The sequence below is a fragment of the Rhinolophus sinicus genome, chromosome 2, assembly GCF_057876585.1.
Source record: "Rhinolophus sinicus isolate RSI-liver-muscle chromosome 2, RSI-T2T, whole genome shotgun sequence".
Classification (NCBI taxonomy): domain Eukaryota; kingdom Metazoa; phylum Chordata; class Mammalia; order Chiroptera; family Rhinolophidae; genus Rhinolophus; species Rhinolophus sinicus.
The window spans coordinates 156,626,439-156,914,796 of NC_142502.1; the positions used below are offsets into that span (position 1 = coordinate 156,626,439).

The 288,358-nt window shown below is 40.6% G+C and overlaps 1 protein-coding gene across 1 annotated transcript; it reads left to right on the plus strand.

The window, feature by feature from the left end:
* The first annotated feature begins 16,403 nt into the window (after positions 1–16,403).
* On the plus strand, positions 16,404–174,147 carry FSHR (follicle stimulating hormone receptor). The gene is made up of 10 exons (XM_019719102.3): positions 16,404–16,616; positions 87,357–87,428; positions 124,483–124,557; positions 127,097–127,171; positions 148,395–148,466; positions 149,629–149,706; positions 154,500–154,568; positions 154,680–154,754; positions 167,414–167,599; positions 172,050–174,147. Exons 1-10 carry the CDS (start codon positions 16,465–16,467, stop codon positions 173,278–173,280), a joined length of 2,085 nt encoding a protein of 694 aa, XP_019574661.3. The 5' UTR covers positions 16,404–16,464; the 3' UTR covers positions 173,281–174,147.
* The last annotated feature ends 114,211 nt before the right edge of the window (positions 174,148–288,358 follow it).

Genomic DNA, 288,358 nt, shown 5'->3' on the forward strand with positions numbered 1-288,358 from the left:
TACCAGGTACCTCTGCATCTGTCCGTCATCATAGTTGACAATGAAGACACTCTGATAGCAACGAACTCTGCTTCGTTTCTGTCTGCCAAATCGCATGCAGGTTCTTCTTTCAGAAAACCAGTCAAGGAAGGTTTTCCTGGAAAATACAGTTTTCAGGTTGGGCCAAGTTGACCTAACACAGTCTGGTACGCCTTAACTGTCTGTCTCTACTCTAGACTGTGATATCAGAAGACAAGAGTGTGTCTCTCCATTTTCAACTATTAGCATCAACCACAGAGCCTAAGACATAGGAGCACAGATGCTAGAGGTCTGGGCAATGAATGAAGGGCATTGATAGAGATGATATGGCATCTGTGTTCATTCTTAGAGCAGATGTTGGAATGGTATTCATTCTTGGTATCAAAAGTCTCTCATGTGACAAGATTGGATTCCAGCGACAAATAAATGTTAAAAGGATTTTACTGTGAAAGATAAACTTGATTATCTATATCAACACATTTACTTAAAATGTAAAACCAATGGAAAAATGTTTTCTAAAAGCAAATTTGCTTCCCCCCCCCCCCCCCCGTAATATTATCAACATCTTAAGTTCTATTGTGTTTTGTTTTTATTTTAGGGTAGTCATTTATTTTTTTGCTTTCTATTTTGCTTTCTATTTGTTATTTTCTATGTTGTTGTTTTTAGGATGCTAAGAGTAATGTATAAGGAAGGACTATCTTATGTCGACAGATTTATCCTGAGGTTAATAGTGTTCTTATCAAAAAATCAAAACAGGTTGAAATTATATCTATTTTTAAATCTACATCTGTCCTTATCTCAGAGAAGGAAAAACATGTCTCCTTCAACAAAGAGAGAAGGGCAAAGTCAGAGTTAAGAGTCTTCACATAAAATCTTGTGGCTTGGCTGGCCCGGTGGCTCAGGTGGTTAGAGCTCCTTGCTCTTGACTCCGAAGGCTGCTGGTTCAATTCCTACATGGGCCAGTGGGCTCTCAAACACAAGGTTGCCAGTTCAATTCCTGGAGTCCTGCAAGGGATGGTGGGCTCCGCCCCCTGCAACTAAGATTGAACACGGCACCTTGAGCTGAGCTGCCTCCCGGATGGCTCAGTTGGTTGGAGTGCCTCCTCTCCACAACTAAGACTGAAAGGAGAACAACTTGAAGCTGAACGGCACGTGCCCCTCCACAACTAAGATTGAAAGAACAACTTGACTGGGAAAAAAATTCCTGGAAGTACACAATGTTCCCCAAAAAAGTCCTGTTCCCTTTTCTCAATAAAAATTAAAAAAAAAAAAAAAAAAAAAAAAAATCTTGTGGCTTTATTTTAATCTTAAATCTGATCATTTAATCTTACAAATCCCTAATTGTAAATTATCCTTCTGATAAAAACCAATGAACATTTGGGGTGATGGAGCCATTTGGGAGAAAAGAGTCAGTAGTGGTTTGATTTGGTCAGTACATAGATTACAGTGTGATATTTCTCTCCTTGTTTCCTCTCCCCCTGCTCCTTGTAGGTCAGTATAGTGTGCAATAACATCGTCAGAGTAACTTGTTTATCTCATATTGTATTTCTGGTCTACTGAAATATTGGCAGGGAGGAAGTTTTGGAATAAAATTAGTATATCCAGGCTTTTGTTTGACTTTTACAATCAAAACTCTAGGTCTGCGATCCCCAAAATAATGAACTCCTCCCTGCTGTCAGCTGCTATAGGGGATTTTTCATTCCCTCATTCAAAAAATGGTAGGTATTGATAAGGCTGATATGGCATTTGTGTTCAAAAGTAATGTGAAACTACAGATTAAATGTGTCACATCTTTTTTGCTTATAATTCTTACTAAAGACATTTTGAGAAATTTGATAGTAAACTAAACATGGCTATATTTTTTACGTGGGCTATAAAATGAGGTCCCAAAGAAATGTTGACTTTATCGGGGATCTCTTTGGAAAATATACCTCCCCTCAATGCCATTAAGGGTAGTTTGATAGAAATTATTGAGAAGCCTGGTCTTAAAGCAAGCATTATTTTTGGCATTAGTGATGAAAAACACACATGTTTTAGACAAAGGAATTTTCTGTCATCCCCAGAAAGATGTAGAACTGGAAGCTACTATCTAAACTGATACTGTCAAGTTAATCCAAGAGGCGTTTTTATGATTCTTTATCACCAGACATAACACAAGACAATATGTCGTTTGATCAATGATGCCATCATGAAACAACATCCATTTTTCAGACCAAAGAGAACAAATGACAAGAAGGTCAAGGATTGAAAAGAGGGGTGGCCTGGGTTAGAAGTCCACTGTCACATTGGAAGACGTTCCTAGATTTTTTTGGCTTCAAGACATCTAGACTGTCCTCCCACTCTCCCTTCCCTCTTTCGTCTCTCCCTATCTTCTCATCTCTTCTTTTGGAGGCTTAGACCAGCAATATGTGATATTTTCCAGATTCTTGCAATGCCTTGGGTTGGATTACCTGTTAAGAGAAACTCCAGCGTTTCTTATCATAGTTCAATTTATAAATGTTAAGCAAAAATGTTGAAAGATCTTCAAGAATAAGAATTTCCTTAATTCTTATAAATTAGAAAAGTCCAAATTCACTAACTGTGGTAGCAAGTGGTTTCCACATAACAAAGTCACTCTGACATGGGAAACCAGAGCTGCCTTGGCTTATTATGGGGTGGGTTCCAGCTAAGGGACTAACCTACCCAAATACACACCCTAATATCAGATAGGAGATAACCTTTGCTGTAACAGTAGATGAAATTCATTTCCATGTGGCTGTTCCCTGTCCTGAAGATGTTCTTGTCTGAATAATGTAGATCTTGTTTCCATGTGAACTGTACCCTTTGATCCCATATTGGTAGGATGATCATAAGACTGCAGTGGCCAGGATAGTGCTGGCATTGTTACCAACAGAGCCCCCTTTTACTCTTATAATGATCCTAGTTTACATGATAAATTCAACGGTTTCTTTTTAAAATCTTACTTCAAATACTGACATTAAAGCTAAGCTATTTCCAACCAACTCAGATCCAGAAAAAGAAAACAAAAACAACATTAATGTAAGTAATTTGTCCACAGTGAGGTTGTACTGATTAACCGAGATCATTGGGCAGAAACAACGGAGGGACCACCGCCTTCTAGAGTCACCAAGGCAACAGAGGGAGGGGGCCCCTGTCCCTGGAAAGGTGGCTGAGCACAGACCAGCTGAAGTCACTGTGTCAATCCGCCAGTCCACCTGCTTCTTTCAGCCTGCTGCTTCCTCAGTCCCTTCTCCCGTCTGTCCTCGCTTTCCAAGGCAGTGCTGCACCTAAACAGAGGGGTGCCGGTTTTAGAGCCAGAACACTTGTGTTTCAATTCTGACCGATCACTTAACCAGCTGTGTGACCTCAGGCTAATTCATTTAACCTCTGTAAGCCTCAGTTTTTCCCTCCACGAAACCAGAATAATTAGAACTGCCTTGTAGGGTTGGTATAAGGATCAGAGATTATGTAAGTATTTAGCCTGGGGTTTAGTGTAAAGTTAGCCCAAAATAAATAGAAGCTGTTTTCTTAGTCTAAATCTGAATTCTGCACAATTTAATAGACAACTCTCCATATCTTATAAATGGGTCCCTATTTTTATATGCCTCGGTCTCATCAGTCCTGTGCGTCAGCAAATCCCTTGAGGACAGTCTCCATTTTGTACCTCGGTTTTGCCCATAGCACCTAGTGTTCCAGAGTGCGAGACACAAAGCAGGCCTTCAATACATTCCTGATCAATTAACCAGTTGCGTCCCAAGCCCAGTGAACAGTGATGGGCAGGGGCTGCCAGCTCTTCCCCTTGTCCTACATACTGGCCCCAGGCTTGCCCAAGGTGCCCACAGGGAATGTGGACAAAGGTAAGGCAAAGGCGCGAGGTCCTATGTGGAGTCAAAATAAATTATTCTTTGAAAGCAGTGGAATTTCACTGCTTCTCTTTTCTTTTACCATGTTCATAAATAATGCCATGTTGGCATTACTTTTCTTCATTCCAAAGAATAAAAATAGAAAATAGGCTTTCAGTTTTCAGCTTGCAGTGCTGTGTTGCTGGCAACTGAAACTCATGCATTCATAAACAGCGACCCCACTTCAAGATGCTATTATGTGTTATGTTTTGATTATGTGTGTCTACTTCATATATATATATATATATATATATATATATATATATATATATATGAATAGATACATATTTATCAGGTTTATCACCACTAATATACATATATATGTTGTTGTTTTTTTAACTGGAGATTTTATGGAGAGGTCTAAGTAGGTACAGAAACCAGATAATCCAGAAAATTGCCAAATCTATTTTATGTTCACTGCTACAGAGACTTGGCTTAAAATAAGTGTTTCCTCCAGCACTACAGCGTACATCGTTTGTAATAAACTATAATACAATACTTTAATTCTTGATTCTACTCCTGTGAAGTAAAGAATGTCACATGCTGCAGTCATGTTGTCATAAATAATGTTGAAGTTGCTCAAGGCAAGGGGCAGTTTTCTAGACCCTGGTACGCATTCACTCCTCAGGCTGAACTTTTCGGTAACCGGTACAGATTTATATTAACACTGGCATCACAACAAGCATTCCTGATAATATTCATTTGCCTTGAATTTTTCGGAAACTTCCTGTGATCACACCAGTGACGACATGCAGCCACCACCGCCTCTTCCCTCCAGCCCTGCTTGGAGGCTGAACATATGCAGCATCTGGCCTTCCTACCCGTGCACCCCAATTACCAAATGTGCCCCTTTTAACTCCTGCTTACTCTGAGACCTAGAAACGTTAGGGGTCAAAACACTGACCCCAAACATCATTTACAGTGACTCAGATGTGATCTGGATTCTCTCCATTTTGTTTTTAAACAGCTTGAGACTTTCTGGGTCTCTCTATGAGAAATTAAACTAAGACAAAAATTTCAAAACTCACTTTTGTTTGCTCAAAAGCAGCACTCAAACGCCCATTAAGCTTACAAAACAACCTGCCCATCACCAATCGTTAGTCTTCGTAGTAACATTTTGGTGATAGAAGTTTGACCGTACACTTCATAAAGTAGTCAAGGACAAGTCGGGGAGGGTACATCATCTCTCTGCCCACAACAGACCAGCCTTGAACTTCTTAACACCTGAATGAGGGAAAGGGTCTAAAAGGGGAGACGGGGGTCAGTGAAGGTACGTGTTGCCAATGGCTTCACTGTGGTAACTGGCTCAGGCAGGGTCAGTGGCATGCCATGTAAACAACTATGTAACCAAAGGGGTCCACATACCAGTTCACCACATAAACACACTGGAAAACTGTCGTTAGAAGGATTTGCTCTTCCAGTGATGAGCAGTTTACTTTTCCCTTTCACAGCAGCGGTGAGAAGAATACCACAGTCACACCAGGCTCTCTCTCAGCACTTTCACACATGCACCTCATGCTGTGTTCACAAGAGTCCTGTAAGAGTTTACACTCACATTTTAGAAGAGGAGAAACTGACTTCCAGATGATTGAAAAGCTCCCGAGGTCCCACAGTAGTGACAAAGCTATGACCCTACCCAGGTCTCCAGCATGCTGCCCCTCCCTTTGCTGGCCTTGGGAACAGGTAATGTAGACACTTGGCTGCATGGTGTCCTGCACACGCTCCTCTGGACCATCCCCCCAACACCCTGAGTTCTCTGTCAAGTGTCTCTTCTCGGCTTCCACTGCCAGTACCCAATAATCTTACCCTCAGCAGATCAAGCATTCATTACTGGTGCCCATCCTCAGGGCCAGTATAGGGTCCCCAGGCGCAGTTGTGCAGATCAGACACTGCTCAACCCAAAAGGGTTCATTAACATTATGGCGTAAATGACCTTTCTCAATATGCAAAAGGTGTGCCATGGCCCTCAGGACAGATATGACTGGTTGTGGAACTGGTGTACTAGGCTCATGTGTAATGCCCTACTATGTCTACATAATCCCATCTAATTCTCACTACAAATTATATGATAGAACAATAAAACATCAATAAATAAAGCCCAATGTGTAAAAAATAAGTATAACAGAAATTATAATTAATATTATAATACTGATAATAGTGAGGATTCAAGGATGTTACTTAAAAATTTTAAAGTATTTAAAGATTATCATGTTTTACTAAAACTTTACAAGCTAGATCTTTATGCTCTTGTCTTATCACAAGGAATTTTTATTCCTCCCATAATTCTCATAGTATACTACATTGAGGTCTATAATATTATAACAAGGCTCCATTAGATTCACACAAGTAACTGAAATTACAGCATGATAATATATGAAAAGAGAATTTGTTTATAAAAAAATAAATATAAGCCTACCAAGTTGAATTTCTGAATGGAGAATAAATATCTCTCATCATTTTATAACATCATAATTTTAAAAAGATTGGCCTACATTATTTTTTTCTCTTGGAGTAGCCACATGTGTAGTTAATATTTGAACAAACCACAAAAGGCTGAAAATTAATCTTCAATGTTTTCATTGTTAGTATTTCTATTATTCATCCTAACTTATACTTTGGAAAACAATAAGAAAAAAAGCAAAAATTACCTAGCATAGACAACAATATCCTTTCTAAATGCTTAGGTACTCATGGTAAATGTTGGCAAAAGTGGTTGCAATTATTTCCACCTGTGTGTGCACACCACTTTGCCATGTGTTTTCGGTGTTCCTGTCATTGAGAGGTGGAGTCTGTGTCCCCAGCCCTTGAATCTGACCTGGCCTTGGCAGGACCAACATATTCCAACAGAAGTTATGGTGTGCCAATTCTGAGCCCCTTGGAAGACCACCATGTGAATGCCACCAAGCTAGCCTTCTGGGGGATGAGTGACCATGTGGAACAGAGCTAAGCCAACCCATCTGAAAATACCTCGGACCAGCCAGACCCCAGTTGACCCAACAGCTGAACACAGACACATGAGTGACCTGGGCCAAATTCAGAACTACTCAACTGAACCCAGGCCAAATGGCTAACCCCCAGAATCATGAATAAAACAATTGGTGGATTTTTTTTGAATTTTTTTTTTTTTTAATTGGGGAATGTTGGGGCACAGTGTGTCTTTCCAGGACCCATCAGCTCCAAGTCAAGTCACTGTCCTTCAATCTAGTTGTGGAGGGCGCAACTCAGCCCCAAGACTAGTTGCCATTTTCAATCTTTAGTTGCAGGGGATGCAACCCACCATCCCATGTGGGAATCGAACCAGCAACCTTGTTGTTGAGAGCTCGTGCTCTAACCAACTGAGCCATCTGGCCACCCCTCTGGAAGCTCAGCGGCAGCTTGTCTTTAATCCAGTTGTGGAGGGCGCAGTTCACCAGCACATGTGGGAATCGAACTGGCAACTGTGTTGCTAAGAGCTCATGCTCTAACCAGCTGTGCCATCCAGCTGCCCCTATGGTGTTTGTTTTAAGACATGAAGATTTGGGGTTATTTGTTAAGTATAAAAATCTAACTGACTCAACACATAAGAGAAGAAACAATATCATTTTATAGGCTTCACATAGAGTTTCTTTTTATCAGCAGTCTCTAGTATAATGGTTCCCACCTTACCTCGTTTTCCAGTCCTGCTTGTAGGATTTTACTCTTTATGTGGCTCCTTTCTCTATCAATAGGACAGCTTTCTGCCCAGCTAGCAGACTCACAGATGTTCTCCCACTGACCCCACCGACCCTAACTTCACATGACTACTCTGAAAAGAAAATTGGCTTGGAAATTAATTTTTTAGATTTATAAACCATTTCAAATTTCTAACCTGTGACAAACCTTCTTTAGTGAAGAACTGTACACAGTTGTGTGAGAGCATCAGAGTCCATAGAATAAAAGCTGCCTAAAGAAACTGCACTTAGTCCTCTAGTCTAGGGGTTCAAACACATGCTACAACCTCATCTGGAGATTGGAGGAACTTTAACTTATGAGATCACAAATCTATAAGGGACTTTGCATTCCTAAAAATAGACTACTAAGAGAATTCCTAAGACAACGATCACAATCGTGATCATCATCACCTGATGTTTGCAGAGTTCTTTATCTCTAGGGAGTCTAACGGGAAGTCTGAGCAACCTGAAGGTGGTACCAAGTACACCATGTCCTCTGATACAAGGAAGAACCGGTGAATGAAACTTTTTAAAAAAGCAATAGAATTGCTTCGTGAAATACAATAATTGAAAATACATGCATACATACATACATACATACATAAAAGGTAACAGAAGCTGGTGACATGATCAAAAGAATGATGACGGTTAGGTGGGAGATTCACAGGGGTAGAAACAGAGCTGCATTCCACATAAGTTTTCAGGACTGAAACCTCAGAAATAAGGTATTTAATTCAGGTTTATCACCACTAATCTCCTGGTAAGCTGTTAGAGTCTCATTTTCTATATTTAATGCCCTTTTATATTAGAGAAGGGTTTTTCCCTTCTGTATCCAATACCAGTGCCAAACACTGCTGCCACAATTGCTATGCCCAATTCTCTGATTATGGTGTGAGTAGCCATTTCTGTTCACTTTAGAAGAGTGCAACTCCAGAAAGCAGCTTCTGAGAGTATGTCATATGCATTCACACCCTAAAATAGTTTCTGTCTGGTCAGACTCTCATAAAGCTCATAGGACCCCTGATGGTGCTAAATGACCCAGAACAGCATTTTAGGCTTCAGCCCTCGAGGTAAAGCAGCCCATATTGGAGATTTTTCTGAAGTGGAGATCCACACAAACTGTAGAACATTCTAAGCTATGTCACATAAGGAATGGCTGAAGGAATTGGGGATAACCTACACAAGTAAGATGATTCAAGAGGTACAAAATAGCCAATGATGTGCTAGGTCTAGCCCTTAGACCGGCTCATAAGAGCAGACTGATAAAAGTTCAGGAATTTTACAAGCTGGTTAACATCCCATTGGTAGCTTGACATAGCTATGGTAGGAGAATTGTCACCATAGAAATGAACAAATACTACAAATAAGAACTTTTTTTTCTAGAAAGCTGATAGTTAAACATTTACCAGCATATCACTGAAAATAGCCGTCTTCAGTTATTTTATGGAGTAGCTTTGGAGAGATTACATTTGGCTATAAGCGATGCTTTGCAAAGCTTTCTAATAGAATGCCTGCAAAGGTAAATGAGAATAAAACAAACTCCTCAGAGCTCCACTGACATGGTCCAAAGTGAAAGAGAATCTAAGCAAATATTGAATGTATAAAATAATGAGGATATGTAACAACAGAACTAAAATTCTGGATAGCAATAAATGCATTTATCTAGCCAGTGAGTGGGCTTTTAAGTCTGTGCGTTTTTCAGGAGGGAATTTAAAATACCGATAAAATTAACCTTTTAAGTAAAAATTAACCTTTTAAGTAAAGGGTATAAGCATAAGGTAAAAAGTATAAGGTAAAAATGAGACAATAACCATTGAAATTTATAAGGAGAGTATACAATGTCCAAAACAGTAAATGGAATAAAATAGCATAAAAAAAAAAATACAGAACAACACCTATAAATGAAACAAACACACAAAAATTCAACAAATAAAAGGCAAGAGAAAAATGGAGCATGTAAATTTTGTTCTAATTTGAACAAAATAGAAAGCAAGTTGCATGGTAGGGAAAAAAATACATATAGATTGATAATTAGAATAAATGTAAATTATTAAGATCATCCATTAAGAGAAATTGTAGGAATGGATTAAAACACAAAATCCAGGTGATAAGAGGTTATAAAAGGATTCCAGAAGCATAAAGACATAAAAAGGTTGAAAGCACAAAGGTAGAAAAATATATACAGTAGAGAAATATTTATCAAACGAAAAGCTGGTGTAGATAGATAGATAGATAGATAGATAGATAGATAGATAGATAGATAGATGAGATAAAATAGACTTTAACATAAATGACAATTTTATGGATAGAGTAAGATGCTATAAAGTTATAGAAAGTTTAGCTTACCAGGTATACCATTCTAAACTTACATGCCTCAAATAGTATTAAAATATATAAATAAAAATTGACAGAATACAGGGAAAACTTGCATCACCCTGATCATATGAAATTTCAACAAAAATCTCTTGATTAGTTTAATGAAAACTTAAAATGTTAGTAAACATATTAAAGATTTTAGGAAAATAATAATATACTGGACTTATGGGATAAAAATAGAAGCTGTCTACAAGTAGAGAATATTGAATCTCCTCAAGCTCACATTGAGTATTTTAAAAAATTAATTGTAAGCCATTAACATGCTTGGGGGAATAATCAATACAGACCACATTCTCTGACTATAATGCAATTAAGTTTAAATTAAATTGCATTAAATTAAATCAATAACAATGAGATAAATTTAGATGTATCTATGGTTTGTAAATTTCAAAAGCATACATGTGAATTATCTATGTGCCAAAGAAGAAATTATAATGGAAAACTGAGAAATACTTAGAACTTAAGTATAATGAAAATTTTACCTATCAATATTCGCGAAATAGAGCTAAGTCAAAGATTACAGAAATTTACAGCTTAAATGCATATTTTGGAAAGGAGGAAGGGCTGGAAAACTAATGAATTGACATCCAAATATAAAGTTTTTTTAAAAAAATAGTAAAAAGAAAATAGAGGAAAAAATAAAGGCAAAGATTGTGGGAAAAGAACATAAAGATAAGATCAGCAGATGTTAAAATCAGTCTTTTGAGAGGACTAATAAAATGAAGAAAAATTTGGCAATGTTGGTCAATATAAAGAAAATGGACAGAAATAAATAATACTAGGAACTGTTTAAGATTTTAAAAAGGAATAACAAAACCCTTTATGAAAATAAATTTAAAACTTTTAATGAAATGAAAAATTCCTAGAAAAATCATAACAAAATTGTTTTAAAAAATGGAAAGCTTGATAGTCCAATGAGAATTAAAGAAGTTGAATGCATATTTTTGAATCTACACACACACACACACACGCACGCACGCACGCACGCACACACACACACTCACACAAATAACATACAACCAAATTTGGATGGCTTTTCAGCCAGGTAAAGACATACTTTCGAGGAATAGATTATTCTAATATAAAACAATTGTTTTCCTAAGAACAAATTAAGAGGAATTATTTTCCAACTCAGTATACAGGGCAAATATATATAATACTTGATATCAAACAATATGAGAACAACACAAAAAAGGAAAGTTAGAAATTACACTACCCACTAAAAACTACTCACTACTAAATTACAAATTACTTATGAACATAGATGCCCAAATTCTAAATATTAAGAAATCTAATCACCCAGTGTATAGATAGACAATAACTCATAGCCAAATTTGTTAATTCTAGAAATAGGAGTAGTTTAAGTATAAAATTATCATAACTCAGTAAATTAATAGGTTGGGGGGAAACAAATGCAGAAAAGACATCTGAAAATATTCATTGCCATTAATGGTAAAACAAAATTCTTGGAAAACTTTTCTAACATATTTAACTTGACATCTAACCTGGTATGCAGCAACAGCCTAAAGTAAATATCATTTTAATGGTAAAAATCAGAAAACATTTTATTTAAAATCAGGAACATGACAAGAATTCTCACCATAACTTCTATTTAGTATTGCACTAGGTGTCCTACCAGAGAAGAGAAAGACAGAGAAATGGAAAAACAATAAAATCCTTTTGCAATCTCAACAAAAAGAATAAAATACCTAAAAATAAACTTAACAAAGGATGTGAAAGACCTATACACTGAAAATTATAAGACATTATTAAAAGAAATTGAATAAGGCACAAAGAAATGGAAAGATATTCTACCTTCATGGATTGGAAGAATCAACATAGTTAAAATGGCCATGTTACCCAAAGCAATATACAGATTTAATGTAATCCCCATCAAAATTCCAATGGCATTTTTTTAAAGAGATAGAACAAAAAAGAAAACATCAAATTTGTATGAAATCACAAAAGATCCCAAATAGCCAAAGCAATCCTAAAAAATACAAGGCCGGAGATATCACATTCCCTACTTCAATTTATACTAAAAAGCAGCAATAATCAAAACAGCATGGTATTGATAGAAACACACACATAGATCAATGGAATAAAACTGAGAACCCAGAAATCAACCCATATGTATATGGACAAATAATTTTCAACAAAGGAGCCAAAAACATACAATGGAAAAAAGAAGCCTCTTCAATATATGGTGCTGAGAAAATGGGAAAGCCATCTACAAAAGAATGAAACTAGACTGTCACCATGTACCAAAATTAACTCAAAATGGATCAAAGACTTAGACATAAGACCTGAAACAATAAACTGCATAGAAGAAAACACAGGTACGAAACTTATGGACCTTTGTCTTAGAGAAGATTTTATTAATTTGACCTCAAAAACAAGCAAAGTAAAAGCTAAAATAAATGAATGGGACTATATCAAACTAAAAACCTTCTGCACAACTAAAGAAAAACATCAACAAAACAAAGAGTCAACCAACCAAATAGTAGAAGATAGGCAAACAACACCTCTGATATGGGGTTAATATCCAAAATATTTAAAGAACTCATATGACTCAACAACAACAACAACAAAAAAAAAAAACAATCCAACTAAAAAATGGGCACAGGACCTGAACAGACACTTCTCTGAAGAAGACATAAAAACAACCAACAGATATATGAAAAGATGCACAACTTCACTAGCTATTAGGGAAATGCAAATCAAAATCACAATGAGATACCACCTTGCAACTGTTAGAATGGCGATTATCAATAAGACAAGCATTAACAAGTGTTGGAGAGGTTATGGAGAAAAAGAAACCCTCATACACTGCTGGTGGGAATGTGAATGAGTACAGCCACTATGGAAAACAGTATGGAGGTTCCTTAAAAAATTAAGACTAGAATTACCATATGACCCATCGATCCCTCTTCTGGGTATCTACCCCCAAAATTTGAACACATTTATCCATAATGATATATGTACCCCTATGTTCATTGCAGCATTATTCCTGGTGGTCGAGATATGGAAACAACCAAAGTGTTCTTCGATAGATGATTGGATAAAGAAGATGTGATACTGTATACGATGGAATACTACTCGGCCATAAGAAAAGATAAAATACTGCCATTTGCAGCAATATGAACTAATCTTGAGATTATCATGCTAAGCGAAATAAGTCAGACAGAAAAAGTAGAGCATCATATGATTTCACTTATATGTGGCATGTAAAACTGATAGTAACAAATGAACAAGACAAACAAACGCAAAAACTCATAGACACAGACAACAGTTCAGTGGTTAGCAGAGGGTAAGCGGGGAGGATGGCAAACGAGGTCAAATATATAAGAATAGAAGAGGGCAAAGGAGGTCAAATATATGGTGCTGGAAGGAGAACTGATTCTGGGTGGTAAACACACAATGAAATATATAGATAATGTATTATAGAAATGAACACTTGAAACCTATATAATTTTACTAACTAATGTCACCCTAATAAATTCAATAAAAATTAAAAAGAGAGAGAGAGAGGGAATAGAAGAAGAAGAAGATAATAAAGGAAGGAGAGGGAGGAAGGGAGGAAGGAAAGGAGGAATTAATTAATTAAAAAGGAGGAAAGAAACTAATATATATGATATACATATATGAAATTTAGATGTAAATGATGTCTACATAGAAATGTACCAAGGCAATTAAGTATAAGACAAATATTCCAAAATTAGTTGCACTTTCACAATGTGACAACAAACATAAAATGTAACTTTAAATACTGATATATTTACAACAGCAAAAAACATGCATATGTTACCTGGAAATAAATTTAAGATACTACGTTCGTATGAAGATAGTATAAAACTTTACTGAAAGACATCAGTGAAGGACCTAAAAAACATGGTGATACACCATATTTAGGGACAGAGAGATTTAATATCTTAAAGGTGATATTTTTCCCCAAAAATTAATCTATACAATACATGCAATTCCAAACAAAATTCTATCAGAGTTTTTTTCAAGAAGTTTAACAAGCTGATTTTAAAATTCACATGAAATAACAAAGGTCCACAAATAGGCAAGAAACTACTTTAAAAATAAGATAAAGGCATTTTTCTTATCTATCAAGATTTATAAAAACTTATCTGAAAGTTCTAGTAATTAAGACAACATAGCATCGGTACAGATAAAAAGGACAATAGACTATAAAGAAGCTTAAACACAAACCCATGTCAAATAGTCACTTGAGAAATTAGAAAGGTAGTTTTACAAGTGACAGGAGAAAAGACGGTCTATTCAGTAAATAGTTCTGGACCAATTGTTTATCCATGTAGTTCAAAACCATTATGCCATTGGATAAAACTGAAATTGAGTTCCTGCCCCACACCGCACAAAGATACCAAGACCAAATAAAGAATTAAACGTGCAGAGCAAAACTGTAAAACTTTTAGAAAACAACATAGGAAAATATTTTCATAACCTCCGGATAAAGAAAGATTACAGGAGATTTAAAACATAAATTGTAGTATATTTATACAATGGAATATTACACGGTAGTGAAAATTAATAAACTATAGCTACATATAGCAACACGGATGGTTCTTAAAAATGTTAGGTTAGTGTAAAATAGCAAGTAACGAAAGACTACTTACTGAAAGGGTAATACAATTTCTATAAAATCCAAAAATAAGCAAAATTAAGCAATCTGTTGTTTGGAGATACGTACTGTGGTGATAAACATAATTTTTTAAAAACAAAGGAATAACAAACACAAAATCAGATTAATGGTCACATCACAAGGGAGGAGTAACTAAGTAGATACAGTGACAACGGTTATGTCCGATTTCTCCAGTCCACAACTTTTTTTTTTTTGCTTAATAATTTACATTTGTTAGGTTATCTATAACTTGTGAATATGACACAGTCTTAAAATCAAAAGATTTCTGCTCATTATACACGGACTAATTTTGGTATAATTGGAGCTCTCTGAAACCTAAGCGGGGACGTGTGGGGCTGGGGTCTGAGGGGGAGGTGCAACTGGTAATGAGTTTTCTTGTCACTCGCGTTAGTCAAGTATAGGTAAGTAAACCCCCTTAAATTAATGTGAATATTTTACAGTAAACTTAAGCATGAGTTTGTTGATTGAATTAAACCCTTCCATACCCGAAAGACTATGATTCCATAAATTGATTATTGAATGAGACAATATAACTGTTCATGTTAGCCAAAATTGTAACAATAAAGAGCCCATATAGACACGGCCCAGGTCTTCCAGTTTTGGAGTTAGAATGAATCAGAAGAAGCTAAGGAACAACTTCACCCTAAAAGTTACTTGCTTCTGTTTTCCCTTAATGATAATTTAATCCATTCATTATATATCATTACTCCTGGCTAAGGTAAGGGAGAGAAAGAAAAGAGAGGGATAAATATATACATGTTTAGCAGTTTCATCTAACTCAATTTTGTGCAAATAATTACCTAAAAATAGCGTTGAAACTAAGTTTAGCAAGTAATAAATTGTAGGCAGGATCTTAGAGAATATTCTGCCTTTTAATCCTCATAAATTCTGGCGTTGAAAGTAGAAGGCCACTTTACTGAAAGCGTTGCCAAATGTTCCTCAGATCCCTCACCAACAAGGAGATTGGGCATGCCAGCAAAAAAAACCGGGGCTGTCACCTACAGGGGACATTCAAAACTAAGATAAAAGCATAGATTAAATAACTTCATTTGTGCCAACTTACAAAAGACAGAGGCAAGCTTCAGAGTTTGAAAAGAAGCCAGAAAGGCTATGCAATAGGGGGTGGATTACCAGCATTTACTAAATAAATCCCCACTGAAAACAGCCCTTCCTTAGATAACTCAGCTACATCTCTGAGATAACCGGCTCAGGAGTGTCTGCCACCTATGGAGATGGGGTGGGCCTGGGGCTCACTAACCACATGCTTGTCTTCTGCCCGGATCATTTTGAAAGCAATGAGGATCAATGACTACAACCTAAAATTCTGGTGTTATATCAAGTGGGCTGGAGGAAGACATTGCTGCCAAGACTGGAAACAGGTCCCCACCCTTCACTGGATGACACACTCATTGATGTTTCAAATGGTAAGTTGTGTCTTTTTTGGAGAAAGGCAATCACGTCCCTCTATTGAGAAGAAAATTGAGACCAGCAGGGACACTTCTACAGTGAAATAATATAAACTAGTCCAGACACGTATCAAAGTGCTGCTTGCTATCTTCCTTTGGTCAGGGTGTAAGAAACCCAATTAAAGAGGATAAGGGAGTAGCTTATCTTGCCCTGGAAATCACTGGGGCACAGAGGAATTTTGATATTCTCCTGGAGCGACAAAAAAAAAAAAAAATCCCTTGGGTCATGTGACCCTACCGGCTTTCAAAGCAGATCTCATAAGGGCACTGTGTGGAGCCTCTGAACCCTGTGGAGACTTTTCTCTGCGAATGCAGGAAGAAAGCAGGTGGATGGATAAATAAGCATGGCTTTGCTCCTGGCCTGCTTGCTGGCATTCCTGAGCTTGGGCTCAGGATGTCATCATCGGATCTGTCACTGCTCTAACAGGGTTTTCCTCTGCCAAGAGAGTGAGGTGACAGAGATTCCCTCCGACCTCCCCAGGAATGTGGTTGAACTGTGAGTATCATAGGCGGTGGGAACTGCCTGGCGGTCATTTGTGTGTTGAGTGCTATAATTATTTTCACATTACCTTGATAACTGTTGTGCTGAAATACTTCTGCCCTGACCAAAGTCTTGAATAAAACAAACTCCCCCAGCCCAACACTCCTGTCCTGCATCTCTCCAAGGATTTTAGTGAGAGTTTGTCTGGGCACTTCTCGGGGAAGGGCAGTGCGGAAACTTTTCAACACATTTGCTCTTGGGTTCCATACTCTCTTGGGTGGAACCAGAAAAGTAAAACTAAGAAAAATTACAAACTTAGAAGACCTAGAATTGGAGGCAGACAGACAGCTTTGATTTAAGTGGTATGTACCATGTGAGTCTCCTGAGGATACTGAATTCAAGAATGCACGTGCCGTTCTTGTTTTGGAGGTACCAGCAAATAATTCCTGAACTGAGCTTCTGCTTCCTGGGGAGAAAGAGCGATGGAGAAGAGAGGAAGAGGCATGAAGAAAGAGAGAAAGAATATAAAAAAGAGGTGGAGAGGGAAAGAGAAACACAGATAATCTTTCAGACAGCTGAGAAAATGCGATTCTCAACTTTATATTTTTACTGAATTATTTTAACAGGAAGTAGACTCCTACTGTGTTTCCCCCAAAATAAGATCTAACCAGAAAATAAGCCCTAGCATGATTTTTCAGGATGACATGCCCAGAATGTAAGCCCTAATGTGTCTTTTGGAGCAAAAATTAATGTAAGACCCAGTCTTATCTTGGGGGAAACACGCTACTAGAGTTGGACAAGAACTTCACCATCATTTCACTGTATTTTGCAAATGCGGTATCTAGGGTCTGGAGAGTCAAACAATTGCCCAAACTCTCACAGTGATTTGAGGCAGAGCCCACAACTAGAAAGCAGGCCTTTGACTCCCAGTCTATTGTCCTTTTCCTGAAATCCCTTGTCTGACTGCGTTAGAGCAAGAGGAAGACAGGACTATTTACTGGTCCAATTCTTGCTTCCCCTGAGAACCGGCAAGTTATGGCTCAGAGAATGGAGACATCCTCAAGTGTTTTCAGTCCAAGTCTCTGTTCTGGAAGCTGGTTTTAACATTGGTCCCCTAAAGCTATGGAGGACTCCTGTTTTCATGCAGAAGGTGGTCATCTTTTCAGTTCCCTGATGACCATATCTACACTCAAACATGTTGGTGCTGTGTTTCAGATTTTTACTTGGGGACAAATGGTCACTTGGTTCGTTCTGCTTGTTACTTTTTCCCTTGACAACACAAGCCGTCAGTTCCCATCCAGAGGCAGCTGCAGCAGCAGGGAAAAAAACTGGCCAGCTCTGTGTTTTGGCTGCCTCAGATGAGACAGTTATTCCTGATTATGGGAAAGAATGTGTCTACACACAGACAGTTCGGTTTATTATGTCCTTATAAACATAGGAGAATGCTGATGTACCTGAGCTCCTGTAAGAAGTCACTTGCTTCTAAGTGGTTTTGCACAATTACTCAACCCCCTCTGAGGCTCAGTTTCCTCACTTCTAAAGTAGTTTTAATCCAACCTGGCTGGTTGGATAGCTGTGAACACTAAAAAAATATAGCCCCCACAATACACACATCCATTTCCACCTCTCCTGGCTCTTCTCCACTTCTCATTTTTCCCTGTGGGTCAAGCAGTGCCAACCAGTTACTAAAACAGATCATCCCTAACGAGGTTTAATGTGAGGGTAATACTCCTCTATCCAAAATGCCTTTCTATGCTAGACTGTGCTTTCTGATATCTTTTTTACAAGAGAGATTCATTCTGCATTGAAAACAGGAAGGGAGGGAGGGAGGGAGGGAGGGAGGGAGGGAGGGAGGAACAGAAAAGAAGAAAATCCCTTCCCAAACACCAAACCTCAGGAAGTACGAGTATATGTGCATGAGTTAGTATGCGAGAAGCAGGAGTAGAATTAAGACAAACAAACAAAAAAGAATTCATACTAAGATATAAATGACTAAAACATATCTCTGCCCAAGAGCACTTTGCCCCTGAGGAAAGAGATTGTAGGAGAGAGTGTGTTGAACAGAACACCAGGAACAAATTTCACACGCTTGACAAAGGCTAACCCATGGTCATCTCCTTACTTAGGGGTCCATAGCAGAAGACAAAACTGCATAAAACTAAGAAGGGGAAAGAAAGTGCTTGCCTTTTATTGGCATTTTTCTCCACCTGAGGAATGAGTATAGTTGTTTGAGAACTTGGAGGACTAAAGTAGTTCTCTCAGATATCTAATCTTGAGAAGATTCTTTTCTCTACACACTCATTAGTAGGGCATCAGTTAAACCATTCTAGGGTTCAGCTTTGCAATCTTCTCAGCAAGGTGTATTGAGGAAAAGAAGATAAATGTTGCTTTGGCAGTTAGGCTGAAAAAAAAATTATTTGAGGATATTTTTCAGGTCAGTTTGTTAACCACTGAAGAGCAGACAAAATGCCAAGTGAACTAGAACACAGATGTCTTAGAAAGAAAGAACAATTATTTTTGCTTCCTTACAAGGATAGTATCAGGGTTATCTGGAACATTGGCAGAAGGAAGATGAAATGGCTTATTCAACTAAGTATTTCTAATTCAGCTTGCAGTCTCCCAAGTTTGGGTATTGACTTTAATGATGGTCACATCAGGTGTAGGTGAATGGAATAGCCGGGCTTCCGGACTGCAATTGCTTAATCCATCAACATGACAAAGCTTCACTGTTAATCAGGTTCACTGGGGGAAAACCACTCCTAATTTTACCATGTACATTTTTATCCTATCATTCCATCCAGCTATGGCCAAAGATTTCTAATTCCCAACAATCTGCCCATCCTGATATCGATACCAAAAGAACACAAAAGCACCATCAACAGGCTACTGTTTGCTTCATGATTTATACATACTGATTCATTAAAACTTCACAATAGAACTGCAAGTTTGATATGATTTCTCCATTTTTCAAATGAGGCAAACTGAAGAACAGAAAAGTTCAAATAACTTGGGCAGAGTCACCCCTGCAGCTCCTCAGTGACAGAGCTGGGATCCAAACTTGAGCCTGTTTATCTCTCCTCTGCGTGTTGGGCACAATGAAAGGCTTCTGACTTTCCTTTCATTTCTTCCTCTAAAAAGTGTCATTCTGAATTTTTACCAGAAGTCAACAAATTTTTTCTATAAAGCATCAGATAATAAATAATAAATACGTTAGGCTTTATGGGCTATTCAATCTCTGCTGCAACTATTCATCTCTGCCATAGTTGTAGGAAAGTTGCCACAGACAAAATAGAAATGAATTAGCATGGCTGCATTGCAACAAAACTTTATTTATGGACACAAATTTAAATTTCATATGATTTTCACATGCCACAAAGTATCATCTTCTTTCGATTTTTTTTTTCCTCTATCACGTGAAAAGGTGAAAAACATTCTTAGCTCATGGGTCCACATTCTTAGCTCTGGGCAGGCCACATTTGGCCCACAGGCTGTAATTGCCCACTTCTGATTTAGACTACAGCTAAGATTAAATATTACCATTTAAGTAGGATTTAGGAAGCCTGAGACAACATGGCACCAAGGAGAAAGTACTAAACTAGGTGAGCAGGGTCAGGAATGGAGGGAATTCTAAGGTAATATTCACAGATGGGCCTTTCATTGCTTCTGACAAGTCAGAGATGCTAGAGTGTAACCCCAGAGACCTAAGTTCCCAGAAGACCTAAGTTCAAACCCAAGCTATGGCATTTTTTTTGCTTTATCATGTGGGCTCTTGGCTGTACAGTGTGTGTTTTACAGAGTTGCTCTGAGGATTAAGTGTAAATAAAACACCAAGCACAAAGTCTCTCAGGTGGTGATGATGGTGGTGGTGGTGGTGGTGGTGGTGGTTGCTGTTTTAATCTGTAAAATACTAGGAAAAAAACACTTACCACAGAGGGTATTCATGATGATCAAATGACTCAATAGATACAGAAATGCTTTGGAAAATCTATATAAAGATCTTTACAACTCTGAGAGAGTTTATAGACTCCCATTTACTTAAGAATAATCTCCTCCTCCTTTCAGTGGCTGGAGCACCAACTCTGTGCATTTTCTTTCTAAGAAAATGTATTCCTTCAGGCTTTCAATATCTGTCAAGGACTCGGGGAGCAGGTTTCGTTCTGACGAGTCAAAGGAATTTTGATTTCTAACTTACTCGAGAAACTCAGCTTAAGCTGGAGGCAGCCAATGAATCTAGACAGGACCCTTTGATGTCTCTTTGTTCTTCCTGGAGGTAGAATTTCCAAGGAAAATGTGAATACCTAATTCAAAATCTGAAATTTTAACTCTAAGTGAGAATATGGATAGAACTATCTTTTTATTCAGCAGGGTTAGAAGACCACAGTACTAAAAGGAGAAAGAGGTTCATTGATGACCATTCTAGGCATAGGGAGATCTTTACTGAGATTATATTGTAAACTGCCTGTACTGACCCCTCTCCTTATGGCAACTTCCTGTATCGCATTGCTATCTCAACTGACCACCACATATTTCTAATTATCTAATTATATTTTTCCATTTTTATTTTCTTCCTTTGCTTTATATTCCTTGTTTTGCTATCTTGATTTAGATCATTCTTAATATTCTATTACCATAGATTATTATTTAGTTAGGATCTCTAATGTGTGTCTAGCTTAGTCTTCCTTAGTGGGTCCTTAGTTCTGAGGGATGTATCAGTGACCACTCCATCTTTATTTAATCTGAACCCTGGTGTAATTATGTGCCAAAAGGGAAGCCTCTGCTATACCAATAAGCTCTGTGATCTCCAAGAGGGAAATAGAGTATATGATGTTTGCAGACATGTTTGATTGTGGAAGCTTTTCCTCTAAGAGCATCTTCGAAGATTAATATTCTCCAGAACATACTTTGGGAAAAGCTGATCCAACTGTGGTCTACCAACCCCAGCCACCAGAACAAATCCCTTCTAAAGTCTGAAGTGCATCCCAGACTTCCTGATTCCCAAGTCCGTGCTCAAAACAGCTAGAGATGGACTCTTGGCTTGACTTTCATTTCTTTGTGGCTGAGGAGTGTCTGTTGAAGAATGGGCTGTGTTCTCAGGAAGAAGATAGTTCTGAAGCTCAGAGTATAGCCATGAGGGAACTAGGTGTTACTTGTTCTGACATAATGAAAGGGAAGACAAGACAATGGATTATAAAACTGCTAAAACCTCTCCTGACTTCCTCATTTGTTGAATACTGATAGTTTAATTGTCCTCATCATGTAGGTTTCACTTCCTGATTGTCCATATCTAATCAGTTTCACAAAATCCCTTCAAACTGCTACTAGCAGCAATTCTCTTTTTCATTGCCATCATCTTTGTTTGGGTCCCAAACATCTAAAGCCTGGATTAATAACTTCCATACTGATCTCATTCCTACCAATCTCTCTTCTCCAAACCTGCCTGCACACCATAATTCCATCTTTCTCCATAAAATATCACTGCCATTATGTTATGATTCCCAAGGTTGAAATCATTCAGTGGCTCACCTTTTTCACTTTGCCTCTCACCATTCTCCAACAGGAGCCAACTACTCTGCAATGCTGATAAAGACTTGCTCTTAAGCTCAGTGTACATTTCTTCCTCCCTGTGTCTTTATGTTATGCCTACTACTTATACTATCCTCAATGTCTTCTTTCCCTCTTCAAATCCAACCTACTTATCATAGTCTTGCTCAAGGATTGCCTCTTTCATGAAGTCTTCCCTGACCACTCCATCTTTATTTAATCTGAACCCTGGTGTAATTCATTGCACAATCTTGCTTAACACTTAATTTTTCATGTGTGTCTTATTTCCTCAACAGCAGTGAAAATTTCCTTTATATTCCTTGTTGTGCCTAGTTCAATGCAATGTATGTTCTAGGCCCTGAATTACATGTAGAACAAATGATACAATAAATAATGGGGAATTACATCTGTTCATTTGTTCTGCTCCTCAGTATTGAAGAAAAGATTCTTATAAAAGATGATTATGGCTCTCCCTGTGGTAAACTACTATAAGATTTGATAGTTTCCTTGCTTTTGTATGTGTTTGTTTTAAGAAACTGCCTGTATGTCATTCGAGAATCCATTAATTTACTCAGCAAGAGAGATACACAGACTTGAAACAAGGTCTCCCTAAGTTAAAAGTTGAATATTCTATATTCTAGGCTTAAGTAATAATACCTTCCTCTTTATACCTAAAAAGAATATTGAAAGGATGAATGAAATTGCCTAAATAAAATCACTTTGAACCAGGCAGAAATGTTAAAAGAAATATAATTTTTGTCAATTAAAATTCCAAAGCTTGAATGTTAGGTTTCCTGTGTTACCTAGATGTGCTTTGATTGTTGTGGTTCCATCTGGATATCAAAACCAAACACCCCCCTGTGCAGGTTGCCTGGGGTGCTATGTCTGGAGACTCCTAGTGCCTTAGTTAGCTATTTCTTTAAAAGAAACACACACCACAGTTTTCGTGCTAATGCATACATAATCCTTTCTCTCTAAACAAACTCCTGCACCTACTTTGGTGAGAAGTTATATATCTATGTCCAACATTTGGAATTTAATTGGGGTGGGGGTAAGGGAGCTTTATATTTCCTACAAAGGAATCAGAAAAATAACTGAAGGAATAGCTATAGAATTCAGTACTTTGAAAGGGAAAAGGTTGGAATTATAGTTCAGGGAAAGAATCCTTTAAAGTAGAAGATGAACTCTACCCTGAGAATTGGCTAAGAGCTATAATTTACAGAATCGTTACCAGCAATTGAAAAGTAAGGGATTGATATCTCAGAACTGCACTTCCTTGGGGATGATAAAATCCCCTTCTTTACCTAAAGGTGAGTGCTGTCCTTCCTCACCCAAGTCCTCGACCAAAGAAGCCTAAGCTTCAAAAGCAGGACATCTTGGCCACAAATGGAAAATCCATTTAATTTTTGATTATTCTTCTCCAAAGCCACTGATTAGGTTATCCAGTCACTGTGCTTGACTACTCTCTTTTTTTTTAAATGCTGTTAGATTTAGACTCTCCAGTTTAGCTTTATTTAGACTAGATTCTATACCCCACAAGGTCAACTAGGAAAGAGAGCACACAAATAGTTTTAATTGCTTAGGATCTGATTATAATGATATTTGGATGTTTGTTCTTAATCTGACCTCTCCCTAAAGTGTCTCAGAGGATGTATTGTGTCTCTGACCTGAACATGCCATCACCTTGTTCTTTCATATGTATTATGCCAACTGATCTGAAAATCTTTAAGGGACCTGCAAACAACATTTGAATAAAGCAACCAGATTCTTGGCATAGACTTAAACTCGATTATATTTTTCATCTTATAAGTGGCTTGAGTCCACTCTCTTTCATCCATTCTCCCAGACCTTTCTCAGCAAGAGCCTGCACAGAGCCAGCACAGATTCCTGTGTCAGAAATAGCGGAAAATACACAGCATGAGCCAATTTTTGTATTTCCTTAATGCTAAGCTTAATGAAAACCTCTAAGAAATAGGAACCCAAGAAGTTCAGCTAACTTTCAATGAAACAGAAAGATCAGTTGAGGACCTAAGAGAGAAAATTCATCAGTAGCTAGGTGAAAGTCTGAAGTAAAATGATGCTAAGGTTTCCTTCAATTCTAAAAGGCTTTGACTTTACAAACATCTTCAAGCACCAATCTTCGAAAACCAATAGGCTTTTTCTAAACCTCAGAGTCCAGAACATGTGCAATTCCTAAACTTCTACGATTTCAGGTGTGGGACTTGGGAAGGAGGCTGGTGAGGAGGGTTCCCTTAGTCTTAATAGGCAGTTCTGTTATTTTGAAATGCAGCACAGAAAACCTCCTTACAGTCTCTCTCTCTCTCTCTCTCTCTCTCTCTCTCTCTCTCTCTCTCTCTCTCTCTCTCTCTCGTTATTTGCAGTTTGCCAAGGGGTTTTACACAAATAATTTTTGAGGGATCCCAGCTCCTACATTGACTAAATAAATGAAGGCTGATGGGCGCTCATGGAACACTTCATCCAGAATCCTCCTGGAATAAGGACATAAAAAAGAAAGTCCCCTTATATGGAAGAACCAAAGCCTTAAGCACTAGATTTTTAGGAGTGGCCCCAATTTAAAATATTCTGTCCCTTCTAAGAAAGTCTACTGAATTTTCCATCAGAAGATAGGATCACATCCCTAGAAGATAGGATTGCCTCTACTTGGGCTTTCCTCATCATCTCATGGTAACAGCTTCTGAATTGGTCTCTGTGCTTGCCATTTTCTACCCTCCCAGCTCCCTGCTCTGAGCTCTGGCTCTGGTTTAATTCCTGTGTGGGGCCCAATGCCCAGATCCAGGACCAAAGTACCACGTTTGACATTAAGATCCTCCATATTTGGGCTTCAAGTTAACTCTCCTGTCCTCTCTCAACTTCCATTTTCTCAACTCTTTGCTCTATGCACTGTTTTCTATTCCCCAGCTCCTAAATACATTATATTCCTCTACCCAAATACTAGTATTTTCTCCAACCTGAAAACCCTTTTCCTACTCCAATACTGTTCAGTTTTTAAAGCCAACGATGCTCATTTTTTATGAAGTTTCTCTCAACAGCAAGTATTTATCCATTATATTTGTACAAGGCATCATACTGGGCACTTGGTAGAGAAGAATCACTAGGAGAGACACAATATCTGCTCTCACAGAGTTGCTAAAACAGAAGGACATCAAACAAGTAATGATAATAATGTTTGTCCTCACTTTAACCCACAACAATCAAAATGAGTCATTATCAAAACCACTCATTTGACAATTAATTGCAAGTTGCTTTGCGCATTCTGAAATTGTAAATTATGAGAGCTGAAAGAGATGGATGTTTAGTAAAAGCCAATGAGAAGATGCTTGCTTGCTTGATGCCAGGAGAACGTTGATGAGAAGACAGGTATCTGCCTGCTCCATTTAGATCTGCTCGTCTGACCACCCGCAGTTGATTTCAGGAGATATACAGGGTCACTTCCAGAATACCCCATTCTTTAAAAGGTCAGAAAATCCCTGCTCTATTTTACAAAGAGAACACCAGTGTCATATAAAATAGAATGACAAGTGAACATCAGCAAATTTATGATAGGGTTTAACTGGCAGATGTCCTATTGTTCATGTTTGACTAGAAGTTTTCAAATTATGAAGATACAACGGACTGAATCATTTCAATTGGGATACAAGAGAATGTCACAGAAGGCAGAAGCACCAAAAGGGGAAACTTAGGCTGTGCTGTTTCTTTGCCAACCTCATATTTTTTCCTAAAGCTGCTTGCATTCATGAATACTATGACACGGATATCGGGGAGGAGTGAGTAAAAGGAGTCACCTGTCAGTGGGCTGCACATGCTGGCCTCCCCCACAGCAGTGTTCTCTCTGAAAGCTGGTGATCACACCATCGTCCTTAACAAAGCCCAGGCAGCTCCTCTGAGAATGACACGCCTGAAGATTGTCTATTTACTTATCAGCAATTTCCCTTTGTTCTAAATTTCAAACTACTGTATTGTATATGGCTATGTTTAGAATAGAACAAACTGATGTTTGTGAGATGGGAGGGAGGTTGGGGGATTGGAGAGAAGGTGAAGGGATTAGAAAGTACAAATTGGTAGTCACAAAATAGTCATGGGGATGTGAAATACAGTCTGGGGAATATAATCAGTAATGTTGTGAAGACTACGTAGGGTGTTAGATGGGTACTGGACTTATCGGTGGGATCACTTCATAGACTGTGGAGATGCCTGACCACTGCGCTGTACACCTGAAGCTGAAGTAGAGTAATATTGGATGTCAACTATAATTAGTGTGTGTGTGTGTGTGTGTGTGTGTGTGTGTGTGTGGTTACGAGATGTAAAGTACCGCATAGGGAATATAGTCAATGGTATTGTAATAGCCACATATAATGTCAGAGGGGTTGTAGGCTTAGGAGGCGGTTATCACTTTGTGAGGGGTGTAAATGTTGAATTATGTTGCTTTGTACACCTGAAACTAATATTAAAAAAGGAGAAAATTTGGAAAAAAAATAAAGACAAACGAATTGAGTGCAAAAGAATGATCACTCTCCATTATCAGGTCACAGCCTGAGCAAGTATCAGCAGTCAGCCCCAAACCCTTCCCACTGCCTTATGCCCACGGACTAATTCCTGATCAGGGCAGGAAGGGAAGAAACCTTTATTTAACTGATATTTGTTTTGTAGGCAAGTAGTGCTACATTTCTGTAAGTAAATACATTGGTGGGGTGGAGGGTGAGGGGGACAGCAGAAAATGCAACAAGAAACATTCTTTACATTTAGAAAACAAGCTGAAAAGGCAATGAAAGCAAATATGAGAATTATGGGAACAGTAAAGAGGTCATCTGGAATCTTGCATACAGTAGCAAAATTGTTTATAAGGCCTCCAATTGTGAAAATCTGAGTTCCGTCGATAAGAACATATAGTCTTGGAATGGTATCTAATTCCCCCAAAACAGATACTAGAGACAAGAAGAAAGAGAACAAACAGTTATGATAGCTAGATAGGAAAATTACAAAGTAGCTCCGGATGCAGAATACTTGGGTAAGATACAGGAGGAAGAAAAGCAAAAACAACAGAAGCTATAAATAAAAGAAACAGCAGCGCCATTGTGTTGGTGAATCATGATGTCAGTATCTAGACCTTTCCACTTGGGCTGGTCAAACTCCCTGGAGAAAGTTCTTCCAAGAATCCTATGTGGAGGGTGAAGCCCTAACTGCCAGCTTTCTGGTGGCCGGGGAAAAGGGCTGGAGGGGTTCTCAGCCTCCAGCATCCATAAGTGGTCCCTGGTTTCCTCCAGTGCAGAAACTCTGTTTTGCTCTCTTTAACAAGTAAAATCTTTGGTGGTTTGCTCAGGTGGGGAGGAGCACTTGCCTGACTGCTCCAAGTGAGAAATACGAGTGCCTCTTAAACTTTCCTCTTTATTTTGGCCACCTCGCCCTATCTCCTGACCACTCCCACTTCCAGGAACACCAGTACCTCAGATTCAGGAGTGTTTCAGGGGTTGTGCAGTGTAAATCACATTGGCTTAGGATTCCATTCTCTGGAGTCTGCCAAGTCAGCACTTCTCAGACTTTAACGTGCAAGCAAATCAGAGGACTATATTGGGAAAACACAGATTCTAATTCAGTAAGTCTGGGGTGGAGCCTGAGATTCTACATTCCTAACCAGCTCCAGGAGATGCTAGCAGTACTGGTTCCAGACCCACACTCATCCATGATCTTTACAATCCTAAAATTCTGTTCTTGTTCCTCTGTCCTTGTGGTTTTATGCAAAAAAAAAAAAAAAAAAAAAAAAAAAAATCCCCCTGTCTTCTCAGTGGGGTTTCAAGAAGAAACAAATAGTTACTTAGCTATGTGTTTACTATGCCATCTCTGCCATCTCTTCCCGGGAAACTTCATTCATTATTCAACCCATTCAATCTGGCTCTCTTCCCATTGTTCCACTGAACATTTTCTTGTTACAGGTATCAATAAACTTCTCTATTTTCAGTATGTTTGGTTATTTTTCAAATAAAAGTTTGAATATATAAGAGAAATGCCCACAATTCAGATGCCAGATTCAATGGGCACTTTCTATCCACGTGTTACATGCTTCTCAGGAACAGGCCTCACAGTTGGCCATCTGCCTGCTTGAAACACTGCTCTCTTTTGACTTCCAGCGTCTGTGACACCACACTGGTATTCCTCTCCATCTCATGCCAGACTTTGGTCATCTCTGCTGAGATCTCTACTGCTCCCCACTCTCTAAAGGTTGGAGTTCCCCAGGCTTCAACCAGACCCTCTTTTCTCACGCATCTATACTCTTTCTATGATCTCATCCAGTCCCATGGCTTTAAGAGCCATGTACATTCAAAATGTATGTGCCGACTTCTTCATTGAGCCCCAGACAAGTAATACCCAACTGAAACCTGGACATCTCTACTTGGATCCCTTATTGGCATCTCAAAAACCAAATTAAACCAACAAATAGAAAACAGTACATTTAATCTCCCTCCCCTAAACTCCTCTCCCAATCATCATCATCTATATAAAATGCACATATCACCAACCTCTCACCCCCAAATCCAATCTAACACCAAGTGCTGGGAATTTAACCCCTAAAATATAGCTCAAATGTCTCCACTTCTTATCTTTCCTATTATCACCCTAGCTTAAACCACCACCGTCTCTCACCCAGGCCACTGCAATAGTATCCAATGCTTCCATCCCAATTCCATTTAAATCCATCCCCAATGCAGCAGCTAGAGAGACTTGTAAAAAGACTATGACATACAAGTACTTAGAGTTGCACTTAGAATAAAATATATTCAACGCATGTTTCATGACTACCTACTAGGGCAGGTACTGTTCTAGGTGCTGGAGATCCAGCAATAAGCGAAAGAGACAAGATCTGTTCTCTTGTGCAACTTCTGTGCTTTGCCATGGCTACCAGGCACCCCATTATCTGACCTCTGCCTGCCTTTCCCTAGGCATGGTGTACATTATGTACCACTTATCCATCACCACCATGATCTAGCCACTCTGGACCCTTTCTGTTCTTTAAATACACCAAGCTCTTTCCCACGTTAGGTCTTCTCACTAGCTTTTATTTCTGTCTAGAGTGTTTTCCTCTCTATTTTTCACATGGCCTCTCATCTTTCCAGTCTCTACCCAAATGCCACCTCCTCAGAGATGTCTTCCTTGACTGTTCCATTATAGCAGCACCCTATTGCTCTAACAGATGACCGTTTTCTTCCTTAAACTTACTGCTATTTGAGTTTTTGTGTCTTTTTTTTTTTTTTTTTTTTTGTATGTTTACCTATTTGCTCCCCCCTGCTAGAATCCAGAACTAAACTTTTATGATGGCAAGGATTCTAACATGTAAAATAATTCCTGGTACAGAGTAAATGCCTAACACATACATGAATTGAATGAATGGTCCCTTCAAGCAAATAAGAACTAGAAAATTGAATGTAACAAATATCTATTAAGTCCTACTATATCACCATGCTTTATGGTCTTGCACTCTAGCTATTACCTGTCCTATTTTGGGAAATAAGGAAAACGGAATCAAAGGAAGAATTAGCCTAAAGTCGCTCAGCTTCTCAGTGTAAGAATTAAAATTGAGATGGTTATCTATTTGTCTCCCCCTGCTAGAAGCTAAATCAAAAGTTTTATGATGGCAAGGATTCTAGCATGTAAAGTAACCCCTGGTACAGAGTAAATGCTCAATACACACATGAATTGAATGAATGAGTGAATGAATGAATGGATGAATAAATGAAAGTCCCCTACAAGCAAACAAGAACCAGAAGATTGAATGTGACAAATATTTATTAAGTCCTACTATATCACCATGCTTTATGGTCTTGCACTATAGCTATTACTGTTCCCACTTCGGGAAGTAAGGAAAATTGAATCAAAGGAAGAATTAGCCCAAAGTCACTCAGCTTCTCAGTGTCAAAATTGAAATTGAGATGCTTGATATACCTGATTTAAAAACACCTAGTATTTGTATTAACTGTGAAAAAAAGAGAAAGAAGACCTGAAAATGAGAAAGAGGACCATCTAAGCTTAACATGTACAATGCTGCAGTCATCCAAAATATATATTATCTTGGTTCTCAAATATGGTGGGCTTTATGAGGGCTAACACTGCACCCCTCTCCTGCACCCAGCAGAATTTACTCATTAACTACTCAATAAAGAAGACAGAGACAGACAGAAAGACAGAATATGAGTGAGTGGGGTCAGGCCCAAACAGAAGGAAGACTGAACATGTAAATGTCAATGGTCATTTCCAGTGATAAATTGCAAAACAACCAAAGTTGCCTGATAATGCAAAAGAGCTGTGTGAGTGATATGTGAGCAGGAGGCGGCTGGAAGGGTTGGTTCCAACCATCTGTTGTCCTTTACGCATTTCCTATGAAGATGGTTCCCCAGTAGTAGCTGAGTAGCTGATCTTCTGCAGGTGTGGACTAGGCTTAACAGAAGTGACTGTCATTGAACACAGAACGCTTGATGGAGGCTTGGGATCTCTGTAGATTCTCCCTAAATGGTCCTCATACAATTAGATGAACCATGATGATGGTGTTTCAAAAGCTCAACAGAATTAAAAAAAAAAAAATCCTTATTGATCTAATATGACCTCACAGCCTCTTTTCTAAGATTTCTTTCTAGAGTTGGGGAGATGTACCTCTGTTTTCTCATTTTGGATCAAGGTTGTGATAACTAGTTCACAGCTGCCAATGTTATGATTTGAGAGGCACCAAACTGGCTCAGTTACCCCAAAATATCTCCCCTGTTATTTGTCACAATACCACCAATATAAATTAATCCTCAGAGCTTTAAAGATTTCCCTAATTTCTAAGACTCTGAAGTTGAAATATAAAATCCTCTTGGAGGATAAGTATCTTAAACTTTCAAAGGCGGATCTTAGCATTTTTCAAAGTGTATTCCTCGCAACCCTAGTTTCATAAGACCTTCTAGAAAAATGTAAATTTTTAAAAGGCCTTCCATGATCAAATAGGTTTGGAAAATGCTGCATGCTATACTCCTATTCTAGAGAGTCACAATGCACATAACATATTAAAGGCTCTCAGAGACATTCCAATTTTATATAACCCATAGGTGTTCCACAGAACACACTAGGAAACTCTGATATAGTGAGATGTAGTTAACCAAAAATATGCTTTGGCAAGTGGGTCTCCATATATACCCACAAAAATGAAAGGGTTGAGAAAGTTAGCATGTACAACCCCAAGTATGCGGTAGAAGTATATTTTAGAATTATATGTGGGCCAAGCCTTCAACTGCTTTGTTCTTCAGAGAATTGTTTGCTGGATGAACTTGAGTGAGCATACATTTTCTCCCTCCCCTTACTTGTTTTAGGAATAAGAAATGAGTCCCAGTAAAATGATTTTTCTAAGGTCATGTGAGTAATTAAAGGTATTGTCTATCCTTTATTCCCAAAGCCAAAAATTTTAAATCCTCAATTTCCAAGTTTCTATGGCAGGCTTGGTGATAAAATGAACCTCTCAATTCCCACAAAACACAGGCAACCCCCACCCACCACCTCTACCTCATCTTCTCACACCCAAGGAAACACCTTTCAGATATTATGAGATATTATTGGAATTCCACCACTATTTTTACCTTTGCCAGCTTTATTAAAAATAGCAGCTTTATTGAGATATAATGCATATCATACAATTCACTCATTTAAAGTTTACATTTCAGTGGTTTTTAGTATATTCACAAACCTGTGCAACCATCACCATAGTCAATTTTAAAACATTTTTATCACCTCAAAGTAAAACTCATATCCTTTAGTTATCACTTCCCTACCTACCCATCCTCCACCCAGACATAAGCAACCACTAATCTATTTTCTGTCTCTATCAATTTCTCTATTCTGGACTTTCATATAAATGGAATCACACAATATGAGGTCTTTGTGACTAGCTTCTTTCACTTAGCATATTATGAAGGTTCACTCAAGTTGTACCAGGTATAGATACTTCATTTTTTCGAGGGTTGAAAAATATTCCTTGGTATAGATATACCACATTTTGTTTATCCCTTCATATGTTGATGGACATTTGAATTATTCACCTTTACACTATTATGAATAATGCTGCTTTAAACACTTGTGCAAAAGTTTTTCTGTGGACATATGTTTTCATTCCTCTTGGTATATACCTAGGAGTGGAATAGTTGAGTCATATGGTAACTCTATGTTTAATCCTTGGGGAACCACCGAACTGTTTCCCAAAAGTGGCTTAACCATTTTACGTTCCCATGAACAGTGTGTGAGGCTGCCTATTTCTTCACATCATCTTCAACACTTGTTATCTGACTTTTATATTCTACCCATCTTAATGAGTATGAAGTAGTATCTCACTGTGGCTGTGATTTGCATTTTCTTGATGAGCAAAGATGGTCAGCATCTTTTCATAGGCTTATTGGCATGTCAATTTTTTAATCTTTTCAAAGAATCCACTTTTGGTTTCATTTATTTTCTCTATTTTTTTTTCTAGTTTCTATTTTGTTAATCTCTATTGTAATTTTCTTTATTTTCTTCCATCTGCTCACTTTAGGTTTAGTTTGCTCTGCTTTTTCTAGTGTCTTAAGGTAGAAGGTTAGGTTATTGATTTGAGATCTTTCTTCTTTCTTAATATAAGCATTTACAGCTATAAAATTCCCTATAAGTATTGCCTTAGCTATACCCCATACGTTTTGGTATGTTGTGTTCTGATTTTCATTGATCTCAAAGTATTTTTCCCCTTTTTATTTATTTATTATCCATTGGTCATTTAGCAGCACATTGTTTAATTTTGACATATTTGTGAGTTCCGACTTTTTTTCTGCTATTGACTTCTATCTTTATTCCATTGCAGTTACAGAACAAACTTTTTATCATTTCTCTTTCTCTCTTCTCCTTCTGGTATTCCCATTATGCACATATTGGTGTGCTTAATTTTGTTCCATATTTCTCTGAGGCTCTCTTCATTTTTCTTCATTTTTTTCTCTGCTCTTAGGCTTGCATAATCTCTAATGATCCATTTTTAATATTACTAATTCTTTGTTCTGCAAGTTCAAGTCTACTATGGAGATTCTCTTGTGATGATTATTTTTTATTTTTATTTTGGTTATTGTACTGTTCAACTCCAGAATTTCCATTTGGTTTTTTAAAATAATTTTTATCTCTTTATTGATCTTCTCTATCTGATGCAATATTGTCAGCATACTTTCCTTTATTTCTTTAATCATGCTTTCCTTTACTTCTGTGAACATATTGATAATGACTACTTTGAAATATCTTTCTGTTAAATCTGACATTTGGTCACTCTCACAGACAGTCTCTGTTGCCTGCTTTATTTTTCCAGTGTATAAGTCATATTTTCCTGTTTCTTTGCACACCTCATAATTTTTTGCTGGAAACATTTTAGATAACATATTATAGCCTTCTAGGTATTGGTTCCCCTTCATGACTTGTTACTGTTATTTGTTTATTTATTTAGTGGCTAGCTGAATTATTTTAGTGAAAGCCTCAGACGTTGCTCTCAGAGAGGCACAGTTTTTGATATGCCCAGAGTCACCTTGGAAGGACAGTAGTACTGATACAGTTCTCTTTCATTCTTTTCTTGATCATACCCAGATGTTAAACTTCATGACTTTTGGGCATACTGTGCTGTTTTCAACAACCTCCTGAGGAAATAAATTCCTCTACAAACTAATCCAATCAAATTGTAGCTCCTTTGAAGACATCATTTCTGAGGTCAGTATTTGGTATTTGTTCTAACCCCAGGGGAGCTCCTTCCAGCTGTCTTATTTATCCAGTTCTCTCCTGCAAACCAGCTGGCCTATTACATAGTTATTAGATCCATCGATTGTCATTAGATCCATTAGTCTCCCAATTACCTTTTATCATACCTCTAATGTTCTTAAGAGTGCCCTTAGACTTAAAGCTCTCCATGCGCTGTTGCAAATCAAGTGAGCTCTTTTGGGAAGAGAATACATGTTTATAGTGTCCTTCTTCCCCTAGGCAAGATCTCAGCCAGAGCTCTGGAGCCAGGAGTGCATACAAATGGCAAGCTTCTCTCTAAGACCTTCATTCTCAAAGCTAAGCACTTGGCAGGGGTTAGGGTAATAGCCTGAGATCTTCTCAGTTTGACTCTTCTGTCATGAAACCACCACCTCATATGCTCAGGCAGGAGGGATTGGGACCCTAGTGTTCCCAGCAGGCCACACCCAACATAGAGTTTGTAAGTGCACAAGTGTGGCTTGGTAAGAAGAAAGGAGCCCCCCTCCCAACTGAATTTGCCCAGGACTTAGCCCCAGCACAAGCAGCACCAGGCAGCCTGAGGCAGGATGAGAAAGGCTCAAGCTCTGCTCCTCCTAGGAAGAGAGCCCTCCAGGTGGAACCTGAAAGGAAAGCAAACCCTGTGTTCTTGGCTGCAGCAATCTGGAGTGCAGTCTCTACTTCTCTGAGGTGGGAGGGGAGAGGTAGGCAGTGGTTTGGGTTCAAATACCACAGACTCTTGCCTTTTTCATGGGTTTTCATATATATATATATATATATATATATATATATATATTCAAAGCCTCTGGAAATGGTCCTAAAGGAAAAGGTCCTATATACATATATGTTTCCTTCTTTGTTCTTTCCCTTTAGGACCATTTCCAGAGGCTTTGAATATTTTGTTCATTTGGCTTTGTTTTTCGTTGTTGTTGTTGTTGTTGTTGTTTTTACATAATCTTCACCACAGAGCAGATCAGCATAACTCCTCACACCGTCATGCTGAACCATCATGCTGAACATCAGTCCCAAGGCTGTGTTTTTGACCAGGCAAAGGAGAAGGGGAGTGGGTTGTGGCTGAAAGCGGCAAAGCAGCCTGGTGCTTACAATGATCATTTCTGAAGTTCTTGGTGTGCCCTTGCACAAAGGAGAACAGTTGGGCAAGCCAGGAGGAAATAAATGCAATCACAATGAAGTTTTCATCTCATTTTTTACTCTAATGTTTTTGGGTGCAGTGTTAGTTTTCAATAATTCAGTACGCATTTCCTAAATATCGGTCTGGCGACTGGTAATGGCTCTATCACCTACAAAATAAGGCCACTAACGACTCTTCTTGGCAGGCATAACAGTTTCTTAAACTCTGTCACATGGTAAATAAAACAGGGAAATGGAATTACAACTGAAAAGGTGCTTTCCAGAGCTGCTTTGGTTTGTTAGATCAAAGGAAAAGAATGGGTTTATTTTCTCCTGAGCAGCATAGAGATGAAATGACCTTCTGCCTGTGTACGTACAGTCCTGGCCATTTGACTGAAGTAATTTCAGCAGCAGAGAGCATGCAGTTGTACCAAACGGGAAAGAAGCCAAATGTAATATCAAAATCCTGAGTTCAGCATCTTCACAGAAAAACAATTGAGACCCTAAACAATGTAGTACATCAGGCACAAAGCTACGACAGGCAACACGCCTTTATCGAACACTTACTGTGTGAACAGCCATTTGCTGGGATGTAAGAGCCGAAGATGCAGCCCTGACACATACAGCCTTTTAATGTAGCTGAAGAGATGAGACACCATCACAGGCACGGACACAGAAAAAGAGAACGAGGCTTTTCCAGTCATCGTGTGATTACCTGATAAGAATAGGATGTGCAGAGCAAAATTTGAGTCCTGTAGCAGTTCTTTGAAGGGAGAGGTAGCTGCACTTGAGAATAGACATAGGGCACTTTCTTGAAAAGGTGTGACATGTGCTGGATATTAAAAAAAAAAAAAAAAAAAAAGATAAGATTTAAATACACGGTAGTAAGGGACAGTGCATAGTAGGTAGAAAGAAGACCTGGAGAGCCAAACAGCAGCAAATCAAAGAAACTGTTTTCTCTCCTTAAGAAAATAGTATTGTTTATGAATTATCAATTCAATTTTTAGAAATGTGCCAAGGATAGCACTTGGGTGACAGTGGGGTACATTGTAGCATTTTCATTCCAGATTTTCAAGTTCAAGGAAGTTTATCTAGCAGAAAAAAAAATAAATAATAAGTTCTCTTTTAAGAATTTGTGGAGTTTGGATAGAAAGTACCAAGGTGTGGTTCATTGGAACTTAGTAGGGTACAATAAAAGGCTTTAAGCATCTCTACAACTGAAAGTAGAACTAATTAGACCCAGCCTTAGTTTGCAGTTAAGAAATATAAATTACTTAAGTCACTAGAAGACTTTTTGAATATAGTTTTTTATTCATTTATTTATTCCTGTTGCCTGGGGCAGGGCCCAGCTGAGATCATATTATGCCTAGATCTTTGGATCTAAAGTTACGTGGTTCCTAAATAAATAATTCCTTCAGAGAAACTTACTTAAACATTGGGTTAATTTACTCTCTGACACAGTAAGCAAATAGACTCAATTAGATCTAGATAACTTTTCCTGGAATTAACCTGAATTTACCATTTTGTTGACTGAGTCCTCAACTCACCTTGCTTTAAAAAAAAAAAAAAGAAAAGAAAAGAATAACAGAAGAAAAAAATGAATAAATGAATGAATATGAAACAATAAATAGCAAGAAAATTTTCAAATATCCCGCCTTCCCAGTAATTGTATTTTTCTACCTCTGCCTTCAATGTCACCATTGAAGAGCAACTATCTGATCTGTAGCCCATCTAATTTTGGTTTTGCATTATTCTGTTGTCTCCCTTCCAATAATCATTACGGTGTAAGTGACCCTCCAGGGGAAATCAATTCATTTTGACTAAATAGAAAAGCCCAGTTTACCTCCCTCTAATCATAATTGGGGCTTTGTTTATTTTGCTGTTGTTTTGCCTCCTGCTACCCTCCAGTTTCCACCCAAGTTGAATAGCCTGTCTGCTGCAGCCTCTGGGAAGATCTGCCAGCCTTTAGCAACTGCCCCACCTTGAGTAGGGAATAATTAGAACTACTTAGATACCAGAATTGCATTTCCCAGCAGCTGGCTAGATGTGGTTTCCCTCAAGATTGTTTAAAGGAAAAGTCCCTTAAACCCCTAAGGAGATAAAGTCTTTCTTATTTTCTCTTCACTTAGAAAAAAATGTGAAGCTACAGAAAGCATTCAGTTATGTAAGACTCTCAAAAACAAGGATTCCCATGCCTCATTTCTCTCTGTCTTAGGTCTGGCAAGTATTATGCATGTCTTAGACCTCAGGAGATATTTGTGAATAAATGAAACGGATGACGTGCACTAAATTGAATTGACGAGTTAAATTGAATTGGATTGGACTGGATTGAAATGAACTGAACTGAGCTTCTCTGGGCACACAGAGTAGCTGACAGGAAACCAGAAGGTCAGAGTATTCCATTCACTAGTTAATCAAGGCCAGAACTTGGAACGACCAGAGTCCAGGCCCTCCTGGCTGTTGAGGAGACAGAGATTAAGTGATTTCCCAAGGACACATAGCAAAATGCAAGCAGAGCAGAGACTCCACACATAGTAACAATATAGACAAATGACTGGACTTCCACACATTAGGTACATATTATGAGTCAGGCACAGCTCTAGATGCTTCATTGTATCATCTCATTTATTCCTCATAGCAACCGGTCAGGGCAGGCCCCTCTATTATTCTCACTTTCAGATAAAGCACCTGGGCATAACGCAATTAAGCAACCTGCCCAAGTGGCACATCCAGGAATTGGACCCAGGAAGCAAGACTCCAAGACTTTGCTCTTAACTATTTCAAGACATGATGGGCGGTGGAGGAAGAGCGTTTATGACATAACTTAAATAATTTTTAAAAAGGAGAACAAATTTTAAGGAAATGAAGAAACAGAAGAAAGAAGGAGTCTTCCCCTTCTTGAGGACTTGAAATTATAAACCTGTCCCAGGCTCCTTAACTTAAACATTTTAATTATCCGTATGTGACATGTCTTGGTTTCCTGAAGTTAGGCCTTGGTAGGGTCTGCCAGACCTATTGCACAGAATCTTGCATATGTATGTAGAGGTTCTAATTTCTGGGGATGCCATAAAGACCTTTTAAAAATAATATATAATCTCATATTTATATTTATCTATATTTTATATTTCATAATATAGTCCCGTAATGTTAAAAATGTCCACTTAATGGCTTGGGACTTGGAAGCCCTTGGCAGTGCTGGACCCCATGCAATGTCCTTACCTCCAGAATGAACAGGAATCCTGAGGGCATTATCTCCCTGCCCTTTGTACCAAAAGGCCTGTCTACCTCTGAATATTTTGCTCTCATCAGCGAGGAGCAATTGATTGCCTCCACAGAGCCCTGCACACAGATGGGGTCTAATCAGACTATTAGAATCAGAGCCACACAATGGTTCTACGTATTGACTATTCTAGTTCTGAAGATCTGAGCTCTTTCACATCCTGAGTACACAGAAGGCATTCCATATGTTCTGGGAGGTAACTTAGCAGCCCCTCCTCACTGGGAGTCGGTAGCAAGCAGGCTATCTGGGATGGCTGTGGAGGCAGGGAGGTGAGTGATGGCTCAGAATCCTCAGGGGGTAATGATGAAATTGACCAAAGGTTTGAGGGAGAGGCCAGTTGCAGGGTCATGCCAGAGCACAAGGCCCCTAATGGATGGCAGTGTCATTTACTGGGCTACGCGAAGAACAGATGAGCAATGGATGGGAAGTATGAAGACAGAAGTATAGTTTGAGACATAAGTTTGAAATGAATTTGAAACACATGAGTGGAGATAAGGAAACAGATAAATTATCTGGAAGATTCATATGCTTTAACCACCACCTGGGATGAGGATGTGAAATTAGGATTGTCATGCTATGCTCTTAATGGATATAAGCTAATTTCTAGCAACTTTTAGTTCTGTTTATCTGTTTCTTACCCTTTTTTGGTAAGCACTTATGAAGTATCAGTTGCAAAATTCTAGAAAACAATTATTAATAGGATTGATGTTAAGTTTTCTGGTCTGTAGTTTCTAGAATCTGTTTTCCACCTTTCTGGGGGAAAAAATGGGTCATTACTTATTGTTCTCCAGCCTTCTGATATCACTCCTGTTTGCCACAATTCTTCAAAGATGAAGGAGTTTTGTCTCCATTTATCCAAGTTTTTCCAGAGCCTTGAGATGCCATTCATCTGTATATGGAAGTAGAAACTCAGTTGAACCAGCCATCTCTTCCCTTCCTCTCTCCTCTTCATTTGCAATATGACAAACGACTATTCAACAATTTCCAGGACTATTCTCACTGATTTAGAAGGAGTCAGCTAGGAGTCAGGTACGTCTTCATTCTCTTGTCATCTGTGAGTGTCACGGAAGCAGCAGGCTGATCATCTCTTTTTTTCCTCCCCTAAATGTAGATGGGAAGTCTTCTTTGTAGGTCTTAGCATTTTCCCCAAGCCGCAATAAACACACTCTAGGACTTAGATTCCTGTCACTCTTTCATCTTTACTCCTGATTTTATGGGGTTTCTATTTTTGTTTCCATGACATAACTTTTTTAGTGCAATATTTTTCAAGATGTTTTCTCAACCACTGTTCCGTTTGTTCATGTATATGTATAATATCCATTAGAAATGCTCATAATTTTATTATTATTACTCCAAGAAAATGTTCCCATTCATTAACTGATTCATTCAACAAATATCTATTGAGCACACATTGAGGTAGTTACTGTGAAGCACAGGAAGACTGACAAGGCCCAGATCTGTGTTCAGGAAGTGACAGACTAATGTGGGAGTAAGCCATGCACAGATCGCAGGTGCCACTAGAGATACATCTTGTGGGAATTCAGAGGAGAAAGGTACCAGAGGCAGCATTTGTGGATAACAGGGTAGATCAAAGAAGAAAGGATTCCCTGTGTGGTTGGCAGTAGACCTTCATCTGCACCTTGAGTAATGTAGATAAGGGAAGATGAAAAAGTATATTTGTGTGTGTGTGTGTGTGTGTGTGTGTGTGTGTGTGTGTGTGTGTGTGTGTGTGAGATGTGGCGGTCCTTGTTAAGGGCGAAGCAGGATATTCCAGGAGGAGTAAAGACATTAATGAATATCAGTTTTTAATATAGGGAACTTAAATGTGCATACTTGATCCATTCCATTTCTTATTCCTTTTTTTTCCCTATGCTGTACTTTTCTTGCTACTTCTCATCTCTATTATATGCTTAGATATTTCTATTATTTTTGCCACTTCAGGACTCTTTTCATCCCGGGATCATTATTCTCTGCCTTTCCCCCCTTCCTTCTCCTTCCACCGAGTTTGCCCAAACCCATCCTTGGTTCCTCATCCTTTCTCTGCCAGCTTGAGAGAAGCAGACAATCTTTCTCTCTGGTGGACTCAGGAAGCAGAGATATAGGAGGGGTGCCTCCCCCTGGGGAAGACCTTTGTAAGCCTCATGTTCCACCCACTGAGAGGTGTGTCCTAGGGTCAGGAGGCCAAACAGCACAGTGGAATGATCCCAGGACTGGAAATGGTAAGACCTGGGTTCTCATTTTAGTCCCAAGAGTACCTCACTATACAACCTCACATCTCTGGGCCTCCGTTTACTCCTCCACCACGTGACTGAATGGAACATGATGAACCCCAAAGAAACTTCCATTCCCACTAGACAGAAGGAAAACCTGAGCCCTCGGAACAAACTATGACTGAAGTCATTCAACCATGGAAGAATCGAACCAGCATCATGTCTAGTCACTGTCCCTTCCAGCCTACCACTTCCAGAGACCCCTCACATCTTTGTCAATCATGAGTCTAGGAATCTCACCTGTGTAGTGAAACTCCTGCTTTTTTTTTTGCCAGCCTTTCTTCTGACTTGTCATAATTAAGTGGCAGCAGGAACTAGTGAAAGGACCTAGTCTTTTTATTGACAGTTTGCCCTCTAGATCTTGCCCTGGGAGAGGAAGAGCAAAGGTTAACAGAGCTCATCAGCCAGTTCCCCAGTTTTTAGGTCTGTTAGCAATCGACATTTCATTCACACCACTACAGTTAGTGGCAAGACTGGGGAGTAAGGACCACTTCAAATGTATGTGTGTGATCATTCCTGGCTGTCCTCTTCCAAGTCCAATATTTAAAATCAACAGTCCTACAAATATGAGGCAGAGGATAGCCTTAAAATTCCTCAAGTGACTGAATGGTATTTCCTAGGAAAGAAAAAAGCAAACATTGGTGAGCACCAATTCACTCACTCATTCATTCATTCATTCACTCATTCATTCACTCACTCATTCATTCATTCACTCACTCATTCATTCATTCATTCAACAAATATTTATTGGTTGCCTACTGTCCCAGAGACTGCTCTATGTGCTAGAGATACAGCAGAGAACAAAACAGACTGCAGGAAGAAATAATAAGTTCTTACAGAGCTTATATTCTAAAGCATATGACTGATAATGAACATAAAAAATAAGCTATATAATATTCTAGATGTGATGTGTGCTACTAAAAAAATAATAATAAAACAGGGAAAGGGAATAGGGAGGGTCAGAGGTGGTAAACACACTAGCCAGGAAGCCCTTCTGAGAAAGAATCAATTGAGTAAAGACCTAAAGATGGTGAAGGACTGCACCATGTGACTATCTGGGAGAAGAGTATTCTAGAAGAGAAAAGGGTGGATCCAAGAGAACTTTCTAAAGAAGAATCGGACTTTTGGGTAATGGAGGTTGAGAACAAGAGACGAGTCAAAGAAGACCCCAACTCGCAACCATAGAGGATGTCTCACGATTTTACAAGTTTGCAGCAACCCTGTGGATCCATTCCTAGAGGAAGCCAGGGACATCCCCCAACCCTCACATTTGCAGAATGATAGTTCTGTCAGCAAAATCAGTAAGGCACTAGCTCATTCCCATGTAAGCCAATGTGGGTCTGTCAGTCTGTTTTCAGTTCTTTCTATCTTGAAGGTACAAAGGAAAATGCTCAGAGCATGCTTAAGGCTAAGCATATTTGATCCCAAATCTGAGAAAGGGAAAACTTCACCTCTCACACTGTCAATGCCAGGATTTTGAAAGCATCGAGAAGTGGATAAAAGAAAATAAGCTACAGCAAGGGCTCTGTTTCTTTAGTTAGGAGCCATTTGCAGTGGCATCCATGTCGCCCGACTCAGGGGAAACACAAAAGGAGATTTGTAGTGGCCTCCACGTGTCTGACTGAGGGGAAACACAAAAGGAGATTTGATTGAAGTGCCTTAGATGAGAGTTTTCTATACATAAATAAATAAATAAATAAATAAATAAATAAATAAATAAATAAATAAATAACTGGAAAAGCATCATGTTCAAGAGAAATAATGTTCATTTTTGTCCTGAAGATATAGATCACAAAAGGATGAGGCACAGAAGACATGCTACCTTATGGATAATTTTTAAGGAGGACAAAAAAAAAAAGTTTTTTGCTATTAAAAATGAAAGATGGGGATTTTGATGTGGTGGTGCCCAGTCTTCCCATGACAGACTTCAATGTTGGAGTTTAGGTTGCTATGCATGTAGCGCTGCCCCTGAACTTTTTTCCCCATAAACACTGAGGTGTCCAGAATGATAACTTGAGGGCAAAGGAAGTTCAAGATCTATAGGAGTCTACCACTGATACACAGACCCTCAGCCGAGTATGCAGAAGCCCTCATAGAATAGTATCTGGAATATAGCAGAGAGCCAAAAAATGGTTAGACCTCTTCCTGCTCCACTCTCAACTATGATGATGCACAGCGCTAGGGGTTTTTAGAGATAACAAAACAGGCCAGACTTCTCTTCCTGCCAGTTCTTTTCATTCATAACAATAGCTAACAATTATGAAGCACTTTACAGTTCACAAAGCACTTTCACAGGCGTCATCTCATTTGCTTTTGACAACGTGTAAGTGTCTTAGTCCATTCAGGCTGCTATAGCAGAATACCATAGACTGGGTGGCTTATAAACAACAGAAATGTATTTCTCATAGTTCTGAAATCTGGGAAGCCCAAGACCAAGGCATTTGGTGTCTGATGAGAGCCTGCTTTCTGGTTCATAAAAAGCACCTTCTCTCTGTTTTCACATGGTGGTAGTGGCGTAGGATCTTTCCAGGGCCTCTTTATAAGGGCACTAATCCCAGTCACGAGGACTCCACCCTTGTGACCTAATCATCTTCCAAAGGCCCCACCTTCAAATACTCTCATATTGGTTAGATTTTCAACATACGAATTTGGGGGGATACAAATACTTCAGACCATAGCAGTAAAGGAGAGATTATTATTCTGTACTGCACTGACGAGAAATAATTATTATTACTCTTCTGTACTGATGAGAAAACTGTAAGTCAGAGAGTTTAATGATTTGCCCAAAGGTATGTACTTTATAAATGATGAAAACAGAAGCTGAACCCTCGGTTGCTGTGAAGACCAAACGAAGGTCATGTAAACCACTCAGCACAGTGTCTGGCACATAGATGCTACTCGATGAGTAGTGGAACCTCTAGCCACACACACAAGAGCTTCACCAAAACGGCTTGTCAAATATTTCAGCAATTCTTCCCTCAAAGGATGACCGTGCAAAGTAGACTTATTTGGCTCATTATCACTCGCTGTCTGGAAGTCTCAAAAGGACTTCTAACTCCTGCTAATTTATTAAGCCAAGAAGAGAAACCCAAATTTACCAGGGTCCTTCTGGTCTATTGCAATGTCTTTTGCTCTCATAGTCTAAGACCTGGCTAACTTATCCTAAGTATATTGTTGGTTTAGAACTTAAAGTGCGGAACCAAAATGCAAAGGAAACCAAGATTTACCAAGCACCTACTATATACAAGTCAGCAACTGTGATGAGGTCTTTTCAAACAACAGTATGAGGCAGCAGGCATTACAGCCTCTCAGTACAGAAGAGAGCGAACTCAGGAAGGCTGTATGATTTGTCCATGGAGTAACTGGTGTGTCACTGAGCCAAGATTTGACCCCAGAAAATATGCATGGCTCCAAGCCCATCCTATTTCAGCTATAATATAGTCCCCCTTAATTCTAGAGGTTGCTAGCATGCTAGAGTGCTACTTAGCCCAACAAACTCTAGCTCTACCAAGGACATAATATTACATCACTGCATTGATATCATTCAAAGTGCCAAATTTTCCCCTGGCATCTATTAAAGTGTCAGTTAACTACAAAATGCACCTTATCCAAGGGCAGAAACCAGAATTCATCAGTGTCTTCCTCAGCATGCCACAATACGTTTCCCACAAAATTTTGATTCACAGTGAATTCCACTGTCATCCTGACTCTGACGATAAAATTCTGCACCTAGAGCACTTGAGCTGTAACCATTTCCTTCTCCGCTGAAGAGCTGCCATTGCCGAGGCTGTCTCTGTGCCTGCCACAGCTGCATGCTATGATCGCACGGTCTTATTTCACCCTCACAGTGACCCTATGAGGGAGAGAGTATTATTTGTCCCAGTTTGCAGATGGGGAAACAGAGGCTCGGAGAGTTTGCACAACATGCCAGCTCACACAGCTCTAAGTGTGAAATGGGACACAAACCTGGAGCCTGGGCTCTTTGCGGTGTTTTTATACTTCTGTCCATTTGCTTTATGTTGAAAATGTCCTCTTGCAATCATAATGCCTGCAAAGGGAGTGTGTCCAAGGGCAACGTATGTTACCTGGGATTTCAGTGACTATATAAATGTTTGTATGATATTTGCATGAGAATCCTGTGATATAATTCAGTGCTAACTGAATTGGTCAAACAAAACAAACCAGTGATTTAAAATGTGCCATTGCAAATAAGGAATGAAACTGTACAGAGATAAGGTAAATTGAATTGATGGGTTTCAACAAATTAAAGAAAAATTTTAGCTACATGGAACTTTCTAGAGAAGGTGACTGAATGATAAAAAAAAAAAAAAAAAAAAAGAGGGTGCTTCCTGTCTGAATGTTTGACCAAACTATGTAACACTTGCTTATGGAACTGTTGACATATTCTTGGACATTCTTGTTCAAACATGTAGAGAATTTTTATAAGTATGTATTTGAGCCAAAACTGACGACAATGCCAGGAAGCAAGATCTCAAACGTTCCTGAGAAGCATTTTTGCGGTTTTCTTTATATATTTGGAATTAAGGAGGGAACTAAGGAAGGTGGGAGAAATCAAGGTACAGAATAGTCAACACAAATCATGTTCCTGGGGCCATCCTCTCCTTACCAATTCATCAAATCAACGTTTTCAGAGATGGCCCAGTGCTATTGGCCACACCTACTTCTCAGTTAGGCCCAAACACATCTAATCACCTAAGTGTTAAAGTTATCAGGATTCCATACACCTATATGCCTCCCCTGGTTCCTAGTCCAGTGCTCGGCAACACCTGTTAAGTGATTAAATTGTGGTGCCACGGTACAGTTCCCTAAGATAATCCCACAACTCTCCTTTGCACTGGGATCTCTACCTTTCTGCTATAACGGGTAAGCATCACTGTGATGCAAAATAGAGCCCATAAGAGTAAATTAAAATGATAACATGAGATCAGGTGAAAAAGCTGGGATAAAATAAATCACTTTCAAGACTAGAAAGGCAAAATAGACAGTGAAAGTATAGCGAAAGTCACATGTGGAAAGAAATTTGAAAAACAGACAGGAGTGAGATGGTGAAAATACTTCTTGGTGCTATACTCCATCCAACTCATTTTTACCCATTTATTGGGCTCTTAATACCACTGAACCTTATTTCTTCCTCTTCAGCTGCATTGTTCAGTACTTCCAATAAGGACACCTGTTATCTGGAATAAAAACCCTCCTCTTTAAAACTCTGATTAGTGCTCAGTTTAGATAAATAAGAGCAGTAACCAGTTTGTATAAGTCACTTGAATTCCAGAGATGGGAAAGGTAAAATGATTATCCACGTATAAACTAATTTTTCTTTGCTTCCACTTTGTCATCAGTGAATTAATGTTACGCTGATACTCAGGAGAGCCACAACAAACCCTATCCAATTAGAGATGTGAGCTAGTATGTCTCATTCTGTAGAGAAGTTCCCTCACTGACACTACTGACACAGGAGAAATGCAAAGGTGTGTGTTTGTCCTGGAGTGAGGGGGTAGCTTTGATTTGGAAAGCACGTCCTGGAACCCTGAAAGTGTGAGTAGAGTAGCAAACACAGAAGCTTAATATTCCATAGTTGCCCTTAGTGATTTTTTTTTTTTAATTATTATTATTCTGGCCTGGTTTAGGGCTGGCAGCCTCCAAACTTAGACCAATAACAATCCTTGGGCGCTCAATCAATTCCCGGCCATGTTTTACATAGTCGTGGGTGAAGAGGGAAAGAATTCTTCCCGTCTCCCAAGCTCCCCTTTATCATGTGTTTTTCTTCCTCTTAGAGCAAACTGGACTGAAAATGCTTCCACCCTTATCAGTCACAGACAGAAATAGAATAGGGCGGTGGGGGGGGGGGGGGGGGGAATGTGCCCTTGTTTGTTTTCTGGCTTCTAATTAAAGCCAACAAGGCACATACTAGGAAGGAGGCCAGAATCTTGAACTAACGGCATTACTCTACGAAGTACGGTTACAAAACGTGGATGTGTAAAAAGCTACCGCTGACCTAACTGGAGGTTATGAAAAATCCTGGCTTTCTTTTTCAACTCTGATGAATCAAGTACTTAACTATGTCTTAGGTACTATGCTAAGAACTTTATGTACGTTGACATTATCTCATTTAATCCTCACAATATCCATATTAGGAAGTACTATGTTTTTCTTCATTTTACAGAGAGGAAAACTGAAGTTCAGAGGATGCATAGCTTATAAGTAGCACAGCAAAGACTGAGACCCTGCTCCTTCTAACGCTAAAGTCACACCCTTAACCTCATCACGTTTCTTCTAGGTAATATGTTTGTCAGAGCCTTTGAAATCATTCTCCTGCCTCAGTCTTATCCCTCCCACCCATGTCCACACAGCAGCAGAGAGAACTTCTGAAGTTCAAGTTTGTTCATTTCTCTCCCCTGCTCAAAACCTCTCAGGGCTTCCTATTTCCCTTGGGGCCAAAGCCCAGATTCCCCAATAGGGCTTAATAAGAGCCTTCCTGATGTGATTTTTGCTCACATACAGACTCAGCTCTTGCAAACATCTCACCCTTCTGTTCTACCCATGATGATTTTACTACAGTTCTGGAAAATGCCAAGTTTCTTCTTAGTTTTGGTCTCAGTAGATGTTCCCACTGCCCAAAATAGCAGAGATCTGTCCATGCCCTGATTACCTGTTTTATTCTAATACAAACACAGCTACAAGATTTGACACAGAGTCATTCATCTCCTCTCAGAAGTCTTCCAGGCCCCACAAGACGCAGTGAGCTGTCCTTTTTTCTGAGGTCCTACAGCCACCCCTGTACCTGTGTCACTGCACATGTCACACCAAAGCAGTTTTCTCTCTCGGCCCTAGACTGAGTCCTTGAGAGCAGCAACTGCTAAGTATCCTGTTTTAGCCCTAGAATTTGGCACCATGGCTGACATAAACCAGCCACTCCATAAACCAGCCAAGTGAGTGAAGAAACCTTGGTGCTAAGTGCTGCTTCTCACTAATGATGCATTAAGGGCAGTAGATCACGGCAGTATGGTTTTCTTAACCCTTTCCATGATACAATACAACTCAATTTGAGGGGACTGGGTCTCTAGCAGCGTGTCCTACTGGAATACGTTTGGTCCCCTAAGTTCAAATCCCAGCACAGTTTCCTAACAATTCCCTAAAGCCAACCACCTCCACGAGAAGCTTTTCCATGCCATTTTTTTTCCAAATCCTCAGCAACATCCCCATTTTTTTTCACCTAACACTTAACCCAAATTACAATCACTGCTCCACTAGATTGCACAGTCTATATATATCAGGCCCTGCCAACCCTGTTCTTACATATGTCCACAAAGCTAGAATAGTGTCTGGCACATAGAAGGTGCTCAATAAATGTGTTGAGTGAATGAATAATCTACCTCTTTGACCTGTAAGAGAATAATAAATATCACAGGGTTTATCATGTCCCACATGTATAAAGTGCTGAGTTCAGAGAGGTGTGTCCAGCTGCCACAATTTTTCTCTGCTGCCATCTCTCCAGATGTCCTGGTTCGATCCTGCGAGGGGCCACATGGTGGCCAAATATTTCTATCTACCGTTCTTCCTATAAACCAGATGTCCTCCACTCACCACTTTGGGGTTTGAGGGAGCCAGCTGCTTTCCTTGAAGATCCCATCCACTAGAACCAGCCTGAGATAGGCTCATTCTCTAAGGGCAGGAATGAGGCCAAACAGACTTTTCCACAAAATGACTTAAACAAAATTCTAGTCCTTTATATTTTAGCATTAGCTAAACATACGTTTTTCTGGACATCTTCTTGCAAGGTGCCTTTTATTCCCTCATGTCCCATTGTTTTTTACCACATTCAGAGGTTTGTACAATCATTGTTACAATATTCAATTCTGAGCCTAATAGGTGTTTAATGCTCCCCCCCCCCACAACAAGTCCTGCTTTTATTTGAATTCCAGTTGCCTTAGTCTCCCCAAGGCAGAACGAGAAAGAAACCATCCCAACTTCATATTTCAATATTATGATTGTTACCATTATCTTTATTACACGTTCCAAGATATTTTTACATGTATAGCCCCTTTTGAGTACCACAGTAACTCTACAAGATTTATTCTCCTTTCATTTTCTTAGTTGTGGCAACTGAGACTCAGAAGCAGTAACTCACTGACCCAAGGTCACACAGCTGGTAAGCATTGCAACCAAAGTTTGAACATGGGATGCCAAGTAATGTGCAGAACTTCTCATTGATATTTTCTCTCCGAAGTGCTTCCCCAACGGCAAGACTATAGTTTATGAACAAAGGAAAATGTAGCCCACAGGTTCTGAGGCATTATGTTAAAGCCATGCATTAATATTGTCTTTGTCTGGAATAAATGTATGAGTGCACAGAGGCTCCCCAGGATACAGAATTGATTGTTCCCCAATAGCCTTGTTTAGCATTTATATAACACTCAGCGCTGCGATGTGAGACAGAGCAAAGCTTCCCTAAGTGCAGGTGGCTGTACTGGCGATGGGGTGATTCTGGGGCTCCAAAGTTACTCATTTGCACAGTGGTCTCTGTGTCATCCTCTGGTAATCAAGGAGGGAAGGGAAAAATGGGTTTGCTGGAGAGCAAGTCTGCAGCAAGAGAAGCATAGGAGCACAACCATCCTGTGGGTGGAATCGCAGTGAGCTTTGCTGGTGTGACCTTGGATCTCGAGAAATGAGCTCTTGACTGACTCTGCATTTCTCTCTAAGGCTTAATTGTTCCATCTCCTAAATGGTTCGCTTGAGACAACTCACAGGTCACTGGAGAATGATGGGAGAGAATTGATGTGAAACATTTAAGGCACTTTGTATATAATCATTACAAAGGCAGAATTTGCTGCCAGCATGTCTGGCGTCCATGTTGGGGCCTGTGTACCTGGGTTCCAAACCTTCCTGGTGTGTCCAGGTGTCCTTTCTGCTCAGTGTTAGTTTGGAAACCACCTTCCACAAAATGTCAGTCATAATAGGAAACCATGTCTCTAATGAAACTGTTCAATTCAATTAAACTAGTTGTTCGGGGGTGGGAATAGACAAACAAACTCATGTTCTCGCAGTCTCTATTTAGTTATCCTTGAGTTAAATGGGAAAAAAATGCACTTGGGCAAAAAGAAAACAAAACAAATAAAAAGGCTTGACTGGTTTTCTATTTAAATCTCATCTCCTAACCTGCTGAGCTAACATCAGCTCTCTCCCTATCTGTGTAAATCCACAGCTTCCCAGAACATAAGGTGGAGATGTTGCTGGATGAACTGTTTTCATAAATAACCATCCTTTGAAATTCCAGCACCAAGGAGACAAGCACTCACAGGAGCTCAGCATGTAGCTTTCTCGGGGCTTAGCCGCTCACCCTCAGTACCTACCGGACTTGCCCAGAGTCACGTTAGACCATCTGCAGAGATTTCCAACTCATGTTTTGCCAGCGGGTTAAACAATGTGTTAAAATGGCTTAGCCCTGTCAGGCAGAACTGGTTGGGGAGCTGCCAGCCTCACGCATCTGGAGGTGCTGACATTCCCTCAAGGTCACTGGTAGTTAAGGCTGGTGGTGAAGGGCACGCTTCTCACAGTGTATCTATCTGTCTTCACCTCTTTGGTCCCAGAGCACTGTCCCGCCTCCTATTCTTCCTGTTGCTCAAGCATGGTCTACCAGCTGGCCCCTTTCCTCTCCCTTTCACATTCTTGGAGGCTTTCCTCCCCCTGCCCCACCCCTCCAAATTGCTTTCTCCCAAGAGGACATTTGGGATTTGTCTCAGGGATAAAAGTTTTCAGGGCTGGATCCCGAATGGCCCATTTTGCATTAATGCATCTTTCGATACACAGTATGAACAGCCCATCAAAATACCTTGGTGCAACTTAAAAACCTGAACAAAGCATTGTTCACACAATAGCATCCGGTGCTCTCTTGTATATGCTCACCAAGTGGTCTGCTACATCTACTTGAAGATTCCAAAGACGGGCTTCTCCACCTATCAGTGTATCTTTATATGTTTAGTATTTTGTTATGAATTTTTAAAAAATACTCAGAAATGTGCAAAAAGTAACATAATAACCCCCATGCACTGAAGACAGCTTCAACAATTATCAATCAACAGCCAATCTTGTTTCATCTATGTCTTCCACCTTCTCAAAAATGTCTTCTACAGTATTATTTTAAAGAAAATCCCAGACATAATTATCTCCTCCGTATAGTATGTATTTTACTAGGAAAAAAAGTGACATTTTTCTTATCCAACTGCACCATCTTATTACAATGCATATACATTATCCTGAAGCACCTCAAGCATATGTTTGTTTTGTGAGTAGAAATGCAGTGAGGGGAGTGGGATTTCTCTCTTTGCTGGACTTGACTACTCCAATTAAAGGCAGCTCACACACATAGACTAAGGCCATAATCTCTCTTTCCATGAGAAATGACACCAGGAAGTGAAAGAATGAGTAAGAGATTCTAGTTGCTAGCCTATCACTTAGAAGCTGCGTAACCTTGAATAAATTACTTTATCTTTCCTCAGTTTCCTCTTCTATAAATTGAGGCTAATATCGTCTTTCCTACTTGCGTCACCAAGATGTTGTGGGAATCCCATGGGATGATCCATGTGGACTCACTTTGCAAAGACAATGTATTGTTCCAGTGTAAAAAAATAATTACAAAGGAAAAAAAAAATAGACAGGTTGCAGAAGCAGAGCTCAGCAGGAATGTATAAAGAATATGGAGATTTTCCCTGCCAACTCTCCTGTTATGGTTCCCAGAGCCCCTGTGAGCTCTCGTAATGGACATTCACTGAGGAGCCATGGAGGGCACCAGCTGCAGAGCTGTGTCAGGAGAGACCTCATCATCTGTAATCTCAATCAATAAACCTGCCATCCTGGGCAATGACGGCTTCCTCCTCCACTGTGTGGGGTGTTCAGATACAAAAGCCACCAGAAAAGTATATTTTTCACCTTCTTTTGTGACCTGAACAGAGGAACAAATCACTGTCTCTTTCCCCTCAGAGAGAAGTGAAAGCATCTAATAATAATATTTTCCCCAGCCAGCCAGAGAACCGAAGTAACCAACTGAGCTGCAAGTAAATGATTGTTCTTTCAGCAAAAACTATGATCGCTCTGTATTTAAAGACCAAAGGCATTTTAAAGGCGAAAACACCTGAGGAGAAGAATGGACAATGGATTAAAACAAAACTTTCCCTAACCTGTTTGCCTCACAAGGCCAGCCAAAAAAGAACAGGAGGCAGAACAGGCTCTGGAAAGCAATGAAATAATGGCTGGTTATGCAATGGCCCTTTGTCTGTCAGAGAACCATTCTAGGGCTGCCATTTTCTGCAACATTCAAAACATGGGCTCTCATGTTTCCTAACGATTCAATAAGGACAAGATGGAGACAACCAACTAATCAGGACAAAGACAAGTCCCCAAGGGGGTTCTGTCCCCAGTCAAGCTACATGGGCAAAGGCCATATGTGAAACAAGACTTAAGACTCTTATTTTTTTTTTTTAAAGAAATCACAATGTGTTCATAATCACTGTGTATTCATAAGGCTAATTGCTATAACAAGCAACCTCCCCAAATCACTGTGGCTTACATGACAAAAATTGATATCTCCTTCCAGCAAAGTCCCGATTGAGTGGCTCTTCCACTAAATTCCATTGCCAGAATTTCAAACAGGCCCACAAAGGTGCAGCAGGGCTGGAAATGTCCCTGGTTGAGCAGCCATTTCCAGCCAACAATTCCATACCAGGGGAGGGGAGTACAAGGAACAGCTTGTTGACTCTGACAAACCTTGGTATTGTTGGAAACTATGCAAAATGGTTGAATGGGGGACAGGGGGAAATGACTGACAGCCATTTATAATCACCTGCTTTATGTGAAGATCTATACCACCTGTTATAAGGGAGATAGAGAAAATAGAACCCTTGATCTTTAAGAGGCTCAAAAACCAGTAAAAGTGACATATATGCGAGCAACTAACAACTAATTAGATTTGAACTTCCGTCCATTCCATTTTCCTTGAATTGTGCCAATCAATTTACTTTTATGGAATATTGATGAATGTCATATACCTACCTAGAAATAAATGATTTACAAAACAAGTACTCTTCACAGGAAGTTCTATTGAGGAATTTAATGAGCAGAGGCAATATATTAAGTGGTTTAGAGTCAGCATTGGGGGACAGGCTGCCTATGTTCAGATCTCGAGTCTGCCACTTCCCCAAATCTATCTGCTCTATGCCTCAGTTTTCTCACCTATAAAATGAGGATGGAGATTGTCCTGACCTCATGGTTATTGAAAGAATTAAATGAGTTGTAAAGGTAAAGCTCTTAGAACCATGCTTGTCAGGGAGTAAGCACTAAGTTAATGTGGGCTGTTGTTACTGGGTAATGATGTATTAAATAGAAAAGGGACAGACCACATGCGAACATGAAAATTCTTGAATGACTCGGGTTGCAAACCATCAACATGTAACTGCACTCTTCTTGGCCTCCCCTTGCAACTGTTCTGACCTGAAATTTTTATTTTCATTTTCCTAATATGGCTGAGTTGCTTCCCATCTTCCCACCACAGTGATGTGAAGAAGAAAGCAATTAATTTCTGAGGAATTAGATGGGGCTTCTTAAAAGTAATATTGCTCTGTGCCGGATTGTGACAGGTGCAGGAAGCTTTCCATGGCAGGTGGTTTTCTTTTTATTTGACCAGCTCTCAGTATGTTTGGTCTACAGATCAAAAACTACATTTGTCCTATTTCCCCTCTCTCCCCCAATGGTCCTAACTGTCCCTTTGGTCCTGATTGTCCCATTGTCCCCTTTCTGGGACATCTTAGGTTGTAAATGTTTACAGAATGAATATATGGATGACTCCTCAATGTTCCATGTCTAGTTAGGTATCTAACTCTTGACTCTTTTAAGTATCTCCAGAGTATATCCCCTCAACATTATTCTCACTATCACAGTTACCTTCACCTTGAGGCCACAACTTTTATCCCTCCATTACATCCCAGTCTCAGTATTCTCAAACACATCCGACACTGGTTGTGCACATCTCCTTAGCTCTATGGCATTCCTCACTTTTGCTTCCATTTCTGAAAACCCCAAGCTCAGCTTTTACATGATAGATTCTTGGCAGAGAATTATAGATGGGATATAGTCAACATTTAATGAGCCTCCCAGCCCCCTTTATAACTAGATCCAAAGATGTCAACATTCTAAGCTAGGTTTGGTTGTCCAGAGTAGAGCAAAGCAAGGGGTGAGGGAGACAAAAGGCACATGAGAGTTGGAAGGGAAATACACTTGAGGTGTGTACTGATGTGTCCACGTAAGGAATTTTTACTCAACATAGACCTCAATATACATTTCAAAGCCACAGTGGGAGAGAAGGAAGAGCTCTGTCTTTGGAGTCCAGAGGAAGTGCCTCGCCTGAAACCCTTCTCTAGTGCTAAATAATTGTGTGAAATTGGGAAAGTCACCTAGCCTCTCTCGACCTCAATTTCCTCATCTATAAAACTGTGGATAGTTATTCTTGCTGTGGGGTGTAGCGAGAAGACTCCAAAGTAGGTACAGAAAGCCCTATTTATACTTCTTGCCACACAGTACATGTCCATTAAAAGATAGTGATGATTAAGAATTTTGTGATTAACCATTGTCAATCAATTTTCATTGGAAAACCTAATGGTTTCTCTTGTACCATCATAGATGGATCAGTTAGTCTCCAACAAGTACTTATTAAACGACAATTATTTTCAAGACACAAGATAAATGAAACACAGTGCCTGCCCACCAGCGGCTAATTATTACAGAGTAAAGCAGCCAGTAGAACACATCACAGCTGTAAGATAAGTGCTATTAGGTGGGCATGTGCAAGGCAGCATGAGTGCTTCAGAAGAACAAAGCCTTCGCTGAACCTAAACAGGTCAGAGGCCAAAGACATCTGCCCAGAGGAAATGATGTTGAGACAAATTCTAAAGGAAGGGAGGAAATCCCCGTGAGGACTAGGAAGACAGGCCATTTCAAGCAGGTGGAACAGCATGTGCGACAAGCAGAGATCAGAGTAACTTGATCATGCAGGAAACAGCCCACAGCGTGACGTGGCCAGAAAGCAGGACTGAAAAGTAAAGTGGGAGCCAGATCCCATGAAACCCATTCCCAACTGTCATGCTGAGGAGCTTGCATTTCATTCCATGAGTAATAAGGAGTCATTGAAAGGCAATGGTGGGATGAGATTTGCATTTACACAGTTTTCTTTAGATATTGTTGAAAACGGATTAACATACTATTTTCCAGCTTTTTTCACTTCACATACACGCAGACTAGTATAATAAAGGAATGGCACATTGTGGTCAGTGACAGAACCGCCTAAGGTCAGAAGCTGCCCCAGACCCCACACAGCTGCCCAGAGGGCTGAAAGTGTTTACACATAGCTTCCTCAGAGCCCTCCAGTATGAGACAGCACATTGGTTAGGAAGCTCTGGATTAAAGGGGAGGTGAGATCATAAGGCAAGAAATGTCTCGGAGAATTAATGGCACTGAAGTCATTTGCCTGGTTCAGTCCTAATGAACAAAATGTGGGTAACAGCAGGGGACACAGATTTGGTGTCAAGAATGATGCTTCGTGCCAATGGGCCTGGGACTGGACAGAGTTTAATAAAATGTGTTTTTTATGCCAAGTATGGCATAAAACCTTCTATAGAGCAGGATGTGATAAAGTATGTATTTCTTCTTCCTTAATTTCAATCTGTAGCTCTGAAGAAAAGCCCTGAATCATAGGATCAACTCTCAGCCAAACTGTAAAATTCCTGGGAATCTTGTATTCCCTCATCTTCATCCTTCTCAATGCACCCACATCCCCATCCTCGAGCCAACTGTAGGAGCGGTCTCTCTCTCTCTCTCCTTCCCTCTATCAAACCTGGCTCTCCAGACATCTCTGATGTAGTCACTCAATCCTAGGTGTCAATGAGTCATGGTACATCTCCCTGGAATATATGCATTTCAGATGCTATCTCAATGTTAAACATACAGACTTGTTTCCTTTCCAAGATATTTCAGGCCTTAGGGCTCAAAAAGGGAGGTGGGCAGGTAAAGAGCCTTATCTTCACACTCCTGAATTCCCTAACAACACCCACATGGTATTTAATAGTTACCAAATATTGCTTCCTTTGGACTTCCTAAGAAACTGGTAAGAAGGCAGAATAGATGATCATATGCCCACTTTACAGGGGAGAAAACAGTCCTAGAGGGGCTAAGTGATTTGCTTAAGGCCACGCAGTTCACTTTTGGGGTAAGGTCCAGCTTGCTGAGCGGTGGGAGGGAGCTTGCCATGAACCTCTTCTGAGTCAGTGTTCAACTCCCCCTTGCGCTCCTAAGATCCTGCCAGCCCCATGTGGTGAATCAAGGTCAGTACATCCCGATGCACTGCCTCCCAGAGCTTTGTTTGTCTGCCTGGCGACCTTGAGTCTGGCAGCTCCCAGCTGGAGGGCAGGGGAGCACAACTCACAAGGTGCTTTGTCTTGAACTAGGAAATGTATCAGTGTTGAGACTGAGATGGGACATTTGGGGAGTGAGAACCAGTAGGCACTTGGAGGAGCGTCAGCCTGCAGAGCCTGATCTTTGGGAGAAAGTAGGAACATTGATGTGTTTTTTTTTTTGCATGTAAATCTTTTCCATTTACTTCAGCTCAGCTTCCTGACTTTTGAAGTTGAATTGACAATGTCTGTTTTTTAAGCACAAAAGGGGGGTGTCTGGGTTTCTAATGCGTGAAGTGACCTGAAGTGAGTTTTCCTGGAACCACAGACCTTTCATTGAACTAGAAAGGAGGGCATGTAGGCTTGAGTAACTAGGGTGGCAGTAGGTGGTGGAGACAGCTAAGGAGGGGAGTTTATCAACACGAGATTGAGGCATATAAATCCCAGCAGCACTTCCCCAGCACTAGGCAAAGAGGAGGAAACTGCCCCTGCTCTTCCCAAATAAGTTGCCTTATTTTTGTTTTTCAAGACCATTTCCAATATTCAGATAAACCAGATGATATTCGTGAAAATACACTCAATCTTTACCTTTGTGTTACGTTTCTTTGAGAACCACAAAGTGTGATTCGCCCCAAATCCTCATCCCATGCAATCACCCTGTCCAGGATTGATGGTTTGAGTCCTTTTCCCCAAAGTCTTCGTAGCTATAAATTTTTCTACTCAAAACAGATATGTCTAGCTGTTACCTGGATTTACTAAACTTTAATTCTGGAGTCACTACTGTGCAATTCTCACCCTCCACATGCTCCACATCGTTTTAAAAGGCTGGTCTCCTCTCTACTACAGATGTGTTCCATCTCCTCCCACCCCCTGCTCCATGCCCAGAGGAGCTTCGGGCACCTCAGGGCCAGGTAGAGTTGGACAAGCTAGACTGCCTGGTGGTGTGAGGTGACTGCTCGCTTCTCTCTCTACCCCGTTCCTTTGAGGACAACAGAGGTAGACAGGAACGAAAAAGAAGTCCCAACTGAAGCAACTCCAGAGTTCTTCACATTCATGGCTTCCTCCAGTCTTCTCCTCACAGCTTGCCACATGCCCTTGGGAACACAATGTCTTTCTGCACACCATTTATCCCTTACGAACTTTGCAAATCAACTTGGTTCTGTCCCAGTTACAGCTTGACTAGAATGAAAAGACTCAACAGAAACATTTCTCTTTCTTAAACCTTTCCTTTCTTTTCTATGTAAAAGAAAATCCTTGACGGATATGAAAGAGACTGGAAACAGAACGGCTCTCAGGACAACTTTCATGGTGAATTGTTTTGAACTCTGACCAAACAAAGGCACCTTCATGTTTTTGCCCTTTCCCTCCTTCACAAAGAATTCTGGCTCAGGTGGCCTCTCCATAGTAGTACCCACCTGTTCCTACTCAATACAGAGCTATTCTCTGTCTATACTGAAAGGAAATGGCAATGGCTGACCAGTTCAAGTTCAAGGTGTACCTGTTAGTCTGGTCAGCCTGCCAGGGCACTGGAGAAAAGCAACTTGGCAACTTCAAGGACCACCCCTTTTCTGAGGGGTCATTGAGCCCAGGGTCAGCAAAGATTAAATCTACTTAAATCTTCCTCCATGTGAGGGTTACTAGATAATGACCTTTTCTATTGTCAAAAGAAAATTCAGAGAGCTTTACTTGATATGAACATTTTATTGAGCAAGAAACAAACTGTTCATGTACAGGGATACTTCATACCTGAAAATGGTATGACTATCAGACGGATGACATTACAGGATGACTGATAAAATAAAAATGAGGATGCTATTTAACCTTTACAATAATTGGTTATTATCATGAGGTTTCTAGATGGCAGGGGATGGGTTAAAAGTGATTATCTCATATCATTTCAGGAAGATGACTTAAGTTATCAAAAGGATTTACAAGAATTAAGTTTTGCTTATTCGTGAAATATGCTAGTTTAAGTTTCGCTTATGTGGCTTAACTGACTTTGTCTGCTAGAAGGACCATCAAGCCTGGTCTCCATTTATTATTTAACACTATTTTCTCTGGTATTATAACTGATACTGTCATCTCCCCCAGACTTTTACAAACTGAAATCACAATGATAATGGTGAGTTCTTCAATGTCTACTTAGGGGATAAGAAAAGCATAGCTCCCCCTGGTCACAATAATCCATGGCATTTGAGCTTGGGGAAAGCCAACAGGTACTCAGGTCACACTGAAAGGGAAAAAAAAAAAAAAGAAAAAAAATACATACATATATATATATATATATATATATATATATATATATATATATATGCACACAGATAGTGCCAAAAAAATGTATACACATTTTAAGAAAGGAAAAAAAACTGTATTAAAATTGTAACACTCACTATAAAGTCACATTTGACTACTGCAATTACAAGAGATGCTTAAAGTGGTTACCATCAGCAGCCAGACACTTCTGATCATAGTGAACTACTGCTACATCTGTTAAATAACATCTCTTAAAACGTGTATACATATTTTTTTGGTACCCTCTGTATATAGCTGTGGGTGTTCCCTACTTACCCTGCTATAAGTTGATCTGTCTTTATTCCAAATTTTATCCAAGGCAAAGCGTGGTGAGTGTGGGCACTCTTATGTCTGATCTGTAACATCAGGAGAAAGAAACCCTGACCCTTATATAGATTATTATTTCATTAAGATCCAGAGTCAGATACACTGGCTTAGAAACTCCTGCTACTCCCCACCTGACCCCTCGCCACATTCAGCCTGACGACAAAACAGGAGCTGGGGCTCTCTCTACTGGTGAGCCAGCCAGTAGAGGCAGACTACCAGTTCTGTGGGGGATGCCATCTCAGAATAGGCCCTTTGTCCTGAGATGTTAGGTCCAAACCAGTACTGCCTGAGATATAAGGTGCTACCCGAGATCAGTGCTGAGTTCACTTCTAGTTACAAGGGGCTCCAAATTTTCAGGTTTGGAAAAAATGGCCTTTATGGTCCTATCTGAGGCAGGCCTTACCTTTGTCTCTAAACCTTGTCTTGTTGTGAGAGACTTTGCCAATCCTATCTTTCTGATGTGAGCCTGAGATGATTTGTGAGCCTTTAATTTATGAAGAAGAAAGGATCTGACAAATTATTAGAAGAGCCACACCAATATTTCAAAATCAGTCCTTTTCTAGAAATCCTCGGTGATTCCCATTTCCACCCAAATGTATTTACCTAGAACATTTCCTCCCACTGAGGTAATATGGCCCCCAAGGAGGCAAATATTGGCTTTTGGCAGGGGGTTCTTAGATGGCAGCTTTTACTCCTTTTATGTATAAGACAGAGGAGAATAGTGTTAAAATAAAGTAAAATGGAGACCGGACTTAATGATCCTTCGAGGAGACAAACTAGTTAAGCCATATAAGTGAAACTTAATCTAGCATATTTCATGAACAACTATGCCTACAGTACTTAAACATATATACAGTATATCAATGATATTAAGAATTTCATGGGGATAGCAAGAGGGGAAGATTAGGGGGAATATATCTGTCAAAAAGCCTCCTTAGGAAAGCAATAATGAAAACCTAAGCATGAAAAACACTGGCCTGGAATAAAAGCTTTTACAGTCTGATCCTAACATGCCTTTCCAACCTTCCTGTCATTATACCTTTATGTCAGAGACTAACATAAAGTGGCAGAGATCCTGAAAGTCAGGTAGGATTTTATGAAAATACTTGCATGTTGGAATTAAGTAATAAATCTATAACATTTTATTACATCTGATACAACCTGACAATAATATTATAAGCTATGCTAGTTTATACATCATCTTAGATTTCAATGCCAGTATAGCTGACTCATTCAACAATTGACCTCCTATTTGCTGGATAACTCTAAAGATGTCCACCTTACTGAACTTCAGCAGCCACTTCCAGGTCACATCTTCATTCTATTTATTGCCCAGAACTGGCCCACCACAGTGGGCATTTCACTCCACTTGTCTACAAGTATTCTGTGACTCACAACTTCCTGTCCCACCAGCTTTCACCACACATTTTGATTTTGACCTCCTGACCGAACTCCCACAACATGATCCCTTCATGTCTGTCCAGGCTGTCACCTGCCTCTTGGCCTCTCTTCCTTTTTCATTCAGACTTGGGCTCCCTGGTTGAACGTCTGCTTCTCTCATAAGCAGTCATGGTTCTTTGTACCTCTGTCCTATCCCTGTGCCTTCCCAGCAAAGAACAAAAGGGAAGAGAGACCATGAAGAATGATGGCTCTAGATAATTGCCACAACCCAACTACTTCTCCCCTGTGCCCAAGTGACTGTGCACTGCTAGTAGAAATGCACACTCCTGGGTAAATGGCCAACAATACAAAAAAGTACAGTCCTGGACTAAAGGACCCCCTCTCCAGTGAGTATCATGTTTAGCTCATTGTTTATTCTCTTCATCCAGAACCCAAATACCTACTGTTCTTCTCACGTGGCCTTCTTCTTTTTGTTTGTTTTTTTCTATATAGGATTTTTTTTTAAACTTTTTATTTATTTTAAGTGTGTTTTTCCAGGACCCATCAGCTCCAAGTCAAGTAATTGTTTCAATCTAGTTGTGGAGGGTGCAGCTCACACTGGCCCATGAGGGGATCAAACTGGCAACCCTAGTGTTACGAGCATCGTGCTCTAACCAACTGAGCTAACCAGCTGCCCCTCATGCGCCCTCTTTAATCCTACCCCACACTTGAAACAAATGGCTTTGCCTCCTACATAACTTAGAAAACTGAGTGCATCTGCTATAAGTTCTCTTCCTCAATTACTTGTTCCCTTGTCATGAGAATTAACTACAATCTCTCCTTTCTCTATTTAATTTTCTATTCTTACTGGACAAGGGTACTTCAGTCCTGTTCAAGATCAGCATCTCTCCTCATATCCTTCATCCCATCTACTCCCACTTCTGGAGAGGCCCCACTCTATAAGGACACACACAAATGCATGCATGCATGCACTTGTGCACATGCTCCTCTTGCTTACATGTGAGTCTCACAACTGGAGGACAAACACTCTTCTTCGACTTTCCCTTCCTCTGGCTACCCTCCCACATCTCTTGCCCTGATTCACCCAAAATTTTTGGAAGAGCATCTTTACTTCCTTAACCTTATCTTTACTTCCTTAACGTTTCCACATCCTTTCTCAGTTCAGTGCAATATGAATGTTTCCTCTAACAGTCCACAGAAATTGCTCCTAATAAGGTCACTAATGACTTTCCAATGATTAAATCCAAAGTATATTTCAGAGTTCTTACCTTACCATATTTCATTAATGCACTTGCCCTTTTTTTTTTTTTTTTTTTTTTTTAATCTTCCAGGCAGGAAGACTGGAGAAGGGTGATGGGAGGCATACAAAGGTTTTCTACTCTTGAGACCTTACTTTTTGTCTAGAATCAGAATCCTTCTTTAAGGATTTCTTGCAGCGTGGCCACATTAAGCTGCAAGAATGGCTTAGCAATAGAGTGTTTTCATCTGTAGCCTCCAAAATTGAAAGAAAGCAGTTGTGAATTCTGGATTTTGATGAGCTACTTCTCAATGTCTGCCACAGAGTATGAGCCCACTTTCTCTCTTGGTATCCACTAACATTTACATGCAGAAAAGCAAAGCATACAGAGCACAGACACTAGAGTTGGGAATCGCTGGTATTGCATTCTGGCACTCTCAGTTTCTAGTGTTGTGATTTTAGGCAAGTCACTTACATGCCCTGTGCTGTGGCTACCTCATTTTAAAACTGGGAAAGAATAATTGTACCTACCTAATAGATCTGTTGTGAAGATGATATGAGTTAATTTATGTAAAAGACTTAGACTAGAGCCTTCCACAGAGTAAGCTCTATAAAAGAGTTAGCTATTATCATTATTATTATTAGTGCTTATAAATATGCATCTCTAGAACACTTCTCTTCTTCCCCTGGGTTTGGATGTGTACAGCTAACTGCTCATTAAATGCTATATTGGTTGCATAGGGCTTCCATAACATAGTACCACAAACTGGATGGATCAAAACAAGAGAAATGTATTCTCTCACAGTTCTGGAGGCTAAAAGTGTGAAATTAGGGTGACGATAGTAGATTCCTCCTGAGGACTCTGCAGGAATATTAGTTTCATGCCTCTTTCCTAGCTTCTAGTGACAGTCAGCAATCATTGGCATTCCTTGGCTTACAGACACATCACTCCAATCTCTACCATGGTCTTCACGTGGCTGACTTCTCCCTGTGTGTCTGTGTGTCTTCACATGGTGTTCTCCTCACTATGTCTCTGTTTTCTCTTCTTGTAAGGACATCAGTTATATTTGATTAGAGCCTACCCTAATTGAGTATGAAGTCATCTTAACTTGACTACATCTGAAATTCAAAACTCTATTGTCAAAGAATTAGGACTTCAACATACCTTTTTAGGGGGACATAATTCAACTGGCAACAGATACTACAGATCTCATAGAGGAAACTTACATACAATACTGGATAGCCATGATTCTTTTCTATATCACACCCCCTATATTCAAATGAAATACTAAGTCCTGCTGGTTCATATGTGTGTGTGTGTGTGTTTGTGTGTGTGTGTGTGTGTATGTGTGTTTGCGTGTAGTAGTAGTAGTAGATATATATGTTGTGCATGTGTCTAGATTATAGAGATATAGATATAGATATATAGATACAAGGTGTGTTCAAATAATATGGTGAACCAACTTGTGGTACTATGTTATGGAAGCCCTATGAAACCAATATAGCATTTAATGGGCAGTTAGCTATACAAATCCAAACCCAGGGGAAGAAAAGAAGTGTTTAGAGATGCATACTTATAAGCACAAATAATAATAATGGTAATAGCTAATTCTTTTATAGAGCTGACTCTGTGGAATAAAGAAAATTATTACAATAAAAGATGTGTTGCCATTAATCCCCCTCAAAATACTCCTCCTCTCTTTGAACACACTTATCCCATCATTCTATTCACCTTCTGAAGCATTTCTGGAACTCCTCTTTCATAAGTGTCTTTAGTTGCACTGTCGTGGCTGCCTCAATGTCAAGAATAATTTTGACTTTGGGGAAGCGCCAGAAGTCTTATGGTGCCAGATCCAGGAATAAGGTGGATGAAGACACACCATAATGTTCTTATTTGACAGAAATTGCCATATACCAGAAGCGATGTGTGACACAGAGCATTGTCATGATGGAAGATGATTTATGGCACACTTTAAAACACACCTTCTCTCAACCATAGCTCACATCCAACTGACTGCACCAAACAAGTTGAAACTTGTCACACAGTGTTACTAAGGTTCGATGCGCTGCTTCCGTATTGAAGATCCCTGCTTTTCCATTGGATGGCACTGGACAGCAGCATTCACCGGATTTTGTAATCACTATGGAAAGGCCCTGCATCACACATCATTTCTGGTACAGCAATTTCTGTCAAATAAAAACATTACGGTGTCCTCATCCACCTTATTAATCGAATCTGTCACCATGAGACTTCTGGTTCTTCCCCAGAGTCAAAATGACTATGAAAGGTAAACGTTTTGAATCAATTCAAGACATTGAGGCAGCCATGACAGCACAACACTCATGAAAGAGGACTTCCAGAACTGCTTCAGAATGTGGCAAGAACGATGGGATAAGTGTGTTCGAAGTGAGGGGGAATATTTTGAGGGGGATTAATGGCAATGTGTCTTTCACTGTCGCAATTTTTTTTTAATTTAAACACTCACCGTAGTTTTTCATCACACCTATGTGATTTACAAATACGAGTATTTCCTCCCTTTCTGTGGGTTATCTTTTCACTTTGTTGTTAGTGTCCTCTAAAGCACAAACATCTTTGTTTTTGATGAATTCCAACTTATTTATTTTTCTTTCATCACTGTTGCTTTTGGTATCATATGTAACAAGGAAGTAACTAATGCAAGGCCACAGGGATTTACTTCTGTTTTCCTCTATGATTTTTATAGTTTTCACTCTTACATTTAAATCTTTGATCCATTTTGAGTTACTTTTTGCATATAGTGTGAAGTAAGGACCCAATTTTCTTCTTTTGCACATGGCTACACAGTTGTCCCAGTGCCATTTGTTGAAAAGACTATCCTTTCTCCCATTGAAATGATTTGACACTCTTGTCAAAACTCAACTGCCCATAAATGTACAGGCTTACTTCTGGCCTCTCAATTCTACCCATTGACCAATATCTTTGTCCTTATGCCAGAACCATATGAACTGACTTACTGTAACTCTGTAATGAGTTTTGAAATAAAAAATTGTGAGTTCCACAACTTTGCTTTTTCTCACAATTATTTTGGCTACTTTGGGTCCCTCACATTACTGCATGAATTTTAGAATGAGCTTGTCAGTTTCTACAAAAAAAATGGCAGTTGGGATGTCGATAGGGATAGCATTGATTCTGTAGATTAATTTGGGGAGTATTTCCATATTAACAGTAATTCAGTCTTTCCTTCCATAAACACAAGATGTCTTTCCACTTGTTTAGGTTCTCTTTAATTTCTTTCAAGACTATTTTGTAGTTTTCAGAGTAGAAATTTAACAGTATTTTTGTTAAATTTATTCCTAAGTATATTACTGTTTTTCATGTTATTGTAAATGGAGTTGTTTTCTTCCTTCATTTTTGAATTTTTTATTGTAAATGCATAGAAATGCAATTGATTTCTGTGTATTTATCGTGTGTTCTGCAAACCTCATGAACCTGTTTATTAGCACTAATATTTTTGGTGGGTTCCTCAGAATTTTTAGGGGGTTCCTCAGAATTTTCTGTATTCAATATAGTATAATCTGTGTAGAAAGATAGTTTTACTCCTTTTTCAATCTGGAAGCCTTTATTTCTTTTTCTTGCCCAACTGTTCTGACTAGAAGCTCCAGTATTGTGAAATTAAAATTTTGAGTGGTTAGGCATTTATATAATTTGTGCATTGATCCCTCTGGTTAGTCTGGTACCCATCTGGCACTATACATAGCTATTGCAATATTACTGACTATATTCTCTATGCTGTAGTTTACATTTCCATGACTATTTTGTAACTACCAATTTGTATTTCTTTATCCCTCTACCTTTTTCACCCAGCTCTCGACCCCCTCCCCTCTGGTAACCATCAGTCTGTTCCCTTTACTTATGAGTCTATTTCTGCTTTGTTTGAGTAATACTTGTGTCATGGAATGAATTAGAAACTGATCATTCCTCTTTCTATATTTTAAAAGATTTTGTGCAGGATTGGTATTCATTTTTCTTTAAGCATTTGGTAGAATGCTCAGTGAAGCCATTTAGTCCTTGGTTTTTCATTGCAAGAAGCTTTTTATTACTAATCCAGTATCTTTATTTGTTGTCTATTCAAATTTTCTATTTATTTTTGAATTGGTTTTGATAGTTTGTGTCTTCCTAGGAATTTAGCCATTATACCCAGGTTATCTGATTTGTTGGCATACAATAATTCAGAGTATTCACTTATAATCCTTTTATTTTATAAATTAAGTAATAATTTCCTATCTTTTATTCCTAATTTTAGTAATTTGAGTCCTCTATTTTTTCTTAGGCATTCTAGCTAAAATTTTTTCAATTTTATTTTTGTTGTGTGTTTTTTTTTGTGTGTGTGTTTTCTTTCAGAAAAATTCTTTTGATTTTTTTCTCTATTGCTTTTCTATTTTTTTTTGTTTGTTTGTTTCAGGTGCACAAGACAAAGTAATACTTGGATATTTATCATTTATATCCTTCACACTGTTGCTTTTCTATTCTTTGTTTATTTCTGCTCTAATAGTTATTATGTTCTTCAGTTTGCTTGTTTGTGGTATAGTTAACTCTACTTTGTGTAATTTCTGAAGGTGGCAGTTTAGGTTATTGACTAGAAATCTTTTATTCTTTTTTTAATGTGGGCATTTATAGCTATAAATATCCCTCTAATCACAGATTTTACTGCATTTGCCTTCATTCATTGAACAAAATTTTAAAGTTCTAAAAAAAAAAAAGAATTTTCAATCCAGAGTTCTATGTCTATGAAAGTAGCCTTAAAGAATAGAGATAAAATAAGACATTCTCAAAGAAAGAAAACCAAGAGAATTTGTTGCTAGCAGAACTGCTCTAAAAGAAATCCTGAAGAAAATTCTTCGGTTCAAAGGAAAATGATACCAAAGGAAACTTAGAACATTAATAATAAAGGAAAAGCTTCAGAAATGATAAAATATCTAAAATATCTATACAAATGTAATAAGCTACCCCCCCCCATGTTCTTTAAATATATATGGCAGTTGAAAGCAAAAATTATAACTTCATCTGATGGGAGTTTTAATGTATGTAAATGAAATGCATATGATAACTACAACATGAAGGGAGAACATTAAAAGGACGGTGTAGTGATAAGGTTTCTACATTCCTCTTGAAATTATAAAATATTAATTCTAAGTAGATTCTGAAATTTTAAGTGTGTATGTTTTAATCCCTAGAGCAGCCACTTAATAATTTATATACAGAGACATGGTTAAATATAATTTGAGAAAATTTCAAATAATCCAAAAGAAGGAAGGAAAGGGAGAACAGAGAAATAATAAATAGAGGTGACAAACAGAAATCAAATTAGAAAATAGAACTAAATCTAAACATAATAATAAGCATTGTGCAAATGATTTAAACACATCAATTAAAATAAAGGCAGTCAACTATATACTAAAGAAATCTCTTTTAAATATAATGTTATAAGAATGTTGAAAATAAAAGTATGAAAATAGATATATCATGCAAACACTAATCAAAAGAAATCTGGAGCAGCTACATTAATATTACGCTTCAGAGAAAATAAATAGTAAACATCAGAGCAAAGAAAACAACCAGAAATAAAGAGACATCACATAATGAGAAGGGTCAAGAAGACAACAATTTTAAATGTGTATGCACATTTAATAACATTGCCTCAAAATACGTGAAGCAAAAACTGATACATACAACTTAAATGAGAAACGATCAAAACTACAACTATATTTGGAGGCTTCAACACTCCTCTCTCAGTAATCAAAAGAACAAGTAGGTAGATCAGTAAGGATATAGAAGAATGAATAACATCATCAGCCAAGTGGATCTGATTGGCATTTCCCACCTCATTTAATCAGGCCAGCGTTACTCTGGTATCAAAACTAGATAGAGATAGTGCAACAGAAGAAAACTGTGCACTAATATTCCTCATGAACACAGATTTTAAAATATCTTTGATAACAGACTAGCAAATCAATCCAGCAACATATAATAAGAATTATACATAATAACCAAGTGATGTATAGCCCAAGAATGTAAGACTGCTTTAATATTTGAAACTCAAGCAATGCAATCCACGGACTGTAATTAAAGGACTAAAGAAGAAAAACAAGATTACATTAATTAATGTAGAAAAATAATTTGAAAAATAACCCAGTATCCATTCATGGTAAAACACTCAGCACATTTAGAATAGAAGGAAACTTCCTAACTTGCTAAAGAGCATCAACAAAAATATCATACCTAATCATGAAAGATAGAAACCTTTCCTCCTGTTATCAAGAACAAAGCAAGAATGTCCACTCTCATCACTCCCCTTCAACATAGTACTAGAAGCCTACCCAGTGCAATATGGCAAGAAAGATAAATAAAAGGCATTCAGATTGGAAAAGAAGAAATAAAATTTTTCCTGTTAATAGATAACATGATTGTCTATATAGAAGATCCATGCAATATCAAAAAAACAAAAAAGTCTTAGAACTAATAAGTGAGCTTAGTAAAGTTGAAGGATGCAAGTTCAACAAATAAAAGTCATTTTTACTTCTAAATTAACAATGAAAAATGAGAAAACAAAAATAAACTCGAATACCATTTACAATTGCTCAAAAAAAAATGAAATGCTTAGGTAATACTTATTAGGCAATATTTTATGATAAGTATTTATGTAAGATCTATATCCTGAAAGTTACAAAATTCTGATGAGGTAAATTCCCAGTCAAGATAGTGGAGTAGGTAAACGCAGTGCTTACCTCCTCTCATGACCACATCAAAATTACACTACAGAACAACTATCATCGAGAATAACCTGAAGTCTAGATGAACTGAAGCTCTACATCTAATGACATACAGAAGAAGTCACCTCAAGACTAGTAGCCACCCTCTCACTGACATGCAGAGATGCAGAATGGGCTGCTCCCACATCCCTGTGTAACCATTAAAAATTGGGAGGGATAGCTCAGCTGCGGAGATCCTCCCCCAGGGAAGCAAGGGGTCCCATCTCCATCCCAGGCTACCCAGCGCAGGTTTCCAGTGCCAGAGAGAGAAGTCCATAACTTCTGGCTGTGAAAAACAGTGGAGATTGTAGCTGAGTGAGACGAGGGTGGATGGAGTCCCAGGCATTACACTTAAAGGACTCACGCACAGACTTACTTGCTGATGGTCTCACTTGCTCTGAGCTCCAGTGCTGGGGCAGTAGCTTGAAAAGACCCAGGGACATATGGGGAGAAAATGAGCTGTCTGCCTTCAGGGAGAGGGCTGGAGGGGTACCCTTCTCCTAGACAGAGGAGCTGGTGGAAACCATTGTTTCTTTGTTGAGCCCTCCTGCCTACCAGCATACAGATGCAGACAGGCACCATATCTGAGTCTCCATCAACCTACTTAACACCGTTTGTTCACCTGGCCCTGGTGATTCTCTGAGACCCCGACCCACTCAACTTTAGGGCATACCCAAACCACTTCCAGTGGTTTTTTCATACAAACAGCCTGTCTTGGTTCATGCTGCAGACATTCATAAAATATCTCAAAGGTTCACAAAACCCGAACAAGCAGTATCTGGCTTCGGTGTGTCCTGTACCTCTGCCTGAGTAGCTCTAAACCTGGCACTAGCAACAGCCTGCCTCGGGTCACGGCTTGGACTCTTGAGGCACCTCCAAGTCCAATGCAGGCAGCAGCCATCTGTGAATAGCTTTGTGGCTCATTCCAGTGGCCCTGGGCAGGCCACAGGCTGGGACTGAACTTGGCCTGCAGCAGGGCACCACCCAGGAGGCCCCAAAGCTGGCATGCCTGGAGGCCAGCTTCAGACCAAGCCAGAGCATCACTTGGCCACTTCCAAGGACTACACCCCCAAAGGACAGACTGGAAGTCACCAGAGCCCTGATAAAGTGAATTCAACTCTATACGGTCTGTCCTCCACTATATTCACGGCCAGTCCTCACAGCCAATCAGCCCAAGGGTCAATCCCTCCCACTGACATGCAAACAACAACCAAGGCTAAACTATAACAAGGAAGACACACATAACTCACACAAGGGACACACCTGGAACATCTGGCTCTGGTGACCAGGGAGACTGTGCCACTGGGCTTCACAGGACACCTACCACATTAGGCCACTCTGTTAAGGCTAGGAGGCATAGTAGATCTACCTAATACATTGAAACAAACACAGGGTGGCAGCCAAAATGGGGAGACAAAAATAAATGTCCCAAATAAAAGAACAGAACAAAGTTTCAGAAAAATAACTAAATAAAATGGAGATGAACAATCTACCAGTTGCAGAGTTCAAATGTTGATGAAAGAAATCAAATAGAGCCTAAATAAATGATGAGATATATGTTGCTGTGTTCATAATTGGAAAATGTAATATAGTTAAGATGTCAATTCTCCGCAAATTGGTCTGTAGGTTAACACAATTCCAATCAAAATCCCAGCAGGATATTTTATAGGTACAGATTAGAGCTCATTCTAAAATTTACATAGAAAGGCAAAGAAATTAAACCAGCCAAAATAATTTTGAAAAAGAACAAAGTCAGAGAATTCACAGTACTCAGTTTCAAGACTTACTGAAAAACAAACAAACAAAAAACCTACAGTAATGAAGAAAACATGGCATTGACAAAGACACACACAAAGATTAATGAAACAGAAGTAAGAGTCCAGAAACAGACCCACACAATTATGGCCAATTGATTTTTTATAAAAGTGTCAAGGTAACTCAATGGAAAAGGATAGTCTTTTTAAACAATTAGTGTTGGAGCATATGCCAAAAAAAAAAAAAAAAAAAAAAAAAAACCTTGACCTAAACCTCGTACCCAAACCCAAAGTGGATCATAAATCTAAATGTACAACATGAAACTATAAAATTCTTAGAAGAAAACATTGGAGTAAATCTCTATGACTTGGAGCTAGGCAGAGATTTTAGACATGACATTAAAAGTACTATCCATAAAAGAAACAATTGATAAACTGGAATTTATCAAAATTAAAAACTTTTGCTCTGTGTGAGATACTGTTAAGAGAAAGAAAGACAAACTACAGATTGGGAGAAAAATATTTGTGAACCACATATCTAAGAAAGGACAAACCCAGAATATATATGTTTTAAAAAAATCTGTCAGAACTCAATAGAAAGAAAACGAGAACAAAAAGTCAGGATAAAGACTTAAACAGACACTTCAACATAGAAAATATAAGAATGACAAAGGCCATGAAGAAATACTCAACATCAGTAGCGTTTAAGAAAATAATTAAAACTTCAATGTAATGAAAGTGTACACTGATTAGAACAGCTACAAACACCAACAAAACAAAACCAATACTACTAAGTGCTGAGAAGGATCCAGGGCACCTGGAACTCTCAGATAAAGTTAACGAGAGTGCAAAATGATAAAGCTGCCTGAACACAATTTGGCTGTTTCTTATAGGTAAATCTACATTTACCATATAAGTTAACTCATATAATTTATCCTAGAAAGATGAAAATACATATTCATACAAAAACCTGCACACCACGGTTTATAGTAGCCCTATTCATAATCACCCCCAAACGGAAACATTCCAAATGTCCTTCAATGGGTGAAAGGGTAATTAAGCTGTAGTACCTCCATACAATGAAATACTACTCAGCAACAAAAAGGAAAAAAAGGAACAAGCTACTGACCTACACAACCAAATAGATGAATCTCAAATGAACTGTACTGACTGAAAAGAGCCAGTCTTAAAAGGTTATGTGTTATATGATACCATTTACATAACGTTTTGGAAAGGCAATACTATAGCAACAGAACACAGATCAGTGGTTACCAGGACTCAAAAGTGGGGGTGGGGTTGGAGGTGGAGTCAGTGTGACTTCAAAGGAGCAGCCCAGGGAAGTTTATGATGATGACACTGTTCCATGTCCTAATTGTTGTGGCAGGGGTTACATGATTCTATACATGTGTTAAACTCATAGAATTGTGCACACATCCTCAATTTTACTGTATGTTGGTTCAAAAAACACACTACCAGATCAGTACGTTGAGAACTAAAAGTGAGATCACATGGTAAATAGCTTTAAACAATGGCTGTACATAGTAGGTCCTCAATAAGTGTTAGTTCATTTCCCCCACTCTTTCTTCCTTTTGCCAAGGCTAAGCCCTACTCAGTGGTCAGTGTCCCTTCTACCGTGTTTCCCCGAAAATAAGACCTAGCCGGACAATCAGTTCTAACGCCTCTTTTAGAACAAAAATGAATATAAGACCCAGTATTATTTTACTATAATAGAAGATCAGGTATAATATAATATAATATAATATAATATAATATAATATAATATAATATAATATAATATAATACCAGGTCTTATATTCATTTTTGCTCCAAAAGATGCATTAGAGCTGATTGTCTGGCTAGGTCTTATTTTCGGGGAAACAGGGTAGCTAGAATCTGTGTGTTCTGCACAATTCAGAATTGAAAAAGCCTGGTGAAGACTGTAGATCTGCACCCCACCAACAGTGACTCAGCTCCTCGCCACCACGTTTTAGTCTAAAATTATTATAGTTTAACAGAAACATGTATTGCTTACATCAATAAGTTTTCGAAATAGGAAATGTCAAAAGTCAAGATACAGATTTCATTCTCAGAATGACATGAAATATATCCCCATGTTCTGGAAATCGGAGACACGGCCCTCTGTTAAACGAAAGGTATCAGTACTATTACATCATTGTTGCACAGCTGTTGCTTTGTCACACACAGATACTCTAGATATTATCATTTATAAACTAGAGCATTTTTTAATGAAGTAAAGAGTCCTTGTGTTTCTATTGATCATTGCTATTTATTTCTACCAATTAATATTATAGACAAATATTGCTTTAGTTGTATTACAACATGTGAACTATTTATTCAGGATCTGCTCTGTGCTAGCAGTTAGTATCTAGAGAAACATAACATACGCTTAATATTATTTTATGTTCCTCTGATGCAAAGCAGAGGTATTTATCTTGATTTCCGGTAACATCTCTGGCCCTTATAAGAAAGAAACAATGCTAAATAACGCTTTCTTCTCACTCACACAGAGGAAATTAAAATTTTTCAGGGAATCTTTCCTTCTGTCAAAATACATATTGCTCTTAAGGTTTAGGTATAGATACCATCAGGTTATTGCCTTAAAGATTAAATAAGTCATTCTTCAAAATCCCATAATAAACAACATATTTTTTATCTTAGGAGTGAATTTGGACACAGAGTTACATTCTTAGCACCATCTCATTCTCTTTTTCTCTGAATCTATTTTAAACAGTTTTATGCATTTGTTCTTGTCTCTAACAGAGTTCATTTGAACATTCGACATTTGCATTTTACACAGTCAGTAAAAGATAATTATTCAACGCATATGCTTTCAGATTAAATGTGTGAAACTTCTAAATAGAAAACGGAAATTAGTTTTAAGTACATTATGAAAGACTTAAATTTATCTTTGGTTCATGGAGCTGTGATCAGCTTTTCTTGTGGTGTTCCTGTGGTTTCATTTTCAATGACTGTCACGGTCAGCCAGAGTCCATAGATTCTAGAAGGAAGTTTATCCCTGGTTAATCCTCTGATAGCTGAGTAGAACTAGCTCCAAACTGACCTTTATGTGGCAGCCGCCTTTCATTATGAGCTAAATGTTGTCAATAAAAATTGCAGTTAAATCAGGTTGACATTAACTGAGGGGACCAAAAGAACGGCTTTACAGGCATAATATCTTTGCCATTTTATCAGATGCTGTCTGAGACCCTGGGGAGTCATTAACGTGGAGTTCTGTTTATTTACTGTGACAGAGGAAGAGGAAGGGCAGCCCTGAAGTCTGTTCAGACTAGGACCTAGAATCTAGAGTAACAAAAACCCAATTCTGAATTAATTTAATAAGACTGGTCCTCAAAGGACTTTTTGGTTAAATCTCTCTTTTCACTTTCTTGAGGCATCTTTGTGTTTTCCCCAAATTCCCAGTATAGTCTCAAAGTACTGCTGCCCTGGCTTTGAATTAATTTACCTGGTACTGCTTTTTAAAGACACAGCTAAGCTCCAGACCTATTTTGCTTTCATTCATCCCACTAGCCCCCATTAAAACCTTACCAGCCCTGAATCCTATTCTCTTATCCCTCTTAGAATATGGGCTTTGGGAACCAGACTTGAGTTTGAAAACCAGACCTGTCGCTTACTAGCTGTGTCCTTGATCAAGTTACTAAACCACTCTTAAGTCAATGCCCTCAACTATAAGTGGACATAAGTATAGTTACTTATTTCCTAAGGTGGTTTGGAGGATTATATTAGATAATGCAAATGAGATTTTTAGCGTAGTGACTGACACACCAAGCACTAACTATGACCATTGTCTTCTCTGTACTATATCTGTACTATAATGATTAGGTTACATATGTATCTCTAACAATAGAATTAAAATTGGTAGAGCAGGAAATGTATGTTACCATTGTTTTCCCAGAGCCTCAGATAATCTGTGTCATGTAGTAGGTGATCAATAAAAGATTTGTAAATGAATAACTATACAGGGCAAGTCTCTCCCTCCCTCCTTCTCTCTCTCTCTCTTTCCCTCTTCCCCTGCCTCCCTCCTTTCTACACCTATCAATCTAGCTAGCTATGTAAATTGAAAGGAATGTTTCTTCTCTATCACCGTTGATTTATGTATGACTGACCCTCTTTTTATTCCCAGTAATTTGTCCCATGCCTCTACCTGCTTTTTTTCAAATCTTTTCTCATTCCTTATTTCCCTGGTGAGATTATAAGTTAATTAGGGCAGACATTTTGTCTTTAAACCATTATGTCATCAGGACCTAGAACAATGCCAGGCAAACAAATAGAAACACAGTAAATAGTTGTGAAAAGAACAAAAGGACATTCTCTGACTCTGACTCTCAATATACGTCTTTGGTCCCTCACCTTGGACTCACCATCCTGGCTCGCTTGTCTCACTTCCATTTAATGCTCTCCTTCTCAACTATGACATACACTACTCTTATTCACTGCACTATATACCTTCTGAGGTAGCGTTCTCTCCATCCTGACCCAGCTCCCATTACCCAAAACTCAAGCTCCATTGACCAGAGAAGGAAGTCTCAAAGGAAATGTGCACCTTTCATATCTCTTTGTTATTCTAATGAATCAGAGTAATGTGTTAATTTAGGGTTTCCACCCCTCCCAAATCATAAGGAACTGCTTAGCTTATGCCCAGCCATATGCTGAGGGGAGAAAGATTAGGAATAGGATAGGAACACCTTTGTAGAACACCTTTCCCTTCATACCCACGTGTAGTTGCCACTCCCTAATTACTGATCAGACAGCTTGCTACTGGTGCTTTGTGCCATCCCTCTAAAGCAGGTGCCCACAATCTTCACTATGCATGGGATCTAGCTTTTAAGATAAAGATACTTGATCCCACTCCCCCAGGGGTGAGGCTCAGGAATTTACAGAATGTAAAAACTCCCCCAGATGACTCTAATATGCATCCAGGGCTGAGAACCCCTGAGAACTGGGTCATGTAAGGCTCAAGCCCTTTCAGACTAGCTTTTCAGGTACCAGAAATCCCAAAATCAAAGTCTTAAAGTACAAGACAGAAGAACAGACCAGAAAAGAATCTAACCAACCAATACCTACCTTATGCCATGTCTAAGGCATCAGCCATCACTCAACTTTAGCCAATTGTAATTATGCAGGAATGTAGTCCAGTGTTGCTATACCTTTGAAGTCTTCAAGAGAAGACATAAATCTATAATTATAGATGAACTTTCACAATTTGAAGAGCTGGCAACTAATTCAAATTTCTTTAAAATACTGTGTGGGCTGAACAAAACTTATTTTGAGCTGGATTCCATTCATGAGCCAATAATTTGCAATTTTTACTTTATACCAACTGCTCCCCCCTATGCTAAGAAATCCTTTCTATATTCTTTACCAAGTCGGCCTTAAATTCTTAGAAAGCTAGATTCCTTTTCCATCATTCATGTATGTGCAAGGTATTGTTTTGAACAAAACTGATTGATATACTTGGAATAGTTTTGAAGGGGCCAACATTTTTGTGATTTTGAGTACGAGATGCTCAAAGCGTCAAACTTAGAGCTCCTGCCAATATAAACAATATCCCCCATCTATTAATATGAATACATATTAATACCTGAAGTATGCAGCAAAGCACTGAGCAGGCCCTTTGGAATACAGACGAGTGGCACCGTTCCTGCTCTATGAAACCATTCCATATGCTTAGAGAAATAGAGCATAGACCCATGGAATTTGAGTACCTATACAACACAAGCCATTTGTAATTAATGGTGAGGGCTTGACCAGTTTGCATTTATACACTGGAAGTAGAACATTTCACTGAAAATGAAGTGGAGGCAGATTGTGGAGCTCCTCAAATGGATGACAAAGGAATTAAGATTTCTGGAGTCAATGGTGAGCAACTGAAGGGATTTTGTATGGTTTTAAATTTTGTTGGCTTTTTTCTTTGGTTTTAGCTTACTTTAGAGCAGGAGCGTGTCTGAGCAAGCAGTGTTAGGTGGGAGCACTCTGGTCATGGTAGATGTCAAGACAGACTGGACAGGAGAGACCAGAGGAGGACTCCTTGTTAGGTCACAGCCACGGCTGCAGGCATGAGGGAATAGGGGTCTGGCCTGGGTGGTGGCAGGGAGATGGGAAAGAAAGCACAGGCTCGAGTGATTTAACCTTGAATAGAGAAAAGGGAGGACCAGCTATTATTCAGTAATCCCCTAGGATGGGTTCCATTCTGTGTTGAGCATTTAACATAAAATGATCTCTTTTGCTTTAAACAGACTGTGACTGAAATGGGAGAGCAAGTGAAGAGGATTCTACTATGTCCCCACATTGTAAAATATATCCTATAGGGCCTTAAGAGACCTCCTGGTCCAACGCTCTCACCTCACAAATGGGGCGTGACTTTTCCCAGCCACTTACATACCGTGTAGCAGAGCCAGAATACAGCCCAGATTTCTAATTTTTTACCCTAGTGATCTTTCCTCTTCACTATGTTGCTTTTTCATGCTGAGCTTTCACATAAATGGGTTATAAATCAGGTATCAGATTTAGGTAAGAATATGGACATGAACAGGTAATAAAATGAAAGTGAACAGGTGATAAAATGTGGTGTAGAGAGTAATTCCATAATCACTCAATGCAAACAAGGGAGGGGGCAGTCAAGAAAAAAGTCTCCACAACCTTGATGTAAAGGTTGCACAAAGGAGGACATAAAGTCAGCAGTGATATACAGTTAGCAGTGCCTACATTCCTTTGATCAGCCCAGCACAGATGTTGAGGTAAGGAGATATAAATGGAAATCACAGGAAAGCAGATTCAAAATAGCTATTAGAAAGCTCTGTTCACTGGAAGATGATAAAAGTGAAGGATCGCCACTCTAGAAATGTTGCTGAGGGGAAATCATGGAGACTCAGGGCACAGGGAGGTGTCATTGGAGCTGGGCTTGGAGTGGCACCTGCCTCATGAGTTTCCACCTTGTAAACATAAACTTTCCCTCCTAAACATAACATCCTGGCATTGTGAGTTGACACAATGGCTTGTGGCAGTGTCTACATGAGACAGATTATCTGGACATTTAGCTGAGCAACTCTAGACAGTTGGATCTCCCCTCCTTTAGCCAGCCATTGTGGTTTGTAGACAATCCCTATCGCTGAGCCCCTGACTTGCAAATGTTCCCTGGTAATCTTAAACTGTGCCGAAAGGTAAAGCCAGATTGCCCTCTCGGGCCTAAATTGCTCACTGACAGCCCATGTAATAAGATCCAAACTGAAGAGGAAATAGGAATAGGAATGCTTTCCATGCCTTTCCATTCATTCTTCAGTTTTAGTCCACAATACGTTTTCTCTCACAGATCAAGCATCATGAAGGACGACTTCGGGGGAAGGTTTTCACCAACTCAGAAATTATAACATATTGATCAAGATGGATTGAATAGGGTACAACCAGAAAGTAACTTTATTTACTACCACTGCCAGACACACCTACTCTGTTTACTCATTTTTCCCCACCCCAGATGAAATTTGGAGGCAGGCATAGCTGTTCCAGGCTCATAAAACTAATGAAAGTCCAGTGTCTATTACTGAAGATCCACTCTCATCCTATTTAAAACTTCCCTACTCCAACGCTTCGGTCTGCTTCAGACTCAGGAACGTACAAACTGGTGAAGAAGGGAGAGTTTCTCTTCTCATTCTTATTCCACCTCCTCCCCAAGTTGCTGCTGTCTGTTGGCCTCGCTTGTGCTGGGCCTACGAGGGAGAGAGATTATGGGGAAAAGAGCTGATCTAACACTGCTGTCACAGCGCCATCTGGCTTTGGGACCCTCTGGGTGTGGCTGCTATTGAAATGCTCATTCTTATTCTCAGGGGGAGCATGGGAATAAGATTCCTCACTCTGAAGACCTCCACCTGTGCAGTTCTTCCTCCCACTGGCTGCTAGCAGTCCACTCCATACAGGCATTCGTGGGGTCAGCTCACTATACAAGCAAGTCCATTTCCCTCAGAGGAGGAGCAGTCCAGCTCCCTTCTGCTGGCTCCAGGTCTAGCTCATGGGAAACCCACACCTTTGTCTCTGGAACCACAGCTCTCTCCCAAAGCAGCTGGCCACTTCTGACATTTAGAGGTCACACTTGTCACGTTTCAGTCTCTATCTCTCTCCAAACTACATAAATGCATGGCAATCCCTTTAATTTGTTCTCCTAACCCCTCCCACATTTGCTTAAGGTGAAGAACACTATGGAAAAGGGATGCAAAAAACACTGACACTTCTATCCCAAGAAATCCTCACGGGAGACTTTGCAACCTCCAATCTTGGCATCCGCTTACACAGCCGGCAGGTGGGTGAAGGGCTAATGCTAACAGAACTCATATTAGGTATGAAATACTTGCATCTATTTCACTGTTCTAAGCAGTTAAGACCCATGCCAAAATGTGGAGAAGCTTTGTTTTTTGGGGTGTTTTTTTTGTTGTTGTTCTTCGTTTTGTGTGTGTGTGTTTTGTTGTTGTTGTTGTTGTTTTTAATTTTAAAGTCAAATTATATATGGAAGTCACCTCTTCCTACCTTCATACCTCTTTCCTGCGATTCCCTGCCCCACTGGTTTCAAGACCTAAGTGTAACAACATGAGAAATGCAACCAATTAGATCTCCAAATGATTTTGATAGTGGGGTAGTCATCTGCTGGGTCATGGTAAACAGTCAAATCAAATTATTTAAGCTCTATTTTTTCTTTTTCTGTATGATTTGCCTATCTAGTTCAATCTACCTCTTTGGCTAGTTTGCCTACACACATTTTCCAGAAAGTCAATTAGGGTAAGAGTTTGACCTAACGACTGCGAAGCACAAAAACTCCTGGCATTTTGAGGTCAGGAAGATGATCGATGTCTTCTTGGATATCCTTTGCCAAGCTGTTCTCACTTTAATTTTTAAACTTGTGTGAAATTCAAAGAACACAGAGCCCAGTGTCATTTACACTTGGGCCATCGTAAAAAGGCAGCTTTCTCAAGAAGAATATTGGCTGTTTTCCAGGCGGCCAGAAAGCTTTTTATGGGATCTTTTAAACCATTCTCCTTTCAGCCAAAGAGAGAAATTAAATGTGGCCAAAGGTGAATGGACTGCCCAAGATATGAATTGCTGCTAACAGAGACACAGTTCAAGGGATCCTGAAGCTTCCCAATTTCGGGAAAGAAAAAAGTAAATCCCACCTACCCCATTTATCATGGAAGAGACATTCAGTAACTTGCAATACAGTAAAGAAAATTTTAGTTTCAGAGTCCGCTTAATGAATTGTGCATTTTTACACATTCAGACATTTTATGCCACCTTACACAGTGGAATAAAGGTGCCATCTGACAAGAAGGGTATAATACTTTTAAATAGCTCATTCTGTTTAAAAACAAACAAATAAATGATGCTGGGATATGGCCTGGAGAGAATTACAATCTTGAAAAATTAACTGTGAAATATTTCAAGCGTGAAATATAGAGAATAATATAATAAACATCCATGAAACACCACTCAGCTTTGTCAAATCATAACATTTGGTCATAATTGTTCAGATCTCTTTTTAAAAAATAGAAAATACGTTAGATATAGTTGTTCACCACTCACTTTCCTCCTGTCACAGAGGTGAATGCTATGCTGATTTTGGTGTTAATAATTCTCAGAATTTTCCTTTTGATAAATATATATGCATCACTAAATATGTTTTTAAATGTAGGTTGTATTATTATTCAGGTATGGTGGGGCCAACAGATCAGAAGACAACTGCTATTAAAAAGACAGTTTGTTATACTCACAGATCCCCAGAGAAGGGGGCAGGCCCCACCATGAGGGGAACACGGGGAAGCACCGGAATCAATCAGGAAGCAGAGGGAGCCACAGGAAAGCGTGGCAAGAGTTTTTATCATGGCTTCCATGGGAAGAACCAGGAGAGGGTAAACAAGTTTAGGATTGGCTAATTGGAATAATTGCAGAGGACTCTGGGGTGCAGGGGCTGCTCTGAGGTGATTAGGGCAGAGGGAGGGTGGCCCAGATTGTAAGGGCCCCATATAGTAAGTGGTTCGGTGTATGGAGTCTGGATTGGTTGGTTTGCAGGTGAAAGGCACACTCACAGGCCAGTTGTTTGCCATCTTGAGGAATTAGCCCTGGAAGGAGTAGCCCCACCAGAGTCACAAAGCCCCAAGATGTCAAAACATCAAAAGTGCAGAATAAAAAGACACAAGATGCTGCTTGATTTTGCATGTTGTTGACCTTTATAAAAAATTCATATACTGTACATACTGTACACATCTCACCAATCTTTTTGTTGTTGTTGTTGTTCAACATTATACTTCGGGGATTTATCCACATCGTTGCATGCAGCTCTACTCAGTTCATTCTTTTTCATTGCTTTATAATTTGGCATTGTGTCAGTATACCGCAGTGTATTAATATTTATTCATTATCTTATTATTCATAAGCTTTTGTGTCCAGTTTTTTTTTTTAACTATTACAAATAATGTTGTAGTGATTAATGTTTTACCTACCTCCAGGTACACATGTGCCAGATAGACGTATTATAACTGGATCCAAGGGCATTTATACCTTCAACTTTAACACACATTTGCCAAATAGCTATTGAAAGTACTTGCAGCAAATTACTCTTCCATCACGAGTACAGAAAATGTCCTATTGTTCCACTGCCTCATCAGCACTGATATTAGGAAGTTTTAATGTTTGCCAATATGATGGCACATAATGGTATCTAACTAATATTTAAATTTACATTTTCCTGATTACTAGTGAATTTGAGCATCTTTTCGTATGTTTATGGGCCACTTGCATTTTCTCTTATATAAATTCTCTGTTCATATCTTTTGTCAATTTTTCTACTAGGTTGTATGTATTTTTCTTATTATTTTGTAAAGTTCTTTATATTCCGGATCTACACTTTTTTAGTTGTATGTGTTATAAATATCTTTCCCAAGTCTATAGCTCATCTTCTCAATTAATTTATGTATCTTTGATTTACAGAAATTTTGTTTAATATAGTCAATTATATTGGAAATTTACTTTCTGATTTTGGGATGCAGTTTTTGTGTCTTTTTAAGGAAAGTCTTCTATACAGAATATTGCATTTTATTTAAGTTCTAATATTTTGATTTTTTTTCCATTTAGATCTTTAGTAAACCCGGAATTGAGATTTTAATATGGTAATAAGCAAAGGTCTTATGTTACCTTTTTCCACTAGGATGATCAATAGCATCCCTTATTGATTAGTCCATATCTTCCTCTATTGATTTTTAATGCTACCCAGTCATTTGTCATTTCCTTTTTTGTGTTTGTTTATCTATTTTTGTGTTCTTTATTCTCTTCCACTGGTCTGCTTTTTTTTGTTTTGTTTTGTTTTAAATTCAAGTTTATTGGGGTGACAATTGTTAGCAAAGTTACACAGATTTCAGGTGTACAATTCTGTATCACATCATCTATGTGGTCTGTTTTTTAAAATCCCTGTTAATACCACAGCATTTTAATCACAAGCATTTTTGTATAACTTTACAAAAATCATATTGCCTCACATGTAATTCCCCTAATCTTGTTTTACTTCTTCAAAACTGTTTTGGCTGTTCTTTGAAATTTACTCTTCCATACAAATATTCATCAGCTAATCAGTTTCCATACACACATACCAAAACAAACAAAAAATATTGCGCCTTAGGTGGGTCTTGCATTTATGTATTAATGTTGATTAAAATGGATATCTCCACAGTATTGAGACTTCCCATTTATAATGTGCTGTTTCTGTTTGTTCGGGGTTATTAATGTCTTTTAATTAAATATCTAATTATGTTCCATAAATCCCTTTTTTGTCTTACTGTCTTATACTGTATATGTTTTGTGGCCATTGTAATTGATATATTTTAAAATATTAAAAGAATGCAAATTATTTTGTGTATTAATTACATAGCCAGCTACCTTACTAGATTTTTCTTATTAGTTCTAATATGATCTCTTAGATTATTTTAAGACTAGAGTGTTTATGTGTGTGTGTGTGTGTGTGTATAATCATGTTATCTATAAATAATGACAGATTTTTAACCAACAATCCTGACATATCTTTTTCTTCTTTTACTGTGTAGACTAGGCATCTCCCACAATATTGAACAGAAGAGGTAATAACAGACATCTTTGCCAAATTCCTAATTTTAAATGGAATGTGTTCAATACGTCAACACTGAACATGACATTTATTGTAGTGAGTGGTTGATAGATTCAATCCCTTATCAAATTAAGAATGTTCCTTCTTTTCCTTGTTTGTCAAAAGATTTTTATCGTGAATGGCTTTTAGGTTTTATCAAATATATTTTCTATGTCTATTAAGAAAATCATGTGAATTTTCTCTTCTAATTCCTTAACATGAAAATTTTCCTTAATAGAATTTTCTAATGTTTAGCCACCCTCGAATTCTAGGACAAACCCAAACTGGTAATGATGTATTATTTGTTTAGACTCTATGAGATACATACTGTCATTTATTATTTCAGATTTTTCCATTTACATTAATAACTGAGATTTGACTAAATCTTTCCATTCTTTTATTGTACCCATCTGGTTTTGTTACTGATAATGGGTTGGAGAATATTCCTTCTTTTGCTATTCTCTGGAATAGTTTGTATAAGATTGAGATTTTCTATTACTTTAAAGAGGTAGAATTTACTTCCAAAATCATATAATGCTGACCTTGTTTTTTGGTGGATAGCTTTTAAACTACCAATTCAATTTATTAATGGTTATACATCTATTCGTTTTTTCTATATCTTCATGAGTCAGTTTTGGTAAGTATGTATTTACAGAAAATTATCCATATTGTCTGATTTTTCAAATCTAGTGTTATAAAATTGTTCTTAGGATTCTCTAAAACCTCTAATACCTCTAGTTAAGTGCCACTTTTCATGTCTCTCATTGTTCATATCTCCAAATGAACAGATTTTCTTTTTATTCTGTTAATCTTTTCAAAGAATTAGCTTTTGATTTTGTTGATCTTCTTTATTGTTATTTTAATTCATTTCTACTCTTTATTATTTTTATCCTCTCTCTTTAGGTTTCTTCTTGAGGTACATTTAAATTTTGCAAAGTGTTTTAAAGTTAGTCTGTTAGACTCTTATTTACTTTATTTCTAAAATGAAAATTCACCAAAAGTAATGTTCCTTTTCCTTTTTCCTTTACCAATGCTCCTGATTTAAAGGAAATCTGCATACACACACACCATTTCTATTAATTAATTAATTAGCGCTAGATCAATAAAGTCATAACGAATTATCAGAAAGTTGCTGGTTAAAATAAACCTATGATGAAGTTTGAGACTTTACGTGATAAACAGTTTTCTTCAATAAATATTCAAATAGTGTTATTTTTCTATAACAATAATTTTTAGTGCTAAAGTTATAAATTGAGTCCTTGAAACTACTGTAATAAATCTTTCAATATTATAAGAAACTCCTTACTCATCTTAGCAATAAATTTACGTAGAAACTTAACCTTATAAGTGTGAAATACCACATTAGTACAGATCGAATCTACGCTCTATATATCAAATTGTGAAGTTTAGCTCAGTGTTTATCTTCTCAGAACATCTCTATGAACAGGCCCTCATTTTACCAATGTTCCTTATTAAACTGCTCTTGAGTTTGCACCTTAACTTTTAGCCAGAAGTGGAATAAAGAAATATTGGTTTTATAGTTTTCTCTTCCCAAAATTCTGTTGTTCTTTCACTAGTTTCCTGTGTTGGAAGCATAGCTCATTAATTTTCTATCTTTTTTGTTTCCTTCTCTGATATAGTAATTTAAAACTACAGATTTATCTATGAGTACCAGGTTAGCTACAGCCCATAAGTTTCATGTTGTATTTTAATTATAGTTCAATTCCAAATAATTGCTAATTATCATTACAATTTCTTCTTTGATTAATGATTTAAAAGAAGAGTGTTTTTGTTTTGATTTGGTTTAGGCTTTCCAGTTGGGTGTACATGTGTTGGGGTGGAGGTGAGAGTTAATTATTTTTTTTCAGCTGACTTCTAAGTAATTTAATTGCATTATTGTCAAAGTAAATGATTTATTTGATACCACTTTTTCTGTAACCTAGTTCTTGGTCAATATCTTTTCAGTATTCCTTGTTAAATAGGTGAGTTTTCTAACCATTATCAAAACCCATCTATTCAATAAGGAGCACTCATTTCTTTGTTCACTATTCCTTCTTGCTTGTTGTTCCTTCCTACTAAATTTTTTTATTCTATAAATGAATTATTTTGCTAAAACTTCATTGTTAATGGCTAATTTAACTTGTCAAAATTTGTCTTTATTTTACTCTCACATTTGACTGATTATTTGGGGGTATAGTACTCCCAATTGGCAATTATTTTCTCTAATAATTTCGAAGATAATTTTACAAAGTTTTTAGATTATTTTTTATTTGAAGATAATATGTCTTTTTCTCCCTGTTTACATTAAAACAATTTTTTTATGGCTCTACAGTTTTAACTAACAGGTATCTCGTCATGGATTTATTTTTGTTTCCTGTCCTGGGACTTGTTGATATTTCTGAATCTGAGAATTTATGTTTTTCATAAATTATGGAAAATTTCCAAATCTTATTTAATTGAAGATTTTCTAGCCTCCATTTTCTGTACCTTTCTTTCTAGCATGCATGAGAGAGACAGAGAGAGAGAGAGACAGAGAGAGAGAGAGCGAGCGAGCACAGATAGACAAATAGAAGTGGATCTTTTCATTCTATCTTCCATGTTTCATCTCATGCACTAGTTTGCCACCAAAACACAAATCCCTTGGCTACAAAGTCCAGAAAAACTGTCCCCACCTCTGATACTTTGGCTTCAGTTTACCGTCTTACAATACTGATTTGCATTCACTGGTCAGGATTCCATCTGGTATTCAGTTGCTTTACTTTGTACCCCTGGGGATTTCTCATACATTCCTGCAAGCTCAGCTTTGCATTTAAAGCAATATCTGTTATATTTTATAGAAGATTTCTAAACCATTTTTAATGGAAATATCTTCAAGTTATATAGTTTATGACATTTCAAGAAATGGAAGTCAAGACTTTCAATCTTCAAAAAAGATTTAATTATGTTAAGTTTGAACTACTTAATGCAGGTATAGACATTGACATTTTTTTAAAATGTGCCTGTTACTAGTTAAAAAGGGCTACCTAGTTGACTTGTTATTAAACAGAAGAGCCAATTAGCCAAGACACAATTCTTTGTACAGCTCATTAATTAATATTTTACTTTAACATTTCAACTCCCTTGAAAATTTTCAACTGAGTAGTTTAATTTTATTATTTGCTTTTACTATAATGTGCTTTCATCATTTTTCTGTCAATTGATAAACAGGAACAAAAGAAACTTGTCTGTGTTAACTAAGGTATAGTTAAGGAAGTATGAACTAAACTTGATCGTTTGCAGATGGGCATTCTAGAAATTGATATTCTTCCAGATCTATTATGACAAATTGAAAATTAGATCACTTTTTATTTAAATGGTTTCACTGAGACCATGCTTTTAGTATGATGTGATAGTTTTGAGACCCAGGCTCAAATTCACCCACTCCTTCCAATCTTCCTTTTATATATTTATGTACTTTGGAATCTTTCTCATTTTAATCCTTGTGCAACATTTATAGTTATTACCTCAGCTGTACCCCAAAACTGTTTTCTGGTGATTCCAAGGTTCCTGGTTTTGCCTTCCCAGTATATAAACTCTTTCCAGAGCAAGAATAGCATGCAGGATTTTCTCTCATAACTTCTTACCATAGAGCTGGTGCACATGGCAGCCAAATTCAAACAAACAAACAAACAAAAGAACTGTTTGCCTGAATAACAACTTTATCTGAAACAGGAATTTCACTAACATCAATAAATGATAGGAGACTGAAGCAATGAAGTATGTAAAACTCTCCAAGTCCTCAGTGTTAATTATTTAATTCCTGCTGACAGACTGCCTTGTGAAAGGAAGGATTAAAGTGGAAAGAAAGCCAAATTCCTATTAATAACTTACAAGTATAAAGCAAGAGAAAGCCAGAGGGATGAAAGCCAAAGGAAGGAATAGTATTCCTGTTGTAGAAATCCTAAAAGAATCCTTGGAATCTCACCCTCAAGCCCAGAACTCTCAGACTGTTCAATGGCCATTCATTTGGTCATTCAGGAAATGTTCCTGAGTACTTGTCATGTACCAGGCACTGTCCTAGGCATTTGTTATACAGCAGTAGACAAATCAGGCAATAATTTCTGTCCTCAAAGAGCTTGTATTCTGGTTATGGGTATGAGATAAATAAATACATGAATGTATAAATAGATGAATAAATAGAAGGCATGACACGTCAGAAGTGCTATAAAGAAAAAAATAATCAGGAAAGGGGACCAACAGCCAAGTTGGGGAGATTGTTGTTTTAAGTAGGGTGATTAAGGAAAGCATCATTGAGGAAGTGACATTTGAGCGAACGGTGGGCTAAAGGAGAAAGCTAGGAAGATATCTGCAAGAGGAATGTTCCAGGCAGAAAGAATTGCAAATGCATAAATATTAGGCAAGAAGGAAACTGGCATGTCCAAGAACTAGCAAAAGCATACATGACAAGACCAGAACAAGCAACAAGGACAGTTGTCAAAATTGAGGTTGGACTGTCTCTGGAAAGGGAAAGTAGGAAGATCCTGAAGCGTCCCGTAGGCCTTTGTACACACTTTGGGTTTTTCCCTGAGATGAGAAACCACTGGAAGGAATTTTGAGGCCAGTATGAGACAACTATTTCAAGCAGAAGAAAATGGCAAAATCTGAAGGCAGCTGAGGTTAAGAGAAGACCATTTTTTAGACGGGAAAACTTATGGCATGGTTGTATACTGATGGGCAGGACCCAATAGAGAAGCAAAAACAGGTGAATGAAATGTATGAAAGAAAAGGGAAATCTGTACCTTGACTAGAAGGGGGGGGGGCAGATCTGATGTGGACTGGAGGGGCTATTCTCAGCCATGTCCCGCGTCCTGGTGACCATGGTAACAGAAGGGAAGGCAAGGTGTGGAAGCACGGGAACAGATGGACTGATGGCTGGGAGCATAAGGAAGTCGTTTTCTCTCAGGTTCATTTTCTCTTTGAAATAGAAAGCAAGGTCAGCTAAGAATGACAAGAAGGGAAGAGGAAGGGGGTTGGAGCAGAAAAAGAGAAAGGGCTTCACACAAGGCTACAGAAGGCAGCATGGAATAGTGGTGACAAGCAAGGTTCAGATCCCAGCTCTGCCATGAGCTGTGTAAGTATTTTCACCTCCCCAAACCTCAGTTTCCTCCTTTGCACAATGGGGATGACAACAGCGCCAACATCACTGCTTTGTGGCGAGGATAAAGAGAGGTCACGTGTAAAAGCAATCGCAACCATTACTGAGTGGCAAGCCCTTAGTCTACACCCACTGCTAGCTGATCAGATACTCAACTGCTTGTCAGTGAGTGGCCAGGTTGTGATATTTTATATCCACTCTCTTTTCAGGAGGTTTGTTCTCACCAAGCTTCGCGTCATCCCAAAAGGAGCATTTTCGGAATTTGGAGACCTGGAGAAAATGTATGTACCTGAAAATGCAGTGTGTGAATGTCTCAGAGTACGGGCAGTGGCCTCAGATCACACCTAGCATGATGCTCTGTGCTTAGTTAGAAGCCAGACAACTTTTTGTATGTCCCATTTTGCTTCCTCAACTTATGCATAGTTCCTAAACAGTAATGTGGACTCTTTCAGAGTCTGGCCATTGAAATAAGCATAAGCAACCCAAGAATCCTTACTTTTTTTTCTTGTATGAGATGTTGCTCCCAAAGTACCTGTGAATGAAATTTTTATAAACCAAAGCCTGTTTTCTCTGCTGACATTGATACTTTTTCGGGGAAACTTTTTATTATTTCTTACTAATTTATAATTGATAGCAGGGCCTAACATGTGTGCTTTAGAGCTTCTCTAAGAAATGCTGACAATTGGTAACATGAACATTTGGATAAACATTTAAAAGTACTAGGAAAGTTTACGGCACTGAGGGAGATGTCCTTTGAAAAGAGAAGACTCCTTAGTTAATGCAAACATCCACTTACTGGGCTAGTGTAATGTAGGGGTTGTCCCAAATAAGATTTCCTCAAAATGGGATGCAGCAGGAAAAAGCAGAACAAATTCTCTTACATTTAAGGTAACCCCCTCTCTTTTTAAAGGCTCTTGATTCCATCTCCCAAGACTTTAGGGCCAGGAAAATGTATTCTTCGTCACCCTAACAGTCACAATTCAGGGCTTAAATGCCAATAAATATAGCAACAAATACACAGATCACACAGAAGGGAATGAGAGTAGTCCCCCCAGGTTTCATGTGTTTCTCCTTCTTGAAGCCATTCAATTTTTCTTCTTGATTCTTTCACTCCCCACCCCCCTTTTAAGAACAATGTTTGCTGAGAACTGAGGAAGCGAGAAAGAAATCCACTGATGAAAGAAACACAAAGCAGACAGAGTGGCAATGTGTTTCAGCAGTTAAACCACCTGCTTAGAGGAGGGTGGTCAGAGTCCTGGGCTTGCGTGCTAGTTTTAATATAAATTTATGGTGTTGCCTCAATTAAATTACCTTTTCTCTCAGGGCCTTGGTTTCCTCATCTGTGTGTTAAGGGAGGAGTTTTTAAAGGGGGAGAGGATTTATGTGATCTCTACTTTCTAAGTGCAAGTCTCCTCCTGCTGGATGAGCCCAGTTTAAGGCCTGCAGTCTTCAGGGTGGGTTTACCTTCTTGAAGACTTTCAACACTCACAGGAACTAGGAGATGAGGACACACATCTGAGCAGAGCTCACCAAGGGAATGGACTTGGAGAGCTTTGGCTGACCCCTCTTTGGGGGTTGAGCATCAGATCAGACCTTCCTGTGGGGATCTAAATGACTGAGCTGAGTTGACACAGCAATAATCAAAAAGATGGGACAGCTGGCTCAGAAACTCCTCCACTTCCTCAGACACAGTTTGTCCATTTCTACCTCATGTCTATTAATCAGCCTGCACTGACACAGTGAGATGCCAAAAATAAAATTAAAGTGATCTGATTTTTTTTCAACACTTTTTATGACCTAAGGCTTCAAAAACATTCTCTCCGTAGAGGGCTTGGCACTGAATTGAACTCAGAACAGACTGCACCCTTCAGTCTGTTTATCTTCATCCATTGTCTCACCTTCTATTCTTGGTCACTAATGAGTTCTCATCTCATTTGCAGATCTATTCCATGCGTTTTTGTTCTTCCTACAGTTTTTAACCAGTTTCCTGAACTTAATAAATGTTGGCTTCCTCGTCAATATCTCCCTCTCCACAAATCATAAAATCCCTTTCATTCACTCTCTATTTGCGGCCAAGTTGCAACCAGCCTTATTTAAAAGGGGGAAGAAAGCTTCTGTATGAGTTCTGCCTTCCTTCCTCTCTCTTCCCATCACTACCACCCTTCCGAAAAAGCAGCCTATGGTCACTGCCTCCCTATCCTTTCAATCACTCTGTAGACTGCCCACTTGCTGTTTGTCCACAAATTCTCTAACAATATTAGTCTGTTAAAGGTCCAATGATACCATAACTACCAGACCTAATGATTTCTACTTTGTCTTCTTAGTATTCAGGTTATATGCCTCTTTGATTTCATTGACCATTCATGCCATTCTTAATGCTCTTCATTTTTAACTTCAGTGACACCACACCCTCCCCCCTGCCCTCTTAACCTCCCAGTCTATTCCATCACCAGTTCTCTCCAACCTTCTTGTTCCTACCAGGCCCTCAGAAGTTCAGATATTCCAGGGCTCTATCTTTGACCGTTTTCCATTTTTATAGTCATACCCCCAAATCATTATTCATCAAAGAATGTCTTACTATCATGGCTCCTAAACCTTCGTCTTCAACGCCCACCTCTCTTCCAAGACCATAATTCTTATTTTGAAATGGTGAGCCTGTGCTCGCTTCGGCAGCACGCGTACTAAAATTGAAATGGAGAGCCTCCCAAACCTCTAGACCTAAGTAAACTTCAAGTGCTACAAATTCAATATATCCACACTAGCTCATTATTTTTATCCTTAAATTTGTCATCTTTCCATATCGTCCGGTAAACAGCATCACCAACTGCCCAACTCCCAAGCAAGAAAAGTCACCCTTGACTCACATGCCCTCTCTATCCCTTATATCAAGGTACTCTTCTAGTCCTTTTGACTCCGCCTCAAAAATATCCCCAGAATCTATCCCTCCTCTCATTCCTGCTGCCGTTAAATCCAAAGTCTCATCACCCCTTACATGACCGACTGCATGAGGCTGCCATGCCTGTCCCAGTTTCAATCTCCCCGCCACTGTGCTGCCAGGCCTGCATTGCTCAAACTCCCTTGCAGAAGAAACTATAGGGACTCTCAGTGCCATAGATTTCAATCTTAAGTCCTTGGCACAGAAATCAAAACCCTTTATCTCCCACAATATGCAGTATATCCCATATTTCCAACAGGTAGGAAAATTTGACATTTCCCAAGGATTATCATTACCAGACATCACATTACTTATTTCGCACATGATGGCTGGTGCTTTGGACAATGCCTGGCACATAGAGAGATCACAAAATAAATGCAGATGAATGAGTGAATGAACAAAATATACTTTTCACACTGGTCTTATGTCAATGCTGTTGCTCTGCCTAAAATTCCACTTAAAATAAGAACAGAAATCCTGCTTGTTCTCCAGGATCCAGATCAAATGCTTACTCCTTTGTATAGTCTTTCCAGAACTCTTCCAGTGCTTCCAAACCACTATCTCATGTCCAGAGTATTAATAGTACAGTTATCGGATTGTATGCAGAATTTACAAGATTTTCAAGATCTTTCGATTGTTCTTTAATGGCAAGGTCAGAGGGCAACTTAACTTTATATTAAAGTACAACACCAAGTCCTACTGTTTTTATGTCCTTGCTATACCTCTCATCTGTCTACTTCCTTCCTTCCCCAGCTACCACAATCTTTCCCCAGATAATTGCAACAATCCTCTATGTACTACCTATCCATGAGCACGCTCTCCCTTGATCCAATCCATTCTCTACATAGCATTGTATTTTCTGAATTTATATCTAATTATGTCACCTTCCACACCTGTCCCCTCCCCCACCTCTCTCTCTCTCTCTCTGTTCTACCCACCCCTGTCCCCATGCCTTACCACTGCCACTGCTCTTAACGTAAAAAAAAACAACAACAAACAAACAAACAACAACAACAAAACCTGGACCTCTCCCATGCCCTCCGTTGCTCTACTAGCCTTTTTTGTAGTTCATAAAATGTACTGTGCCGGGCTGCCCACGATGGGCCTGCTTGGCAGCCGTGGTTCCATCTGACTAGTGTCCTTTCCCCTTTGCCCTTTTAATTTAGTTGTCTCCTCATCATCCTTCAGATTCCCTTCCCAGGAAAGCCCTTCCTGAGCTCCCCAACAAGGGGGAAACCCCCTACTACATGGACTCTCATATCACCACTAGTCTCTACATGTTACCATTTTAGCAATTTTGCACTTATTTGGGTGCTAATTTAGTTAATTTCTGACTCTCCAACTGGACTGCAAGTTCCTAGAGCACAAGGACATGTTTGCTTTTCCTCCGTAATGGATCCACAAGCCTCGTACAGACTCAGGTACGTACAATAAATAACTGATAAATGCATGAATAAAAATGAATGAATAAACACATGTAATTAGTTGGAAAGACAAGATATCCAGATACAAAAAGAAAATACTAAATACTATGAACGATAATGATAAATAATGCAGGAGTTGATAGGCATATGAACATTGGCTGACACTCTACTATGATCTAAGTACTTACATAATTATAGTTTAAAATATAACATAGGACAAAAATGTACAAGATAAAAGGTGCAAAATAAGTGCTACAAACATTGCATTTGTTGGGATCCTTTCTGTTGTGAAACACCAAAGAAAATAAACCTCAAGCAGGCTTAAGGCAAAAAGGGGAATTTAATGGCTCATTTAACTTGATGGTCAGAGAGGAAGGATCGCTTTAGAAACATCTCTATTCAGGTCCAATGTCCTTAGGACTTGGCCTCCCTCCCTCTTTCAAGTCTCCCTTCCATTGTGTTAGTTTCAGCCCTTAGTCCCACCCCTAGTGGCAACAGGCTCCGCAGTCCAGCCCTCACATCTTGGGTCCTATCCAGAAGGAAAGAGTTGCCCTTCTTTTTGTTCCATTCCATCCAGTCTTTAGATTTAGTATGACTTGCTTATACAACCATCCCTGGACCAACCACTGCAGCTAAGGGAATGTCATACTCAAGTTGGCTGTGGCCTGGCTAAATGGGCTCCATTCTTAGAGTTGAAAACACCTACCCCTACCACATGGACTTGGGGTAGGGGAGGGAGACCCACAAACAAAATCTGAGGTCGTTACTGGGAAATAAAGTGGAGACTAGATACTGGTAGTTGGGCAAACAACTAACGTCTAAAAAGAAAATCAGTCCTGTTTTCCTCCAGAAGAGAAAAGTCTCTGTGGCCTGGCTGGTTGGGGATTTGATGAATTTGATTCCTCCCTCTTCCTCCTATTACAATGATTGAAGGAATCCCGTAACTCTGCCCCAACCCAATCTTTTTCTTTCATTAACCCAGCTTAACCTACTCCCCTCTGCTTGAATTCAAGAGGGAAAAGAATCTTTTGGGTAGAAGCGGAGCAGCAGCTTTTCCACTGGAAATGAAATGATCGCTGCTGACACTTTAGCTTTAACGGGCATCACGATCTCAAACTTCCCGACTCTTCACTGCTCTGGGACTGGCTGGGGGGAAAGGAAACCATTAAACTCGACAATGTGAAGTGGCTTTGCAAAGTACACCATAAACTGTTTACATTGTCTTTAATTACTTCGGAGCCATATGTCAGCTTGGTATAAAGTGTAAAGATTATACTGAATAGGGTGGGGGGGCTAGGTGACAGTGTGGTGATTTATGGTAACCAGAAAAATTATGCATGGAAATGAGTGCAATTTAAAAACACATCCACCGTGCTATTATAACACGGGAGGGGGAAGAAAAGCCAGTTTATAACAAAATATCTTTGCAAATAGGAGCATGATGAATATGTAAATGAGACCAATCAACATCAGCTGAGATATGGCATATGCAGATGAGACGGCAATGAGCCAAAATGTGAACTAGCTCCCAAACCATAAATATGAACCATATAAAATGCGTTTGAAATATTCATGATAACATAAGGACAAAAAATATAATCAAGTGATTTACTTGCATATAAAAATGAGAACACTAGTCTGACACTCCAGCCTCCACCCCGAGAACACTGAGGAAAGCAAAGTTCACTTAACAGACGGACTTTTAAAGGAAGATGTATTGAACTATGGCAAGCACACTAAAAACGTTGAGGATCCTCCACATTCTCAGTTCTTCAAGACTCACTCAGAACAGATGAAAGGAAATAAGTCAGGTAACTAAAGCCATAATGGTGACAGTGCTAGAAAACTTGGATTCCAATCTGCTTTGCCTCCCTGAGCCATCTCCCTGTTAGATAATGTAGATCCCTTCCTATGCCAACCTTCTATGATTCTGAGAGTTAATGGGCAAAGGAACTTTTGAGTCCCACTTACTGAAATAAAGCAGGAGGGAGAGAGTGCTAATTCTACAGTCTCCTAGTAGTAAAAAACTAGAGGTCAGTGTTGGGGCCTCGGAGTGGGAAGAGGGGATTTGAATCCCTGGGCATTAAATGATAAGGAGCTTCAGGGCTTCTCATCTCGGGTTGCACTTTAGAATTGCCTAGGGAGCCTATAAAATAATCTACAAGCCTATCATTTCCAGGGATTTTTAAATTCCATTTGTCTAGGGTGGGGCTCAGCATTGATCATTTTTTTTAAAGTCCCTTGATGATTCTAACACACATCCAGAGTTGAAAGCCACTGAGGTGGATGATATTTAAGTCTGAATGTAATTCATAGAAAGAACATTCATGAACATGTGTAGTGTGTGTATATGGTGTGACTGGAAGAAAATAAACAAAAGGGAGGGGGGTAGGAGCTAAGGTCAGAGAAGAAGTTGGGGTGAAGCCGTAGACCGCGTGGTCTTAGGCAACTTTGAGTGTCATAGTTAATGATGGGAATTACATGGGTTATTTTGAACAACCAAGTGACTGATCTGATTTACATTTGTTAAAGATCTCTCTCTCTCTCTCTCTCTCTCTCTCTCTCTCTCTCTCTCTCTCTCTCTCTCTCACACACACACACACACACACACACACACACACACACAGACTTTAATTTGACAATATTTTGCTAAGGATTTTTGTGTCTATATTTGTAGAGATGCTAATCCATATACTTGTTTTCTTAAAATTTGTTTGGTTTTGTTATACTGGTGCTATGAGTTAGGAAGTGCTCCCTCATCCTCTATATCCTGAAAGGGTTTATAATTTAGAATTCAATAAGGGAAAGAGGAGTTTGTTTTCCCCACACACACACACAAATGGTGCTGAATCACCTTGGTACCCATTAGGGGAAAAAAATTAACCTCAACCCTTAACCTCATGTCATACACAAAATTTAACTCTAAATGGATCATAGACTTAAATATAAAAGTTAAAACTTTAAAATTTCTAGAAGAAAATATTCACAATCTTGAGTTAGGCAGACTTCTTAAATAGGACATGAAAAGCATAAGATAAACTTAATTTTGAGCTCATCAAAATAAAATCTCTGGTCTTCAAAAGACACTATAATCAAATATATGATGATGGAAGGAGAACTGACTCTGGGTGGTGAACACACAATGGGATTTATAGATGATGTCATACAGAATTGTACACCTGAAATCTATGTAATTTTACTAACAATTGTCACCCCAATAAATTTAAAAAAAAGACACTATCAAAAAAACAGAAAAGTAAAAGAAAAACCAATTCACAGACGGGGAGAAAATATTTGCAATACAAATATCTGAAAAAGGACTTGTACCAAGAATATGTAAAGAACTCTTAAATGTGAAAAATAAGTAGATAAAAATCCAATTAAAAACGGGTGAAAGATCTGAACAGATAACTTCACCAAAAACAGATATACACATGGGCAATACGCACATGAAAAGACGCTCAGAGGTACTCATTAGGGAAATGCAATGTAAAACCTTAATGAAATTACATACCCTCTAGAATGGCTAGACTTAAAGGCTGACAGGACTAGGTACTGATGAGACTGTGGAGCAACTGGAACTCACATTTATCTGGTGAGAATGTAAAATGGTACAACCCCTTTGGAAAACAGTTCGACAGTTTCTGATAAAGTATTTACCCAAGAGAAATAAAAAACATGTGTCCACACAAAGACCGACTCAAGAATGTTCGTAACAGATTTATTTATCATGGTGAGAACAACCCAAATACTCATCGCCAGGTCAAGGGGTAAACAAATTGTGTTCTAGCCATATGACAGAATACTAATCCAAAATAAAAAGGAATACACTGCAAATACAGTGACATGGATGAATCTCAAAAGCACTATACTAAGCAAAAAAGCCAGACACAACAGAATACACACCATATGATTTTATTTACATGAAAACTCTAAAAAATAAAATCTACTGTGGTGACAAAAAAGCATATTGGCAGTTGCCTAGGGCCAAGAGTAATGATGGGGATTGTCTGAGAAGAGAAACAAAGGAACGTTTTAGGCTAGTAGAGATATTCTATATCTTGATTGTGGTGGTCATTACAAAATATACCAATTTGTATAAAAAACTCAAATAATTCAAATGAGTGCATACTATTATCTGTCAAAGTATCCTTCAATAAAGCTGATTTTTTTAAAATCAGTAATTATTCAGCACCCATTTGGGGTCAAGTGTTTTAAATACCTCATCTCAGTTAATCTGAACTTTACAGACAGAGACACTAACATTCCAAAGGAATAAACATCAGAGGGCCCTTTTATGAGGAAGGTAGGATTTGAACCCAAGGTAGTCTGGTCCTTTCTGCTACACAAGGCTTCCATTTTGTGGGCATCTACCATTTCCCATAATTATTCTACTAAAGTAAAAGAGTAACCAAGGGGAGGATTCAGGCTGTGAAAGCTTAATGTCATTTAATGTCATTTATAATTAGAGAAGAGAATTTCTATGCCCAAACCCTTGGAACCACCATAAACCAGAACCGAGAGTCATTTTCTACTGGGACAGTCCTGGGCGCAGTAAACCTCTTCTTGGAGCATTTTTTGTCTTCAAGTTCCAGCATGCCAAATCATTTCTGGGTAAAGCTCCTGATGGGTTTGCAAACTGAGCTACCTGTTAAGTTGCAAATGAACTTAGTCAGCAGTTGGGAAACGTAAGAGTTGGGCCAATTAAATTGTCATTATTGATCCAGGTCAAACATGAGTTAGTGTATAGATGTTGAAAGTCTTTATCTCATTTCCTGTTCTCCATAAATATTCTGAAAATAAGTATTTTTGTTGTATTTATTGCTTCACCGAGAACACAAGAAGCTGTTTTCTTGTCATATTTTGGATTGATGTGGTTTTAGAGTTTCCATTAAGTCTCCTTACTTTCCACTGTTTCTAGATGGGCCCTTAAAATAAACTTCACAATATCTGATAACTGCCCAGCTTAGAAAGAAAATAATTTATTAGCTTTGTATTTAGAAGGTTGGGTTTTGCTTGTTTTCTTTCATTTTGCTTTGATTTCTTTTTGTGTGTTGGTGGGGAGGGAGAGTCTGACAGGGGAAATGGAGTTCCTGAAATCTCCTGATGTTATGGATGCTCCCAACACTATATTCCTTATAACTCTCCACGTCTCAGTTCCTTATGCTTTATGCATGAAGACAATACATGGCTTCCTTTTCTGGAAGGGATTACAAGGAAGGGACCACTGGAAGAATACAACTAAGAGCCCCACCATCTTAGTCTACTTAGGCATCTATAAAAAAAAATATCAGACTAGGTGTCTTAAATAACAAACATCTATATCTCACAGCTCTGGAGACTAGAAGTCCAATACCAGAATGCTAGCATGGTCGGGTTCTGGTAAGAACCTGCTCCCTGGCTTATAGACAACTGCCTTCTTGCTGTATCCCCATATGACCGACAGAGAGCTCTGGTTTGTTTATCCCCTTATATGGGTACCAATCCCACCATGAGGGCTCCACTCCCATGACTTCATTCTATTACTTCCCAAAGTCCCCACCTGTGAACAACACTACATTGCGAATTATGGCTTCAACATATAAATGGGGGTGGGGGGGAAGGGCGTGGAAAGGAAGACACAAACATTTGGTCCATAGTGTCCCCTGTGAGCTTGCAAGTTTATAGTAATAAAAATGTACACTATAGATGCTCACTTGCTTCGGAAGGCAGAGGTAAGCCCACATGTACATCTTCCATCACCCTTTTCACTACTTGATGCCCCAAGGCACTCATGGACCTAATGTCCTCTGCTTGATGTCTTTCATTCAGCAGCTAAGACTTTCAGGTGGCAAGACTTGACATAGGTTACTCAAACAAGGCTTTTCTGGCTTGCCATCAAATGAGATCTTCCATTTTCTAATCAACGGCCAAGCAACATCACTTTCTCTGTCTTTTCAGACTTCTGCTTTAGCCACACTTGCCCTTCTCTCCTTTCTTGACAAGGCAAGCTGTGGGAAAGACCTTCAAATGTGTTACGTTTGTTGGGGCTCACAGATATACCAGAAAATGAACTGGCTCTCTCTCTCTCTCTCTCTCTCTCTCTCTCTCTCTCTCTCTCTCTCTCTGTAACTCATTGTTTGTGCCTACCCAAGAAGATACAATTAAGGCAGCATAATGCTTAAGTTAAAAATAGCCTCGTGGCTCTGTCCTGGAGACTCTTGCTAGGTTTTTTTGTCTGTTTGTTTGTTTGTCTTTAATAGAATGGTATTAAAATAAAAAGATGCAATCTAAATGCAAGCTCCAATTGATGCACAAACTATTCATTTTTATTTCCTCATTTAGCTCATGTCCATCACAACCACATCTATCTGGACCATTTATGACTTAATAAGACGCTTTAAACAGTAAAAGACTCAAATAGGATATGGACCCCCTTGCCTGCCCACCCCCCCAACAAACTACCTGAATCTTACACTTCATAAACCTCTCCTATCGTGCTCAGGTCCACCCTTGCCAGCCTGTATGGAATTCAAATGATCAGAAATGTGTTTTTATAGTTCAGACGATTCCAGAAGTTAAGCAGGCAGAAATGAAAAGAATAAGAGTGAGGAATAAATGTCAAAGGAGCCTAAATGAATAAAGTGGAAGTTAACCACCCCAGTGGGTCTGAGATTCTAAGAGATTCTGGGCATAGAGATAGCAATTGTTGATGCCAAGTGCTTTATAAACATGTAATTTGCACTTGGATGTGAGCGTGCTCTGAAAAGCTAAAAGTGCATGCAAACACAAGGTATGAATAATAAAGAGAGCACGTTTGTCTCAGCTCAACCACACACTGACTACTGCTCTTGCCTTTCTTCTCAGATTCCTCCAAATATATATATATATATATATATATATATATATATATATAATCTTGTTCTTCACTCTTCTTTCCCAGTAAAAATGAACAGCATCTGAAGAAGGTTATCAGCACTCAATTCTAAGGAGCTCATGAACTGGATCCTCCAAGACAACTTGCCTTTTAAGAAAGGCATGAATTTCAAAGGACTGAGTTGCTAATGGTGGGATATCAGTCAACGTGGCACATGCGCTTATGGAGATTTGCTTTAATACATGAACCATCATACCTAGATTGACTTACTTGTTTGGATGGCCAAGTGTGTGTGCACATGAAAAAAAGGATGAGCTTCCTGTAATCACACTAACATTAGTGCTTTCGAGTTCCCGTGGACGGACAACAGCTCCTTCACTGTCTGACTGACCAGGTGGAGAACTCAGGCTAGTGTTTGTGTTTTTTCTTCACTGAATGTTCAAAATTGAGGTGCCAGTCTTCTTTATGTACTTGTATAAAATATGCCCCCTTATACTTTCCTTTATATTCCATTCCTGGCTTCTCTTCCTATGTACATATAACTTCTCAGTCCAATCAAGTAAGACACTTAAGGTGTGACTTTTCAGGTAGTGAAGCAGGCATTTACTTTGGGAAGATGGTGGCTTAGGGCAGCACCAAGTTCCTTAACAACAACAACAACAAAAAAGTCCTACAGAGAGGGAAGTTCCACACTAACTTCTAGAAAACGAGGCCAAATCAGAGATTGCCGGTTAGAGCGTTTTAAACAGAGATTTATAGACTTCAGTCAAGCACAGGTTGATGGATGACACCAGATAATCCATCAAGTGATTTATCAGGGTTCACAGAGTAAATGATTGTGATTTCCTGAACACCAGTGAGGATGAGGCGTGTAGAGCTAATGAACTTCCTTAAGCCAGGGACACCTCTTTCTCACGAGTGTATGTGCTGTTGTGTTTGTTCTGTTCTATTTGTGAGCAACTCTCAGACAGATCAAGCCAATTCAGAGAAGCATAATCCATCCATCAGTCAATAATTCCACAAATTCTTCTTGAGCCACAAAATACGTGTTAATTAGGCGAGGGAATGATTTGAGGAAGCTTATGTGCTAGTCTGCTAGATATTCTGGGCAATAAAAATGAAGATACACAGTCTTGCTCCCGAGGAGTGCCCATATTGGCAAACAACAACAATCACAGCTGTCATTCGTTGTGTGATTCCTTTGCCAGAAACTATCTTATCTAATTATCATAATTTATCATCCCAATATTACAGAAGATTGGAGTCAAACAGGTTATATGACTTGCCCAACATCATGTATCTAATAAATGATGGAGCCAGGATCTGAATCCAGGCATTCTGACTCCAATACTCACACAGTAATCTATTATTCTGTAATGTCTATGAATGTAACAAGTGTAGTCCAGATAACATATGATAGAGGAGGGGGGTAATCTTGCCCTTTAATGGAGAGAAGTAGGACATACAGAAACACAAATTTACAAAGTTCTCATCCATTTTATTGGTAGTGGTAACAGTAATAGTTTGAATATCTTTGTATCGGTTTCCTATTTTACGATTTCAAAGTGCCTAATATTAGCTATTAGCTCACTTACTCTCTGACAGCAACTCTTCAGGGGCAGCTGGGGCATGTATTTGTGCCCATCTCACAGGTGAGGAAATGAAATTCAGAGAAATTTGGTGACTGGCCTGAGAAAAACAGGTAGGCAGTTACAGAAGTAGAACTCCTCCGAAGCCACATATGTGCTCATTCTCCATGTAATGCTTTGCTTTTTGCAATGTTGCCACTCATTAGAGAGGAATTACACCTAGAGAGTCTTACCATTGCATCAGTATAGGATAGTCACAGACGGCCCAAATCAGAAGAAAAAGTATCACCCTTATATTTCTGCCAAGTATATAACCTTCACCAGCAAGTGTTTTTGCTCAGCATTTCCCATACTTCCCACTCAGTCCTGATGCGGTGCTTGACAGTGGGGGAAAAAAGACAGCCCAGAAGTTGATGGATGTCTGATCGAAACAGTGAAAATCCAAGTACAAAAATGGCCTTTTCCAAGTAAATAGGGTGTGCCCATTGTTAAAAATTAGTCCAAGTTACCTTGTCAAAACATCATTTTTAATGGAAAACTTCTTTCTAAGTCAACCATATTCATTGGCTTGTTTTCTTCCCGTTTTTGCCTACTTCTCTCTATCTCCTCTTGGAATTAGCATTCTATTAACATGTAGATTCAACCAGAACTTCTTAGCCAAAACATAGGATTTCATATTGGCAAGAGAGAATTTTTCTTTCAGTTAAATGCAATGGGCATTTTATGAGTTTCTGCTAAGTGTCTCCTACAACATGGTATCTCCAATCCTAATGTGCATACAAATCAGCTGGAGATCTAACTTACATGAAGCATCTGACTGACGAGGTTGGGGTGGGCCTAAGATTCTGCAGTGCTAACAAGCTCTCAGGAGAGGCCAGCACTATTGGTCCATGATGTGTATGGAGTGATGAGATCTAAAATATACTCGTCCTGTGTAAGGAGCTATATAGTGGAGGAGCCAAGAGAAATGGCCCACAGTCCCTGCTCCAGGGTACTTGTCAACAAAATACACAGGACACAAATAAAGGCAAGCACAGAACAAATACATAAACATGTGTTCCCTTGCTATAACCAAATGATAATAGGAAAAGTGTTCTTATTTTCTTTCTCATTGTCAATTATATTTAATTCTTAAAATAATCCTCAGTCCTCAGTTTTCAGTATATGAGTAATTAGTCACTATGAAAAGTACGGTCTCAGTTTCTGAGAGCCCCTCTGTTGGTGCTTTGAAAACATAGCCAGACAACTGAAAAAAAGCAATTCACAGACGACTATTTCAAAAACTAACCCATTGCATTGTTCATCTGAGCAAACAGATCCTGACCACTCCTTCCTGTATTTCAGGCAAAAAGTAGGAGACTGAATATAGGCATTTGTGTCCTGGCAGTCTGAGGTGGGCAAAGGTCAGAGGGAAAGGGTGGGTCAAGGTAGCACATAGATTAAGCACAGCTAGAGTTATGAGTGAAGCGAGCTGGGGGAAGTAAGATGAAGGAAGGCAGCTGGAAAGAAACAGACAGACCTTCTTTGCTCCTTCCTCCTCCTGCCAAGACTCAGAAACATTCCTGGCACACCCAATGATGTTCACTGGAAACCTAGAGCAGAATGAAAGTTATGCCAATCTGCATGAGTTCCAAAGGAGGAATGTCACAGAGCTAATCACTGGAGTGAGACTGCCATTTAATGCCCTTCTTCCATAAGCCATTCATCAAATATATAGCAGTAACAGAGTTCATTACCATGTTCCTGTTTTGCACATTCTTGAACAAGGTTATGTCTCCAATTTTAAGTGTGGTGTATAAAATGAATGAGGGAAGGTGGGAGGGTGAGAGAGCTCCTGGAGGGATTGGTAATAAACAGACTAGGTGCTCCTCACCAACTGGAAATGTGAATTTCCCCCACCTGCTTATGACTCTGTATAATCAGAAAGAACAACACATCACAAACTCAGATTCATTTTTATTAGAAGTTCCTTAGCTCCTTTTATCAATCTATCTATCATTCACCTTTCAGTCAGTTTTCCATGATAGAAGCTCAAAGAAAAGATAGGATTTGGTTCTCATCCCCAAGCAGTGAGTGATGTTGTTATAGAAATAAGAGGAATACATGTGAAACAGAGGACACAAATCAGAACATAAGTGACCTCTAAATATTGCTGTCCACACCTTGGGTGCTGAAAGTAGCTCAAAGTGGTGAGAGTTCAGTGTAAAGAAGAGGACGTTTTGTGGAGACTATAGGATTTCCATAACAAAAGAGGAGAGGGGAAAGTATTCTGAGTGGCAGATATTAATTAAACAGAATCAGAATCATAATGGGAATCTGAGATCTGCCTAAAGAGGTCTTTGGGCTCCCACAGTCCTCGTCATTTGATCACATTACACAAAATAGGCTCCCACTGAGCTTTGAAAGATCAAACAAGAACAGAAAAAAGAAGAAGCTCCATGCACCAGCATAACCACCTGAATTCACCAGAATATTGAGTCCTTTAATGACCCATCCATGATTCCACAGGCAAGATGCTAGAAGCTTGTCCACCAATGCGCTGATAGTATAATGGTCTGTGTACAATAGACAACCTCAAATTACATTCAGAATTGTTTGGTGTCATTGATTTGGGGGAACCTTTGTTAAGAAGGTAAGTTTCCTGAAGAGCAGCTATCCTTTAGTCTGGACTTATGCAGAACCAAAGGAAATGGGAGCTGTGCATGAGTCCACTTATCTCAGCCTAACTACACAGCCAAATCAGGGCACATGTAAAATTCACTGCAGGGCCCTAATTGCCCAATTTCTTTGTTTTCATGGATTGTATTCACTGAGTAAATAATAAACATATATCACGACCATATCCCAATCAGAAGCACAGGTAGAAAAAGTGGCAAAGCACACACCTGGGGTACTTAAGTGCAACAAGATCTCTCAGCTCCAAGAAGTACTTTCCCTTCCTGAGGATAGAGTAAAATTCCTTAATGGTCCCCTAAACCTGGGTAGGACTGAAGTCATAAAGGGAAATATTCTTCTCCCAAAGATTAACAATAATGTTTTCCTGATCTCTAGAGAAAGTCAAGTGAATGCTTAGTTTTCTCCATCATAGAAATATGAGGTCTTGGTATGCTTTTTAAAGTGCTCAAAGATCTGGGATAGTCTGCTTTTTTTTTTTTTCATAAACTGTTGTCAGTGTCAGGATAAAAATATATTCAGTGGCTGCTCAGTTCATGAGTGACCCAGCACTACAGCTGGTCTCTGCCTCTGGGCAATCCTCTATTTAAACAATGCAAACGGCAGGATTTGACTGAACTACACATACCCCTTCCTCAGTCTTTCCTTTTTGTCTCTCTCTCTTTGGTCCTAACCTCTTCCTGCTCCTGTACCTGGAGGTTAGAAAAGACCAACCTTAGAGACACATCTGGCTCTTTAGAGCTTAATATGTCACATTTAAAACCATGGAAAAGGGAAATTGCTATTCCAACATTCACTAATGTATGATTAAAAGCAAAATGTTATCTTTTGAAAGATTTCAAAAGATACAATAACAAACACATGTGTGCATTCTGTGCCCCTCCTATATAGAGGAGAAAATGTTGACATTTCTCAGCCCATAGTCAGGGGCACTGATGAATTTTGCCTCCTGCCTTGGTCAATTTGCCCCTGCCCCCTTGTGAGATTTATTACTGCTCTGATAATGCTATTTGCAGATTACGGTGTTTCTTTGCTCTTGTTCTATCATCCCTTCTCTGGCATTCAAAATCTCCCCATTCCCCCATCAAATCTGGCCTGATTCTCACTCCAAATCTTTTTTTTTTCTTTTTCTTTTTTAGTTTCAGGTGAATAAAACAACATAATGATTAGACATTTATATACTTTACAAAGTGATAACCCCAACAAGCCTATTATCCATCTGACACTATATATACTTATTACAATATTATTGACTATATTCCCTATGTTGTACTATATATCCCCATGACTATTTTTTTAATTATAGTTGACATTCAATATTACTTTACAGTAGTTTTAAATAATTCTTAAACACAGGGGTAGATGATTACCTTTAACCCACAGGTTAAATGTCCCAGAATTAGTCCCCTTGGCAAAATTTGGGAATGTTAAGTTTCAAAAGCACCAGCTCCAGACGCTACAGTAAAATATATGACATAAAAGAATGAATTGCTATGTACATAATAGGAGGGTAGTTATGGTACTTTTTAGCCACTATCATTGCACCATTTCTCCAGTGTGTTTTCTTCCTCTTCACTTCTTAAAAAGTAAATGTCCCATAATGAGACAGGAAGGAAGCTTTGTCTGAGGCTGAGAGATGCTATCCTTTCCCTGTAGGCAAGGATGCCAAGGCAGTAATCTCAAGGAAACAATACATCTCCTGGTCTAGAACTCCTCAGACCAGACTGTCTGTCAATTCTAGAATATTCCATTGCAATGTTTCCCAGCAACCCCTATTTTGGATCTTCCTTAGAATAATCTAGAAACACATGTTTTTTAAAAAATAAAATCCTCCAGAGGCATGGAACATAGCTAACATGAGGACTATTGAAATAATTCTACATGCAGCTTAGAAATCTTGTAAGAGATACATGCACATTTCTGGAAAGGAGACAATCTCAGTTCTTCTTGCCCTAATTGCAGTTGCCATTTGCTAGTATGACTTAGTTTTTTTGCATGGCAGGAGGAGCTCCCTGATAGAAGCTGGACTAAGCAAAAAAGTGTGCTCTCTTTTCAGAAACAGCAAAGGCGTGCTCACTGTAGCATGTAAACACTTTATACTGAATTCCATTTCTATCCATTCTCATCACAAATGAGCACCACCAAAATGCTCAAATACATATTCACAGTGGACCTCTCAAATGTACTGTATGAAAAATCAGAGCTAAGCATGAGGCACAGATCCGTTTCATTTAATTATAGTTTCAGAGAAACCTAAAGAAAAAGGTCTGTATCTCCTTAAGGGTTCTGTTTCTGCCCGAATATAGCTATTTTGCATTGTCACGTGACTTGAATTGAAAATGACTCTAAATGCAAAGCCTTTAAACCATGAATGTTTGACTCAGGTAATATTATCACAGACAGAAAATGAAGGAAACCACCTCGCCCATTCCAATTCCAAATTTCGTATCAGTGTCCACTTTTCCTTTGATAGGGTGAGAATCTGTTCCTTCTGAGTCAATGCCAGAACCTTGACTTAATGTCATGTTAGGATATTCTACATTGCTCTCAGCACATCTCAAGTTTGCTCGCTCCTTATTTTGATTCTCTCCTGTTTTATTTTCAAGTCCCTTTTATCATCTCTCCCCAGTTCAATCATCCAACTCTGTTTGCTACTATTCATCTCCCAGGACCCTGCCTGCTGGCCAGATCAGGCTCCTTGTGGCCCCATATCCAAGCTCCCTCCTTTCTTAGCTTCTCATCTCTACTCATGCTGTTCCCCTGCCTTCAGTGCCACCATGCCTCTCTCCATATATACATAAACATTTAGCATGCATTTCCTCCTTCAGCATGTATGTCCAGAGCACCTACCGTGTGCTAGACCCTGGAGAGAAAACACTGGCCAAAAGAGAGATCCTTGCCCTTGTGAAGTTTAGATTCTTAGAACAGGAGATAGACAATAAACTTTAAAAACAAAACAAAAACAGTTATATAGAAAGTCAGATAATAAGCTCTGAGTAGTGGTGGGGAGAAACATTAGAGCAAGGTAAAGGGGATCAGGAGGGCCTCTACTAAGAAGCCTTACTCCCCTGGGCTGAGGTGCAACAGTCCACAAGATACTTGAATTCCGTATCTGTCTTACCAGGCCATAACATCTCCATGTATCCCTCTGCAGCACTTCTCTGGGCCTATTCCTAACATAAACCTAACTGCAATGGAACAGGAAAAGCAAAGTAAGCAGTGACTTTGCTTTTTCAGTAGCTCCCCAACCCAGAGTGTACACTGTTTCACAGGCACTGTGTACTTAGCACTGTCTGCTTTCCTTGAATAGCATATCGCCTCTCCCAAGCTGTGGAGCCCCAAGCTGTGGAACCAGGAACGCTGCCCCCATTTGAAATGGTTCTGGTTTCATTTTTCAGAATTAAGATAGGAATTTTTGATGACTATAAAAGCAAAATATGCTTGCTATAGAAAAAACAATCAAGCAATGCAGAAATTTGAAAGAACGATTTTACATACGTCCTTGAGGTATTTGCTGTTAACGTTTTGGTGAACAGCCTTTCACAATTTTTTCTCTGCTGACACACATTTTTTAAAAATCAAAATGAGATTATTGTATACATGCTCTTTTGTGTTCTTTTTTTTTCTTTCCCACCTAACTGTATGCTGCCAAAATGTTCTAGAGAAAACTGATGGCTATTAAAGTGTTTAAAAAAAACACAAAAACAAAACAAGAACAAGAATCCCTAATTCAAGAAAACCAGAATTCATCCATGACTACGATAAATGTAAAGGATTAAATACCAGGTTGGGAAAAAGTAGGAACCTGCAAGGAAGATGTCACCTCTGGTTTAAACCAAAAGCCTTCCAGAATGCTAAAAAACAAAAACAAACAAGCACTAAGGAGACACTTATATGAGTAAGGTACATTTTGTTAACCATTTTGGAAAGAAGACGAGAGAATAGGACATCATTTTTCTTTGTGCATTTCTGTGTGTCCCGTTCCATGAAGGCTGAGTCTGGAAAGCACTGTAAGATAGAGGCCTCTCTGAAAAGGGCTCTGCTATGCATTATCTTTACTGTCAAAGGATGTTGAATATCATTAGAAGGAAATCAATGTAAAAGACATCAGGTCTACAGAATACAAGCCTGGCAACACAAGAAAAAAGAAGACCTTGGGGTCCTTCAAAACTGACCAGAAAACAAGAATGTGAAAGGGCCCCCAGAGGCACCTAGAGCCTGGTTTCTCAGCAAGTACCTGCTGACTGTAGCAACATGGACGATTGTACTTTACTACCACAGAATAACCCGGAAAAATTGCCACTCTGGGTCTATGCATGGATTAAAACTTTGCTTTAGATTTACAATTAGGAAATATACAAGGGCCTTACGGAAAAGATGTGTGAGCTGTCAGAAGACTTTCGGCATCCAGCACATATGCATGTATGTACACATGTGCACAGGCGATAACAAAACCTGTAAGTACTTAACATGTCACCATGACAATTTCTTTAGTCTCCCCTTTTCCTCTCTACTGTTCTACAAGATACATGTTCTAGCCATATTATTTTACAGTTACTCTATCATTTTTTTAAAACATATTCAACACATTCCAAAGCTAACCAGCCTCACTTTGCTCTACCTGAACAACACAGGAACCTTAGACGGCTTTACCTCTGGTGTCACCCCTTGCAATTTTTTATGTCATTTTTTTCCACTTTAGTTCCAGCTTGTTTTCAAAAACCGCAAATCAATATTACTTTTAATTGAATAATTGTTTAGTATTACTATCATAGTGCCATGGATTTTGCTCTTAAACTCTACTTTTTCTTCTGGGTTCAATTCTCTTCTAGTTGATGAAAATTGTTTGTCCTTTATAATCCTGAGCGGTAAACTCTCGTCTGTTTTTGTATATCTGAAAATGCCTTCCCTGACCCCCCCTGAACTATTCATAGTAGTCTAGGTGAATTGATAAACTTGGGTTGAACAGAATTTCTGTTCAGCCATACACCTTATTATCTGCCAGTATCTAGTCTTGCTTATGTGACATATGCTATCAGTCTAATTTTTGGTAGTCTGTCCTTCCTTTCCGATAGATTTAAAGATTTCTTTTGTCTATAGTTATACTATGGGTATGGATTTGTTTTTATTTTTTATGCTTGGGGTTTAGTGGTTTCCACAAACTAAGGTAGTCTCTCCTCCGCTTTGGAAAAGTTTTTCTTATCATCTCTACCCTTTTCTTAGTTCTTTCTTCTCTCCCCCTGGATCTCCTGTTAAACCTAAGTGGGAATGTCTTGTACTATCCTTTATGGCTCTTCACTTATCGTTCATGTTTTCCATCTTTTAGTCTGTGAGCTGTAGTATAAATGATTGCCTCATCTATTTTCCAATTCATTCATTTTGTTTTTCATTATATCTAGTTCATTATTCAATCCATTTATTGAGTTTTTAATTACTTTGACTGCATATTGTGTTTCCCCAAAAATAAGACCTAGCCGGACCATCAGCTCTAACGCGTCTTTTAGAGCAAAATTACTATAAGACCGGTCTTAAAAATTACTGTAAGACCTGCTCTTAAAAATTACTATGAGACCCGGTCTTAAAAATTACTATAAGACTGGGTCTTATAGTAATTTTTGCTCCAAAAGATGCATTAGAGTTGATGGTCCGGCTAGGTCTTATTTTCAGGGAAACACAGTATTATATCAGTATTTTTCGTTCTTTTTAAAAATCTGTCCTTCTTCATACTTTCCTGTCTTATAATCTTTATATCTTCCTTCATCTCTTTGAGCATTTGAAAATCTCTTGCAGTCTTAATTTAATCCCCAATGATTAAGGTATAAATATTCTCTCTGATGTGGTATTTCCTTGGATGATTTGTAACATTTTCCCTCAGCTCATCCTAGAAGGGATGAGGTGTGTTCAGTGGAAGCCCCATGCTCTAGGTGTAGAAACATCCTAACAGATAGTTTCTTATTTGCTGCTGTCACACATTTTCATTTTCTCCAGTTTTGGCCCTAGTGGACGGTGTGAATTCTCAACCAACATAATCATGTGTAACCAGCCTGCTGTTATAAATACTTCCACCCAGGGCCTAGGCTTCTTCTTCGATGGTTCCCCTAATCACTAGGGAATTTTTGAGCCTTCCCTGACTCCTGACGTTATGCAGGGAGTTCAGCTCTAGCTCCCTATTGAAAGGTAGTCTCCTCCCCACCCCCACCCCCATCAGATTTTAATCAGTTGTCCGACACAGAAACTTTGGTGTGAATGAGTTTTTCTTTAAAGCAGAGATCGGTACAGGGGGAAGGAAAGGAAGCCACTGAAAGATGATGCAGGATTAGAGGCCAGCTAAGCTTCCTACATGCCTGCAGCCCCTTCAGCCAAACATGGTTGTGGACCCTCCCATCCCCAGACATTCACTCCCCATCTGAGCTAAAAACAACTCCCTGAGTTGGCCTCTTCATTAACTTCCCCTTCAGCTACTATTTATCTTCACTTTCAAGTTGGTGATTTTGAGTCTTTAATTTTGTGAAGTATTTGGGAACTAGAAAAAAGAAAAACCAACCTCAACTGAACATCTCACCATTCCCCAGTTCATAGTGGCAGGTTACAAACTGTTGTCACTGTAAGACACTAGTTTATACAAGCAGTAAGCAATAAAGGACTCACACTAAACTCTGGGAGGAGATTTTCCAATAGTTTTCCCATTTCCTCATCGTCCCTCCACCTTCCCGGCTCTCTTTAAATACTACGGGGCTTACTCTGTCACTGACCTTGTCTAATCGTATTGATTGTCAGCAACTGCAGGCTAATTGGAAAGCAAGTTGCTATGGTAATTCCTGTGTCTTATGTCTTACATTTAACGAAAAAATGATCCTAAAAGGGGGGACGTTCCTTGCAGTTGGTGACAGAGGAAAATATAATTAGATACACAAATTGTGAAACTAATATATTCAAATGAATTCTGAAATCTAAATCAGGATTTAATGTAATAAATTGGTCCCAGAATTTCTACCAAAGGCACATTTGGTCAGAACGTTTTTCTTTTCTTCCAAATACTTATATTTTTAGGGGAAAAAAAAAAGAAAGAAAGAAAATGTATCATGGACAAGCAGGAAGGTGGTGGCTATTCATAGCTTAACATTAAGTATGAGTTCCAAAACACGAGGTTCCTGTACTGTGTGCTTGAAAGAACATCAGCATGGCAGTTGACAGACCCAGGTTCTGCTTTTCTGTCTTTAACTTGCTGTGTGGCCTTAGGTAAATTACCTAACCTTTCTGTGTTTTATCATGTATACTGATAAATGAGATAACGGCTTTTGCTTCTTTCATTAATTTAGTCAACCAACAATCACTGGTTGAACAGGAAGCCTTGAAAATCAATCTCAATGAAGAAGACAAACAGAGCAATTTCCTATTAGAAGCTCTTTGAAGGCAGAACTTGTATTCTATTGAATATGTCTGAAGAAGAAGCTTGCAGTGGAATTTGAGAGCTAGTACCCAAAATGCTAAAGCGTTGTTAATACCTGTTCCCTCTGAGAGTGACTGGGATGGGTTTGTACTATTGAGAGTTCGACAGTGGCCACAGCTCCAGCCCTCAGGGGCCTGCAGTGGAAGCACAGCTAATAACTAGCAGACTGTTAGTCTAACTGTAATAAAGTACTCTGACAAAGACACAGGGAGTGTGCTAGGAGAGCTCAGAAGAAGGCAAGTGTCTTAATTCTGGAGGATTAGGGAAAGCTTTCTTGGAGAAAACTTTAAAGATAGGGCCTTAAAAATGGAATGGGTTTCTTCCTACTCCACTACTCAGGTGTGAGGCCAAAGGAAATGTTTACTTTAATCAATATAAGGCAAAGGACTTCAGGCTCTGCAGATGTTGTCCTCCACTCAGCACACATTCATGGAGTGCCTGCGGGGTGCAGAGGTGACAAGCTAGGAACAGAGCCAAGTCCTGACCCTAAGGGATTCACAGTCACTAGGCACTAGAAAAAATAACAACAACAATTTCTTTAGCACTTACTAAGCTTTCGATACTTAAGATGTAATTATTTCATATTTAGTCCTCACAAAGTTTACCAGTTCAATGCTACTGTCCTCATTTCAGATATGAGGAACCTGAGGCACAGAGAGGTTAAGTCGCTTTGCCAGGTTCACACAGCTTATGAGGGTCTGCGAGGCTAGCTCTGCTGTCTGGCTTATAACACAGATACCCCCTTCTCCTGGAGGTCAGTTAGCCTCCACTCATTGCTTTTACAGCTCCAGCAAGGAGACCCACGTATCAGAACTTGGATGGATGATTACAAGTATACTCCTATCATCATAGGTAAAGCACATCTTGAGCAAAACCAGCTCAGTCATTATTTGCCCATGCAATTATAGCTTCTTGTGCCTTTGTTACTTCACCTGCAAAGGGGAGAGGAGGTATATGTAGGAAAAGTAAATCTAGAAGATAGCTACTAAAGCCCCTTCCTTCCTTTGTTCTCATTTCAGGGGCATTACGAAACATAAAACTTGTCTTAAAAGATGTCTTCCTAACAGGATATTCATGACCTGAAATTATGTTAGTAAAGGACAAACATGTATTTCACAATTAAGTTGCGTGCATGCATAGAGGTACAGAAGAGCCCCTCACAAAATATGTAAGAATATCTGGGTTCTCCTCAGCCCTACACAGCCAACACCCTAGATCTCAACAGGAACAACTCCATTCTTTGTTTTGCTTCTCTTTAAGCTTTTGTTTAAACAAAGGTTTCCAAGGCACAGAAAAGGCGTGAACACATACTAAACAAGGCTGATGATTCCAGCATTGTGCATGGCCTTGACTGGCTGAAGCAGAGACACATGTTGGAGGAGAATCCACTCCCCTCCTCACTTTCTAGAATGACGGCATTTTTCTCCAGGCAGTGGCAAAGTCTCATAAAACAGGAAGATTTTAAAAAAAAACTCCCCTTTTCCTGACCATCCAGTTCTCTTTGCTATAAAAATAGGGACCCTTTCAAGTCCAACGTGAGTAGGACTTTCAACTACCATTTGGGATGGGTTGGGGAAATGGACTGCTCAGAAATGGATATAAAATCAATTCAATATGGAGTCAGAGAAAATAGGCCCCAGAATTCAGGAAATGTAGCAAAGGGCAGAATGGATAACAGCATTAATGCAGGGTGCTTATGAGGGCGCTACATTCAAGTATTCCAAAAGGAAAATAAAACAATCAATGTGACTCAAATTCAGAAGCCGCCAAATGTGAGTTCCTTGTTGTTCCCTCCCTACAGCCCATAAAGGAGGCATGTGTGTGCCAAGAATAAGAGTTAATGAGGTGGAAAATGAAGGGGCATAAAAGATAGAGTAATTATGTATTACCGAGTGAAAACAGAGGCTGGAAGGAGGATGAAAGCCAGTTGGGGAAAGGCAGGTTATGTTACAGGTGTGGTAAAGCTAGCAAAAAGGCACGACAGATCCCAGAGAGATTACTAAGGAAGATTTTGGGGTGCTGTGCAGTGACTGAAGTGGACAGGAAAACCCACAATGACTACTACACACACACATTTGGCGTTTCTTTGGTAAAGAGTCTTGGGATATATGACAAGGCAAAAATCAACATTGGCTTACAGGGAGATCAATGGAGCCCTCTTCAAGCTGACAGTAAAACAAACACTGTCTTCAGGAGAAAAATGGCCCCAGCCAGGGGCACTTTCTCACCTTGCCCAGACCTCAGGAAGAATGGCCCTGGCTGGCTACCCTGCTGCTGCTCTCTCATGGTTCTGCCCACAGAGCTACTGTGATGGGGAGAGAGGCAGTGCCCTAAGAAGGATGCTTCCGAGAGCCCCTGCCTTCACCTCAGCTGGTGAGAAATGGAAGCTCGCTCTCATAGATGACTGCAGATCATGTGACTGGCCACCTTTAAATAACATAATTATAGGAATAATTAAAATCACTGAATTACAGGACTAGAAAGAGCCCACAAAATCATTTGAATCAATAGCATTGTTTTATAGATGAGGGACAAAGACCCAGGGACTCAATGAGGATGGTTACTGTGTGGCAGAGTCAGGACTAGAACCTAGGTCTCCTGGCTCCAGTGAAGTCATAAAAGTCATAGTAAGCAGCATAACCTTTGCACAACACTACGTGCTTTTTTCCCTCCTGCAGGATATGCATTATTCATACGATCTTCAATAGGCCTGCCAACTACAGAGAATTGTGTAGAAAGTGCGCTGAGGGACAGAGGGTCTTAGCAACATCTTCCAGAGGAAAATGGACCTCAGAGAGCTCCAGTGATTTCTAAAGTGATGAAGGACTTCCTCTTGCCCACTCAAGAGACTTCGCCTCGTTACGTAGCTCCACCATGTTTCCATTTAGAGAGCTAGGGGTTCAAATTTCTAAACCTGAGCACCTCCCCGGATCTGTGTGCTAATGGATTTAGTAGCCCCCACTGTTAAAATGTTGTTCTTTCTGGCATGCTGAGCTGTTTTTGTTTTTTGTTTTTTTTCCCCCCATGAAATAATTGAAAAAGGCAGAAAAAAGCCAAGGGCCTATAATTCAATAAGGAATGCTCACCTAGGATGCTCACCAAGACCAAGCAATTCAATCACAGGCAGTAAACACTGTATCACTAAAGAAGAGAGGTCTCTGGCTAAAGCAGGAGGTCAAGTACAGACTTAGTTTTGAGGGGAATATTTTAGTTGGTTGTTTCCTTCCAGTATAGCCAAGCAATACTCCTACATGACTCCTAATTAATCAGCCAACACAAATTTGCTCAACACATTGTATATACCCATTTTTCACCACAGGGTAGATGTAAAACTCATACCTGAGGGAGGAGCATTTGTTGAGCACATACGAGACACCACGCAGGGTGCTAGACTCGGACCTTGGATCTTAGAGTGGATAGATGGCAACAACAAACTCCAAGATGCCAGCGCCTTTAAGAACAAGCTCCTTTCTTTCTCACCTAGTAGTTCAGGGTGGTGTTCCTCAGCACTTTTTAGGATCCCAGGACAACAGCAGCTTCACCATCTTCAATCATGGCATCAGAGGGTGCCCTGGGCACCTTAGCCAAGTCAGATGGAAGGGAGACAAAGCACAGAGGAGCACACACGAGGGGTTTGAGCCAGGCCTGGGGGGGGGGGCACATATCACTTCTGCTCACATTCCATGGGAGGAGCTTTCTCCCCGCAAGGCTATCCCTAACAGCAAGATTGGCCAGGAAATGGAATTCAACTGTGTACACAGAAATATGGGGTGGTGGGGGAAATAGATTTTGGTGACAGAAAGCTCTTCCATGCCATATATTGTATCCATAATTCTCACAAAAACCTTAAAAGGTGGTTATAATTACGCCACTGAAATAAATCTTACGAGGGTTAGGGTTAGCTGACTTGTCTAAGGTCACACAACTAGGCAATGATATGCTAGAATTTGAATCCAGGCCTATCTGGCTTCCGGGTTCATTCTGCCACTCACATGCACATATGAACTAAGGCAAAGACAAGTGAGCAGGACCCTGACAAGACAAGGCCATTAGTGAGATTACCCACGTAGAGCACTTAGTGCTATGCCTACTACACAGCAAATGGCTAATAAAGGTTAATTCTCACCATCATCATTATTCCTGCAGCTTTGAGTTACACAGCTCAAACTTACAAGTGTCCCAAATCGATAGAGAAGTAACCATTCCTTGTGTGTCAGAGGCCCCTCCAACCTGCTCACCTCCCTTTCTCGGGCCTCTGCTGAAGCTGGCAGACCACACTGCAGCCAAGTGACCCAATCTATGTCTCTTCCCTTTCTCCTCGACACACAGTGTCTGCTCCCTTATTACTTCCCCAACCTCTTGTCTTCCATCACTTAAAACTCAATGAATTGGTGTTTAAAAGTGTTCTGAGAGGCATACACCGAGTAATAAAGGAATTGTCTACTTTTTCTCACTTCTAATATCATTCTGCCTCTGGAAAATCTCTTTGCTTTCCCTGGGCCCTGGTCTCTCTCCTTCACTCTTTATCGTCCTCTTTTAATTCCATTTGCTTTCCCAAACAATAATCTCACTCATGACTCCCAAGCCTAAGTACTAGCTACTCTCCTGTAACCAGGCAGAGATGAACTCTTAGGCCATCACCTTCTACTCCACCCTTTTCTCCACTAGCCACTCCATTTTTATTTTCTTGCATATTACACACATAACCTTGAATCTACTGCAATTTCTTAAAGTAAATCACTGGGACACTTAATTGTTTGAAAAACGATGACTCATGACCCACATCAAACCACTCCTGACTCATCGCACAATTGAAGAACTACTGGTCTAATGGAAATTGCAAAGAGCCATAATTATGATAATGATGGTGGGAAATGAAGGGACATTTGCAAGAAATACTGAAAAAAGTAATTGAGAGGATTTAAGATCTGTTTAATGTTGAAGAGTCGTCAGAGATGACCTCAGGATTTTAAGCTTGGCTTAGTCCAATGAACCAAGAAGGATGGTAGATGGAGCTGTTGGCTGAGGAGAGGAGGCGAGCTGGGAGAGGAAAATAAGGGGAAAATTAGGGGAGAGCTCTGAGCTCATTGTCCATGAAGAGTTCACACAACATGTAGTAGAATATAGCTTTGGCAGTTGCAGACATGGGAATGTAGCCTAAGGGAAACTTGTCCCAGTGACATGGCGGCAGCAAAAGAGTGGTTTTAACAGGGAAAGCTTGAAGGATACTCAGCCAGAATTGAGCAATGCTGACATTTAGAGAGGGCTGAGAGGAATAATATGGTATACGGGGGAAAATCTTATAATGAAATATACTAAACCCCCACTGTTCACCCTGTTCTGTGCCGGGCACTTGCCATCCTTCTCACACTCTTCTCCACTTCTGTTCTATTGACTTTGCACTCTCAACTTCTCATTCATGTTGTTTCTAAACTGCAGATTCCTGGCTGGCCAGGGCACTGCTTTTTACTGTCTTTCACGCTTTATATTTGTACAGAGACTGTACTAAAAAGAGCCTATCATACGAGTCACTGTTTGGGACTGTCTGTGGAAGGTGAATGTGTATGTTAACACATATGCTGCCTTGCCATGCAGCTCAGAGGAAGGGGTGGTAGTTAGATGTTTTATAGACATATTACTCCCAAAAAGATTTCGACTCTAATGAAAGTTCAAACAATAGCAATGGGATTTTATGAAATGGAAACAGTTTTCCAAGTCGCTAGAAATACAACCTATCGGATTTCTGCCATCCTTTTGAGGCCCCGTGAATGGTGGGTTCACATCCCAGATCAACTTCCCGCACTGGCTCTGTGTACCCCTGTCTCCCCTTCTATAAAGGAGCTAAAGATGGTACTTCTCTCAGAGTGTTGTTGTGGGCATTAAGCAATTTAATAAATGGGAAGTACAGAAAAATTGGCTGGCACATAATGAGTGTGTAATAAATGTTAGCTATTATGACTGTGATTTCCAGTCCCTTTCCTTATCTGCTGAGGGAAGCAAGGGAAATAAGTAATAAGCTATATTTTGGAATAACATAACATTTTAAATTAGGACAAAACTAAAAATGGACACAATAATTTGTTATCGATGTATTTGAAAGTGAGTGAATTGAATTCCGGTATCTGAATTAGGTTGAGTCACTGAGGGTGCTTTTATCTCTGCCTCATTTAGGGAACCTCTTTAGAGCATATTTAGCGAAGGCTCACCTTGCCCAGGGAAAGCAGCAGATGGGATATGTCAGAAAACGAAGGCATCTAGCTTTTGCCAGCTGAGGTGAGAGGAGACTTTGGCAACGTGTTTACCACACCTGACAATATCTCCCACCCTGAACTGACCTTCTCTTGAAGGGAATAGCATTCTTTATCGGTTATGACTTAAGTGGTGCGGATATCCTTGTTGGGGCACCTACGTGCTCTGCCTAATCGCCTTTGTTGGCCAACGGACAGATGGCGGGTGTCCCTGTGGGTAAGACTCAGAATGGAGTTTAGGATAATGCCATAGCCTGGTTTAAGAACATAAATGGCCCTGGGTGGAGTTAAGAGAAGTGTTCCTACGACCTCTGCTGGCACTGTTGTCCCCAGTGCAGTGGTTGGCTAGCCCAGTATTTCCCAGCTAACAGAGGAATTCAGTCCTAAATGCCACAATGAAAAGAAGACAGGTTGGCAGGCAGGCACAGTGACATTGGAGATTACCATACGACAATTGTGCTTTCGTACATACCATTTTATTCCATCCCTTTGATAGCCCTGTGAGGTCGTTATTATTTCCACAGTACAGACAAGGACACTGAAGCTCAGCAACACTCTATAACTTGCCTACAGTTATACAGCTAGTAAAAAATGCAGACAGGATTCAAAATCAGATCTGTACTGGAAAGCCTCTGGATCTGGCCTTCAGGGAATTCTCTGTGGTGGTGGGAATATATACGGGGAAAGTTTCATGAAATTTTCTGGAATTCATTTTCATGGGAATTTTTAACCTGCCCTAATTTACTTACATTATATATAACAGTACACTTCCCAAAGAATTAGAGGAGTAGACACATGGCAGAAATACAGAAAACCACATATTTTATATATATTTATATATATATATATGTATGCATATATATGTATATATAATATGTGCTATATATGTCATATAGCTGTAATACATAATCATATATAACATTTAATATACATATACAATTATATATAATATATACTATATATATTGTATACAAAATGATACTATATATAATTATTTATATATCTGTAGTTATATTCAAATGCAACATGCCAAGAATCCATTTTATTTTTTCGGTAACTCAGATGTAGCCCATCAAATAAAGATAGCACCCAGTTACGGAAAGCCTAAAATACTAGAGTCACTGAGTTCAAGATGATTATAAAACCCAGGACCCATTGTATTCATTTTTACAGTCCCCAGCACTGAGCCTTGTGCCTGAAACACAAAAGCTGCTTAATCAAAATTTGTTGGATATTTGTTGAATTAGTTCTTCACTCTTTGAAAGATTCACTCCAAGTTTCTGCTAAACAAGAAGCTTCCTTCCTGTGCTAATACACAATTTGATTTGCAAATATTCTGTTTACTGCAAGTTTTAAGAACATAGCTTTATTGTGCAAGAGCAAAGGTGGAAAACCTTTTATAATCTTTCAAAGGTAATTCATTCATTCAGCAAAGGCTTGCCTGAGAGCAGGAATGCTGAGATATTATATATAATAAAAGACAATGCTGCTGTCCTCCAGGAGTTCTTTGCCTACTGAAGGCAATAAACCACAGTGCAAGCCCAGTGCAGTTTGTGAGGGTTATGGCAGAGTGTGTGTGTGGGGGGGGGGGGGGGGGGTGGTGGGGGGGGAAATCCCAGACCACAGGGAACTCAAGGAAGAAAAACAGTCAACTAAATTTAGTCTGAGCTTATTAAAAACAGAAGAAAGGAATGTGATTCAGTGAATATTCAAAATATTTTTAATGCCATTGAATCTAATTTGCCCAGGTAGAAGGAGTATACTGGACATCCTGGGAAAAAATGCTGTGTGGAGAGTCAGGGGAAGAGGGAAAAGATGGGGAAGACCCAGGTGGAGAATAGCTCCTCTAACAACAACCAAAAAAAAAAAAAGCAAAGAAGATGTTTCTGTGAATATTTGATTTCTTATTACATCCTCTTCTCCGATTCATAGATGTCGTTGAAATTCTAGTGAGACATTTAACTGCCAGTCACAATTCTTTATCTTATAAACCCGCAACAACTCTACTCTGAATGAAACAGTCCCATCATTCAACAAATGAGTATCGTGTGAAATGGTGGACTAATTAATACTGCTTTATGATACGCTGAAATTTTATCCTGGACCTGGCTGAATTCTACAAGCTCATTCACTCCCTGAAGTTCCTCCTACTGAAATCCACCCACTCCCCTACTCCCGGCACTCCTCCATCAAGTGTACAGACATGCCTCGTTTTTCTGCACTTCACTTTATTGTGCTTTGCAGATGTTGCATTTTTTTACAAATTGAAGACAAGACTCTCCACCAGCAAAAAAAAAGGAAAAAAATGATTTGCTTTACGGCGGTGATCTGGAATCAAACCCGCAATATCCTCAAGGTATGTTTGTACTTGTATATGAATACCACTCCACTGACCAGAACACAAATCTAGAGTAAAATTTAATTGTGGATCTGAAACTAACTCCAGACAGGATATCTTGAAAATCCCCAGTACCTCATGCAAGTACATCTCCTGTTCCTTCAAAGAAACATGGAATTTCACGCACAGAAACTTCTTAAACTTCACGCACAGAAACTTCTTAAACTTCATCTTCTCTAACCCCCAATCAGATGATTTAAGCATCTCTACAGTCACACGAGTCATCTCCCCTGTTTTCTCCTCTATGGATGTTTTGTCAATTCAAGGACCTCATCTAGGATCCAGAGAGGCAGAACTAAAGGCATTCAGATGCTATTAGTACAGTAGACCAAATACATGTATGCGCTCCTGGCATGTTGTATTAAGTATAAAAACCACTGGGACAAAAGTCTAACTCACAAACAAGCTAGCCTTGGCCACCATTTCCAGACTACTGGACTCCGGCATGTTGCCTACAGAAAAGAGGGTGAACAAATACAGAAGATAAACTTCATCTCCATTGCACTTTTGCAGGTGCCATTTCTGGACCCGAAGACTACTTTTCCTTCATCTACCCATCCATCCACTAAACATTTGCTGAGTACCTTACATGCCAACTTAGCACTAGATGCTGGAGATACAAAGATAGATGTATAAGTACCATCCGAGAACATAAAGTCACGTTGGATAATTAGACAATGACCATCCTGCCAAAAAAAAGATCACTGACAAAACAGTGTGGTAATTGCTTTAACTGAGAAATGAAAGAAGTGTTGCGAGAACATAGAGGACAAGAAAACGTCAATGATTATAGCATAAGGAAAGGCTTTGCAGAGCGGATGTAGGGTTTTTAAAATAAAGTACTTTACTCTTCTTAAGCTGATTTGGACTACTCTATCACGCCTTTCACGTCCACCCATATGTGTGTGTTGGGGAGAAAGGTCTGGTGGGATATTATTACCATTCTTCTAAAGAATCTTGCAAACCAAAATGTGATCCCAGCAGCATCCTGGCAATGCGGGGTCTCTGGTCCTGCTCCCCACATAAAAACGCAGGATATGGTGAGGCCAAAAAGGAACATCAGTGAAGCCATACATAGGGGAGTCATACAATATATTCTCGCTGGTGGCAGAGTTTTAGACACAGGAAGCAGGAACCGCAATTTGCCATCCGCTTCTCTGCCAACCAACCCCACTTGCTAGCTGCAATCCGCTTTGCTAACCAACCAACCCCCTAGCGTAGCCACAGTAGTTATATTAGTGGCTAATGGCTAACTGGCTACCGCTGGTGGACAACTAGTCACAGCTAATGGCCATGTACTAACGGAGCCAGCACCTTTCCAAGTGAGGTTGAGAGCCTGGAAACTGCTCTTGGGACTCTGTCCCCACACATCCCTTTACCTGAAGTATTAGAAATGCAGAACCTCAGGCCCCACTCAAGATCTTTCCACTGAAAATCTTCATTTCAAGAAGATTCCCAGATGATTCATATGTGAATAACTGAGAAGCACTGTCCCAGAAGATGAGAACCTCATCTCTGGAAATAAGCTTTCCACAGTCAGCATCCCTCACCCAAGAAAGGCAGCATTCACTGACAATTGCCAAACATTTTGGTCTCAGGATCTCTACACTCTTAAAAATTATTAAAGACACAAAAGGGATTTTGCTTATGTGGGTCATAGTGACCGATGTTTACCATACTAGGAATTAAGAATGGGAAATATTTTATTCATTTGTTAGTTCACTTAAAAACAATAAATCCATACATGTTAACATAAATAACAGCTTTTTATGCAAAATAATCGTCTTTTAAAAAAATATTAGTAAGAAGAGTACCATGGTTTTACATATTTGCAAAAAATTTTAACCTCTGGCTTAATGGAAGACATGCATTGTCATGTCTGCTTCTGCATTATAGCTGTTGCCATAGCACACATCAAGTGGGCCTCCAGTGTATGCTTACAATGAGAGTGAAAATTTTTTATTTTAGTGTTATTATGAAAGTAGTTTTATGAGATAGACCAGCGGACCACACTTTGAGATCTGTCACATTCTTAGAGCTCTCCTCTGATGAACCTTTACCTTTGACTCTAAGGAAATACCATCATACTTTGAATTGTGCCAATTGTAATAATTTGTCACAATTGCAAAGAAAATTCTTAACTGAATCTTTTCAGACAAAGAATGATTTCTTAATTATGTAAGTTCTTCAGATGTAAAGATTCCACCTTCTCCCTTCAAAGACCAGTTAAGTGATCCTCGTAATTGTGTATTATCTTAGCCAAGCCAGGTCAGCTCTGTTAACCTCACTGGAGATAGCATTGGCTGCACTAACTCTTAATTTGCACAGCACACTGAAAATGAAGCAAAGCTATGCATAGAAAAAAAAAAAATACTTTGTCAGTTATCAATACTAACCAAATGTAAGGTATTATGTATTTCCCACAACGTCTCTCGCTATACACACTGAACATTGGAAATGTTGTGACTCTTTGATTAAATGTTCTTAGTTATGAAAAAGCTAAACCTAACTAGTGCCGCCTTCCTCTATTTCACTCCTGCTTCCAGGTTCTATCTCCAGGATTCTCTTGTTACTATTTTGTCTCACTGGCTCTTGGGCTCCAAGAACCTTATTTATCTAATTTATTGTCTTAACAGCCAAGGGAAAATTGGCCCTTGCTCCTGAAGCAAATTTTAAGACAGAAATCATGGATCTAAAAGGGACCTTAATGGTCATCTAGCCAGCAGTCCTCAATCCTTCTTGCACATTAGACTCACCATTGCTTGGAGAATTAAAGAGAGAAAAAGATAATGCCAGAGTCAAACCTCAGACTAAATAAATCCAACCCTCTTGTGTGGACCCAGGCTTTGGGGTTTTTTTAAAGGTCCACCATAAGATTCTCATGTGCAGCCAGGGCTGAGAAACTCTGATCTAGTCCCATTATTCACTGTATGTATAGGAGGAGGGAGGAAAACAGCCAAGACAGGAAGGAACCTAATTTAGAATCACCAGGTCAGAAACAGGATTTGAATTCCACCTACTGGCCAGACAATAGAACCAAGATTCTTCCATTAGTTCTCTTAAAACACAAACAAAAGGAGTTCTCAAAACACAAACAAAAAGGAGTTTTACATGCCTTCCTATGAATAAATAAAGGGCATTTTCAAACAACTTTATTAAGGTATGTTTTATATACAATGAAATATATGCACCCATTGTAAGCTTAATGTTCAATCAGTTAGACAAATGGTATATACACCATGTTACTACCTCCCTAATCTTGATATGAATCATTTCCATCACCCCAGAAAGTTTCCCCTGCCTCTTTCCTGTCAGTAACCTCCATCCAAGGCCTCAGGCGACAATTATTCTGATTTCTGTCACTATAGGTTAGTTTTGCCTATTTTAGAACCTCATATAAACGCAGTCATGTAGTACGCATTCTTTTGTGTCTGGATTTTTTTCACTCAGCATATTTTTTTAAAGATTCAATGTTGTATCAGCAGTTTGTTCCATTTTATTCATGAGTAGTATTACATAGCATGGATATTCCACAGTTTATCCATTGGGTTGTTCTCAATTTTTGGCTATTACAAATAAAGCTGCTATGAATGTTTGTGTATAATTCTGTGGGAGGGAATAAATTTTTATTTCTCTTGATTCAACGCATAGGAGAGGGAATACCGAGCCCAATGTGGCCTGGGAGGCAGGGCATGCAAAAGAAAGTGTTCCAAACATGCAGTCTGCTGAGCTGGTTCTACATACAGAAGGGGCTGCTTATTAATATAGAAATCAAAATACCAGCTCCACGGGTATGTCAAAGGACTGAAGAGAAAGTACATAAAGTGGCTGGTAAATAGTAGACACCTAATAAATGATAACAGAAATAACTAGAGACAACTGGGTTGGACTGAATTTCTCTGAGGGACTTTTCCACTACATCACACTGTTCTCTTTCCCCCAACCCTCATCCAGGCAAAGGCACCCCCCCACCCCCACCCAGCTCCAGCACCCTCTCCCGTCTTTGAAGACAAGGCCATAAAAATGCACTACCTTCTCAACTTGTGTTTCTTGGCTTGTTTGTTCTAGTAATTTTTAGTTCTCTTTTAAGAAGAAATGTCTACCTTTTAGGCGTTAGTAGGCTGAGAAATTATCACGAGTGATATCCAAATAGATTGGTAAACGTAAGTGAACCTGGAAATAGCTTTTGTAGGATATAGCCCTATTTGCATTTAAACCCCTCTCCGTCATCTAGTTCTTTCCTCCAGGCCTTATTATCTACTGTACAACTCTTTCACTCCTCCTTTAAGTGTTCAAATAAATGTCTTATTTTCCTAAGTGTACCACCCCTTTCCTACTCCTCATTCTTGGTCTTCCAGCATTCCTTCCACTTGCAGTACAAAGAAGCAAAATAAATGGCCAATGGCCAACATGTCCTAGTTCACACACACACACACACACACACACACACCACTACCCTTATCTATGTTCAACTATAAAAATTGTGAAGACTTGACCAAATGAATCATGAAAGATGCTATCATAGGCTAAGAGGTACTTTTCTCTCACAAAATGTCTCCTCACTCATGGGGGCTTGTGAAATGACCCTACCTCCACTGAGGTGACAAGCCCCAGATGTCGCCAGCCTCCCTCACAGAGGTGGCTGCAGCTCACGATCACACTTCCCCTCTCCGCCAGGCATTCTCTTGCCCAGCTCTGCCCTCGAGGCCATTCCCTTGATCAAGAGCCTTATTACACCTCTTCAGCTAAACCCCAGGCCAGCAGACAGCGCATCTGCCTCAGCCAATGTGAATGCCTGCTGCCTATGAGGTTTCCTGAGACACTCTCAGCTCCTGCATTAAAACTGCATGAGAGTCTTCCTCAGGAGGCCTAATAATAGCATGTTTCATCTGTGAGCCACTTTACAGACATTAACTGATTAAGCCACCCTCTCTCCTCATAAGCTCTGGGCTTTTGCATAGTGGACTGCATTCTCCACTGGCCTCACATTACTCCAGGAGGAAAAAAGCTGGGACCTGAAGGATCTTTCTCGGGTATTTTAGGCCAAGACAACATGAATGCTAAAGACCTTGTAATAGCAACCCCACTTGGGCAATGGCATAAAGGGGGGAGGGATTTTAATCCATGCTTATTTAAAAGAGACTGAACTGGGGTTCTTATCTCCCACAGCCAGATTAGCAGAGAGAAGAACTTGACTCCATGGAGTGGGGCAGGGTCATTGAAGTACAGCCCATGGCACCAAATCCAACCTGCCACCTGTTTTTATAAATAAGATTTTTATTGGAGAACAGTCATGCTTGTTCATTTACACGTTATCTATGATTACTTTTGCCCTAAATATCAATCGAATAACTGCAACAGAGACCAAATGACCTGCTGAGCCAAAAAGTATTTACTATCTGGCCCTGGAGAAAAAGTTTACTGACCCCCAATGTAGGGAACTTAAAGGTGGTTTTCATCCTGTATATTCCCTAAATACCTTTAAGCAAGTCCCTTTCCCTGTCCAGACCTCAGTTTCTACAGTTGTAAACTGAATAACCTCTAAACTGAGTCATTGCATTGGGCTTGTTCTTTCACTGTTTTGTAACTATTAGTGTCTAATATGTTAGTTTTGTCTCATTACTACAGCTGACTTCGTTGGGAACAGAAACAGTGTTTTCCTGAAGCTCATGAAGCATCCTAAGCACGAAGCTCTGTGCCGAGCCCTAAATCCATTTATGGAGTTAACTGAACTGACTTGAATTATGCTTCTTTCTTCTCAGAGAGATCTCGCAGAATGATGTCTTGGAAGTGATAGAGGCGAATGTGTTCTCCCATCTGCCCAAATTACATGAAATGTAATCAAGAACCTGTGGGGGTGGCTCATGACTCTTCTTGGCAATTGCCTTAAAGTCCATTTATACTCCTTGGAGGACTTAGTTCTGCCCGGCCCTCAGATCCCTAGAATTCATTTTAAGAAGTCCAAAGCAACCCAAAAGGCACTGTCATGAGTCCCTCTGCCTGGGATTCAGGCACCAGTTCAGAGCCTAGTCTTATCCCACTCCCTCCCTCCCAGAGTCCTTTGCATAGTAAACCCAAGAACCTTGCTCTGTGACTGTGAGCAAGTACCTCCATCTCATCCTCTCATTCAAAGTTATTCCAAAGCCCAAATTAGTCTCACATAGTGTAGTTGAAGATGCGTAGTCCTCGTCTGAATACTTGCCTGTGCCATATAATCACCATATCTTGGCCAAGATAGAAAATCATTCTGAGACTTAGTTTTCTCCTCAATACATGAGAATGATAAAATTGCATGCCCCATAGTATTGCTGTGATGAATAAATGAGATGATAAATGTAAATGAGAACTAACACATCAACTGGCATAGAGTGTGTCATAATGGTCCTTGATTCTTCTACTGTTCCAATCAAGTTTGCTTTCTCCTGTTGACATTCTAGTTCACATGCATGGCAATACTCACACAGATCTACTTGTTTCACAACAGTCTATAATTACCATACATTACTTCACAGAATCACCATAGATTGTCATATAATTACCTATAATTACCATAGATTGTCCAGGCTAGAAGAGACTTTAGAGACTGTCGGGTCCAGAATATTCCAAAGTAGATTATGTGTATCATTAAACACTCAGGAATTTATTAAGTGTTTAAAAAAGAGTAAAAGATGCTATGGTCAAATAAGATTAGGAAACATTGGGAAAACAAAGTTAGAGTCACTCACTTTGGAAAACGTCTCAGCACCTGTGGTATGGGAATATATACGTGGAATCTCCAAGAAGGGTATTGTATTAAGTGATTCTCAACCAATGTCACTGGAAAGGTTTTTTCCGTGGAGCATGTATTATTATCTCACAAAATTCGCAGGAAACACAAGTAGGAAAGCCAATGAACCACTTTTCTAATTTTACAGATGAACAATGAAAGGCACAGAGAACTTATGAGACTTGTCTAAAGTCCACAGCAGAATAAGGACTTGAACATAAATCTCTACTCTTTTGTATATATTTAAAGAGTGTTGAGCATTTGCCGAGTATCAGTAGAGAATATACGCATACATATATATGATCTCTAATGACCAGCATGTAATACACACACACACACACACACACACACACACAGACACACCACTTTGTTTAGGAATGACAGTCTGTCCATTCTGGCAAACTCTCCCTCCTTTTCCCTTCCTTCCACCCACCCTGCCCACTACCCTCTTTCTTCCTCCTTGTCATTAAACCACTGCAAGTAATGTCTTCCCTTACTCTCCCAATTGACCTCCTGCTCCTTCCTTTCTTCTCTCTCTGCTTGGCCTCTCCTTACACTAGTTGGAAAAAGAAACCTGACGAGGGTCTCAGAAGCCACAGGGAATATCAGAGAAATGAACCAAAGGGCAGCCAGCCCTCTGGGCGGGGTCATGCAGGCATTTCCCTCTGCAGTTCAATGAGCTAATGGGACAGCTCTTTCATCCCTTCCCAGCATGAAGAGGGCTCACCCCCATGTAGCACCGACTGTACTTAAAATGATTAATTACCTGGGACTTGGATCTGGGTAGCTAGCTACATGTTTCTGAAACATAAAAGCTAATGAAACAGGGAGGAAGTAATTAACACAGAGCATCTCTGCAAATATACATTGATCCAGCAAGATGAGGAAAGGGCAGCCTGTCTCTGTTGGAATCCAAAATGTGAACATGCTCACTTCCCGACTACTGATCAGGACACAGCATAGGCCAACCTGGGCCAGAAGTCACCTTCCCACCAGCTGTAAGGGAACAGCCTCAGTCTACAGCAGGAAGGGAATCACTGGCATATAGACAGCTACTGTCTGCTGAGATTTCATGGTTAGAACCAGAGATGGCCACTGTTTGTTCTCCAATCTTTGTTTCCCTTTGCCTCTTCACTTTCTTTTTCTCCATTCTCCTTTTGCCCCTAACCCATTTTCCTTCCCTCCCATCTTCTTTTCAGCCCCTTTTGTTGTTTTCCATACCCTTATCTGTTGTCTCCTGGCCAGACAAAAGCTCATTTCCCCACATCAGCCTCATCCCTACCCTCTTAGCTTCCCCAGACCATGAGAGATCCTTACTGGTTAAAGACTCAGCCGTGCTCAGGGTGAAAGTGGCTCACCCAGCCAGTGCTCTGTTTGCCTCTGATGGACAAAGGCCAGGAGGACTTTGGTGATGAGAATTAAACGGGACAGGGTTAATATTTAGTTTGCACAATTCAGCTTAGTAAAAGGCACTGCATGCATGCTAAATCTTTATTGAAATGATGGATGGATGGATGATTATTTATTGATATACTTTGCATAATGTCAAAAATACTACAGCATTCTTTACTATTGAGATCACATTCAAGTTTTTTTTTTTTCTTTTACAGTAGAATTGAGAAGGCCAACAACCTGCAATACATCAACCCTGACGCCTTCCAGAACCTTCCCAATCTCCGATATCTGTAAGGACTCCTGCATTTTGATGCCCCTTCTATGGTCAATTTGTGTATTCCCATTTCAGCAAAATGTCCACTTGCTACTCCAGGGAGCAATGGCTTTTTATCAAAGATGTGGGGAAGAAGTGGAGACAACCTGCCAGTGGATTTAAGTTTAATGAGTGAATTCCACTAATATAATTTCATTTTGTTTTCATTTACCAAAACAGACATCAAAAGGAATGCCATTTGAATTAATGGGATTGTCACACAGACCTCTTGCAGAACTCAGTCTTCATTTAGTGTTCAGATGCAGCCCACACTTCTGCTAGCATTTAGCTTGTGACCTTAACCTCAAAGACACTGTCTCTCTTGTTCTGCATACATGCATTTTTTTTCTTTGATAAGTGACAGTGTTTATTTTGTAAGTTTTGGTTAATAACAGACATGGTATTTATCAGCAGAGCTCCATCCCTTGGGCCTAACCCCCATCAGCAAAAAACATTACTCTCTACTCAAATGGCTTTCAAAATAGCTGAGGGTTGGACAGAGCTCTGGGTGTTACGATGGGGCCTCACAAAATAACAGATAAGAATTTGGGCTATGGAGTCAAATTTTCTGGGCCCATTTACTTGCCACTGATCAGAGAAAGAACTTGACCTCTCAAAGCTTGTTTCCTTGTCAAGAGAATGGAAATAATAAATCTGTTATCTATTAACATAATCATAATGCATAAACAACTACCCCCAAAAGACAGAATTTTAAAACAACAATTGTTGTATCGTTTCTCACCTGTGAGTTGATCAGAGGAATGGTTCTGCTCACTGAACTGTTTGCCCGATCTCAGCTTAGCTCACTCATGCACCTGCAATTAGCTGGCAGGTCACCTGGGGGCTAACCGCTCTGGACGGTCTCAGTGGAAACGACAGCTGTCCCCCGGGTAGTGCTCACTTCCAGCAGGGTAACAGGCCTGTTCTGGTGGCAGTCCTAGGGTTCCAAGGGAGAGAGAGAGCTGAAACTCACAGGCCTCTTGAGACCAAAATCCTGAACCAGAATACCATCTCTTCTGGTGCATTTTTTTTTAACCAAAGCAAGTCATAGGGTCAGCCCAGATTCAAGAGGTGGAGAAACAGACTCCACTTCTTGATGAGAAAAAGCTGCAAAATTATACTACTACATGTGTGGATACGGGAAAGAATACAGAATTGAGGCCATCTTTGTGATCAATGCAAAGCACATAAAATGTTTTACACAGTGTCTGTCACAGAGTAAATGCTCAATAAATATTAGCTACTACTGCTATTATGACTCTATCCCTAAATTCTGATCCACGAGACCTGGAGCTAGCAGGTATATGGAGGAACACTAAGCCATTGTGCGCCTTAGGGCTCTGACTGAGGAAATAAAAGATTTCACAGAAGAGAGTACATGTGACCTAGAACTTCCATTCTCTGACAGAAACTCCAGGAAGGATCTGAGAAAGAAACAAGGTCATCCACTCTTGAGTTTGTGTCAGCAGCACATTGGCTTTATTGGCCAGCAACCTGTGCAGTCAGACAGGGCCCCATGCTCAAAGGGCCCCGCACTCAGAGAACCTTGGACTTGGTTTAGTTCTCGGCTGTCCTGTCTTGAAATACATAAACATTTCTGAATAAGGGGCCCTGCATTTTGCAGGTTAGGGGTATGACCACTTCTAATATCAGACTTGGGAGTCTTGGCTCCCTAAATAGACTTTGCTGTACACTCTGCAGAGAATAGCCTGAGTTAGGCACATACACAGCGGAGGAAATGTGGGGGAAGAGAAAAGGCACGGGCCTCAGAAGCAGAAAATCTGTGGCTTCATCCTGACCCCACCATTTATTCTTGGGCCAACCACTGGACTTCTGAGATGATGCACATGGCTTTTCTGAGCCTGAAGTGACATCTATAGATGAAAATATTTTTTATAAAATTTTTTATACTATGAAGTGCTTAAAACCATTAGTAAATATGTATTAAGTTGTTTGTAGAATGATCATTTCTAGTCAACCAAATGTTACCAGTCCATCCTCAGGAAAATTTCTCTGAGTGTTGAATAGAGAGTTAGCCACTATGTAAGACCCTTAGCTTTACCTAGAAGTGTTTGGCATGAATGCGAAAAGAAGACTTGGGGACATACCTTTGTATCTAATGGAACAGTATAGAAAAGAAAAAAATGTTATATGAAATCAGGACTAGATTTTATATATTTATTAACTAGGTAGACTATTATTAGATTGGTGCAAAAGTAATTGAAATTTTTGCAATTTTTTAACCCTTTAAACCTCAATTACTTTTGCACCAACTTAATGCCTTCTCTAAGCCTCAGTTTCCTTATCTGTGACTTGAGTGGTTGTGAAAACCAAATAAGATTAGGCCTGTAAAAACATTTGCAAGTTATTTTTCAGTATACAAACTATAAAGAACTATAGAATTATAAATTATTGGTGCCTATTACCCAGTTAGGTTCCTTCACTCCATCTTCTCTTCTCCTTTCCCTCCCAATTGCCATCCCTCCCTTCCTCCTTCTTTCCCTTTCTTCTTAGAAAAAGTCTGAGTGGAATCTGAGTGGCGACAGGGCCTTCTATAACAGCACAAAAGCACCTTGGGACATGCAAAGGGGCACTCCAATCACAAACTATCACATGTGGCTAATGAGAAGCACTCCTGCAGAGGACAGATCCAAGAAGAAAAGCACCCCTTCACACACATATTCCATAACCCATGATAACAGCATGAATAACAATGACAATGGTGGACTGAGAGCAGGTGAATAGGACATGAAGAATCATTGCGAAGTTTGAAATCAAGAGATGCAGAAGTCGAGCCCAATATTGGACCACATCTTGTGCCCAGAAAAATTCATTCTTCTAACAAGGACCCTCAGCCCTCCCTCTAGGGGCTGACAGCTTGGGAGGAACTTGGGAGGATGTGGACATAGAAGGCACAGCACTAGACTGGAGGAAGGGGACACTTTGGCAGAACACAGGGGACAAAGCCATGACTTTGACTCTGCAAGAGGTTGAAAACTGTGTCATCTATCATCAAGTCCAGCCTCTCTTTTGTGTCCTTTTCTCACTTTGAGATGCTGAGTAGTCCCCAGTCCCATCTGGCTCCCCCATCAAGTCCAGACAGAGCTGGAGGTGACTGATTCTAGTCGCATCCTTTCCTGAGAGGAGGCAATTGTGCTCAGAGCATTTGAAATGTGCTTTCTAACTAGGGAAAGAAAAGAATTAGTAAGCCGTTTGTAGGAGTTGTGTCACTGTCAAAGGATCTTCCATAACTTCTCTGAAAAAATATTCTTACGTAATTCTACAGTGTAAAAAATTCTTTCATAGCTACTGCCATGCAGATCTCCATCATAAAACTGAAACAAAGGATTGTTCACCTTAAGCCTTTTGACTTACTGCCCACGGTGAGCCTTCCCCACAGGGACCCTCCTTCCCAGGAAGTGGCACACGGGTACCCTGGGGATCAGAGCAACTCTGCACTCCAAAGGCAGGTCCACCAGCAATGCAGCTCTTCAAGGACGAGACTGTGGCCCTTTGAAATATTTTCCAAACTGCTAAGAGGAACACCTAAATTCACAGGTGGCCCTCTAATCTGAAAGGTTATAACATGGAAACAAAGCCCAGCTGAGCTTCCTTCAGTGCTTATTTATGTCTGAGCAGCTGTCATAAACAACTTCACGATCCAGCACCCAGGTAGAAGTGGATGGCAACGATTTCAGATCTTCTTTTGGATGATGAACTACTTGCTTCAAAGAAAAGAAGGAAAAACACACAAAATGGATGAAGGAATCCAGAAAGACCAGTAGGATTGAGTAGTCATTTATTTCCTTAAGCCAGGATAAATTTGTATCACGGCCACCAAAGCAGGAAATGACAAGGGGTAGGGGAGAGCTGCCATTTGACGTGAGCATCTTAATTGCTACACACACACACTTAAAAGTTGTCCTGAAATTCTCAGCTTTGATTCCATTTGACACTGATCATTTGATGGCAGAGAATTCAAGACAACTAGAAATCAGAGGTCTTCATCACTGCCTTCATATTTCACTGAGGAACATGAGTGGTTAGGGGGAAAACTCATGAATAAAGAAATGTACTTTGACTACAAGAATATACATTGAAGAATTCATCTGGGTAGATTTTTTTTGAGTCAATATTATATTTGCAGGCAATATTTGTTTCCTTATCATTCTGCCTTCCTGGAACTGATCTTTTGTGTATGAAAGATTATCTATTGATCTATAAATAAGGTTTACACAGTATTCTCCTGCCTTTGAATCCTGTCAATGTAATTCTCAGGCATCTGGATGTTGTTCTTTGCTACTCAATAAACCTTAATTCTATCTTAGCAAACCCTTCACACAGCTGGGTGGGCCCCCACCCCCAAATGACAACCATCTTCCACTCACATGTGGGCCTGTTACACGTCCTTAGGAAGCCTGCTAATGGCAACCACGCCATCTGCTTTCTGCAGTTGGAGATCATTCCAGGAGATTTTTCACTGGGACTCACCTCAGCAATTCAGGCTGTTTCTTCCCTGACAGGGAAGCCAGAAATCCCTCTTTTTCTGCATTCCTCTCTTTCATTTGGTTTGTAGGAGTAATGAAAGTAGCATCTCTGATTATAAAAGCATTTGTTGGAAATTGCATGGCAAAGGGACAGAGGCAGAACTTGGGAGGCAGCACAGAGTAGCAAGGAAGCACACAGATTCCAGGGCCACCTGTCTGGGCTCAGGTGTCAGCCCTGCCCTTGTTAGTTGTGTGACCTTGGGTAACCAGCTTAACTTCTCTAAGTCTCAGTAAACTAGGAATAACATGCATCCTTGAATTGTAGTAAATGATGTACTTAGAAGAACGGCTGACATTTAGACAATTCTTTTTTTTTAACTTTTATTTACTTTAAGTGTGTTTTTTCTAGGACCCATCAGCTCCAAGTCAAGTAGTTGTTTCAATCTAGTCATGGAGGGCGCAGCTCATAGTGACCCATGCAGGGATCGAACCAGCAACCTTGTTGTTAAGAGCACCGTGCTCTAACCAACTGAGCTAGCTGGCCGCCCCTAGAAAATTCTTAATAAATGTTAGCAATTCGTATTAAATTCCTGACCCTATGATTTACTAGCTAAGGGAGCACATGTAAGGGGCTTCAACTCTTTGGACCTCTGTTCTCTCTTCTGCTTAAAATAATAATACCTACCTTTTGAGGCTGTTTTAAATATTAATTTGATAATGATGATCATAGTGGTGGTGGTGGTGGTGGCAATATCTACTTCCCCTTCCAATATTTCTAAGGTTTTAAAGGAAGGCCTCTGTAACTGTTTCTTTTGGATAGAACCCACTGACTGGCATTCAGACATGGAAATACATCATTTGTATTTCTCTAAGGACAAAGGCATCCTTCTTACTGAATTCCTGACATATCCAGAAAGGTCCTTCCAACAATCAAAAGTACATTACCTGCAGAGTTCTAATGGAGGATTCCTAACATCCCTTTAATGTTTATTTTCAACACTAGTGGTCCACAATCTTCCTTGCCATCTCCATCAAAATCAATTTTAGTTCTTCACACTGCCAGCTGGTAGGCTAATGCTTCCCATTTTTTTGTTGATTTACAATTTAATGCTTTGTATCATACTCCATTGCATTTGAGCCTCACAGTAACGCAACGAGTAGGCAGGACTGTAAAAGTACATGCATTTCATAGAAGTAAGCTGGCCTTGCTTGCAGTCCCTGGTTACAGAGCTCTGCTGACAGCAATGTGCAGCGTCTATAGATTGTATTCCTCTGGTTCTTTGGGTACTCACCAATGTTTGGCTTTCTATGGTGGCTGGGAAAAGATCCATACTAGAATTCATTGTTAGACATTATGGCAGCCACGTACATGGTGGAAAGGATGGGTGCCTCCCCATTTCTCCATCACGTTGGGTGTGAGCTGGCCAATGAATACAAACTCATTCATTCGGTCAATCATTTACTGAGGTCATACTACATCCTGGGCTTTGTTGTAGCTGTTGAGTATACAAAAGATTACAAGACAGATGAAGCCTCTGCCTTGATGGAGCTTATACTCTAGTTCAGGGAACAAACCATATTGGACAATGTCAGGTGGTGAAAATAGCATAAAGAAAAATAAAGCAAAGGAAGCAGAGAGTGATGTTTTAGAAGGATGATTGAGAAAGGATGGAGGGCCTTGTGAAAGATATGGGACACATCAATAGATAAGTCTCAAGGAGTTCAGTCTTTGGGGAGAAAAGACAATTAACCGTTAATTCATGAAAATAATAGCACTTCTGCAGAGTCGTGTGGCACTGGTCATAGATGAAAGTATTGACCCAATGCCTTGGGCTGGATTCGTCAGGGAAAGCTTCTTGGGGGTAAAATGAACTTACCTGCAGTCTGAAAGATGAATAAAATTTGAAAAGACAGCAAAGAAGGAATTTTCCGTGAAAGAAAGAGGTGAGTAAATGTAAAGAATGTGAAAGGACCATAGTGGAGTAGGCAGAGGATAGGGAGAACTGAGTCCCAACTAAAAAGAAGGCATACGCTGGAAAGAAAGAAATGTGACTATAATTGGATGGATTGGATATGATAAGACTGGGGGAAAAATTCAGGCAAGGGACTTCAGCCCTAACCCAGTAGGAAACACTGAGCTGTAAGAGATTCTAGAGCAGAAGAGTGACACGATAACAATGACTTGGATTGTGGATTGACCACCAGCAAAGTACAGACATACTCAAGGGAGTCCTGCTAGAAGGCAACTGCCCTAATCCAGGGGTACAGTAATGATAGCACCTGGAGGAATAGGAAGGTAATGGGGGTCACATTCCAACAAAACCAATCACTGGCATATGATCTACCACTAGGTCAGACATTGACCCAAGTGATTGCAGTGATTTTTGCCCACGCACCTCTAGTAACCCCCAAAGCCTCCGTCTCCCCAGGGCCTCCCACACAGAATCATCCTGCAGACAGCACTCATCAAGAATTCAGTCTGGGCTAGAAGTCACCTCACATAGGGACTGTGATTATTGGGGAAAAAATTATTAACCATCTCCCTGGCTGTCAGTGTTGTTAAGTATCTAAGGATGTTGTCATGACTACAAGCATGTTTTGGCACAATGGAAATTATACAATTGCTTCTTTTATCAGTAATCTGTCTAGCACGGCCAACTCTGCCTGCCATTGTCAACTCTAGGAAAATATGGCCAGATTTTCCTTCTGGAACACTGAAGTTCAGGATGAGATTTTAGCCTGAGCATGTCAGCTCCAGGAAGGCCAGACGTCCTCTTCTCTAAAGGCCTAATCTTTAAGAGGGTGACATTGTTGTGCCGCTAACCTCTTCTCCTGTTCCTCTAACCTACTCAGTGTGCTTTCTCCTGAAAGAAGCCCTGGTCTTTGCTATCAGCGAGACAATTATTTGACCCATCAAGTCACATCAATGTGTTCCGGTCTTGATATTCTTCTTTCCAGGGAAATCTGCATTTTTAAAAGAGGAGCCTGAAAAAGGCAATGCTACATTCAAGAACTGATAATGACACACGTCCAGGGATGGGGGCTCTGAAAGGGAAAGAAAATTCCCTACAGGATCCACTCAAATAACATATAGGTAACCATCTACTCTACCCTCTTAGAGTCTCTGAATTATACTTTCACAGGATACACCTTCTTATAACATAGGTATATCGTCACTTCATTAATTTTGAAATGTGGTCTTTCTCATCAACAGAAATCAGATGTAAGGACAAGTCTAGAGAGGGCTCTGAGAAAAAGGAGTCTCAGATTGGCTGTGTGAGGCCCACCCGATTTCATCCTCATTGCCAGTATCACTCCAGGCCACAATGGATGAATCCCTTTAAGTCTGCGTTTCTTCCCCCGCAAAATGGAAGTAACAGAATATGCTTCAACAGGCTATTCAGATGAGGGAAATGGACTCTACACCCCCTAAGATCTCTCCTAGCCCCCAAGAACTTGGTGCCCAACTGTAGACTTCCTGAATCTGGGGCTCCCAGTGTCACTGCCTGTCCTGAGTTCAGCATATTCAGACCCAGCATAAAGGGCCTTGTGTGGAAGGAGAAAGTCCGGCCGCAAGACAGGAAGATCCAGCACCTCGGAGACCACTTTATTTCCCAGATCAGGCTCCTCCTCCCCTGCGTTCAAGCAGATGCTTTCAATGCTGAGATCCTGCCATTGCATTAAAAAACTTAAACCAGCTGTAAATTACTCTAAGCACAGCAGCTCCACTCCTGGAGCTAAAGGAAAGTGATAGGATGCATTCCTGCCACATAAGTCCCTCTCGATGAGTACAGCCAGCCTCAGCAGAGCCTGAGAGGTGCTAGATGTGGAGGTGAGGCTTCCGCAGCAGGAGCACCCAGCAGTCATTGGAGCTGGCCTGGGAGGGACACATCCCTGGTCAGGCCTGCCTCAGTCACAGACCGGGGGAGAGGTGGCTAAGTAGCCAGACTATGAAGGGGCATCAGGTGAAGCTCCAGCCCACCCCCCGCCATACCCCCTGTGGAAAAGAAACTGTTGGTTCTTTTTCCACAACTACAGCCTCAGCGTTAGGAGGTTTAAAGGGTATTTTTGTCCTTACAGATCCTTTTAGATTTGCAATTATCCCTGGGAGAGGCCACACATTAAGAGATTACAGCTAACCCTGGAACTATCTGTAGGCCCTGGGCAGAGATGGGCCACAGGAGGCTGGGCAGTGTGGTGGGCAGCAGAGGCAGGCAGGGCAAGGAGAGGAGGGAAGATGTCGCCCCAGTAAACTCTAGTTGCCAGATTCTGTGCCACTCCAGAGTGGGGACCAGGTTTTCTTCACGGTTACATCCCCAGGGCATGGCACAAAAAAGGGGTTCAACTATTCTTTGTTGTTGTTTTGTTGTTGTTTTTCCTTTAGAGGATCCGGGCTATTATCCAGCCCTGTCATGCACCCCATACTCAGCTCACTGTCATATTTGACGAGAGACCCATTTTCCCCTTGCTGCCTTCATTCATCTCATCTCCTTTATCCTGCCCAATGTGTGTTATGTGAACACAGGCATGTTCCAGCAGATTGGCCCCACTGCTGCCGGGCTCTTGGCTCGTCCATCTGGGAGGATTCTGTCTCCCCCAGGAGCACAGCTACAGAAGGAATGCAGTCCAGGGGACACCCCAGTCAGCCAGATCAACTGGTTCAGGACTGGGGAGCAATGACATGGCAGGAGATGTCACCTAACTCCACTGACCTCTAATCCAGAGCAAAGACTATGTCCAATTCATCTCTGAGCCCTCCCCACCCCCGCAGAGCACAGGGTGCACACACAGTAGGCCCTTCATGAAAATGTGGGCCTGGGTTTGAACCTTCTATTTGAGTAGTGGAAGGGAAGCAGCTGCTGTTTTCAAAGAAATATCTTGGGGCGTTACAGAGTGTGAACACTGAAGTGACAGACGTCCTAAGGAAGAATATTTTCATCTCCTGCAGATATTACACAAATGTTCTGCTGCAGTGTAATCATGAGCTCACCCTCAGCAAACACCCCACACATAATGTCTAGTTCAAGAGGCGATGAGCTCCTCCCTCCCCAGTTTGGGATTCAAAGATAGCAGTGCCAGGAAAAGGGAGCGGGATGTTTGGGGGACATGCAAAGAAGAAATAAGATGACCTCTCTCACAATGCTCACCCAGCAGTCTCTCTGCACAAAGGGCCAAATTACAGGTGCCACCAGGACACAGACTCACTGGGCAAGACACAAGGAACAGTTGTCTTTATAGGAGAGCCACACACCCAGCTGCCAGCCCTGGTCTGGCTTGTGAGAACTGATAAGCAAGTAACCAGGCTTCTCTGGGCCTCAAGTAAGGTGGAGAGAAAAAGAGTGGACACGTCTCCTTTAAAAGGTTGTAAGGAAGGGAGAAGATGAGACAGAATGTGGTAACACTTTCCAAGTTCAAGAGAGCAAACAAGTGGAAGCACTGCTCCTTGTATGAGGCATTGCTGGTTGATCCAGGGGTGGGTAACAGGAATCCTAATTTAGAAAGCGTTTTCACTTGGCTTAAACTTGTGTAAGTCATGGTCTGGATGGTCCATTGAAATGCTTTAGGCAAATTTGATTTAGGGAGGGGTTGCTGCCAGTTGCGTGTCTAGAATAAGGGGTCTATCATTTTTTGCCAAAGCATATTTCCTAGAGGCCAAGGCTCAGAATTTAAACTTGAACTTGAACTTCTTTTTCTATCTTCTATTGGTTTCCCGTGACATATTAGGTTGGTGCAAAAGTTATTGCGGTTTACAAGGTTAAAAATGATTGCAAAAACTGCAATAACTTTTGCACCAACCTAATAGAATTTGTGCTTAATGTCTTTCTCTAAATTTTTTTTTTTACATTTTTAATTACATTTTTAGTCTTATAGATAAAATGCACTCCTTCCTCCTAGCCACTTGGGGAGAAGTTAGTTATCCAATGATGAAAAGGAAGAAGAGTGGACTACACTTAATTAATATATTTGAAAAGACGTTTTACCTTATGACACTCACTGATATTGAGATTTCTGTTAACTATAGATCTTTATGGACTGGGAATTTACATCTCTACATGCACCATTATAAAAGATGCGAACATAACTTTTCTGAATCAATCAATACAAATTTGGTTACGTGTAGAATCACAGTCTTGGAGTTAGACGAGAGTGTGTCTAAGAAGCTATGGTACACCAAACAGGGACTTAAATTTAAGATTAGGGACCCTGGATTTGAGTGCCTTCCTTCTCACTAGCTGATTGATACTGAGCAGTTCACTTAAGCCTTTTCAGAGCCTCAGTTTCTCTTTCTGTAACATGATTTTGTGTAAGGAATTACATGAGGCAGTAAGAGAACCTTGATTCCTGCCTCCTCAGTCTCAGGCCTTCACCACTAAAACTATTTAACTCATATTCAGCCTAAAATGGCTGAAGAGGCCAGTGGAAATTGAACCACAGTTCACTTGACAAAGCATGCCCTTCCCCAATGTGGTTCTGTTTTTCTGTACAGTAGACTTTCTGATTTATACTGTGGTAGAGGAACAGAGGGTGCCAACTAATAGAATACTCTGCCTAAGAGAGAGTTTGCCAACCATGTCCTAAAGAGTAACAGCATTTTCAGAGAAATAGCATAAATCAGCATAAGTATTTTAGCTTCTAGTTGGGCTTTCAAGGTTGAACTAGGGAACACCAAACCCAAGAGATACTCTGCAATAAAGCAGGAGTTCAAAGTCAGTGTGTTTGGGGAAAGCCAGCACACTATTTTCTAATCTCGGACATTTACAATGAATAATATCATGGCAAGGTTCTGAGAATCTTGCAGAAAGAACTGCTTAATCATATTAATCTAGCATTTCCCAAACTTATTTAACATTGCATCCTTTCATTTGTAAATGAAGCATTTATATCATCTAGAAGTGGTGTTGCTAAAGAAATGCTCAAAGTTTCTAAGTAGGAAGGCATTTTAGAGGTCACATAGCTTGACCCCCCGCCCCCTCCAATTCTACACCCAATTCCAACAGATGGGTTTTCCCCCTATATATTCAAGCAATTCTCAGATACCAGCTGGTGTCCTACAATTCAACTCTGATTCTATATACCTGGACATAGCATCAGATCCCCCAGATTAAAGGCTTAGGCCTATAAGATTGCCTACCCTTCAGACACCAATTTCAAGTCCAGGTTCTTATCTGTACTTCTCACTAACCGGCTAAAGATTGGAGGTTCCAATGACCCCGCCTTGGTTTCAGTTAATTTGCTACAGCAACTCACAGAACTCAGGGAAACATCTTGCTTACTAGATTACTGGCTTACAAAAGGCTGTAACTCAGGGAAAGCCAGAGAGAAGAGATGCATAGAGCAAAGGATGAGGAAAGGGTTCAGAGCTTCCATGCCCCCTCTAAGCACGCCACTCTCCCCAAATCTCCACATGTTTACTAACCTGGAAGTTCTGTGCCAGGAAGGGGGACAAAGACCAAACATACATTTCTTACTATAAAATCACAGTATCACACCCCTCATGAAGAAACCCTTCCACACAGTTAGACACATTTCCAGATGTAGGGAACCAAGTGCTTAGTGTTACAATCCATTCCTCCATTGGGCAAATTTCATAACGAATGAGAATCAGTCATTATGGTTAGACACAAACTTCAGAGTCAGAAAAGAGTGGATTCAACCTCTAGTTCTTCCCTCATTATGCGTGGCCTTGTGAAAGTTACTGGACCTGTCTCAGCTGAGCCCCCTCCACTCTAATATGAGATGGTAATGACACCTGTCTCCTAAGGTAGAGGAGAGTAATAAATAAAATAATCAATGTTAAGTGCTTGGTGCGGTGCCTGGTGCAAAGGAAGTGTTCAATCAATGTTGACCATTATTATTATTAATCTTATACCTACCTTCCAGAGAAGCGCAGTACAAATCTATTACTGTTTCCACCTGGCAGCCCTTCAGAATCTCAGGCTTCTGTTCACAAGCAAAATATTGTACCTGTTGGACAATATGGTATTGATTGCTCATGCCCATAAGGAAAAAAAATTTTGAGCATATGTCCCAAAATAAGTGTATTTATTTATATGGTAAATACACATACAATGATAGTACCAATGTGTGCATTACAAAATATACACAAAAATACTATTTTAAAGCATGAGATAAAAATGAATTATTACTATGCATTTACATTTACATCTTGTCCTACATACCGTTTTATATGGCACAAAGAGCCTATTTTGCTCTCACTAAATATACCATAATAACAATATTTTGAGGAAGCAATGTCATGGGATGTGCTTCATTATTTGTTAATCCTCAATTTAACATGAAGAAAGCAATTCACAGGTTATGTCAATACTAGATTTCAATGGCTGTCAAAGCTGAGGACAAAACTTCACAAAAATAAATAGATCCAATGAAGACAAGCCTATTAGCTGTACTCCTTGAGTCATCACACTTAGCATTCAATCCTATATTTTTATGCAAGTAGTTTTATGAAATTTACCTAGTTTATTTTCTTCCCTAGCGTCAATCAAATGTTCTTAACAAAAACCTATAAGATGTTGCATTTTTATATTTCTAATGAAAGTATTCAAAACCCAGTAAAATAACTTAAATGGATTAGAAAGTTGTATTTCCTTGGTTTTAAAATATGCACTATGAGAATTTGCATAAATAATCACAGGTATCATTTTCAGAAATAAATGAACCATTTCCATCCCTGTTTTACAAATGCTATCTATAGCATAGATTTTTTTCAAATGCTGTTGTATTTCTCCTCATTATTAATACATCAACTTTCCCTTAAAGAGACAAATCAAATGTGTCTAATTTGAAAATATCTGCTTCGTAGCCTTCTTTGACAGCCATTTGTCTTTACAGAAAAAGTCAACAAATTTGTATTTTTGTAAAACATGTGTAAATCATCTTCAATTTTATTAATCGTTTGTAGTGATTTTCCTTGAGATGACCAACAAACCTCTAGGTGATAAGATGATCAGGACTCAGAGACTAAACAGAATCAGACAGGCAAGAAGGCTGACCCAGGCAGGTTTATCAGAAGCAGCAGGAGGAAATTAGAGAAATGGAGCAGGGAGAAATTGGAGAAAGGGAACAGCAAGAATCTGGGAAATTTAGCTATGGCTTCCAATGGTTCCAACAAGGCACAAGGAGCCTCGGGCAGATAACAAACCAGTCCACTGAGGCATCATGGAGCTCCCACAGGGATAACAGAGAGCTCAACATGGGAACAGTATTTAAGTACCCAGGAGAAGTGGGTGAAAGCAAGACGTGGTCCTAGGGGAACAGGGATATCAGGCCGGGACTCAGTTATGACAAGTGAAATACAAGGCTGGGGCATGTCCAGTAACAGGCCCTGGATATCATGCTAAGGTTTCCTGCAAAGCAAATCTTATCATTTCCCTGGAAGATAAAGAATCTGAGTCTTAGAGACTTCAACTAACCCTTTCAGGCCATACGTCTTAAAAAGTGGGATAGTCAGGACTTGAACTCCTCTAGCACCAGAGCTGCTAGTTTTGAAGCTATGCTGCATGCCACAAGAATCGGACCAGAGCCCAATTGTTAAACCAGAATATTAGGTCAAAACAGAATCTGCAGCCAGGCTAATAGGGCTGAGCTATTCAAAATCCCACCCTTGGGCTCCTTAAATTTCACCTGATTGCTAAAGAGTCTGGTTTCCATGGAGAGTGAGAGATATTTGAGCTGAATATGAGTTAAATAGTTCTAGTGGTGAAGGCCTGAGACTGAGGAGGCAGGAATCGAGGTTCTCCTACTGCCTCATGTAATTCCTTACACAAAATCATTTTACAGAAAGAGAAACTGAGGCTCTGAAAAGGTGAGTGAACTGCTCAGTATCAATCAGCTAGTGAGAAGGAAGGCACTCAAATCCAGGGTCCCTAATCTTAAATTTAAGTCCCTGTTTGGTGTACCGTAGCTTCTTAGACACACTCTCGTCTAACTCCAAGACTGATTCTACACCTAACCAAATTTGTATTGATTGATTCAGAAAAGTTATGTTCGCATCTTTTATAATGGTGCATGTAGAGATGTAAATTCCCAGTCCATAAAGATCTGTAGTTAACAGAAATCTCAATATCAGTGAGCATCATAAGGTAAAACATCTTTTCAAATATATTAATTAGTGTAGTCCACTCTTCCTCCTTTTCATCACTGAATAACTAACTTCTCCCCGAGTGGCTATGAGGAAGGAGTGCATTTTATCTAACAGACTAAAAATGTAATTAAAAATGTAAAAAAAAAAAATTTATTGAAAGACATTAAGCACAAATTCTATTAGGTTGGTGCAAAAGTTATTGCAGTTTTTGCAATCATTTTTAACCTTTTAAACCGCAATAACTTTTGCACCAACCTAATAGATCATGGGAAACCAATAGAAGATAGAAAAAGAAGTTCAAGTTTAAACTCTGAGTCTTGGCCTCTAGGAAATATGCTTTGGCAAAAATGATAGACCCCTTAATCTAGACACACAACTGGCAGCATCCCCTCCCTAAATCAAATTTGCCTAAAGCATTTCAATGGACCATCCAGACCATGACATTAACTATGTTTCTTCCTCACCTCACAAACTAAAAGAGAGCTGGTTTGCACAGTCTCACAGTTGATCACTTCCTGCCAGGGTGGATTTGGTGTATTGTCTTGTTAGGTGGCAGGACATAGTGGGACTGGCTCCCCGCCACTGAAGCAACCTCAGTTTATCCTGATAGGAGAGGTGCCCATTTTCATTGTTGTAACCAAAGGACCAGGAACAGTCAGGCATGAACGGTGTCAACACCTGCTCAAAATGTGCAACTGGGGCAGCCGGTTAGCTCAGTTGGTTAGAACACAGTGCTCTTAACAACAAGGTTGCCGATTCAATCCCCACATGGGCCACTGTGAGCTGTGCCTCCCACAACTAGATTGAAACAACTACTTGACTTGGAGCTAACGGGTCCTGGAAAAACACACTTAAATAAATTAATAATTTAAAAAAAAAATGTGTAACTGGCTGAGAGGGGAGAACCATGAGCTAGTTACTTTTCTCTAGAAGATTCATTCACAGAACTTAAATTTGCTGACATTTTACCCTCAGGCCTTTACTATTTTTTAAGATAAACAGCAGTTGGGTGAATCAAAATAATTTTGCAGCAGTTATTTGACTAAAGCAAACCCACTGAGACACAGAGCTCCTAGCTGATCACCCACTTACCCACTTCTAGCCTCCATTAGACATGACTTCATTGATCAAATGGGAAAAATGAATTGAAAACTAAGAGTTCATCTGAACTCCATTTCCTGAGTTATCTTGGGGTTTGGGAGAGTCTCAGGTATAGAGTTATCACCAATAACCCATCTCACTACATAGTCACTAGATCTTTTAAAGTGTCTTAAACTCAGCACTACTGGAATAATTTTAGCCATCTTTGCTCTGTGTTTTCTTTCCCATAAAGACCAATGATTTCAAAGTGCATATGTCGACGTTGATATCCCATTTAAGTATAGTGATTTTGGAAGCTCGTGCTATTGATATTAAATAGTATACGTGTACCTTTCTCATTGACAATCACGAACTCTTCCCTCCAATTATATAAATTCTTAGGTGTGAGTAACACAGGTAGTGAATGATTCCTTGTTTTTGCTCACCTCTTGACAGCACATAGCACATTGCCTAGCCTGATAAATACCAAACACATTATATGTGCCAACCTCTGTGCCACCATTGAGTTTTCAGGAAAAACATGATTTCTGCCCTCATACCATTCTCAATCTGATTGAAGAGACAGACATTGAATAAATAAGTACACACAAAATAATGTCTAGTTCAGAATTTGATGAGTGCTAAAAACCAAAAGTGCTGAAAAGGATATGATTATACTGGGCATCACAGGGACGTTACTTTAGATTGGCAGTCAGGAAGCTCTTCTCGAAAGAAATTACATTTGCAACTGAACCCTGAAGTGTGAATTGATGTTGGTCAAGTGAGGAGTGTATGATGAGCCTTCCAAACAGCGCATGTGCAAATGCTATGTTCTTCTCTAAGGAAGTTCTTCACTAAGGAAGAGCTCAGTGTATCTGAGGAACTGAGGGAAAGCCACTAGTGAAGTGTGTTGTGGGAATGGCATGAGATAAAGGTGCACAAGTAGGCAGTAGGGAGCATAAATTTTATTATGGGAAAGAACTAAAGAAAAGCAGAACACTAAACCAATCCGATTTACACTTTTTTAAAAGAATGCTTTGTGTGCTGTATGGAGAATGGATTTGAAAATGAAAATATTAAATGTGTGGAAAGCAGGAGACTATTGCAGAAATCTAGAGGAAAGACAATGGTGTCTTGTTCTAGAATGGTGTCAGTAGAGAGAGAAGAAACTGTATGGAAACAAGAAATATTTTGAAGTGGAATTTAAGAGGACTGTGAGATGGATTGGATGTTGGGGAGAGAAGGCAAAGCAGCCAAGTTTAACTGTCACATTTCTAACAAATAATTGATAGATGAGAGTGCTATTTATGAGGAAATGTTGAGGAGGAGCAGTATATTAGAAGTAATGGGGGGAATAGGTTTAGACATGTTATGTTATGTTTTGTTGTGTTATGTTATGTTATGTTGTTATGTTATGTTAAATGACTGTTATGTTATGTTAAAATGTTGTGTTAATGAGACATTCAGAAGGGTGTGTGAAGTAAACTTTAGAGACAGTCCAGAGAGGTCAGAGTTGTCACCATATTGATAGTACTTAAAGCTGTGGGAAAAGAGATCTCCCTAGCAAGACTATAGGGGGGGAAAAAAGGCAAAAAGCTCAGAGTACATAGAGGAGGGGGAGTCAACAACCATAACAACAACAAAAACTAAAAAAGAGTAACAGAGAAAGAGGAGGAATAAGAGAAAAATGCAATACCACAAAAACTAATAGAAGAGAGAGACTGGCAAAGAGCACTGAATTCTCCTGAAAGATCTTTAAAAATGAGAATTTAAATTGTTCATTAGATTTATTAGTTATGGGTTGGTGAATTCTGGGCATGACAAAAGTAGTTTTGGTGGAGAGATAAAGGATGAAAACAAATAGGCAGAGGTTGAAGACAAAAGGGATATGAGAAAATGAAGATAGTACATGCAGACAACTCTTTCTAGAAACTTTACTGTAAAAGAAGGAAGAGAAACAGCTGGGCTGCAACTGGAGACAGATTTGGAGTAAAAGGAGATAACAACCATTAGTGAATCTATGTAAAATGTGAAATTCAGTGCAAGTTGGTATCTGTCTTAGCCTAGGTTCTCCAAAATATGTCTGAGTAAGGACTAAATATAATTAGTTTATTTTTACACCCAAGCTCAAAGAAAGAGGTTGGATGACTAAGAGGAAGAGAACAAGGAAAGATGGAAAGCTATGTCAAGAATGTATTACCAACTGATCACCACCAGTAAATTGGGGCTCAATCATGTTGTTTCCCCTCTAAGGTGTCATTTAGAATATATTCAGAATTGCTCACCCAAGGGATGAGAGGAGTGCACCACTAATCAAGAGTTGCCCTATGGAGAGCTAACTCCCTTGAACTACCCACCTTGCACATGCCTCAGAATGGTTGAGCAGATTCCTGTAAATGTCCCACTCACAAGTGGCAGAGAAGTCCAGAACAGAAAATGAGAGACACCAGTATAGCTGAGGCTGGGGTCTGCCAAGTTAAATCTATATGTAGCTGGTTATTAGAGTAAAAGACAGTAACAGCTAAAGTAAAAGATGGACCAACAGGATGTGAGGCAGGACACTGAGGTGTCTGATACAATGTCTACCTTGATATACGCCCACTCCACATCCTTTCCAGTCTAAAGATATGCTATAGCCTGCGTCTAGTTTATGCCAGATTTGGCATGTTTGTTCTCCCGATCCCTGGCCTCCAGACCTCCCCGCCTCTGTTTAAGATTAAGGACTCCAAATAGAAGTGATACCTGACTGTTAACTAAATAAATTAACTAAATATGCATTTTGATACATTCTTGGTGACAGAAACAAGAAATGTTTTACAAACATCAAGCAATTAACCCAATATATTAAGAATATATACTGCATTCCAAATCTGCACACAGCAGTATAGATTGTCAGAGAATATTAAGTATGGTTCTTGCTTTGCTGTCTTATTAAGGGAATATTGCATAGACCCATGAGAAGAGACCTAAAATATAGAAAGCTGGATATGATTAAGTAACAAATGTGGAATAGGACTGTCAAGCTAGTAGATATTCAGTCACGGCAATGTTTCTGTTGGCAATGAGTAGCATCTCAGAGGTGATGGAGAGAATCCATGAAAGCTATGTGTTCTGGATGACACTTCAAATTCCAAAGATTAACAGAAGCTCTCTCTGGGAAGTAAAACTAGATATGGTTTTTACTTTCTTCTGTAGATGTTTCCACATTTTACATAAAACCCACAATAAATGTGTATTACTTTTATATTCAAAGAATGTTTTTTAACATAACCAAAGGATGTAGAGCAACTAGAACTCTCATACATTGCTGGTGGAAATGCAAAATGTATCCACTTAGGAAAATAGTTTGCACACTCAAATAAACTTAAACATACACTTACCATACTACCCAGAAATCCCACTTACAGGTATTTACCCAAGAGAAATAAAAATGTCTTCTGTCTCTTTCTCTCTCTCTCTCTCTCTCTCTCTCTCTCTCTCTCTGTCTCTCTGTCTCTCTGTCTCTCTCTCTCTCAGTACAAAAATGTTTAAGGCAGCTTTTTTCTATAATCACAAAAACTGGAAACAACCTATGGGTCCTTCAACTGGTGAATGAATAAACTGTGGTACAGTCATACAAAGGAATACTATTTAGCAATAAAAACAATGAACTACTGAAACACACAAGAACATGGAAGAATCTCAAGTGCATCATACTGTGTGAAAGAAGCCAGATTCAAAAAGTTGCGTAATATATGATTGCACTGATAAGACATCTTGGAAAAGGCAAAATTATAGGAACAGAAACTGACCAGTTGTTGCTACAGATAGGAGGTAAAAGGAAAGGTTAACTACAAAGAAGCAACACAATGTAGTTTGGAGGGTAATGGAACCGTTCTGTATTTTCAGTGTTCTGGTAGCTACACAGCTGTATGTGTTTGTCTTAACTCAGATCTCTACATCAAATAGAGTTAATTTTTCTATGTGTAAAATTTTAAAAATAAATAACACAACAAGCCCTCAAAAAAAGTGTGTTAATAGCTCCTTCCCCCAAATAAAAAACAAAGGGTGACATCTCAAGGGCAGTTGAAGTACTTAAGCAAACAAAGCATCGACAAAGATGGGTTCTATGTGAATAATTTGGAATCAATAGAAAAAATAATTGAGAACCATTACATTACACAGAACCCATAGGCAGAATTCCCTGACTCCCTGAATATAAAAGCAGAGAACAAGACACCAAAGGCTACTCTAAAATCATAAACCCAAAAGGATACATAATCCTTCACAATGATGAGTGTGCCAGTGAAAGTTCTTTAAACTACAAGCAATCACAACCAACTCTGGCGTTGGTCAACCACACACAGAAATAGTGAACATATTGGGAAGATGCTGAGTAACTCACAAGAGTGAGGGAAATGCTCAAGAACAGTATGTCAGGCAGCTCTCATGTGCCACTTTCTTCACCACTACTGGGGCAGCCAGTTCCACCCAAATTTCAACCAGCTAATGCAGGTGTAACCAGACAGCACCTAACTTGGCCTTGTATACTACTCATTTCCTATCCTAGGGATTTCTCAATACTACTCTTAGAGGTGTCCAGCAGGAATTTACTGGGTACTCACAAGTGTGCAAAGCAGAAGTGAAGAGTTAGTACCATGGGGACACATTTGACCAACAGAAAATAGTATTCAATGGATAAATGCCCCTTTTCAGAGTAACAGTTCTGAGACCCACTTTGAAAATGTCCCAAATCAAGTCCTTAGCATTAAGTACCAATCACCAGTACTGATGGCCAACTTAATAACTCATCCTTTCATTATCTGTCCTCCCTCCCATTTCATTCCCCCTCTCCCAAACTCTCTGAACTCATAGTATCAAACATATACTACCTACAGGCCAACTTCCATCTTAGGCTCTGCTTTCCAGGGAACCCAAGCCAAGACAAGCAGGCCTTGGGAAGGATCCAGTGGAGTTCTGGAAATTTCAGCTGTAGAAATTTATGGACCATATCTTAAGCATGATGGCATCAGTGGACTCAGCTCTAACCAAACTCCACTCTTTTCCCAAAAGAGAGTGTGACTGGCCCAGCTTAGGTCACATGCTTCCTCTGGATTAGGCATGGATCTCATGCTCTAATCTCAACAGAATCATTTGAAATGGGGAAGGGGCAATTCTCCAAAAAGTATGAAGAGGTTAGAAAAAAGAATGATTTAGAAAATTTTGTTATCTGGTTGCAAATTGCATTTGGATCATATTTAACTGCTCAATCTTGGAGAAAAAAAAAAAGTTCACATTGCAGGATACTAACTCTTTTGGGTCGGAAGGGCAAATTTCTTTTCTCTAAGGAATCAATAGTTTACTACAGAGACCCTAGTTAGAGCCTTAAATTGAAAACATAAGCATGATTCAGGTATATTATGGGATTTTCTGGTAGGTTTTTCTAAGAGCTCAAAATTCATATTTTAAATTTGGAAAGCTTATACTTTAGCAATTGTTAAAACTAGCCAGTTTTATTTTTACCTCACTCTCATTTTGTCTTTCTCTAGGTTAATATCCAACACAGGTATTAAGCACTTGCCAACGGTTCACAAGATTCACTCTCTCCAAAAGGTTTTACTGTAAGTCTTCCCTTGAACGTCACCAACTCTTTACTCAGTAGCCATCTTGCCCAAAAGCCTTGAGCCTGTAATATGCATTGTTTAGTCTACATCTTTCAAAAATGTTGTTCTGGGAGAGCACAGATAGGAAGGAAAACAGCAGTGTCCTTGGTTTAACCTGAAGGCCAGCTAATCTCAAGATGGAGGAAGTCATCAGGCTCCTCAATAAGACAGGTGTCATGGAGCCTCGCCTCTCTTCACTATTTAGTGCCTTACACACCCTTCCCCTGCAGCTCCCATCTTCCACCATCCTCTCCTCTTCCCTTGAGAATTCTCACGCTGCCCTAGGCATAAAGAAACCATCTGACAAACAAATTCACACACTGTCAGTGGCCTAATGTATTTACTTTTTCCCAAGACATCGCTATTGTGAAAGGAGAAGGAGAAAACACAAGGTATAATGGTAAGTTTATTCTCAATAGTGAAACGGTAAGAATCTGGACAGACCCAAAAGGAAATGGTAGGGATGGGCCTGACGAGCTAAGGAAGGTGAGGGGGAAGAATGGAAATTGGGAGGGACACAGAAAGACAGATAATATCCCCAAATTGTTGCAAGCAGTTTACTACTTCTACCTTTATATGTGAGATTATACCCAACAGGGAATCTTGAGGGGAGGACGAGGGACACAACAGAAAAATGAGACTTTCTCTGTCCTTTTATTCAGAAAGAGAAAAATCAATGATAAAATTTTTATGTGCCCCAAGGAGAACAAAAGGAAGGAAACTAGCTATAAGAGGGGGATTGAGGCAGGAGGAAGAAGGGCCATTAAAGTGAATGGAGAAGTTCTGTATGGAGAGGAAAAGTCAGCTTAAGAGTCTTTGTCATATTGCGCAGACACCAGTAATAAATGAATATGTCAGAACCTTAACACAGTGCAATTAGCTAAGCTAACTTTCAGAGGGAAGATATCGCTTGTGTATAATTCTACTGTTAATAACTGATATACTAAAGATAAATGAGATGTTATTTATTTCCCAAACTTTGAACTCATCATCCTCCACAACAATAACTATTCAAACATTACCTCAGCTAAAGACCACATCACGCCAAGTAAACTGAATGTGAGAAGGTTACTTCAGTGAAGCTGACATGAATATCTAATCTGTCTGTACTTTCCTCTAGAGACATCCAAGACAATATAAACCTCCACACAGTTGAAAGAAATTCTTTCGTGGGGCTGAGTTTTGAAAGTATGATTCTGTAAGTAAAGAGAGAAAAAACACCCCAGTGGAGTAACATTTGGTTTTTCATGTCATCATCTTTCTCATCATGGCATGCTCCTTTTTTCGTTTGGATCACTTTGGCATTTCACCATTTAAATTTCTCTCTGGTTCTGTATTTTTCTCTCATTTCCCATCTTTACATTTCAGAATCACAACATGGAGTCATGTTAATAATTTATGATTCTGTGGTGTGATTCAAGTATTTAAAATTGCTCTTTGAATGATGGTCTCCTGTGATGCAACATCTGTTCCGAAGGACAGAATAACTCATGCATCAATAAAGCTCGTTATTGCCTGGCAAGCCTTTTGTTGCCCAGAGAAAAAGACAGGAAGGAAGCTGAATCCAGGAAGATATGGATATTCCCTCATAACTATGCCAAGCAGCTCCTGTTCAGCCCCATGCTGAGCAGATGATGACTTCTCATTTTCTTGGAACAGTCACGTTTTTTAATGAGCTTGAGTTATTCCCTCTGACTTTTGGAAAAGTTTTTAATGCACTCTGTGTCATTAATGAACTATCCTGTAATCTTTTGGGTCTGTAGCCTGTATGGCAGTTTATCCACTTCCCAAGATGGCCAAGAAATAGGGTACTAGGGGCTACCAAGTGCTTGTGGGACCCTTGGACATTAAGTGAACAGAATGACATTTGGGGAACTGGTAATTGCAATTACATCTGTAAGGAAAGCATGTTATTGTTCTATTTCACAAACTGTTGTGTTTTCTAAAAAATGTGTGTGTGTTGAATAGGTCAATATGTACAAAAGGTAAGTTCTAGTCTGAAAAGAATTTTTGTCCTCTTCAAAGCAGTAATATGATTCAGAGACCAAGCTGTACAGGGAGAGAGGGAAGAAAAGAAGGAGAGAGGAAGAAGAGGGAGAAGGGAGAAGGGAGAGAGAGAGAGACAGAGAGACAGAGAGACAGAGAGACAGAGAGACAGAGAGACAGAGAGAGCGAGAGCAAGAGAGAGAGAGAGAGAGAGAGAGAAGAAATGAAGACATAGTGAAGAAAAAAGCTAAGCACAGTATTTGATGTAAATTAATTACAGAAAACAAAGGAAAAGATTTCAGAGAAACTAGCAGAAGAACTGAATGTATGAAGGAAAAAATAAAATCAAAGGCATGTATTCAGAGTACATAGTATTAGGACAAAAATTATAGGTGAGTAATACCAATCCCTTCACTTAGTATGTTCATGACATTGGGAATTTGTGTGCGTGTGTCCTGGATGGATCGGCAGGGGTGTGGGTAGGATGGCAAATGGGAAATCAAAAGAAATTAACTAAAATACAAATAGAATAAAATATGTACAAAATAAAAGCAATTATTCTAAAAGTAAAAATGGGATAATTTATTCTGACTGGCCCGTGATGTGAGAACAAAGGAAGAGTTAAACATGAGGAACAGAAGGCTGAGGAAGGAGGTTGGGCTTTAAGAGATGAATGGGATTTGCTGGAGCATCGGCAAAGGGCAAGCAGAGGCAACAGAACCATCAAGGCCATAAAGGTGAAAAAAAAAAGAAAAACTATATAAAAGGAGCTTTGGGAAACGAGTGAGTACCTAGGTAATGTAGGCCCAGTGGGGATAACACAAACACCACAGTGAAAGGATTCCTGGGCTTCAACATAGAGGGAGATTAGTGATAAATGTAATCATCCGTACCTGCATATTTGCACTTCTTTAAATCTTGCTCTAAACACACATATTGTTTTTAAACAGAGTGATTCAAATTTAGGGACTGTTATAGTGTGTTTGTCAACAGAATACTTTTATAGAAAAGATATAATGAAGTAGGAGTGTGTTAATGTCATTCTCACAGCTTTGCACACTGACGTACAGTAAGACATCTGACCTTCTGGTCTTACCTCTCTCCAAGGGGAGGCAGAGAAGCTAAGGAAAGGAGAATTTATGATGGAGCCTTGCAAACCCAAACCTACCAAAGAAATTTACAGATCAAAACTGCTCTTCACTGACTCCTGTTCACGAACACTGTGTTCCCCAGGATTTAGAACATACTCTCCTAAAAAGGATAGCGTCCTTAAGTCAAGTCTTCAGACATGCCTCTACAGGATAAAATCACATTTGTGAGAACAAAACCTGGGATGGCTCGTAATCTTCAAATAATAGAATCAGAAGATGCATATTCAGCACAGCTTAAGACTCCAGATGTTCCCAGTTTAGGTGCTACACATAGATGGATGCAGGAGCACTTCCTCCAACTAGGGACATCCAAGTGCACTCAGAAAAAAAAAAAAAAAAAAAAAAAAAATGCATGGTAGAGTGGCACTGAGGACTGAAAACGTTTTCTATGCATTGGCATTTTTCAAAATCCTGAGCCCCTGTTCTTACATATAGAAGCCCAACAATGAAGGATTATCAGACACTTGGCTAGTGACTCAGAGAGAAACGAACAATAAAGGCTTACCCTGTGAAGGTCTCTGAGCCTTCCCCCACCCCCACCCTGCCTGTGCAACCAGAGGGTCTGAATGGAGAAAGCACCTACTTATGGTCAACCAGCACAATGGCCTAATTCAGAAAAATTACAATGAGATTACGCTTCCTGTGTTTCTGCCCTTCCTCAGTTGGCTTCCACCTCATGTACCTTCCCCTTTAATGGGCCATGAGCCCCCAGCACCTTCTCTTTAGGCTGAGGACAGACTCTGCTTCTAGAGCCTCCTGAGCCTCTACTGAGTGAACATACTAGGGACACAAAAGATGAAGAAAAACCATGATTTAATTAGCCTTTAGCTGACACTCTGCCCAGGTTGTCATCACCATCAGGTCGGAAAACCAGCACTACCACTCTCCAGAGATGGTGAGTGTACTTAACAGATGCTGGCTTCTCTGCGCCAGTTCGAGAGTCTGACAGCCTAACATAAACCCCAGGATAGGAATTCTGGATATAATTTGTTTCTTGTGTGATGATTCACTGTAGACATCAAAAATTGCTACCATATCCCCCATCTGATCGGATTTGTTGACTGAGAGACTCCATGAAGACAAAGGGCTACTTTGAATACAGTAATTCTTTTAAACTAGTCTGTATATGATTTAATCATAGTGACATCTATTTGTAGGATATATATGTGCAGAAAATAACCTATTCTACAGAAAACAGATGGAACTGTATAGATTTACACACCCTTTGTGTTAGGTTAAGAGTCAGCCAACTATGGCCCATGTTCCCTTCTACAAGGGATGATGGGGAACATTAACATCTAAGCTAAATGAAGCCAAATGTTATTTCCTGATAAAAATAAAAAATTTCCACTGTTTTCAACAGTAGACCTATATCATTCCCCAGCCCCCGGCCGCCCCAAAGAACTGTACTCAATTACTACTAGTATATCTTAAATTTCATCAATAATGTTGTGGAAATTGTTTTATAAGTTCCTATATAAAATATCTATGTAGTATCCTCCATTTTGCCTCTTGGCCCAAAGTACCTATGTCGCCCTTCACAGAAAAAGTTTGCCGACCACTGTGTTTGATCCCAAACCCCCAGGGAACCACATCCCACAGGTTAGGGGCAGCTGCTCCAGCAACTCGCACTACCTGGGGACAGCTGACAAAGAAGTCAGGAGGCTGGATGTGCCTGGGACAGGCTTTCCCATGGGAAGGTGCAGGGCAGGTGGGGTGGGGGGACGTTACATAGCCATTATTTGGCCATCAGAACCCACCAATTAGTTGCTAATATTGTAAAAGATTTACCTTGCTCCTGTCTGGATTTTTTAGCTAAATATGTTTTCAGAAGGAAGAAAAACAATCACACAGTTGTTCTGTGATTTTTAAGGGCTTTCTGGCTACCCATTGCAGTCTGGAAACAAGAGTCCTGAGCGCACAGAATCTTCTCTGGCTCAGCTTTTGAACCGTGTTATTTGTAAACCTGCTAAGCCCTACAGGAAAAAGAACGCGGCAACACATCAAGAGCAGGTGGTCAGTGGCTCTTCAGGCTAAGCTCTCCCAATCTTGGATTTCTTTTTGTTTTCAGATCCGTCCAGTAGCATAGCAGTGCAGAGCTGTTGTCCCAAGGTGTTCTTGGGCTCCCCTGTCCAGGCAAACCTACTCACTGACCTTCTTTGCACAATCAGGATTGCTGTTCCACATCCAGCCCCCACCACCCGCAGAGCCTCTTCCCACGCCCACTCATGCCACCTTGCCCTACCACAGCCCATAGTCTCTGTAATTGATTTCTCTTCCTTTCTAGCTTAACCCAGAGCCACCTCCACAAACCTCCAATAACCAGGTCCCTGTGGGTCACAGGAGATGCTTAAGTTGTGTGACAGCTTAATTAGATCACTTTTTGATGACAGCCAGGCTGGCTGCTGTGGTGGAGCATGGGTGAGACTTAAGTCCTTAGAGAAAGGTGATACAAAATGTTCTCTTATAAACAGTTGTGCAATAATTGTATGACCTCTGTCCTTCAGGAGGAGAAAGGCCTTCATCTCTTCCCCCCATGGCTTCATCTCTGCACACGAATGATGTGTGCAAAGACTTTACAGGCTGCTATGCATAAGTGTGCCTCTTCAAAATTAAATATAATTCATTTCTCTGAATAGGTAATACAGGCACATAATGCAAACTTCAAACATTACAAAAGGTTATACAGTGATAAATCAGTCTCCCTCCCAACCCTGTCCCCAAGCCTTAAGGGTAGCATTTTATTTATGCCACTAGCCTGTGCTGTCTGACCTTGCCCCAGTGCTTCCAATTATGAAACACTGGATTGTTTGCATGTGACATTATTGGTTTTTTAATGGGCCTTTTATTTCAGATGGCTGAGTAAGAATGGGATTCAAGAAATACACAACTGTGCATTCAATGGAACCCAACTAGATGAGCTGTAAGTAGCCCTGACTATTCTTCCAGGCTATTTAGAGGGAAATGGCTCGTAGAACAGCAATGTTTATGTGACTTTGTGTTTCCCTTCTTCTTTCCTCAACTCCATCCTCAGGAATCTAAGTGATAATAATAATTTGGAAGAACTGCCTAACGATGTTTTCCAGGGAGCCTCTGGACCAGTCATTCTGTGAGTAGCATCCCCCATTACCACATGCAAGAGATATGCACGTGTAAATTAGAAGTCAACTTTCTCCAATTCAGAAATATTTCAAGAAGGGCTGGCAATTAAGGTCAATTTTTACCTGTGTCACCTGCAAAGACTTATAGGAATAATTTTGGGCTGATCCACATTCTAAACTTTCAATAAAATAACAACAGCATTTAACGAACATTTAGCAAGTCCCAGACAGTGTTTTAAAAGCTTAAGATGCATTTTCTAACTTAATCCTAATAACAACCTCTGTGGTAAGAGCTACTATTATTCCCATTTTAGATAAGGAAACACTGGCTTACCTAGCGATGTTAACTAACTCAACCAAGGGGCAAACTTTAGAGCACAAATTTAGCAGCAAACTGGTCTGACTCAGTGCAGACTCTTAACCACACTCTGCTAGATATCTCTTCTCTGGAAGAGAAAGCATAATTCTCCTTTCTTACTCTCAATGTCCAGGAGTTTCCCTCAACCCAATGAGATACATATACACATTAATTTTTAGATCCTCTTTGCCTCAATTCCAGATATTTTGAGATACATTCAGTGCCTCACAGCCCTGCACCAGCACCTCTCCTCCTATTGCTGCTTCCCCATCTCCATCTCTCCCTCCGCAAGTGACTTTCCCCTATTCTCTTCTCATCTGCCCCTACCCATCCAAGGGTCATTCTAACGCCCACGTCTTCCTGACAACCGCAGCCCACAGTGAATTTGTCCTATGACTCCCACGGCCTTACTGTATGCAGGGACCCAAATCTGCAAGAGCTTTTTAAAACTGTGTTTTCCTGGGCTCTAAGCAAGACCTCCTATACCAAGACCTATTAAATAAGACCTACTACTGACAAATGTACTTCAGGAAGAAGAAAGGAACCCAGAAGGAGTCAGATGCAACAAGAAACAGTGAGCAAAGAAATAGACGAACAAATGAATAAATCTACTGATGTACTAGATGAATCTTATGGAGCCTGCCTCAGGTCAGTGCAGGCATTTGGGAAGCTCTGATCTGCACCTCTCATTTGGTAGTCAGTATAAGCTACCATGTGCGGTTACCTATCTACTCACCTACTTACCATCTATCAACATCACTTTTATTTTCACCAAAAAGCTTATATTCTCCTTCAGGCTAGAACCTGTGTATCTGTAGAACTAGACCCTGTAGGGTGGAACAGAAACTCCTAAAATGGTTATTATTGACGATAGAGGGTGTGTTGTGACATGAGATTCTGCCTCCTTGGGAAATAAAAAAAAAGTTCAAAGATTATTCCAGTATGCCTAGGTTGGGTTAGGAAATATAAGCAAAAAGGAAGTGTGAGCATGATTAAAGCAGAGGTACTAGAGCAGACTACCTGGGTAATACAGAATTGTACATCCGAAATCTATTAACTTTACTAACAATTGTCTCCCCAATAAACTTTAATTTAAAAACGAAACAAACAACAACAAAAAAACCCAGTTCCTTCACCTCTCTAAGCTTTGGTTTCCTCACCTAAAAAATGGCAAGAACAATAATACCTATTTCCTAATATTGGTCAAAGTTTAATAATATTGTGTGTGTGTGTGTGTGTGTGTTCACTCATTGAACAGATGGATTTTAAGCACCAGCCCTGTGCTACTCACTATATATAATGCAGGAAACAAAAGAAAGTTTCTCCACACAGAAAGCTTATACACGCGTAGTGGGGAATCAGACAATAACTAAACATGCAATTTATCAGGTCGTGATGTGTGCTCTTAAGTACCAAGAAGGACAAGGGAATAACAAATGGAAAGTGCCAGGCACCGTCCATGTGCTCTAATAGACAAAGTACTTAACACGTGTAATGCTTAATGTTTCCTGTTCTTAGAGTACTCAGGAGACAAATGGACTTAGAGAAAGTGCTTTTGATATCTTCGATCACCAGAATAGCAGTTTGTCAATTTCACTTAGCTAAATGTCTGAAGAGTTTTGCATGTTCCTAAATAGGCATCTTTATCTGTTATGGCAGCACATACCTGTGACGGGGTAGGTTTCCACACGTGACCTGTTCCAAGCACACTATTAAGTCATAGTACCTTAACTACTGTCTGTTACCAAGAATGTTCAACTCGGACAGGATAACCAACTAGCTCATTATCAAGCTGAGGAAACCAGATCTAGAAATGGGAAGTGACAAAGTTCACATTGCCATTGTAACCCACAGAGCTTGGACCAGAAACTTGGTCTCTTGGACCAGAAGCTAGGTCTCCTGCCTCACATTCCATGTATTCCCACCATCTCATGTTACCTAACATATGTAAATGTCGGCTCAAACATCTAAAAGTTTTTCAGTAAAGCCCTCTGCCATTGGCTATGAACTAAAATAGAGAGGGAAATAATTATAGACTGGGAGTCTAAATATCAGACTGGGAGTCTGATATTTATAAATATTAGAGTAAGAAGTACAACTTGGTTGTTATATAGTAGTCATGGGGATGTAGGGTACAGCATATGGTTTATAGTCAATAATATTGTAATAACTATGTATGGTGTCAGATGGGAACTAGATCTATCAAAGTGATAGACAGAAGGGGGGTTGGGGCAAGGGAGAAAAAGGCGAAGGGATTAAGAAACACAAATTGGTAATTACAAAATAGTCATGGGGACGTAAAGTACAGGGAACATAATAATATGGTAATAGCCACGAGATACGATCAAACAATATGGTGAATGTTTAAATTTTAAAAATGTATTACAGTAAAAACACACTGCCATTAACCCCCCTCAAAATACTCTGCATCACTTCGAACACACTTATCCCATCGTTCTTGCCACTTTCTGAAGCAGCTCTGGAAGTCCTCTTTAGTGAGTGTCTTTAGTTGCACTGACATGGCTGCCTTGATATCCTGAATCAATTCAAAATGTTTTCCTTTCATGGTCATTTTGACTTTGGGGAAGAGCCAGAAGACAGAAGGTACCAGATCCAGTGAAAACAGTGGATGAGGACACACCGTGATTTTCTTTTTACAGAAATCGCCGTGTACCAGAAGCCATGTGTGACATGGAGCGTTGTCATGATAGAGGGTGAAGTAAAGACACTCACAAAAGAGGACTTCCAGAACTGCTTCCGAAAGTGGCAAGAACGATGGGATAAGTGTGTTCGAAGCAAGGAAGCAGGGGGAGGGGGGTATTTTGAGGAGGATTAATGTCAGTAAGTCTTTTACTGTAATAATTTCTTTTTTATTTAAACATTCACTCATATGTACAGTGCCAAGTGGGTACTAGTCAGGGGGATCACTTCATAAATTATATAAATATCTAACCACTATGCTGTACACCTGAAACAAATATAAAATAATATTGAATGTCAACTCTAATTGAAAAATTAAAAGGGGGGGGGGAGATACAGAAAAATAAGAGGTTCAAAGTCCCAGATATAAAACAAATAAGTCATGGGGATGTAATATACAGCATAGGAAATACAGTCAATAATATTGTGATAGCCTGGTACAATGTCAGACGACTGCTGGCCTTATCATGGTGATCACTTCTTTAGCATGGGGAATATAATCAATAATATGGCAATAACTCTGTATAGTGCCAGGTAGGTACTGTTGAATAACTATGGTGTATACCTGAAAGTAATACAATATGTTAGCTATATTTTAATAAAAATCTTAAAAATAAAAAAAAGAACACCAGTAAATGACATATGCATAAACACGCAGCAAAGAATAATGTCTCCTGTGGTTATATAAGCAGATCCCAGTCCGAGTCACGATATACGCAATAAACCCATCAGAAGGCCTAATAGAAAACACAAGCCTGAATTCCCCAGCTGCCCTGCCACGAATGCCGCAAAGAAGAGGGATGTCACCATCACACACAGTTCTGCAGGGTCCTCGAGTTACAGGCCCATTTTTCACCCCTTTTCCCACAGGAATGTACCTAGCCAGAATAAAACAAAATTTACAGAAAATCCAAAGGAATTATAAAGTACTTGCCATGACCTAAAAGGGTAGAAAGTGGTAATACATTCCTACATCTTTTCATCTCAATGCATGAGGATATATGTGCAAGATGCTGATCAAAAAACCCAGCCTGTAGAAATTGCTATTCACCTTCTCCTCCCCTTAGAGGAAAGAAGATTGATCACCTTAACATCAAGCTTCCCTTTCCGGGGCTTTCACATTGGTCCACAGAGGACTTTCCAGACTTTACATGCTGACCTGGGATTCTATGGCCTACCCTACCTCCTATTTCTGCAATGTGATGCACCACCGCAAGCTAAATGCTACCTGAGAGCTGCTTGGCTAGGTGTGTGCAGAAGACTAGCCCACCCCAGACGCTGTGGTAGGAGGAGTGAGCACAGACTGCTCAGTGCACCGCAGATGCGGCTCGGTTGCTGCTCATATTCCCCTCCCCCCAAGTGAGGCTGTATGTGGATATTTGCATGCAGGAGGTTTCCTGGGAAGTGCTTGATGGAAGCCGACTAAGCGGGAAGTTGAATTGCAATGCATTTGTAACAGCAGCTTCAGCTGATCCCACAGGGAGCTGTGGAGTAAAGATGGCTCTTCGAAGTTGTACTGAATTAAGGCAAGGGGCCAGGCTTCTTCGTGAACAGTCACTGAGTACAGGCTGTCCCTGGGGAGGAGTCAAATGTTGGATAAGTCAGGGCAATTCCCAGAGTACGACTCAGCTATGAGCCCCCTCAGTAGTAATGGTTCCCAACTGTCCTCAAGCAGTGTTTCTAAATTCAATCCTACATCAAAATCATCCAGCATGCTGGTAACAAACCCTAGGGAGCTGATGCCCCGCCCCGAGTTTCTGATTCAGCAGGTGGGGCTGAGAACCTGCATCTTTAACAATGTCCCAGGTGAAGTTGACGTTGCTAGTCCAGAAAACCCACTGAGAACCACTGCCCCAGCACCAATGCTGGGAATAGAGAAGCCTCTCCCTGTTCTCCTGAATATCTCCTCCATGAGCTACCTGTGGTGAGTCTTCCTCCCCGACAAGCCCAGTCCTTTGTCCCCAGTAGATATATGCAAGGGATTCTAGGGAAGTTAAGGAGAGGGCACCCAAGCCAATAGTAACTCCCTTTCTGAAAACAAAAATTTTAGTTGAGTGAAAAACGGGGGGCCTCTGAACACCTGAGGGTGTGAGGGTGAGATGTTCCATCGCAAAGAGAAATTGATGCAGAGAAAGCCAGGGGCACACAGACATGCTCCATCGAGTTCCAGAGGAGCAGCCTAGCATCCTGATTTTCACCTCATAAGCCTTGACCTTGAACATCAGTGGCCATCTGAGTTTTCACCTGATATTCTGAACTCATTCAAGTTTTTGTTTTTTATTAAGCAATCGAGCCATTGCTGTTTCCTTAGAAAACAGTTTCCTGTGGGAAAAATTTAATGCATTGCCTTTGCAAGCTGGAGCCAGTACAATCATATTCTGAGAGTTTATCAAATTGATTTGGCTATAGCTCAGATTCATTTGATAGTTGAGACTCAAACACTGAGTTATTTGTATAAGAATGATTCTCTTCCATTACCAGTGTACCCACAGTCCTATAGATAGTAAATTGCCTTTTTATTCCGCCTGGGATCATGAAAGAGAGGTCTTCTAACCATCTGTCAGTGTACTATACACCAGAAATGTGCTCTCACTTATGGAAATGATTGACCTGTAATAACATCTTTGCTGGGAAAAATAGAAATTGTTCAAATCAAATTTGTGGCACCGACTGTAGCACACTTTATTAAATGGGGCACAGAGCACAATTTAACTCCTGCCTCTCCTGACTCAGCATCTTATTACTGACTGCTGTCTCTGTTTCTACTTTGTATCTCAAAATCAAATATCCTAACAATGTTGAAACAGTTGAGAATTACTAAATCTCTTCAGCAGCAGCCATCATCCATGATGTCTCCTGTTGGTACTTTTCAGGATTTAAATTCTCAAAACCAGTCACTGCCAGAATATAGCATGTGCTGAAATGTTAACCCAAGTGACATCTAGGAAAGACTGCAGTCATTTGAACAGCCTGAAAGACAAGGATTAGAAACATCAGCCCATGACTACCCCTACCCCCTTGTCCAGCCCACCAGCCTCAGGAATGTCAGTCATAAAGCAGACACCCCCAACTATTCACTGAGCATATTAGGTCTTACATGTTATACATTTAGTAGATGTTGATTGAGCGCCTACTATGTGTCTGGTACTATGCTAGGCGTAAGGGATAGAGAGATTTAATAAGACTGGAAAGTGCTTTTACAAAAGAATTAAAATCTAATATTAGATTTCCAGGTTATGTGGAAGGAGCATAGCCAGGGAAGGAGCGGGGTGGGGGTGGGGGGATTGGAGAGGAAGTGTGTCAGGGGAACAGAGGGCAAAAATGAGAATATTTGCAGTTAAAACACACTGAACAGTATCCCCTTATCTCATCTTTGTCCCTGCTGATACAAATTTTTATGGATTTTCCTTAATCCATTGAGGATACCAGAGTGACATTTTTCTGCCACTACAAAATTTGGAAGTCTTGAGAGGTTTCATGTTTGCTCACTCCAGCAAGTATCCAGTAAGCTGTAAGTAAACATTTCCACAAACATTTTTATTTCCCTATCACCCAGGATCCACTTTTACTCAAGACGTTTGCCTTAGTGAAGTCTAAGTGACTGCATCTCTTTCCTACCAAGCAGTCCCTCCTTTCAACATCTATCAGCAGAAGATCGGGGTCCCAGGACATCGACAAGATGTCTCAGTCCCACAGCAGCAAAGCCACGTAGTGAGAGTGATATATTTTGTAGCTGTGAGAAGAATGCCAAAATGCAAGCTGGCTCCAGAACACTGAGCAGACAGAAAGGCATCAAAGCTTCCCAAGCAGACTTCCCAGTTGAACAGTGAGGCATCCGATTATGTTCAGGTCAACCCACCCAACACATTACCCTGCTTATTCTCTAAAATATGTCTATCTCCGTGTCAACTTCGTACAGTGTTGCTCCTTTCTTTGGTGCCTTTGATACTCTCAGTCACATATAATTGCCTGCTGCAGAAACAGCGTTTTGCTGAGCTCCCTTTAAATCCACTTTTCCTCTCTCAGTTTGCCTGTGTGCCTCCCTCTCCCTTTAGAATTCCTCCCATGTAAGACTTGCTCCAGCCTCTCATTTTTATTATGATGCTGAGGCACCTCTGCTAATCAGACAACTGTCTACTGAGTGGATATCAAGAGCCCAGCCCAGCGCCAGATAGGATGCAGAACACAAAAATATCTTAATAATCCCTGCTTTTAGAGCATCTGAAACCTGGCTAAGGAAACAAAACAAATATACATGAAAAGTCAGATAATAAGAAACAATAGAAGAGCTAACACAAGGTATAAGATTCTTTGTAATCGCTAGAGGTGAGAAGATATTATAGTTGGCTGGGGTGATCTATTTCCTTTCCCAATCCTTCTTCAGTGTCACTCCGCAGCGTTATCTTCAAACAAAACAATTTTGTTGGTGCTTACTACACTGTTGAGAATGCAAAGAGCCCTCTGCCCTCAAAGAGAGATAAAATGCAAATACAAAGAGCTAGTATATAAAAGCAAAAGATAGTAAGTGGTGAGAGAGGCAGGAATTATACAGAATATAATGTTTCTGTGCTCTTCATGGCTTTGAAGGAAGCTACCACTATAACTGTCACAAAGGATGGAGATGATGGAATCACAGAGACTTCACTGGGAGTCCACTTTGGTTCTCTGTTGCAGTATCAGAACTACCCTACAACTTAATGGCTTAAAACTATCATTCCCTTTTTCTCACAGATTTGTGTTTCAGAAATCTAGGTGGCTTGTCACTGATCCACATGATGTCAGCTCAGGTTGCTGGGTCTGAAGACCTACTTCCTCGTTGTCCCCTTCACTCACATATTTGATGTATCTGTTCTCCTTGGTATCTTCACACACACACATTATCTCATCGTCTAGGATCTCTACACATGGCTTCGACTTTTCCCAGTATGGTGTTCTCAGGGTATTCAGAGTTCTTTCATGGCAACTTAGGGCTCTATAAGACCAAGACGGAAGCTGCCGGTGCTCTTAAAGAAAAGGTCCAGAACTGGTATTGCTACACTTTATGTTCTTTTATAGTCCAAAGAAATCACAGTTCAGCCTAGATTCAAGGGAAGGGCAAATAAATCCTCTATGGGATGAGTAAAGAATTTGCAGTCATTCTTGAATCCACCAGCAAGTGTAACAGATAATAGGACGGCCCTGCATAGAATATATAAAAGTGTCTATTTTTGGAAATCTTCAATTAATGGGATATTTTTATATTCTAAACTGAAGGGAAGAAGGCATAACTAAGAAAAGAATAGTCTTCTGTTTTGTATTGCTTGCTCTTAAAAATATGAAAAATATTCCTAACAGTTAATGATTGCCCCAGTTTAAATTGTTCCGGGAGAACTTTTTTATGCTTTCATCTCGTTTCTTGGCGGGAGCCTTGAACTGTTTTAGATAAAACAGGCAGTCTTTGCTCCCTTTCACATTTGTGGAAAAAAGAGCAGCACAAATGCCAGATGAAACAAGAACTTGGTCACAGAGACCAAACTGAGTGTCAATGGCAGAACTGGCCAGAGGAGCAACTGTCTGAAAAGAGAAACTAGAAAGATTTCCTAGAGCAGAGAAGAAAGTTAAGAGGCTCTGGAATAATGGAAAGTATGTGTGGAGAGCCAGCCAGGAAAGCTGGATCATTCAGCAGCAGAGCCAAGACTTACCACAAGCACAAAGTTTCATGGATTAGATGAGTTCTGAAGAATGATAATACACAAGGGAGAACTAGAAAAGAAACCTTGGAACACCTGAACTTTTACCCCATCGTAATAGCATTGAGTGTTGTGAGAAGTAGCTGAATTCCACATATATGCGGCAGGTAAAGTCAAGATACTTTACTAAGGGTTTGCAGAAAGGTAAGAGAGAAAGAGAGAAATCAAGATGACGTCAGAGTTTTTTCATAAACAACTGGAAAAGCTATAGGTGGAACAGGTTTTCAGGGAAAATTGGGAGCTCAGTTTTTAATATCAAAAGCTTGACTTGCCTATTACACATCCAAGCACAGATTATAAGGAGTCAGTTGAACATAAGAATCTAGAGTTCAGGAGAGAAGAGCAACCTAGAGATAAAAATTGGGGGCCACCAGATGAAACTTCTGAAGAGTTAGGAGGCAAATACTACCAGATATAAAGAAAGCTACCAGGAAGATACAAAAGTTCTAAATTTCTATGTACCTAAAAAATTGTCATCAAAAATAAATAAAGCAAAAATTGAAAAAAAGTAGTAATATACAAATCCAAAATCATAGTTGGAGATTTTAATGCACTTCTCTCAGTAGTGATAGAACACGAAAGCAAAACAATTAGTAGGCATACAGAAGTATTTGAACAATGGTATTGACAAATTTGATCTCCTTGGCATCTAACAAGAAGGCCAAGGCATCTAACAAAAATGAAATATATATAGGTATTACATAAAGGTAATCATTAGCTCTGAAAATTTTAATTTGCCTACCTATCAAGCAGGGGCTTGGCAGTGCAGAGAGTAGCAATGGTAGGTAAACAATATTAATTTTAGGGGCAAGTGAGGATGTGGTCTTACTGGAACACAAGAACTGGGGCAACTGTTAGAAGCTGGATTCTCAGCAGATCTGTCTAATGACAGCTGTAGTCATAGGTGTTGCCTGAGGCAGAGGGGGAAGGAGAAACACCCTAACTTTACTCTTCCTCCTACCTGCCAATCTCCCACCAGCACCATCTGAAAGCTGACTGACAAGGTGGTACCTGGGAAATGGAACCTGAGGAGACCATCCTTTCTGAAGTACAGAATAAAGCATGGAGAAGGGCACAGAATGGACGTGAGAGAAACCAGGAAATGACTGACATAATATCCAGCACTTTGTACTTCACCAGAAGGGCAATGGGGAATCACTTTGGAGTTTGGAGTTTTAAGCAGGAAGTCACAGTCTGACTGGCATTTTTAAAATATCACCCAATCTTCAATGTAAAGATTGCATTGAAGAAGAGAGAGAGATGGTCATGATGGTTAATTGTATGTGTCAACTTGACTGGCCCCTGGGATGCCCATGTACCTAGTTAAACATTATTTCCGGTGTGTCTCTGAAAATGTTTCCAGAAGTGATTAGCATTCAAATTAGTAGACTGAGTAAAGAAGATTTACTGTCCGTAATGTAGATGGGCAACATTCAATCATCTGAGGTCCTGAATTGAACAAAAAGACAGAAGAAGGGCAAATGTGCTTCCTTTCCTCTTAATCTGGGACATCATCTTCTCCCGGCCTCAGACATTGGAGCTCCTGGTTCTCGAAACCTTCAGACTCTGGGACTTAGACCAGTGGCCTCCCTGGTCCTTAGGCCTTCAGACTCAGACTGAATTATACCATCAGCTTTCCTGGTTCCCCAGCTTGCTGATGGCATGCTAAGCCTCCATAATCACATGAGCCAATACCCATAATAAATCTCCTCTTAGGTATCTCTGTATATCCTATTGGTTTTGTTTCTCTGGAGAATCTTGACTACTACACTGGTCATGAGGCTATTGCCTTTGTCTGGGCAGAGATTATGGTGACCTAGAGTAAAGTTGTGGCAGAGGAGTGAAAAAGTTAGGCTTTTGTGGACAAAAAAACTGATTCCAAGTGAGGGAGAAGAAGAAGTCAAGGACGATGCCCAGTTTGTCATCTTGAACAACAGGAGGCAGTGGAGGTGTCATTTGCTGAGATGAGAAAAACCAAAAGAGGAACACATTTATGAGGAAGATAATACATTCAGCTTTAATATTTGCAAGTCATCAAAATTGTGGGGCCTGATGGACAACTGATTATCTGGGCCTGGGCTCAGAAGCAGGCTCTGAACTGGGATATATATTCAGAAGCCATTGGCACACACCTGGTATCTGAAACCAACAGGTGAGACCACTGGGAAGATTATGTACAGTCAGAAAGAAGCCTAAGTCTGAAGAAACTCCAGTATTTAAAGGAGAAAGGAGAAAGAAAACAAAATCAGGAAGAAGTCAAAGAAGATCTCAGAAGAAATTAAAGAGAATACGATAGCCAGAAAGAGTGTCTCAGAAAGGAGGAGTGTTGTATGTGTGAAATAGAATTGAGAAATCAAGAAGGTTAGAACTAAGATGTGACCTTAGTGAGTACTGTTTCTCTGGAGTTGGGAAGAAACTGGGTTGGATTGTGAGATGAGAAAGTAGTGACATCGAGTATGGACAATTACATATAAGAAGTTTGATTGGGAAGGGAAGTGACAAACAGGGCAGCAGTTAGGGGTGGGTTTCATTGGACAATAGGAAGCATTATAAAATTTTTAACAAGAGGATGCATGATATAATGAATACAAGGTTTTGAGAATATAATTTTCACCAGACTACAAGAACGTATGGGGTAATAAATATATATTCACACTTCAAAGTTTCATTGCTCTGAGTGCCCACTGCTTTGACTTAAAGAAAATGTAAACATTAGAAGATTCTCCTTCCCCAAGTATATCCAAGGGACCCCAAGGGTGACTCCATCCTGATCATCACTTGCTACCAGCCCCACCAGAAACATGAGCTCATGGCCAACATGCTGGCGCCAACAGGTCTAAGCTGATACCATTAAAATCCCCTTGCTCCCACCAGCTGTTCTTGGTTGTTTTGAGGATTGCAGCTGCTGTAAGTGCTGCCAGAAAGGCACCCATGTCACTGGTGTTGCTGCCAGAAAGGATGGGACTTCAGAGCCCTTCAAGGACAGGTCGCTGGCTAAAGTATTCATTTATCCTGTTTCCATCTAGATCTCTGATGATTCGCCAAGAAAGAGCTTCTCCTAAAAGCAAGAACAACCGTGTGTGTGTGTGTGTGTGTGTGTGTGTGTGTGTGTGTGTGTGTAATGTACACTGGTAATAGCTGCCAGTCATGAAGCACTGTCTGTGGCCAGAAAGTTCTCTATGTACCTTAACTTATTTAATTCTCACAACAACCCTCTGAGGTAGGTATGATTATTTTACAGCTGAGGAAATTGAAACATGGAGAAGTGACAGAGCTTGACCAAGGACACAAATCTAATAGGTAGAGGGGCAGGGTACATATGCAGGTAACTCTGGCCGCGGATACCATGCTCATAACCACTGCTCTGTCGCCACTTTGACTTTGTGATGAGGGTACTTCCACTACCTGCCAGACTCCTCTCCCACTTATGGTGGGTTCTAGCCTCACCCTTTTCTGAAAGTTGGCCACAGATTCCACCCCAGCTCTTCAGAAATATTTTTATAGTTGTTTTTTATGGTGGGGAGGAAATGATCTGAATTCCTTGGTCCTGTGGAAACTAGTGCATAATCTATTCTACAGATAGATTGTAGAAAGAGAGATGGAGACAGTTAAGCCCCAACTCAGCCAGGATGTGAGCAGATCCAGGATTCAAAGTGGCCTGTTATCTAAGTCTGCCTACCACGAACATAATGGCCGGGGCTCTTACTGAACCAAATTTCCTGTGAGCCAAACATTGATCTGACTGAGGTGTGTTGGATGCATTAGAGTCTCCTTCTTTACCCATGTAAGAGTATCACCACTTTGTCTGCTGTTTTTCCTACTAATGGAGAACATTTTAGACCCATGGTAATCAGGTTATGTTTACTTTTTCTCCTTATAGAGATATTTCAAGAACGAGGATCCATTCCCTGCCTAGCCATGGCTTAGAAAATCTTAAGAAGCTGCGGGCCAGGTCAACTTACAACTTAAAAAAGCTTCCCAGTCTGGAAAATTTTGCTGCACTCATGGAGGCCAGCCTCACCTACCCCAGCCACTGCTGCGCCTTTGCAAACTGGAGACGGCGAATGTGAGTCTTCTCATGTCGACCCCTTGAGCCCCACCTGGGAATTTCTCCAGTGCAAAACTTGGCCCACAACTGCATATCTGTGGCATGAAGAGAATCCGCTGGCAGAGAGACATACCTGACAAAAGCCTTCAGGCATGTTCTAGATCAAAGCTTTGGGATTATGGAGGGTTTGTAATTTCTTTAAAAATGAGCTCACAGGAGAGGGATACCCACATTTGGTAGGCCACCTACCAAATATTAAATGAGATCATATGAAAAACACCAAACATAGTGCCTGACTCACAGCTGATGATTAAAACATATTTGTTTCCTTTTTCATCTTTACCAATATAGATTTATCCTTCGAGTCCCAAACTCTGCACCATATAAATGTCCCAGGGGCCATAAGAGTCAACTTCAGAGAGGAGAAGCATAAACACCATACCAGAGACTGGTGCACACATCCACAGTACATCCCAACCACTTAAACCTTTCTAACCCATCTTCGGATCTGAGCACTGCACAGGGAGGATCAAGTAGAACAGAGGTTCACTTTGGCTTTCAAGGTTTTCAGGTTCAAAGAAGCCCAGATTAAAGAGGGGAATCCAAACAGAGCCCAGTTCTAGTAGGTAACTGGTTACAAAGTCGAGGTAATCACAGACACGGTCTGGAGAGGGTGGAAAAGCAGTACTTTGGAGCTTGCACATGTTCCAGACAGTCAAAGGATCCATTGGAGATAGAATTTATGGGGTATCAGGAGTTCTCAAAGCTCTCACCCTCCCTGAACTGATACAAATCCACACCATGCAGGGCACTCAATCAGATGATGCCTTGTCACCACTCTCATGCAGTAGCCCAGCACTAATACATTGATATTATTTCATTTTGACGCAGTCTCCTATATTACTCAATCTTTAACATACATTGACCTGCTCGTGTAGGCATATCCCCAGCTCAAAAGCAAAATAAAACAAAAACAAAATGTACTTTGAAATGGTTTCAAAGTAACTAGGAGTTCACACTCAGATCTGCTTACTTGAAAGATTTACAGAAAAGGGGTTACTTTTCAGAATTGCATGCATCACTGGGAAACTGTCCAGAATTGGACACTCCTCTAGATTAGCTCACGGGCCCGGGAATTTCTTCCTGATGACCAAAATTCTCAAGACCTTGTGCTGAGGCGGAAGGCTCGCCTCTTTTATACTCTATACAACAATTACTCCAGCCAGGACAAAGAGTACACCAATTCACTGCCAAAACCCTGGAACTGGATACCCCTCCGGAGAAATCTCAAAGGAAATTAAGATCATTATAAGAGCTGCACATGGTGTACTGTCTGGCCCAGAGCCAACACACCACAGAAATATATTATCTTACTGTGTTGTTCTAACTCCTCTGGTCTTACTACCCTCTGTAGATGTAGCCTCAGGGCTCTCCTAACCAGAAATCTCCAGGTCTGCCTTATATTGTCCCATGACTTGAAACCTTCCCTGATCCCTCCAGGCCACCTGGCACTCACCCTCTCTAGGTCCTTATGGTCAGTTACCATCAGGACCTGTCAGGTGCAGCAAAGGAGAGGCCCATGCCTCTTCTAAGAAGACATGCGAAAAACTAAAATTATAATTGTATTTTACAAATTTACATACACAAACATGCACAAAAAATAGTTACGCTATTCAGAAAATATTCACAGGATTTTTTAAATGGTGTCATTTCGCTGTATACCATAGGCGTGGTCTGGTAATGAGATTCAAATTTAAAGTTGTATCATGAAATTGCTCATCCAATCATCATTTGGAAATAATACCCAAAGTGTAAATATTAGGCCCCCATGACTGTGAGATTTTGGACTACGGCCCTCCTGGCCTCTCACCGAAAAAGCTTGTTCACCACACCCCCTCATTTGTCATTGAACCACTTATTTCTTTGTCATAGCTCTACAGTCAGCTTGCATTGTTATTTTGGTTGTTTTATAATGTAATGTTTCTCATACTTAGGCCTTTTCTTCACAGCTAGATTTTAAACTGAGGCACCATGGGAAATGTGTCTAAATATCTACACAAGGTCTAGCCCCCAGCATGAACTCAACCGTAACCACCACCCTCAGGCTTCATTTGGCTAATACTGGTAGCGGGCTGACCACCAGGCACTGCAATACTCTGCACCTTTATCTCAATTAATTCTCACAGAGGCAATAGTGGTATTTTTATTCCCTTCTCACAAGAGGCAGAAACTGAGCTCAGAGACAGGCAATGACTTGATCAACACCAACCAGACTCAGATCCAGACCCTCGGGTCTGCGGGTCCCCAAAGCTCAGGCTCTGGGTCACTCCACTGTGTACGTCCCAAGTATCTGTTCATTGATTTATTGGGATCCAAGACAACCACCTTCTAAAGGACCCTAAACTAACTTCCCAACTCTTTAGGATACTTAGGATTGGCCAAGGTACTACAGGGACAACACTTTATTTCCCTAGTTTTCTTTTTTCTTTCTATTATTTTCTCAGAGACATTGTTTACCTTTTCCCACTCATGTCATTGGGTCACTTCTGTTTCAGGAAAGGAAAGCATCAGTATACAAAATATTGGTAGTGGTATCAACAATAGGAATCTTCACAGAAGCCAACAAAAGCCTGGGGAAAAGACAGCTGTCTCTAGATGCTTAAGTCAGATTTGTCCCAGTAAATGGAACTGCAATCTGAGGTACCAGGTCACTTAAGTTCTGTTTCTAGATAGGGTTTATAAGTCAGGAATCCAGTGACAGGGTTTAGGAGTCAGGATTAGATTAAGAACCACAGAGTGATTCTCTTGTCCTTCCTATGCCCATCTCTGAGCTCACCTCACCTTTCTTGGAAGACCTCTGACTAAACCAAAAGATTTTCTGTGCATTTTCAATTACATGGATGTTCATTGTTTAGCCCCTTTAGTACAACCCATGACTGATGTGAGAAGACCTATCATTCTCTAAAACAAAAGACGACACATTCTCCAGTAAAAAAAAGAAAGAAAGAGAGAGAGAGAGAGAGAGAGAGAGAGAGAGAGAGAGAGAGAGAGAGAGAGAGAAAAGACAGTACCTTGGGCCAAGAGAAAATAACTTCCTGGCAATTCAATTCATTTCCTGGAGGAAGGAAAGGGAGGAAAGGTTTCTCCCTAATAAACCCTTCTCATGGAGGTTGATGGGGAAAGTTCAGTCCATACAGGTTGGGACACCTGGCCAGCACTCATCCTTTTAATATCAAATGGCAATCAAACGGCATCTTTACCTCCTCTGCTCCCTCAGCCACTCTCTCCTTCTTATGAGGGATCTCTGAAGAGTTTAACACTCACTTCCCTGCTCCCATATAGGATTATGTTAAGGTTTGAGAGAAATGCAGTCACTTAACATTGCTGGGAGCTGACCCCCAAGGGAGGGGGAGAGGGAGGTGTGTGTGTTTGAGAGAGAGAGAGAGAGAGAGAGAGAGAGAGAGAGAGAGAGAGAGAGAGAGAACTTTTTTTCATCCAAAATGAGACCCAGTGTGAAACATCCCCATTTCTTTGAAGCCTTTCCTTCAAAATAGAACTATTACCCTCTCTGTGTCTACATGCGTTATTCGCCTGTCTGGGTAGAAGATTTATCATCTGGCTATCATTCAAATCCCTTCTGAAAGTGCCTCTATTCTGTTGACAAGGCCTCTTGTACCTGTGGGTTTAAGGGGAAACCCAAGACAGAAAAATGACCCCAAGAAAATCCAGCTTCCCAGGAGACAATTTACAGTCCCGGAATAAATTAGGCCCCCTTGCAACCCACGTTTGCTCTTTCAGGTACTCACTAAGGAACTTTTTAATATGAGAGAGGCAGGCTTACCCTGTAGACAAATCCATGCCTGAGGCCTACTGTGGCCCCTGAAAAGTGAGATAATAAAGAATAGAATCCTCAGTAACATTTCAAGCAAATTAGCAGACCTCCCAGTAGCCTAAGCACCAAAGAGCCAGGGACAGGGGCTGGCTGGGAAATAGCTCCAGACTCTGATCTTCCAATTTATGTAGATGTAAGAAGCAAGTAAGTTCTCAGTTGAGTCAGAAAACTGTCCAGATCTTTCAGAGACTTGAGTACAGAGTAGAGGAATGGGGATAGATTCTTACTTGGACATATTAAGAGATGGGGGAGGGAAAAGGTGGAGTTGGTATCAGGTCTGTAAATTATTTGCACTTAACAGCAAAGGCTTAGCCAGTCCCAGGCGCCTTCCTCCCCACATTCAGGTTGTGGCCAGATGGTTTCTCCAGTGGGCCAATCCAACTCTAGGAATTTATACACGAGTTGTTCTGTTCATTTACAGTAAGCAGCATTAACCCTTGAGCTTAACCTTGAGGGCAGACAAACTGGTAGAAGGGAAAAACAATGTCAGGAAGAAACCCTATCATTTCTACCCTGTGCAAAGACAGTGATATATCTGCCATTCTGATTCTTTTATTCCCCTTTGTGTTTTTCTAGCTCTGAGCATCATCCAATTTGCAACAAATCTATTTTAAAGCAAGAGGTGGCTATGACTCAGGCTGGAGGTCAGAGAGTCTCTTTGGCAGAAGACGACGAATTCAGTTACTCCAGAGGACTTGACATGATGTACAGTGAACTTGACTATGACTTATGCAATGAAGTGGTCGATGTGACCTGCTCCCCTAAGCCTGATGCATTCAATCCATGTGAAGACATCATGGGATATGACCTTCTCAGAATCCTGATATGGTTTATTAGCATACTGGCCATCACAGGGAACGTCACGGTGCTGGTGATTCTGACCACCAGCCAGTACAAACTCACAGTCCCTCGGTTCCTGATGTGCAACCTGGCCTTCGCCGACCTCTGCATTGGAATCTACCTGCTGCTCATAGCATCTGTGGATATCCACACCAAGAGCCAGTACCACAACTACGCCATCGACTGGCAGACTGGAGCAGGCTGTGATGCCGCCGGCTTTTTCACTGTCTTCGCCAGTGAGCTCTCAGTCTACACGCTGACAGCCATCACGCTGGAAAGGTGGCATACCATCACCCATGCCATGCAGCTGGATTGCAAGGTGCAGCTCCGTCATGCTGCCACTGTCATGCTGGTCGGCTGGGTCTTTGCCTTTGCAGTCGCCCTCTTCCCCGTCTTTGGCATCAGCACCTACATGAAGGTGAGCATCTGCCTGCCCATGGATATTGACAGCCCCTCGTCTCAGCTGTATGTTATGTCTCTCCTTGTCCTCAACGTGCTGGCCTTTGTGGTCATCTGTGGCTGCTACACTCACATCTACCTCACCGTGAAGAACCCCAACATCGCGTCCTCCTCGAGGGACACCAGAATCACCAAGCGTATGGCCGTGCTCATCTTTACCGACTTCCTCTGCATGGCACCCATCTCCTTCTTCGCCATCTCAGCCTCCCTCAAGGTGCCCCTCATCACTGTGTCCAAGTCCAAGATCCTCCTGGTCCTGTTCTACCCCATCAATTCCTGTGCCAATCCCTTCCTCTACGCCATCCTCACCAAGAACTTCCGCAGGGATTTCTTCATTCTCCTGAGCAAGTGTGGCTATTACAAAATGCAAGCCCAGACGTACAGGACAGAAACCTCATCCATGGCCCACAACCACCATCCAAGGAATGGCCACTGCCCTCCAGCTTCCAGGATTACTAATGGTTCCAATTACACACTTGTCCCTCTGAGCCATGTAGCCCAGCACTAAAACACAGTGTGCAAATGTATCCCAGTTTTGAATGATAATTAAGTCTCGCCTTTGAAAACTATGCCATGGCATAGCTGACAGAGTGCGTCCACATACTTCATCTAAATTAATTTTTCTAGTATGCCTGTAAGGTAAATTGGTGAGCAACTATTAACCCCATGTGATAGATTAGGAAGCTAAAGTATTAACAACAGCATTAATAATTAAAATAATGCAATACTACATCACATTTCTTTTATACTTTATAATGTTCACAGTGCTTTTGTTCAGATAACCTCAACTGATCCCTATGGAAAACCTATTAAATAGATAGAACAGGAGTTATTCTGGGAGTTTCACAGATGAGGAAACCAAGACTCAAAAGGTTAAGTGTCTTGTTCAAAATTGCTTGGCTTTAAGAGGCAGAGCCAGGATTATGTGTTCTTAATCCCAGAGCAGTTTCAAGAGAAGTAGCACAGCATTCGTTCATTCATTCATTCATTCATTCATTCAACAAATATTTATTGAGCACCTATGTGATGACTTTGTAATGTGTCAATTTGAATAGGCTGAACTACATTTCCCAGAATTCCCTTTCATATGTTTCCTGTTAGGATGGACCACAGGGAAGATTCTTGGGACAACACAAGAGCAAAAGAAAGCTGCAGCCATTTAGTCATTCATTCACTTTATTGCTGATCTGCTGATTCCAGCTCATTGCTATGAAGCAGCAGCTGGGCCTGTAATTGCTCCACATTCCCCGTATCCGCCTTCAGTTTCCCTGTCTCCTGGGCCAGGTATAGGTATTTAGCTCCACGATGAGAAAATTCAGCTTCTGCAGAATTCATTTATTCCCAAGGTGAGAGGGAACAAGAAGGGAAACGGGAGTCAGTTTGACCTCATGGGGTTCCATCTCTTGCTTAACCAACCCCAGATTGTATACACTAATTCCCTGTAATAAATATTTACCACATATATACCTATGTGCATGCATGCATGACTGGTTCTGCTATTTTGGTTGAATCCTATCTGAGAGAAGATACAACCTAGTCTACTGCATGCACATGGATTGCAATGTTCAGAACATACCAGCTTTGGAATCAGAGCTGAGATTTTATTCTGACTCCATGATAAGCCAGAACTCCACCTCTCTAGACTCGCATTCTTCTGTAAATTGGGAGTTGGTTATAATACCTAGCTATTGGGCTTATTGGAAGAATTGGCTAAGAAAATGGGTATACAGTGCCTGGTGATGGAACTGGCTTCTCCCAGACCAATGCCTGCACTGCACTCGTGCCTCATTCTTCTGACCCTTGCTCTAGAAATCATTCCATTACACCATATTGTTCCTGATAACTAGAGTGCCCATATTTATTTTCACAAGTGATCCCATCTGGATAACAAACAGAAACCACGAATCCTCACCATGCACTGTGCCGTGACCAGCCCACAAAGCTCAGTCTCCTTTCAGAACATCCTCTTCCCAACATTCAAAAGTTGGTCCCAAAGGCATTAACAAGGAAGTACTCATAGGGTTAGAAGGAGAAAGAAATCATCTCTGCCTGTGTGACTTGGAACCATCGTTATCTATTAGGAGCATCAAGTGAAAAACAGACCAACCATCCTTGGAAACAGTCTAGAGCTGTGCTGTTCAATACAGTAGCCATGAGCCACATGTGGCTATTGAGTACTTGAATGATGGCTAGCCTGAATGGAGATGGGCTGTAAGTGTAAAAGATACACTGGATTTAAAATATTTAGTGCAAAGAAAATACAAGGATGTACAGTATCTCAATCATTTGAATATTGTTTACATAGTAGGACAATCGTTTTTTGGACTTACTGAGGTGACTATATTTAAAAATTAATTTCACCTATTTCTTTTTACTTTTTTTTTTTAATTTTATTTTATTAAATTTATTGGGGTGACAATTGTTAGTAAAATTACATAGATTTCAGGTGTACGATTCTGTATTACATTTTTTAACGTGGTGGCTACTAGAACACTTAATACTATACTTGTGGGCCATGTTTGTGGCTAGTGTTATATTCTACTGGAGAGCGCTAGGTCAGAGTTGTATGAAAATGAAGGGCTTTAATTTAGCATTTTCCTCCTTGGTCCCCACACCAGTTTGCCACACTATTGGGCTGTCCCAGTCCATCTTCAGTCATTTTTCTTCTGTTTGTGGGCAGAGGGGATGTATTGTGGAATTTGGACTCAACAGCAAGTAGCAACTAAATTAAAAATAAAATACAGTATTCATTATTTCACAGTGTAGCTGTTTAAGACACACTGGTTTAACAGATAGTGGTTCTGAGAGGAAAGAATATGTTCAAAGATAAATGCACACCAAGAGAAACTCAGAAGTGGTCCGTCACTCTGTCACTATCACACTTCCTGGTAAAAGAGGAATAGTTTTCTCAAATAAGCAAACTTATTTATAGGTATCTAAATCCAGTGTTTCTAAACCCTGTAGACAAGTCTTGAGAGAAAAACACTTCCTACATTTCCTGTTTTTAAATAAAACCATTGGAAACCAGTGTATCAATCACTCTCTCCTCTAAAAAGTTATTCTACAGATAACATCTCTAGGTTGCACCTCCCAGAGTGGTGCTTCCATACCAGAGTGGTGGCCCAGATGAGAAAGAAAGAAAAGAAAGAAAAGAAAGAAAAGAAAGAAAAGAAAGAAAGAAAGAAAGAAAGAAAGAAAGAAAGAAAGAAAGAAAGAAAGAAAGAAAGACCAAGATATACAACAAAAATAAATTTCAAAATGTTATCCCAAATTGTTGTTTTTCTAAAACTTTTATTTCCAATCTCAAACACCACTAAGAGAGCCAATATCTTCCAGAGATTTCTGAAAGTACCCATGTCTCCAGAGGTCATACTCAAAATATTAACAGCTGGTACAGCCCAGATACTGATCTCTCAGAATGGACCTGGCTGTGGACGATCTATTTGGCCATGCTGGTGCCAACTGGGCGAATGCCAGCCATGCATGTTTCCCTCCCAACCCCGACCTCAACCTGGACCTGGTCGCATGTCTCTTTCCTCAAACTTTCACCCACCTCCTTCAGTACCATCATGGCCAACCTCTCATACGGCCTCCCTCCACTCCCCCTTTCCTCTAGATTCTCCTTCGCTGAATCCCAAGAAGCAGTCAGACAATATACGATACTCCTCAGAGGGGTCAGAACAAAGAGACTGAATGAGTAAATACAGAAGCTTTTAGGGAGCAGGGTGAAACAAAGAACTCGGTACACAGATTAACAAATCATTTTTTGCTTGCCACATACAGAAGCAGTAATGACAGGGTAGAAACTAGGTACTGGAGACGGTATTTCACTACCAGGTTCTGTGTGTTAAACATGGGGAACCATTCAGACCTTGTTTCTGAAAGGAATATATGGAGAGAGGAATAAAACAAGAGGAAAGGCTTTTCTGTATTTGTCACACCAAGGTGTGACAGATTTTACCAGTGACATTCTGCCTTATTTAGGCCAGCATTGTATAGCACTCACTGGAAGATCCAAATCAAACCACTGAAACTTTTTGTTGTTGTTAATTCTAGTGTGATGACCACAAGCTTTGGGTTCATAAAGTATTTTATTTTATTAGGAAAATTTATAAAGACAAGCAAGGACTAAATTTTCAGCTTCTAGATAATAATGAGCATTCGAGAAGACAAATATATAGGATGTTTTGTCTGTTTAACATATAACAACATTAAAGAAACTAATGAAAAGCACAAAATAAAGCCAACCATGAGGTTATGCTTGCTTATTCTCATCAAATGCTTTCAGCTGCAAGAAGCAGAAGCTCCAACTAAAAATGGCTGAAATAAGAGGGCCAATTACAAGAGATGATCCAGACTTAGATGAAAAGCTCAACGGTCTCAAGAGCCCAGGACTTTCCCATGTCTTTGCCCTGCCATCCTTGGAGTGTTCAGCCATGATTCCCTCATAGTGGTAGCAAGATTGCTGTAGCAGTTCCAGATGCCACATGTAAGCCTCACCAAATCCAGAAACAAAGAGGGAAGTTCTTTATTTCCATGCATCTCTCTTTTCAAAGGGAAAAAAAAAATTTCCTCCCCAAACCCTCAGCAAATATTCCTTCCTATCCATTATCCAACATTACTACTCTGGCTGCAAGAGAGGTAGCAAAATAAACCTCTGCCACATTTAGCCTCTGCAGGTGAAGGACAGCTCTGTCAGCCAGGAAGGTGCAAGGGGGAGCTGCAGGGAGAGAAATGTTGGGTAAGCAATCTCATCCTCCAACCTGAATACACCCAAATCCTCTTCCAGGGGCTGAAACCCGTGGGGTTCGAGGTCAGGGTGCATTCGCCACCTCCACACCTCACATTTCATGTACTCATCTCTCTTTCCTCTCCCCCTCTACCTATACCCTGCAGTCCAGCTCGTCTTCCCCATGTTAGTCTGCTCTCTTCCTCACTGGAACAAACTCTGGAAGTTGCTTAGATCTGAAGACGACCGCTGGAGTCAGACACCAACCAAGAAATGCCCTATATGAGGCAAGATATGGAAAAAGAGAAGAGACCAAAGGAAAAAAGAAATAACAAATAAAAGAAATGCACTAGGATAGAAAAATGGGAGACATGAGAAGAGAGAGAGAAGGCAAGACCAACTAAAGAAAGGAGCGATGTGGAAGGGGGCCAAGCCCTCATTGTGCCTCTCTGGGCTGCTACTGGCCCAGCTCAGTCTTAAAACCCTTTCAACATGTTGCAGAGTTCAACTTAAAACTGGACTCAGTCTTAGACACCAGAAGAAAGGCTCACTGGTCATCCCATGATGTTCTGGACGTTCCAGGGCTCCACATACCATGGTCTGGGTCCCCATGATTTGCTTAAAGGATGAGTAAAGGAAAGACATTTCTGAAGGTTTTCAAAGGCTCCTCCCTTCAGACGTCAGCCATTTAAGGACAGCCTGACCCTTTCCATGAAGAACCAAAGTCCTCATAATATTCTGTGCTTTCCTAAAGCATTTTTCACAGCTACTGAGCATTCTGTTCTAGGATACACAGGCCTCAAAAATGCACTAAGTCCCAACGTTTGTGAGCATATTGTGTGTGCTCTTGCTTCCTTTTCTTCTGTTTTCTGTACAACACAGAATCTGGAGGCATTCCTTATTAAACAAAAACAAAGGGAGGAGAATATCGTAAAAACAATCTCATTTTTAGCGATATTTTCCACATAATAAGATGCAAAAAGCATTTTTGGCTCGGCATTTAGAGAATTTTCAAGCAATTTCTCCCCCATGTATCATTAGCTAGGGTCATTTAAACTTCCAGGTAGTAATGATTTGCATAAAGATGAGATTTGAGTACAGAAGGGTTTGAGTTGTTTCATAAATAGCAGAAGCTGTACTGCAGGGTTCCTGTCTCTGAAAAAAAATCTATCTAACGGTTATACGTTCCTGATTTCCATACAGTGGGAAGAGGGAGGAAGAGAAGGAAGAGAGGAAGGAAGAAAATTTGGAAAATACCAATAAGAAGACACTGCCTCTGTTATAATGATGGGCACACTTCAGAGGCCATATCCCCACAGAGATGCCAACAAAATTCCCCCTTCCATCTATTCCAAATACACCATGAGCTGCTCAAACTCAGACTACCCAAACCACAAGCCAAGGTAGTGCCCCTTCAGAGAATAGCCCAGGGAGACCTCCACCCACTTTAGGTTGACCCACCTTGGGCTGTGGGTCAGTCAGGCTGGTGAGTTAAGCCCTCCTTCCTAGGATATCTGGGGTATTTAAGGCAGCGTATTTTCTAAGTATTTCAGTGAACAGCTTTTGATCAAAATTCAAGAGCCAAGTTATTTGTGGGAGGGAGTTTAATCAAAAGATATAATGCTTAGCATTTTGAATTGTGCAAATATTTGGTTTTAGGATAAGTTATATCACTGGTGGCCACTTGTAGAAATCAAAAACTAACTGTGAAGAAACCCATACATTTCTGTTTGCCATTCATTCATTCACTCATTCAGTAACTATTTATTGAGTGCCCACTATTGAGTGCCCACAAGCACTATTCAGTCACTGGAAATACAGTGGTAAATAACGAGACAAAAATTCTGCCCTCGTGGTTAGAAGTTACAAAGGATATATATGCTAAAATGTATTCAAGGACAGACAGTGACAAGTGTTGACAAATAACAAATCAGGGAAGCAAGATATGATATGAAATGTCAGGGGGTAACTAAAGGCCTCCCTGAAAAGGTGATTTTTGGAGGAAGACAGGAAGGAAGTGGAAAGAGAGACACGTGGATATTGAGGGAAGGGTGTTCCAGGCAGAGGGAACAGCAAGCACAAAAGCCCTCAGGCTAGGGTAAGCTTGTCATGTTCTAGAAAAATAAGGTCATTGTAGCTGGTGCACAGGAAAAGGGACAGGAGAGAATAGTAAGGGACACGACCAAAAAAAAAAAAAAAAAAATACAGGGAACCAGATCATTTTGATTTCTGTACTTTTAAAAAGGTAAAGTGGTAGAAAAATATCTGAAAGGTCATAGTAAGTATTAATGGAGCCAGTGTGTTCACTCGCCTGGTAGTGAACACTAGGAGATCTTGAATTCTAGTCATTTTTCTTTTCCTTTAACAGGTTCTTCCACCTCATTCTCCTCTGTCTCCATCTTTCTGGTTTCTCCAGCCCCTACTTTACATCCTCCACCATCATCTCTCCACCCTCCCTATAGCAAAGCTGTTCTCCTGCAAAGCTGTCACTTTGGAAGGGATGTGATTGATGGTTCGCACCATAGTGATACTAATTTCTTTCATTTCAATGGGCTTTACACATTCCAGAAGGTTTTGACTTGCATTGGCTCATTAGATCCTCCAAATATTCCTCTGAGTTAGAAGGGGTCTCTTGTGATAAAGGAAGAAATCATATTCAGAGAGGTTAAGCGACCTATGCAGGGTCATGCAACTAACAGAAGGCAGAGTAAGATTGGAATTCAAGTCACCTGCTGTCCCCTTCCTAGAGTTACATAAAAGTAGAGCTACTGGGAGCAGCAGCCTTAGTGTGTACGGAGAGCAGTGGCCCACGTCTGACACCAGCAGCAGGACTGGGCCAGCAGCTGGCAGCTACTGCACTGTCACTCAGGTAGCGCTCACTAGTCACGGTGAGGCCTTTGTGGGGTGTGATTTTAATCAAGCAGACAAGGAAAAGGGAGTCACAAAGCCCAGAACAGCACTCAGGTGAGCAGGAGTTTTACTATTTCTCCACTAGGATATCTGGGGAACTTAAGGTAGTGTATTTTCTAAGTATTTCAGTGAACAGCTTTAGATCAAAATTCAAGAGCCAACTTATTTGTGGGAGAGAGTCTAATCAAAAGATATAATGCTGAGCATTTTGAAGTGTGTAAATATTTGGTTTTAGGATAAAACCAAACACCATTTCTCCTCCTGACCCTCAGTACATGGCCACCCTGAGTGGCATGCAGCTGAGCTCAGAGGAAGCCAGGGGAGAGAAAAACCAAGTCCATGAAGTATTCCACCCCAGGAGAGCCCTAACTCATGGGCAAAACTTGGCTGTGGGCCAAGGTGGTTACGGAGTTTGAAAACTCTAAGGTATTTTCTCAAGAAGGGCATAACCTTTAATTCCAGTGTATTTCTGTTCACCCCTAAAACAGCCCATTTGTGTGAAGAGAAAAAGACCACTGCATGGCCTGAGACCTTTACTCTGCCATAATCTGTCACTTCAAAAATAAAACAATATAAGGGAACAAGTACCCTTAGCCCTGGGCAGCTAGATCCCTGCCCAAGACACCACACTGTAGACGGTCCCACACTGGCCATCCTTTGGCCATGCCCCACCCACAGCTATGGAATCAAGCAGTCCACAAGTCCAAGGGGACATGACCACCCAAGCCTGCACTGAACAGGCTGATACTTGGGGCCTCGAAATCTGCCCCTGCCGAAACATTCAGAGTCTGCCATGTCCTACCTACCGTGAACCACACCCCAGCGTGCACACCCTCAGCGGCCTGAGGACCGCTGTTTGCAGGTGCTGGTGGAACTGAGAGATGCAGGCTGGGGGGCCCTGTGCACACTGGGTGGGATCAGGATGTGAAGAGAAGGGAGGAGCTGCAGGCCAGTACCTCCGTGTGCACTCTGCCTGAGTCCTGCAGATGTTTATGGCGGTCTGAACAAAGGAGTGGAGATGAATTGGTGCCCTCCCATCCCCACTACTGAGAAAACTACTCAAGGTTTTCAAGGTGGTTTCTTTTCCCTAGATGAAGTGCATTTTATTTTTAGACCAACCAAACATAATTTAACATAAAAGCCCTTCAATATACAAACTGCAATCACAACAGCATCCACACAGCAGTGAGGGGATAGAGTGCAGGGGCGAGGAAGCTTTTCAGGGTCCCTAACTGCTTCCCTTACCGCAATCCCTCTGCGGCCTGAGAGCATGAGGTCTCGCATCTGGGAGGGCAGATCAAGGCCCTGGTGGACCCAGATGCCAACAATGAGACAAACAAAGCACAGCAAGTCCCTCCAACATGCCATCTCCCCACGGAGGCAGCCTCCGGGTTAAACCAGATCCAGTTAGGAGGTAACAGGAAGGTGGTCATAACTCAGAGGAGAGCCAACCATCACTCCTCAGCATCCTTCTGATCACACCTTTGGGAATAGAGTTTTCCAGGACCTGTTGGATTGAAAAGACATGAAAATCACCCAATTCCTACACGGCTCACAGGCTAGTACTGCCCCCTTCCCTTGGAGCACAGCCATGTTGACCCTGTTCTGCCCTTCAGAGACTCACTCTACTGTATTTATTGAAACCTGTGACATCGAACTCTGTCTCCATGTCCTCCCCCAGTCCTGCCATTTCCTGGTGACTTCAGTATCCCTATGTATTCCCCCACCCTGGACCTCAGCGTCACAATTCTTTGACTTACTCATTCCCAGGGCCTTACACCTTCATGGACTTTGGTAACATGTGGTCACAGACCTGATCTTACAATTTCCAGAAACAGCCTCCATCCCTCTGAAGTCTTGCCCTTCAGAAATCTGCTCCCTGATGCCTCAGCACTCTATGACCCTTCTCAAACCTTTTCTCTTGGAACTTGCTTGTCTTTCAGGCTGTCATGCCTTTGCACACGCTATGCTTCCTGCCTCAGAGACCCTCCCTACATTTGTCTGCCTGATATGCCCACCTTATATATAAAACCTCAGCTCAAAAATCACTTTTTCACTCAACATGCATTAAGCATCCACTAGAAAGCAAGTACTGCGCTAGGCAGCCGGATTACAAAAATGAGTAAAATGTCTTCCTTTCCCTATAGAGACAAGCTCAGGAAACAGACTAGGGAATTTATAATTCCATCTGTGTGGGAGTTCACCACTAGACCTGCCTTACAAGAAATGCTAAAGGGCATTCTTCAAGAAGAAATAAGAAGATGCTAATTAACATCATAAAAACATGTGAAAGTATGTGTGTAAAACTCACTGGTAATGGTAAACATATAGCCAAAGTCAGATTCTCTAGTATCGTAATGGTGGTGCATAATTTGCTTACGATTAGCTTAAAAGTTTCAAAACAAATATATTTTTAAAATAACAATTTTTATTGGATACACAATATAAAAAATATGTAAATTGTAACATCAAGAGCCTAAAATGTGAAGGGAAGAGAAGTATAATGTTTCTATATGCTAAGGAAGCTAGGTTGTTATCAGCTAAAACAAGATGTTACAAATATAACATATTTTATGAAAGCCGCATGGTAACCACAAAGGAAAAAACTATAGTAGATATACAACAGATTCCGATAAAGGAGTCAAAGCATACCACTGGTGAACTCCTCAAATTCCAAAGGAAGACAGCAAGATAAGAAGCAAAGAACGGCAGCTCTACAAAACAGTCAGAAAACAACAAAATGGCAGTAGTAAGTCCTCACTGTCAGTAATTGCTTTAGATACAAACAAATTAAGTTCTCCAATCAAATGGCTGAATGGATGGAAAAAACAAGATCTAACAACATGCTGATGACAATAGACTCACTTTAGTTTTGAGGACACACACAGACTGAGAATGGAGTAATGGGAAAAGGTATGTCAAGTAAATGGCAACCAAAAGAAAGCACGGGGTAACTATAATTACAATGACAAAATAGACTAAGCTAAAACTTGTCAAAAGAGACAAAAAAAGGCCATCATATAATGATAAAGGGGTTCAATCATCAAGACGATAAAACAACTGTAAATATTTATGCACCCAACATCATAGCCTAAATATGTAAAGTAAATACTAACAGAATATCCTTAATACGTGTATCTGACAAAGTATTCATATCCAGAATACATAAAGAACCCCTACAAATGAACAATAACAAGATAAACAATCCAAGAAATAAAAGGAAGACAAACATATCTACCCTATGTCCCAGCAACTTCTAGATATTTACACAAGAGATTTTTCTTTAAAATATATTACAAAAATATATGTGCATAGCAGCCTTATTCATAAAAACCAAAAACATTTCCAAACACAAATGTTCATCGAAAGGTGAATAAATTTTGGTATATTTAAACAAGGGAATATCACTCAGCCATAAAAATGAATAAACTACTGATATATACCACACACTGATGAATCCCAAAAATATTTCATGAAGTAAATGAAGCCAGAAACAAAAGAGTAAATGCTGTGTGATTCCATTTATATAAAGTCCAAGAACACGTGTAGTGATAAAAGTTCAAAAGTGTCATGGGGCAAGGCGTTGACTGGAAATGGTAACTTTCTATGGTGCTGGACGTAGTCTATGTTTTGTAGTCTTGTGGTGGTTTTACAGATGTAAGCAATTATCAAACCTATCACACTGAACACTTACTATCTGTGCATTTTATTGTATGTATGTAAATTATACCTCCATTTTTTGACAATCCACAATTAGAAAATATAGTACAGGAGGAAAAGAAAACCCTCACAATAGTAGTAATGTACATAGGAATAAATATATCAAAAGAAGCTCAAGTCTATCACAAAGAAAATCATAACTTACTGAGAGTAGGCCTAGATGAAGATAAAATATGTTCAACAATGTGAACTTCCAATATTGTAAAGATATCATTCACCCCTAAATGAGTGTATAAATTCAATCCAACAAAATTCCCAATTTTAGTTCACAGGTAGGGATTCTTGGGACTTTAGAAATTAACTTGGCTACATCAAGCAAAGATCCACATGTCACAAAACTTAGAATTTCCATTTCTAAGAATATGTTCCAAGGAAAATTCTTTTCCTTATGCAAAAAACAAACAAACAAAAAAAAAGTACAAGAATGACCAAATAACCATTCTTTAAGAAACATCAATAAATACAGAAGTTGCTAATAATTATTTCTGATTGCTGGACTGTTTCTTTATAGTTTGAGAACTGGTCCATATGAGGTTGATTCTTTGGAATTTAATGATAAATTCTTTGTGGCCTAATACCGTGGCCAATTTTTTAAAGTAATCATTTTTACTCAAAATAATATGCATTCTGTGTTTGTAACTTATTTACCTTTTTTCCTGAATATAATTGCTTCCTCCCAGATTCATTTCACTTCAGCTAGAATATATCCTTCAGTAGTTCTTTCAAAGTGAATTCTTCGTAGTAATTACTATGAGATACCTACCATATGCCCCAAAATAATCTCTGTTTCAAACTCGCATTTTTCTTCCTTCAGCTACGACAGCAGATGATTTATTGTACACCTTACATTCAGCCACAACTGAGAACAGAACTTGTCCAGAATGTCACAGCTCCAGAGCAAAGGATTGTTTTTGTATGGGCAAGGTGGGTCTCTCAAAAAGTGGTCACGGGAACAGATGGCGATGGATGTTCTAGATCCATTGAGAAGTTCTAGACAATAGGCATGCAGTCCAATGACTTACCCCCGTGTCCCTGGCCTTTGGCTTTCCTCCTGTGGCTTCCATGGGTGCACAAGCTAGCGGTTTACTTGGACCTCTGCCTCATCTTTCTTCTTTTGCGCTTCAGCCTATGCATTTGCTCCTTCCTCCTCTTGGCTCTCATGGTGCAGAGATTTAGAAGAAGATGATCCCAAGCTCAACCTCGTATTTAAATACTATGTCGCTCATTATAAAATTCTAGTTTTACTGTCTTTTCTTCAACACTTTGAAGATGTCAATTCACTGCTTTCCCATATCTAGTGTAGCTGTTGGTCATACATATGAGTACCTAAAGTATTATAAGTATAAATCATATAAAGTATGATTATAATCTGATTTTCTTGTTCCTTCTGGGTAATATGCTTTTGATCTTTGAAATCTTTTAGAATGCTCTCTTTTTCTTTGATCTCCTTCAATGTCACTGTGGTATGTCTCTGTGTGAGGTCACCTCTCCTGTTCAGCACTCTCTGTGTCTTGTCAGTTAAAGGTCTTTCCTTCTGTGATTCTGTTGGGGGAAATTTACACTTCTACTTCCATCCTCCACATCTCTCAATTGGCCATCTCTTCATCCTTTTCCACTGTCTTCTGAGAAAATTCATTCCAACATTTCAGTCTACTAATATCTTCTTCGTTGTATCCATTCTCATAGGCAGCCCATCCATTGAGTTCTTTATTTTAACCGTTATATTTAGGGTGTCTGATATTTTCAATTGGTTTCTCTTACTATTGCCCTCTCTCTGTTTTATTTATCAATATTTTCCTTTATCCCTAAGGATAATTATGTTTATTTGTTAAATTATTGTTCAGTCTGTTTCCTCTGGTTTAGCTTATTTATTTTGTTAAATTTCTTCCATAGAACTTTTATTCCTCATGTGTCTCACCATTTTGCCTTGTACGCTCATCTTTTATTCCCTTAGGACTACCAACTGTTTTGCAAACAATATCTATCTGGGAGAGATGTAAAAACTTAGGCTTTGTTTGTTCTCCAGGTGAGTTAAAGAAAGATGGTCTTCAAAGTCGAACATCTTAAAGGTTGCAATCTGAATTCAACCATTCCCCGATCACCACCACCACCACTACTACGCATTTCCCTGGCCTTTGGGAAACAACTCATCGCCTCATCTGCAGGCACATGTAGAAGCACAGAGCCTCTGGTATAATGGCTGGCCCACTGGATGGAAGCAGAAAGCAGGTTAATGGAACACGCAGGGGGCATGCAGGTGCTGTGCTTTACTGGCTTCTCACTTTGTCTCTGGAGCTGCCCTCTCACCACCCTTGGGCTGCCACTTCTGCCTGGTACTGCTGCTTGCCTGCCCACAAAGGCGGGCAATGGATCACCAGAGTAACGTGAGAGGAGAAAGGGCACATTAGAAATCTCTCCGCCAGCCAATCCCTTGGATGTCCCTCGCCTTCTTCCTCTCCAGTCCATCATTTCTCCCACACTGGCAGCAAAACACATGTATGTCCCTAGGTTTCCCACAGTTTGTGCATTAGCTAATGAGCATGGTTGCTACTGAGTATTTTTTCCGGTGACATCTCTATTGTTGGGTTCAGAGAAGAAAGCCAACACCACGCAAAGACAGAGCCATAGGGGACACCAGGTATATTAAGGCTATACAATAAAAATGTTGTCAAGAGAAACTTTGAAAAATACACTATAAGACAAGGGTATTGATGATTGAGTGCAGAGTTAGATTACATGCCAGTTCCTAGCTCAGGCTGCACAGCTTTCCTGACCGTCCTCAAACCAAAGAGAATTTCAGAATCAATTTAATTTAATCAAAGCTCACCAGGGGCACTAGAAAGAGAATATTTGACTACTTTCAACAATTGCTCAAAGGCAATAACTCCTGAGAGGACTGAATAGACAGTCACAGAAACATATCTCATAGTATACGGTCCCTGGCCTCATCTAATTCACCTTCTTTTTAATGTATCTTTTCAAAATTCCATAGCCCTCTGTTTCTTTCCCTCCCTGATAGCAAATCTTCATCTGCTTTTATTTATTCTGTTCCAACAACAAGATATAGACAACGGCTAGGGTAAAGAGCCTTCCATGGGTTCACATATAAGAAAGGCTACAATCAAGTTCCTTTAATGAGTTGGGTAAACACTAATTACTCTGAGACTGAGTGAGACACTCCCCATGGTTCAATTATGGAAATTCTGGATTACAGAGGACAGAACAAAGCTCTTTTTCTCTGCCAAAGGCAGCTCAGGATTTGCATAGTATCCTCCAGAAAACTGAAAAAAGCAGCCATGACTTGAGCCTCCCAGAAATTTGCCTGCTAGAGACACTGTTTTCTCCTCATGAAATAGTGTCCATTTAAAAGCCAAATTACTTCTGGGTCAGTGGTTAAAGTGTGCCTTGTACAAGGCCCTGTAAGTAAGCATGAAATAGAAGTGCTGTCCTTATTATATTAACGATGAGATTGAAAATAAATCTTTGTACATACTGAATATCACAAGACTTCTTCCCCTAAACCTCCTGACATAAAAGCAGGGACGCAAGACCACCATCTTCACAGGTTGTTGTGAGATTCAAGACAACTGAGGGTGCCTGGACCAATTAATAATAATAATTCCCTGCAATAATGAGCATTTTCTATTTCTCCTCCTTTCTATGGCTCTAGACCTAAGTAGACCCACATGCAGACAGACACACAGACACACACCCCCCACAATATTATTATAGAACTTTTTCCCTCTCAGCCTTTACCTCTGTCCCCTGCCCTATTCCCAATCAGTGGCAAAAGCTCATACCCAGGGTTCTCCCAATGAACGAAACATGTACTAAGATGCCATCCACCTGACCAAAAAACAAAGCTAAAAAATTTTTAAAGTAGACAAGGACCAACCAAGATTCTTTAGTCCCTTCTTTCTTGTCCTTTCAAAGAGACACTAAAGCTCAACCTCTTTTTTCTTTCACTGGTAAAACAGGAAAAGGTCTTAGGGTAAACTGACCCAGCATCTGACAAGTTAGGTATTATCATCTCCCATTTTACAGATGAAGCAACTGAGGCCCCTAGAAGTTAAATGACTTGCCAAAAATACCACAAGCAAATGGCAGCAGTTGAACCAGAATGCAAGTTTCCTGCTTCCCAAAACAGTATTCCCCTCACTCCCCGACACTGCAGGTTTTGAGCCAGATGCTCACCGATTCTCAATTCATCATAGTCTGCACAAAGAGTTGAAAGGACACTGCTATTCCTCAATTTTTATTACATCAATTCTCATCAACTGTTTTATTTCACAACATCAAAAAACTTCTCCAGTTCATGGTTGTGGGTTTCAACCACCTATAGGTGACATTCTGCCACCCTTTGTTAATGGGCAATTCACCAGGCCAATACAAGGTCACCATCTAGTGGTGACAGCCACCAACTGCTGGCTACACAGCACATCTTAACAGATTCTTCACTGCACCCCCTTTACCCTATTCCCACGCCCACTTCCCACCGGAGACATTATTTCCAGCAAAATTCCAGAAATAATATACAAAGGCAATAAGGAATTTCCAATTATATAAAACAGAAAGTAATTTTAAAATTATTTTGCAATTTAGGCATTTACTAAGTCCATACACTTAGACCATTTGAGGTAACGATCTACCCTGCCACCCGACTGCTCTTAGCAGCCTAGGGCTTGATATGCAAGAAGACATCAAGAAAACACCAGATATAAGGGGCGGCCAGATGGCTCAGTTGGTTAGAACACGAGAGCTCAACAACAAGGTTGTCAGTTCAATTCCCACACAGGATGGTGGGCTGCGCCCCCTGCAACTAAAGATTGAAAACGGCAACTGGACTTGGAGCTGAGCTGCGCCCTCCACAACTAGATTGAAGGACAACAACTTGGAGCTGATGGGCCCTGGAGAAACACACATTCCCCAATATTCCCCAATAAAATTTAAAAAACAAAACAAAACAAAAAAAAGAAAACACTAGATATGAACTCACGGCAGCTAATTATAAATACCACAACTTGAGGTAAGTGCTGGATTTGACTTCACCGAAGGAGCTCTACAATTTCAGCAAATTCCTCAGAACCTAGTAGGTACTGAGAATTAAGAGCAAAAACAGCTACTTCTAAACAGGATGTGAGTTCTGATTCTATTCTCAAACAAGTATTTCTTGAACACCTATAGCAGATGCTCAATAATAAACAATAGTAGGAAGTATGTTAGGTAAGAACAGCCCTCTAGCAATCTTTCTTTTTTGCCTACCACTTGTCACAATTCCATAGAATCTGCTACCGTCATATTAAACAGTATGCTTTAAATGCTGTAGTCTATCTTTTTGTTCAGTCCTGAGCATCATGAACTTCTCTGCGTACTTTAGCACCACTGATCAAGTGCTCTTCCTAAGACACTCTCCTATCTTTAATTCCTTGACCTATATTCTCTTGGTTGTATGCCTACCTCTCTGAGCACACCTCCTGTTTTTAGAGAAAAAACTTTAGACCTGTGCCTCTCAAAGACCTAGCTTGGGGCTCCTTCTCTGTTCATTCTTGTCATTTTATCTTAACAATCTATCACATCTGTGTCTCCATCCCTGACTTTCCTCCTATGCTCTAGTTTCACATTTTTAACTGCCTACTCCGTATCTCTCACTGGGATTTCAAACTCAACAAGCCTAAATCAGAGATCAGCAGCTTCCCCTCCAAACTCCACTTTTCTTTGTTCCCCATTTCAGTCCATCGGGCTCCATATTTTGCTGCTATTTTAACTCCTTTCTTTCCCAGTGCACCCTCATCTAATCAGTCCCAGGGACAGTCACTTCTATATCTGCACTAATTTCTCACCATCCCTTTCTTCCCTGTCTCCCCAAGGCCATTACTCTGATTCACGGCTGCATTCTTTTCCACTCTGACCACACTTTTCAACAATTATGCATTCGATGTATATTTTTTGAAAACCTATCATGTATCAGGCATTTACTAGGCATTGTGAATACAGCTGTGGCAAAATGAGACAGCAGCCTTGCTCTGATGGGGCTTAAATGTTATTATTTCAGGGAAAGAGGAAACAAACAAATATGAGGAATGAGAAAGGGCACAAAGAAAAGAAAACATTCTCATCCTTGCCTCCTTGATTGGACAACACAAGATCTCTATCATAATCCCAAATCTTTAGTTTCTTACTCTGCCCAACCCATTATAAGTGACTTGTAATGAAACTTAGAAAAATTTGAGGCTGTACATAGGTTCTGGAAGAAAGTACAAAAGCAAAAGTCTGAATTGTTTCCCTACACCTCAAACTCTTTCTTAACTTTAAAAATAATTTTCATAAATTAAGAGACAACTTCTAAAATTCTGAGGGTGGATGGAGTTAATTAGGCAAAAAATTATACATGTACCTTGCCATAGCAAAAGCTGTGCAACAACCAGCTTTTGTTACTAGGAGGCAAATTAGTAGTGTGTGCCTGTTTTGATCATTTAATTGGAAACCTAAAGTCTAAATTATGTGTATTGTCCTTATTAGAAGGCATTAGCCCATCAAATTGATGCTTATTGAGCCTAAAAAGCAACCAACAAGACTCATGTTGTTCGTATTCTAAGTATTAATTGCTGATTTTTAAGGCTTTATATACTTGAGTGATTCACGTATTCTTTCATTCTTTCTTTCATTTAACAAATAATTATAAAACGCTTACTTTGTGCCAGACATAGGGCGAGTTTCTGGGATTGAGAAATATTGCATTGCAAATATCCTCAAGAAATTTGCAGTCGAGCTTGACAAGGATTTGTGAGACAGTGAGAGAGATGAGAGTTGCAATAAAAACTCAGATGAAGTTCTATGGTAAGAGGATGGTTAAGAGTCAAGAAGCGCTTCACCAAAAAAGAGACACTTAGGCTGGGTCTTGACGGATGAGTGTTTTTAAGTCAAGATGAAGGATATCGCAGGCAGAAGGAAAAAGATGTGCTAAGAAACATGACACAAGTGGCCATTATCCACTGGGGCAACTGCCAATATATGACATAGCCTCCCAATATTAGATAACAGAGGGGGATAAACCAGTCATCAGACTTGAACAGAAATATCAATACAGTGTCATACTTGCACAAAATTGAGGTATTAGCCAGTTTCAAATCTTAGCTTATTTGACAGGTACTCAGATGACCTATGACCATGTAATATGGGTAGACAAACACACAAATCTACCCCAAAAGCATAAATTGCAGTAAACTTTCAGCCACTGACTCTTCCCTCCAAGACCTTAAATTAACATGTCATCAGTATGCCCAGTTTTCCCAAGGAAACCATGAATTTATTAAAAGAAACTTTAGTTCTGCCCGCTGATTTGTGTTAGCTGGTGTTTGGCTGTTTGTGTTGTTACCACAGCAACAGGTAGACAGTTAAATTTGACACACAGTTAAATTAGGCACAGAACATGGAGTACTGCTGACATATTGTTTTATGAAGCACTTCCTGGTACTATGTCCACTGGAAGAGTTAAAGATAATAAAATGAGCCACTGTCTCTGAGGAGGAATCAAAACAAGAGAAGAGGGAGTAAGACAAGGTACTGGGTTCCAAAAGGGTTTCGTGGACCACATTCTGTGGCAAGGAATTAATAGCGCTTACTCAAAAAGTCTCTGAGGCAAAGAGTGGGTTAAATAATGCTAATAATACCAATGTGAGCTTCACCTCCCAAAGAAGGAGAGGGTACTCAGGCTTTCCAACATAATTGATCATGGATCACTTTTTCACCTAGAGGCTCAGGGACCTCCCATGAAATATACATTGGGGAAATGCTGACTTAGATAGTATTATAGCTTCAAAACTATATTAAGTACTTTAAATGAGTATTATTAAGTGAAAGAAGTCAATTTACATACAAGGTCATTTGGACAATTAAGTTCGCAAACTCATTCTAGAAAAAGCGCTACCTACCTCATTGCTGAATATCACTGTGGTCACCTTAGAAGTACTCCCCTTGGGAAGCTATGCACCAATGCCAGCTCCTAGTCCACCCTTCAAAGCAATTTTGGAACTCTTTTTCTGGAATGGCCATCAGAGCTCTCATCATATTACCCTTGATGTCCTGAATGTCATCAACATGTCTTCCTTTCATTATTTCCTTTATCTTTGGGTAACGAAAGAAGTCACTGGGGGCCAGATCAGGTGAGTAGGGAGGGTGTTCCAATACAGTGATTTGTTTACTGGCTAAAAACTCCCTCACAGACAGTGCTGTGTAAGCTGGTGCATTGTCGTGATGCAAGAGCCATGAATTGTTGGTGAAAAGTTCAGGTCATCTAACTTTTTCATGCAGCCTTTTCAGCACTTCCAAATAGTAAAGTTGGTTAACTGTCCATTTGGTACCAATTCATAATGAATAATTCCCCTGATATCAAAAAAGTTTAGCAACATCGTTGCAACAAGTTTGCGAACTTAATTGTCTGACCTCATACTGTTTGATTCCAGCTATGAGACATTCTGGAAAAGGCAAAACTATGGGGACAGTTAAAAAAAAAAAAAATCCGTGGTTTCCAGTGGATAGAGGGCAATTAATAGGCAGAGCACAGAGGATTTTTAGGGCAGTGAAACTATTTTGTGTGATACTATAATGGTGGATATTGACATTATAAATTTGTCCAAACCCATAGAATGTGCACCAAGAATGAACCCTAATGTAAACCACGGACTCTGGGTGATGATGATGTGTCAGTGTAGGTGCATCAGGTGTAACAAATGTACCACTCTGGTGAGGAACGTTGTTAGCACAGGAGGCTGTACGTTGGGGGGGTGTAGGGAATATGGGAAAACTCTCTGTACTTTCTGCCAAATTTTGCTATGATGTAGCTGCTCTAAAAATCTTCTCTAAGAAATAAAGTCTATTTTTAAAACCTATATTATATTTTATATAAGAAACCTACAAAATTAGAGAAACAGCCCCTCAATGAGCTGTGCCCCCCCCCCAAGGTCCCTTCTTATATATTGAGTGAACAACTGCTGACTAAGCCCTGTACTAGGCTGGAAACAGGAAAAGCACAAATCCTGGTCCCCAAGAGTTTGCCATCTGATTGGGAAAGGGGAAAAATTAGATATAGATATGAGACAATTAGAAAAACCTATTCGGCTAACATTTATGGGATACACCTCATGTGCCAGGCATGATGGTAGGCTTAACTATTTAGTAATGAATTGTGGTCCTTCGCTTAATGGGGCTGAGAGTCTAGGTGGAAAGAAAAATATTAAATCAGCAAAAATCCAGACAAGAACACGTTACATAGCCTAAGAAAAGCAGCTTAATTTAGAATCTGCTATAGGTTTTTCTGCGGAAGCAACATTTGAACTGAAACATAAGATATAATAGTCAGTTGCAAGGCAGAGGAATAGTATGTGTAAAATCCCTGAGATGGGGCCCTCTCAGTTCCTGGAACTGAAAGACACCGTTACAAAAAGGTGTGTGTGGAGAGAACTGGGCGCGGCCCAGCATGCAGGACCTCGAGGACAGGTTGAGTTTATCTTTCATTCCATGGAAATGGGAAGCCTTTGAAGGGTTTCAGGCAGAGAAGTGTCATGATCTGCTTAAATGTTTTAACAGCACAGGACACTTGAAATCACTCACTCATCAAGTTTGCTGATTCAGTCACTGATTCATTCTCTGGTGAAATGGAAGTCCAGACAAAGAGGGAGCCACTTGGGTTGCAGCGTAAGTGTGACTTCAGCCAAAAACTCCAGCTGGTTATGGGGCGGGGACAAAGAGAGCATTTATTAGCAACATTTAGCAGGAAGCTTATTGCACAGCTGTAAGTAGCTTCTGTCGGTAGGTCAGGGTCAGTGTGTGTATGTGGTGGGGGAGAGGGGTGTAGGTTTCCCAGTCACAGAGCTTGGTTCGAGCCCGCAGGAGAGAAAGTTACTGTGAAGCAGAAGAACAAACTGAAAAGCCACAGACATTTGTCAGCATCAGAGTATGGTGACTAAGCCCCAGTCTCTGCTACTGTAACACAATTTTCTCTGAGACATGTTAACACCATCACTAGTCACCCACTAATACCTTCTCCAGAAAATAGTTAATAGTCAGTTAAAAGCAAGATAGGTCCCAAGTGAATGGAACTAGGGGAAAGAAACAGTGGCAGTTTGGTACTCCCCGCTCTGCATCTTTTTCTTGCCAATGCTTAAGGAGGCATCGGGAGACTCACTTCTAGACCCTGCTGCACAACCTGGTTGTGACCTTGAGTAAATCTCTTCACTTCTCTGAACCCTTTTCTTCATCACTTTATCACTCTAGTGAGAACTAAACTACGTATATGCTCATGAAAGTCCTTTTCCATTCTAACTTTGATTCTGTGATTCTCTTTACCGAAAGAAAGCCCATCTTTGAGACCTATCACAACAGAAGTTGGGGATAGAGAGGAAAGGGGGCAAGAGACAAAGGAGAGGGGAAGAGGGAGGGTTCTGCCTTTTTAACAACTGCTGAGTTCACACTGGTCTTGTAGCATCACTCCCTGGCGACAAGAGCTGGGCTTGTTAAAGAACAGCCCAGGGGCTGTGAGAGTACTGAGAAGCAGAAGCATTCTGCCACATGCTTCACGTCACCTGCTTCATTTTTAATCCTCTGAGCAAGTCCGTGATGTGCAGTTCATCCCCACACTACCAATGTGGGGGGTGCCACGGACATTTCAGAGTGTGACAGTAGAATGCCTGCTTCCCAGGAGGCACTGATGATAATCAAGTACTATAAGATTGCCTTTGAAAACACTTGAAGTCTGGCTTTTACAGATTATAAAATATTCTATTATATTAAATGATTTGTGAAATGGGTTTGCATGTTGACACCTAATGTTCTCACACATCAAAAATGAGTATATGAGTGAGGTCATCAAGATAAGATTTGCTTTATATTGATAATTGTTGAAACTGGGTGATGGGTGTGTGGGGATTCCACAGACTACTCTTTTTGGGTTTGTGTCTGTTTTAAATTTTACATATTAGAGTTTTAAAAATAGAGTAAATTGGGAAACTCCAAAATGTACCCATATATTGGATTTTCCAAACATATGTGTAAGTTCCATGAATAGAACTAGTTGACTAGGGGATTAGCAAACTATGGCCTATGGGCCAACTTGGCCTATTTCCTGTTTTTGTAAACAAAGTTTTAGGGGAACATGGACATGTTTGTTTTTGTTGTTGTTGTTTATATATTGCCTATCGGTGCTTTTGTGCTGCAACAGCCAAGTTGAATCATTGCAACAGAGACTACATGGCCCTTCCGGAAAAAAGTTTACCGACCCCTGATCTACAGATTCTAGCTTAAGCTATCTCTGGCTGGTGTGTTCCATGAACTACGGATACCTGATTCTAACCCGAATCCCTCATTTCGAACCATGACAACAACTGTCCAACAGAAACAGAGAAGCTAGTCAGGGCTGTCCAACAGAACTTTCTGTGATGAGGGAAATGTTCTGTGTCTGCAGTGACCCATCCAGCAGCCACACGCCACATGTTATTACTGAGCATGAAAAATGAGGCTAGGGAGACTGAGGAACTGAATTCTTAATTCTATTTATTTTAATTTGGATGTAAATAGCCACAGATGGCTAGTGACTAACATACTGGACAGCACAGAGCTAGAATTTTGATCCCTCGACCAGTGGAGGGCCTGGTAAATGTGTAATAGCAAGGCAGGTGCAGGCACATCCACACATACACGTACACATACCCTTTGATCTGTAAGTCTGCCAAGGTCACCAATTTCCATGACATAAATACATCACTATGGTAGATTACAAACTGCCATGCAGAATTGAGAAGAGACGCAAAGACTGGCTCTCATGGGCCAGTGCCAGCCAGCTCCAGGAATCAAAAACGAGCCCTTGGTTTTTGTAGCTAAAGCACATGAGGCAGCAAAGAAGCTCAGAGAAGCCAGAGGTGAACAGAGATACAGGATTAATTGTTGGCTCTGAATTAAGGCAGGAAAAGATAACACGCGGCAGCAGGAAAAGAGAACGCACGGCAACAGCAAAATTGTCCAAAACACAGGGAGGACAACCAAGGCAGAAAGTGAAACCTAAAAGGGCAGTGCAAGGAAGAAGGTAAATTAGTACAGAATAGTCTCCTTTTAACTTAGCCTCATCTTTTGTGAGGAACATCTGTGTCGAGCAAGATCCCTTTCCCTGGGAAATAAGTTTGTGACTACTGGTGCCTAAGAAGACCAAGAATAAACAATGTTACCCACTTCTCAAATCTAGAATGCCTGAAGAGTCAAGAGAAGTTTAATGTTATCAACAGAAATCATCCCAGCAGCAATCCTGCTTCAAACCTACTGCTATTGAAAGGACCAGGCTGCAGAGGGAAAGTAACAGAGGTAAAGGCTTATAAGCACGCAGGCCTGCTAAAAATCATCCGTCACCAACACAAAATCGAAGCAGAGATCTAGGCTGGCAAGGCCTGGCCTGCCATTTCTCTTATTGCAGAGTCATGGAGCATGGAGACTTTTACTCTCAGGCTGCACCTTCACAGAAGAAGCCACCCATTCGCCTGGGGCACTGTGTTAAGATAGGGGGAATGTGGGAAGAGAAATTGAGCTGTCGGGCACAGGACACAGTGATTGCTGGGGAAGAGAGAAGAGAAAGAGAAGGATGCGCTTGGTGGAAGTAAAAAGGGTGAGGAGTAAAACTGGAGGACAGGGCATATCAGAAATAAGAAGCCAAAACTAAACTAGATACAGGCAATTCTTCTACAGTGTTACTGTAGAAGGTGCTCAAGTCCCAAGGTACCAGTAAAGGGTGAGGGGGGAGGAATCAGTGTAGCATTCAATAAATATTTACTGAGCTGCAATCACATCGCCAGGTGCTGTACTACGGAGACAAGGTAAACAGTGCCCAGCTCCTGAGCCCCAGGTGCAGTCATGAAGGAGAGAAAGAGATATAAACAGGAAATGACAATATAGCACGATGGTTCTGATGAGGAAGGAAAGTTGGGGAAGCAGGGCATCCAACCTAGCCCCAGGGAGTCAAGGATGTCTTCCTACAAGAAATGTCATTCTCAAGACCAACACCGGAAGAATAAGTGAACAGGAGCTAACCAGAGGAAGGTAGGGGAAGAACATTCCAGAAAGCCAGAAAGGCATATATAGAGGCCTACAGCCTCTTGGTGTGGGGCCATACATCCCTGTTCATCTGGGTCTGTTCTTGTTGTCCAGGAGTAATTATCAATAACTAATTATCAATAGACATACTCAAAAGGTGTCCCCGTTTTAGGTAAGTTATGTGGTTTCTCTATCCTCTGGTACAACTTGGAAGAAAGAGAAAACCAAAGAAACAAAGACAGTGGCCACCTCCCTCTTACCCCCTACCACCCTACTTTCTGCTGCAAACGGAATTTATGCTGAGTCCCCAGGGCCTAACTAGGGTGCAAGTGTGTTCTGGAAGGGCAGACTGGCAGAATGAGGAGTGGCAAGCCAAAGTAAGGGCAGGTCCTGCCAGTACTGGAAACAAACAGGAAAAGTAAGACTGAAAAGGGAAGCAAGCGTTTCTGAAAGCCTGAACCTACTGGAGCAGCTAAACCTCTGACTCTCCCGGAAAGTTGTATAAAAGTACCTCCAGGCAAAACCAGAGAGAAACTTGACTACTAACAACAAGTTAGCACAAGATTTTGACCTTTCATCCAAATTATTTGGAACAAACCGACAGGAGAATTTAATTTTAGAAAATGTGCAAAGAGAGTCAGATCTAGACTTCCTTCCCCAACAAACACAGCGCAGGTGGAGAGGCCAGAGGAGAGCTGAAGTTCCTAAAATGTTCTGTTGCCATCACAACGGAAGAGAGAATATAACCTCTATTACGTACTGGGCAGGCAATGATGTGAGTGCTCCTGGAAACCTAAGCCCTTTTGTGAGATGGAGATGATGGAATAATAATGAAAGAAAGACAAGTCTTTCATCACTTGAAAATAAGTGTTAGATCTCAAAAAACATTCATACACCTCAATGCCTGGGTGATATTTTTCAGTGATCACCACAGGGCTTAGGAATCAACATTGTGTTATCCTGTTGTTCAAGGTGGCTGAGAGCTGGCCTTTCCCCCAGGTTTCAGGTAGGTAGAGCTGACCCAAGACAGGACACTGGGGGTACCCAAGACTGTCCTAGATTGTTGGTTCCAGCTAATTCTGTCCCTCAGCAAGAGCTTGACTTTAGCACCTTTGTTTGCCTTCTTCCTGAACCTTCTGTGGCATCTCCTCTCCCATCCCAGGTTCCTCATGCCTGCTTGTTCTTTCCTTTTGTTCTGTGGAGCTTCTCAGCTACCTCCAGAATCACTGGGAAATTAACCAGTGTGACCCTGCACCAATGGCTGGTTTCACCATTTGCCATCATTCCACTAGACTCTGCTGGTCTTAACCTGTGCCTTCATGTGCACCCATATTTCCATTCAGGGCCTAGAAAAGATTTGGGCAGTCAGGCTTCCTTTACAGAGAAACTTTGGCCGAAATATTTAAGGAGGGAGAACTGCTCACTCCAGTTAATCTGACTCCCTAGTAACCAAAGGATTAAAGATCAGGGTCAAAATTACACTGGGCTATGGTATAATGAGGAGATGCAAGGGAGACCCTTCATCACCTATTGTTTATGCCCGAAATCCATGGGTTCTTAGAACATGAAAAAGCTCAAAAATCATTTAGACATCATTTAGTCCAGCCCATTCATTTTGCAGATAAAGAAACCGAGGCCTAGGGAGATGGTTACCCAAATTCACATATTTCATTTTAACAAAAGGGTATTTGTTACAATAGGAATGCCATATGGGATAGGCAAAGATGGTCCCAATCAAGCTGTGTCTGGTGACAGAAGAGTCTCTTCTTGTCTTTGATGCAGTTATTTGTCAAAAGTCTAACATGTGATCCCCAGTATTCAATCAAGAAGTGAGGCACAGGGGCAGGCACTCAGATGGAGAGGTGTCCTAAGCAAACTGGGTATCTCATTCCCTCATCTCTTATAAATATTTCTGTTTGGATCAAGGTTATATTTTCTGCAGGGCTGGAAGACTTGCAAGAAAAAAAAAACCTGTTGGCCCTGGCTATTTATTCTTGATCAGTCCAAGAAAAGGACAAAATTGTTCTTCTTATCTATAGCAAGGAAGGTGCGACCAGTAAAAATCATCAGTTAGATGGACTTCAAGCAACAGCACATACACATTCAGAATTTGCTGCTGCACTGCAATATCAACTCGTCTCACTATTAGGAATAAAAGGAAAATGGGAAATTAAGAATAGAACACTAAATGGGAAAAAAGTAGGGCTGTTTCTAGATTTTACTGAGACTTTACACCTCTAAATCTGAAGTGGGAACCAGGCTCATTTCTCTGGTTAAAAAAAAAACCTGTTGGATGACATCATAAAAATGGCAGAATGAGGTGAGCCTCTTGAAATCTCCCTTGGAATTTACAGCAAATTGAACAACTATAACTCCACAAAGGACTCCCTGCACAGCAGACAGGCAAAACTAAGAGGCACACTACTGAAATCATCTAAAGGTGGGCAAATTGCATGAGCAGGGGAGGAGGGAAGAAAGAAGTGCAGAGATGGGGCAGCACAGGCACAGGATGCAGACCTAGTTCAGAGCTCCAAGCTCGCTGCATCCTGGAACTACCGCAGCTGCGGGAGAGGGAAGAACTCGGACTGCTAGGGCTCCACTTATGGCCCACAGGGCTGAAGGGACAGCATATAACATGGCTGAAACCAACACTCATGGCAGAGACCTCGGAGCAAAGACTGAGGGAAGAAGGCTCAAAATGGTGGTTTAAGCCCTCACTGCTGAGCAGAGAACGGAGGCCTTAGGCACTGAGACTAGCCGCCACCTCCCCACCCTTTATTTCAATAGTTTTAAAAACTAAATTACTTCCCAAACTTGTGGACAGAACTGAATCCTCGAATCCAAGAAGCAAATAGAACACCTAATTACCTCAACACCAACAGGCCTTCTCCAATGCATATTGTATTGAAGCTGTCAAAAATTAATGACAAAGAAAGACTCCTCAGGGCAGCCAGGGAAAAGAAGATTGTAACCTACACAGGAAAGACCATTAGATTATCATCAGATTTTTCAGCAGAAAATCTACAAGCCAGAAGGGAGTGAAATTAAATATTCAAACTATTGAAAGAGAGAAATTATGAGCCAAGAATAATATAGCCAGCAAAGATATCCTTTAGATATGAAGGAGGAATAAAGACCTTTCCAGACATACAGAAGCTGAGGGAATTTTCTAACACACAACCTGCAAAATACTGAAGGAGTCTATTCAACCAGCATAAATAGGAATAATTTGTGACAACCAAAACATAAAAGGGGGGGAGAGTAAATGCCTGAACCGAAATATGGGAATGGAGAAAGTAAACATGCTGAAGAAAATGGAATATTCTAAATATGAAACTTTCTTTTACATAAACTTAATGGTAACCACTCAAAAAAAAAAAAAAAAAAAAAAAAAAAAAAAAAAAAAATCCAGAACTAAAATACATAATGTAATAAAAGAAGAAACAGAGGGAAAAATCATAGAATACAACCACACAGAAATAATAGACAACAACAAAAAGGCAAAGAAACAATGGAGACACAGTCTTACCAAAAAACCAAAGATAGAATAAAAGGAAATTCTCACATGTCAAAAATTACCCTAAATGTAAATGGACAGAAGTCACCAATAAAAAGGCACAGAGTAGCAGATTGGATCATAAAATTAAATGCAACCATATGCTGCCTCCAAGGGACACAGCTCAGCTACAAGGACAAACATAAACTGAAAGTGAAAGGGTGGAAATAGACACTCAGAGCAAATGGCACCCAGAGAAAAGCAGGTGTAGTCATACTGATATCAGATGAAACAGACTTCAGGATAAAAAAGGTATCAAAGACAAAGATGGACATTTCATAATGATAAAGGGGACTATACAACAAGAAGACATAATAGTCATCAATATTTATGCCCCAAATCAGGAAGCACCGAAATATACCAAGCAACTACTAACAGAATTAAGATAGAAATTAACCAAAACACAAATATAGTAGGGGACCTAAATACATCATTGACAGCTATGGATAGAGCATCCAAACAGAAAATAAATAAATAGCAGCCCTAAAAGATACATTAGATGAAATGGACATAATTGACATTTATAGAGCACTTCATCAGACTATACACTTTTTTTATAACATCAGACTATACACTTTTTTCTAGTGTATATGGAACATTCTCAAGGATAGACCATATATTAGGACATAAAACTAGCCTCGGCAAATTTAAGAAGATTGAAATCATACCAAGCATATTCTCTGATCACAAGGTTTTGAAATTGGATATCAACTGCAAAAAGAAAGCAGGAAAAACCACAAATATGTGGAGATTAAACAACATGCTTTTAAATAACAATTGAGTCAAGAAGAAATAAGAGGAGAGATCAAAAGATACATAGAAGCAAATGAGAATGAAAATACATCCTACCAAAATTGTTGGGATGCAGCAAAAGCAGTTTTAAGAGGGAAATTTATATCATTACAGGCCTATCTCAAGAAACAAGAAAAATCCAAGACAAATAACCTCACGTTACAACTTAAAGAACTATAAAAAGAAGAACAAATGAAACCCAAGGTCTGCAGAAGAAAGGAAATAATAAAAATCAGAGCAGAACTAAATGAAATAGAGAACAAAAAGACAACAGAAAAAAATTAATGTGACAAAAAGATGGTACTTTGAAAAGATTAATAAAATTGGCAAATATTTGGCTAGACTCACTAAGGTAAAAAGAGAAAAGACACTAATAAACAAAATCAGAAATGAAAGAGGGGAAGTTATCACAAATGCCACAGAAATACAAAGGATCATCCATAGAATACTATGAAGGACTATACACCACAAAATTCAATAACCTAGAATAAATGGACACGTTCTTAGAAATATACAGCCTTCCTAGGCTGAATCACGAAGAACTGGAAAATCTAAATAGATCGATCACCAGTAAGGAAATTGAATCAATCATCCAAAACCTTCCCAAAAGCAAAAGCCCAGGACCAGATGGCTTCATTGGTGAATTATACCAAACCTTCAAAGAGGAATCTGGTACCTGTCCTATTCAAACTCTTCCAAAAAATTGAAGAAGAGACAATACTCCCTAACTCATATTACGAGGCCAACATCACCCTGCTATGAAATCCTGGTAAGGATAACATAAAAAAAGAGAACTACAGACCAATATCTCTGATGAATACAGATGCAAACATCCTAAACAAAATTCTAGCAAATCGAATGCAACAATGCATTAAAAAGATTATTCATCACAACCAAGTGGGGTTCAACCCAGGGGCACAAGGATGGTTCAACATACATAAATCCATCGATGTGATGGATAAACAAAATAAAGGACAAAAAAAATCATATGATTATATCAATTGGTGCAGAAAAAGCATTTGACAAGATACAACATCCATTTATGATTAAAACACTTAATCAAATAAGTATAGAAGGAAAATACCTTAACATAATAAAGGCCATATATGACAAACCCTCAGCTAATCTCATAATTAAGGGTGAAAAACTGAAGCCCTTTGCTCTACGTTCAGGAACACTACAGAGCTGTCCCCTATCACCTCTGCTTTTCAACATAGTGTTGGAAGTCCTCACCAGAGCAATCAGGCAAGAGAAAGAAATAAAAGGCATCCAAATTGGGAATGAAGAAGTTAAGTTGTCACTCTTTGCAGATGACATCATGCTATATATAGAAAACCCTAAAGACTCCACAAAAAAGCTATTAGAAATAAATGAATACAGTAAAGTTGCGGGCTACAAAATCAACGTACAAAAGTCCATTGCATTCTTACATACTAACAATGAAATCTCAGAAAAAGAAATTAAAAAAAAAAAAATACTCCTTTTGCAATTGCAGCAAAAAGAATAAAATACCTAGGAATAAACTTAACCAAGGATGTGAAAGACCTATATGCTGAAAACTGTAAGACATTTTTTTAAAGAAATTGAAAAAAACACAAAGAAATGGAAAGACCTTTCATGCTCATGGATTGGAAGAATCAACATAGTTAAAACGGCCATATTACCCAAAGCAATATACAGATTTAATGCAATCCCCATCAAAATCCTAGTGGCATTTTTTAAAGAAATAGAAAAAAAGATCATCAGCTTTTTTTGGAACCACGAAAGATCACAAATAGTCAAAACAATCCTAAGAAAAAAGAACAATGCTGGAGGTGTCACACTCCCTGACTTTAGCTTGTACTACAGGGTTACAATAATCAAAAGAGCATGGTATTGGCAGAAAAACAGACACACAGACCAATGGAATAGAATTGAGAACCCAGAAATAAAATCACATAAATATGGACAGATAATTTTTTACAAAGAAACCAAAAAAACACAATGGAGAAAAGAAAGCCTCTTCAATAAATGGTGCTGGAAGAATTGCATAGCCACGTGCAAAAGAATGAAACTGGACTGCTGTTACCATGTACCAAAATTAATTCAAAATGGATCAAAGACTTAAGCATAAGACCTGAAACAATAAACTACATAGAAGAAAACATAGGTACTAAACTTATGGACCTTGGGTTCAAAGAGCATTTTATGAATTTGACTCCAAAAGGAAGGGAAGTAAAAGCTAAAATAAATGAATGGGATTATATCAAACTTAAAAGCTTCTGCACAGCAAAGGAAACCATCGACAAAATAAAGAGGCAACAAACCGAATGGGAGAAGATTTTTGCAAACAACACATCCGATAAGGAGCTAGTATGCAAAATATATAAGGAACTCATACAATTCAACAACAAAAAACAAACAAACAACCCAATTGAAAAATGGACAGAGGACCTGAAGAGACATTTCCCCAAAGAGGACATAAAAATGGCAAATAGACACATGAAAAAATAATTAACATCACTAATCATCAGAGTAATGCAAATAAAACCATAATGAGATATCACCTCACCCCAATTAAAATGGTTATAATCAACAAGACAAATAGTAACAAGTGTTGGAGAGGCTTGGAGAAAAAGGAACCCTCATATACTGTTGGTGGGAATGCAGATTGGTGCAGCCTCTATGGAAGGCAGTGTGGAGGTTCCTCAAAAAATTAAGAATAGAATTATCATATGACCCCACAATCCCTCTCCTGGGTATCTACCCAAAAAAATCTGAAAACATTTATCCATAAAGACATGTGTGCTCCAATGTTCATTGCAGCTTTATTTACGGTGGCCAAGACATAGAAACAACCAAAATGTCCTTCGATAGATGAATGCATAAAGAAGTTGTGGTATATATACACAATGGAATACTACACTGCCATAAGAAAAGATGAAATAGTATCATTTGTGACAACATGATGGATCTTGAGATTATAATGCTAAGCGAAATAAGTCAGACAGGAAAAGTAGAGAATCATATGATTTCACTGATATGTGGCATACAAAACTGAAAACAACAAAGGAACAAAACAAACAAATAAAGGAACAAGAACTCATAGACATAGACAATAGTTTAGGGGTTTCCAGAGGGTAAGGGGGGAGGAGGGTTCTAGAAGAGGGTAAACAGGGTCTAATATATGGTGATGGAAGGAGAACTGACTCTGGGTGGTGAACACACAATGTGAGATATAGATAATGTATTACAGAATTGTACACCTGAAATCTATGTAACTTTACTAAGAATTGTCACCCCAATAAACTTTAATTAAAAAAAAAAAGAAAAAGAAATACCTGTTTATAATAAAGTACCCTATGGACATGTCATCCCAAGTATTATCATGGCCAATGGCAAGTTTGTTGGTGTAAAACCTATAGAGCCATGACTGATTCAGAGAGAGATGACAGTTAAAGAGACACAGCCCAGTAAACCAAAATGTATTTTCAAAATAATTTTGCTTATGTTTATCAAATACTCTGGATGAGGATACATCTCATGAAGTTCCTTTCTTCCCCCATCCACTTTCCTCATCCCAACCTTTCAAAAAAAATCCTCTCTCCCCAGCTCCATTGAAAGCCTTTTGTTTCCCTCATCACTTTACCTTCAACCCAATCACATCACAAAAATCTATAAATCTACCCACGCAGGGGCAGAACACTGTTTCAAAAAAGGCAGAGAAGAAATCAAACAAGCAAAGCCAGACGTCCCCCACCCCATACCTTTAGCAGAAAAGATGCAGGAAAGGCTGCAATCTTGTTTATGAATAAATTTGATCTATCACAAATGAAATATGGGTATGTTTGCTAAACATTTAAAACAAGCTATTAAAGGATAACTTTTTTAAAGGTAACAGCATGACTCTCATACAAATATAAAATGAACCTATATGAAAAAAATATTATTTAACTTATTAAGTAATGAGGGAACCAGTAAGATGTTACAAGTTCAAAGGAGAACCAAGAGTAAACACATATATAGGCAACCAGAAATGCTAAAATTATGCAAGTTCAAAGACAAGAAAGAAGCATACCCCGATAATATCAGAAAATCCAGAAGGGGACACTATGCAACTTCTAGTAACCCACTGAAGGAACCCAGTAATCCTGTTTTGTTGTTTTGCCCATTTCAAAGTTGTTCAATTTTTCCCAGTAAGGTCTAGCATTTCTATATTGACAAGGGCTCTTCCAAAGGCTTTCTATGGGTATCTGCCTGATTTCTGGGCCAAAATAGCCAATCCAGATATGGAAAGAGCTGTCAATCATCTTGGCAGAGTTCATTGGCCCCCTACATTCTCTACAGTCCCACGATGCTATCCAAAAAAAGCAGGAAAAAATCTCACTCTCTGAAATTTATTTTGCTAAATAAGCCCCCAGGAAAAAATGCCTTTTATCTCTAATGATGTATAGTGAACTCGGTGCCATAACTTACCCACTTTTTACTTTTATTTTATTTTTTGTTTTTTTAAGGAGGTCTCAGCTCACAGTGGCCCTTACAGGGATGGAACCAGCAACCTTGGTATTATTAGCACCACACTCTAACCAAGTAAGCCAAGCGGCCACCCCCCCTTTTTACTTTTAGACCTGTCTTCCTAATATCCAGGTATTATTCCAGGGGGACTGGGGCAGAGGATGGCCTGAGTGTCTATCGCTATCTGTATTCAAAATCAGCTCTCCATTTCAACCGGAAGACTCCAAACCTGGTTAACAAGAGAACCCAATTCATTTCCTCCTCTTTCTTTCTCTTTCTTTTTCTCTTTTACACACACACACTCAGTTATTTTACAGATGCTCCCTGGTCCCCCATGTAAATAGATTACAAACATGCCTCGGAGATGTTGTGCGTTTGGTTCAGACCACTGCAATAAAGTATCACAATACAGCAAGTCAAATCCTTTTGCTGGGGAAGGGTCTTGCCTTCAATTTGTAAAAATCACAACATCTTTGAAGTATAATAAAGTGAAGTGCAATAAAACGAGGTATACATGTATTGGCAAGTACAACCCACCATTCTTGGGATTCATGTGAATCCAAGGTAAGAACAGAGTCACCTCAAGCTTTTTTTTCTTGGAAGTATCTTCCCAGAGAGGCAGTGCAATGCTGTGGAGACTTCAACATTTGTCCTCAGAAAGACCAGGATTTTAATCCCAGATCTGTTATTAAAATAGATTAATAATATCAATTTTTGAGGGTTCTTATGAGGATAAAAATGAAATAGTGTATGTAGAATACTCAGCAAAGGTATGTGTTATTTTTTTTAATCATGTCGGTCACTCTAGGGACTGGTAGCTACCTGGCTTTACTCCTACCAATATCATTTATCAGTTGCATTCTGCATCTCATCTCCATCAATGGCCTCTTATCTCCCCTCCCCGGTGGTTCATGTGTTTCCTATATCCTCTTGCTCCAGGCCCAATGTGTCCCACCTCACCTGCTGATGAATGCGTACACAGTCCTGATGGTCTATTCACTATACCATCTACATGCACTGACACTAGCCCTCAGTAGTTGTGAGTCCATAAAAAGAAAAGTTGCCTCATTCCTTTTACCCAAGGCCTATGGCATCCAATCCCTTGGCCATTTTGAGTGGAAGTTTGTCAAAATCCTTATAAAGGGCTCATAAGCAATTCCATTATCAAGAGGCTTCTCTAGAAATGACAATGTTAATGAAACATATTGACTAGAGCAGCAAAGCTCCATTTTTCAGAGGTCAAAATTATATCTTTTCATTAAATGGAGGCCTTTGAGAGCAAAAAAAAGGTAATTAAACAGATTTATGATGAAAATTTACAGATAACATCTTCCTGTTCAGAGTGATCAGAAAGAACCGAGACACTCAGAGAAGAGAGCACGCTATGCGAAATCTGGGGGCACTGCCTCCGTGGGGCATTTAAATTGTGATCCCTTCCCACGGCAACCTCCTCCTCACCATTTCTCAGAGGCAACATCTGAATCAGTGTCAGAGTAGCATGTGGTATTTGTGACCTCCAGGAAAGATGCAGGGAGCTCAACAGCAACTAATAGAGCCCACGGAAGAAGCTCCAGAAGGCAATGTCCAGACTTGCACAGAACGTCACTCATTTCTCTGCCCAAGACTCACCGGGGGTGGCTGTCACCTACTGTACCAAGCTTTAACTACTTAGCGTGGCACCAAGGTCCTCCCCAGGCCAGCATAAGCCTGCTTTCCCCAGCTGTGCTCCACTGCTTCCCAACACCACGCTCCCTCCTGGTTAATCAATTCCTTCCCCACACCACGCCCCTTCCACCGTCTCACCTTTGTTCATGTTGAGCCCACAATCACCTTTTCCAACTCTCACCAGTACCTGGCTTCTCCAAACTCTTATTTGTTTGAAGTCTGTTACTGCCCTCTCCTTCATTAGGCTGAGCAATCCTCGAAAGCAGGAATGGGAACGTTTACGTTTTTGTATACTATACCCCATAGTCCTTCCCAGAAGGCTGGAATCATAATAAGTGTCCAGTAAATGTCACTGAGCAGTTAATTCTCTTCTGGGTAAGGAGAGCTGAATGTAAATGGATATGTTTTATGGCAAAAATGAAGTGAAAACAAAGGAAAAGAAATAATGTTTGATGAGTACTGACTAGAAATCCTACTGCGCTTCTCCTGTTACCTCATGAATTCCTTACAATAAGTCTATGAAATTGTGCTACCCCATTTTACAGATTTGAGAAAAAAAAATCCAGGGAGGCTGAGCAACTCTGCCAATGGTAGGACAATTTGTAAATTACAGCGAATTTAAACCCAGGTCAATCTGACTCCAAAGCATGTGCTCATTCCAAGAATTTTTATCTTTGCTTTCATTGTCACCACAGCCATGTTCATCTGTAATGACACTGAGCCATTTAGCTACAGAGACCTTTAACTGGCACTCTCTGTATCTTTGCAGGGTACAGGACTAAGGCAGACAACAGAAGACACGACATCCACGACAAGGCACAAACCTTCACATTTTCCTTGACCATTTTCCAGAAGGATCCATCAAACAGGCAAAGAGCACCGGTTCCAACAGGCCCCCTGCCATGTGTCACTGTCCTACCTTTAACTCTTCACTGATTGGGGCAATGGTGAAGACGGGGGTCACTGATACACAAATACTAGAAGGTAGTACGAGGCAAGGAACATTCCTCACTCTGCTGCCTCACAGCCGTGTGTCCCTGGGTAAGTCTCTTCGCTTCCCTGATTCCCATCAGTAACAGAATCCTTGGAGGCTCCACAAGATGGTGTGACATTAAGTGCTACGTAAATGTTGAAAATTAAGATCCTAAATTCTCACATTAAACAGTAGATTCCATTTTACCTCTTTTGGAGAAGATATTTCACCAAATAATCAAAGTGATTTCTGAAGAACAATAATTTAAGGATAAAAAGCATATCTTTTACATGAATATAGAATAGCATGTGCCAAGTATTTTATTTGAATCATTAAATAATGAGGGACCTAGTACAATGCTACCATCAATTCAAAGGAGAAGTCAAAGAACACAACATCGGACAATCAGGACTACGGAATGAATTTACAAATAGATATAGTCAATATCCACGTGAAAATAACCACTTGCATTTCATGGGACACATTTTATTTGCATTTCTACAGACATGAATCATTTGCATTATACTTAGAGTTCCACAATTTGCAGATTAAATAAGAGATCAAAAACTAGAGAATCAGAGAATCCAGATGAGTATACTATAAAGCACTTAGAATTCCATAGGATCCTCAGTAACTTTTTTTCCCCACTGTAATCTTTAACAATTTTTCCCTTATGTGATTAACAGGTATCCCATCTTTCTAAGATTCTGTCCTATGGGAGAAGCAAGAAAACAATGACAGAGTTGACAATGTAGGAAGGAAAAGTCCTCTGAAGACCCAGAGCCCCATGAAGCAGACCGTGGTGCCCTGACTTCATCAGTCATCCCCACTTTGTGAGCTCACCTCCGCATGGTCTGTGAGAGCCCACCTTGGCTGAGTGCTCTGAAGCACCCCCCATGCCTTCACTCAGCATTCTCTCAGGTACTCAGAAATGGTGAAGGATTAGGTCCCTGCTACTTAATAAGTCAGTATTGCCTAGGAAACAGGCCCGACAATATCACCTGTGAGCATGTAAGAATGCACATTCTCAGGCCATGTCTCTGGCCCCCTGAATCAGAATCTGCATTTTTAACATGGTCTCCATGTGATCTGTATGAAAATAAAAGTTTGAGAAGTAGTGGTTTGAATAATCGTATCGTAGTGCTACCACTAATTAACGGTATCACCTTGAGCAAGTCAATTCACTTCTCTTGGCCTCAGTTTTCCCATCTGTAAAATAAGAAGGCCAGTCTTAGATGGCCCCTCCTGGCCTCTGAATCCATCTTACAAAAGGTTTTCCTCTCGGATATCAAGCTCCAAAACTAATGCCATGCCAGCAGCTTTCAGAGCTTGCGTCATACAGAGATTTAGCTAAAACCTGGCTACATTTTCCTCTTGTGTCCGTCTCTGGAGAAGATAAGTGACCCAGTGACCCTAAGGACATTATCTCTCTCTTCAGAGCATCAAGGTGTCCGGGTTGCCTGAGAGCCAAATGAGTAAGAAATCTCACCATCTGTTTTCAAGTCAGGATTTTCCACAGTTTTGCTCCCTGATTGAGTGTATTGCTTTTTAAAGTCCCAAAATAATCAATTCTGACAAGAAAGATTCAGATATGCTGTTCAAATTATAAACACACACACACACACATTTCCTGACACCCTGATAAGATGAGAAAGTGAATTATCGGCTTGTTATTTTTAAACTTCTTTGTTTTCTTCAAGCAAGCCTACTTGTTCTGCAGGGACCATCTGACCCCAGCGCAGCAAACGGGAGCACAGAGCCCTGTCCTCACCATGGCAACACAAAGCCCCCCCTCACTCAGTTCATGTTGGGGAGGGGGGAAGGTGGAGGGTACAGGGGAGGAACATGTATGGATGCTTCCAGGTAGATGCAAACAGTGCTACCCACATGCAGATAAGGAAGGCATTTTTCCCCACTGTCCTTCATTATATGCATATTACCACTATCTCAGAATGAGCTCCAGACTGAACTCAGTGTTTACTCAAAATGTATGCACAGCACAAAGATTCTGGTGCCCATGGTTCCGCAACAATATTTAAGCCCTTACTGCACCTGTAAAACATCATTGCTCCAAGAAGAACCAGTCGCAAGTATTTTCCACGTTCAGTTCCCCCTCCGCCCCTGGGATAGCAGAATCCTCCTGCTGCCAGACTGACCTTCTCTCTCCTCACACTATGCAAGAGTTAATGAGAATTTGCAGAACATTACTCTCTGCCAAGTCCCGTGCTCAGAGCTCAGGTTTTGGTGGTGAGTAAGACAGACACTGGCCCAGATCTCTTGTGGACTTCAGTGGGACATATGGACCTTGCCGTGACAGAGACACAATCACTTCAGCATATAATTTCAGCCTGTCACGGTGGGGCCTGATCTGGTCCTGACATTGACAAGGGCTTTTGTGGTGTATTAATTTCTTGAGCAATTGAAGTTGAAGTACTTCCCTCCATAACCCACGAGTTCTTGTTTGTAAGACCCTGTACAGCCAGAGACATTCAGTACTCTAAAAAAGGAACAGAATTTTCATAGCAAGAATACAAAGACATAATCCATTCTCAGTTTTTGAGTTTCAAAATAAACCAAAACTTAAGTATCAATAGCAAAACCTTGAAGGAGTCAGAATATCCGATTATGCCATGACAATTCTGCAAAATAATAAATGGTGCTGGGAAATCTGGATAGACACATGCAAAAAAAATGAAGTTGGGCCACGTTCCTACACCATATACAAGAATAAATTCAAAATGGATTAAAGGCTTAAATGTAAGATCTGAAACCATAAAACTCCTAGAAGAAAATATAGGAAGTAAATCTGCAGACATTACCGAGTAATACTTTTACTGATATAGCCCCTCAGGAAAGAGGAGTAAGAGAAAAAATAAACATATGGGATTACGTCAAACTAAAAAGTTTGTTCACAGTAAAGGAAACCATCAATAAAACTAAAAGGCATACTATTGAATGGGAGAAGATATTTGTCAATGACACATCTGATAAGGGGTTAACATCCAAAATTTATTTTTTAAAAAAAACTCATTCAACTCAACACCAAAGAAACAAACAACTCAATTAAAAAATGGCCAGAGGACGTGAAGAGACACTACTAAAGAGGACATACAGATGGCCAACAGACGTATGAAAAATTGCTCAACCTCACTAATCATTAGAAAAATGCAAATAAAAACCACAATGAGATATCACCTCACTCTGGTCAGAATGGCTATCATCAATAAATCAACAAACTACAAGTGCTGGCGAGAATGTGGAGAAAAGGGAACCCTCACAAACTGTTGGTGGGATTGCAGATTAGTGCAGCCACTATGAAAATCAGTATGGAGGTATCTGAAAAAACTGGAAATGGAACTACCTTATGACTCAGCAATTCCACTCTTAGGTATCTATCCAGAGAAATCCACGATGTTAATTCGAAAAACTTTATGCACCCCCTATGTTTATTACAGCGCTATTCACAATAGCCAAGACATGGAAACAAACGAAATGCCCATCGGTAGACAACTGGATTAAGAAATTGTGGTACATTTATACAATGAAGTATTACTCGGCCATAAAGAAAAATGAAATCCTACCATTTGCAACGATATGGATGGACCTAGAGAACATTATGCTAAGTGAAATAAGTCAGACAGAGAAAGACGAATACCATATGATCTCACCTATATGCGGAATCTAAAGAATAGAATAAATGAACAAACTAATCAGAAACAGTCTCAGAGATATAGAGAAAAACTGAGGGTTGCTAGATGGGAGGGGGATGGGGATAAGGGAGAAGGTGAGGGGATTAGAAAGCACAAATTGGTAACCACAAGATTGCCACAGGGATAAGAAAGACAGTTTGGGGAATATAATCAATAATGTTGTGGGATGGCCAGTTGACTCAATGGTTAGAGCACAGTACTCGTAACACCAAGATTGCCGGTTCGATTCCCACATGGGCCAGTGAGCTGCACCCTCCACAACTAGATTGAAAACAATGATTTGACATGGAGCTGATGGGTCCTGGAAAAACGCACTGTTCCCCAATATTCCCCAATAAAAATTAATAATAATAATAATAATCACGTAAATATTTAATAAGGTGTCCCTTATTAGGGAGACCACTTCAGGGACGCTGTAGATGCCTGACCACTGCGCTGTACACCTGAGGCTGAAGTTGAATAACAATGAATGTCAACTATAATTTAATATATATTTGGTCACAGGATGTGGAGTACAGCATAGGGAATTGAGTCAGTGGAACTGAAACAGCTGTATACGATGTCAGAGGGGTAGTAGATTGGGGGAGGAGGGTTATCACTTTGTGAGGGGTGTAAATGTCTACCTATTACATTGTTTTGTACACATGAAACTAATAACAAAAAAAATAATAAAAATAAAATAAACTATAATCAAAAACAAAAGTCGGTTTATATATTTACTTGGCCCCCAGGGGTCACCTGTGAGGGAGAAAGTCGGTATGCTGTGGATATCTTATGACCCAGAAAAGCAGCCTGTTAGCAGAGGTTGAGTACTGGACTGCCCTGCCATGGATGGTATGAGAACATAGTCAATTCTCTTGATAATGACCATCCCCTATCACCAGGCAAGAATGCGCACCTTGGTAGAAGCCACACATATAGATGCCATGACCAGGGACGGGTCAAAAAGCAGTCACAGAAACAGTTGTAGCATGCCTAGAAACCAAGGACTTGATGCTATCCCAAATGCCTTGACAACTTGTTAAGTATGCCTTCAAATTAGGTGCAGCCACATGGAGACCCAAAGGTGGGGAAAATATCTGTGGTAACTAAGTCTAATTCTGGAATTACAGAACAAATCGTGGAAGCAATTGGGTTTAATGGATTAACAAAATTGCAGCTTTTCCTGCCATTCACCAGCTACACTACCCTAAAGTGACAATTTCAGTGGTGATCTATCTGATAAGTATGTATCTGCCAGGTGAGTCAAACATTCCAAGAAGGAAACAGCATTTATGATGCCAAGGCCTTGAATCAATATGGGATTTGATTAACTTAAGGAATTAAAGTCAATGTGCCTAGAATAGGGTGGAGATGTTGCATAACAGGACATAAGACCGAAAATATTGGATTTTGTCTGCACAGGAAGCAGTGGGAATGCACTAAAAGATTATAAACAAGATAATCACATCATCAGATTTCTGTTTTCACAAGACCATTCTCTGCTTCCCCCAACCCCTCCCCACCACATCCTCATCCACATTCATCTGGCCCAAACATGCACCTGTGCCACTGCTCTTCGAGGACAGATTCCACTCTCCCATCCCCGCAGTTTTCCCTGCCTCTGGCCTTTACATCATCCCAGTGACGTTACTTTTTGAGAGGTTAAGATGAGACTGCCGGGTGCTATTATGATATTGTGGTCAAGGAACCAACGAATCATTTAATCATGCCCTGTTGATTCACCCCATCCCCTGCCAGTGAAGTTCTAGGAAGGGAATTGCAAAGAGCAAATGCAGACTGGAAATCAGAGTACCATTTTATTCCAGCTACACAAACAGGCCTCACTCCGGTGTGTAGCTCCCATTAAAGGCTACGTTGGATCAAGTTTCAAGGTCAAAGTGGGGTCTCAGATGAACTCCCTCCCTCCCAATTCTAAACATAGCAAAGATGCTCAGACATGTCAATGGGGAATGAGAGAAATAGCTGAGCCCATAAAAGAAAAGACTGAGTTCTGACATATTTAGGCATAGTGATCCCCCACCCCACACTTTGAGGCCTAATCGAAGACTCCGGTTCTTATCAATCACCTTAGCAGAAATGGGTTGTGCTTGTAAGCTCAGTCCTGAGGAGAAGTATCCACCCCACCCCCCTTCCTTGCCACATTCTGGGTTGTACCTTAATCCACTGTATTGACTGCCAAGTCAATTAATCTGCCAAGACATTAATCAATTATGAACACTGCTGTCACCCCTGGGGGAAGAGTCAAAAAATTCTCAGAGGAGTTTTGTTCAAAGGACCGCTATGAGAATCAAATGAGAAGAACGGCACGTTGTCAGGTCAGTACGTACTGGTTAAAACTCTTCCTTAGTGCATTGCCTCGCCCATGGAGTCTGGGAAAGCACTGAAGGAGCAGGCTCCAAGTCAAGCAGGAGGAAAACCCCTGAACGACACATTTCTTTTTATTTATTTTTATTTTCTTCTGCCCAAAGGGAGCTTTCCAGGGCCTCTCAAAAATCCCATCCCTAAGATTAGTGTCTCTTCTTCTTTTTTGAAAGGCCAGATCTGGGATGATTTTATGAGAAAAGTTGAGTCAAGGAGAAAACAAATTACAAAATATTTTCTCTGGCATGTGCTACCAATTAAACATGACCAAAGTCTAAACTTTATTTCCCAATTTCCCCCCAAAATACTAGCTCAAACATTTATTTGCAATCTGTCTTCCGCCATTTGACAGTAAAAAGATAAAAACAATATTACTTTTTTTTTTCTAGAGGCAAACACTGGAAGCCTGATTGTTCTATCTTATAACATTATTTTTTTTTAATGAAGACTACTGATGTAATAATTTAAACACCAGCTGTAGGGTGGGGGTGGGGGGAACAGATCAGAGTCGGAGATAGAGCAATCTGGCCACAGGAGTGGTGGGCTCCCTTCTTTTGAGTCAGCCATGCCAAGGGACACTGCCAGTCACTGCCACATGCGATGCCGTCTTTTCCCCAGGTCTCCTACAGGACAACCTGGAAATGACGATTTGAACATGATGGCAAAGAACCCACATTTCCCACTTATTGTCCTGGAAAACGATACATAACTATTCAAAAGCAGCAAGAACAAAGAGAAACAAAAAGACAAAACTGGGAGACAGTCAAAACCTCAGATCCCCACCCTCACCTTCCCAAAATGCAAGAGCTTCAAACAACAGTTGTAATGGAGAAGGGCAATGTAAAAAGAAGCAGAAAAGAAAAAAAGATTCTAGAGAGGAAGACAGCTACAGCTTCCAAAAAGTGAGAGACAACATACACCTCTTACAGATGAGGGGCACACAGTGAGTGTGATATAAATGTTAGTTTGTAATAGGAAGGACTGGGATATACAAATTGGGGTGCACCCAGGAGAACCCAGAAACAGAAATGGCTGGGATAAATGAAGAAACACATGCCATGGTTTCAGACTGCATCTATGGCATCAGAGGAAAAAGGAGTCATGCATTAATAATGAATAAATAAAAAAAACAATGAAACTGTTTTCATTGGGTGAAAAGACGTCTAAATGAACTCACACATAGAACCCTGGATCATAAGAAAAAAAAAAATCAACTAATGTAAATAGCCTTGGTTCCTCCCTTATGCATTTAGTGGGCCAAGGATAATTTGCCTCTTTAATAAAAAAAAGTATGGCATCTACATAAAGATAACATAAGAATTCAAAAAAAAGGATCAAGGAAAGCAAACGGTAATGAAGAACAAAGAACAGTGTTGCCATGGAGAAAGTGAACATTTTAAATACCTAATAAAGAAATTCCCTCTATTAAGCATGAGTACAAAGCACAGATGCAACAGCACAGGGAATAAATAGCTCGAGAAAGAGATTAAATATGGGCCGGCAGCATCCCAAAATAAAGTAGAAGAAATAAAAATAAAGTAATCACAGAAATAAAGGCAAAATCGGAAGGAGCAAAAAGGAAAATAAACACAATGAACATAGTCTGAGACATAAGGAAGATAAATTTTAAAAAGGAAAAACGTTAAGTAGAAGTTTAAAAGGACTTGAAAGAAACTGATTGATATGGAAGACGGTTAAAGGATAACCAGAGAAAGCATCATAAGAATGTCAAGAAATAAAACTAAAATAATGGGAAAAACAAAAATCGAGAGACTGAATATACAGACAATATCCAGATACACATAAAATATAACAATGATCTACTCTCTGTAGTAACCAGCACAGGAAACAAATAACCCCTTATAGTAATTAGCCCAAAATGTCCATGATTTGATCAATAACAACCAGTTCCCTTCATTTTTGCCCCTATTTCCCATTAGTATCAATCAGAGGAAGTCAAACATTCTCCTGAAACCAATCACATTAGGATGACCCACTTACAGTTAGTCCACCTACAGTTTCCCCAGGCCAAACTGTTTCCCCATCAGAGCAAACCCGAAGCCTTCCCACTTTTCACTATAAAGCTTTCTCACTTCTCTGCCTGCCTTTGAGTCGCTACCAAACATAAGTGATGCTTGCTGACTTCCTTGTATAGCTAGCTCTGAATGAATAGGCAGTGCTTATTCTTAATTGGGTGGTCTTAGTTTATTTCCACAATATTGTAACATGTAATTCAAAAACCTTGAATCTATTATAAGGACACACCATAACCCAGAGATAAGTGACTCTGAAGAACCAGCATCAAAACATATCCTCATAAATATTCCAGACTTCAGAGATGAAAAAGGAACATTAGGGGCAGTTAGACAAAAAGATAGAGTCACAAATTCAAAAGGAAAAACAGCTTGGCCTTGAACTTCTTCATAGCAATGTTCAGTAGTAGAAAAAGAGAGTGGCACTATACCTATGAAATTCTCAAAAAAAGAAAGTGGTACTCAAGAATTTTTTTATATCCAGTAAAACTCTGATTTAAGTTCAAGTATAACACACAGGATCATTTGCCTACGCCCTTCTTAAGGAATTTACTAGAAGACAAATTTCATACAACCAAAAGACTACTGAAAAAAATAATGGCAAAACAACTGGTGGAGTGCAGTGTCCTCAGCTTAATTGAATTACATAAGACTGAGTCAAATGTGAGTATAAGGTAACAGCACGAAAGGTACATGTCCTATGTCCAGACCATGTGGAATAAAACGAAAATTAACAGAGGAAGGAGAAAAGAAGATAGAAGTAAGGTAAATATGATGATTCTGCTGAGAGTAGAGGATATCATTTAAGCTTTTTAAAAAATCAAGTGACGAGGAGACTTCATCAAAATAGCGGTGTGAGGTGAGCCTCTGGAAATCTCCCCTGGAATTTATAGCAAATTGAAAAACTATAACTCCACAAAGGACTACCTGCACAGCAGACAGGCAAGACGAAGAGTCTTACTTCTGAATTCACCTAAAGGTGGGCAAATTGCTCAAGCAGGGGAGGAGGGAAGAAAGAAGTGCAGAGATGGGGCAGCGTGGGTGCAGGACGCAGGACGCAGGACGCACACCTAGCTCAGTGCTCTGAGCTCGCTGCATCCCAGAACTACCACAGCTGCGGGAGAGGGAAGAACTCGGACTGCTAGGGCTCCATTTATGGCCCACAGGGCTGAGGGGACAGCATATAACACAGCTGAACCCAACACTCACAGCAGAGAACTTGGAGAGAAGAATGAGGAAAGAAGGCTGAAAATGGTGGTTTAAGCCCTCACTGCTGAGCAGAGAATGGAAGCCTTAGGCACTGAGACTAGCCGTCCCCTCCCTACCCTCCTAGAGCTCGCCCTGCCCCCACCTGCCCAGTGCTAGAAGTGGAACAGTAGCAGTGTCAGATCAAAAGAACAGAATATTTGTAGTTCTGAGAACTGTGGTCCACAGACACAGATTCGCAACCCAACTAGGTCCAGCAAAGGGGAAGAAGTGTGGAAGCAGGACCGGCAGTGGTGGTGGTCGCCACCATTGCTCTGGGCCAATTCTCACAACTCATCCCGCCCCTGTCCCCACCTATCTGGGCAGATCCCTATAAGAGTAAATAGAACTGCTGAAACACACGGGCTCTGAATCTGGTGCAGGAAGAGCTTTGGAACTTCAAAAGCTTTCTGCATCCCCACAGGGACCTGGTGCCCTATGACCCAGGTGAACTGTTAACAAAGGAGAAGCCCGCCTTACAGGGAATCCCGCCATTGTGTGAGAAGCTGGGATAGTGCAGAGAAAACATAACACTACAGTGTGAGAGAAGAAAAAAAGCCTGCAGTAGGAGAGAAAATAAAACATTCTACAAACAAGTACTGGAAAACAAAAGACAGACCTCTTCCTATCAACCTGTTGAAGAAGCCACTCCTGTAGATGTCTAGGAAGAGAAATAATAAATCAGTAATTGCCATGAATAACCAAGGCAACAAGACAGCTCAAAAAGAAAGTGAAAAGTCTCCAGAAAAGGCACTTAAAGATATGGAAATATGTGACTTAAATGACAGAGAATTCAAGATTGCAGTTCTTAAAAAACTCAACGAGATGCAAGAAAACACAGATAGGCGGTTTAATGAACTCAGAAACACAATCAAAGAACAACATGAACATTTCACCAAAGAGATTGAAATTTTAAAAAAGAACCAAATAGAATTTCTGGAGATTAAGAATTCAATAAAAGAAATGAAGAATGAAATAGCCAGCTTAGGTAGTAGAATTGACCAGATGGAGGAAAGAATCAGTGACATCAAAGATAGAAACCTGGAAATGATATGGATGGAAGAAGAAAGAGACTTGAGACTTAAAAGAAATTAAAGAACTCTACAATAACTTTCTGACTCTATCAGAAAGAGCAGTATAAGAATAATAAGCATACCAGAAGGAGAAAAAAGAGAGATGGGAACAGAGAGTATATTCAAACAAATAGTCGATGAGAACTTCCCAAACTTGTGGAAAGAACTGGATCCTCGAATCCAAGAAGCAAATAGAACACCTAATTACCTCAAGCCAACAGGCCTTCTCCAAGGCACATTGTACTGAAGCTGTCAAAAATTAATGACAAAGAAAGACTCCTCAAGGCAGCCAGGGAAAAGAAGACTGTAACCTACAAAGGAAAGACCATTAGATTATCATCAGATTTCTCAGCAGAAAATCTACAAGCCAGGAGGGAGTGGAACTAAATATTCAAACTATTGAAAGAGAGAAATTATGAGCCAAGAATAATATAGCCAGCAAAGATATCCTTTAGATATGAAGGAGGAATAAAGACCTTTCCAGACATACAGAAGCTGAGGGAATTTTCTAACACACGACCTGCACTACAAGAAATACTAAAAGAGGCTATTCGACCACAATCAACAGGGACAATTTGTGGCAACCAAAATATAAAAAGGGGGAGAGTAAATGCCTGAACTGGAATATGGGAATGGAGAAAGTAGGCATGCTTAAGAAAATGGAATACTCTAAATATCAAACTTTCTTTTACATAAACTTAAGGGTAACTACTCAAAAAAACTCCAGAACTGAAATATATACTGTAATAAAGGAAGAAACAGAGGGAAACATCATAGAATACCACCACACAGAAATTATAGACAACAACAAAAAGGCAAAGAAACAAAGGAGACACAGTCTTACCAGAACACTAAAGACAGAATGATAGGAAATCCTCACATATCAATCAATAATCACCCTAAATGTAAATGGACTGAACTCACCAATAAAAAAGCACAGAGTAGCAGATTGGATCAAAAAACTAAACCCAACCATATGTTGTCTCCAAGAGACGCATCTCAGTTACAAGGACAAGCATAGACTCAAAGTGAAAGGATGGAAATTGACACTCCAAGCAAATGGTATCCAAAAAGATCAGGTGTAGCTATACTGATGTCAGATGAAACAGACTTCAGGGTGAAAAAGGTAACAAGAGACAAAGATGGATATTTCATAATGGTAAAGGGGACTATACAACAAGAAGACATAACAATCATCAATATTTATGCACCCAATCAGGGAGCACCAAAATATACCAAGCCACTACTAACAGAACTAAAGGGAGAAATTGACCAAAACACAATTATACTAGGGGACCTAAATACGTCATTAACAGCTATGGATAGATCATTCAAACAGAAAATAAATAAGGAAATAGCAGCCCTAAATGACACATTGGATGAAATGGACATAACTGACATTTATAGAGCACTTCATCCTAAAACATCAGACTATACATTTTTTTTCTAGTGTACATGGAACATTCTCAAGGATAGACCATATATTGGGATATAAAACTAACCTCAGCAAATTTAAGAAGATTGAAATCATACCAAGCATATTCTCTGATCACAAGGCTTTGAAACAGGATACCAACTGCAAAAAGAAAGCAGGAAAAACCACAAACACATGGAGATTAAACAACATACTTTTAAAGAATGACAAGGTCAAAGAAGAAATTAGAGGAGAGATCAAAAGATACATAGAAACAAATGACAATGAAAATACATCCTACCAAAATTTTGGGGATGCAGTGAAAGCAGTTTTAAGAGGGAAATTTATATCATTATAAGCCTATCTCAAGAAACAAGAAAAATCCCAAATAAGTAACCTCACGTTACACCTTAAAGAACTAGAAAAAGAAGAACAAATGAAACCCAAGGTCAGCAGAAGAACAGAAATAGTAAAAATCAGAGCAGAACTCAATGAAATAGAGAACAAAAAGACAATAGAAAAAATTAATGTGACAAAGAGCTAGTTCTTTGAAAAGATTAACAAAATTGACAAACCCTTGGCTAGACTCACTAAGATAAAAAGAGAGAAGACACTAATTAACAAAATCAGAAATGAAAAACGGGAAGTTATCACGGATGCCACAGAAATACAAAGGATCATCCAAGAATACTATGAAGGACTATATGCCACCAAATTCAATAACCTAGAAGAAATGAACAAGTTCTTAGAAACATATAGCCTTCCTAGGCTGAACCATGAAGAACCAGAAAATCTAAACAGACCAATCACCAGTAACGAAATTGTATCAGTCATCCAAAACCTTCCCAAAAGCAAAAGTCCGGGAGACCATGGTTTCCCTAGTGAATTCTACCAAACCTTCTAATACCAATCTTGCTCAAACTCTTCCAAAAAATTGAAGAAGAGACAGTACTCCCTAACTCATTTTATGAGGCCAACATTACCCTGATACCAAAACCTGATAAAGAAAACACACAAAAAAGAGAACTACAGACCATTATCTCTGATGAATACAGATGCAAAAATCCTAAACAAAATTCTAGCAAATCGAATGCAACAATGCATTAAAAAGATTATTCATCACGACCAAGTGGGGTTCATCCCAGGGGCACAAGGATGGTTCAACATATGAAAATCCATCAATGTGATACATCACATAAACAAAATAAAGGACAAAAATCATATGATTATATCAATTGATGCAGAAAAAGCATTTGACAAGATACGATATCCATGTATGATTAAAACACTTAATAAAATACGGAATAGAAGGAAAATACCTAACATAATAAAGGCCATATATGACAAACCCTCAGCTAATCTCATAATCAATGATGAAAACTGAAGCCCTTTGCTCTACGTTCGGGAACATGACAGGGCTATCCCCTATCACCTCTGCTTTTCAACATAGTGTTGGAAGTCCTTGACAGAGCAATCAGGCAAGAGAAAGAAATAAAAGGCATCCAAATTGGGAATGAAGAAGTTAAATTGTCACTCTTTGCAGATGACATGATGCTATGTATAGAAAACCCTAAATACTCCACCAAAAAGCTATTAGAAACAATCAACAAATACAATAAAGTTGAGGCTACAAAATCAACATACAAAAGTCCATTGCATTCCTATATACTAACAATGAAATCCAGAAAAAGAAATTAAAAAAAAAAAAAAAAAAAAAAACAATTCCTTTTGCAATTGCAGCAAAAAGAATAAAATACCTAGGAATAAACTTAACCAAGGATGTGAAAGACCTATATGCTGAAAACTATAAGACATTTTTAAAAGAAATTGAAGAAAACACGAAGAAATGGAAAGACATCCCATGCTCATGGATTGGAAAAATCAACATAGTTAAAATGGCCATATTATCCAAAGCAATATACAGATTTAATGCAATCCCCATCAAAATCCCAATGGCATTTTTTAAAGAAATAGAACAAAAAAATCACCAGATTTGTTTGGAACTATAAAAGACCCCGAATAGCCAAAGCAATCCTAAGAAAAAATAACAATGCTGGAGGTATCACACTCCCTGACTTTAGCTTGTACTACAGAGCAACAATAATCAAAACAGCATGGTATTGGCAGAAAAACAGACACACAGACCAATGGAATAGAATTGAGAACCAGAAATAAAACCATATAAATATGGACAGATAATTTTTGACAAAGAAACCAAAACATACAATGGAGAAAAGACAGCCTCTTCAATAAATGGTGCTGGGAGAATTGGAAAGCCACGTGCAAAAGAATGAAACTGGACTGCTATCTGTCACCATGTACCAAAATTAATTCAAATGGATCAAAGACATAAAGCATAAGACCTGAAACAATAAACTGCATAGAAGAAAACAGGTACTAAACTTATGGACCTTGGGTTCAAAGAGCATTTTATGAATTTGACTCCAAAGGCAAGGGAAGTAAAAGCTAAAATAAATGAATGGGCCCATATCAAACTTAAAAGCTTCTGCACAGCAAAAGAAACCATTGACAAAATAAAGAGGCAACCAATTGAATGGGAGAAGATTTTTGCAAACAGTGACTCTGATAAGGGGCTAATATCCAAAATATACAAGGAACTCTTGCAACTCAACAACAACAACAACAAAAATCCCAATTGAAAAATGGTCAGAGGACCTGAAGAGACATTTCTCCAAAGAGGACATAAAAATGGCAAATAGACACATGAAAAAATGCTCAACATCACTAATCATCAGAGAAATGCACATAAAAATCACAATGAGATATCACCTCACCCCAGTTAGAATGGCTATCATCAACAAGACAAATAGTAACAAGTGAGTGTTGGACAGGCTTGGAGAAAAAGGAACCCTCATACACTGTTGGTGGGAATGCAGACTGGTGCAGCTGCTATGGAAGGCAGTGTGGAGGTTTCTCAAAAAATTATGAATAGAATTACCATATGACCCAGCAATCCCTCTCCTGGGTATCTACCCAAAAAATCTGAAAACATTTATCCATAAAGACATTTGTGCTCCAATGTTCATTGCAGCTTTATTTATGGTGGCCAAGACATGGAAACAACCAAAATGTCCTTTGATAGATGAATGGATAAAGAAGTTGTGGTTTATATGTACAACGGAATACTGTTCGGCGGTAAGAAAAGATGAAACAGGACCGTTTTGTGACAACATGGATGGATCTTGAGATTATAATGCTATGCAAAATAAGTCAGACAGAAAAAGCAGAGAACCATATGATTTCACTGATATGTGGTATATAAACCAAAAACAACAAAAGAACAAGACAAACAAATGAGAAACAAAAACTCATAGACACAGACAAAAGTTCAGTGGTTACCAGAGGGTAAGGGAGGAAGCGGGTGGTAGATGAGGGTAAGGGGGATCAAATATATGGTGATGGAAGGAGAACTGACTCTGGGTGGTGAACACACAATGGGATTTATAGATGATGTAATACAGAATTGTACACCTGAAATCTATGTAAGTTTACTAACAATTGTCACCCCAATAAACTTTAATTTAAAAAAAAATCAAGTGACAAAGACAAAATTATACATAAAAGTCCAAAGGCAAATGGTAAGAAAGATAATGTAATTGTAGTATCAGGAGGCAGAACAGGAGACAAATAGGCAAAGATAATACACACTAATTGTATCCATTGGCCATTGAAGGAAATTAATAGACACTATCTAAAGAAATATGGGTTTGGGGTGTTCTATATTTGTTATACCCATAAATATGAAAGAGTTAAACTCATCTCTTTAAAGAAAAACATATTCAGATTGGATCCCAACACACATGTAGTTCAAGTCTATACCAAATACAGATTCTCAGAAAAGGTAAAAATGCTAGAATGCAAAAATACATTAGGCAAATTCATACAAAAAATAATAATCTGAATATTATACAAAGTTGGATTCAGGCCAAAAATATTTAACAATGCAAGGAAGGGTATTTCATAATGCCCAAGGGTACAAATCTCAAAAAAGATAAAATATTGTGAACATCTACGAGCTTCCGAGTATTACTCATAAAACAAAATCTTTAGGAGATTCAAAGAGTAGAGAAAAACACTTCAGTTTTACGAGATGCTAATCTCAGTCCCTGACAAACAAGAGAATGAAAAATCAAAAAAAAAAAGGTTATAAAAGACTTAAATAACAAAGTAGAGCTGACTGATTTTATGTATAATGTGTATAATGTATAATTTATATTTCCTCAATATAAATAATGTATTTTCTTTTCAAGTACTGATGGAAAAGCTATAAAATTGATGTGGTCACAAAGAAAATGTTAATAAATCCCCAAGGTAGGAGTAGTATACACAATATCTTCTGATCCCAATGCAATAAATGAGAAATTAATAACAAAACAAGAAGACAAAGGCACTTTTTCTTAAACAATTCTCAGTTCAAGGAGAAAATGCAAACTGAAATTGCAGGCTGTAGAGTCGAAAATGATAAAAACACTACATATCAGAAGCAACAAGAAAAGCTAACGTAGTGTTCAGGTAATCGTTGCCTTAAATACTTTCATTTTTTTTAATAAAAAGATTAAAACTAAATGCAGTCAGTTTCCCACTCAAGAAATTAATAAAGTCAAGTAAACCAAAGAAAACTAGAGAGAGAACAAAGATGAAAGAGAAAAAAAACAGAAATTAGAAAATAGGGGTCAATACAGTGGCAGAGGGCTAAGAGTTCACATCTAGAAGGGATAAGGAACGTTTACAAATCAACAAATACAAAAACAACCCAATATAAAAATAGTTAAGGAGCTTAAACAGTTACTTAATGAAAAGGATATCCCAATGGCTAATAAATATATGAAAAGTTGCTTAACCTCATGAGCCCTTAGCAGAATTCATGTCACTTCATTCCCACCAAAATAGCTAAAATTAAAAATATTAAGAATACCAAGTGTTAGTGAGAATGAGGATCAATAAGAACAGTCATATCCTGCTGGTAAAAGTGACAACTTGTACAACCACATCAAAAAACCTGTAGTATTTTTCAACAATACATTTCCTAAATATATACCAATATAAATGGATATAGACATATGCAACAAAAACAATGTGTAAGAATCTTCATAGCACCATTATTCATAATAACCCAAATATCCATCAACAAAGGACAGATACATTTTGATGTATTCACAATAGAATATCATGAAGTAATCAATATTAGTGAACCACTGCTACATGTAACAACCTCCTATGTTAATCTCACAATTGAATCTCTCCAAGTAGCTAAACACAAAAGTATACATACTGTATGATTCCCTGTATATAAAATATCAAAACAAGCGAAACTAACATAGGGTATTAAAAGTCAGAAGAGCAGCTGCTGAGGAATTTGGAAAGAGGAGTGAGTGGGGAACTATATAAGGTATTCCTTGGTGCTGGTTATGTTGAGTGCTCACTTTTTTTAATACCTTAATTGTGCTACAAGCTTTTGATGTATGCATTTTTTCAACATCACTATGCACAGTTTTAAAAGTTTATTTCAAAAAAAACTTCAACCGTCAAAAGTATTTTTGTCTTTTTAAATAAGTTTATTTCTATTGTGTTGAGCCACTGGAATTGTGTAGTTTCAGCACCTGAAACTATCCTAATATAGGACCTTAGTGGTCATCAACATCCACTTTACAGATAAGGGAACTGTGGCCTGGAAAATTAAGGAATGTACCAGTGCCACAGAGCTAGTAGGAGAAAAGCTCTTGTTTGTTAAGCTACAAATCCAGCAGGTCATTTTTTAGTCTTTTTTTTTTTTTAATTTATCACTATGTCTCACTGCCTCAACTCACTTAACACTCTCATCCCACTTGGCTTCAGTAAATAAACCATAATAATAGGAAGGGACGTCCACCCACTCAGCAGATAGTTTCATATGATAGTACTTACCCTGGAATTGCTCCAGAAATAACCCAAATGTCTTTCTGTAAGTCCTGTTCACTGAGTTTGGCATACAACACACTTTGAAAAATAATACTTCTCCCAAGATGAAAACTTCATTAGCTAATCCCAGATGCTTGGTTACCCAAAAATCATATGCATGTTTTGCAATTTTTTCACCTATTAGTATCAAGATGAACTGGATTATTGTGATTAAGCCAAATTATGCCCTATGTCTCTAAAAAGTGGTATGATTCCACATATAAGTGAGATCATATGGCATTTGTCTAAGTGAAATAAGTCAGAGAAGGACAAATACCATACGATTTCACATATATGTGGAATCTAAAACACAAAATAAAACGAACAAAACAGAAACAGACTCATACATACAGAGAACAAAGTGATGGTTGCCAGATGGGAGAGGGGTTGGGGGTCTGCATGGAAAAGTTGAAGGGATTAAGAAGTACAAATTGATAGTTACAAAATAGTCAAGGGGATATAAAGGACAGCATAGGGAATACAGGCAATAATACTGTAATAACAATGTATAGTGCCAGGTGAGTACAAGACTAATCGGGGGGAAATCATGGCAAAAATTATATAAATTTCTTACCACTGTGCCGTACACCTGAAACTAATATAATATTGAATGTCAACCAGAATTGAATATTTTTTTTAATTTTTAAGTGGCATAAAAGGAAGATTTCTTTAAAATAAACATGTCCGGATTAAATCAAAAAGTCTGAAGAAAACCACGTGTTTTAGCTATCCATAAAAAGTAATAAACTACATAACCTTAAGAATTCTTAAAGAAAACCTGGTAGAATTTTGGGGTGTTTCTCTCCCAGTGAAAAAATCTCCGCCAGACCTAGGTAGCTGTCTTGGGTTTTTAGTTTCAGACACCCACTGGGTGCTGAGAGAGTGGCAGGAAGGAACCCCACCCACGCACCCACCCCCCCATCTTTTCCAGCTAGGGCTGGTGTTCTGATATATGGGAGTTAGGTACAGAATTCTCCAGCTGAGAGCTGCCCTGGTTTCCCCACAAGGAAAATGCAGCAGAATAGGTGTGAGACATAATGGAGCTGGACTTCCCAATCTCCATTTTTTATTTTTATCACCTTCTGTTTTCTTGTACCTTGCTCTTATGGACGAGATTGTGTCCCCCTAAAATTTATGTTGAAGTCCTAACCCCTAACATAGCTGTATTTGGAGATATGACCCTTTTAACCTTAATCACTTCCCTAAAGGTTCTAAGGGTGGGAACCTAATCCAGTAGGACCAGTGTTCTTATGAGGAAGAGACACCAGAGATCTCTCCCTCTTTGTGCACAGAGAAAAATCCAAGTGGGGGACACAGAGAGCAAGTGGCTACCTGCAACCAGGAAGGTGCGTCACCAGAAACTGAATCAGCCGGCACCTTGACTGTGAACTTCAAGCATTCAGAACATAAGAAAATGAACATCTGTTGTCTAACTCCCCCAGCCTGTGGTATTTTGTTAAAGTAGTCTAAATAGACTAATACATTTGCCACATTGGACAACTGTGTTGCTGCCAGGTCAGCTCCAGGCATTTGCATTTCGCTTGGTGGCGTTTGCATTTTCAAAGGGGGCACACTTAGAGACCCAAAAGTCTTCAGTATCTAAGAACCTTGATCCCTAATGATGAAATTCCAGGCATTATGACAGACCTTGCAGGGAGATAGATATAAGAAATGGACTGGCAAGTTTGGAGAAGAACAGATCGGAGAAACTTAAATGTCCAGCTAAGAAATGTGGGATTTATTTCCACACAATGAGTTACTGCGAGTTTTTGAGAAGAAGGTATCTTGACCAAAACTTTACTTCAGGGAGATCACTACCAGCAGAGCAAACAATGTTTATTATTACTATCAATTGCAGTGATTTTTGTAATAGCTAGAATTTATTGAGCACCTATTCTTTGCCAAGCACTCTGTATACATTATGTCTAATTAAGTGCAGGAACATTGTGAGAAAGACTTTAAAATGGACCAAAAATGTTCCTGAGTGTCCTCCGTGGAAAACTAGGTATGATCTGGTTTATGATTTTTTTGAGCTATTCTATAACTCTGTGAGACGTAGACAACTGATAACAAACAACTAATGCAAATAACCTTCCATTGAAATGCAAATGAAATGTGTCCAGTGGAATGCAACTGATTATTGCCTTGTGGATAAATTCTGTTGGCACCTATTATATTTTAAATATCATTTTGGCATTGTTGCCTATATCATATGTGGTTCTTTGAATTCTCCTTTAAGTCGGTTGTATCATCTTAGTAATTAACTGGTTCCCTTGTTAATTACTAAGTTACACAAAATCTTTGACATGTTTATTTTACATTTCTAGGTCATGATTTTACATTTTAATAATTCTCACAACTCTGTGAAATTGATCCTATTATTATCTCCAGCTAATAAAGAAACTGAGACTTCAAGAAGAAAAGTAACTTGCCAAGGTCATACAGTGACCTTGAAACTGGGATGGGGTGGAAGACTACTTGGCTTTTCTGACTATCAGATTGTCATCTTCATACCTGATCCCTGGAGCTTGTCTCTGAAATCCTCCTCATCACCTCTCAGCTGCATGAGAAGTCCCCCTGCTGTATCATGCTGTTCTACTGTACACAATATGCTCACCATCGTCTGAGACATCTGACCAAGTAATCGCTGTAAACCACTAATGGAAAAGCGATAACCAGAATTGATGTTCTGCATCTGAGATTTAAGCAGACAGAGTCTCCATCTTTTCTGCATATCCTGTCAGTCACCACCTTTTGGGCATAGGTAGGCGGGGGATGGCTGCCGGACAAGGGGAATGGATAAAGTGACCATTTACTCTCTTCTAATAGATTAATACCACCCACTACCTGAAACACAGGCTTTATGTCTCTGCCTCTAATAACAGCATCGGAAGTACTGAAGATGTGATGCATGGTGGTGGTCCCTACCACTCGCTTGCACATGCCCCCCGTACATGGATTTGTGAAAGAAGCACTGGCAACCTTCCCAAGTGAAACCATAAGATGACAGTAATTCCTTAAAAGTGTATAATACTGCATGTTTTAAGTCCTTTCAAATCTGTTATTGTGAAATCTCCTCGGGAAACAGGCCAAATTTATATTTTCATCTCCACTTTACAGATGAAGAAATCAAGTTCTATACAGTTGAGGTGACTTGCCAAAAGTCAGCCAGTAAGATATGGCAAAAACTGGATTCCTCTCCTTAATCCAGATCAGGTGTCTCTTTACTAGCCCAAACTGCCCCTCACCCATCCCATCTTTCTTCCCCTTACACACATGCTCACACATACGCAGTATTAACCTTGGGCCATGTCAGCAGGTCAATACAACAGCCTCTTGGCTGTCCCCTCTACTTCCCACACTCCCACCCTCAGCCCCCACCCCATTGCTCTTGGCTAATTCCTCCTATTGGGTCTTAATTTATATATCCCATCTTTCACTGTACTGGACTGGATTAGTTGTCCCCTCCCACTTGCTCCCATGAGGCCCTATGCTTCCCTATATGAGCATTTGTCACACTACAATGTAATTGCTGCTTTATTTGTCTGTGTCACGTCATAAATTGTGAGCTCTGTAAACACAGAATTGTGGCACACTGAAGATGATCGATGTCTCAAGAATAGATGCAACCCTAAGTCAGACCCAAGTCTTCCCTGTTAAGTCTCAAATGTAAACCAACAGCTGGGCTCAGGCATGACTTTTAGGCAAGCCTTCTGAATTTCCAATAAGCCATGTTTTCTAAAAGAAACAAAAATGTCCCCCCTTGGGGCCAGCATTTCCCCAGGCCCAAATATATTCCCAAAGAGCAAATTAAGCTCTTCAGAAAACTGTTTTCCAAATTGTAGCCACCCAGGGAGTTTCTCACTTATGCCTTCAGGTAAGTCAATGGATAAATATTTTGCCCTTGGTTGTATCACTAGTGAAATGAGATGAATCAGGCCTCCTATCTGGCTGAGAGGGATCATAAATTTGATCTGAATTCTTTTTTCTGCCTCTGAGGTCTGGCTAGTCCTGACTATTCAAATGCCCCCAGTCTTCAATAAAAATAACTGTTATTCAACTTTTACTCTGACTTTTCTCAGCACTTGAGATGTACCAACTCATTTAATCTTCACAACAATCCTATGAGGTAGGTACTATTTTATCCCCATTTTACAGATGAGGAAACTGAGGCACAGGAAGATTAAGAAACCTGCCAAGGTTACACGGCCTGGCTTTTATCTGCCTAAAGGACAAGTTCAGGCCCCACCAATTCAGGCCCCATGTCCTCCTAGAAGCCTACCTGACCACCCCAGCCCAGGTATAAATCCCATTCCTCTTTTGAAATTCTCTAGCAATTATGTTTAGTACTGTTTATTTGGTAATTAATTTACCATCTGATATTCTTATATGGAAGTCAAGGCAAAAATATGCTGTCCCTTCTCCTTTCCTCATCCCCAAATGAGGTTTCACCATGCATAGTATTTTATCTTCACAAAGAACATGGCAGGGGTGAAAGGTCAAGGTAAGATGGGTCTGGGACATGCAAAAGGAGAGCTGGATCATTACTGGCTAAGAGAATACTTGTCACTCCACAGAAGAGCCTGGGTATATTCCTAAGGAAAATCTTTACAAGACCATTCAGCAAGTTATCCCAGCTCTGAGAGGAGAGAAATCTCTCGTTAGTGTTTCTGATTGACTCAAAAACCCAAAACAAAAATAAAACTGACTTTGTCCTCTATTAGATAGAACAAGACTCCTGGAGCACCATTAGGAGGCAGTAGGACGCGGAGGTTAAGAGCCAGGCACCAGAGCCTGTTTCCCCATCTCCATTTTATAAATACTTCATAATTAATGATGCACAGATGACAATCTATCCTATTAGGCCAATTATCTTGCAGAAATCAACAGTTTGTCAGAGGAAATCCTTTTGGGCAGAGACTGTTTAATTATCTCCATTATCATCATGATAGATAACATTCAGCGAATTCTTCTGTGCATGGCACTGTATATGAATTATCATATCTCTTCCTCTTCCTATCCTTGGAAAAGCTTTATTAGATATCGGGTGGCACGAGGCACTGATTCTTCACATTAAACCAAGCCACTGCCTGTCCTCAGATGGTTTCATTTCAGGCAGCCCGACCGACAGCAGCCCCCCAGAAAGCAGAACAAGATCTGTCATGTGTATTATTGAAAAACAAGGTCTGTACATAAATGGTGGTGTGATTTATAATGGCCTAAGGAGGAGGTTCGAATCCTTCCTCAGCTACTCACTAGCTGTTTGACCACAAGCAAGTTACCTCCTCTCTCTAAGCCTGTTTCCCTATAGAGAAGATGGAATTAGAACATCTCACCGAGCTGTGATGATCAAATAATACAGTGGCTGAAGGCACCTGACATAGGAAGCCCCGCTCCCCCCTCCCCCATGGACACCTGGCATTACCTCCTTTACACGCCAATACATCGTTGACCAACTTTTAAAGAAATCTTTCTAAAATTCGTCTGACTTATTAAACAGAAAAAAAAAAAAGTGCATCTTTTAACTTTTTCTTAATATCCCTAACCTTGATATTGGTCATTCTATGATATCATAAGACAGACATATGACTGTTTGCTTCTACACTGAGCGGCCTCCAATTGTTGATTCTGCCATCTTCTTTCTCCTTTTAGGAACTTCTCAAAGTGTCAGCTTCAAGCAGTGCTCCCTCCCCATCCTGGCTTTGCCACATCAGCAACCTCAATTTTCACAAAATACAACTCAAAATAGATTCTGGCCAGGAGATGCTCCTGTTGTCCCTCCTAGAGAGTGATGGACACAGGCTGTGTGCCAGCTCCTCTCCTTGGTCCTCAGGGGTCTCTGGATCTGACTTCCATATTTGTGGATGTTCTTCCGATTGTTGAAGTGCCCACCCCCCAAAATCCAGGGGACACCTGAAGTGGTTGTTACTGATTCCACGTATAACTTACAACTTTTGTTTTCCCTTGGGCCCGCGATCCTTACTCGGTCCTTAAACCTTAGAGAAGGGCGGGCAAAAAGGAGGCGGAGATAAAGACAGGCTTCTGATAATTCCTTGTTTTTCCTCTTTGTGTTCCCAAATACTTGGTGTGGCCACATGCAGATAAAACTGAACAGAGCTCTCAAATCGGGAACAGTTCTCCCTTTCAATGGCAGACGAGTCCTGGCTGAAATCCAAGCAGAGAGTTCTTTTCAGAAGTCCTCACTTGGAGTGTCCCTCCTTCCTCTTTGCCTGTCCAAATAAAACCCACGATTGCAGTCCAGTTAAAGTCCTCCCCACCCGGAACCTTCCCTGACCAGCCCAGTGCACCCTGACAGGTCCTCCTCGGGACAGCTAGCTCTTCCTCTTTAAGCCATTCAGCTCACAGTCACTTATCAGACCCCATGAGCCCACTTTGGCCAGATTGTCTCCTACTCATACTTAAGTGGGACGTTTCCTCCTTCTTCCAACCCCCCTCTGATCATATATAGAGCATACAGTACCTGCAACTTTTTCTTTAATCTTCTTGGACAATGAATTTGTAGAAATGTTTGTCCCATCCCCACCTCCCACCCGCCATCTATTTTCAAGTAATTAAAACTTAGGTTGTTCTGGCTCAGTCTGTATGGAGGGGCCCACCTGGATAGCAGCACACTGGGCACAGAGGATTCCCTCCACACATACACACCCCTGGAGCCTGCAGGCCGAGGGGGAAACTGCTGGCAGATGAAAACTCTTGCCTCCAACTGGCCTGCTGTCTCCAGGGTGGAATTATTCAGCTGGTTTGGGCACACAACTAACTCTGAGTCAAAATAAAACTCCAGGCTTCCAGAGAAGGAAGAGCTAATAAATCCTTAGTGAATAAGCCTTTCTAAATTGAGTTTCCTTTATGAGGCAATCCGTGAGCACGTCTGGCTTTTTCTACTGAAGCAGCAAACTGCAACTATAAATATTAACAAGATGGCAGACAGAGCTAAGAGTGCGGGGACAGAGAAACTGGGAATCCAACATGGTTCCTAACCAGGGTTGCCCAGTGTAGGGGGCTTCCTTGTCCCTGCCCCCTGCTCACTAAGCCAGGCTGCGTTTAGGGAAATATAATTCCAAAGACAGAATGACCTGCATGCACTCCCATGGACTGAGACAGCGTCTCATTGTGTTAAAAGCACAGGAGCGTGAATATTATTAATTCTGTGGTTGACTGACAAGTTAAGACTCTCCCACTGCCTGGGTGGCCCATGGAGTGTTTTGTGTGTATGCATGTGCATGTATGCGGTTGTTGCTGTTTTGTGTTTTTGTTGGTTTGTTTGGGTGAATAAAACAGGGTACTTTTTCCCTTGAAGAGTTCAAATAACTTAATGTTTTCATTTCACATAACTCATTTGGCAATCATTTTTTATGCCCAAGTGAAAAGAGATGTAGGGGGTGCAAAAAGGAGGCAAGATACCAGGCCAATAATGAACGTAGCATGTTCAGAAGCAGGAGTTGAATGTTTCTAAGTACCCAGTGCTATCTTTCTGGAGGTTTCCACATAGTAATTTCACAAGGGTAACGGTGATAGAGAAATAGAATGTGCCAAGTGGTTTAAATGGAATCTCAGGTAATCATGTTGCTATTACTCCCACATTACAGATGGGAAAACTAAGGCCCAGAAAAATCACCTGTTCAAGATTATACAATTTGCAATTTAAATGATAGAGATTCAAAGCTAGGTCATCTCATTCCAGGGATAAGGCTCCTAATCTCTGTGTGGTGCTGTTTTCCACTGCAAGGAGCCAACAGACCAAAGCACGAATCCTGAAGTTTATGAGCCTCCTCAGAACTATTCCAAGACCCTCACTACACTGAGAGAGTGGGGCTCTCCACTAGTCAGAATGCCTGCAATGCAGGAGGCCTTTTTTGGCAATGGGAGCATCCCCTGGCATTTGCTAGTTCCAGCAGTCAGGCAACCTGCACTAGTCCCTGGGCCCTGCCCTTGAGAGCTGCATATGCCTAGGCAGCTCAGCCCATCTGCATAGTCGGCTTCAACAGGACACTGCAGTAAAACCCACAAGGAGCTGAGAAAAGGCCCAGCCCGGGCTGTGGAGGAGAACATGCTTTGGAGGTTCCGCAGTGTGAGTCAAAACCTCAGCATCTCAGGAAGCCCTTCCTGCCCCTAGGTGGGCACTAGGTCCTTGCCAAGTGCCTGTGGGTTGGGGATTTGGACTGATGTGGATCCAAGGATTATACCCCATCCCCAGGAGACTGCAGGCAGCTTACAGGGAGTCAAAGCCTCGGCCAAAGGATTCAGTCACCACTGGGAACCTCAGGTACCTTCCATCCACTTACCGGCCCCCCCCCCCCAATCCTTACTGCTTGCCTTTGCCTTTTTGATGTTGCCACCCCCAAACCCCACTACTTTGTGGTTAGTGTGGTGGGTTGTCAAGCCTCCTATGTCTCCACTCAGCAAAGCAGGCTCCCTGAAGAATGACAGCCAGACTCAGATGGATCACAGACACGACATTAGAAAAGCACTTCCTGCTGCAGTTTTGATGGAGGTGCCATAGATGTCACAGTTATCAGGATTTCAAAGGAAGTGGGAGGCAGACCTCCCAAGCAGACATATTTCGTGTAAGAATTCACAAAGGGAATGAAGAGAACACGGTCTGTGATGCGTGGACCCCTCCACAGGATCAAGGACACAAAACTGGGTGAGAGAAGGATTTTTAAGAGAAATTGGTTGAGTGATTTCTTTGGAAAGTTGTTGTGGGCTGCAACTCCCCACCCTCCACCCCACTCACGTTCAGGGTAAGGGGGGGGGGGTGTGCTGCCTCTAACAACTCACCTAGAGAAGGGCTCTAAGGCAGCCACCTAGGAAGCTCTGAAGTGTGACTTCTGCAGTTGGGGGCATGACAAAGACTGGCATCTGATTCACCTCTAGGAAGGCCTCAGGTCTGACTCCTGCTCAGGAAATGCAGAAGTGGAGAAAAGAGCAGCTGCTTGGTGGGAGCTGAGAGAGGCTGCTATGTTGGGATAAGATGGTACCTCCAAGGAATGTGGGAGCTCTCCCTGTGAGCTACATGCGCGCCTGCCAGGAAAAGAAAACTGCCATAGGCCTGGAGCGGTGCCTATAAGGATGAGGAGAGGCTGAAGGTGTACCGGATGTCCAGGAGCTGAGGAAGGAATCCCAAGGGAATATCCAGAATGGAAAGACAGGGAAAGAGGCTAGCTGGGAATCCCAAAGAGCCTACAAACAAGAGTCCTCAACAGAGAATGACTTTTTAAACCACTTTCCAGGGCTCCCCAGAAAGAATGCAGCCACCCAAAGAAAGCTGTGCTGTCCCCATTCACACCAATCCCTGGAGAATCAAACTAGCAGCGGACAAAGCAGGAGGGGAGAGGAGGAGAAGCAGAAGGCAAGGTCCTCATTCCCACTTGAAGACTTCCAGAGTGAGGAAGGTCCAGTCTTGGGATGGGGCAGGGGAATGCTGGTCAAGTTCAAACTTTTAATGTAAATTTTAGACTGGATATTCTAATTTCTGAATTGAGTCTGTATAACTAAGAGTCCATCAGACTGTATTTCCTAAGGAGCATGCCAGAATTTTCCTCCAGAAGCAGACAATGCTCCCCCTACTGAATTAAATGTAAATGTAGGTAACATGGTACTCTTTCCCACGTAAGTTCTGCATCTTCCACATACTGGTTATAAATAAATAAATATAAATACAAACACACATACACATGCGTGCATGTAACCAGGTCCTCCTGGATAATTAGAAGCAAAGGCTACAATGGATGATTCTCTCTCAACATTCCAAACAAGGTCTTCTCTCCTTCATTACCACCCCACCCCAAATCCCGCCAAAAACACAACCTAACAGTCTTCCAAGGAGCATTCATGGGGAAAGAGTTATCACCTGGGGGGTTGAGATGCAGCCTAAGCACTCTATTCTCCCCAATATTCTCTCAAACCCCTCACTGGTCTGAGGGGTATGATTTGGGGGAGCTTCCCCAGAACCCTCCTGCTCTTAAAAGTTCTCTCCTTCATCTTTCTCATTGGCCTGCTCCATTGTAGAAATCGCATCCTTCATTTGTCATAGCCACATGTTAAAATTATTCTGCGAAAGGTCAGACATTTCATGTTCATCATTCACACCTTATTAGGAATTATTATATTTCTCAAAATTTTAATTTATGCTCCTTTTTGATAAACATGAACATTATATGCATGCCTTTAGTATTTAACATTGTAACAATTTAAGCATCATGACTAAAACAAACCAAAGTAATTATAATATTGAATATGCTTTAAAACACACACACACACATGCTCTCCAGAAATCCTGATCCTTCCATCTCAGAGGGCTCTCGCACACCCACCACACCCTATCGTCTTGGTTGAGCCCCATCTAGAACTGGATGACAGCGTAGATTAGAAAACAGAAAAAAAGTAAAATGGTTTAGTATTTGTTGGTCAGAGGGCAGGGGAAAATGAGAGCGGACCTGCTGAAAATTGTAGCCAAATAACAGGGTAGCATCTGGGAACAGTGCTCTCAGGCCAAAGAGGCACAGTAGGCATATTGGGACCTTCGGCACAGTAGGCATATTGGGACCTTCGGCACAGTAGGCATATTAGGAACGGCTGCTACAGAACAGCCATTTTTTTCTAAGAGGATGATATGTTTAGATTCAGGATTATAAAATTCTGCCTCATGAACTAGTATCCCATCTCTTATAATAATTCACTGTTCGTTTACAAAGGTGTTTTAGAAAACTTGTTGGGGATCAGAGCGGGGAGGAGGCAGATCTGAAACCACAGTCCAGCACCTCTTAACAAGCTGCCTGACCCTGGGCACATTCCATACCTTCTCCAGGCCTATTTTCTCATTTGTAAAGATGGGATAAAAATAGATACCCTGGACATATGCTGCGAAGCTTGAACCATCACTAGAAAGTGTCCGGCACCGCACATTGCACACACTACGGCTTTGATGTCATTTTCAGCGATGTGTATAAGGGACCACAGAAGCTTTACCTGCAGCTTCTTGCATTCCAGGAGAAACAAAAGAGGAGGGCGTTAAGATGCCCAAAAGTAAACCATAACAAGGTGAACAGGATTTTTCCCCAGAGGCACTGCTAATGAGGTAGTCCTGCTGCCATCAGCCGGGAAAATGGCAGACCAGCGAGCATCAGCCGGCAGGCGGTCGCCCTTCCTCTTTACTGTCTTGGGATCCTAGGAGATAATCTCCCAGAAGAACCTGGGGTAACCCCAGCCCCACCTCACCCAACAACCTCCAAAGGAAGAGGTTGTGGAGGAATTCAGATGTGCTGTGTAGCCGGAGAGGAGAGAGCCATGGAGAAAGAAAAGGGAGAAGCACCCCCCACCAAAACTACCTTTGTCAGTTTTGCAGTCCTGCTCCAGCCTCTCTCCTCCTGTGGCCACTGCCCCACCCCCACCACACACCAGACACACAGAATTAATTTGAGTCCCAGGAACCCAGTCTTGTCACACTCCAGGCTAGGAACTGACAGGCTGTGTTACCTGCAGGCAGCCATCAGCAGGTAGTAACAGGAAGGCTGCCTCCTATCTCTGCCATCTTCCCTTAGGTATCAACAGCCCCAGGCAGCCACTCCAGCAACCCCAGCAGGATTCCTCCAGCCAGGCTGCACGTGAGCTCTGGCCATGCTGGAACTTCCCTGTTCCTAGATGGGAGTCTCTCACCCAAGATGCTTAAGGCACCAGGAGTAGGGTCTCCTTCTTATTTGGGGGGGGATTGGGGGGATGCAGAGACAAAAAGCAGCAGCTCGTCATCTGATGCCCCTGGACCTAGAAGAGGAGCCTCAAATTTCCAAGAGGTCCTGTCTGTGACAGGAAGCCCATTATTCCCATCTCATGGGGCAGCTGTGGTCCTGAGGCTGCTTCTCAGTCTGGCTGTGAAACACAGCCTCTGCTCTGACTCCCAGGTTGCCAGCCACTGCACAGAAGCCCTCCCTCCTCCCTTCAGCGAAGAGAGAAGTTTCTACAATGATCCCACCCCTGCCTTGTGCCTGTCATTTCCAGCACATTAACAGACATTATTGTATTTAGGGCAAAGTAGGCATTTCTGTGTTATTATCATAAAACCATTCAATATAGGCATAATGATATATATTTTACATTTGGGAAACGTGAAGATTATGGATGTTCATTAACATGCCCCAAATCACAAGTTAAGTAAGCAATACGTGAAGATTTTAACAAAGTTTGCCTGCCTACAAAGTGGTACTCTTTATTACAATAATAAACTATCCTCTAATACCAGGATATAGACAAGAATGTGGGTCACCGGGGCTCCCAAATCCAAGACAATTAAGTCATATCCATTTCTCTCCCAACCCCAGGAAAGGATCTTGGAATTAACAGCTCCAAGCTTCAGGGCCACAGGTCAGGTCTCCCAGGGTCTGGGGAAGCCAGCCTGTTGGCTCCTGGAACACAGATGAAAAAGCAACCAATGCTGCCCTTCCATGCTAAACAGCTATTGCTGGGAAACAGCAGCGGACCTGCGACTGTATCTCATAGCCTACCTTGCTCTCAGGGTGGCGACACGGCTACTCTTGCCAATGGAATGTGAGCAGAAGCAATGTCCACCAAATATGGTCTGAGGCTTTTCGGAAGTAAATGCACCCTCTTCTCTGTTTCTTTCCTCGTTGTATGCTCAAAAGTAGAGGACGCCAAGACGTGCGGGTGATTCTCAACCTTAGCTGCCCATTAGAATCACCTGAGGCTATAAAAGAAAAATCCCAGCATGAGGGCCACACCAGAAGCCAATTAGAATCTCAGGGTGGGAACCACATATAGTATCAGTTTTTAAAGTTCCAAGGTGATTCTAGTGATCAGGAAAAATTGAGAAACACTACCCTAAGGGACCGGTGAAGCCAGGAGGTGGAAGAAACCTGGGTCTCTAAACAATGCAAGGAGAAAAACCCACCCACTGACAATAAACACATGCATTTGACTGTTAATGAGGGGAAAATAAACTTCTCTTGCATTTTAAGCTACTGGTACTGTGGGGTTTCATTTCTTCCAGCAGCCAGTATTACCCTAAATAATATAGCCCATTAGGAATCCAGACTTAATGAGAGGTTTTATTTTTTTTATTCCATAGGAAATTCAAGATGCTCTTCACAGCTATTATCGACTTTGCCATGGGATGGGCCTCAGTCCTTGGTGTCAGGAAACTAAAAGGCACCTGTGTCTATCCAGAGGCCCCCTGCGATCAAGCCAAACTATGCTGGAACAAACAAGCAACAGCATTCACATCCCTGTAGCACAAACAGTGCTTCAAATACCTCCTTATTCATTATCTAGTTTTATTCTCATAAGAACTCCAGGAAGAGGACCTCCTCCTAGTGAGGTGATGATACCATTTGCAGATGGAGAAATTGTGACCCAGAAACAGAAAATGACCTGGCCAAAACTTACATGGCCAATGAGTGGCAGAGCCCAGTATACAGCTCAATTTTCTAATGTTTCCACCATACACAGAAATTCTCATTTGCCACGGAATGGGACAAACTGTGGGTTTACTTCAAAGCCCTGTATGGCGGCATTAGCTCCTGAAAGGAGGGCTCAGGTATGAGAAGCCCAAGTGCAGAAACAGGGCAAGTCTATATGCTCTAACGTAAGGGACACCGCCTAATCAGCAAGACTTAAATCCCATTACTGAAACATTCTCCTCCCTTTGTGGTCAAGCACTGTTGTTTTCCAAAGCCTTCCGCTAAAACCCTAGGGTCCTCTTGGTATTGAGTCCCTGCCAGCCCAGGGACTGAGTTTCAGAAGCTTCCCCCAAACCCTGGTAGCAGAGACCTGGGAAAACATGAGAAAACTTGTTAAAAAACAAAAACTTCTCATTTCAATTCCACGAGGTTGCCATAGGGCTGGACATACAGCATTTCCTGTTAGGCCACACAATATGGTGCTGAGTGGAGGGTATGGGGCAAATAAAAGGGGTCCAAGGTTACATAAATAGAAACCTGGAGGTCATGGTCACATCTCTGATGACATCAGTGATGTCAAGGTGGCCCATGCCCAGCTGGGCTTCAATAGCAATGGGATCCTAATGGAGTTCATTTCCTTCACCAATGCAGTCTGTTTACACTGCTGACTGGACTCTACCCCGGCTCTTCATACAGGTCACTGGGACCAAGAAAAATCCACTGGGACGTAGCCTCTACGGCTTTATCTAAATCATCTCCAATCTCCCAAGCCCCTGGTGAAATGATTCAGAACGGACCTTAAAGGCAGCTCTCATAGGGCCACTTTATTGTACAACTATCATGGCACCATTATCATCTGAGTCTACATTAATGCTCCCCATCCAGAGGTGTGCGGTGCTCAGTGTGCAGAGCAAAACACTTCCAGCCTCACCCCTCCCTGATCCTCCTTTTTGCAGGAAATTTTACCTCATCCAGTTGAATTTAAGTTTATTCTAATAGACAGGAATTTACTGAGATTGGAGAGATATCAGGTGGCCACACTAAATGAAAATTAGGGAGCATACCCCCCCAAAAAAAGCAAGCTCTCCTCTCTACCATCCAAGCACTTGGTAACATTCTTAGGTATATCGTATTGAAATTGAGTTACTGGCTCACAAATCTGTTTCCCTTAACAGATTATGAGCTCCTTGAGTTCAGAGACTCTATCCTGTCCCAGCACATGGCACAGAGCCTAGCACATAGTAGGTGTTCAGTATACTTTTGTTGACAGATGAATGGGTAAGTGGATGCATTCATTTGCAAGTTTTTTGAATGCCTATTCTATACCAAGCACTGTTATAAGAACTGGGGGTGCAACAGTAAATACAGCAAGCAAAAAAAAATCTCATCCCTGTCCCTATGGAGCTTACATTCTAGAAACTGAATGAATAAATGAGTAAAAGCACTGAATAAATTTAGGCTTTAGCGGCAATATTTGTTCGATAATGGTTGACAGTTACTGAGTGTGAACCACATGTCAAGGGCTGAACCCTCATAATCTAGAAGGTGGTGTGATGAACTGGTTATGAGCATAAGTATAAAATCATACTGTAAGAGTTACCTCGACTCTGCCACTTGGTAACTATGTGACCTTGGTCAAGTTACTTAGCAATCTCTGAGTCTCAGCTTCCTCAGCTACCAAATGGGGATAATACAGTTGTGGGGATTAGATGATGTAATTCCCACAGAGATCACTTAAAGTGTTTCCTGGTATACACTAAGCATCTATAGGCAAATGACTCTTGTAACTATCCCATTTAACCCGCATGTCAGCTCTAGGAGGTAGGTACCATCAGCATTTTGCTAATGCAGAAACAGGGGCTTAGAGATGTAAAAGAAAATATCTAAGGTGACACAGATGGGAACTGGCAAAGCCAGATTAAAATCCAGGTAGTTCAATCCCAAAATCCGTGCTGTTAACCGTTATGACTTGTGCAAAGACCAGCCTTGCCAGAGTGGGCATAACAGAGCCTGGAGGGGCTCTGGGAAGAGCCTCTACACAAAATATCTCCCCATGAGCCAACCACAGTGCCTGTTAGCCTTCCTAGGTAGAGCATCTCACTCCAAGCTCCTTCTGTAAAGTAAGGAGACCCTCAGCCCCGACTAATGAACAGGTGCCAGCTGCAAAGGATCACCAGAGAATGGAATTCTGGGGTTACTGACATTGTTCTAAGCTTTGTTTTGTTTGGGGGTTGGGCTGGAGACCAAGGCACCATCTGAAAAAATCAGGCTTGGACAGGAGTTCACATGAGGGCTCAAGAGGGAGAAGTGGTTACAGAAGGGAAAATTACCACAAGGGCACCACAGGTGGTGGGGTGTCCCATTTGTGTACTATCTGGAGCAGATGGAAAAAGGAAGTAGACATGGTGAGAGGGTGGTACTACTGGGACACACATGAGAGTTAGACTCAGAACAAACATGGCGCTTACGGAATTTCCCCTCGTGAATGGTTTCTTAAAATGACTTGTAAGGAGGGAAGAGGTGAGTCTTCCATCCTGCTGTCTGCACAGAGCGTCCTGACCTTCCCTTTCTGGTGAGGCAGGATAGGGACCAAGGGCACAGGTGAGATGGAGATTGAGCTGGCCCATCCCTCACCCCCACCAAAGAGAGGACACAACTCACCCTGCACTCCTACAAAGGTGGAGCTGGAGAGGGCCAGTGATTTAACTCCAGCAGAGAAGAGTAGAAGAGGAGAAAAGGGAAGATAGAGGACGAAAGAAAAAAGGAGTCAGAAGAAAAAGATAGAGAAGGACCTCCCATCATCCCAGACCAAAGTACCAGGCCAGGCTGTTTCCTCCTGTTCCTTTGGATGACTCTATTCCTATACATTTTTTCTTATTACCCTTTTCAAGGTCTGGAAAAAAAACTATCTGCAAAACAGCTCACCTCCTCCCTCACAATCTTTCTCTTCTCGCTGATCACGCACCCATACTAAAGATATGAATCACTATATTTTCTATGGACAATGAGATGATCAAATTCTAGACCCAAGGGACAAAGAAGAAATTGTTGAGGGACAGGAGAAAGTGGAGAGTGCCTGAAGCTCACTGCTAAGGTGTATAAAATATTTTCAGAGCTGACATCCGATCTCCAAAGGCTCTAATAGCCCTCCTCAATGTTATTTCCCCAGGGGCTGCAGAAGTAAGGGGGGAAAGGTCCAAACATCAGTTTGAAGGTTTAAGAATACTTGTCAGTTTTCCTCCAAGTAAAATTTCAGTCTAATATGCACTGGGTGTTAAGATTTATTAGTGCTAAAAGGTCTCTGTTGTTTAACCTATACTAGAAAAGCTATTCCGTAAATGTTGGAGAAATCATGGATGGGTGAGTGAGTGGGTAAGTAGATGGAAGGATGGATGGGTGGAGATGGACATGGTGGGTGGATGGGTGAATGAATGGGTGAATCTTTATACCACATACAAAGATTCATCCTTTGTCTGCAGAAAGAAGCACTTTTAAACAGTAGTCATTAGGAGTTGGAAATGGCATTGGAAATGGTACCATAACTAATTTAGCTTTCTACGTCACTGAAGCACATTTAGACTAACGCATCAGCGCCATACAAGGACTTACTAGTTTCTCATCAAGTCATATTTTTCAGTCACTTTTTATCCTCCTTGCAGTCCCTCCCTGAGATACCTAATTTCCTCCCACAGAAAATACCACCCACTAGAAGAGAAATGCAGCATCCCCACCCCAACTCTGACCTTTGCCCCGAGCTCCTAGCCTTACTCCAGCTGACTGTTCTGTGTTCCTCTAGACGCCCCAGCATCACTTCAATCTCAACATGCCTACACAAATGGCGACATCTCCTCTCCCACTTCAATCCAGCTCCCTTATCAAACTTCTCTATTGCTAAAGACTTACTATCTCCATTCTCCAAAGTTTTACTAATAAACTCAAAATCAGTTTTTATTATTTCCTTCCCTCTATATGTGATCAAAACCCATGCCATTTTATCTCACCATTACAAAGGCCTTTTGAAAAGGTTCCCAACTTCTGATTTTTCCTCTCCAAATCAGTGCCATACACATATTTATTCATTCATTAGCACTACACAAAGTATTCATGCTCAGTGCTGAGCTCTGCAGTAGGGATTCAAATAAGAATAAAACACAGTCACTGACCTGAAGTATCTCAAAATCTCAGTAAATACTTCATACAGTAATACATTAACTATTTCTGTGCCCTCCTCAAAATTTTGGGCAGCTCCTTACTGTCTGGGATCCATAATCATTGCCCAAAACCTGTTTCATCCTTAGCCTTGGAGGCTGGTTTTCAGTGCAAATTGAATTCAGTGCTTACAGAATAATTACTGTGAGTTGTAACCAGCTGTGCTAGAGCCTGGGCCCATGCTCTGTACCTTCTCCTCTCAGAATTATAACGCTGAGTCTTGGGATGCTGACGTGGGGCTCAAGGAAATAGCAGAATTGGCTAAAATTAAAATACTGGTGCTATATCAGTCACCTGGAGCTTGGAATGCTGATGCTGAGACAGCAGAGGAAAAAAAATGCTAAATAATAATAGAAAAAATCCTGTCCCAGGAGACAAGTAATCAAGAAGCTCATCCCCAAGTTAGCAGTTCTCGCACTGTTTAGCCACGCGGGGCACAGATCCTGAAAAGATCAGAATGATTCCCAGGATCACACCAGACAACAGGTTTTAAAGCTAAAAACGCTTGATAAGCAGAAGGCCTTATACATGTGATTTTATGTGGACGGCTTGAGGAGAGACATGAAAGCAATTTGGGGGGAGGATACTGACTTATGAGCCGGAAGGAGGAAAGGAAGGGTGGGCTGGGGCAAATTCCACCCCATGTGCTGACAAACTGCTCTCTTTCTCCGTGTGCCTAGACGAGTTGGGAGGATCAGAAGAAATGTGTATATTTACAAGCTAAGCAAAGAGAAAAATGCCACCATAAAACTGAGGGGGAGGGATAATATAATAAAACAATACAGAGTGTCCTATAACCACGGAAACAACAACGCTCAAGCAGAAATAGCTTATTAAGTTAAAACAACAGTAAATCTGTCAGAACAGCCCATAGAAACTCTCGTCTTATGATAGTAAAAAGCCTCTTCCAGGCCTATTGTCTTATACTTTCATTAAACTACAATTTTATAAGCTGAATTATGGCCAATTCTTGTTCAATTCTTACAATGAAATCTAGTTAAACTCTTAATTTGGGAGATACATCTTTTGCAAGTAACAAATCCTTAACGGACAGTTTCCAAAGCCTGGCAACTTGGGAATGCAGGGAACCAAGGACTGCCCAACAGTCTGGATTTGGGACCCTCCCCAGATGTGGCCAGTTGTGACTACATAGAAGGGACAGTCCAGGCCACTCTCCTATCAAACCCCCAGATACCTTGTGACCGAGGAAGAGCGAAACAAGGAAGCTGATGCTTCCCTCCTCCAGCTACGAGGGTTCAGATCTCAGGGGAAGGTGAATTTCAAACCAGCCAGCTCTATGCCCTCATTAGCAAGCTAGGTCAATAGTCGCTGCAGGTCCCCACACCCACCCAGCACCAAGCAGTGCGGACTGTCCCTGCTGGGTAAGCCGTGGTTCTGAACCACTTATCTTACCTGCCAGCCTGGATTTTTTTTTTTTTAAGTTTATTGGGGTGACAATTGTTAGTAAAGTTACATAGATTTCAGGTGTACAATTCTGTAATACATCATCTATGTATCACGTTGTGTGTTCACCACCCAGAGTCAGTTCTCTTTCCATCACCATATATTAGTGGATTTTTTACTGGTATCTGGTAGACAAGCATTTTTATGGGTATCTCTCAGGAAAGCATTTTTGTTTTCAGTGTGCCACCCACACATCCAGCTTTATAAGCTAAATTATTTCTACTACTTTCTGCCAAAGATGAGCCAAAGTACTTAATATAGCCATGTTATTTTTCACACAGCCTCGCACCCCACACAACAGCCAGCAACCCCTTTTTCCTCTATCCAAACCCTAGTCCCCCACTTGCTCCGCCCTCCTCTCACCTCACCCACACAAACCAGATGCTCTCCCCTTGGCTTGGCTCCAGCTTTCCCCTCTGCCTGACCAGACGTTGCCTCCAGAGCCAAGGTCTCCCTCCTGCCCTCCCCAGCTCTGGCCAAATCTCACCTCTTCCTTGGAGCTCTCCCTGGCTCCTCTGCATTTACAGTAATCTCTCTCACCCTCCATAGCCTGAGGCACTTTGCTTCTAGTCCCATTATAGCGTATATCCTTGCCCACCTAATATATTGGGAGAATTGTTGAGAAAGAAAGTACCCGGTGTGGACATTGTTTTCTTCAGGATAAAGGAGACAACATTGCTTTTCTTCCAAGGTTCAAGTTGAAATTTTCACACACATACATTTGCACATACGCACACAGACATACACAACAACACAGAGAATTTATATTTTGGACCCACTGATGGAAGACTAAGCTGGGATTGTTAGAGGGAGGCATGGATACGAATGCTGAGGAAAGAGGGAGAAGCCACTGGCTTGAGGAGAGCTAAGTTTCCCAGGAGACAGAGGTTAAGGCGCGACGCCATTGGCCCCACTTGGAGGCAGCATCCTGGGTGGGTGAGGATAGGAGACTGGACCACTGGATGGCACGCTGAGCTCACAGGGGCAGGACAGGAGGGACATCGCTATGACCTCCCCCAGAGCATCAGGCCTGGGAGGCAGAGGAAAGGATCACTCTGTACAGGGCCACAGTGCAGGCCAAGGGCAAATGGGAAAATGGAAGCACCATGGCTGGAGGACCTGGCCCCTCCCTGGTTTAGGGAACCATATAAGCTCCAGATTCTTCTATGATCTGATAGACTAGAGAAGGAACTCCAGTAATGACTTAGGCTTAATTTCCCACCAAACAGGCAGATGGAGATTCAGAGCAAGTAAAATACGATCTAGAACAGCAAAGGATCATGATATGGATTGTATTAAAAATTCATACCTGCTACATGTGTGTTAAATCACCACTGGGGACCACGTTTGACTGGGAACCCCTGGAATCAGGGGTCTTTTCCTCCCTCATCCCATCTTCCCTCGTCCCACCCTAAGCTTTCCGAGTCTAAATTATTGAAAGCAGCCTCTGTAGTGGTAAAATAAAAACTGAAGGAAATGATGGCATTTCACTGGCAGTTTGCAATCCACAACCGTAAAAGGCGAGTGGCTAGGTCATCTTTCCATAAATCCCCAAATCTGCTGGAAAAGCAGACAAAGGCAGCTGGGGAGCTAGGCTACTGCTTTGTTTTTGCAACTCTTTCCATTGCAGTGCCCTTTATATATGCAGCCCAGGTGGAATGCATCATAAAAGGTGACATTTTATCATAGCAGTTTGTAAATTTTACAGAAGCAGGCTCCCTGTAAATCACCCAGCTTATTCCCTCGCTGACTTTATTACAGCAAATCCAGTCATGGATAAACTGTATGCCAGTTTACTTGAAATTTATCTTTTTTATTCAAGCTGAACTGAGTCCTTTTAATATTCTTCTCTCTTCTAATGATGAAGCATAATGATAACCTTATTTTCTATTCAGTCAGCTTTAAGGACTCGCCTTTCTCTGGAAATGAAATTCTGATTCAGGGCCTCTTTTCTCCCAGAGCCATTTAGAATTTGTTTGTTGTGTCAAAAAAATGTAGGTACCTGCCTGCACTGAGTCTTTAAGTCCCTGGAACTTGAACTTATTTTTATTCCTCAGTTTCCTACAGCATATCTGCTTCGGTGGGCCCAGGGCTTTTCCCTCCTAACAGAGGAATCGAGACCTCCCTCTGCCCACCCAGGCCATTCCCCAGAGTCCTGCCCACACATTTATCAGTAGCACACAGCATTTAATTAAACGAGGAGGCCATTAGACTGATGTGGCTCTAATGCCAATGGTGGCCTATGTAAGCACACCAAAATCTACACAGCCAGCAACCAATCACAAACAGCTCAGTAGACTTTAAACTACAGCCAATCAAAACATGTCTTGCCTTCTGCACTCCCTCTCTATAGACGGTCTCTGCCCTGGCTACGGTCAGCAGAGTGCTCCCAACCACTTCCAGTTTCGTGCTGCCCGACTCAAATGGATTTTCACTCAAATTCTTAAAAGTTTTCATCTGACTTGGTTTGTCTTTTAACAATAGCTCCATGGAATTGATCATCCAGCCTCTTATGCTGTCCTGTGTATGTGGCTTTGGAGCACTTGAAATGTGGCTGGTCCAAACTGAGAAATGTTGGATGCATCAAATACACCCCAGACCTCAAAGATTTAATTTAAAAAAAAAAAAGAACAAAATATCTTTTAATAGCTTTTATATTGATTACATGTTGAAATAATAATGCTTTGGATGTATTAGGTTAAATAAGACATATTGAAGTTCATGTCACCTCTTTCTTTTTACTTGTGTAATGTGGCTACTGGAAAACTTAAAGTGACATCTGTGACTTGCTTCGTCTTACCACTACACGGCGCTGCTCTGGGCAAGTTCTACCCCCTTGCTGGATGACGTCTCACCCACTCCGGGGAAGCTCCTCTCATCACAATGTTCTCTTCCTGCTTTGGTTTCTATTTCATTTAGAGAGCTCATAATTTAGCAGGCGATTGTTAATTTTGTCATCCCAAGCCCACAGTTTACTCCATATAGACTCTGAGGCTCATGAGAACACGGAGGGTATTTTTTAGTGACTTGAATTCCCCTCGATGCTTTTAATCGTTCTTCGTGCACAGTAAGTTGCTCAGAGAACAGATAAATGAATAGATGCAGAACAAACAGATAATTCTTGAACCTCACTGGCACAGGCCCAGGACCTAGCAGTCAGGAACACAGCTGTTTACTAGATCACAGTTTTCTGGAAATGAGGACCCCACAGTTTTCTGGAAATGATCATTCTATCCCCTACAGAACCTGACTACAGAGCCTAAGCTCAAACAAAGCAGTATCTGAAGAAATGTATATTGAGTTGACTGAGGTCATATTTAGCACCAGGGAAATCCAACCCAAGGTGAAGGCCCCACGAAAAGTCAGGCCAAAGAACCAAGGGCAGACCCAGAATGGGGCTCCCAGTATAGTAGCCACAGCCACACATTAACTCCTTAAGTAATACAGCAATTGCTTCCGCTCCATGACGTACACCTCTTCCCAAAACTATCTTCCCAGAACAATGTTTTTATCACATCTGCCTCATTCAAGAATCCACCATGGCTCTCTGAGGCCAAAAGACAGTAAACACTGTAACGTATCAATCTACCACTCCACCCTCACCTTCCATTTCCCAGTACATTCCTTCTAGTTTCTTGCCTGTTCTACAAATAGTCGAGGATGTGTGTCCAGGATGATCCGTCTTCTTGTATCAGTCTCCCCCTTTCATTTCTGCCCATCTGACTTCCACCTGTGCCTAGAAACTCAGTTAAAAGCACACCAGCTTCATCAAACAGCCTTCGCATCTCCTCTGGCCCATTCCCGTCTTCCCATCCCTATGACCCCATGTGGAATCCATACAGAGTTCAGTGTATTGATATCATGTTCCCACAGCCAGATGGAAAGCCACTCATCTGCAGGAACAGTAGGTCAGAAACCCCTGCAGAGTGCTAGACACATCATAATGCTGCATGAATTTAAGCCAAACTGAATGAAGCCAGTTAAAATATTACTACTCTGAAAACTATACTACCTCGTGTCTCCAAATGACCAGTGGGGAAGGTGACAGGGCCCCAGAAGTGGCACAAGCACCGAGGTGGCTGTCCTACAGTGCCCTGGAGGGGAAGAACTCTGTCTTGTGTCTGACAGGGATAAGCAAGGCTAAACAGGGGGCCACATCTCTGAGGACCTTTGGTGAAGCTGATTCTGAGACCACAGTGAGCTTTCTCTATGGCCACAGCAACCCTAAATGAGTCTTAGGAAATTAAAACTGTAAGGAGACAAATAAATTACCTAACCTAACCCCTCATTTTTATAGATGTAGAAATGGAGGAGGCCTAGGATGGGGAAAATGACCTGCCAAGGGCCCAGGAATAAGTGGTAACAGGGCTCAGCCTTGACTGCCAGCCTGGTGTGAGGGTTTTTCCCTTCCACACACAGGTTCCCGAAGGCTGGTCAGAGAACCAGCTATATCAACACCATCTAGGAAGCTTTTCTAAAAAGACAGAATCTAGGGTCCCCATCTACAGATATACAGAATCACTAGATCTAGGTGATAGGACAAAAAAAAAAAAAAGGTGTTTTTCTAAAGTTCCCCAAGGGACTCTTGACATGTTGCTAGATCTGACAGTCACTGAGCTCACCTGTTCCTGCTGGGGCTTTCATGGGATCGATGGCCCAAGGAGTCCTGTACTTTTAGGGAGCTCCTGCTAGGGGAAGGGAACACCAGAAGATGAGTGTTGAAACAACCCCTGCCCATGACTCACTGACCAGATGCCACCACCTGATACCAGACAGTAACCACACATAAGGTCAGGAGAAGGCAGGGCTGGGGGAGGGAGGGAGGGATGGATGAGGAGGTCACAGGAGGGGCAGCATCTCTGCCCAGCCCCGTGAGGCTATGTCTTGGCATTCACCACCCACCCCTGTATACGTATGCCATTTGGCTAAAAGCTAAACACCACAATCAGGAGAGCAATGAATAAATATTGGGAAAAAGCTTTAACAACTGTCAGGTTCTGGAACTTACAGAGGATTACATTGTCTGGATGATTCAGAGAAAATTGCAGTGCAGGCAAAGAACCCTGTGAACTTTCCAACATGCTTCCGTGTATGAGGAGTCTTGTCCGACGAGCTCTTGTCAACTGGAGCCAAGCTGACCACAAGCCCCCAACTGCCTGCTCCACAGCACACCTCGGGTGAAAGCATCATGTGGTTGGTTATTCAGGGTCTGTGGCCTGCCAAGGGGGCTATTTACACTTCTTAGTCAACAGATCTGAAATACCTCAGCCTTAGTGTGGTGGACAGACTCAGGATTTGGATGAGGGGAAATAAGTGTGAATTCCAACTCTTTTGCTTATTATCAGAAAGACTTAGCCTCTTAATCTCAGTTTCCTCCACTGTAAAATGAGAAAGAAAGATCCTGCCTGTGATGTAATATGCTCAGAAAACATCAATTCCTTTTCCAGATTCCTTTTCTAGGTAAACAGCATTTGCAGAGATTCATATGCATGCACACACATAACCCCATTCACTAAAAGTCATCACAACTGTTGCTACGTAAAATGTGATCCATGGGCCGGCAGAGTCAGTATAAGCTTATTTCAAATAAAAATTCTCAAGTCCTTCCCCAGACCTACTGAATCACGCATGCTCAACTTTGAGAAGCCCTTCCTTAGAAGGCATCCGCTGGAAATGGGACATAGTCAAAGACACTACAGGCATGTTTTAATGCTGAATTTAGGGTATCAGAGTAAAATACACAACCTTGGCCTTCTCAACAACTGTTTACTGTAAGGGGCCTAGAGGGACTGGGGTACTACAGGCTACCCAGACCACAGACCTGTGGGATCTACTCTATTCCCATCTGCAGCCCAACCTTAAAATAGGTAAGCCCTGGACCTCAGGGAGTGATGGTCTCCTTGCTGGTAAATCAGGTAACGCTCTTCCCTCTACATAGAATGGATGTTGGGTTTCAGTATTAGCTCAAATAGGAAGATGTACTTGTCCTACAGCTAGAAAGAATGGGTGCCTGATGAGTGACGTACCCTTGAAGAACTAGTTCTTGAAATAAGGGAAGGAATTCATAAAGATAGGAAGGAGATGAGGGGGGGCACTCCAAAAGCAGGGGAAGGCATGAACAAAGGCCACAAAGAGAGACTATGTAGAAAAGTTAGTAATGAGAGGACCAGTTATGTCCAAACAAGATTAGAGATGGAGAATTGCAGAAACAGGACAGATAGTGAAGAGCCTTGAATGCCAAGATAAGGAGTTTAGGTTTTATCCTCGAGTTCATGAGGGATTTCAAATGTTTATGTGCGTTTGTTTTTCGATTGTTTGTTTATGGGCAAGATGTTGCCTACGTATAGTATGTTAAAAGATAATTCTCCTTGAGCCTTAAGACTTCTTCCCAAAGAAGATTGGCTTTCCAGAGAATAAGTGAGGTCTCTCTCGGAAGTGAGAGATGGGCAGGTTGCCAGAGGCCCTATATGACATCAGAACTTTCTTAATGTGGAGTTCCTCTTGCTGAGGTAAGAACGTCCAAACCTGTGGAGAATTTCTTAAGAGTTTATTTGAGCCAAACTGACTACTTATGCCAGGGTAAAAAGATCCCAAATGCTCCAGAGAATAACACTTTTGCAGCTTCTTTTATGCTTTCGAAATTAAGGAGGGAAGTAAGATTACACGGAGGTGGGAAAAAGCAAACCAGTGATTGGATTGTAGGATAGTTAAGAAGAGTATGTGCTTTCTTGAGGGTGGTTATGGCTTTATTCAAAGGTATGTTAACCTAGATGCACAGAAACAATGGACAAGGCTTGCTTAAGGCAAAGATAAACCTTTTACTAAGTTATATGCCTGGGACTACCCACCACAACCTGCCCTGTCAGGAATTTATGATCAGATAACCCTATGAGGTTTTACTTTCCATAGAACCCCTTTTTTCCATCCACACTCTCCTGCAATGCACCCTAACACATGTGCAGTTACCATCTGGCCCTCACCATATCACCATGTGGAGACTGGGGCTTGGAGAACGGCTTCTTCAAGAAGTTGCAACTTTTGCTGTGCATAATGGAGTATCTGTCTCTGACCCAGAGGTCTTTGTTTTCTGTTAGAACACACACACACACACACACACACACACACACACACACTGGCAAAATAACTTGTTAGCTTGCATGTAGAATAAAATCTCAGACCCTTCACATTTTCTGACTTAACAATATATATAGTGGGCTTAAATAACAAAATAGGAAACACAATGCGGTTGATCCTGGGTAGACAAAATACATGAAGTCACAGTTCATGAAAACCAGATGATAAAAGAATTTCATATAATCTGATGTTCTTCTACAGGCAGTGACTACAGTTCCTGGCCATTTTTACCATCTGGGCAATATTTTTAAATATGAATTAGAAGTTTTAGTATGACATGGAACAGTAGAAATGGGAATTAAGGTAGCTAGAGTTTCAGAGAAGCAGTCCATTTAGAAACGCAGTCTGCACTTAAATAATTGCAGGTGAAGACACCGAAATATCTCCTTAGTTGATATTAAAGTCTATTATTCAATTTAAAAATTCTAAGGCTGTTTATCATGGGATGCAAACTGCAGGGAACACAGACAAGAAATTAAAAATCAAAGTGTTGAAAGAAGAGATGCTGAATAAAAACTAAAGCTGTCTAGAATTTTTTCCATTTCTTAGTAAGGAAAGATAAGGTAATAAAAACAACCACACTATATCACGATTATAGGTCAGCCTATAAGTTATACTTAAGTTAACTCCTCTGTAAATTATATATCCATTCCACAGAGTTCAGTCATCCAAAATGAATCCTTTTATCATCTTTATCAAATCCTAAGGGAAAAGCACTCTTTCCACCAGTTATAAGAAAAAGTTCCTGAAGCAGATCCACAAACCCAACCATCGCAGTTAAGAGTTAGTGAGTGGGAACCACTAAAAACTGGAGACATAGAAAAGCATATTCTAGCTTGTGTTACAGGCACATGATAACTAGAGTACTTATAGACCATAGTTCTGGATCTCCCACCCAGCCTGCTCTAGCCAAAACCACAATACCACCCTCCTCTTGGACAAAAAAAAAAAAAAAAAAACACTTGACATCCAATGTCTCCCCTACAGCCTTAACAACCTCTCCCCCTCTATTTCATCTCAGGTCCCCAGACTATCACCCCTACACACGCTGCACAAGATGGTGCCAATTCACACTATGCTTTTCATCTTCACCCCAAATTTTCATAATTCACGCAAGAAAGCTTTGTCTGAGTTCACTCAGGGCAATGCTTGCCTCTTCCTATATTCCAGGAAGAGGAGCATCAACATCCAGACCTCCTCTAGAGAAACTGTTAATGTGAGGGAGGGTCTGCTGTCCTCCGAGAGATGTATCAATGAGGGCAGATGGTGTCCCCAATTCCATCCAGTCCTCAAGGACAACACTAGTGTGATGGAAAGGACACTTGATTGGAAGTCAAAAAATTGCATTCTGAAAATCGCTGTTACTAGCTAACTTTGAAACTTAGGCAAACCACTTGACCGCTCTGGGCCTCAGTTTCCCTGGCAAAATGAGGGTGTTTCATCAAAGACCCTACCAGCTTTAAAAAGCTATACATGTATGAGTAAGAGGAGGGAACAGTGACCTCGATAAAGAAAATGAGAACAAAAAGATCTCCTTGACCCCCAAATAATAATAATAGGATATAAAACCTAACACAAAGACATGCTTTATAATTTTCTTAGCCCTTTTCCATACGCTTTGTCCATTTGACCGTCACAACTAAAGACTAAAAGAACTACTTTTTCGGTACATATCACAAGTGAGAAAACAAAAATAACAATGCTAGTCAGGGGCAGAACTGACATCAAAATTAAGTCTGCTAACACCCAGCCTAGGCGATTTCATCTGCCTTTTAGAGACTGCCCTCGTGCTCTGAGGATGGGGAGCATTAGAAACGATATCATTTGGCTTCAGTGTATCCCAACTATAAGTCACTATTTATGGGTTTCTACTCCACCAACATGGCAGCCACACCTGGGTCTTAGCCCATTCACACAGCGATGGAAAAAGAGCAACAGATTCCCTTTGAAGCCTTCTGGGTGCTCTCTGGAGGACTATTCCTGCAAATTCATTTGAAAAAGCTGGGGATCGCACAAATCTAAAACATTTCCATCACCTTGGGACTCCTACAGTGAATATGCCAAAGGATAAAAATATTACGTATTCAAATATTTGGCTGCAAATAAAATGTATACAAAATATATGGAAAATTAATCAAACACGAATTCCAAAGACTGAAGATATAACTTCAACGTTATTCATGTAGTGTTATTGTGGATTTACTTCTCTAGAATTCCAATCACTACTTCTAAGCCTGCGACTATCTATTTTGTGTGATCTGAAATAAAACAAGCATTTATTTCCTTTCAGTTTTTTCAAGCCTTCTAACTGATTTTTGAGTCATAAGCTACTTTAAAAAAAAAAAAAAAGAAGAAGAAGAAGAAGTATGAAGGAAATTTAATTGTCAGCCACATCCCCCCCCCCCCCCGAAAGATGTTTGACTTGAAAATAAACTACAAAGCTATTTTATTACCTAATGGGGGGAAATACTTTTAATAATTTACAGGAATTAAAAAAATACCTATTCAATTGTGGAGTAAAAGGAAAGTCTTAAATGATCTGTGTGTGCATTTGGCACAAATTTTGGACAAAGTAGAATAAGGATTCTAAATTGGTGCTGCATTTTCAAGTCTAATTACAAGATGTAGTTACTTAATTGCATATTGTTAGTATCTGATTACATAGATCTGCACTAATTTTGTAGTTGTGCTTAATTACTTTAATTAAACAAATAATCAACCTACAAAAGAACACAAAGAATTTTGTATGAAGAAAATCCTTAGTAAAATGTATTATACTTAGCAAGAAATAGTCTTTCAAAGCAAAGCTGTCTCACACGTGTCCCAATCACAACCTCCCAACTTAAACTACTGCCTCAAAGTTTGATTATATACAGATTTACTTCCAGTGTAGACTCAGTCATAGGGTGAGAGCAATAGTGAATTAAAGCAATGGAAGGAAATTCTGAGATCTATTCCAACTCCCTGTCTTTACAATAAGGGAAAGTGAGCCCCAGAGAAGCTATCCAACTGGTCCAAAATTACACAACCAGTGAATGGCAGAAATGGACTTGGAACCCAGTTTTCCAAATTCCCAGTTCAGTGTCCTTTCCTTTCACTATGTCTTCATGCAGAAAGCCAAGAATGCCTCTGGTCTGAAATTTTGAAGTCTCTGAGCCCAGGGCAATTGAAGATATTAATATGAACACAAAATATCCAAGATCTTGCTTTCTGTATTTAACTCAGCATTATCTATCTGGGACTGGATTTGACAGCCCAGGTTCCAAATAGTGGTGCCTTAACTAGATAGGGATTTTTATTTCCTTTGTAGAAGCTAAATCCAGAGGAGATAAGTGGGAGCTCCACAAGGGTTACGTGGACACATGTACTTCTAGCTTTCTGCTCTGCCATTTTTCGGGTCTGAACCTTATCCTCATTCTCTCAGAATGACTGCATGATCTCCATCCATGACGTCTGCATTCTAGGCCATAGGAGGAAGTACAAGGGGGAAGCAAGATAAGATGATGCTTATATTAAGGAAGGAGACCTTTCCCAGAGATCTTCAGATTACTTACAATGAACCAGAACTTTGTTACATGGATACCGCAAGCTGCAAGCTAAGCAGGGAAATGAGGTTCTTTAGCTGACCATGTGTCATGGAGCACAAACTGAGGTTCTATTAACAAAGAAAGAGGGGATGAACATTGCTAGGGAAGCAGCAGTGTCTGCCACATTCAGTCAGTCTGTCCTTAGGGGTGTTAGATGTAAAGAGAGGAAACAAAGTTCAAGAGATGACTGCCTGGTATAATAGAAAAGACACTATGTTAGGAATCAGGGAAGCTGAACCTCAATTTCCTCACCTAAAAATTAAGAGGATTGGATAAAAGCAATGGTGTACAATTTGTTTATTTATTTATTTTTATCAACAGAACCCATCTTTCAAAGGGACTATTGTATAGACCCCTAAAACTATAAAGTAGATCAAAGCAGAGCTGCTTCTCTCCATGAAGCTGAGTGGGGAAGCAGGGAGTGAGACTGTGATGGATGGACGCTGCCATGTGCTACCCAGATGCCCTTTCGAGGAAGGACATGTTGCCTTAGACAGACAACCTTCAGCTATCAGCCTCACATACAGAAAGCCACCTCAACCAAGATTATACTCCCTCCTCTGGGCAACCCACATTCAATGATGGCCTGGCCATCTTGGCCCAACTCAGGACAACTATGAAGGGCCATTCTAGCTCCAGACTCCGGCACAGTTGACGGGTACTCTGGCTGGGCCACATCACAGCCTGATTTCTCCCTTTGCCCACTCCTGCTTTCCATACCCTCATAGGTACTGATCCCCAGGGTGCTCCATAATAAACATCCTCCACTTTAAACTCTCTCTCTCTCTGGATTGACTTCCTGGGAAATCCAACCTGCTATAAAGAGGTCAACAGTGTGTCCTTCAATCTCGCTTGCTACCTGACCCAATAGCACCTATCTAGGCTAAACCCTAGCACTCCATGGAACCCAGTGTGAAAACCTTTCAGTTGATTCCTTCAAGAGCTCAAATACAACCATCTAACCAAGGAAGACTGAAGTGTTGAAATGCAGGGAGAGCTGGAAGCTGTGATGGCCAGTGTGGGAGGGCTTCTTGGGAAAGGTAAATTAGAGCAAAGAAATGGAAGGGCAAGAAATGACAAGAGATACCTGGGAGAAAAGCCATAGGTGGAACATCTTTTTGATTGTGGGTTCTGCTGTCAGATTTAAACAACTAGTGTCCAACTCTATTAAAAATGGATATTGTCAGGAATATATGTAATCTAACTTCTTTGCTAATTAGCAGTCTGTTTCCTCTCAGATACTTATCAAGCCTCCAGGGAGGGCTTATCCAGGAAGGATAGAGTCTTTGGGAGGTCTTCGCTGCAATTACATTACATCATGCATATTCATGGCTTGGCTTCTTTCTTTGGAGAGGCCAATCAGAAGAGTGCTGATGGAAATCACTACCCTGATCAGCCAGAGAAAGTTACTGCCTGGGACTTCAGGCTTTGTTGTACGTCATGGGTTGGGCATTGAAATTGGTCCTTCCAAGAAATAGCCTCCACCCCACATGTCCCTCTCCCTGACCAAAAAGAAATTGCAGGCAAGTGTGCACCTGAGGTTGAGGGAGTACAGAGGGTCACCCTGGTGGCCACCTTCCAGTATTGCAGGGCAGAAAGGCTTGGAATCACAGATTCTGAAGGATGGGAAGGACTTTAACAATCACCTTGAGAATTACAAACACCCTCCCCTGACTTAATTTTGCCCCTGCAAAAAGCTTCCCCAGCTAGATCTGAACAGCACTGGAAATGCACCATGGCAACCCTATCCCACCTTCGCGAAGCTCCTTCCATCAGAAAGTTCTTGCTTATATTGACCCCAAATCTGTCTTCCCATAATTTCCATACATTGGGACCAAATCAATTCAATGATGTTATTCACGTGAAAATTAAGTATCCCATATACCATGCCTCTTTGAAAACTAGTGGAATCCTTTCCCCACCTCCACCTAAAGACTTGCAGTTTATCCTTAAAACCCAGATCAAAGCCTTCCAGGAATCCAATGACCCTGTCACCACCAGTATCATCACCAATTTGTACCCCTGGCATCCTGTGTCCATACATCATTATGGTGCATATTGGGCTGTAGTCCCCATTAGACTATGTGCTCCTTGAGGACAAGCTCTGTTTCTTTCCTATCAGTATCTCCAGCATATAGCCATATGAATAAATATAAGATGTGATAAAAAATATGGTGAACGTTTAAATTTAAAAAAAAAAAAACATACTACAGTAAAAGACACATTGCCATTAATCCCCCTCAAATACTCCCCCTCGCTTCAAACATAATTACCCCATCATTCTTGCCACTTTCTGAAGCAGTTCTGAAGTCCTCTTTAGTGAGTGTCTTTAGTTGCGCTGTCGTGGCTGCCTCAATGTCCTGAATCTATTCAAAACATTTTCCTTTCACGGTCATTTTGACTTTGATGAAGAGTCTGAAGTCGCACAGTGCCAGATCCAGTGAATAAGGTGGATGAGGACACACCGTAATGTTTTTATTTGACAGAAATTGCTGTACCAGAAGCGATGTGTGACAGAAGCCTTTGTGATCAGAAAATACGGTGATTGCTGCTGCTGAATGCTACCCAACAGAAAGGCAGAGATCTTCAATATGAGAAGCAGCAAACCTTAGTAACTGTGTGACAAGTTTCAAGTTGTTCGGTGCAGTCAGTCAGGTGTGAGCTCCAGTTGAAAGAAGGTGTATTTTAAAGGGTGACGTAAATCATCCTCCATCATAACACCACTCCATGTCACACACTGCCTCTGGTACACAGCAATTTCTGTCAAATAAAAACATTACGGTGTGTCCTCATCCACCTTATTCACTGGATCTGGCACCGTGCAACTTCTGGCTCTTCCCCAAAGTCAAAACGATTCAGGACATCGAGGCAGCCACGACAGCACAACTAAAGACACTCACAAAAGAGGACTTCCAGAACAGCTTCAGAAAGTGACAAGAACAATGGGATAAATGTGTTTGAAGCGAGGGGGAGTATTTTGATGGGTATTAATGTCAATGTGCCTTTTACTGTAATAAATTTTTTACTTAAACATTCACAGTATTGCTTGATCATTCCTCATAAGTGTCAAATAAATAATTTTAAAATAATGAATAATAAATGTCACCTCTGAGACTTCTTCAAGCTAACTACACTGCAGTCATCTTTTCCATGCACAGTATTGAATTTTCTCACTGCCCCAGGCATCCTCTACAGGTAGCCGTGTGAGCCTCCCAGTCCCCCAGCTATAGGAAGTTTAATCAGTCATGGACCCCAGCTGCTGCCTCAGAAATCCAATGCCAAGTTTGCACTAAGGCCACACTCCCCCCAGACTGCTCCCGATCAATAACTGAGTACATTAGGAATAGTAATATCCTGGAAAACACAGGATGCTCAGAAAGCTAACTTTAGCTGGGGGACCCTTCAAAGGCTTTCTCAACCCTTCCTTCGCATGCATGACATTCCAGAAGACTTTCATTCAACCTTTCTTTCCTCTTCCTACAATTGAGGTAAGACTTACATTGTGGCCTGATGGCTCTTCCAGTCTTTCCTGGCTTTCTCACTATTATTCTCTCAAGGTATCTCCCTTAACAAAATCATTCAGTGTTTAATCCCATATTGGCATGTGTTTCTCAGAGGTCCCTGACTAACATATCTATCCAGTTCTACATGTACGTCTCTCTTCAAGAGAGTTACCCTCATCTATACATAATAGCTCAATAGTCAGAACAGCACCACATTATCAGCTCCTCCTGTATTCTAGGAACTATGCTTTCATTAATGCAACATAAATGACACTTGCTTTCTTAGTAGTCACTTCATACTGTGGACTCATATTGAGTCTAGCATCTAACAGCCTACTTTTGAATAGGACTAGTCCTAAGCCTAAAATGCCCTTTCTCACCTTCACTCCAGTCCACTCCTACTCTTGGTTAAGACCCAACACAAATTTCACTTCCTCTGAGAAGCTTTCATGATACACACCTTCCTTCCTTCTTTCCTTAACACTCAGCATGTACCACTGTTATGTAACATTTCTTTAAACTTCTGTCTCCCCAGAACATGACCACCTCCAGGACAAAGACCATATCTTAGACTTCCTCTAAGTCCAGGACCTAGATGGTAGAGGGTTGTTGTCTCTTTGATAAATAAACAAATATCTTTCCTCTTTAGGTCATTTTAAAGCTCCTTGGGGTGAGATACCAGGTCTTTATCTCTTGAATCCCCTACAGAGTCTTACTCAAGGATGAGTACATCTAGATGTTCACTAATTGAACTGAACTCCTAAAAGGCTTTTAGGACACCTCAGTCCCATGACAAACCCCAGGTCAGAAAGGATACTCACGGCAAAAGAACCATAAGGGAAAGGAACTGAATATGCTGGGCTTTCCTCGATGGGTGGGAGGATCTTGTCCCAGGCTGCCATTCCAAACCCCCCTCCAATCTGGGCTCCACAGAATAGCCACAATAACCTTTCAAAATAGTTTTTCTCAATAATCATGTCAAAAATCAGACGGTATCACTCCTTTGATCAAAGCCTTTTGATGCTTCCCATTGCACTGAGGACAAAAATCCAAACTCAGTTCCAGGGTCACAAGAAGACCTGCATGATCTGTCTCCAGCCACCTTCCCAACTTTGTCTCATGCCACTGTCTTCCTCATGCATCAGAGTCCAGTGTTCTGACATCCTTGCAGTTCTCCAAACCCAACATGCTCTCTCTTCTCTCAGGGGCTGCACACATTATTCCCTCTGTCTAGAACCCGTGCTCCTGCATGTTTGTCTCCTTTTCCTCCTGCCTCCAACTTAAATGCCACCGAGGCAGCCCATCACACTTTGTAATCCTCTATCACCGCACTTGATTCATTTCCTTCATGACACTCATCACGAGTGATAACTGAGTGGTCCATATTCCCTTTCCTCAAAGATAAGTTGTCACCAGTTTACTCAGCACAAGCAATGCCCAGGTAAGCTCTAAAAAAGACTCTGATTCCTCCTTCCATCTAGGCCCTCACGTTGGTTTTTCATGGCTTTTCCCCAGCTCTACTGACCATCTCAGACCTGGCTACTCCTCCCTTGATTTGTTCTCAAACTTTAAATCTACCAGACAGCATCTACTTAGGAATCCCTAACCTATCTAAAGGTGAATACCTGTCAATTCCATCAGGTTTTAAACTACTCATTATGTAAGAGACTTTTTAGATCTTCTCCATGCCTTCCAGGAGCCAAAGGAGACAGGTAGAAAGGGAAAGAGGATATCTAATGAGGTCTCTTTTTGCCTATAATTACCATGCTGCCATTTCTATGCTTCAAAAGCTTCCATGTTGGGACAGGGCACACTGCTGAGCTTCGTCTTTCCAAAATACCCCTCAGGAAGTGAAGTGTGTGGCCTCAAATCCCAAACCTATCCAGAAGGTTCTCCTTCCACCCTCCAAACCCAGGGTTTGAGCAGGGTCCAACATTAATTCTAAACTCTTTTGATCTCCTCTCCCAATCCCCTCCTTAAAACACCTCACCAACAGCACAGATAGGATTCTTGCCTCCAAAACTACTCAGTAATCATGCATTGTCTCCTAGTCTGTGGTTTATGATAAAAAAATAATAGTAATAATTTTCTCCTCAAGCACCTGGCTCTTTAAAAACTCACATATAAAAGAAATAAAATATGTCCAAATGGGAAAGGAAGAAGTAAAATTGTCATTATTTGCAGATGGCATGATACTATACAGAGAGAACCCCAAAGACACCACCAAAAAACTATTAGAACTGATAAATGAGTTTAGTAAAGCAGCAGGATACAAAATTAATAGTCATAAACCGGTTACATTTTTATATACCAATAATAAACTATCAGAAAGAGAAATTTAAAATATAATCCCATTAAAATTGCATAAAAAATAAAACACTTAGAAATAAGTTAAACCAAGGAAGAAAAAATTTCTGCACTCAGAAAGTTAGAAGATATTGAAGAGAGAAATTAAAGAAGATACAAATAAATGAAAACATACCATGCTTGTACATAGGAAGGATTAATATACCATATTTCCCTGAAAAATAAGACCTAGCCGGACAATCAGCTCTAATGCATCTTTTGGAGCAAAACTTAATATAAGACCTGGTATTATATTGTATTATATCATATCATATCATATCATATCATATCATATCATATCATATCATATTATATTAGATCCAGTCTTATAGTAAAATAAGACCAGGTCTCATATTAATTTTTGCTCCAAAAAAACATTAGAGTTGATTGTCCGGCTAGCTCTCATTTTCAGGGAAACACGGTAGTTAAAATGTCTATACTACCCAAAGCAATCTACAGATTCAATGTAATCTTTATCAAAATACCAATGGCATTTTTTACAGAACTAGAACAAATAATACTAAAATTTATATGGAACCATTTAAAAAACCCCAATAGCATGGCAATCCTGAGAAAGAAGAACAAAGCTGGAGATATAATGCTACCTGATATCGAATTATACTACAAGCTATAGTAATCAAAACAGCCTCGTATTAGCATAAAAACAGACACTTAGATCAATAGAAAAGAACAAAGAGCCCAGAAATAAATCAATGCCTGTATGATCATTTAATCTACGACAAAGGAAGCAAAAATTTACACTGGGTTAAAGACAGTCTATTCAAAAACTGGTACTGAGAAAACTGGACAGATACATGCAAAAAAAAGTGAAACTGGACTATCTTCTTACACCATCTACAAGAATAAACTCAAAATGGATTAAAGACTTAAATGTAAGACCTGAAACCCATAAAACTCCTAGAAAAAAATATAGGAAGGAAACTCTCAGACATTACCCTTAGTAAAATGTGTATTGATATATCTCCTTGGGCAAGGGAAACAAAAGAAAAAAATAAATAAATGGGACTACATCAAACTAAAAAGTTTTTTCACAGCAAAGGAAACCATCAACAAAACAAAAAGACATCCTACTGAATGGGAGAAGATATTTGCCAATGATACATCTGATAAGGGGTTAATATCCAAAATTTATAAAAAAAAAAAAAAAAAAAATGCATACAACTCAACAGCAAGGAAACAAACAATCCAATTAAAAAATGGACAAAGGACCCGAAGAGACGTTTCTCCAAAGAGGACATACAGACGGCAAAGACATATGAAAAGATGCTCAATGCCACTGATCATCAGAGAAATGCAAATAAAAACCATAATGAAATACCACCTCACTCCTGTCAGAATGGCTATCATCAATAAATAACAAACAAGTGTTGGTGAGGATGTGGAGAAAAGGGAACTCTTGTGCAGTGTTGGTGGGATTGCAAATTGGTGCAGCCACTATGGAAAACAGTTTGGAGGTTCCTCAAAAAATTTAAAATAGAACTTCCTTATGACCCAGAAATTCTACTCCTGGGTATCTATCCAAAGAAATCCAAAACACTAATTCAAAAAAACATATGCACCCCTATGTTTATTGCAGTGCTATTCACAATAGCCAAGATATGGAAACAATCAATGTGCTTATCAATAGATGATTGGATAAAGAAATTGTGGTACATTTATAAAATGGAGTATTATTCTACCATAAAAAAGAATGAAATCTTACTATTTGCAACATGGATCAACTTAGAAGATATTATGCTAAGTGAAGTCAGACTGAGAAAAACAAATACCATATGATCTCACATATATATTGAATCTAAATAACAGAATAAATGAATGAACAAAACAGAAATAGACTCATAGATACAGAGAACAAATTCATGGTTGCTAGATGGGTGGGTAGTTGGGGATGGGTGAGAAAGGAGAAGCAATTAGGAAGTATACAAATTAGTGGTCACAAAATAGTCACAGGGATATGAAATACAGTCTGGGGAATATAATCAGTAATGTTGTGAAGACTACGTAGGGTGTCAGATGGGTACTGGACTTATCGGGGGGATCACTTCATAGATTATATAAATGCCTAAGCACTGCGCTGTACACCTGAAACTAATAGTCATGACATGTAAAGTACAGCATAGGAAATGTAGTCAGTGGTATTGTAATAGCTATGTACAGAGTCAGAGGGGTAGTAGATTGTTGAGGTTATAATTTTGTGAGGGGTGTAAATGTCTAACTATTATGTTGCTTTGTAAACCTGAAATTAATACTAAAAAATAAATAAATAAAACTTAAAAACATATATATATATACACACACGGAGGGTGACAAAAAAATGTATACACATTTTAATAAAGGAAAAAACTGTATGAAAATTGTAATACTCAATATATATTGATAACAAAAGATAATACAAATCATGTGTACACATTTTTTTGGTACCTCCGGCATTTATTTATATATATATATAAATGTTACACACACACACACACATATGTATATATATGTTACACACACATACTCACACACACATACACAATGGAATATTATTCAGCAATAAATCAGAATGAAATCTTGCCATTTGCAACATCATGGACGGACCTAGAGGGTATTATCCTAAATGAAATAACTCAAAAAAAGACAAATACAGTATGATCTCACCTATATATGAAATCTAAAAAAAACAAAATAAGTCAATAAACAAAACAAAAATAGACCCATAGATATAGAGAACAAGCTGATATTTGCCAAAGGGGAGAGTGTGGAGGGATGTGAATTTAAAAATTAATTTTTAAAAAACTTAGTGAAAATAAAAACCCATGGCAAGGAGTAACAATATAGCAAAAATTAATATGCCGAGGGAGCTTCACAACCAGGTAAAATTTGTGGCTGACTTCAAAGGCAGGGTGAGACCTTACTAGGCAGACGGACGCGGACAGGAGAGTGACCACATAGGAAGAACAGATATGGAGGGGGCGTGACTGAAATGGGTGTGACTGTGTCACATGGAGAAAAGCAGGAAAAGGGACTGGAGAGGCTTCTGATGGATCATAAGAGACACTGAGAGCCCGGTGGAGGAGTATGGACCTCATGGCACAGTTATGCATGGGCCATGGTAGGTTCTGGAACAAGGAGGGACATGAGGACAGCAAGATCTTAGGAACATTAATTAGATGACTCTACGGAGTGTCCAGATAAGCCAACCACTCAACTCTTTCAAAAGTGATGTGAACAAATAGACAGTTATACACGTTGCCCAAGTGACCCAGTTGCAAGATACTTTATGCTGAATTTGGTCACCAAACCAGTGTAGCTATTAGACACAGGCAAGTGTTGTAAGGGCATGGATGGTCTGCGTAAGAGGGGGCAAGTATAGTACTCAGCAAGGAAAAGGGGGAGACACAGACAAGACGGTGGTACAGATTGTGCAGAATTTTCAAAATTGAGGACTATTGCTATTGCTCACTGCCCTTCTCAGGTTGAAAGATTTTGGTTTCTCTTAGCCCTGTTTCCAAATTTTTCTCAGCTCACAACTGAAAATCACAGGGCTTCTTCACTAAGCCAGCTTCCTCGGCTCATATTTAATGAAGTCTAAAAACAATCCTATGACTACTAAGGAAAATGCACGTCAGTCAGCCCATCCTTACTCTCCCTTAGCTAAGGTCCAGCCGAAGAGCTAGCACGGAAAGGCTTCCACTGACCTCCCTGGAGTTTGCAGAGAAAAACAGACGCTTGGCCAGTGGCTCCAAAATGATGGGCGGACTCCTGCCATCCACATCTAGCGACTTGCAGGAGTTGTCATTTACACACTTGTCTAATCGCTCGTGAGCACGTGGCCCCACTGTGGACTTATGACAAACAGATTCAGTGAAGGAACATTCAATTCTTCTCTTATAACTGCAGCACCCCCACATGGCTTTATCTATTTAAAAAACATTCATTTACACAGGTGGCAAATGCCTCTGACAACAGGTAAAATGTTGTTAGCTACTTCTTTCATCCCTGTTTCTTGACACCTTTGATGTTCCTGGGAAGAGAATCTTCCAGGACGCTAAGCAACTGTATGACTTCAAGGTAGGTAATCCTGACACATGCTGCCAGGGAGATGGTCATGAGATACTCAGAGCTGCTTCTAGCACTCACAGATTTGGAAAACAGGTGCAGACAGGTTTAAGGCAAGCTTAGATAGAAGAAGCAGGGGTTTCTGAGCCCCATAGCTGGAAATAAGAAGCTGGGGGGTTTCTCAGCTGGAACTGGGAATGCTCAATACAGTCCCCTGTTCCCCAAAGCTCTATAATAGGACAAGAGGGGCTCCCTCTTCCTGACACATACATGGAATTTCAGGGACCAAAGGCTCATGAGGTACCTCTCTGCCTGAGGCTGAACATTCAAGGTATCTCTGTTTGTTTTTTTAAAGATTTTTTTTTTTTTTTATATTGGGGAAGGGGAACAGGACTGTATTGGGGAACAGTGTGTACTTCCAGGACTTTTTTCCAAGTCAAGTTGTTGTCCTTTCAGTCTTAGTTGTGGAGGGTGCCATTTAGCTTCAAGTTGTTGTCCTTTCAATCTTAGCTGTGGAGGGTGCCATTCAGCTTCAAGTTGTTGCCCTTTCAGTCTTAGTTGTGGAGGGTGCAGCTCAGCTCCAGGTCCAGTTGCTGTTGCTAGTTGCAGGGGACGCAGCCCACCATCCCTTGTGGGACTTGAGAAATTGAACTGGCAACCTTGTGGTTGAGAGCCCACTGAGTCATGTGGGAATCGAACCGGCAGCCTTCGGAGTTAGGAGCATGGAGTTCTAACTGTCTGAGCCACCTGGCCGACCCTCAAGGTATCTCTTGCTCACTACAGCCTCTGGTTAACGTCCTCTGGTTTTGTGCATATTCTCAATGTTAAATTTAGATTACTTCCTTAGAAAAAGAACCAGACAGCAACTCTCTGCTTGTTAACTTTGTGAATTCTTCCAGGCATTCAGTTTTTTAGAATAATGCTCAGGGGAATACCTTTTCTTCAGCTTACTTTCTTCTCCTTTCTCCCCTGGGTACATCTAAAACACTGGACAAGTCTTCATCCCACGAAAGCATACTCAGACAATTAGTGGAACACACACAACATTATACATATTTCCAATACTACTGGAAAGACACTTGGGAATTTCTGGGATATGTCGCCTTGGAAAAGCCATTCTCCTCACGTATAAAACAGGTAGAAGCGTGCTGCCTTATGAGTCAGGGCTTTCTTTTAGAAGCCATGTCTGCCAGTGTTAACTCATCTCTCACTACATGGGCTTCTCTCTGCTGTAGCTAGCACCTTCTGGTAAATCTCTGCGCCATACCCCCACCCCAGTGACCTGTTTAGCTGCTTAGCTCGGTTCATAAATGTTCATCCTTGAACAAATCCTGTTTCTACTGAATAGGTGGCAAAAATTTAATCCTCTTCATGGAAGCGTTCTCTCTTTTCTCTATGCTTTCCTTCTCTTGTCAGAGAGTCCCAGTATCCACTGGAACCACCAGCAAACATACCCACTTCTCCTCAGTCTTCCATTTTACTATGTTAAAGCTGTTGATTGCCAGGCATTCTCGGTAACACTGCTCAACCTGTAGTCTCTGCTCAAGAGAAAGACATAGGTAGCCATGTTTTGTCCCACAAGTACCTTCTGCACCCAGCCCTTGGCCATACCTTTGGGGCTAGAAGGGGACTCCTGAACCAAAGAGAACCAAACAGCAGGCTGCTTAGCAGCCTACACAAAACATTTCTGTCTCTGAAATTTGAACTAAGAAACATGGGAAACCTTTCTCCGTCATTAGTAGGAGCCAAAACTAAAAAGATGCCTTCATGTAGAGGTGGAGCCCAGGCATGCTGAAGCCACGTGCAAGCCACATAGTTATGAGGGAGAAGAAACCATGAGTAAGAAACAGAGGACCTAGTGACAATGACGAGATAGAGCACAGAGGGAGGCAAAGATGTCATATAGAGACAGAAGAAACCATGCAGCCGGTGAGAAATCTGATCCCAAGACCCTGGCATCCTTTCCATTCCTGTAGCCTTATCCTTTTTCTTCCTCATTTGGGGCTCTGCTCCTTGTAGCCAGAAGAGCCTTTTTAGACACACACACACAGACACACACACACACACACACACACACAACTCCTCTATTTTGATCTTCTGATATCCATATGCTCACATATGTAAATGCATTGAAATACACATACACTCTGATTGGAGAGATGTGTGCATGCAGCTGGTACCTGTAATATTATTATATCAGCCTTGGTGCCTGCATGTATCCAATTTTAATGCGTAACCCAGTCATACAACAACACCTTCTTGGTCAAGCACATAAGGCACAGAAGATATTTTAAAGAATTTAAAATTTTAAGTAAAATTCTAAAAATAAATGAGTTCATGCACAACTTAAAATGGGTGCTATTTATGGACTGCATGTTATATCTCAATACACAAATAATTTTTTAAAGAATGAATTCAGAGACGCCTACAACTCTTAGCAATATCAAAATGATACCTTATATTTGCCTCACATTTTAAACTTTCCAAAGCCATTCCACAGTCAGTATGCTAACAATTCGTGACACTGAGTCACCAATGTGAGTCTTGATTTTAGAATAGAAAAATGGCGGCTTGCTTGGTATGTTGGTGGCAGATTCTGTGTTAGAACATTTGTCTCCACTACTTTCTAATCTAGCAGCAGCATTTTAATTATTCTGTCCTGGATAATCCTAACATTAATGCAATTCAACAATCAGAGAGTGACAAATACATTAAATCACCCATTCTTGAGACAGGCATTTCCTAGTGATGGGACAGATATTCTGACATCCAGCTTACTGATTTATGCTTAGTATATGCTGAATTGCAGATTTTTTTTTTTATCTATCTAAGGGGTGTGTGCAGAACCACCTCTCACCCAGCTGATTCATGGCTTTATGATTCCTGCTATAAATATCCCCTGGTACTAGATACCTTACATGACCAATGACAACTTTGGCAGTAAGTTCCTAACTTCTGCTGTCATCGGTGGAACCACAGTTCTCACCAGAGCTATGATTCTGCAGTGTGCTTTAGATATGATTCACTACCTGTGGTACAGATAAATGGGGGCATGCATATATTGAGTTCCCCAGATAAGAGATTCCTGGTCATCACATAATTTTGAAAACTAAGAAAAAAAAATAATTGTGAAGAAAATGAGAAGATATCCTAGATGCTGCTGGTTTTATTTTTAAAACTTTATCTAAAAAAAAAATAGTGTTGATTCTGAACTGGGTTTTTTAAAATCAGGCATTAATATAAAGGCTGGGATGCCCTTTCCCACCCCTGCTTTATATAAAAACCAGGCCTAAAACAATAGTGCTGTTTGAATTTGGGTCGGGGGTATGTTTCCCACAGAGTTTCATTTGACCCTCTCAAAGACATTGAAGGTGAGACAAGTACCATCCCCAGCTCACAGGTGAGAAAACCCAGGACTAAGAGATTTAGTGTCTTGTTCAGGGTCACTCAGCTGGTTAGTGACAGGTACAAGAGCCCATAGATCAGGACTCCCATGGAATAAGCATGTGGTATTGGCTTTCTTCCAACCACATAACAAGTTATCTCTAAACCTAATGACAGAGAGACCTTAGAGACAATGATAATATAGAACTAGCACCCAAGGCTAACCCAGGATCAGCACAACCAGCCTGCAGCACCACTGTCTCTGGCTGCAGAAGCAACGCACCCTTCCACCAGAAGAGCCCTGACCTTCCAGAACCACCCTCAGCAAGTAGCAAAGGAAGGAAACCAGATGCTACCCACCACATACTCGCAGAGAATCAGCTGAGTACCTTAAACATTTCTTCTGCTCCACACGTGAAAGAAGAAATGTTCCACTTTGAGGCCCTGTGGAGACATTAGCTTAATACCTTGGAAACTTGCTATTCACATGCTCATTAGATAAAAACATTGCAAAGGCTTTTAGGGTTTGGGGAAACACATTGCAGCAATAATGACACAGAGGGACATTAGCATTTCCAGTTGTTCATTCAGTCCACGGTCAAATCAGCAGCAGCCAGTGTCAATTTATAGAAATGGGTTTTAATTTCTGAATGGCAATCTTGCTACTTACAGTCCAAATGAATGAACTCTGCGTGTGCACAAAGAGAAGCACAGAGCTGTGAACGATATGCCTACACACGGGTGCGTTGGGGGAATTAAAATTATAGCTTTTCCAGTTTTATAGCTTATTGCAGTTTTATCTCCTGGCTAATGCCCATGATGTAGTCAGAAAGTCAATAGCAAGTTCAAGTTTAGCCAACAGAAATCAATAGCACACGGGCATTCTTCGGAACAGATTGTTTTCATACCACTTCAGATAAAGGTAAATAAAAGCCAGTTCTAGATTTTATGTGGTAATCGAAGGTAACACTCATCCAGTGGGTCCCACAGACATGTTTCAGAATCAGCTAATGTGGCTGTTAAAATTTGAGGTTATTGGGCCCCAGCCCAGACCTACTGAATTGGAATCACTGGGGATGAGTTCCGGGAAACTGCAATTTTAACAGGCATCCAGGGATTCTTATGTAGCTAAGAACTAACTGGGAAAAGAGAAAAGGCTAGAACTAGGGCAAGAGACAGGGAGACACAGGGAGCTGAAAGCAAGACCGAGAGAAAGGTGTGATTCATTACCCAAGCACACCTTCCCCAGCTTCCTCTAACAACCTCTGACTCCTGCAAGTTCAAGGTCAGTCCTGCCAAGGACTGTGCTCAAAAGAACGAGACATGCTGATCCTATAGAAGCCCCTTTGCCACTATTGAGTGGTGCCCAGGAATAGTCTGGCTCCCCTGCACCTGGCCTCTAACTTGGAGGAGACGATTTTTAGCCCCTGCACATCTACATGAGCGTCAGGGTGCAAACATTCCAATCTGTCCTCTTGGGGGTGGCTTGAATATCTGTCAAGGTACCAGTCCTGGTTCCCCTTCAACCTCAGCTCACCCACAGGGAACATCTGACCTTCTGTCCTACCCCTGCCAGCCTCTCTTCTGACTGGACCCCTCTTTTGGTTTCTTCTGTGTCATCCTTTGTCAGCTGCTTGAGAGACCGTGGGAGAGACAACAGTGGCTGTGCTGGACTATTATCGTTATGTGGATGTTATGACCACTCTCTGGCAAGATCTTACAAAGAAAGACCTTCCCTGTATGAAAGGGGCAGGAGCTCACCTGCAGACTAAGTCGCTCCTGGCTTTAATTAGTTGGGGATGGGATGGACTGGCTCTTCAACTAGAAACCTGAACCCTCAGGGGAACTGCAAACACAGTGTAAGGTGGTTGTGATCTATCTTAGAGGAAGGTATTAGTTGTCACCTCCTAGTGAAGAGAAACAAGAATCTGGGAATGAGGAGCTCACACCTGCAAAATTGTGCCAATCCTCCCCTCCCTTTGTATTCCCAGCCCCTTGCAGTCATGCACCCTACAGAGAGAGAGAGAGAGAGAGAGAGAGAGAGAGAGAGAGAGAGAGAGAGAGCGCTAGAGTGTAGATTATCAGAAAGGATCACAGAACAGGGCCTGAAAGCCTTGAGTACAAATGATTTGGGGCGGGATCATACATCTGAAGTGTGTAACCCATTCCTGTTTGTCCCCTAATATTTAGCAGTGCTTGAAAAGGCCAGCTGCTTCAGCTGTACTGAGAGAATTGAGAGACAGTATTTTTATTCTCTTGGGAAAGATGCCTTCCCATAGAACGTCTGCTTGGGTCATGTATAAGTCAAACTTCAAAGTTGAGTTACAAGTATATCCATACTCGGGACAGGTAATTTAAAGTCAGGGGAGGGAGGACAGGAGGGCATAGTCTTGAGGTTAGCAAGGTAGTGCCAGCAATAACTGAATTATAGGAACCCCAAAGGAAAGGTAAAAACACACCAGGCAGGATTCGAGCTGCTTGCTTCAACTGCCTGTCCATCACCTTCAGAAAGTTGCTTTTTTCTGCTTAATGAAAGGGAACAAGGAAAGAGGCAGCAGATAGGGGGAGATGTGTGTGCCAGGGTAAGTTCAATGGTTGCATTAAGCAAAAGAGTTAAATCCCCTTATACTCATTAGAAAAGAGAGAGATAAGTTTATTGAGCGTTAATAAGATGTCAAGTATTTTTCTAAACCTTCGCATATATCATCTCTTGTAATACACACCACACACACACACACACACACACACACACACACACAACCCTCTGGGAAGTTGCCATTATTATATTGATGCACTGATAAGAATATTGAGCCTCAGAGAAATGTAAGCAAAAAATAAGCCTAAGGTCAAACATCTAGTAAGTGGCAAAATGAAAATTCAATCCCAGCTCTGTTTGAACACATTCTAAGTGCATTCACCTTCGACTATGTTATCTGGCTTCTACCAGGCACATACTTAACCCAGAGAACCCACCAGAATCCCCGCTTCCCAGCAGCACTGATGCCACCCCTGGGCCCATAACTTAGACTATTTGACAATGATGGCAGTCAGGCTGGATCAGTGACAGGCAAGATGGAATGGATCCCCAGCCGGCAGGGCTCACTCCTGCTGCTTTTGTCAGCTTTTGGATCCCACCCTGTGTTTGTTGGCACCTGATACTAATTCAACCACAACTGAATATCCCATCATGCAAAGAAACCAGGGACAGGTAGTTTATGATACACAAGATGGTTTCACCCATAACAGACCTTGAAGTTCCTCCATGAATTCAAACCCACAAACATGACCACATTCTCCCACTTTTCCAAAACCATGACTAATCGAAAACCTGCTGATACAAGACTTGAATGCTGGCTTGGTTGGCTTTGTGTGCAGCTGGGTTTTCTCTGGCAGCTTTGCTTTCCCTAGAGTCAGCAGAGACCATATGAACATAAAGAAGCAAAGATGTGTTTGACCCATCAGAACTCCTGACAGCACGCTCCAAAGTGAAACACTCACTTACCAGAGAATCTACAATACAATGCACCGGTTTTTCCTTCAAACCTAGAAAGTGATTTCTTGCTTTGGCTAAAAAAGTTGTGTTTGAATATACCGCATTGCTGCACATTTGCAGGAGGCTTCTAGATGCCCCTAATCCATTACCTAAGTGATCACCCCACTCACTATGTGGGAGACAAGAGATGCATTTCTACTCCGAGGCCATAACACACATTCTCCCCAGGTTGAAACACTTCGCTCTCCACAAGTCACCAAGAGGTTGTGCACTCAATGAGCACATGAAGCTCCGTGACAGCTGAGTCCCTCCATCGCCATTCGCTATGACCTATGGGTGAGAGTGCTTTGCAGTTGTAGCCTTGATAGTCAGGTCATCTTAGGGGTGGTATCTTTGGAAATTAGTATAGAAGAAAGCAGAGGTGTATGCATGATGCTCAAGAGATGAACTATCCTAGATATATCACTCATGAGACCGCCGCTCCCAGCTTCCCCTCCAGTTAAAGCTGCCTGACCCTGTCCCCTGCTCTAGGAAAGTGGTGCTAAGGCCGACTTTGCACAGAGACAACCACTGACTACATTAGAGACCAAAGGCCATCACATTCACATTCTTTTTAGTGGCCTTGGCAGAGCACAGCACATGACTCTGCCCAACCAAAGACACTAGTTATTAGCTGATTCTGATAAACTTTCTCATGAATTTGAATTGGAAATACATAGAGTATTGATCACTGCAGTAACACAGGAGTAAACACCAGTAAGTATTGGGTCCTGTTCATAAGAAGACACCAGAGTCCATGAACTCTGGATGTGAGCAATTTGGAGCCTCACTGGAGACTTTCAGTTCTTGAACACATCTCAGTCTCCATATGAGGTCTGCCAATTAAGTTCGCAAACTCATCCTAGCAAAAGTGCTCCATACCTCATTGCTGAATATCACTGTGGTCACCTTAGAAGTGCTCCCCTTGGGAAGCTATGTACTGACTCCAGCACCTAGTCCACCCTTCAAAGCAATTTTGGAACTCTTTTTCTGGAATGGCCATCAGAGCTGTCGTCGTATTACACTTGACACCCTGAATGTCATCAAAATGTCTTCCTTTCAATATTTCATTTGTCTTCAGGTAAAAAAAGAAGTCATTGGGGGCCAGCTCAGGTAGTAGGGAGGGTGTTACAATACAGTGATTTGTTTACTGGCTAAAAACTCCCTCACAGACAGTGCTGTGTGAGCTGGTGCATTGTCATGATGCAAGAGCCATGAATTGTTGGCGAAAAGTTCAGGTCATCTAACTTTTTCATGTAGCCTTTTCAGCACTTCTAGATTGTAAACTTCGTTAACTGTCCAGTTGGTACAAATTCATAATGAATAATCCCTCTGATATCAAGAAAAGGTTAGCAACATCGTTGCAACAAGTTCAGGAACTTAATTGTCACGCCTTGTAAGGCCCAGCAGTGTAACTTGCCCTAATTTTTAGAGAGATTCCTATTGCCTTATATTCCCATGTATCTTTATATTAAATACCCTCATCAGTACAGGTAAACCAAGGGACTTGGGGAAAAGCTGCACACTATGTCTCCCTATTTGGAGATTCACAAAGCTCAGTGGTATACTAAAGGGTCTGATAGGTCAACACACACACACACCTTTTTATTTTTAATTCAACATTCCCCAAAGAAATTTGTTCATAAACTCCTCCCCCCTTTCTTTCTCAGAATAGTATCTTGGGAAACCAACAGAAATCCCACCCAAAATAATTGACACTTTTACAGATAACACCACCCTGTCAGTTGAAGGTAGAGATATAGGTTCTAAAGAAAACTTCCAGGGACTGGTAGGGATGAAAAGGAATCTGGACTGGAGAGCTCTTGGATGCGGCACGCATGACAAAAAAAGGGAAGAACAGAAGCAGAGGCACAAACCCAGAGATGAGTATCACCAAGGGACAGAAGAAGGGAGAGGCAACTCCAGGGACAAGTCCAGTATGAGAGGGTGTATCCAAGCTTTGCCATTAGTGCTACCATTACGTTCCCAATTCATCAAATGATGGTCTTTTAATATATCTATGACAGCCCTTGATTTGCTTTCGTCTGTATTCATGTCCTTGTTATTGTTTTAAATTCGCTGGAGATAATTTTAAACTAATCTTCTAATCTTTTTCCAACAGCACTCATCAATAATAACTGAAAGAATGATTAAAAGAACCCTCTGTGTAGAACAAACTGAGTCAAAGTTACTATGGGGAGTAAATTACTCTAACAGAGATATAATGTTAATGGCATCATTTATAAAAGATTTGTTGCCCAATGCGATCTCAATTCAAAAGTGTGCTCTGGATGTAGACTAGTCTCTGCCAAAGTATGTGGGGAGAAAACAGCATCAAAAAGGCTCGTTTTTGGTCTCTACTAGCCCACCTGTGTTGCAGAAAAGACACAGGTAGATGAAGGGATTGAGGTCCTGCGTGGGTGAGGGAAGCCCTAGCTCTCCTCCAAGTCCAGCTCTGTTCTGTAAACCCAGTCACCCTTCCAGCTCAGCTGAGTCCCTGCCCTTGAAACGATCCCATTTCAACAGCATTTAGCCTTGAAGAAGAGGGCGAATGCTGAGATGTGTGAATGGCACAGCAGATAGGTACTCAGGACCACCATCAGTGGACAGAGATTGTACTCAGGCTGGGAATGGCTTCCCACGGGGGCGCTGCAGGCCTTTTCCTGGGTCTGGGCCCCAGATAGAGCAGCTGGTGGTTAGCAGCCAGCGAGGCAGCCACTTTCTGGATAGTAGAGCAGCAGAATAGTGTCGAGAATAAATACCAAGAGAGACATTAGAAATCATGTGTTTCATTCCCCTAAATTTGCAGAATGGGAAACTGAGGCCCAGAGATGTTCAGCAATTTCCCCAACATCCCACACAAGCTAATTAAAGGCCAGAGACAGAGTTTTGCTGAGAGCTGAGATTTCTCACCCACATTGCTCAAAACCCAGCTTGACTGCCAGGCTTGGTTTCACTTCCTATTTAGGTTCCAAGTTGTCATTTTAAATGAAAGAACCCTCCCTGTCCTAGCAAAGGCCCACTGGATGATCAGTTTGACATCTCTCAGCGAGACCAAGGTCCTCAATGTGGCAGGGCTTGACAGGCTGGTCACAGTGACCGACTGCGGCAGCAGATGACAAGGCTATTAACCTGAGCAGACAGGGGCAGGTCACAAGTAGTTCCAACTGAGGAAGCTCCTGCTGAGAACCTACATGCTGGTGATGAAGAGGTCTGCACAGAGGCAATGACTCATAGGAGCCCGGTCCCCTCAGCGCCCCCAGCAAGAAGGGCAGGCACACATTCATTCATTCATTCACTCACTCACTCACTCACTCACTCACTCACTCACTGTTGAATACCAGAGACTGTGTTGGAGGCTGGTACATCCAAGGAGAAGGCTGGGCACTAGGGAAGGGGAGGGGAAGGAGGCTTAACTCCACCTACAAAGCTAGAAACCAATTCAAATCAAGGAGTAGCCTAGAAGCAGACGTGCCAACACAGACCACCAGCTCAGCTGTCCTCTGCGCTTGAAAATCCTCACCAAGCCGGAGAGGATAATAGAGTAACTAAATGATCAGCAGGTCACAAAGGGCTTCCTCCTCCCTACTGGCCCTGCCCACTGGCTTGCCTGTCCGGAAGTCCTAAGCAAGCCTGACAGGTTACAGGCAGGACCCAGCAAAGGCATGCACTGTTCCCTTCACACTTGCTGAGCCTTCAATCTTGGCTGGAGTTAATAAATCCTTAAAACAAGACTCATTTCCTCCCATGAAGGGGACAGAAACACAAACTTGAAATACAAACAGATACATCGGGAAATATTATTTAATAATATAAGGTAGTCACTGTACTCTAGGAGCTTCAAGTCCATTGGGGGGGGGAAATACAAGACAGGGACTTGAGCAAAGCCAGCAACAAAGGACACTGGATGGCCAGTGGGTTAAAGGGATTTGGGTAAGAAGAGAGCCCTTTGTGCTGCTTCAGTTTCTCCCCATCTCAACTCTCCCCTACACTCGGAACACTTCCCCATCTCCACTTACATGAATGACAAAGCATCTCGATGGCGCTTCACCGTTTACGGAGTACTGTACAAGCAGCATCTCAGTGGACTCTCACGAAAGCCCTGCGCACAGGCTAGGAGCTCAGTCTACCCCACTGCACCTTGAGAAACCAAAGCACAGAAAGGTGAAAGGGTAAGCCGGGCATGCACCTGTGGCTAGTGAAGGGCAGAGCTAGGGTTCGAAAGAAGCCTTTCCCTGAATCCTGCTCTTCCTCCCAGGCCCGTTCCAGTTCCTCCTCCCCCGAAAGCATTTCCCCAGTCACAACAAAGAGCATTATTAGCCCACACTTTGCCACAGTCTCCGTCAACAAAAATGAGGCTTCAAGATTTCCAATATACAAGATTTTTAAGATTGCTCAATATTACTGAGTTCCTACTATTTGTCAGGTACTATGCTAGCTATGTCTGTTTGCAATGCTATAAGACCTAGTTTTGTTGTTATTCTTTGTTTTTAAATCATCGTTGTACATGTAAAACAGCTGAGGCTCAGACAATGAAAGATGTATTGATGGTCATGCAGCTCTATCAGAGCAAGAATTCTAACTCATGTGTTCCGGCTTATAATCTTTAACTCCCAGTTTCCTCAAAAATGCTGTTAGCCAGACTTCCATTTAGGGAATATTCCAGTGAACTGAGTTGTTCTTGATATAACGGGATGTTTGGGTTTGGCAGGGGGGTGGGGGGAGCTGCCTCATTTCTGCCCTCTGGCTACTCATCACCTCAAGCACCACCACCTCCCCACGCCCTTTCACAATGGACGAGAGTGTATATACAGGCATGTGAGCACGCACGCGCGTATACACACACACAAGTACGTGAAGCAGAGGCACTTTATCCAATTAAAACTTTCCTGAGTCCCTTTGGGACTCCCCAGCTATATCAGAATGAAGGAGGGGAGACTTACAACATGTTTTTCAATGTCAGGAACTTACTTCCAAACATACACACTATACAGTGTGCATGTGCCATATGATCAAAGGCAAGCCCTCTGATCAAGTTCCAGCCGAAAAAGAGAAGACATGGCAGGCTATTTTAAATGAAGTTAGATTATTTTAAAATAGAATCTTGACTATATAGCTATTTTTTTTCTGGCCTTCTGGTTTACCAAAAAATTAAATAGCAAAGGGAAAAAGGAAGGAAGGAAGGGAGGGAAGGAGGGAGGGAGAGAGGACGGGATGGGGGGGGTAGAGAGGGAGAGAGAGAGACAGAGAGAGAGAGAGAAAGAGAGAGAGAGAGGGAGGAGGGAGGGAGGGAGGGAGGGAGGAAGGAAGGAAGGAAGGAAGGAAGGAAGGAAGGAAGGAAGGAAGGAAGGAAGAAAAAGAATCTGAAACACCAGACTTGCCTACAAAGAATGAGTTAATTCTAAGGAATTTTTAAGAGACATCCAGAGGAGGAAGCATGGAGCCATGGCGTCAAAAAGATACAGGTTCCAATCCCAGCTCTGCCCTTTATCAGGAACGTGACCTTGGGAATGTTAGCCTTTGAGTCTGTTTCTTCATCCTCTTTGTGGGAATGGCAATGCCATGAGATTGTGGTGAGGATTAAAGGATAATGTCCCGTACCTGGGACATTGCGGATACTCCATGTTGGGCTCTCCCCATCGATGGGCCCCTAAATGCCCACACCTGAGACTTTCATGCCCAAACTTAGAAAGACAGTATGATGTCCCCACCAGTGGTTCTTCATTCTGTCTACAGTTGGAATCATCTGGGAAGGTCTGAAAAATCCAGATGCTCAGACCCACACTCTAAATGAGTTAAACCAGAATCGTCAGGCGTGGGTCCCAGACATGTGTATATAGCTCCCCAGGCGCTGATTCCCATGTGCATCCAGGGCTAACAATTGCTACCTCGGTTCCCATTCCTGCACAGTAAAGACTTTGCCAGAGAAGCTACATGAGTGTCCTAAATGAGCCAACAGTGAGCTGTCCTCAAAGATTTTACTCCAAGGGAAGTTCTTAGAGACACTGCCCATCACCTCCTTGATCCCCAACCTTCCAACCTCAGGTCCTTCTGCAAATTTAGTCCTCGTGCCCCTTCCTACATTGGAACCACCTAGAATCCAACCCATTTCTCTGTTTCTGGAATTTTCTGCCCTGGGCAGATAAAACAAGGGCTTTGAACTGCCGGTTTCCCCCTACAGGAGGCGTTCCCAGGATGGGAGTGCCTGCAACGGTTTCAGCTTAGAGCAGAATGCTAAGGCAGCTGAAACAACGGCTCCGCCTTACAGAGACTAATCGACAATGCCAAAGAGCAACGCCTCCGACTATATTCACAAACTCAGGCTAATACATTCATCATCTCGTTTATTCTCACCACAGCCCTATGAGGTGAATGCTTCTATCAAGCATTCATTACAGATGAAGAAATGAATACTTAGAAAGGTTACTTAAATTATTCAAACACAAGTAAACCATAGGTAAAAATGAAACTTGAACCTAGATCAGATTGATGGCAACACCTTTTCAGGCCCTGGCTACACATCTTTCTAATCTTGAACTGAGTGTGCCCCGCGTGCCAGCCACTGACTGGCTCATAGTCCCAGGCAGCCTTTGAGCTGACTGACAGAAGCGGTGGGTCCTAATAGCATCTGAGTTGGACAAAGTGACCAGATCGCTATAACCACTCCCACTACTGAGAAAACAACCCAAGAATAATCTTGCTTATGTTATCTGCCAAGGTCCTAGCAGGAAACAGTTCTACTCAGATGTTTCAAATGAAGAGAATTTAATGAAAGGACTGCCCTCAGAGATATGGGCAGGGTAAGGGAACAAACAAAGGGTGTCAAGCTCCTAACAGGAGGGAGCCATTCCCCTCTGAGGCCTGAAGGGGCAAAGGGGGGAGTAGTGTGACTGTAGCCTAGAGAAGGCAGGGCCACCACAGGAGCTGTGGTGACCCAGTGGTGCAGCCACATCCAGAAGCTTGGTGCCTAACAGGGAGGGAGCTGGTGAGAAAGCCCAGAGGGTTCTCTCTTTCCTACACTCCCCACTCCTGCTAGTGCCTCTCTCTGCTCAGATCCAACCAGAAGTCAGCCGACAAGAGAGCCTGGGTCAGGCAGCCCATAGGGCTAGCCTTCTGGGGCACAGACCAGAGCAGGGAAGGGAGTGAGCAGCGCTGGGCAGGGGTTGGGAGAAAGTGGAGAATAATCTACCTGATGAGGAAAATGTGGTTTTACTGGAATGGTTATGCGCACTGTAAAGGAATTCTTGACTTTTGAAAAAGGATTTCTGTAAACACCTTTCCTAAGGATAATGACTGTGGTTTAAGGTGTTCACTGTCAGGCACTGTTCTAGGTGCTTTACAGAGGTAGTGGATATGAATCTCTATTCAAACTCAAGGGTGGAAGAAACAGTGCACCTTTTTATTTTCTAGAAACTAGTTAATTTTTATTTGGAGCTCTTATCCTACCAGAATGGCAGAATCTTTGCCTCAGTCATCTTTTGGGCTTTGACAACTCAAGAGGCCAAGGTATGAGGTGCAGAGGTACTAGGGCCTCCTGAACTGGATCCAGTACACACAGGCTCCCTCAGAAACATCCAGGAGCTGACTCCATCTGCAGAGGCACACCAGATGGGGTCCGGGACCTTCTGCCAAGGCAGCGAACCCCAGCTAGAGCCTCATGCACCTGTAGCTACTGTGATCTGGGCTCCTTTCAGGAAGTAGGATCTGGGGCCCTACTGCCCAGAGACATGCAGAACCTCTCAAGGAATCTGGGGAATTTCCTTTTAGTCTGAAGAAAGCCTCCCTTTCTCTTGCTTTTTCTAACTACTTTGTTTCTTCCACAATTCCTCTCCTCTCTTCGACCTCTCCTGGAACCTCTAAATTCTCTGATAGGCTTTCGTTTTTGGAAACAAAAGATGCAGAGTCTCTGCAGGCTGCGTCTCCTTCCATTCCCACCACCGAGCTCCTCTTGGACACTGCACTGTGTGCCAAGGGTGGGAGGCAGGGAGATGGAAGGAAAACTCTAAGCAAGAAAAGACAAACTAAAAGCTCAACATATGATCCAGCTGCACACACGAGTATATTTCTTTCAACTTTGAGTCACCATATGCCCCAATTTTACCAATGGGGCACAGAGCAGTTCAGTTATTTGCCCAAGGTTTCACAGCAGACAAGGATGCTATAAATCCTGATCCATCAGGCTCCAAAGCCTACTCTCCTAATTAGTCCAGAGATGGCAAACAGATTTCACCTCATGAGTCCACTCTGATTGGCTAGTGTGGCTACACAGAGAGCTGTGTTGAGAAGGATTCTGCCACAACTAGCTCTTTGGGAAACACGGCCATTGTTGATTGCCAATGACCTCTGCGCGTACAACAGGCCTATGTAGTTGGTGTCCATTTACTAGAAATTAAGCCGATCTTTTATATATAATTAAATGACATGAAAAAAAGTGGTTGGCATTTGTAAAAATTCACTTTACACAAAATTAAAGGAGCATCTCTATCCCTGAGCAACGTATCAACAGTGCCATCAAGAGAATCCATCAGGAGGCTCTCCCAGGACTCAAGAAGCAATACCTCTTCTAATCTCTATTTTAATTTGATGCTTCTTTTAGTGAAAAGGTGGGAGAAGGCAGCCATTGTGCTTGCCTGATGCATCTTCCTTTAGGAACCCAAGAAATTAACTTGTAGAACATGCTATCTCTCTTCCTCCTCACTTACCGTCCCCACTCCCAGCCAATCACTTACCCCAAGGAAAGCAAGTCAGCAAAGCATGGATTGTCTTATTATATTTTTTTCTTACATTCTCCTTTCAGCAACTCTTCATGTCCTTTCCTTGAGCATTGTAGGTTTGTTGTTTTTCGTTGATTTATGTGCAACTGGGGATCTTTGTCAGTTTAATTAAGAAAAAATTACACCGCTGTATATGTTTGTCAACTTAATTTTCAAGATTTGTCTTGTTTTACATTGTAAACTTTGGGGACAATATGGTCTGTCTTTAATCAACGCTTGAAGGTTTTGTTTTCTTTTTTTCTTCCCCGTTTTTGCTCATTTGCTTCCAAGCCAATGTGGACAAAAACGCTCCACATTTTCCCTCGTTTCATAATTTGTACCATTATACTTACATTCAGTTTTCTTTGAAGAAAAAGACAAATGGTTTGTGTTTTTGTTAGAGGAAGCAGATTGAACATAATACAGACAAGTTCAAGGAGAACTAAGCCAAGGGCCAAATGACCTGGTTCTAGCGCGGTCTCACCCAATTTTCTGGAGGGCCTCAGACAGCCATGTGTCTTCTCTTTTCTGCACAGTAGGTGTAACTGTACACCTACTAGGTGTAGGGTAGAACAGGTGAGAAGCCTCTGTTCACTTTGGAATTTATGGATCCTGTGTTAATGTTCTTTGGTTACAAACAACAGAAAATTATTCTGGGTAATGTAAATAAAAAACTAGGCAGAGCCTGAGGTCATTTACAAAACTGCTGAAAGAACGTACCTGTCAGACCTAGGGAAGACACAAACCAAAGAAGTGCTGGAAATCCCAACCATAGAAACTGCAGGCCTTCACTCACGGGCACTACCATGGGGTGATTTCGCTCTGATAGCCTCCATCCTTTTGTATCTTGGCTCAAGTTTAGAGGTTCCAGGAGAGAGAATGCAATTGGCCAAACTTATCCCTGGAGCCAGAGCACGGAATTCTATTTAGAGACCTCACCTGGAATAGTGTCAAGGGTACAGTAACTGTTACCAGAAAGGATGCAAAGGGAGTCAGGAAAGCTTAATAGGTGCATAAAAATAAATTGCTATCTTGGTCCATCAGTTGGTAGCTGCCCAGAACACAAACACACATGCATGCGCGTGTGTGCACTTACATACACACACACACACACACACACACACACACACACACGTGCGCACACGCAGTTCTCTAGGTCCAGAACTCCTGGGAAATTCCATCATGACCATATCTCCATGGTCTGCATTTGTAGATTAAATGATAAACAATCCCAAGTAACCTAAGAGGAAAAGAGAAAATAAGACAACCTTTTTTGTATGTAGAGTAAGATGCAAGTAGAAGCTGTACCTTCATCTCCCCAGGGCCATAAAACACAGCTGGTGTTTACGGCTCACCATCACCTCTAATATCTATGTTATGTTCCTCTGACCTTTTACCAGAACCTCTAACAGAACCAGCTGAGGTTCTGTCATCATAGGAGGAGTGACTCTTCTCAGGGATCTGAGCCCTTGATAGTCTTTCCTATAGGACACAGCAATTATACATTCACCTTGACCACCTGCCATGGCACAAAAAGGGCTAACTTAGATTGCACCCGTTTCCTTTATGTAGTGGCTACCTGACTTCTCCCTGATAATCAAAGGGAATCACTCCAGTGAACTCCATCGTCACCTTTTCCTATTTCCAGATGGTGTGATGAGCCTAACATGGCCCGGTATCAATCTCAAACTTCATTTCAATGGACCCACCCTGGCCCTGATGAAAGAATCTTACATTTGGTTATCAAGACCTCTAACCTAGTAGAGGTTAGATTCCCAGGAACGGGGACAAAACTCAGAAAGCAGGTTACTATGTAAAATCATTAGATCCTCCCGCCCTCACTGGGTGAACAACAATGAAGGATGAGAATTAGGCAGTTAAGAGTAACAAAACTTCAAATAACAATGACGTAAACAAGAGGAGTATATTTCCCACACGTGAAAGTCCACGTATGTGACCAATGGCTAGTAGGGTACTCCATGGATGTTATCATGGAGATAATGATTCTCTATCATACAACACGCTCCTGATAGTCCAAAAGATTGACTTAGTCCAAGCCAACATGTCTGAATTCTAATCAGTAAGAAAGAAAAAGAAAGAAAACAGAAAATCCCCTCCTGGAAGTTGCACTGGTCACTCAAATCCCACTTGCCAGAATTTAGTCACATGGTCCCACTGAGCTGCCAGAAAGCTTGAAAATGGAATCTTTACACTGGGCAGCCATGGGCTGTTAGCCATCAGTTGGTAGCTGCCCAGAACACAAACACACATGCATGCGCCTGTATGTGCCTACACACACACACACACACACACACACACACATGCACGCGTGTGCACACACAGTTCTCTAGGTCCAGAACTCCTGGGAGAGGGCAGTTAGCAAGAGGTTGGTTGGCTGGCAGAGAAGAGGACAGCGGGTTACGGATCGTGTGGCTCCTGCCTCCTATGTCTCCAACCCAGCCTCCAGTGAGACTATAGTGGTATGACTCCCCTATCTATGGCTCAGTGGGTGTTCCTTTTTGGCCTCACCATACCCTGCGTTCTTACGTGGGGAGCGAGACTAGAGACCCCGCCTGTCCCCGCGCATGATAATCATACACCAGTGTAACCTCTTAGTCCCACTCCCAGCCTCCACCCGTCCTGCTCCAATCAATTCTCCACGACAGCAGTGATTTCTCTAAAACACAAATCTGATAATAAAGTCACTTTTCTGTTCAAAAACCTCCCAACGGTTCTCAGAGTCCCTCAGGTTGATCCAAATTTCTCAACATGTTTATCAACAGCTGGCTTCCTAATTTGGCTTTGGCATCTCCCTGCTTCTTGTGTTCCTGTCATTTTTCAGTTACTTTTCTCTTTTTCCCCAGCTTGCTCACTGTTCTATCTGCCTAGGATAGTCCGAGAAGGACTTCACAGATTGCTTCCTCCCTTAGGTTACACCCTTGGTGTCATTTCCAGCTAGCCTGAGTTAAGTGCCCCTCCCATGTGCTTCCTTAGCATCCAGCTCTTACTCTCATCTAGATCTTATCATGCTGCTTGGAACCACTCATGTCATCTTCAATAACCACCATTTAATGAATGAATTACCTTTATTCTTTTTTCCCACTGCTTCTGAAAAGTTTATCATCAGAGAGTTTTGCCTCTTACACTGTGATAAAAGTGAACTGGCATCTTAAGATGCTTAACCATAGAGCTGGGAGGACTATGGGTGGAGATGATCCCCTTGTTAAGTCTCTAGTCTTGACTTCCTGTTGAACTCTGTGGTAACTTTTGGGAAAGGGATGCAAATAAAAGAGGAAGCCATGTTGGGCTCTTCTACCTTTTTCCCACTTGGGCGACCGGTGGGCAGACAGGCCGGTGAGTGTGCTTTGACTCCTTGGTAGTTCCGTTTCTCTCTCCCCCTTTTTCCCCCCTCCCCCGAATAAACCGTTTTCTTTTCGTGGATTACCTGGAGAGTTATTTGGCCAGTCAACAACTGGATGAAAACTCTGCCAGGCCCTCTGATGTTTTTTCATCCCTCTTAAAAATCAAGATATTATTTGGTTATTTTAAGTGGCAAAATACAGACTCAATTGAGGAAGTAGAATTTCCATTCCGATGTATTAATCCACACTTCTATCTTTATTCATAGTTAAGACTCCTTTCATTCCTTCACCAGCTACAAATCTACGGTAGGCAGGCCTCCTGCTTTAGGAAAAGGGAATATGGTTGGCTTCATTCCCCTTTCCCTTTCCAGAGTAGCAGCATCAAGTGAGGAGACGGGTTAAGGACTCAAAAGGCTCTTACTTGACTGACAGGGTCTTATATTGGCATCTTGCTCTTGCAGATCAAATGTTTAAATATGACTCTTTCTTTGTGTTTTTAGGCTTCTTTGGAGGTTCTCCAACTGGATTCCTCTGACTTGCATCTCTAATGATAGATTGTTTCCTCTGCTGTTGCTTCTGTCTCTGCCTCAGGTTTTCTGGTTGTCCTCACCACACAGATACTCTCTCCATCATCTGTCTCCTTGCCCTGAAGTCTACTTGAATAGCAGTCAAAATAGCTCCAGGCAAGTTTTCTCTCTTGCTTGACCAATATCTGGTCCACATTCCTTTGCCCTGACAACTCTAGGCCAATCTCAACCCACCCATCCTTGTTGTGCTGCCAAAAAGTATTGTCCCGCAGCTTTCTAGGATGGGGTCAAACCCAACTCCATGGTGCCCACCAACTGCAGGAAATATATATTAAGTTCTTCAGTTGGTCTTACTGTAGTCCCTCTCTCTGTAGATTTAAAGTGACAAGATATAATTAATTAAGATAATATTAGCTACCCTAACAAATAAATCCACAGATCTCAATGGCTGAACACAACAGAATTTATAATCGGGGTGGGAGGGTAGGATAGGAGCATCTGCTCCATAAAGTCATTCAAGGTTCCTAAATAATGGAGACTCAGCCATCTTTAATACATTGCTTTCAAGGTTGCCTTGGGTATCAATATCTTGTTAGCAAATGAAGGAAGAGGTTGGGGCTTATGCAGGGAGGTTTTTATAGGCCAGGTTTGAGAGTGAGCATTCCTACTTCCACCCATATTCCACTGGCCAGAACTCGGCCACATGGCTGCACTCAACTGCAAGAGAAACTGGGAAGTGTAGACTAGCTTGAGCAAGAGAAAAGGAGCTTGGGGTGCCTCTAGCCGGTCTCTGCCACAAGCTTGGAAGCACACTTTGAATTCTATCTGGAGAAAGGAGTGGTGACCTAGGAAGACCACCAGACTCAGAATCAGGACACCCAATTTCAGTCCCACTACTGACTACCTATCTAGTCTTAGGCAAGCCAGGTCACCTCTCCCTAAGCCTTGGGCTTCCTCTTCTGTAAAATGAGGGACTAGACTAGAGGACCCCTAGACCTCAGTTCTCTCATTCTGTGGGTCTATGACCCTAAGGGAACACAGCTACCAATAGGGCAGAGCCATAACTCCAAGGGCAGCCGTCCCATGGGTGAGGTGAGGGAAGATATTCTGGTCACACACAGAGAGCTAATGTCCTCATTAGTATCTTCTTTTCAAATCCGAAGGCCAGGGACCTTCTAGGAAGGCAGAACACATAAAAGTTAAGATGAGACCGGAAAGTCTAAACTATGTCTAAAACCCCACCCTTTTTCACCATTTTTATCACTACCAACTTCATCTAAATCACCTTGGATTCATCTTTCACCTGGATTGTTGCACTAGCTTCCTAACTGGTCTCCCTCTATGCAGCCTCTTCGAAAGTTTCAAGCTGTTGGATTGCTATTGCATTACTCCAAACGATACTTATTTCAATTCAATGCAAATAGCAATTAGAGAACACCCCATTCTTATTCCTCACATCACTCAAGCTTGGAATTTCACCTACGCCCCTCATCTCGATCTCTGCCCCCTCCACTCCTTCAACTCACCACCCAAATCATTCTGTTGGCTCCATGAAATAATTCCTGGCAAAAGTTATCTTCCCCTGCTCTCATATCCTACCCTTACTGTTCGTCATCCACTTCTGTGCTACTATAGAGGACCTAGCTATTTGTGGACATTTTATCTTCTCTACTAAATTGTAAGCTCCCTGAGGGAAGAAATCATAGATTATACTATTTGCATCTGCAACATGCTAGGTGCTTACTTAATTATTGAATGAAAGAATGACTAATGAGTATGAAGAACTGTTAAAAGGCTGAAGTGAGGCAGCCCTGTTGGAAACAGCAATGAACCCGGTTTTAAATTGGCAAATGCATTGTTTTCTGATTGTTTTTCTCAGAGTCCACTGTGGTTGCACCGAACAGTCTGTAGGAAGAACTGCGGGTGTGAATCTTCAGCCAAGATAATGATTGCACTGATTCAACGCAGTCTTGCTCATGGGCAGTATTAGGAAGCAAGTTAAATGAGAGATCACATTCTGTCAAATTCTGAGAAAATGGCTGGGCTTCTGTCAAATGAGAAATTACAGCTGGACATTAATGTTTCTCCCTTTCTCACTTTTAAATGTAAAGCCATGTGCTGTGAAACAAAACAGAGCAGGGGGGTGAGAAGTTATTTGAAGAATCTGATCAATGTGGACACTTGTTTTGCAAAATTCAGACAAGATCAGCCTTTTCCCCCTCAGAGGAAGAAAATTATGAGCTAGTTATAGGAATCCATGTTTCAGCCTCCATTTCCTTTTAGCCTATCTGAATTAGTCGTTGTAAGTCAGGCTGCAGCCGGATAGCTTGGTTGCGCAGAGCCTAGAGTTTACATCTTGTCAGCAATGAGCCAGGTGCTCCTGGGGGACTCTCAGCTTCACTTCCTTCCTGGGTCCATGTTGTGCCTCCGACCACAGACACACAACATGCCATGGACACAAACGGGCCTCACTGAGATGAAGGCTCAGCATGAGCCCATCCTCACTAGTAACGCAGCAGCTCCGATTCAGATGCACGTCCTCCCGGCAGCGACAGCACTGTCTTCACAGCACCAGGCACAGGCGCT

What these genes read in the sequence shown, in the direction of transcription:
- FSHR (XM_019719102.3), top strand. Translation starts at nt 16,465, where the DNA reads ATGGCTTTGCTCCTGGCCTGCTTGCTGGCATTCCTGAGCTTGGGCTCA. An exon ending in CCCAGGAATGTGGTTGAACT is followed by an intron (nt 16,617 to 87,356) that starts GTGAGTATCATA and finishes CTCTCTTTTCAG; the next exon opens with GAGGTTTGTTCTCACCAAGC. An exon ending in GCAAACTGGAGACGGCGAAT is followed by an intron (nt 167,600 to 172,049) that starts GTGAGTCTTCTC and finishes GTGTTTTTCTAG; the next exon opens with CTCTGAGCATCATCCAATTT.